This window comes from Mobula birostris, chromosome 3 (genome assembly GCF_030028105.1).
Source record: "Mobula birostris isolate sMobBir1 chromosome 3, sMobBir1.hap1, whole genome shotgun sequence".
Lineage (NCBI taxonomy): Eukaryota > Metazoa > Chordata > Chondrichthyes > Myliobatiformes > Myliobatidae > Mobula > Mobula birostris.
In genome coordinates, this window is record NC_092372.1 from 35,003,016 (window position 1) to 35,291,373 (window position 288,358).

Genomic DNA, 288,358 nt, shown 5'->3' on the forward strand with positions numbered 1-288,358 from the left:
ACACAGGTGTCCCTCGGGGCTGCGTACTAAGTCCTCTCCTTTACCCTCTGTATACCCATGACTGTGTCACCACCCAGAACTCCAATCTGCTAATTAAATTTGCTGACAACACTACACAGACTGGCCTAATTTCAAATAATAGGCAACCTACAGAGGAGTCATCGCCCTGACACAGTGGTGTCAAGAAAACAACCTCTCCCTCAATGTCACAAAAACAATGGAGCTGGTTGTGGACTACAGGAGGAATGGAGACGGGCTAAACCCTCTGGACATCAATTGATATGGGGTTGAGAGGTGAATAGCTTTAAGTTCCTCATCTTAAACATCATCGAGGATCTCACGAGGTCTGTACATGCCAGCTGTGTGGTGAAAAAGGCACAACAGCGCCTCTTTCACCTCAGATAGTTGAAGAAGTTTGGTATGGCCCCCCAAATTGTAAGAACTTTCTATAATGGCATGATTGAGAGCATCCTGACTGGCTGCATCACTGCTTGGTATGGGAACTATACTTCCCTCAATTGCAGGACTCTGCAGAGAGTGGTGCAGACAGCCCAGCACATCTGTAGATGTGAACATCCCACTATTCAGGACATTTACAAAGACAGATGTGTAAAAAGGGCCTGAGTCACCACAACCACAAACTGTTCCAGCTGCTACCATCCGGGAAATGGTACCACAGCATAAAACCCAGGACCATCAGGCTCCAGGACAGCTTCTTCCACCAGGCCATCAGAATGCTTAATTCACGCTGACACAACTGTATTTCTATGTTATATTGACTATCCTGCTGTACATAATATTTATTATAAATGAGTATAACTGCACATTGCACATTTAGACAGAGGTGTAATGTAAAGATTTTTACTCCTCATGTATATGAACTATGAAAGTAATAAAGTCAATTCAATTCAAAATGGATTGTTTCTTTCGGTGCAGAGAAGGATGAGGGGAGGTTTAATTGAGGGACTTTGGTGAACAGGAATTACCAATTGCCCAAAGCAGAAGGATAAAAAAACAAGCAATATATATTTAAAGTAATTGGAGGAAATTTTACAGTATGGGTGAGGAAAATACAGTTCATGAAGAGTTATTGGGAGTCTGGAATTTTCGTCACATTTAAAAAGTACTTAGACTGGTACTCCTTTGACCAACACAGACACAATGATCAAACAAAATTCTTCCATGCCATAACTTTTATGATTTTCTGGTCTCTTGTCAAACCATTTTATTTTAAAAAATAACACTCTGATATTTGACAATAGTTTATTCATAGTCATAGTCATACTTTATTGATCCCGGGGGAAATTGGTTTTCGTTACAGTTGCACCATAAATAATTAAATAGTAATAAAAGCATAAATAATTAAATAGTAATATGTAAATTCTGCCAGGAAATAAGTCCAGGACCAACCTATTGGCTCAGGGTGTCTGACCCTCCAAGGAAGGAGTTGTAAAGTTTGATGGTCGCAGGCAGGCAGGCAGTAAAAAGTTCACACGCACAATATAATATTATTAAGCAGAATACAGCCATCTACATTTACAGCTTAGACAAACATAGATAAGATATAATGTATAAAGTATAAACGTAATAGTATAAGTACTTTAAACAGCAATCGAACACAGACATGATGGGCCAAATGCCTCCAGCTCCAATGTAAATTTTCATGAATTGCAGTTCTACTGTTGAACCAGTAGATGGCATAAAGGCACTGTACACCAAATTAATGTTACAGTACCTCATTATTGACATCGCATAAATGTGAAACAGCATCAATAAAATATGAAAAGTGACCAGTGCAGGTTGAGAGTGTGTCTGAGAGTTGGGCAGTGGGGGTGGAGGGGGGAGGTGGTAGGACATTCAGACAGAGTATACACATGTGCTGGGTGGCAGCTGGGTGTTAAATCCAGCAGCCTGGGTGTTTTACGCGTTGCTTCTCTCACCATTCTGCAAGCCCATGCCTTCTTGCAACAAGCAGTCAGCAGAGAGCTCAGCTGGTCAAGCAACAACTGTGAGGTATAAAGGAATCGTCCATGTTTCAAGTTGAAGCCCTGCATCAGGATAAGTGTGTACAGGGAAAATGGTAGCTGAAGGCCTGTTAGCAAACAAATGTTGTTGGCAAGATGCTAGTGTCTATGTCCAAGGAAGAAATGACTAGTCATTTAGAAAAGCATTATGTAATCATGATAGTTATGTCATGTTTGACAAACTTGCTTGAGTGCTTCAAGGGCATAACCACCAAAGTTGATAGGAACCTATGAACAGTGATTTGGGTTTTCACAAGGCACTTATTTAATTGGGTTCTCTTAATCTAGTTTTAGGACTTACACAAAGTTCTGGTCATATTTATGCAGAAATAGAGAGAATTCTGCAGTGCTCACAAACTTTCTAGCACCACTGTATTTGAACTCTGCTATAGGATATAGATAAGCTGAGTGATTTGGAATGTGAGTTTTGAAAATGTATATTAATGCAGGAAAGTGCAAGGGTAGGCACTTTGAAAAGAGGAATGTAAAGGCAGACTATTAACAAAAAGGAGAAAGACTGCAAATAGGTGAACTATAAAGGGATCTAGGTATTCTGCATGAGTCGCACCAAGTTAGCAAGCAGGTTAAGAGTGGTTAGTAAGACAAATAATATGCTAGGTTTCATTCTAAGAGGGTACGTGCTTTGAATTATTAAAGTACTATTACAAGGTTCTGATGAGACCACACCTGAAGTACTGCAGACAGTTTTGTTCCCTTTGAAAAAGGATAAGCAATAAAGCTCTAAAATTAGCTAGCTAACTATTCAAATTTCCTGGTGGTTTAGCATAAGGTTCACAGGCCATGGACTCACTGTGACTCTGAATTCCATGCTACCTTTCACACACCAGGGCCAAGATTCTCACGCTTTCTTTCATTCACTGTCGTTCCCACCTCCACGCCCACCCCCACTCCACACGAGTTCCCATGTTCTCCTTCACTAATTGCAGCCAGGGTTTCTATCTCCCATTTAAACTCATCAAGGCCCTAACTCCCATGTGTCCTTCAAATTCAACTTTTTCTGTTTCCCCGAGCTTCATTTAAATATACAAGTTTAAGTTTACTGTCGTTTCAACCATATACATGCATATCGTCAAACAAAACGATGTTCCTATGCACCAAAGTAGACAACACAGTACATATAACTCACATACAACAGATAAAGTCATATTACCACAAATAAATAGCCAAATAATAAGGTGCATCTATGTCACAAGTTAAAAAGTAAACATCGTCTTCACAGATAGTGAGACCTGGGTGTGCCAGGGAGTTCAGAACAGAATTCTCGTGGCTCAGGGGAAGAAGCTGTTTCCCCTCCAAACAGTTCTTGTCCTAATGTTATGATATCTCTTGCCTGATCGCAAAGGGTCAAGGAGATTGTTGGATGGATGGGAGGGGTCATTGACAATGCTGAGGGGCACATTGCTTCTGGTAACAGGGCCTTGTTTCCCATGCTCCCTTTAAACTTACAGGATTTACTGCATAATAACTAAAAAATGTGTATTAAAAATGAGGATCTAAAATAGATATAGCATTCAATAGTCCTGTTGGTCTGACATTATCAAAGTCCCTAGCATGCTGGATTAATGAATCATGGCACTGGAGACAGTCCAAAAGAAAATCACGTAATATAATTCTCCCATCTTTACCATCTATACTTGGAATTTAGAAGAATATGGGATGATCATATTGAAACATGCAGGATCCCGAGGAGATAGGACAGGGTATGTCTCCATTAATGAGAGAACAATAGACAATAGACAATAGGTGCAGGAGTAGGCCATTCGGCCCTTCGAGCTAGCACCACAATGCACTGTGATCATGGCTGATCATCCACAATCAGTATCTAGTTCCTGCCTTATCCCCATAACCTTTGATTCCGCTATCTTTAAGAGCTCTATCCATCTCTTTCTTAAAAGCATCCAGTGACTTGGCCTCCACTGCCTTCTGAAGCAGAGCATTCCACATATCCACCACTCTCTGGGTGAAAAAGTTTTTCCTCAACTCCGTTCTAAATGGTCTACCCTTTATTCTTAAACTGTGGCTTCACCAGGCTGAGCATCACCTGTCATTCAAAGAATCCCTCCTTCCTTTGTCTGTGAAGAAATGCACAAGGAGGCAATAAGTCCTTGAAGGTAACATCAATATTGTCCTGTCGGTCACCATAGCAACTTTCGAGCTGCTCGGTGCTGTCTCCAAAGTAAATCTCAGTAGAAATCCAAAGTTACTTCCAATGCCTTAAAGTGACAGTCCAACCGTTAATCTTCGTCTCCCTCTCTCCTTTCCAAACAAACCATCAATGATGAATGTCTCTCTCGGTCTCTCTTCAAACAGTTAATAGGGGCACTCCTGGACCCCCTCACAGGTCGAAACTTTCATCTGCACAGAAGGGATAAGGACATGATCACTCAAATCGAGTAGAGACCTACTCCTGTTACTATGACCTTTAAACAAGCTCCAGTCCCGACAGACAAACTCAGAACGACTGTTAAGGTGTGACCAAGGCGGTGACCTAATTCTGATATTTGACAGCACGGATACCATCCAGTCACATACGGGGAAATATGTTATCCTAAAGTTGAAGTGAACGAAAACGAACCAGGAATACAAACACAAGGAAATCTGCAGATGCTAGAAATACAAACTGAGATTCCGGAGATGTCATCGTTCAGAATGGCAGCTTAAATCAATAGCTCCTCTGGAAAAACGCATATTTTACCCCGTTAATACATCAAATATAAGATCTTTCGAAAATATCTGAATTAATAAGGAGGGCAAGAATGGGGAAAAAGAATGGAGATAAAAAAAGCACCAATGCGGAGCCTATGGAAGAGAGAGGTGCAGCGAGCAGCTCTCCTACACATGCGCATGGCAGCGAGGCTGACACGGGGCCTCGTGCAGGCGAAGCAGCAAATATGATAAGGATTCTGGAAGGGATAAGGGAAGTCCAAAAACATATAAAACAGCAATTCAATGATATAAAGTCAGAGCTCGCCAACGTCAATCAGAAAATAGCGGTGGCAGAGACACAAATTGAGGAGATGGAAGATTGCATGTAAAAAGTGGAACAGATACAAAGTAAGACGATAAAAATATTAAATCAACAGGAAAGTAAATTGTTTGACCAGGAGGGAAGATTACGACAGAAAAATATCAGGATTTATAATGTTCCCAAAGGAGTGGAGGGATTAACGACGATAGACTTTGTAGACAAGCTGCTACGGGACATGCTGGAGATTCCCGACTATGGAGATTGAAACTGAGGGGATGTATCGTTCGCTCGTCCCGCAGCCTCCTGGAGACAGAGAAAGTAAACCACACTCAATAGTAATTAGATTCCTTCGATTCAAGAGCAAGGCGGAGATCCTGCGAAGGGCCTGGGGTAAGAAGAAGGTGTTTTGGAACGGGAAGTTAATATATTTCAATCATGATTACCACCCGGTGGTCCTACAGAAACAAGGAATATTCCGAAGCGAAACGAATATTAACGCAAGAACAGATTAAATTCCAAACTCTGTACCCTGCTAAACTGAGGGTATTTTACCAAGAAGGGATGCGACTGTACCAGACAGTGGAGGAGGCGACTACAGACATGAACAACAGAGGACTGTTCATTAGCGTGGTCAAACCAAGGAAAAGTCTGGCTGAGCAGTTATCCCGATCTGCTTGGGAAATAGTAAGAGAACCTAGAAAGCAGGGGACGGGAGCAGACGAGAGAAGGATATTAGGAAGAGACTGTGAGTTCTCCGAGGGCAGCCCTCACCTCCTCCAGAAGAGCCATAGGGTTTGGCTAACTTTAAAAGTGCTGATAAACTAAACAGAAGCAAAAATAGACAGTGATATACTTATCTCAAGAAATACGTATTATAATGTGGATTTTATATTACTCAATTCTTAAAAATTCATTTATTCATTCCTTTTTCCCCCACCTAAATGAGAATATATACATGGGAGGAATACACAGGGAAATCATTTCTGTGTAATAGACATAGTTTTTTTTCACCTACTTTTATACATACTGCACCGGGGCCCCTCAACTCACAAGTAGGCCCCACGGTTAGACTTTTCTTCTAGCCCAAACCATGGTCATCTAGAGACCCCAGCCTTGGAATCACACCTTTGTTACCCTTTTTTAATTATTCGTGTTTCTTGGCTCTATTTGTTCAGGGAGTAGATTGATTAAGTTATATTCTAACAGATAAATACAGATGGCTAAGGACAAAGGAAAATTCATTTTTTTTAATGTCAATGGGCTGTTGAATCCAGTCAAGCACAGTAAAATTCTATCAAAAATGAAAAAAGAACAAGCCAATGTAGTATATTTACAGGAAACTCACTTAAGTTATAATGAGCATGGAAAATTAAAAAGAATGGGTTTCACTAATTTATTTTTCTCCTCATATAAATCAGGACATAGAAGAGGAGTTGCTATTCTCAGCTCAAGCAAGCTAAATTTTGAAAAAGTATTCGAAATGGGAGATAAGGAGGGCAGATATATTCTGGTAAGGGGGAATATAGATGGAAATCCAGTTACTTTATTGAATATATATGCACCCCCAGGAAGTGATATTAGTTTCTTCCAGAAAATTACTAATATTATGGTAACAGAAACAGAAGGTCTCTTGATATGTGGAGGAGATTTAAATTTACAATTACAACCAAAGTTAGACTCTTCCAATTGAAAAACTTATGAAACAAAGTCCTTACATAAGAAAGTTAACACAATTTTTGAGGATGTTGGTCTAATTGATATATGGAGGGACCTTTTCCCCGGCAGAAGGAATTACATTCATTATTCTGCCCCCCATTCTGTATATACAAGAATAGACTATTTCATAACGTTTGGAAAAGATAGAGACAAAATAATCACCTGTGGAATTGGGACAATAGATGTAAGTAACCATGCACCTATATATTTATCTGTTGATTTTGACCTACAACCAAAGAATACTATTTGGGAACTAAATTCAAGTCTACGCAATGATTCCTATTTTAAGGAACAAATTAAAAAAGAAATTGGTCTTTACTTAGAATTCAATGATAATGGAGAGGTTTTGCCTCCCATTCTATGGGATACTCTGAAGAGGGAAAATTATGGCGATATCCTCATACAAGAAAAAACTAACAAATAAAACATTAGAGGAATTACAAAATAAGCTGAAGGAACTAGAAAAAAGTACAAATTGAGTTTGGCACAGGATACACTAGAGGAAATTTTAAAAGTTAGGAATGAAATTAATACTTTGGCTACCACAAGAAATTAGAAAAAAATTAATGTTTCTGAAACAGAGACACTATGAAAGTGGATCTAAATCTATGAAAATACTGGCGTGGAAACTGAAAAAAAAAAGACAGCAGAAAATACAATTCATAGAATAAGGCATCCAAGAACATAAGTGATAAAAAATAAGCGAAGTGAAATTCAAGAAGCTTTTGAAATGTTTAACAAAACTCCAAAGTTTCAGGGCGAAGCATAACCCAAATTGACACCTTCATGAATTCTTCCACTTTAAGGAAAGAACAAAGTAGAACGATGACTGCTGACATAACTGAAGCTGAACTAAAAACTGCAATTAGTAGGCTTAAATTAAGCAAGTCACCAGGATCAGATGGATATATGGCAGAGTGGTATAAGGAGTTTAGAAGTGAATTAATTCCTATCTTACTCCCCACACTGAACTGGACCCTAAGAAAGGCGCAAATGCCACCCAGCTGGAAGGAGGCGATAATCTCAGCTATACCGAAAGAAGGCCAGGATGAAATGGAACGTGGGTCATTTGTTCTTAATGTGGATTATAGAATATTTACCTCCATCATGGCCAAACGATTAGAAGAGTTTCTACCCACACTGATGCATAATGATCAGACAGGTTTTATACAACAACTCCAAACACGACAATATACGAAGGACACTTCACATTATGGATCATATAAAAAAAAATGAAATTGAAGCAATAATGATAAGCGTGGATGCTGAAAAGGCATTTGATTCAGTTAATTGGAATTTTCTTTACAGAGTTTTACAGAGATTTGGTCTACATGACACAATTATTAAATACATCAAACAAAATGAAGATATCAGGGGAATTACTATTAAATGGACAGAGCATAAATTGGCCTGTTACGCGGATGACACTTTGATCTATCTGGGGCAACCAACATACTCTTTACCTAAATTGATGCAATCCTTTGAACAATATGGCCAATTATCAGGATACAAGATCAACATAGATAAAACCCAAGAACTTTCATATAAATATAGCCCACCAAGAGAAATTGAAAGTAGATATCCTTGGGCATGGGAAACAGAGTCTGTCAAATATTTGGGCATCATTATGCCAAAAGATTTGGCAAAATTATCAGAATGCAATTATCAGCCTATATATAAAAAAATTAAGGAAGATATAACAAGATGGAACCTAATTCCTTTTCTTGGTCTCAATTCAAGGATTGAATCTATTAAAATGAATATACTGCCCAGACTACTATATCTCTTTCAGACCCTACCAATAGAGATTAACCAAAATCAATTCAATGAATGGAACAAGATGCTATCAAGATATATATGGCAAGGTAAAAGGCTTAGGGTTCGTCTCAAAACTTTTGCATTAGCCAAGGAAAAGGGGGGATGGGGCCTACCTTCTCTTAAGAGATTATTTTGCAGCACAGTTGAGAGCTGCGTTTTGCTGGTGCAACCCATTATATGTCGCTCAATGGAAAAACATTGAGGAGAGGATACTTTCCATCCCTATACAGGCAATTTTGGCTGATAACGACCTACAAAGTTACATAAATAATATTGACAACCTGTGAAATGGACTCTTAAAATATGGAAAACTATTATAAAAGAATATAAACTAGAGAGAAATATTGCAATTCTTAAATGGTGTGCATATGACTCAGATTTTACGCCGAATCAACTGGATGCTAGATTTAAGGGCTGGACGGCTAAAGGAATAACAGCTATTTGCAATATAATGAAAGAAGGAACACTGTTCAGTTTTGAAATGCTCAAAGAGAAACACATTAGAAAAACAAGACTTTTACCAGTATTTACAGATGCGACAGTATGTTAATAGGATGGTTAAAAATGTAACCAAGGCAAGTACATGTCTGATGGAGCTATTTAGAAAAGTATGTAATTCAGACAACGGTAGTAGAAAAATTTCAAGCCTAAATAAGGGTTTGTCAAATCTTAAAACACATTCGACTTCATACATTAAAACAAAATGGGAGAAGGAAGGAGGAATAATAATATCTGAGGAAGACTGGACAATAATATGGAAGTATCAATGGAAGTGTACCAGTTCACAGAAATGGAGGGAGTTCGGGTGGAAAAACTTGATAAGATATTTTATTACACCCTCTCAGAAATCCCATTATGATAGTAACCCCCCTGCTTGCTGGAGAAATTGTGGAAATCAAAATGCAAATCATTATATTTTCTGGGAATACCCCATTATCAAAGACTATTGGAGTAGGATACATAATGCCCTACAAGATATCTTTAAATGTGAAATACCCTTAGAGAGTAAGACCATATATTTTGGGTATATACCTCAAGAATGGTTGAAAAGAGATACATAATTAATGAATGTACTGCTGGTGGCTGGTAAAAAGACTCTTACCAGGAAATGATTATCACAGGAGAGCCCAACTTTAAATGTATGGATGGAAATTACAATGGACATTTACAAAATGGAGAAGATAACAGCATCTGTTAATCATAAGTTGGAACAATTTTATTCATACTGGAAAAATGGTTTAACTACATAACACCTCATACACCTGATTTTATTCTCACAAGTCAATGAATATGTTGTAAAAAAAAGATCACTCCCTACTCTGTACATAGTTTTCTTCTTTCGATTGTTCTTTCTTTCCTCTCCTTTCTATAAGTGTATACCTCAGATAAATATTACGTGGAGATTTGTGACAAATGATTATATGATATATATGTACAGTATCTGAAATACATCTTACGGAAATGTTTGTTTGATGATGAAATTCAATAAAAAATAAATTACAAAGAAAGAAATACAAACCATCAGGGCGACTCAGCGCATGCGCAGTACCCACCTTATGACTCGCGCTGCCCGGCTCACACGTGACCCCGCCTCCCGGTGGAACTGTTGTAAATGACGTAACGCCTTACCCCGTGACCCTTCCCAGCAGCGTGTGCGCGGGGAGCTCCGGACAGGTTGAGGATGGCGGAAGTGGCTCGTCCGAGGAAATCACGACAGGCTGCAAAGGGGCAGGTAAAGGAGGGATCGCGCAGTGCAGGTCGAGTCTGTATGTGGGGTGCCATGTATGTATATGGCAACGCTCAAAATAACGGTGCCACTCTTAGCTGGAGGCAGTTTCAGGGCCGCGGGAAGGTTGCAGTGTATCCGAATTAGTAAGTTTCTACCTGATGAGGTGTTAGTGTAGAAGGGTCATGAATGCTCAGCGGCCACCGTCCCTATCAGAAGATTGGAGCACATCTCATGCTGTGGAAATCTGAGTAAAGCTTCATGCTTACAAAATGCGTGACTGTTCATAAGGTTTAAAAGCTCACTTTAGTGCCACTGTGATCTTGTTTTACATTACATCTGATAGGTGTACATTTTTACTGCTGCCAAAAGTTGATTATGTGTCTAATCCGTAGAGTTACTCTGCGACAAAATGAGAGTTTGTCTTGGTTGCACTATTTTAATAGAAAGCCGACCGATTATTTTACCTATAGTACTAAAACGTTAATCTCTAATTTGATTTGGATTTACAGGACAAAAAGAAAAAAGTTACCACAGAAATCAAGAACAAAGAAAGGTTGAAGCCAGAATTGGACCAGGAATTGGTTTCCAGTCAACCAACAAAAGTAGAAAATCCTACAATAGTTGATAAATGTCAAACAGATTTCTCAAAACTAAAAACTCAGGAGCAAAGTGAGGACCAAAGTGGGGTGCCTGTGGAAACTCTTGATCATGAATTATGTACAGAAACTGCATCCATTGCAACAGCTGAATCGAAATTTGATTCAAAACAGTTTACTACATTGGATGTTGAAGATAAACATGATCAGACAACAATAAGCTCAGGTGATGGCTCCAAACGTAATAGTGAGGTGTCTGAAAGTATTGAAATTCCAGACACTTATCAACAGCCTTGTTCCAGTAAGACTGTCACTGGAGAAGGCAGAGAAGACTTAAGTGTTGTTGAACCTGGGGGTTCAATGGACCATGGAAATGTTTCTTCTCAAAAAGTGGGAGTCACCTTGATGGAAAAGGGGATAATGATGAGGAAGGAAATGAGAAATCCTGCTGTCCTAACACTAGGTGATGGTGAGACAGAAATGGCTGGCGTGAATCTGCATAAAAGCATTGTAGATCTTCCTGTCCAGTTGACCTTTGAAAAGCTGTATCCTGACTTACCATCAGAGGATAAGAGAGATCTTGAAACTTCATTTGTAAAGCAGGTTTCACCTAATTTCAAGATGTTGTATCCAGAAATTCCACGTGAACCAGAAATTGTACCATTTTCGAAAGAAGAGCTGAAAATATTTGCATTAGGTTCATGGATAGAAAATGTGGATGCTTATACAGAAGAGTTTCTTTCAGTGGCAAGTCAAGACAAAAATGAACTTTATGAGCTACTCATGAACTACGGAAGATGCAGGAAACAACTTCAGCTGGCTGTGACAGAACTGCAGACAATGATATGTAATTATAACAGTATTGAAAAAAGACTATGGACTTTCAAAGAAGAGCAGCTGACCATCCAGGTCAGTCCTTATTTTTGGTTAAATTGAACTCACTCTGAACGATCAAACAAAATATTCATAATTATTTCTACTTGTACAGATTAACCTTGTTTTTCTGGTTTGATTAGTGCACAGTTGCAAAATTGGAGATGAAAATTAGGCAATGAATTCTATGTTTGGTCTCTTCAAGATTATGATAACATTGTTATGAATGTAATCTGTGGCCACATATCTGACTCCTAAGTCTGAGTCCCGATCCACAATCATTGGTATGGGGAATCTTTAACAATTGTTTTTGCAGCTGTAGTTCTGTAATGCTGTTCATGTGCAGTCTGCAGGTAATTTTGTCGATCTTGATTGAAACTGTTGCATGCAGCTCCTGTCAAAAGCTCCCAGTGTTTCTTGGTAGTGAGTTATTTGCACAAAATTATTGGAACTTGTGCCAGCTCTTTAAAATTGGTTGTAGAAATAACTAAGCTTTTTTCTTCATACCTTTAACATCTGTTTCGAGAGGTCTTGTATTTTGATAACTTTTAGGTCTTTGTCATAGTTATACAACGTGGAAGCAGTGCTTCAGGACAGCCTGTCCATGCTAACCAAGTTGCCTGCCTGAGCAAGTCCCATTTTCCTGTATTAGGCCCATATCCCTGTACACTCTTCCTATCCAAGTATCTGGCCAAACATCTTGTAAATCAGGGTCAAGTCAAAGTAAGTTTGTTATCAAAGTACATTTACGTTACCATAGCCAATCCTGAGGTTCCTTTTCTTGTGGGCATTCACAGTAAATACAAAGAAACAGTAGAATCAATGAAAGACAAATAACCAATGAGAAAGAGATGACAAACTCTGCAAATGCAGCAAGAAAAAAATAAACAATGATAAGCAAAAATTAAAAGTTCAAAGTAAAATGTATTAACAATATGTACATGTCACCACACACAGCCCTAAGATTGTTTTTCCTGCGGGCATGCTCAGCAAATCTATAACTAAACCGGATCAATGAACAACAAGCTGTGCAATTTCAGATATAAATAAATAACAAGAAAAAGAGTCCTTAAAGCAAGATCATTGATGGTGGTAACACCAGAAATAAAGTAAGTGTAGTTATCATAAGGTGAGGGTGTTACCATCTTTTGTTCAAGGGCTTAATGGCTGAAGGGTTAAATTGAGATGAAGAGTCCTTGAAAATGAGTCCATAGGATGTGTTCAGGCCAGTGTTGGGGTGAGTGAAGTTATCCCCTCTTGTTCAAGAGCCTGGAAGGCTGATTGTTAATAATGGTTCCTGAACCTTGCGGTGAGAGTCCTGAAACTTCTGTACCTTCTTCCTGATGGCAGTAGCGAGAGAAGAGCATGGCGTGGATGTTGGGATCCTTGATGATGAATGCTGCTTTCCTGTGAAAGTGCTCCATGTACACACGCAGAGTGGTGCAGAGGGCTTTACCAGGACGGTTTGAGCTGTATCCACTACTCTTTGTAGGCTTTTCGTTCAAGGACAAAGGTGTTTCCATACCAGGCTGTGATGCAACCAGTTAATATACTCTCACTGCACAAGTAAAGAAGTTTGTCAAAGGTGACGTGCTGGATTTATGCAAACCTCTAAGAAAAAAGAGGTGCTGCCATGCTTTCTGTGTAATGGTGCTTATGCACGGGACTCAGGACAGATCGTCTAAGATGATATCACTGAGCAATTTAAAGTTGCCTACCCTCTCCACCTGATTCCCCGATGTGGACAGGCCCTTGGACCTCTGGTTTGCTACTCCTGTAGACAATAGTCAGCTAATGGTCTTGCTAACATTGAGTGAGAGGTTGTGGCACCACTCAGCCAGATTTTCAATATCCCTCCTATATGCTGTGTCATCAGCAGACGTAAATATGGCATAGGAAATATGCTTAGCCTCACAGTCATAAGCGAGTAGAGTGGGGGGGGGGGGTTAAGCACACAACCTTGTGGTGCATCTGTGCTGATGGAGATTGTAAAACAGATGTTGTTGCCAGTCTGAACTGACTGGTCTGCAAGTGGGGGAATTGAGGATCGAGTTGCACAAGGAGATATTGAGGCCAAGGTCTTGCAGATTATTGATTAATTAGATTTGAATGGATGATAGTACTGAATGCTGAGCTGTAGTCAATGGCGAGCATCCCACTGTACGCACCTTCACTGACCAAATGTTCCAAGGTTGAGTGAAGAGCCAGTGAGATGGCATCTGTTGTTGACCTGTTGTGACGGGTCAAATTGGAATAATCCAAGCCTTCTCATGTAGGAGTTCAAGTGTTTCATCAGCAACCTCGCTAAGCACTTTATCACATTAGATATAAGTGCTATTGGACAATAAACATTGAGGCAAGTTACCACGGTCTTCTTGGGCACCAGTATAATTGAAGCCTGCTTGAAGCAGGTAGACAGCCAAAATGAGAGAAAGATGTCAGTAAACACTCCAGGCAGTTGTTCAGTACAGTTTTTTAGTACCCAGCCAGGTACCCCACCTGGACTAGTTGCTTTCCGTGGGTTCAGCCTCCTGAAGGATGCTCTCATGTCACCATCAGAGACTGAAATCACAGGGTCACCAGTGGCTGTGGGAGTTCGTGAAGGTGCCTCCATGTTTTGATGGTTAAAGCAAGCATAAGATGCATTGAGCTCATCTGGGAGCAAACCCTTGTTTTCACCTAGATCGGTTGGTTTCAATTTATAGGAAGTGATAGCATTCAAGCCCCGCCATCTATGGTCCCTCTGTATTTTTTTACAGTTGCGTAGATCAACCATTGCTCTGAGCAGGAAAATTTTACATGGCGTAAAAACTGTGTGGCACCTTAAATGTTTTTTTGTAATATGCACATCAAACAAGCAAACCACAACTCAAAACACAAGTAAGTGAAGTCAGGCAGTCAAACCAACTGATAGGCACACTGGCAAAGTAAAATGTATTGACTAGATGGCACCAGCATTCAGCAGGCTGGTGGTTTATTAACAGTGAGGTACCGACTTCCTTTCTGTGTTTATTGTTACAATTTGTAGGGGTTGTAACTTAAAACACTGATGTAAATGTGTTAAAGATTGTGGTTAAGGTTGTGGCACTTATTATTTGGAAAATTTTTGGATTATATTCATTAACACAATTATAGTGTATTTCATAATTATATTGACATGAATTGCAAAATTATATTAGCATAATTTCAAAATTATATTAATGTTATATAAAAGAAAATTCCAGCTGCGCAACATCAAGGGCTATGTGCGTGGGAACGTCTCAGTTACTACATGGCTTAGCACCAGCACAGCTTGGAGGGAGCAGTGCCTTCCATAGCTGTCGAGCACCTTTCAGTGATTCTAATTTGGTCCAACATGTAATAATTGTTACAACCTGTACTTCGCTGGCAGCCCGGTCCATATACCCTCAATCCCCTTTCAATTTCTCCAATCCTACCTTACATCCTTTACTTTTAGATTCCCGTATTCTGAGAAAAAGACTATAACAATTCACCTTGTGCATGTCCTTCATGGTTTTATATGTCTCTGTAAGGCCATTCTTCAGCCTCCTATACGGCAGGGGGAAATAGGTCCCAGCCTATCTGTTTCTCCTTGTTATTCATGCTTTCCAGACCCAGTAACATTCTTGTGAATCTTTTCTATACCCTTTCCAACTTAATGACGTTGTTCCGATAGCTAAGTGACCAGATCTCTCTCTGACATGTTGTACACTTATAATGTGGCACCCCACTCTTGAACCTGGCTTGTAAGTAAGTGTGCCAAATCTATCTATCTATCTGTGTTACCACTCATAAGGAACTATGTACTTGTACTGTTAGTTCTACAAGATCTCCAGGATCCTGCCACTTACTTTGCAAGTCCAGCCCTGATTTAGTTTACCAAAATGTGGTAGTTCACACTTCCTAAGTTAAACTGCATTTGCCATTCCTTGGCCTTTTTCAGTTGTTCTAGATACCACTCTAATCTTAGATAACATTTTTTTATAGTCCAGTATGCTACCAACTTTGGTACTCTCTGCAAACTTACTAGCCATGTTCTCATCCAAAGCAATGATATCACAAACAACAATGGACCCAAAACCAAATGCTAGCTACAGACCATCAATCTGAAAAGCAATTCTCTACCACTCTTTCCAATTTCGTATCCAGTTGGCTAGCTTACCCATGATCCCATGCAGTTTAACCTTCCAGATCTACCATGCAGCACCTTTGGTCAAAGACCTTGCTAAAATCCATGTAGTAGTCCTCTTGGTCACCTCTTTGAAAAACCCAATCAAATTCATGGGACTTGATTTCCCATGCACAAAGCTAGGCTCATAATATCCCTGAATGCAGGTAGATCCTGTTTCTTAGAATTTCCACCATCAATGTTTGACTCACCGGCCTGTAGTTCCCTGGCCTTGCCCTTGTAACCCCTTTTTAAATAGAGGCAAAATATTGGGCTTTCAGTCTTCCAGTACCTCGCCCTTTCTAACGATGGTACAAATATCTCTGCTAGGATCCAAACAATTTCTTCCCCTGCTTCCGACAATGTCCTAGGGTGCACTTGGTTGAGCCTCAAGGATTTATCTACCTTTATGCACTTTAAAAACACGACCACCTCCTCTTTTGTAATGTGGTTTATTTATGGATGACACTCTTCAATTCTCTTAAATGCCAAGCCACTTCAAGTCCTTTCACATACCCTATCTAATTATTTACAGTACTGTAAAAAAAGTCTTGGGCACATGTATTTAGCTATGGTGCCCAAGATTTTTGCACAGTGCTGTAGTAATTTTGCGTATTCCCCTGTACTTCTGCAAAAAAAAAAAAAAATCATGACAGAAGTGAGTGTTGATAAACCTGATTCTTGTATCAGTCTCTATTGTGGATAGAGAATGGGAAAGGAGTAAGGCGAAGAGAATCATGGTTGGGAAGAGGTGAAGGGAAAGAGGAGGGAGCGGGAAGAACCTGAGAGACATTCTGTAATGATCAACAAACCAGTTGTTTGGAATCAAATAACCTTGCCTGGTGTCTCTGGGCTGGGTGTGTCTGCACCCACGCCACTGCCCGCCCCAGCACTCCTCTGCCAGCTGTCCCACAGTGCCCCACCCTCGTAAGTGCCAACATCCTTTGCTCCCGCCAGATTTAGATTTGCTCTCTGCTTCACATTGGCAAATACCGTACTCAACTTCCAGATGTCCCTTAACTCCAGCCTCTGACAGTTCCTGTCTAAAGCCACCAAAATCAACCTTCTCCCCCACTATAGGATTTATGGACCCGTCCCATCTTTTTCCATAACTTTTTTAAAAAATTAATTTGGAAGTACTCCTTCACTGACACTTCTTTCAGTTACTCTGCCACATTTCTCAATAGGAGGTCTAGTGCTGGCCCCTCTCAAATAGGATCATCTACATATTGTCTGAGAACACTTTCGTGAGGCGTTTAAATTTCCTTCCACCGAGGTCGTAGGACTTGCAAGTCTAATCAATATTGAGAAAGTTAAAATCTCTTACCATTGCAAGCCTAGTACACTTGCAGCTAATTGTGATCCCAATAGATAGATAGATACTTTATTGATCCCTAAGGAAATTACAGTGTCTCGGTAGCATTACAATTGCACAGATGTAAATATAACAAAAGAAGTAGAAAGGATAAAAAAATAAGTTACCTCAAACAGTCTAACAGGAGGGGGTCAACACTTCCCCAGCTGTAGGTGCGGTTGACTCATTATAGAGCCTAATGGCTGAGGGTAAGAGTGACCTCATATAGTGTTCCTTGGGGCAGCACAGTTCTCTTAGTCTATTACTAAAAGGCTTCACTGTTCAGCCAAGATGGCCTGCAGAGGGTGAGAATCATTTTGCAGAATTGCCAGGATTTCCTGTAGGATCCTTTGTTCTACGACAGCCTCCGGTGTACTCAGTTTGACTCCTATAACAGCCAGCCTTTCCATTCAGTTTATTGAGCCAATTGGCATCACCCACGTTGATGCCATTGCCCCAGCACACCATCACATAGAAGATTGTATTGGCAACAACAGACTGGTAGAACATATGAAGGAGAGGCCTGTGTACCCCAGAGGACCTCAGTCTCCTAATTCTGATTGACTATGAAGGGACCTATAATACAGTCCTACCAAAGTGGTTACCCCTTCCTCATTTCTGAGTTCCACCCATACAGCCTCACTAGACCACCCCCCGGGAATAACCCCTCTACTGTTGTGATGTTCTCCTTAAAAGTGCAACTCCTTCCTCTTGTCTTGCCTCTTCCTGCATCACACACGTAGCACCTGAACCCTGGAATACTGAGCTGCCAGATCTGCCCATCATTCAACTGCGTTTCTGCAAAAGTTGTAAAATGCCAACCCCATGTACTTATCCACGCTCTGAGCTTATTAGCCCTCTTGCCAGGCTTCTTGCATTAAAATAAATGCAGTTTAATATATCACGTCTGCCTCACTACTCTGTTGCCTACTGAAGTCCCTTGCTTTAAGTTCTGTTTATTTATTTAGTGATACAGCACTCAGTTGACCCTTTCAGCCACACCACCCCAATAACCCCCGATTCAGCCCTATCCAAATCACGGGACAATTCATAATGATCAAGTAACCTACGCCTTTGCACTGTTGGAGGAATCCAGAGCACCTGGAGAAAACCCACACATTCTATGAGGTGAACGTTCAGACCCCCTACAGAGGATATTGGAATTGATCTCCGAGTTGTAATAGTGTCATACTAACCATTATGCTACGGTGGCGCCCATTGCATTTGCCTTTGTCATCTGCCACATTACTGTATGGGCCCCATCCTGCTGCCAGACTAGTTTAATCCATCCCAAAAAAGCACTGGCAAATCATCCTGCCAGGATATGGGTTCCCCTCCATTTTAGATGCAGTCTGTCCGTCATGTACACCTTTGCCTCAGAAAAAGGTCCATCCAAGAACTTGAATCCTTCCTTCCTGTACCAGCTCCTCAGTCACGTATTCATCTACCCTAACTACCTGTAACATCAGGAGTAATCCACAGATTACAGTCCTTGATATGCTGCTTTTTAACTTTTTGCCTAACTCTATATCCTGTAGGTTCTCATCCTTTTTTCTACCTATGTCAGTGGCGACAATATGCACACTATCCTCAGGCTACTCGCTGTCCCCCTGGAGAGAGTTGTGCAACCATTTAGAGACATCCTTGATTGAACCTGGCAAGTTACAATCCTGGAGACTTCCTTGTGGCCACAGAATCTTCTCTATTTCCCCTAACGACTGAATCGCCTGTCATTACAGTTCTCCTTGTCGCCACCCTCCTGTGCTGTGCATCAGAGCCAGTCGCTGCTACTCCGAAAGTAAAAAAAAAAATCCCCTCCTCCCCCAAAAAAAATCTAAAACAATATGCTTGTTCATGCGGGGAATGGCCACAGGGAAATCCAGCACTCTGCCTATTCGCTCTACCTTTTCTGATGGTCACCCAGCGACCTGTTTCCTGCGCCCTCGGCATGACCACCTCACTAAGATCCCTGTCCACGGTGCTCTCGGCAATATAGGTGCTTCTAAGTGAGTTCAACTGTAGTGGTCAGTCACTTGCTGCTGATGGATGCACTTCCCAGAGATATAGTCACTAAGGGTACTGGCAATTTCCCTGATCTACCACATTGTGCAGAAGGACAATGCAATCGACCTGACTGCCATCTCTAAATCACTAAAGCTGCTGAGGAAAGTAAAAGATCTTACTTTTACCACTGATCAGCATCCTCAGCGATGCCTCTCAGGCCAAAACATCGGCACTTCCAACTCAACAGCAGATCGCATAATGGCCTGCCCACTTTGCTCGGCTCCCTTTAAATCCCAACTGTTGCATACATTCATAATCTTTAATATACCAATGAATTTTTGTAACTGTGCAGAGGGCCTAGTATGAAACTGCTCAGTCTGTTTAATGTATTGCCTGGAAGATCATGATCTCGGACTGCATCAGAAAGGGAATTGCATTGCAGATTCCCAGTCAGGCATAGAGTTGGATATTACTGGTTGAGAACTTTTGTTCAGAGTTGACGATGGACTGGCTGGTTTGTGTTTGATCTTCCTACCATATTAGTGGTGCAGTAACCAGTTTGGGTTTCGCGGTCGGTCAGTTCATGCAGAGAGAAATATTCTTTCATTTACATAGCAGTAATTGAGACTCCAAGTAGTTCACATGACTATTGGTAAAGGATAGACAGTTAACACAAATGGTGAATCTCATTTAACCTAAAGTAAGCGAGAAAGATCAACAGCTTGTATTTTGAAACACAAGATATTCTGCAGATGCTAGAAATCCAGAGTAAAACATAGAAAATGCTAGAGCAGCTGAGCAGCTCACAGCATCAATGAAAATGAATAAATAGGCCGAGACCCTTCATCGGGATGGGAAAGGAAGACAGCAGAATAAAATGCTGGGGGGGGGCGGTGGTGAAGGAGGACATTAGAAAGTGACAGGTGAAGCCAGGTGGGAAAGGTAGCAGCTGGAGAAGAAGGAATCTGATAAGAGAGGAGATTGGACAAGTCAAGTCACTTTTTATTGTGATTTCGACCATAACTGCTGGTACTGTACACCGTAAAAACGAGACAGCGTTTTTTAGGACCATGGTGCTACATGAAACAATACAAAAATGACACTGAACTACATAAAACAACACAAAAACTACACCAGACCTACCTAGGACTGCATAAAGTGCACAAAACAGTGCAGGCATTACAATAAATAATAAGACAATAGGCACAGTAGAGGGCAGTAGGTTGGTATCAGTCCAGGCTCTGGGTATTGAGGAGTCTGATGACTTGGGGGAAGAAACTGTTACATTGTCTGGTCGTGAGAGCCTGAATGCTTCGGTGCCTTTTACCAGATGGCAGGAGGAAGAAGAGTTTGTATGAAGGGTGCATGGGGTCCTTCATAATGCTGTTCGCTTTACGGATGCAGCGTGTGGTGTAAATGTCTGTAACGGCGGGAATAGAGACCCCGATGATCTTCTCAGCTGACCTCAGTATCCGCTGCAGGGTCTTGCGATCCGAGATGGTGCAATTTCCAAACCAGGCGGTAATGCAGCTGCTCAGGATGCTCTCAATACAACCTCTGTAGAATATGGTGAGGATGGGGGGTGGGAGATGGACTTTTCTCAGCCTTCGCAGAAAGTAGAGACACTGTTGGGCTTTCTTTGCTATGGAGCTGGTGTTGAGGGACCAGGCGGACACCAAGAACTTCGGTGCTCTTAACGATCTCTACGGAGGAGTCGTCGATATTCAGCAGAGAGTGGTCACTCCATGTCCTCCTGAAGTCAACAACCATCTCTTTTGTTTTGTTCACATTCAGAGACAGGTTGTTGGCTCTGCACCAGTCCGTTAGCTGCTGCACCTCCTCTCTGTATGCTGACTCATCATTCTTGCTGATGAGACCCACCACGGTTGTGTCATCGGCAAACTTGATAATGTGGTTTGAGCTGTGTGTTGCAGCACAGTCGTGGGTCAACAGAGTGAACAGCAGTGGACTGAGCACACAGCCCTGGGGGGGCCCCGTGCTCAATGTGATGGTGCCGGAGATGCTGCTTCCAATCCAGACTTCCAGTGGGAGAAAGGGAAGAAGGAGGGACACCAGGAGGAGGTGATGGCCAGATGAGGAGAACTGATGAAAGGCCAGAGTGGGGAATAGAAGGGGTATTCCAACAGATATTTTGATGTATTGAGGGTCTGCTGCACTTGAATAGGTGCTATATCTTGGACAAGTTGTTAAACAGGGACACCAATTCGTCCCTAGTATACGTATCTAGCCAATATTTATTTTCTGACTTCCTAAAGTAAATGATTTGTTTGTTAATGTTTTGTTTATTTTCTAAGAGTTTCCACATGCGTAAGTAGGCTACAATATTTGCAACACTTAAATGTTCCACATTGGCACTTTAGGGAACCCTTGGGTTGTGAGTGGAGGATGATGATGGGCTGGGAGGAACATTGATGATGATAAGTTTCAAGCAAGCTTTTTGGCACAGCAGTGTGTAAGAGAAGAATGGTGGGATTATCTGCCATTTTTTGTGGGATCTAGTAGGACACAGATGCCTTGCTTTGGCAGATTCTTGCCTGTGGCCTTTTAGCCTCATTCATACTATATTACTTTTAATCAGTAGTTGATGAAATAATATTCACTTGAATCTATTCATATTGGCAGTGTTAAAATGCATATTGAAGTCCTGATATTGAAAGCATTCATAAAAATAGAAATAATGTTGCCGTAACAACAGTTAAACATCATTTTTGTGATACTAGTTTGCTGATTGGATTCAAAACAAGTATGGAAATGAAAAAAGTTGCTCTATAATTTTGCAATGTATGTACTCAAAAATGAATTGACATTTCCCTTGCTACTTTTGTGCTCTGGTAATAAACACAAATGTATTACTTCTATAAGGGAACCCAGACCTTTTTTTGTAGCCTTCCTTCAATGTGGATATTTCTGTATTTTTTTTAATTCACAGGGAGTTTGTGCCGATCAAGCAAAAGTGATGACATATTATCGATTTCAGACTGTGGAGATGAATAAATTAGTTCTCGGAGAGCTGAAACGGGTGATGGGTATTACGGCTGATCACTTACATCAAACAATGGCTTTACATGCCTACACCTCAGTGGTTTCTCGCCTCCAGGTGGAATCTTACATTTACAGGTTGTTGAATAGCTCGCCAGCATTTAAAGCAGTGGCAGTTGTGCAAAAACAAGGTTAATATTCTGTCAATACTTAGTATTTTTATTACAAATTTTGTTTTGATAATGGATCTACACTATAACTTTGGCCTGGCTTCTCTTAAAATGAATGCTGCACGTTTGATACATGTATGATGTACGTGAATGTTTTGTTTAGTTTTTACTTTATTAAAATAATCTTGGTGACAAAATCTACTAAATTTTTACAGCAAATAGAGTATTAAATGCTGCAGTGAAACAATCTCATAGTGTGGATGGGTTTGCTTGTGATTTATTGCACAGAGTCCCCTATTCTCTGCAGCATCTTTGCTCCTGTATTTTGGAATTGGCATGCCAGCCCTGATGCAAGCAGTCTGGCTACAGTATATGTGTAGAAGTTTGATAGTGTTTAGTGACAAGACATGCCTCCTGAATATCCAAAGAAAGTAAAGGTGTTGGTGCACCCTCTTTATTATTGCATCTAGTGCTGGACGCAGGACAGGTCATCCATTATGTTAACAGCCAAAAGTTTGACACTTTTGATTCTCTCTACCTAGAATTTTCCCAGCATAGACTGTTTCATGTCCAACCTCCTTCCCCCTTCCTGAAGTCAGCAAACAGCTCTTTAGTTTTGTTGATGTTGTGCAAGAGGTTGTTGTTGTTGTGGCACTTAGGTGTTGTATCTCACTCTGGTAGCTGACTCATTGCCACCTGTATTTTGTCCAACAGCAAGTTTGAAGATAGCATTGAAACTGTGCTTAGCCTCACAGTCATGCGTATAGAAAGTAGAGCGTAGGGCTAAGCATGCAATCTTGAGGTGCACACGTGCCAATGATCACCGAAGAAGAGATGTTGTTATCAATCCTTGTTGACTAAGGTCTGCTGATGGAGGAATTCAAGTAGTCAGTTGCAGAAGAAGTGTTTTCTCTAGACATATATTGGATGAAAGCAAAGTTGAGACTTAATTAGAACAACATGAAAATATTAACAATGTAATTTTCAGCCAATATATAATCAAACTGCAGTACGTTTTTTTTAGGAAAGTCATGTGCTAAGCTTCATTAAGAAGCCAGAATAATGCATTTCATAAATCTAATCAAATAATTTTCATAAGGTATAAATATGCTGTTCATGTTTAGTTACCAAAATTTAACATGATGTACTTTTTAAATAATTGTCACATCATACAATTGTCTAACTTTTTATAGCTGATCAAGAAATAGATTGCAGCTATTCAGACCTGCAACTTTTAAAAGAAAGCATCAGTGTTCTGTTTAGTTTTACACGAAGAGTAACTGAAGATGGTCAATTCCATTGCGACATTCTTCTTTGGCTGCAGAGATTGGTATGAAATTTTGTTATAAGAATGCCTATTTTGATAAAGTAGATATAGCCGTTTCACTTTCTTTCTGGCTCCAGCCTCAGCTACCCCAGGTGAAGAGCACCAAGTATATACACTGCTTTCACTCTCATTTAATATGCCATTGTCATGTATCTGTATCAAATAATAATTGTTAAATACTCTTTGGCATCTTGCACTTTTGTTGAGACATGATCTGGAGAACAGCACACCAAAATGTGAATAAATAACTACTTTGCACTGGTTCAACATTTCTGAAAGCAATGTGCTGTATGTGTGCAACATAGTAATTCCTGATTTGTAGCTATTTTGTTCAACTGCACTTGTTCCCACTCACCTCATAACTTTTCTTTATAAGATGTATCTTAATTTTGGAAATTTCAATAGTCCCAACTTCCATAGCTTCATAGGGAAAAGAGTTTCAAATTTCTACAACCCACTGAAGGAAGGAAGTGCTCCCTGATTTCACACTTAGGTGATCCAGCTGTACTCACTTAATCTGGATCTCTATTCAAGAGGATGTAGTTTCTTGAAAGCTTCCCCAACAAATCCAGATGAGGTAAGATCCCTGAAAGTTCTAAACTACTTGAATACAATATCCTCAGTGGTCTCATAGTGTCTTAAAATGATTAAATTATATTATTCTGGTGATTCTGTACCAATTCATAGGCCATATACAGTATCCTAATCTGTGTTGCCTAGAAATAAATTCAGTATTTCTAAAGGGCTGTAGATGTGTACAATTCAAAAGATGTGTGCAATTGAAGATTTTGTCGATTCTGCATTTCTTCCACTTCTCATCAAGTCATACATTCCATTGGCCTTTCTGATTTCTTTCACTTCTGCATGCTGCACATAGATACCTAAATCCCATTGGTCCTCCACAGCTCCTAGTTTTATTGAAGTTCATCTGAAATAGTTTTCTCTAGCAATGTTCGTCAATAATACTTTTGAAAATTCTTGTCTAGCCCACAAGTTACTATTCTTCCTAACTTAGTGTCACTTACAAAAAAAGCTTATGTTTGAAATTTATCCACATTATTAATGCAGTTAGAAAAGGTTTCTTTTGATGATATTTGAACTCAGTAATGACTCGTATTGGTAGTTAAAGGAATAAATATATTACATAAAAACATAGAAAATAGGTGCAGGAGTAGGCCATTCGGCCCTTCAGGCCTGCACCGCCATTCATTACGATCATGGCTGATCATCCAACTCAGAACCCTGTACCTGCCTTCTCTCCATACCCCCTGATCCCTTTAGCCACAAGGGCCATATCTAACTCCCTCTTAAATATAGCTAATGAACTGGCCTCAACTGTTTCCTGTGGCAGAGAATTCCACAGATTCACCACTCTCTCTGTGAAGAAGTTTTTCCTCATCTCAGTCCTAAAAGGCTTCCCCTTTATCCTCAAACTGTGACCCCTCGTTCTGGACTTCCCCAACATCGGGAACAATCTACCTGCATCTAGCCTGTCCAATCCCTTTAGAATTTTATATGTTTCAATAAGATCCCCCCTCAATCTTCTAAATTCCAGAGAGTACAAGCCTAGTTGATCCAGTCTTTCATCATATGAAAGTCCTGCCATCCCAGGAATCAATCTGGTGAACCTTCTCTGTACCCCCGCTGTAGCAAGAATGTCTTTCCTCAGATTAGGGGACCAAAACTGCACAGAATACTCCAGGTGTGGTCTCACCAAGGCCTTGTACAACTGCATTAGAACCTCCCTGCTCCTGTACTCGAATCCTCTTGCTATGAATGCCAGCATACCATTGGTCTTTTTCACAGCCTGCTGTACCTGCATGCCCACTTTCAATGACTGGTGTACAATGACTCCCAGGTCTCGTTGCACCTCCCCTTTTCCTAATCAGCCACCATTCAGATAATAATCTGTTTTCCTGTTCTTGCCACCAAAGTGGATAACCTCACGTTTATCCACATTAAATTGCATCTGCCATGAATTTGCCCACTCACCTAACCTATCCAAGTCACTTTGCATCCTCTTAGCATCTTCCTCACAGCTAACACTGCCACCCAGCTTCGTGTCATCCGCAAACTTGGAGATGCTGCATTTAATTCCCTCGTCTAAGTCATTAATATATATTGTAAACAACTGGGGTCCCAGCACTGAGCCTTGCGGTACCCCACTAGTCACTGCCTGCCATTCTGAAAAGGTCCTGTTTATTCCCACTCTTTGCTTCCTGTCTGCTAACCAACTCTCCACCCACACCAATACCTTACCCCCAATACCGTGTGCTTTAAGTTTGCACACTAATCTTCTGTGTGGGACCTTGTCAAAAGCCTTTTGAAATTCCAAGTATACCACATCCACTGGTTCTCCCCTATCCACTCTACTAGTTACATCCTCAGAAAATTCTATGAGATTCGTCTGACATGATTTTCCTTTCACAAATCCATGCTGACTTTGTCCGATGATTTCACCGCTTTCCAAATGTGCTGTTATCACATCTTTGATAACTGACTCTGACATTTTCCCCATCACCGATGTCAGGCTTACCGGTCTATAATTACCCCGATTCTCTCTTCCTCCCTTTTTAAAAATAAATTCTGTATTATTACTGTAGATCTGGTCTTTATTTTTCTACTTTTATTTAAAGGTTGCTGTGCTACACAGAGTTGGCTCCTCTGCTGATCACCTCTTTTTACTGAATCACATCCTGAGATGCCCAGCAGGTGTGAGCAAATGGGCAGGGCCATTTGTAAAGGTATGGTTTCATTTGTTACACTAAATCTAACGTTGCCTCACTTCTGCTTTCAGTTTAATATTCAGGAAGAAAATTAAATAGAATCACTTTGTTATCTTCTTATTATAATCTTATGCTTAATGCAAAAAAGGCAATGTTCGAAATGTTATTTAATTGTAATCATATTCTATAAATTGTTAAGTTTGTGAACTTGAGAAAACACAGGATTTTAAACTGCAATCAACCAGAATAAATTATAGCAGATTCAGTACAAAAATGTAGTTGAGAGTTTTCCTAACGTTAGCAATTCAACAAAAGAAATGAAAGGAAATTGGATTCATTCCATCTGACATCAAGGTACAGATGAGAATATTGGAACAGAAAATGATTACAGGACCAGACAATATCCTGGCTTGTACTCCAGAACCAGTTGCCACTCCAGCCAATGTATTCCATTATAGTTACAATACTGATATCTACCAGCAACGTGAAAAATTGCCTAACTGTGATCCTATTCATAAAACAGAGGCAAATCCAATATGGCTATTACTACCCGCATCACAGTATGTAGTCAGTGTAAATTGTAACTCTCTCTTCTGTACCTTGTAGATTACAATATATTTTGTAAGCAATCATTTGATTATTTAACATTGCTCATCATTTCAGATAGATGTGTCCAACAATCCTACAGGTGTTTTTCTCTTTATGCAAGCCCTAGCTTTACTTTTATCACCGATCAAGTAAGTATCTTGATTGTTACAATTACTTAACTTGCGTACTATTTTTTTTAAATCATGGTCTCCGCATGCACTAGTACATTATCAGTAAATAATTCACTATACAAGCCGTAATAGTGACATATCTCAGTATATTCCACCTAAGAACCTGTTCTGAAGTGAACTCTTCAACTACGTCTTAAATATAATACTCGTATAATTCAATACTCGTAACTTGGGAAAACATTTTATGGACTGCATTGATATATCTTTGTGAAGGGCTATCCAGATGGAAATTGAAATCCACAGCGTGATTATGAAATTGAATTAAGAATTGTGCAGTGAGTGAGGCCTCCATCGGTCAGAGTCAACCATGGATATTGCACCCTGGCTGTCTAGATACGCAAGCTTCGGCAGTACCATATGGAGAGCAAGCTGTTGCCCATGTAGCAAGCTCCCCCTCTCCACGCAGCTGATGAACCCAAAGGGACGGCAGAGACTGATACAGTTTGGTAGCAGCAGTGTGGAAGCAATTGCCAGTCAGCGTTGATCTTGATGTAGGACTGCCTTAGGGACTCCAGCTCCAGATTTCCCTCTCTGGGTTTGCTCCTGAACCCTTTCCCACGAGTGGGTACAACCACAAGGCAGCAGAGGTTTGAGATCGCAGACACAAGGAAATCTGCAGATGCTGGAAATTCAAGCAACACACACACAAAATGCTGGTGAAAAGCAGCAGGCCAGGCAGCATCTATAGGAAGAGGTACAGTCGATGTTTCGGGCCTAGACCCTTCATCAGTCCTGCATTCCACCAGCAATTTGTGTGTGTGTTGCAGAGGTTTGAGATCAGAGTTTTCCATCTCCTGGATGAGCTGCTGACGAACCCCATCTGCCCAAAGCATCTGGTTTTAAGGCACCAGTAACCTGCCTTTGCCTTTCATGGTTCTGCCGGGCTTTGTAGCTAAGCCACAGGTGAAGACCAGGAGCTGGCATTGTGAAGTAATAGCACAAAATAACTAATTACCCTGACACCTGAGCTAGAGAAGTGTAATTAATACTGACCTAACACTGTATTCCACAAGAATGATCTTGTAAAGTGCTCTGGGAGAAGTAGAGCTGATATCAGTAGCAGTGAGTATTCAACCCTCATTTTGCTTTTTCCTAAAATAACAAAATTTAATAATTCCCTCCTTGATTATTGCACGCTTCCAGTTGTAATCTGAAGTTACCTATTCCAGTAGGTCTTTTTTTTAATTTCCCCATGCTGTATGAAGTTCTTAATTTTGGCTTTGACCAGACCTGGGAAGTACCAACCAATAAAATAGTCAATGTTTTTATTCAAGTTTGTACAGAAATGCAGGTTTTTTCACCTTGCCTTCTAACACTGATTTATTTTAAAACTACTACTCATGAAATAGTTTTTTTTAATATATTTTAAAGAACTATAGTTGTGTGTAAGGCTTTATATAACTGTTTTCAAATTGTTTTTACAGTCCCAAGATGTAATGTTTCTAAACAATTGTAGGTATCGATCTGAGTTTCTGGTGCATATGAAACCCTGTGACCAAAAGCCACTGTCACCTGTCTCAAAAGAAAAAGATGTACAGAACTGGACCTTGGTAGATGAAGCTGGAGAAGAGGTATTTAATATTCTAAATTCTATTAGTCATTAATGTTTAAGCTTGCATTGAGGAAAAGACAGAGTTAACAAAGGAGGGGCCAGTATGGTTTATTTAAAGAAAAATCTTATTTTACAAATCCAATTCCATATTTTGCTGAGGTGTCAGAGAAACTTGGAGTGGGGTATGGTCAGGTTGGACTGGCCGTGGTCTAGTCAGGTTCATGTCTGATTTAAATTTTACTGCCATGCAGACATCAAGTGCAGATGAAAATAAATCTTTGAAAATCACAGGACATGTAGTGAAGGGTCAAGGGATTAATAAATAGAGATATTTTACACATGTTGGAGATTTTTTGATATTTATCAGATATTAGTGAAGCTGCAACCAAACTATTGCTTGCAGTTCTAGTCATCACACTTAAGGATATATGCAGAGTAGGCTTGACAAAGATGGTGATTAAAAAGTAAAATTCAGATACCAGAGACCCAAAATAAAAACCAAAAATGTTGGAAATGTTGGCAGCAGCTGTGGAAAGAGAATGTTTCAGCTGTTCAAATAAACAATTGAAATTGTTTCTGCCATTGTTTAGGTAATGACTTTTTTCAAATAGTTTAATAATTTTAAATTAAGTACGGAAAATTAACAATTATGCCATGGTCACAAAATACCTTGTGCAAATTTTTTTTATATACAGCTAAGGGTTAGAAACAAAACTGCTTTATTAACACTTTTTTAATATTTTCCAATGAAGTTATTGTGTGCACTAATATTTACAAACTTTCACAATGGATAAATAATGGATGGCAAATTTTCTCAATTATACAAAATGTTAAAAAGCACTTACATTTCTGGGTAAAGTAGCTTAAAATACATAAATGCTTCCTATTCTTCTTAAAATCATTTTGTACGAGTGCATAGTCAAGTAGGTCTTGTGATTCCTGTTGAGAACCAACTCTGTAATTCCTTAGCTAACAACCTTTATCCTTTGGTGATGTCTAGTGAGTGAACAGGATGAACTGCTTTACTCCTCTCGTTTTGCTAGAATTGTTGAGACTCGGTCTTTGGCCCAGTCCACCCCTAGGAGCAGGTTCCACCAGTCCGACAACTGAATCAGAATCGGGTTTATTATCACTGAAATGTGTTATGTTGTGAAATTTGTTTTTCTGCAGCAGCAGTACAGTACAAAGATATAAAACTGCTATAAATTACAAAATTAAAAATGGTGTAACAAAAGAGAATAATTAATCAATGTTCATTGACCATTTGGAAATCTGATAGCAGAGGGGAAGAAGCTGTTCCTTGCCAGAGCAGTGACCTACAGGTACCTGGGTGTGCACCTGAAGGACAGACTTGAGTGGAGCACCAACACAGAGGCTGTGTACAAGAAAGCCAGAGTCGCCTGTACTTCCTGAGGAGACTGAGGACCTTTGAAGTTTGCAGGCCTCTCCTTTGCATGTTCTATTGTCACCAGTACAGTCTTCTATGCGGTGATGTGCTGGGGCAATGGCATCAACACAGGTGATGCCAACAGGCTCAATAAACTGATTAGAAAGGCTGACTCTGTTACAGGAGTCAAAATAGACATACTGGAGGCTGTGATAGTGCAAAGGTCCCTATGAAAAATCCTGGCAATTCTGGAAAATGTTTCTCACCCTCCGCGTGCCTCCTTGGCTGAACAGAGGAGCACTTTTAGCAATAACTAAGACAACCAAGACCTGCTGAGTTCCTCCAGCGTGTTGTGAGTGTTGCTTTGACCCCATCATCTGCAGAGTATTTTGTGTATACGAACTCTTCTCCCTCCTGCCATCTGGCAAAAGGCACTGAAGTATTCGGGCTCTCATGACCAGACTATGTAACAGTTTCTTCCCTCAAGTCATCAGACTCCTCAATACCCAGAGCCTGGACTGACACCAACCTACTGCCCTCTACTGTGCCTACAGTCTTGTTTATCATTTATTGTAATACCTGCACTATTTTGTGCACTTTATGCAGTCCTGGGTAGGTCTGTAGTCTAGTGTAGTTTCTGTGTTGTTTTTTTTACGTAGTTCAGTCTGGTTTTTGTATTGTTCATGTAGCACCATGGTCCTGAAAAACGTTGTCTCGTTTTTACTGTGTACTGTACCAGCAGTTATGGTCGTAATGACAATAAAAAGTGACTTGACTTGACTAGAACTGCGCTGCTCCAAAGAGCGCTATATGAGGTCATTCTTACCCTCAATCTTTGGGCTCTATGATGAGTCAACATATAGCCAGGAAAATAATGACACCCTCCTGTTAGACTGTTTGAGGCACCTTATTTTTTAAAATTTTTTCCGTCCTTACTCAGAGCCTTCACTCAACTCTTGAGATGTTCTTCCTAGTCTCAATTTGTCATGATCTTCAACGCACTCCTTCATCTAGTTGACTTGGAAAAGGAGCTTCAACATTGTAGGCAGTGAGCTGAAATCAAGTGCAAGATACTATAAGTTTAAAAGACCACTTTGGAATGCATTGATTATCAGTTCATTATTCTTATGATTTAAATCTGCTAGAAAAATATTTTAAAGTTCCTTTTATTTATACCTATGCATCTACTGTGCTGAACATAGAATCTTGGGAGCAAACTACTCAACAGTTGCATACTCTGAACAGCTGGATTAAATTTTACTTCAAAAGTGCAACTTAAGAAATTTGAACACACCATATGTACAAAGAATCATTTACCGTCTTAAAGAAATTGAATATTTTATTAAATAAATATACAGTGACATTTTTCATTTTTGATTCCAAATCTAGGATGAAGATCCTGACACCAGTTGGCAACTATTGTCAGAGGATGATTTGATTACCCTTTTATCGCAGTTTCCTTTTGATGAACTGTTTAAACAAATGTTTGGGATAACTATCAAAGGTAATAACACTACATTTCCCTAAGTAAAAAAAAAACTATTTAATTTTTATACTTATTAAGTTTGATAATTTTGTTATTACAAGACCACATTAGAACAGATTTTTTGGGAAGACGATGACAAAATACAAAAGTACCAAAATTTGCTTCTATTACTTTTAATACTGTCAGTATCTTTGCAAATTTTTACACATACACAGCTCTGAGCTGATCAGTATGCCATTATTGTCTTGCTGCCTTATGCAGTATGAGCAAGCTGAAATCAATTAGTGATGTGTACCTAAGCTTCTCACAGACAAAGTTCCCACTGAGGTATTCTGTAAAACTTGTACAAAACGCAGAGTGATCTCTGTAAGAACTTGGATTGTTTTCTCTGGAGCAGTAGAGACTGAGGGGTGGCCTGATAGGATATATAAAATCATAAGAAACAGGATCAGAATTAGGCCAGTTGACCCATTGAGTCTGCTCTGCCATTTCATCATAGCTGATCCAATTTTCCTCTCAGCCCAAATGTCCTGCCTTTTCCTGTATCCCTTCGTGCCCTGACTAATCAAGAATCTTATCAACCTCTGCCTTAAATATAGCCAATGATTTGGCCTACACAGCCACCTGTGGCAACCGGATTCCACAGATTCACCACTCTCTGCCTATAGAAATTCCTCCTCATCTCCATTCTAAAAGGATGCTCTCTATTCTGAGGCTGGGTGTCCTTTAGTTTTAGACTAATCAGTGTGCTAATAGAATAGTGTTTTTTTTCCACTGGGTGGTAAAATCTAATATCGAAGAGAATAAGTTTAATATGAGAGGAGGAAAATTTGAAAGAAATTTGCAAACCAAGTTTTTTTTTTTCCCTAGAGTGGTAGGTGTCAGGAACACACAGCAAAGGATGTAGTAGAAGTAGATGTGATAGCGAAGTTTAAGAGGCATTCAGTCAGGCAGATGAATGGGCAGAAAATGGAGGGATGAAGACTACATGCAGGTTGATGTAGTTAGTTTAATTTGGCATCATGTTCAGTGCAAACATGATGGGCTGAAGGGTCTGTTTCTGGGCTGCACTATTATATGCTTGACAAAGGTAACTTCTGTGCATTCAATTTAATATTTTTTTAAAGCATGAAACATCATTCTATCTGTTTTAAACTATTATAAATTATTGTGCAATGAATTGAGATTTTGCTAGATGGCATGTAAGGTGAATGGACAGGAAGTTAAAATTGAAATATTCGATCGTAATGTTCATTGTAAAATATTGTATTTCATTAACTTTTATATGTTGACCAGGTGAATACAGTCCAGAGAAAAGCACATGTCATCAGATGATGAAAATCATTGGGTTTGCATCTTCATTGATAGACCTCCTAGCTTTGGGATTGGAAACCTTTAATAGAGCACGATATAGACAATTTGTGAAAAGGATTGGTCAAATGATCAGGTAAGATAAAAATTGTCTCTAATCAAGGATATTTTTGACACTGCAATTTTGCAGTAAAAGTAATGTTATTTATTATACTTTTATCACTAAACAGAGATTAGGAAGTGAAAAGACAAAATCCTGGAAATATTGAGAAATCTGGCAACATATGAAGTCCATAATGTGTTCTGATGTGAAAAAGATTACGAGTGTCTGGAAATTTTGTTTTGGTAGGTTTTAGGAGCAGAGAATTTGATGAAAAGTTTTAACAGGAAACACTCAGAGCTTGAGTGTCCAAACAACAGAAAGGACAATAAATAGTTATAGAACTGAGGAAAAATGAGAGAATGGAAGAATGTAAAGACTAATACAGTTTTAAATTTCAGGCATTTATTAACATTAAACCAATGTAGTTCATGTTTGTCCCACTGAACAACAATACTTTAGGGCAACAGAGATTTTTGTAGTGCCATTTGCATGGTTTCATTCTCTGTTTCCAGTTTTCTCACTCATCTTAGTGGCTATAACCTTAACCCAGCGAGTTTTCCGGCACCAGGTTCTGAGATGGTATTTTTATTTGATTTTCCTTTTCTCTTTCAAGAATATAATTAAATGAATAAAATATTTTAGCCTGCTAATCACACCCTGTCTTTCCAGAGACCTAACACAATTTCCCTCTTTATCATTTACACAAGTTTATTACTTTATACAAACATTCCTCAAATTCCAAAACGCTGAAATTTTAAGAAGTGTTCAGTTGGGTTAAATTTTTTCAGACTTGCATTTTGCTATATTTTGGATTTAAGCAGAAATTTTATTTGCTCCGTATGGGAACTTATTTCAATTTGTTCATTCAGTGCTTGGATCATAGACTGGTTTTATTAGGTAAACATGTGACAACTTTTCTACACTTGGACTGTTTTTTAAATTAAAAGAGAATTTGAATTCAAGGTCAGAAAATTAAGGTTTGGGATGAAACTGGAGAGCATAAGAAATAACAGTCTATTTAGAAATAGCAGAGCCCATTAAGCTGTTGCACAGTTAAGATCATGACTGATCTATCTCACTGATATTTGCCTACACTATCCCAATAGCCCTCAATTCCTTTAATATTCAGAAATCTATTCACCTGTGTTTTGAATAAAACCTCAATGATCTCAAGAACCTTTTCTGAATCTTAAACCTACGTTGCTCATCTTTAAAGCACAGCAGTGCTTCTGTTTCCTGAAACGAATAAGGAAATATGGTATGCCTCCACTTGCCCCTGCCAATTTTTATAAATGCACCATGGAAAGTGTCCTATCCAGAATCATCACAGCTTGGTATGTCAACTTGCTCAGCCAAAGACCACAAAAATTGCAGACAGTGGCAGTCACAGTGTGGACCACCACAAATACCAGCCACTCCCGCAGGGACTCTGTCTACACTTTTTACTGCCTCAGAAGAACAGCCAACATAATCAAAGATCCCTCTCAGCTCAGGCATCTGAGCAGAAGCTGCTGTTGATCCACTAGGGTCAAGAATAGCCTGTCTCACTGTTAAATAGACGTCTTGTGTGATAAAGGTGAACTCTTAACCTCATAATCTACTTTGTCATGGACTTTGCACCTTATTGTCAACTGTAGTACATTTTCTCTGACAATATATTCTGCATTTTGGTGTTTTCCCTTGTAGTACCTCAATGTTCTTGAGTTTTAAATGATCTGTATGGATGGCACGCCAAAGAAATATCACTGTATCTCAGTACATGTGACAATAATGAGTCCCTTATTCGGAAACTGTGATCCCTGATTCTAAAATTGTCAGATAGAAGAAGCAATCTACTTGCATCCTGTCATTCACAGTAAGGGACAATGTATCTTCGCTCACTTTAGTTGAGTCATTTTTCCTACTCTTCTTTCTGATATGGCATTCATTAGACAAAAGACAAAACAATCCAGCCATAAGTCAAGGTGAAACTTGGTAAACTGGGAACCTAGTGAACCATTTTATTTGTTTGTTTCATCTTGGTGATTATGCTCTGAGCCATTTTGCTGAGTTATCCACAATACCTGGTAGATTGTTTTCATCCTGTTATCCTTCATTCAAAACCAGAATGATACATGCTAATTTGTCATTGATGATCAAAATGTTAATTGTTTATCCTTTTTCACACAGACATATATATAAGCAGAAACTTTCCCTGTAAAGGGAGGGCTAGAAAATCAAGCAAAGTCTATTGGCTCTTTTTCATGTTTTTGTGAGAGTGATTTTATGTAATTCTGAAAGACTGAGATAATGCAGTATTGTTTGTTTTGATGGAAAATTGTTAAACTTGGGACTAAGGATGTTTTCACAAATCTGTTTTTAATTTCCTATCAGATTTTGGGAATTAAGTTCTTTTATTGAACTCTGCTTTGTCTGGATATATCACAAACAAAACTAGCCTTCAGACCTCCCTCAATGCATTCCATGCTCCACCTTTCTCGCCCCATCTTCTTCTCCTATGATTCCATTTAAGGCCTTTATGGCTCCCACCTATCAACTTGCACCTTCTGTCTCTATTTCTACTCTCTCCTCCTCCATCTGCCTAGCCCAACCTACCACATGCTAGCTCTTGCTCCACCCCTTCCATCCACCTTTTTATATGGCTATCTTCCCTCTATCTTTTAGTCGAGCTGAAGGGTCTTAACCTGAAATGTTGACTGTCCATTACCTCCATAGATGCTGCCTGACCCTGAGTTCCTCCTGCATCATGTTTGGTGCATCTGAACTGAATATTGAAATCTGGGATAAACCTCCTCACTACAAGGTTAAGTTCTTGCATCAGGAGTCTTACAAGTGAACTTCAAAAATTGGGGGTCCTTGATGACGAATGTTGCTTTCTTGCAACAGCATTCCGTGTAGATGTGCTCAATGTTGAGGAGAGCTACCCTTGATGGACTAGGCCGTATCCACTACTTTTTGTAGGTTTTCCTTTCAAAGTGTTTCCATATCGGGTCGTGATACAATCAGTCATTATACTTTCTACCACACATCTGTAGATGTTAGTCAAAGTTTTAGATGTTATGCCAAATCTTTGCAAACTTCTAAGGAAGTAGAGGCTGCCATGCTTTCTTCATAATTGAACTTGCATGCTGGACCCAGGACAATTCCTCTGAAATGATAAGACCGAGGAATTCAAAGTTTCCTCTCCACCTCTGATCCCCAGTTAAGTACTGGCCCATGGACCTCCAGTTTCCTCCTCCTGAAGTCAATAATCAGCTCTTCTGTCTTGCTAACCTTGATTGAGAAGTTATGGTGGGGCACAACTCAGCCAGATTTTCAAACTCCTTCCTATATGCTGATACGTCACCAGCTTTGATTCAGGCAACAAAAGTGGTATCATCAGCAGACTTAAATAAGGGGATCAAAGCAACCTGGTCTGCTAATATTCCTAGATTCCTCATTGATTTCAGATTCTAACATTTGCATTGTTTTAATGTTTGATTTTTTTTTCAGTTAATCCTTTTCTCATTTTTAATGGATGTATTCTATTTTCTACTTAATCACTAGGAGAACAATTTGTTACGTAAGTAACCACTGGGCTCAGTTTGCAGCTTTCCACAAAAAACATGGAATAAAGATGGACCAATTTTACTCTCTTGAAAAGTTGCAAGTGGAACTTGATGAGCTTTTTCTTCGGGCAGTGTTATATGTACTGAAAGCTAAAAGGTATGTTTGTGTTAAGACAGGTGTGTTGATGAGCATTTATAGGTTTTGAATTATTAATTGCTATTGCCAATTTTTAAATATTCTTGGGTTCTTTACTTGTAGAAGAGATACATTGCTTGAGCCTTAATGCATGTATATCCACATTATGATTCAGGAGTCAGTTCTTCAGAAGGAGGACAAGTATTGAGACCTGTAATTGAGGATCCAGTTACAACGGTTGACAGTGTTTGGCAAGTTACATCTTTTGAATGTCCAACACCAAACTCTTGAAACAGGCACTCTTCTGAGCTCCATGGAAGAAAATAAAAAAGCTGTAAAAGCTCAAAAACTGAAATAAAAACAGAAAATGCTGGAATACTTAGCAGGTTAGGCAGGATGTATAAGCTGTTACTATTTCAAGTCTGTAAGGCTCTAGTTGACCACAAATGTTAATTGTTTCTTTCTGTGGAAAGGAACAGTTAACATTTCTGGTCCACTGGAACCTCAGGGTCTCAGATCTGAAATGGTACCTGCTTATAGTGCTGCTCTGCCAAGACTTTTCTAGTAATAGGAAGAGATTACCAGATAAACAAAGAAAAAGGTTTGAAGATGTCCTTAAAGCCCACTTGAACAACATTTCCCACAAGCTAAAATTCACTGCCCTTCTCAAAGTAGAGGAGAACATTCAGGATGGTATTGAGGATTTCAAAGTGATGCATTGAGAGCAAATAGAGGTGTAAGAGGCAGAACGGATGCATGATAGACGGATCCAGGTGTGGAGGGGTGTGCCACTCCACAATAGATAGAATGACATGATAGATGGATCCAGGTGTGGAGGAGTGTGCCACTCCACAATAGATAGAATGACATGATAGACGGATCCAGGTGTGGAGGAGTGTGCCACTCCACAATAGATAGAATGACATGACAGACGGATCCAGGTGTGGAGGGGTGTGCCACTCCACAATAGATAGAATGACATGATAGATGGATCCAGGTGTGGAGGGGTGTGCCACTCCACAATAGATAGAATGACATGATAGACGGATCCAGGTGTGGAGGAGTGTGCCACTCCACAATAGATAGAATGACATGACAGACGGATCCAGGTGTGGAGGGGTGTGCCACTCCACAATAGATAGAATGACATGACAGACGGATCCAGGTGTGGAGGGGTGTGCCACTCCACAATAGATAGAATGACATGATAGACGGATCCAGGTGTGGAGGGGTGTGCCACTCCACAATAGATAGAATGACATGATAGACGGATCCAGGTGTGGAGGAGTGTGCCACTCCACAATAGATAGAATGACATGATAGACGGATCCAGGTGTGGAGGAGTGTGCCACTCCACAATAGATAGAATGACATGACAGACGGATCCAGGTGTGGAGGGGTGTGCCACTCCACAATAGATAGAATGACATGACAGATGGATCCAGGTGTGGAGGGGTGTGCCACTCCACAATAGATAGAATGACATGATAGACGGATCCAGGTGTGGAGGAGTGTGCCACTCCACAATAGATAGAATGACATGACAGACGGATCCAGGTGTGGAGGGGTGTGCCACTCCACAATAGATAGAATGACATGATAGACGGATCCAGGTGTGGAGGGGTGTGCCACTCCACAATAGATAGAATGACATGACAGACGGATCCAGGTGTGGAGGGGTGTGCCACTCCACAATAGATAGAATGACATGATAGACGGATCCAGGTGTGGAGGAGTGTGCCACTCCACAATAGATAGAATGACATGATAGACGGATCCAGGTGTGGAGGAGTGTGCCACTCCACAATAGATAGAATGACATGATAGACGGATCCAGGTGCGGAGGAGTGTGCCACTCCACAATAGATAGAATGACATGATAGACGGATCCAGGTGCGGAGGAGTGTGCCACTCCACAATAGATAGAATGACATGATAGATGGATCCAGGTGTGGAGGGGTGTGCCACTCCACTAACCCCCAGCCATCTGCCTGGCTGGTCACCATCTAACCAATTGTTCTACAGTTCCCATGTTTGTCATTAGTCATTTCAGAAACACTATGAGCTGGCCTGTTAAATATTCCTACAAGCATACACCTCATTGTAGGACAAAGAGATCCGGGAATACAGATCCATACTACTTTGAAAGTGGCGTCACAGGTAGATAGGGTCATGAAGAGAGTCTTTGGCAGAGGAGCTTCATGTGTCTGGACATTAAGTACAGGTGCTGGAATGTTATGCTGAAGATGTTTACATTGATGGGACCAAATTAGGGTGATTGTGTGCAGTCTGGTCACCTACCTATAGGATGTATCTCAATATGTTTGAAAAAATACAGAGAAAATTTATGTGGATGTTGCCAGGACTTGACATGAGTTACAGGGGAAGTTTGAATGATGGGAGATCTTTTGGAGGTATGAAAAAATTGAGGCATATAGATAGGGTAAATGCATGCAGGCTTTTATCCCTCATGTTGGTTGAGACTAGAATTTGAAGTCATAGGTTAAGGATGAAAGCTGAACTATTTAGGCCATAAGATGTAGGAGCACAATTAGGCGATTGGGCCCAATGTGTCTACTCCACCATTTCATTGTGGCTGGTCCAATTTTCCTCTCAGTCCCAATCTCCTACTGTCTCTCTGTAACTCTTCATGCCCTGGCCAATCAAGAATCTATCAACCTCTGCCTTAAATAAAGATTTGGCAGCTGCCTGTGGCAAAGAATTCCACAGATTCACAACTCTGTGGCTAAAGAAATCCCTCCTCATCTCCATTCTAAAAGGATACCCCTTTATTCTGAGGCTGTCCTCTGGTGTTAGACACTCCATCATAGAAAACATCCTCTCCACATCTACTCTATCGAGGCCTTTCACAATTTGAAAGGTTTCAATGAGGTCATCATTCATTCTTCTGAATTCTAGTAAATACAGGCCCAGAGCCACCAAACGCTCTTCATATGACAAGTCATTCAATCCTGGAATCATTTTCATGAACCTCCTTTGAACCCTCTCCAAACCTACTTGTTATTTCTTCAAAGGATTCCAGCAGATTTGACAGGCAAGATTTTCCCTTGAGGAAACCATACTGACTATGGCCTATTTTATCATGGCCTCCAAGTACCCTGAAACCATATCCTTAACAATTGACTGTTACATCTTCCCACCACTGAGGTCAGCCTATAATTTCCTTTCTTCTGCCTCTCTCCCTTCTTGAATAGTGGAGTGACATTTTAAATTTTCCAGTCTTCTGGAATCATTCCAGAATCTAGTGATTCGTGACAGATCATCAGTAATACCTCCACAATCTCTTCAGCCACCTTTTTCAGAACCCTGGGGTATACACCATCTGGTCCAGGTGACTTACCTACCCTCAGACCATTTAATTTCTCAAGAACCTTCTCCATAGTAATAGTAACTTCACACACTTCATGACCCTTGACACCTGGAACCTTCACCATACTGCTCGTGTCTCCAACAGTGATGACTGATGCAAAATACTTATTCAGTTAATCTGCCGTTTCTTTGTTTCCCCCCGCCCCCCATTACTATCTCTCCTGCATCATTTTCCAGCAGTCTGAAATGCACTCTCGCCTCTCTTTTACACTTTATGTATCTGAAGAAACTTTTGGTATCCTCTTTAATATTACTTTGTTGGCTTACTTTTGTATTCCAACTTTAACTTATTGACTTTTTTAGTTGCCTCTGTTGGTTTTTAAAAGCTTCCCAATCCTCTAACTTCCCACTAATTTTTTCCTCTATTATATGCCCTCTCTTTGGCTTGTACGGGGAATCTGAGAAGGAAATTCTTCATTCAGAGGGTGCTGTGCATGTGAAATGAGCTGCCAGTGAAAGTGGCAAATACAGGTTCATTTGTAATACTTAAGAGAGATTTAGATAGGTACATGGATGGGAGGAGTATGGAGGGGTATGGTCCAGGTGGAGGTAGATGGGACTAGACAAACCAAGTCAGCATGGACTGGATGGGCTGAGGGGCCTGTTTCCATGTCATTATGCTTTGTATGTGATCTCACATTTGCTCCCACATACTCAGGCATGCCATTGAACCAAGTACGTTGTATTATCAATTTTTATATTGTAGTCAATGATAAAGGAACAACATGCGTCCAAAGCCCTAAAGTTTGACCATCAGGTAACACTAATCACATAGAAATTCCCGTGTGTCCATTAAAATGCACAATGGGGTGTGCAAATGGCACAGCCAAGCCCCAGTTGGTATTTGGAGGGTGGGATTACTGACCAGAGGGGCAGACAGTCAGATGATGCTTTGGGGGTTAGTAGATGGTAAATTGGTCTTTGGCAGGGATGCTGAAAATAATGAACCTCAATATGGAGTTAGATCAATCTTCTTTGGTAAAGTCTAATCCAATATCAATAAGTCCATATTACTCCAGAATGCGGAAAGTTGGAGAAAAGATTTTTTTTTTTTAAATCTATGCACTTTGGTAATTGTTGAACATGATTTGATAGCAGTACATGTCAAATGTTAAACTGATTTTTTTTAAAATCAGGATTTTTGTTTTATGTCTCATTTCTTTTAAGTTAGAAAAAAAAATTGTCCTTTGAAACAGGTTGGGAATTTGGCTTTTCATGTCTGAGATGCCATTTGAAACTCTATCGAACAAGATGATATGGAAACTCTTCTACATCCTGCATTGTGCAGAATGTGAGAATATTGATGGATTATGCACTGGACTACATTCTGATGAATGCAAGATCAAGCTTAAAGGTACTGCAGAGACATTGTCACCTCTGCATTTGCAGACAACTTTTCTAAGCAGTATATATACATATATATGAAAATCGGATTTTGTTTATTACAGGGTTAAACTTTAGTCAGTTTCGTAGGTAAGGAAAAAGATTCATTGTTCCTTGCATATATACATTCCTTTCCATCAATATAATGTTTTCCTCATACAATTATCAATACCTCTGTATATAAAAAGCTATTTTTAGAAACCAGCAGTAAATTTTTGATGCTATGTTCGTATGTGTGCGATTTAGATAAACATATGGATATAAATTAAAGGATTATGACTGTTGCAAAATGTAGTCTAGGAATTCTCGGAGTAAATAGGTTTTTTGAATAACAATATTTCTATCCTTTTGCTCTAACTTACATACTTCACAATGCCATTATTTAGTATACTAATGAATGTATTGAACAGACAATAGAAGGTTAGAAAGATGGAATACTGTTTGTGTCTGTTACAGTCTAATTTAGTATCTCTTTGCATGCAGCATTTTAAAAAAATCCAGTTAAATGGCTTCATCTTTCTGATTTATCGGACAATCATCGGTGTCTTTATAGTTGAGTCAGCCTCACACAGTTAAAGTATTCTGTTCAGTTCCGGTCACCTCATTAAAGGAAGGATGTGGAAGCTTTAGAGGGGGGGGTTCAGAGGAGATTTATTGGGATGCTGCCTGGATTAAAAGACATATTTTCTGAGGAAAGTTTGAGCGAACTAGGGCTTTTCTCTTTGGAGTGAATGAGAATGAGAGTGACTTGACAGAGTTGTAAAAGATTGACAGACAAAAGCAGTAGACAGCCAGCATTTTTTTCCCAGGGTGACAGTGGCCAATGCTACTAAAAGTGAGTAGAGGAAAGTTTAAGGGAGATGCCAGAAGTAGATTTTTATTTTGTTCAGCAAATGATGGGTTCTTAATACACAGTATCGATGGTGGTAGTGGCTATGCTTTGCTGTTCTATGTTCATGATTATTAATACTGGACTAGCAGTTTGGAAGTTTGAGTTTAAATTATACTTGTTTTGAAATTAAATTTAATACATTTAGTCATTTGTAATCCTTAGTACCTGAATAGTAGATCATTATTACATTTTTGTGTTTCTGTTTTAAAACAGACCCAGAACATAAACAAATGTTTGAACAGTGCTTGTCCAACATTACTAGCTCCGACGGAATATGTCTTCTCACTACATTTGCACATATGACCCGATCAAAACGAGAAAATGTGGATCAAGAGTTTGTGAAGATAGTTGCTTTAGAAATATATGAGGTCTGTTAGTTGTCTAAAAATTGGAACTTATCTTAAATTCATTACTATTTGTTTTGAAGTTCTATGGGTCAATTATAGCATATTTTGCAAAAAAAAGAACAGCACTATTACTAAATAGTTTAACTGTAAAATGTATTTAAAATAAATAATGGAACTTTATAATGTTTATAATTTGGGGGATAATCAGAAAGATGATGTTGCTGATGTATTGATATTTGTGAACCCAAATTGCTGCATATCGGATGTATTGTCTTTGAGAGAACGAATCAGGAACGATGGAATAGATTTTCCTCACTCATTTGGTGTGGTAAACTATTAATAGACAGTGTCTGACCGCATAAGGAAGCTTTGATAAACTTAAAGGCCTTACTTTCCCTGATATTGCAGTGGACAAATGTGTCACATTTTTAAAAATTATGTCAAACATATTTTTATCTGTAACCTAATTTCAGAATATCATTCTCTGCTGTGTTGTCAGATCAACTAGAAAGGAGGAATTGCTGAATCGGGTACTGGGGGGAGAAAAGTGGATCAGGTGTCAGAAGGAGAACACGTGGGCAAATGTCAATCATAGCTACTGGGGCAGTGGGTGACTTTTGAGGAGGAAATGTTTCAGGTTCAGATGAGTACAATCCCACAAAAAAAATGCCAGGAGACCAAAGCCAGGGTAATGAGGGAAATGTGGTGAAATAAAGGAAGAATTCTTCAAGTGAGAGTAGGGCTAAGCACACTATGTTGAGAGGGAAATTGAAGAATTAAGGCCAGTGAAGACATAGAATAGTAGACAGGTAACATAAAAGAAAACCTGAAAAATCATTTTATAATATTTAAATAATAAAAGGCAGAATGGGACCTATTGAAAAGTGATCTAAATATTTAAATGTGCAATGCTATATCACAAGTTAATCACAGATTTAAAAGAAGTCTTAAGTGCGTGATCCAGATTTGAATACTGGTTAAACATATGGCTCAACAGAATAAGACTGAGGTTGTGAGCAATCTGGTCATCTTGTGCCAGTAATTTCAAGCAGTTTGGGATTTATGTTCTAAGGCAAAGGTAATGGTATTGTTTTCTTTGCAATTTAACTGATAGAATTTGTGATTTATTCATGATTCTCAGATTATAAGCTGGGCAAAGCAATGTATTGTGATGGGGGGGGGGGGAGGGCGGGGGTGGAAGATCAGAAATGCCTCATTTCTGGATGTTTCCAAATGCTGCACCGAGATGAACAGAGACCCAAGGAGAAATACTGGGGGGGAGGGGGGAGAAAAATAGAATAGGTCTGAGAAGAGAAGCTTTTGTGGGATATACTCAGTACAGTGGATTCAGTTAATTGGTACACATCGGGATCAGTACATTTTGGTCCAATTAAGTAGCCACTCCAATTAGCGGTTTGATGGAAATAGTTAAAAAGGTATTTAAAAAAAAGGCAAACTCCATTTAACTGATTAACAAGTTATGTATTTAAATGAAATACAGAAAAAAATTTGAACACTGCCAATATAACTACAGAACTATAAAACTGTACTAGTTACTAATAATTACTGACAAAATTTTACCAGTGTATACTGCTATGCTCTTGATTGAACGTAAATTAACGTAGTTAGCGCAGGCATCTATGGTAATTTTTGGCTACTATCAAATCTTCTCATGGCATCTTGACAAGGGTCTGAAATTAGTCCATTTTTGCAAAAATTATCAAAAATCACTGATTTTTGGATTGGTGTTCATCAGCCCAAACATAACACAAGCGTATGCAATTGACGCTATTTAGAAGCTATTCACTCTGGGCACAGTGTGGTGTCTAACAACATGCAACTGACACTAGTTAAAATCTGTTCAACATTATCCTGTCCCAATCAATATTATCCCAAATAAACGTATGGAAGCTAACTATTTTCTCGAATAATTTTTGTTCTTTAAGAGTTGTCCCAAAAAATGACTGACCTGATTAACCAATTATCTAATGCCCCAATTGACCACAATCCACTTTTTTAAAATTTACAGGTAGCCTATGTAAGTCCTTCCACCAGAGAGTCATTTTCCAAGGTTGGCCGTGAACTTCTGGCCACAATTTCAACAGCTCATCCTCATATAATCTCAGTACTTTTGGATTGTGTCCGAGGAAGCATTGATAAAGTTGGCATGGTACGTTCTGATTTAACTTTTAAATAAAATGCCTAAGTACATAAAGTACCGGATCTATTTCAGAGTCAGCTTTATTATGACATAAGTTATGAAATTTGTTGTTTTGCATAAAAGTTTCTGTAATGTACAGATTAAATTGTACAGAAAAAAAGGAATAGCAAGGTTGTGTTCAGGTATTCATGGACTGTTCAAAAATCTGATGGCAGAGGTGAAGAAGATGTTCCTAAGTCATTAGGATGGGTATTCAAACCTCCTGTACATTTTCCTAGATGGTAGTCACAGAGTCACAGAGCTGGCTGAGTCTCTTTGTGATCCTGAGCATTGAGGTACTTCCATACCAGGTTGTGATGCACCAGTCAGAATGATCACCTCCACACATTTCTAGAGATTTCCAAGTCTATGGTGACATTTCAAATCTCCTCTAAGTCCTAATGAAGTATAGCTGCTGGGCCAGCTTCTTTATGATTGCATCAGTGTGTTGAACCCAGAATAGATCCTCTGAGGTGTTGACACCTAGAAACTTACACCTGCTTATGTTTTCCCACTGACTCCTCAATGAGGACTGGTGTGTTCTCCCGACTTCCCCTTTCTTAAGACCGCCATCAGTTCCTTGGTCTTGCCGACATTGAGTGTGAGGTTGTTGTGACACCACTCAACCAGCTGATCTTTCTTGCTCCTGTAAGGTTCCTCACCGCTATTGGAAATTTTACCAATAACTGGATTTATGAGTGGTGTTTCAGCAGTGCTAAATGACACAGTCATGAATGTAGAGAGAGCAGTGGGATAACCGTGGATCCTTAATGTGCGCCTGTGTTAGATGTCAGTGTGGGAAAGGTGTTATTACTGAACTGTACTGACAGTAGTCGATCCAATTGCAGAGGGAGTTTCAGAGTCCCAGGTTTTGAAGGTTGGTGATTAATACTAATGGGGCAATGGTGTTCAGTACCAAACTGCAATTGACTGGCAGCTGCCTGGTGTATACTTTGGTGTTGTTCAGCTGTTCTGAAGTAGAGTGGAGAGCCAGTGAGATTGCATCTGCTTGAAGGCCTGTTGTGGTGGTAGGCAAATTTCAGCAGGTCTGGGCTCAGGCAGAAGTTAATTCTAGCCATGACTAACCTCTCAAAGCACTTCATTGCAGTAGATATGAGCACTACTGGGTGATGGTCGTTGAGACAGCTCACCCTGCTCTTCTTGGCCCTTTTGAAGTAGATGCAAACATCAGATTGCAGCAGTGAGAGATTGAAGTTGAAGTGATTGAGTGGTTGAAAAAACATGAAGGAGCCAAACGGGAGGGAAAGGTTAGGTTGATTTTTGGAGTAGATTAAAAGTTTGACACAACACCTAGGCTAAGGAGCCTGTATTGTGCTTTACTGTTCTATGTCCTTGAACGCTCCAGCCAGTTAGTGGACTCTAGTTGTCAGTACCTGGCCAGGTACACCGTTAGGACCTGACACCTTGTGAGGGTTTACCTCTTCAAGGATGGTCTGATCTTGCCCTCCAAGATGGAGCTCACAAGGTGACTGGATGCTGTGGTTATTCATATAAGCATAGTGTTATTCGGTGTTAAGGGATGTATGAAGATGTTGAATTCATCGGAGAGTGAAACATCACTGCCATTTATGAAGTTAGATTTTACCTTGGAGAAAAGGTAAAACCCTGCCACAATGGTACATCTGACTGTTTATCTAACATCATACAGAATTGCCTTTTGCTCTCAGAATGGCCTTCTGTGGGTGGTACCTGGATTTCTCATGGGAGTCTGGATTGCCGGTCTTGGATGCCACAGATCTGGCTCTGAGCAGACTGCACATCTCCTGTTCACACAGAGCTTTTGGTTTGATCTGTTTGGTTGGTGGAACTTAATTTACTGCTGTTTGACAGAATGGATTAATACAAATTAAAATTTCTTTTTAAGATAAAGAAGTCTTCATTTTATTTCTTCGTGTGGAGTAAGAGGTCATATTTATACACCACCTTTAAGCTACTAAAATGTACTAAAAGGGGTTCATAAGAATGTTTTCAAACAAAATTTGATTCTCATTCAAGAAGATTTTAAGCTGTTAAATAAAGAGGAGAAAGGTGTAGATTGAGAAATTTAATCATGTCTGGATCTTGGGGCCATGTTGTTGAACAAATGCCCATTATTAATACATCAATTAAAACTTGATATGTAAGAAGCCAAAGTAGGAAGCGATCTGAGAACATTGTCGGAAGGTACCAACAGCGGGAGGGAGAAAATAATGATCAGTATTTTATAATCAATGTATTGCTCAGAGAAATCCAGTGTGGAATACTGGGCAGAGGGGGGAATATGATAATGCAATTTATTCTATTAGAAGAAAAGATTTTGAATAACCTCAAATTTTAACCTGGTAGAAGATGTGACAGGGGTGGGGGGTGGTGGGAGGCTGGCATTGTAATTATCAGCTCCAACAGTAATAATCATTGAAGAATGTTTCAGCAACAGATGAGCTATTTAAAGCCTTGGAGTAGATTGAAAGAGATATTGATAGATAAAATATATTTTAAAAAATGAACAGGAAATATGTTGAAGTAAGATGAGTAATGTAACATTTACAACTTGTTCGTTTCTGAAAGCATTAAGCATTTCATTATGAGAAACTTCTCCTTTGCTAGCACTTGACGTTCCACATGAGGTGACTAAGCAATCTGATGGTAATTGCTGGTTGCATGGTTCACAGCTGAAGATCTCATAAAGCGCAGGAGTCTGAAGTGGGAAGTCAAGATGGGGGGGGGAGCAAAAGGAATTGCATGCACTGCAGCCTCAAGTGATGCAGCTTTTATTTTGCTTCTCATTTGTCTTGGTACCATGAGGAAAACAAAGCCTCTGTGTAAAGGAAAATGAGAGAGCTGAAAATGTGCAACATCCTGTTCAGCACTTGCACGTGAAAAGGCACCACAAATATGCATTTATGTTCCTTTTTCTTCATAAATAAATGAGTAGGCTAGCATGAAAATTTCTGCCCCATGAATAAATTTTACTTCCAATTTGGAGTATTGTGTGCAGTGTTGTTCACCTTCCCACAGGAAAGATGTAAATAAGGTTATGAGGGTGCCGAGAAAATTTACAAGGATGTTGCCAGGTCTGGAGGACCTGAGTTATAAGGAAAGATTGACTAGGTTAGGACTGTATTCGTTAGAATGTAGAAGATTGAGAGGCGATTTGATAGAGGTATACAAAATTATGAAGAGTATAGATAGAGTAAGTGCAAGCAGGCTTTTTCTACTGAGGCTTGATGAGACCACAATCAGAGGTCATGGGTTAAGGGTGAAAGGTGAGAAGTTTAAGGGGAACATGAGAGGAAATTTCTTCTCTGAGGGTCATGAGAGTGTGGAGTGAGCTGCCAGCACAAATGGTGCATGCGAGCTCGATTTCAATGTTTAAGGAAAGTTTGGACCGGTATGTGAATAGTAAGGATATGGAGGGCAAAGGTCCTGGTGCAGGTTGTTGGGAGTAGGCAGTTTAAATGGTTTCACCATGGACTAGATGGGCTGAAGGGCCTGTTTCTATGCTGTACTTCTATGACTCTAATTCTAATATATATGGACAACAGACTATTACTAAAAAAAATTGATAAAATAGTTCCAGAACACATTCAATATTTTGCCTAAGCAAAGTAGCAGCTGGTGATTTCTATTGTTATATATGTACTTCAGATGATACAGTTTTCACTTTCGTCAAACAAGTTGCACTATCATTTCTTTTCAAAGTTTCTGCAGCTGTAATGACTTCTATTATACTGCCCATTTACTTGCATTTAATTTTTGAATTTATCATTTATTACTTGTCTATAAGATATTCAATGTCACATACAGACTTAAGTAACAAATGATAAATTCAAAAATAAAATGTAAGTAAAAGGGCAGAACAATATTGCCACTTTTAAGGGTTTCACAAGATTATCATTAAAAGGAGGTTGTTTGGAATAGAAACACTGTCCCCTCAAGCTACATGAGTACGCAACCACGCAGTAGCCTTTGGAATCGCACAGCTGGAATATTTTTAATATATAATGTACCGCGCAGTTTTGCGAGCTGTGTAAAAATTTCTAGCTCAGAGCAATGGTTAGTCTGCACAGCTGTGACAAAACGTAAAGGGAACATTGAATAGAAATGTATCATATATTTTATGATGTCTTTATGCAATATTGGTGTAATTCACAGAGTTGGGATATAAATTACTGATTTCTGCATCCAATCATAATTTTGGAGAAGTAATGTGCATGTTAAAATTGTAGTATTCTTCTGTCGGATGAGAATGTAATGGACTTCTTATTGCTGCAGGTTTCCTTGTATCTCTTTAAAGAACTTCCACTGCACCTGTGGAAGATAACTTCAGTTGAAATGAGTGTAATTCATGGCTGGCTTCTGAAGTACAATTTATCTGCTGTTGAGAACAAGCTGGCTTGCATCATACTTGAAGGACTGAACTGGGGTGTTGATGGGCAGGTATGTTAAACTGAGTGGAAGGCAGAAAACTACATTTTGTTAACAGCTTGACAAAGCTTTGTCATAGATTCTCCTGATATTAGTTTAACTGACTAGGATTGTGCATTTTTCTTAATGATATGAGGTTGAGTTTTATTTAAACTGATCTATGCTCCTTCAAACCACAAAGAATTATTGCTACATTTGAACACAGGCGGAAGTCACTGTTAATTTGTTGATTGGCGTACAGGAGTGAGATATGCCAACTAATGGAATGGTGCCACAGCAACAACCTGGCACTCAACGTCAGTTAAGATGAAAGAGCTGATTATGGACTTCAGGAACGGTAAGACGAAGGAACACATAGTTTCTCTGTGTCGAGATTGCTGAGGATCTAACCTGGTCCCAACATATCGATGTAGTTATAAAGAAGGCAAGATGGTGGCTATACTTTATTAGGAGCTTGAAGAGGTTTGGCATGTCAACAAATACACTCAAAAACTTTGATAGTTGTACCATGGAGAGCATTCTGACATGCTGCATCACTGTCTGGTACGGAGGGGCTACTGCACAGGACCAAAAGAAGCTGCAGGAAGTTGTAAATCTAGTCAGCTCCATCTTGGGTACTAGCCTATAAAGTATCCAGGACATATTTAGGGAGCGGTGTCTCAGAAAAGCAGCGTCCATTATTAAGGACCTCCAGCATCCAGAGCATGCCCTTTTCTCACTGTTACCATCAGGTAGGAGGTACAGAAGCCGGACAGCACACACTCACTGATTCAGGAACAGCTTCTTCTCCTCTGTCATCCAATTCCTAAATGGACATTGAAGCTTTGAACACTACCTCAGGTTTTTTAATATACAGTATTTCTGTTTGCACATTTTTAAAATCTATTCAATATACATAACTTGGTTTACTTTATTGTTATGTTTTATTTATTATTTTTTTCTCTCTCTGCTAGATTATGTATTGCATTGAACTGCTGCTGCTAAGTTAACAAATTTCATGTCACATTCTGGTGATAATAAACCTGATTCTGATTCTGGAAATTTTGCATGTTAAAATATACTTAACAAGTTTAGATTGTGCTTCAAATACATCCAACACTTCACTTAATACAGGGTTTCCTGTTAAATGCTTCGTCATAGAATTGTACAGCATGGAAGTAGCCATTTGGTGCAACTTACCCACCCCACCTAGTGGGCACCTATCATCCCTGCACTTGCGTTCGGTTATGGCAGTCATTTGAGAATCTCAGGGCTGAGCACTGGCACTTTGCAGAGGACATTATTCGACTTAGCAGAGACCAAAGCAGTGTGCTCATTACGGTCTGTGAGCAGATCTGAAAACCACTAAAAATGGATGCTCAGTTATATAGCACCAAGGCAATCTGGGGCTGACTAAATGTTGCAGCTCCGAAAGATCTAGGACAGCAGAAGTAGAACTTTAAGATGTAGTTTTGCAGTGAACAGGAGCAAATTAATACCATAGATAACATCTCCTTCGAGGTACACTGGGAGCAGCTAAAGTCTGCTCTCCGAGGATGTTGATTTCATGTAATCATGGAGCCAGGAATAATTTGTATATAATACACTCAGATTCATGATCTCCTTGAGCATAAACCTGAGAAAGCCATCCACAAAACTGGTCGTGATCCAGTGATACATTTGTAATGAGAAAACACTGGTGAGTGGAGATGGTATGAAAGATCCACTATGCAGACTGAAAGAAGATGCAAAGCAACTTTTAGCTTCGAGGACAGGCTATGGACCCCAGTCCTTTGGGTAGTCCCCTCAAGGAAGATGACACCATAAAACAGATTTGGAAGAAGCATTTTAAATTCCTGCTCAACAGAATTAGAATCAGGTTCATTATCACCAGCATATGACGTGAAATTTGTTAACTTAGCAGCAGCAATTCAATGCAATACATAATGCGGAGAAAAAATAATAATAAATAAACAAGTAAATCAATTAAGTATATAGAATAGATGAAAAGAAACATAAAAAAACAGAAGTACTGTATATTTCTTTTTAATTGAGGTAGTGTCCAAAGATTCAATGTCCATTTAGGAATCGGATAGCAGAGGGGTAGAAGCTGTTCCTGAATCGCTGAGTGTGTGCCTTCAGGCTTCTGTACCTCCCACCTGATGGTAACAGTGAGAAAAGGACATGCCCTGGGTGCTGGAGGTCCTTAATGATGGATACTGCCTTTCTGAGACACTGCTCCCTAAAGATGTCCTGGGTACTTTGTAGGCTGGTACCCAAGACAGAGCTGGCTAGATTTACAATCTTCTGCAGCTTCCTTCGGTCCTGTGCAGTAGCCCCTCCATACCAGACAGTGATGCAGCCTGTCAGAATGCTCTCCACAGCACAACTATAGAATTTTTTGAGTGTATTTGTTGACATGCCAAATCTCTTCAAACTCCTAATACAGTATAGCTGTTGTTTTGCCTTCTTTATAACTACATCGATATGTTAGGTCCAGGTTAGATCCTCTGAGATCTTGACACCCAAGAACTTGAAGCTACTCACTCTCTCCACTTCTGATCTCTCTGAGGATTGGTATGTGTTCCTTCATATTACTCTTCCTGAAGTCCACAATCAGCTTTTTTGTCTTACATTGAGTGCCAGGTTGTTGCTGCAGCACCATTCCACTAGTTGGCATATCTCACTCCTGTACGCCCTCTCGCCGCCACCTGTGATTCTACCAACAATGGTTGGGTTGCCAGCAAGTTTATAGATGGTATTTGAGCTATGCCTAGCCGCACAGTTATGTGTATATAGAGAGTAGAGCAGTGAGCTAAGCACATACCCCTGAGGTGCGCCAGTGTTGATCGTCAGCGAACATGATGAAATCTGCAGATGCTGGAAATTCAAGCAACACTTCCGTTTCGTTCTGGAAGCATTACTTCCGTTAATGCCCTTCCTCCCCTTCATCCTTGTTTATTTATTTATTCCCCCCCCCCTTTTTTTCCCTCTTTTTTTTCTCTCTCTGTCCCTCTCACAATAACTTATTGCCTGCTTTCCATCTTCCTCTGGTGCTCCCCTCCCCCTTTCTTTCTCCCCTGGCCTCCCGTCCGATGATCCTCTCCCTCCTCCAGCTCTGTATCCCTTTTGCCAATCAACTTTCCAGCTCTTAGCTCCATCCCTCCTCCTCCTGTCTTCTCCTATCATTTCGGATCTCCCCCTCCCCTCCCACTTTCAAATCTCTTACTTTCTCACCTATCAGTTAGTCCTGACGAAGGGTCTCAGCCCGAAAAGTCAACTGTACCTCTTCCTATAGATGCTGCCTGGCCTGCTGTGTTCACCAGCAATTTTTATGTGTGTTGCTTGAAATTCCAGCATCTGCAGATTTCCTCGTGTTTGTGTTTTTAGAATTATAGAGCATAAACTTGATTGCCATAGTTAAGCAGATGACACACAATTGTGCATCTCGGTTGAGCCTGATGGTGTTAACACCCCATCTTCTCTGACTTCTGGTCTGGCTGCAATAAACAAATGGATGAGCAGTAATTTCCTAAAACTGAATTGAGATAAAACTGAAGTAATTATGGTTAGTTTCAAAGTCAGAAGAGATAAACCTGGGAACTTGTCTCTCCTTGTAAAATCAGAAGTATCAAGCCTGGGTGTTATCCTTGATTCAGACTTGAACTTCAAATCCCACGTAAAGGAAGTGATCAGAGCAGCATTTCTACACTTAAGAAATATTGCAAAGGTGCACCTGTTTCTGTCACATATTGATACTTGGAAACTAATTCATGCTATTATATTGAATAGGCTAGATTACTGCAATGCACTTTTTACTGGCCTTCTTAAGCAAACTAATGACGAGCATCAACTCATTCAGAATGCCACTGCTGGACTTTTAACTAAAACCAGAATGAGGCACCATTTCACTCCCGTCCTGGCTACTCTGCATTAGCTATCTGTATCTTTTAGTATTCCTATTACAGTTTGCTTACTTATTTTTAAATCGCTTAATGGTCTAGGACTGGAGTACATCACAGAACAGTTTTTATTTAATAATCCTGCTTGAGCTCTTCTGCTGCTGGTCTCTTAAGTTTAAACAATCTCCCTCAAAAGATAATTGGCAGGTCAGCCAATTTTGAACTATGGCTCCTAAGCTGTGAAATTCAATTATCTAAAACAATAAGGGTACAGATTCAGTTGACATCTTTAAATGTCAGCTCAAAACCTATTTATTTAACCGTGCTTTTAATTAACATCTTTTTCTTTTACTTTCATGGTTTTTTAAACTTTTAGTTTCATGTTTGCGGTTCATCCCTTTGCAACACTTTGAATTATATTGTCTATATGAAAATTGCTCTGTAAGTTATTATCATTATTATTATTATTGCTACTACTATTTTGAAGCCCAAAAGCTGGCTTGGCCCAGAAACACAAGCAATAACATACCCTACTACTGAAGGACATTGAATCTCTATTCTATTTATTTAGAGTTACAGCTCGGAACTGTCCCTTCTGATCCAACAAGCCACTCCGCCCAGCAACTCATCTATTTAACCCTAGTCTCATCACTGTACAATTTACAATGAGCAACTAACCTACTAACTAGTACATCTTTGGACTATGTGAGGAAACCGGAGCACCTGGAAGAAACCTGTGCAGCCACTTTAAAGTTAATTCCTTCAGATTTTGGAAAAATAATCATTCAGAAGCTGAAAATGCTAGAACCTCTTAGCAGTCAGGCAACATCTATAAACTGAATTATCAACATACACAAGATGCTGGAAGCATTCAGCAGGCCAGGCAGCATCTTTGGAAAAGAGTATAGTCGACGTTTCAGGCCGAGACCCTTCATCAGGACTCAGGACCCTTCAGAATTCCTCCATTTTGTGTGCGTTGCTTGGGTTTCCAGCATCTGCAGACTTTCTCTTGTTTGTGAACAGAATTATCAGCCACTTTTCAACACTGAAGAAAACAATGTAGACCAAATCTGTAGAACATATCTTTATCAAAAATGGTGCTTATATTGTTCATTCAAATGTAACCAAAAAAGCAAAATTTATCAAATTTAATTCAGTTAGGGGAAATTAAATAAAAGTAAAGTGAGTTTTCTTATCAGTGGGGCCATGTTGTGGTAGCTGATGCTTAAAACTATATATCCTGTCTTAATATTGTGATTTATTTTCCAGCAATCAAAACTTGCTCTTGATCCTTCCCTTCATACTGAAGTAGCATTAATGGTTCTAGAAGCATATCAGAAGTACCTCACTGACAAACCTTACAGTGGATTTATCTCTGAAAGCATAAAGCAGGTAATGGGGAAATCATTTGTTGGATAATGCTGTAAAATATGTAATTGCTTTTTTTCCCTGTTACATGTATTTGGCAAAAATACTTGAACATGATGAAAATCCTAACTCTGCCATGGACAGTTCCAAGCCCAGCTGCAGAAGTAGGAGAGTTAGGCATGAGACCAGCAGCCCCATTTCGTGAAAACCCAGAGTTACAGAAAAGCTAAGAGAGGCTCCAAAGACCTTATCTGGGGAAGGATCTTTGAGAATGGGCTACCCCTGGGGAGAACTTGAGAGACCGACCCAGGATAGAGAACTCTGGTGAACTGCTTTTGGCAGCCTATGCCCCGGCGGAAGTGAAGGCTCAGGAGAAGATGATGAAAATCCGAATTAGTGAAGAATGTATCCATGCAAGTGGACCATTTATAATGTAGTCATTCACTTCCAAAAATGTTCTAAAAGATTCTTTGAAAAGTATTCTTGAAGTATGATAGTTTTTAACCTTGTATATGTTGAAGTATTTAAATTTAAAGTGGTAAATTATCGTTATACCTCTGTTAAAAGATAAGTGGTTACTAAACTATTAGATTTTCAGAACTAATGATTATTAATATTTTCATGTATTTGTATTAATTTTAGGTATCCTACTTAACTAATGTTGTTCGCCTGAACCAGACTCCTGAGGCCTTATTTAATCACTGGGCATGGGAATTGGTTGTCAGATTGAAGCTACACAGTAGCCATCCATGCAGTGACCAGGGCTGGACGCCTATCAGTAACTCCTCCACTGCACCAGAAATGAATGAGTCGCCAGCCCTCCATCCACTCTTTAAAGCTGTAAAAGCTGGCGTTCCTATTGGTTGTTATCTTGCGCTTTCAATAACGTTGATAGGTCACAGGTAGGTCAAGTTATAAACTATTAGAAATTTTAGATTTTAAAATTAGTTATGACAAGGACTTTATTTCTCTTTATTCATAGTGGCAGAGATGGTGCTGCTGCCACATAGACCCAGTGCCTTGGGGTTGATTCTAACCTCAGGTAACTATTTGTTTGACTGCATGAGTTACCTCCAGGTGTCTCATTCCTTCCCCTATCCCGAAGACGTGCTAGTAGGTAAACAGACCTTAGCACACTTGATTGAGAAGCGAATTGGAAGGAATTGATAGGGATGTGAGAACAGATAAGTTTGAGGAAAATAATTAAAGAATGGGATTGATGAATTGATTTGGAAGCTAGCAGAAGCTTCATAGACTAAATGGCCTAATTCTTTGGCATAAGGTGATATGATCCAGTCAGTGGATTTGCTAAGTCATTCATCATTGGAGACCAACAAGTGAAAAAACATCACACATAATATGTTGGAGAAACTCAGCAGTCCAGGCAGCATCTATGGAAAAGAATAAACGATCGATGTTTTGAGCTGAGACCCTTCACCAGTCCTGATAATGGCAGCAGCAAGAAGAGCATGGCCTGGGTGGTGGGGGTATTTGATGAGGGAGCATGACCTGGGTGGTGGGGGCCTTGAGAAAGGACTTTGAAGTAGCCCTGGCGTGAATGCTGTGTAGCATCTTCCCTGATGGGACTGGAGCAAGCAGTCCAAAAACAAGGTGGGTGTAGCATCTTCCCTGATGGGACTGGAGCAAGCAGTCCAAAAACAAGGTGGGTGGAATCCTTCATGATATTTCTGGCCTTATTCTGGCACCTTTCTGTATACGTGTCCTTGATGACGGGTAGGCTGGTGCAGGTGATGCATTGAGCAGTTTTAGAGCCCTGCTGTACACTGCAGTGTAGGTTCTTTATTATGAAAGTCACTTGTGAGTGTTTACAAAAAACACATCAATATATGACTATTCTGTGCATTAGTGTTTTGTGAAAGATGAAAATTATGTCATTGTGTTCTATTAATATAAACTGGAGAATTACTCATGTTTCTATATCTGACGTTTATCAGATAACAAATTATACAGCAGCCATGGCTACTGAACCAAAATGTAACACCTGTGTAATGGAAGTTTTTAAAGGCCTTTTGTCAATTACTGCATTATTACTGTTTAAACAAATTCATATGGCAGCTTTATATGCTGCTATACTTTATTCAAAGATGTGCAATTAGTATTACACTCTACTGATTCTGTATTTTTTTCCATTTAGCACTGACAAGTTCTGCTCTGAAGGCATAGCTCTTCTGGAAGTACTGGTACAGTCAAGGTGTCTTAAAGCAGTAGTTCATGTATTAGATAAGATCTTGCCAATCTTCTACCCATGCCAATATTATCTTCTGAAAAATGAACAGTTGAGTAAAAGCTACTTTATATTGTGCTGAAAAATAATTTTAATAATCATGATGTACTCTTTAAAGATATTTGTTGAGGATGTATGACTCAAGAACAGTTTATAAAATGCATTAAGGCCACTTTACAATGTCAAAAGATGAGAGAGGCAGTTGATAGCTTCAAAAAAGTGATTGTTGTATATTGCAGGCTAACTAGGGGTAATAATTTCTGTAAAGTACAAATATTTAGTCCATCTTATTTACTATTTGACCATTAAGATCTCAGAATTACAGGAATTTTTAATAATTTTCCATAGAAGCATTGAACAAGATTTAATGTGCTTAAAGTATGGAAACTAATATTCTTACATTTTATGTTTATTTGAAATCTGAATTGTTAATGCCCTAATAAACCCTTTATGACACAAATTAATGCAATAATACTATCATAAATATTGGAGTTCTTTTTTCTCCTTGAACTCCATTCCAGTAAATCAATTCATGGACATGATTAATGTCATGAAAAATTGGTAAGTTTTACAACAGCATTGCTTATAAAAGCACACATCTTAGACCTCACTGTTGTAACATGAACAAAGGCACAGGAGAAACGCAGCTGGTAGATATGAAAGTCTTTTATTCGACAAAATGAGGCAGCAGGCGTCATATTGAGACCCTTTTGGAAGAAGAGGCCTGTTTAACCCAATTTTGCTAAATTTTGTATGCTAAAGATCAAAGGACAATTCTATATTTACAATGCATCTCCAATCCTTCCTTTGAATTACATATAACTTTCACACCTCCTTCTTCGCAACCACACCAAAGACACCCGAGATGAATGCTAAATCAACATTGTCTGGTTTTCCAATTAATTGCATTTCACAGCTCTAGGAACTTACTGTCCAGAGCTGTATTTTAAATTTAATTTACAGTCTATATTCAGATCTGAAGATTGGTTGCTGAAGTTAATTATTTTGCTATACACCCTAAGTCCGGAATATGTTCTAACACCCACTATCAGGAATAATAAAATATACTTAAATGGTGAAGTAGACTAGCTGGTTATGTCATTCATGTCAATTTGTGTTTGCATATGAATATTTAAAGACAAAAATGACTAACTCTTCCATCTGTATTCTTCATGATATTACAGTAATATTTTATGGGAACTGTGTGATCGTCAATTAAGATTAGGAAATGGAGAAAACTCACTGTGATTCATTTCTATCTTCCCCAGGTTTTTATTGACTTTGCAGCTTTTTCTGCAGACTGACAGTGTTGCGCCTCAGGGAATGACTCAGCAAATGACTCAGAAAGTAGCACAACATTTAACTGGCATCACTTACGGTGAAAACATTAAATTATTAAACAGTATGATCCAGGTAGGAAGGGCACATTAATTATATTTTTTTAAAACAGTGAAAATTATTAAATACATCATATTAAACAGTATAATCATATTAAAAGATAAGCTTGTAATTCCGTGATGTTGTTCATTGCCTCTGGACATCCCATGTCATTTCATGAGCAATTAAGTGCATTTTGAAGTGTTGTTACTCTGGAGATGTGCAAATTCTTCTGTTAACGGATCTCTAAAGGATGTGCTTTTTTAGGTTCTATTTAATATTGTTCAGTAAGACAGTCAAGATTACATAAATTGGTTTGACTGTTTTGTGATTGTTCCTGTATTGCTGATTAAATAGATTTGAATAAAAGTATGATATTTGTAAAGTACTATATTTACTGATTTGCACAAATTAATCCCCCCTTTGGTTGACACACTATCCTAGTTCTGCTTGTACCTGGCATATCTGCCTCTTACAGGATGTTAAGATAACACTGTGAGCATAAGTACAGCAGGTACTGCATATGTGAAATAAAAGCTCAAAATGCTGGTAATACTCATTAGTCAGGGATTATTTGAGAGGAGAGAGAGGGAAAAAGAAAATTAACATTGACCCTTCATCAGAACATTAACTTGAAATGTTGATTCTTTTTCTGTCTCCCTCCCCACAGCCACTGACACTGGTTGATCTCCTGTAAATCAGCCTTCCTTATAGTATTCCACTCAACTTAAATTATCTGGTTTCCAGTAGATCTAAGTACATTGCAGTGGATTCCAGTTAATTGGGTCATTGGTGAATCGAGGCTGTCACTTACTTGAGACAACTCTTGTTTTAAAAAAACACAAACTAATGGAGAAAATTTCTGGTATTCCCTTCTTTTATTTGGGACATAATGACACTTAATTGGGGTGGGAAACTGTTGCCGAACAGGTTGTAACTAATGTCAGCCAAGCGTCCTTGTGTTAGACGCTACACCATGCTTAGAGCCAGTTGTTTTTCTAATAGTGTCAGCCATTTTTTTTCCTGTACAAAAAGCAGTGATTTTTTTTTTTTTTTTGACACAGAGTTCCTGAGAAATAAGCAACAAGACAATTCAGAACTGATTTGTTCACTGTGGGTTCAAGCATTCAGACTTTGAGGTGCCAGAAATGGCTGGGAGTGAAAATGAAATTATTTCACTACAAATTAGGAACTACAAAGAGTTTGAAGGTTTGACAATCTTCTTTAATGAAGATTGTCAATAGTATTGTATGAAGGCAATCCATTATCTGCACTCGGTATCTGTGCCGATTTTGTTCATTGCATATACTGGATGAATTCATCTGTTGAAAACTATTAGGAGCTAATACAGTTTTATATTGCTAGTGTTCTACTTCATGTATTTCATTTAAATACATAGTTTGTTACTCAGTTTGTCTTTTTTATAACTATTTATTTCTATGAAACTTTGGCTAATTGGGGTGCCTACTTAATTGGTCTAAAATGTACTGGTCCTCATGTATCCAAATTAATCGGAATCCATTGTATTGCATTTTAATGAAAGATAAGCATCTTGCTCTTTGTAATCTGTTGACGGAGATTTTTGGAGTCAAAAACAAATCTTGCATAATTAATGGTTACAAACAAAAACCCACTTTCTGATGTTTTGAGGTGATAAATCAACTGAAGCAACTTTTTTGTAAAGATTAACCATTTGTATGGATGTATTTCACAGATTCAGTAAGTCTCATTAGTGTTTAACTGTTAAGGTAGATAATAAAGTATAGACTGGAGCTTTTTCTTCTCATTTTTTTTATCACACATGGAGTTACTTTGTTATGTTTCTCCATCTCCATTTTTTAATTAGGTGTATTGTACCTGCTGAACTTTTATAGTTTAAAAAATATGGGGATGCAATTCTTCATTCATGCATTGTAGACGCATTGATGATTGGACAGACCCCAAAGTATTTTGCCATTAGAGCTGCCGACACCAGGTCTTGAATGAGTACAGGTGCAGAGTAAGAATTGGAATGGGTTAAGGAGGAATTTGGATGGAGTGGAGGGGAGCATGGGGAGTGGCGGGGGCAGGTATTACTGACAGGAGGTTAGGGTAGCTTAAGGAAAAGGCAACTGTTTAATGTCATTTTCAATACACAAGTATAAAGGAGAACAAAATAATTGTTACTCCAGATCTGATTTAGCACTAAAGAAAACACAAGAAGGTAAATAATAAATAATAAAAGAAACACAATATATATAAATAGTTAAGATAGCTAGTATACATTGTTTGTATGTCCATAAATGAGGGCTCACTTACAAACTCTGACAGTTGCCCTTTTAGCAACACAGAAACTAGCGTTAATCTCCAGTTAGGGTCTATTTATGCAGCTATGGCCTGTGCACCTGGTAAACTTGAAAGCATTGCAGGCAATTGCACACCTGAAGTCAAAAGGATATCATAGTCCAATAGACATCACTATAGATCCCAGTATATGTCTATCTTAAACACAAAGGGCTTCAAAGCTTTCCCATTAGAACTCTCTTGGGCAGCACAAAAAATTATAGATCCATTTTTAATTCTCTTTCTGAACTATTTAACATTGTATGTTTTTGAAGAATTATTTGAGGTGGTTTGAAGCACAATATTTAAAGTCTTTTCTCACAGATGTTTGATTCTGTATTTTCAAAAGATTGAGTTATGGTTGTGTATTTAAGAAAGCAAAATGTTCAGCATGTAAATATTTTTTTCCTCAGATAGCATTTTTAGTCATTGAATTGATGCAATATTCTAAAAGAAATTAAACAATGCTCATCTTCACAGACTCATATTGTGGAAGGCAGTAAACCAGGCGGAGTGGGAGCTGGTGTTGTTTTGGAATTCTGGATTCACATCTTGACGAATCAGCATTTGTGGCACAGAGACAAAACTGTTTTGTTTCTGATGGACAATCTATGCAAAACTGCATTTCTTCACCGACAGGAAGACTGTTTGCAAAAGTCACTTTACCAACTACACAAGGTAGCTTACAAATTATATATTCAAATATAAAGTAACCTAACTTAGAATTGATTCAATCAAAATTGAAACTTGCATTTGGTTTCATACAAAAAATAGAACAGCCAACTGATTAGAACAGTTTTAACCATCTGTTGGTGCTTTTAATTTTAAAATATTAACATCAGCATTTACACTGCAAGAGTATGCACAAGGTTATTAAAATATTTGATTTGAGAATATTAATTTAATGTCAATTTGTACCTCCCTTTTAAAAATGTATAATGTTAGTAAAATCTGCTACAGTTAAGTTCTGTTATCCAGATATATGGTGTAATTTTTATCAGTCGTTTTCTTATTGCCAAATGTTTAGAATGCTCTTGGATACCATAGTGATCGTGGATTGCTGACTTCGTTCATGAACTGGATGTTAGCCGGCAACGTAACACCATCATTTATTGAAGGCAATGCTTCTGCAACTGAGGTATATGCTTACAATAACTCCATGAAGTTTTCACTCATAGAAGCTTACCACTCATTTAAATACTCCACCTTTATTTCACTTGCTGGGAGTGTTCTGAACATTTGTGTATTGCTGAGATATGAGTACCTCACTATAGTTAAGATTGCCTGATTACTTTTGGCAAAGGTAATGATTTTGAGTGGTCAGGATCAAATTATCTTGCATGCCCTGGTACAGCCTCAATAGTCATGAAATTATGGATTGACCATAAGCTGCTTAAGTTAATTTTTAATTATAATATGACTTTGTTATTATAATAAAAATATATGTAATAAAAAGTACAAAAAAAGAACAAAGATAGTGAGGTAGCATTTGTGTATTCATTGTCTGTTCAGAAACCTGATGGCAGAGGGGAAGAAGCTGTTCCTAAAACTTTGACTATGTACCTTCAGGCTCCTGGACCACCTCTCTGATGGTAGTAATGAGAAGATGACATGTTTTTGGTTGTGGGGGTCCTTAATGATGGACGCCTCCTTTTTGAGGCAGCATCTTGATGGTGGGAAGCCTTTATATCAAAGCTTTGACCTCTTTATATTGAAGCTATGCCCCCCTAGTTCTAGATTTCTCCAGTATGACTAAATAACTTTGCGGTCTTAAGTCAGGAATATTCTACTAGACCACCTTATTAAGATTTAATTCACTCATCCTTCTCTTAGAGCCTAATGCAGAGTGCAAACTTTTGCAAAGAAAAAGTATTTGTAAAACAGTGAGTCTGAATATTTGCTTAGTAGTATAATATTAACCCAGTTTTTTTAAGGAAGTATTTATTTTATAGGTGTGGTTTTCCTGGATCATATTCAATATGGAGGCAATTTTTGAAGAAGATTCCCAACTCCGTAGGTCTATGGAACTTGAATTAATTAGCAATTCTTCAGCAACTCCAGATCAAGCCTTAAAGGTGTGTATTCCATTACTGTGTTAGCTAATTATACATAATTTAGTTTAATAAGTGTAACAAGCTTTAAGGTTTCACTGCTAATGTAATAGCTTCTCTGTAATGTTCCACTGCTGAGGTAATGGTTTCTCTGTAGCAGCAATGTTTGGGTTATGACTAGAGGGTTGTGAAGTGGTTCAATGTGCTGGACTTGAGAACTGGATATTACCAGATCCCCATGAGTGAGGTCGACAAAGAGAAAACGGCATTTATATGTCCCCTGGGACTTTTCCAGTTCAAAAGGATGCCCCAGGGCATCTCGGGATCTCCTGCAATTTTCCAGTGAGTCATGGAGAAGACGGTGGGAGATATGAACTTGCTTGAGGTATTGGTATATCTGGATGACCTCATAGTATTGGATCCACCTTGGAAGAACATGAAGTGAGGCTGCTGAAGGTGCTGGGTCGCCTGAAAGCTGAAGGGTTAAAACTTTCCCTGGACGAGTGCCAGTTCCGCCAAACATCTGTTAGCTATGTTGGGCACATTGTCTCACGGTAGAGTAGCAGCTAAATCCAGCTAAGATAGAGGCAGTCACCATTTGGTCAAGACCCCAGACTGTGAGCGCTCTGCGCTCGTTCCTCGGGTTCTGTAGTTACTATCAGAGGTTCATGAAAGGCTACGCGAAAGTGAGTCACCCTTTGAATCAGCTTCTGTGCAGTTACTCTCCTTTGGGGAAGAAAGGGAGGGGGAGAAAAGGACAGGAAGGTGGAGAGTATCTTTGCCCATCGCAACCCTTTGGACCGAGGTGGGATGCAAAATGTGAGGAGGCCTTTCAGTTGCTGCAGGAGCTGCTGACCCAGGCGCCGGTGCTGGCTTTTGCAGACCCCTGACTGCCATATGTACCACACATGGATGCCAGCTGAGAGGGTTTAGGGGGCGTCCTGTATAAGGATCAGGGCACTGGGTTGAGGCCCCTTGCATTTGTCAGCCTGAGTATGTTGCCCTCCGAGAAAACCTATCCCACACACAAGTTGGAATCTGGCGTTGAAATGGGCGATGGTGGATAAGCTGAGTGACTACCTCTGTGAGGCCAAGTTTGAGGTGAGGACGGGCAACAACCCCCTAACTTGTATTCTGACCTCGGTGAAACTGGATGCCACAGGCCATCGGTGGTTGGTGGCGTTGTCTGCCTATGATTTCAGCCTGAAGTACTGGCCGGGAAGCAGGAATATTGATGCAGATGCTTTGTCCCGAAGGGCACATGAGTAACTAGACAGGGACGAGGAGTGGGAGAGTGTTCCTGCCCCAGGGGTGAAGGCCATTTGTCGTTTTGCTATCACCGTGAAGGTAGAGGAAAAGGAGAGGTCAGAGCGAGCAGTGGATCAATTGGGGGCTTTTGATGACGCCATACCCCAAGTTTACTGTAACCTGACTGCTCTGAAGACAAATCAGCTGCCGGAATTGAGTTCTGGGGAAGTGGCAGCAGCTCAGCGAGATGATCTGGGCAGTGGCACTATTTGGTCCATGGTTGAAAAGGGAGACATGGCTCAGGCGGAGAAGATGAAGCATGCTTCGGTGCCTCCATTACTGCGAGAATGTCCTTGGTTGGAGTTAAAGAACCAGATCTTATACCGGGTCACATCAACCCCAGACTGACCTTGGCATTGCCAGCTGTTTCTGCCTGAGGAGTATTGGAGGATTGCTTTGAAGTCACTTCATGATGATTCTGGACATTTGGGGGTGGAAAAGACCTATCGATTGCTCAGAGACCAGTTTTACTGGACCCGTATGAAATTAAAGGTCGAAGAATACTGCAAGACGTGCATTCGATGCATACGACGGAAGACACTGCCTATGTGGGCAGCACCCTTGTCCCTCTTGAAGAGTGCAAGGCCTCTGGACCTGATGCATATGGATTTCCTGTCAATGGAACCCAATGCCAGCAACATGGCAAATGTCTTAGTCATCACGGACCACTACACCAGATATCCTCGCGCTTTTCCGACCAAGGACTAAAGAGCGTCTACGGTGGCAAAAGTGTTATGGGAGAAGTATTTCATCTATATGGCCTTCACAGGTGGATACATAGTGATCAGGGACAAGATTTTGAGAGCAGATTCATCCATGAGTTATTGGGCATGCTTGGAGTTGAGAAGTCGAGGACCACGCCCTATCACCCACAGGGTGATCCGCTACCAGAGAGTTTTAATCGGACCCTGGAGATCAGCAAGAAGAGCAAGTGGAGTCAGCATATTGGGCATCTAGTTCACAGTTACAACTGTACACGAAATTAAGCTACTGGGTACTCGCCATATTATTTGATGTTTGAGCGTGAGGCGAGGTTGCCTGTTGACCTTTGTTTTGGGACTGACGAGGGTAACTTACCCCCGAAGACTTAACTGAAGTATTTGTTTGATATGAGAAGAGAGCTGAAAAGGGCTTATGGATTAGCTAGGGTCGCGGCTGCCAAGCAGAATCAAGGGAATAAGAGGAGGTACGATCAAAAGGTGAGGTTCTCCCAACTCCTGCCGGGAGACTGAGTCCTCATAAGGAATTTGGGGCTATCTGGGAAACATAAGTTGGCTGACCGCTGGGCGGCCACACCCTATGTAGTGGAGAGTCAGATGCCAAACCTACCAGTTTTCCGGGTGAAACCAGAGGATGGGAACGGGTCTGTCAAGATTCTCCATCGGAACCACCTGCTGCCCCTGGGTCAAGAGGTGCAGGTAGACCCAGAGCCTGACTTGGAGCCTACACTTATAAGGGGACTCTGCGGAAACGCGGGACTACTGCAGGGCCCTTGTTTCTTTTTTCGTATTCTTTACTAACCATATAGTCAACTTAAGAATTACAAAGCTCAATTATTTAATCACATACTGTGTACTGTTTGTTATTTCGTGGTACTGATTTGAAATGGGACACATTGTGCAGCATCCACCCAACCGAGATTTCTTGTTTGGCCCGGCTTTCATCCCCTATATTAAGCCTCTAACCGAAGCGTGAATTACATAAGCATCTTGTATATTCTAGGTGATCTTAAAGATTTGTTTATATGATTGCTTGAAAACTAGTATTTTTTTTGTTGGAAATAATTTTTTAGGTGTAAGATTATTCATCTTTTTAGTGGATGCCAAATACTGTTATACCTGTAAGTATCCTTATTTTCGGATTGGTCATTGCATGGACCTGGACATTTTTCATGCTCTTAAGGCCTAAAACCATAAGACATTGGAGCAGAATTAGGTTATTCGGCTCATCGAGTCTGCTCGGCCATTCCATTATGACTGATTTATTTTCTCTCTCAACCCCATTCTCTTGCCTTCTCCCCATAACCTTTGATGCCCAAAAACCTATCAATCTCTGCCTTAAATATACTCAATGACTTGGCCTCCACAGCCGTCAGTGGCAATGAACTTCACAGATTCACCATCCTCCAGCGAAAGAAATTCCTCCTCATCTCTGCATATACTGGATGAATATGCAGGGATCTCCCTCTATTCTGAGGCTATACTCTCTGGTCCTAGACTCCTCCATTACAGGAAACATCATCTCCATGTCCACTTTACCATCTTTTACTAATAAGTTACAGGTTTATGAATGGCATTTATTCTTTATACCTGTCTTTTTTTCCTGATGTTTTGAATTTTGTGAAACTTTCATTTAAGTGCAGTACTGAGGCTGAAGCAGTTATGAGACATAGCTCTCAACAGACTGAGAAATTAGAATATCAAATTATGTTAATATTAAATGGTGATTGAACTCATAAAATGGAATGAAACCAGCTTTGATCACACAAGGTTCTGGCCACATACATTGATCAGGCTTCTATAAATTATAACTTTGGTCTGCATCGTATCACAGACATTCCTACTATTCTCTTCACCTCTTCCCCTCTCTTGAATATTCTTCATTTTCCAGTTTTAGTGAAGAGTCTGGGATCTGAAGCATTGAATTTGTTTCTCTCCTCATAGATACTGGCCAATCTTCTGAATGTTTCCTGCATTTTCTGTCTTTGATTCAACAGTTCTTGTGCTCCAGTTGTGGATCCAGCTAGCTTTTCTCACTGCTGGAAAATACCACATTGATGATCTCATGCAGACTTCAACCACTGATGTCCTGATTAGTATTTCAAGGAATTTTAAAGAATTAAAGAAAAGGGATTCAGAATTAGACCTAAATCCTAAGGCAAATTCCGGTCTGCCTTGGGAATCAGTCATTTCAATTTCTTAATAGTTTGGATTACTTTATGTCATTGAAATTAACTCCCAAGTATCTGCATCTTTGATAAGCAGTTGCATGTACCTAAAACTTATGAATATAACTTCTTTCTCATCCAGGGATGAATAAAACAAAGTGATTTCCAACCTATTGCCGTAGGTGGATGTGGAGGACAAGTTATTGAGTATGTTTAATGCAGAGGTTGATAGGTTCTTAATTAGTAAGGGTGTCAAAAGTTACAGGGAGAAGACAAGAGAATGGGGTTGAGAAGGATAATAAATCAGCCATGGTGGAATGTTGGAGCAGACCCAATTGGCTGAATGGTCTACTTCTGCTCCTCTGTCATGGTCTTATACCAAACAGGCTTGCAGCTGTCCATTCGTAGCAGATGTACTCCTCTTGAAAGGCTTCCCGACATAAAAGGTGAAATACACTACATATTTTGATCAAAATTAGCTCTAATGTAAACAGAGGAAATCTCAATTACTGTGAACTTGCTAACTGGCGATCTGTTTATTTTTAAGTTCCTTCTGTAAATGGATGGCAGACATTAGCATTTGGAAAGTGTAAAGGATTAAACAATAGCTGTCCAATGATTTGGTTAGCAAATTGTAATGTTAAATTATCTTTTTTACAACTATTCTGAACCTGGACATCTTAGTTTTTGGTTTTCAGGCGTTATTTTATACTGAAAGTTTAAAAATAGTGGAATACCAATACAACATTTCTTTATGCACCTGTTCACCCAAAGCACAAGAGGTAGTCTTGTTCCAGCAGCCTCTGGACCAACTCTTACGTTTGGGGGGTGGGCAGATGGATTTTAGAAAAAGGCAACAGTTTTATATTTATAGCATATTATCTTGCAGTAGTACATTTTATTTCCATATTTAATTTATTTTCGTGTTTAATTCTAAATAATCCTTGTTTATCATGTCCTATCCTCTAAGCATAAAGGTCAACCAAAGTTCTGCTCACACCAAGACCTGTTCCCTAAAATCACTATTCATGTGGTCTACATTAACCACACAAAATTTCAATTGCAATATTTGTATCTTCATTTCAAATTTGTTTTGGCCTTCCCACTCTTTGTAATCCCATTCAGTCCATCATCAAGAAAGGTAACTGCACCCCTTTAATGGTGGCTTTTAGTGAGCTTTCAAGTTTTTTTTATATATAACTAATGTATCTTCACCTGAGGTGTTTCTGGATTAAATCTCCTGAACCTCTTCATCTCTTCCCACCTTTAAAATACTCAAAGATTTTGATGGTCTGCCCTATTTCACCTTTGTGCCTTGGTGTCAAATTTTGTTTGATTATGCACCTGTGAAACAACTTGAAATGGTTCAGTGTTGGGCAGATGCATCATATTATTTTACTCAGTAATTGTCAGATTTATTTCTGCACAGCAAGAAAGTATTTAAGAGTTTGTAAGTCTTAGAATTATGCTGATATTTGAGATATGACTTCTGTTTATTTGCAGAAAGCCCAAAGCCATTTAAAGCTCCCTGTGGTGCCTTCCACACAGCGGCTTATGATCTATCGCTGGGCCCAACAAGCTTTAGTTACTCCTCCAGATCATCCACTTCTCCCACTAATTTGGCAAAAATTCTTTTTCCTGTACCTTCGTCGACCTGGACCAGAGTTTGGGTAATTCTCAGCATTTTGTACATTATTTTTTTTCTTGGATCCTATTAATTTTCAGATTTGTTATTTCTCATGGAATTATGCCATATTAAATATCAAATGTGTGGATTTTGCATGTAGTTTACAATTGTTTTTCATGTTCCTGATAACAATACTTTTTGTCATTTTCCTCTTGTGTACTAGTATATCAATATTTCATATTCCAGACTTTGCCCTTTTTCTTAATTATTACATCTTGCTATTTTTTACATTTTAATTTTGTATTAAATTTAAAATGTTTTAAAACTTTTTAAAATATCTGCAAATATCTTTGTTGTGTAAATATCATATTCCACTCCAATTTTGACTCTTTTAAAATCATCCTGATTTTATTTATCTTTGAAAATAAATTCCATAGTTGCATCCTAGTATTTATAAAGAGTTGTCTTCTCTTCAAACTCTGATAATGCCTTCAGTCACAATCTTTTCAGTTTCAGATTTACCCCTTTAGCTCCCCTTCAGCTTCACTGCAGGAGGAGAGGAACAGACAATTGTATACTCAACATAAGCTTGTGAGGAATCAAATACCATTTTATTTTAAACCTTCAATGATTTTTCAGTTTGTCTTTTTATCATTTTTCACCCCATTATTATGAAAAGGGGTAAAAAAAAAAAGATGATTAGATTCAAAGTCATAATAGTTGTACAAAATTAAGTGAATGCAAATTGAAATGAAGCACATCTCCAGCTTACTTTCATTAAGCAAGCATATTTTTCCAAAAGCCTCCTAATAACAAGTCAAATTCCATTCTGAAGCTCATAGTTAAAATCTCAGGGCCAATAATGGACAATTGAATTTGTAGATTAAAAGTCCGAAGTCATTAATGCCACTTTATGAAAGGATATATTCATTGAAACCATGAATAACCTCAAACTACCTTTTTTTTTACTCTAAACATCACTTCTTCTGTAACTCTAGATCACTTTAAATTCTCAATATCAATCCTCGGCTTATACTTCCTGTGGCTTCTTGTGAGATGCCCTTACAATACTTTAACCCTCAAACGTAGCTTTTTTTAATCACTAAGCACTTTTGTAATCCAAAAATCACACTTGTGATAATTTGATTAACACAACCTTTCCTCTTGATTGTACCACCTTCATTCTGTATGCTCCATGTAAGAACGTTTGAAGTCCAATCATTAGCTGAACAAAGATTTTTTTTTACCTTAATTGAATTTATCAACATTCTAAAACTTGTTAGTGAATGCTTCCATAAATATCATCATCTCTGGAAATGCCTAGTGAGAATAGTGAGATACTGAGTTATTATTTATGTTATAGTTTGTTACTTAGTTGCCATTGTCATATTGCGCAGCTCCAGATGAAAAGATTGTCTTTTAAACACATACTTAAGTACTTCCTTCCCAGTTTACACATAGTCAGTTTGAAATGTTCAGCTTGACTCTGAGGCCCTGCAATGCCTTGGAATAGAAATTTTAGTCAATGTTTTTGTTAATTGTTTATGTGTTCTTGCTACAGGCATCTGACTACACCACACAGAAATTAATTGTAATATTTGTTTAATTCTTCTGTTTTAGTTTGCCAGTGAGTGGCTGTATAGGAAAACGTTATTTTCACAGTTCTTCGCATTCTATTTTGCTGAAAGAAATGAGAAAACGCCTTATTGAAATAGCAGATTTTCACCATGAAGCTAGTACAGCTGTAAGGATCTGGAAGAAAGGACAACATGCTGAAGGTACTTCATCACCAGTTGAGAATATTGCACCTCACCGGCCTGAATCCATGACTTCACCAGAATTACACAAAGAATTGCTCAGGTATTAGATCATTTTACTGCTTAGATTCTTTGAAAATTATTCATTCACCTAAGTACGTGTTGCTGTTAAAGTCAGCACTTACTGGCCTGACTAAATGCTTTTAATCAGCTCAATCATTTAAGAGACAATTACATAGCTGTCATTTTGGAATGAGACATAGATCAGGTCTGGCAGGGCCGAAAAGAGATTAATGAACCATAGTGTTTTGAAGAAGTCCTATATTCTTCTTGTTAGCACCTTTGACACTCACTTTATAATTCCAAATTAATTCAGTTATTTAATTACGACAGCTGTTTTAATAAGATTTGAATTGATTCATCTGTATCATTCATCTCTACTTCTTCAGGAGGCTAAAGAATTTTGGCATGTCCCCATCGGTCTTTACCAATTTATTTCGATTCCATGTACAAACCCCATTTCCAGAAAAGTTGGGATATTTTTCAAAATGCAATAAAAACAAAAATCTGTGATATGTTAATTCACGTGAACCTTTATTTAACTGACAAAAGTACAAAGAAAAGATTTTCAATAGTTTTACTGACCAACTTAATTGTATTTTGTAAGCATACACAAATTTAGAATTTGATGGCCGCAACGCAGTCAACAAAAGTTGGGACAGAGTTAAAATAAGATTGAAAAGTGCACAGAATATTCAAGTAACACCAGTTTGGAAAACTCCACATTAAGCAGGCTAATTGGTAGCAGGTGAGGTATCATGACTGGGTATAAAAGTAGCGTCCATCAAAGGCTCAGTCTTTGCAAGCAAGGTTGGGTCGTGACTCACCCCTTTGTGCCAAAATTCATGAGAGAATTGTTAGGCAGTTCAAAAGGAACATTTCTCAAAGCAAGATTGCAGAGAATTTAGGTCTTTCAACTTCTACAGTACATAATATTGTGAAAAGATTCAGAGACATCTCAGTGCGTAACGAGCAAGGTCAGAAACCACTGTTGAATGTGCGTGATCTTCGAGTCCTCAGGCGGCACTGCCTAAGAAACCGTCATGCTACTGTGACAATTATAGCCACCTGGGCTCGGGAGTACTTCGGAAAATCAGTGTCACTCAACACAGTCCGTCGCTGCATCCAGAAATGCAACTTGAAACTATTACGCAAGAAGGAAGCCATACATCAACTCTGTGCAGAAACGCCAGCGAGTTCTCTGGGCCTGAGCTCACCTCAGATGGACTGAAAGACTGTGGAACCATGTGCTGTGGTCAGATGAGTCCACATTTCAGCTAGTTTTCGGAAAAAACGGGCGTCGAGTTCTCCGTGCCAAAGATGAGAACGACCATCCAGATTGCTATCAGCGAAAGGTACAAAAGCCAGCATCTGTGATGGTATGGGGGTGCATCAGTGCCCACGGCAGGGGTGAGTTGCATGTATGTGAAGGTACCATTGACTCTGAGGCGTATATTAGGATTTTAGAGAGACATATGTTGCCATCAAGGCGACGTCTCTTCCTGGGACATCCATGCTAATTTCAGCAGGACAATGCTAGACCACATTCTGCACGGGCTACAACAGCGTGGCTTTGTAGACACAGAGTGCGTTTGCTTGACTGGCCTGCTGCCAGTCCAGATCTATCTCCTATTGAAAACGTATGGCGCATCATGAAGAGTAGAATCAGACAACGAAGACAGCGACAGCGAACTGTTGAGCAGCTGAAGTCTGAAGCAAGAATGGACAAAATTTCCAATTGCAAATCTACAATTAGTATCCTCAGTTCCAAAACGATTAAAAAGTGTTATTAAAAGGAAAGGTGATGTAACACAATGGTAAACATGCCTCTGTCCCAACTTTTGTTGAGTGTGTTGCAGCCATCAAATTCTAAGTTTGTGTATGTTTACAAAATACAATTAAGTTGGTCCGTAAAACTATTGAAAATCTTTTCTTTGTACTTTTGTCAGTTAAATAAAGGTTCACGTGAATTAACATATCACAGATTTTTGCTTTTATCGCATTTTGGAAAATATCCCAACTTTTCTGGAAATGGGGTTTGTAGAAAGCATCCGTTCTGGGTGCATTATAGCTTGGTATGGCAACTGCTCTGTGCCTCACCTCAAGAAACTGCAGTTGTGGATGCAGCTGAGCACATCACAACACAAAACCAGCCTCCCATCCTCTGTATTTCTCTCTACCTCTATAAAGTAGCCACCGTAATCAAGACCTCACCCATACTGGACATCCGTATAGTACATTGAACACTGTAGCATAGTGTTCATTTGCTACTCTGTCTCTTCCTGTAGAAGATACAAAAACTTGCACGTACGTACCACCAGACTAAAGGCAACTTCTCCCCCACTGTTATAAGACTATTGAATTGTTTCCTACATAAGATGGACTATTGACCTCACAGTCCACCTCATTATGATTCTTGCAGTTTATTACTTAACAGCACCTTCCTTTCTCTGTGGCTATATACATTTTATTCTATTACTGTTTTACCACTATAATAAATTGTGTGTATACAATATTGCAAGACTAGTGTTTCACTGTACCTCGATACATGCAACAATGAAAAAACAATTCCAATTCATTCAGGTCACTGGGTTGCTAGTTCACTAACTTTATTACTATATCCAAAATTTATCATTGTATTATTCAAGCCAAAAGGAGGGAAAGGAACAGCAAGAATTACACAGCCGCAAGCTGACAGCAGTTGTTGGGGAAAAGGCTGGAGTCCGTGTTTGTAAAATATGTTTTTTTTTGAAAGGGAAGTAGTATTTGGCAAATTTATTAGAATTTTTTGAGAACGTAGTTGGCAAGATGGGTAATGGGAAATCGCAAAAGCCCTTTGATAAGCTGCTTGAAATGATTCTTTTACTAGTAAAGGAAAATGTGTTTCGTGTTTATGTGTAGAAAGTTGGTTAAAGGACAGAATACAAGAGGAGAAAATAAGGGTCATTTTCAGGTTAGCAACTAGTAAGTTGTGGGGTGTCATAAGGATCAGTTTTGTCAATAAACTTCTGATGGAAAACAAGAACATAACGAATGCCTCACTGCCCCTCAAGATAATGCTCAATTTGCATCTGACTGAATTCAGTCAGCTCTGTTAGATAGGCCACGTCTTTCCCATGACCAACACCAGGCTCCCAAGCTCAGTCACACAAAGAAATTACGGAAGTTAATGTTCAATGATGTTCTCAATGCCTGCTTGCAAAGTGTAGCCTCACAGGAATTTCTGATTCACAAGGTCCCTCTATTCCTCCATGCCCCTAATGACACAACTATTCATGATATATACCCCATCTTTAACACATCTCCCAAAATACATCACTTTTCATACTAAGCAGGATTAAATTCCATTTGCCATTACTTTGCTCAATTTACTAGCTTGACGACATTATGTTGTCCACAAATGTTCTTCTTACTTTCAACAGCACATCAATGTTCAGGTCATCTGCAAACTTAGAAACATCCCATATTCACAGCTGTACAATAAAAATGAGTGGTCCTAACCCTCTACTTGGTACTACATCATTCTTCACATGCTTTCAATCACAAAAGCAACCTTCCAACATCCCCAACTAAGTTCTATTACTACACCAACTTTGGATCCAATTCCCCAGTCTAGCTTGGATCTGGTTAGAAAGGTAAATGGCAATTTGGCCTTTATTGCAAGAAGATTTGGAGTTTAGAATAGGGAGGTATTGTTACAATTATATATGGTACTGGTCAGACCACAGCTGGGGTACTATGCACAGTTTTGGTCTGTTTATTTAAAACAGATACACAAGCATTGGAGGTTGACTAAAAGAGATGCACGAGGCCAATTCCATGGATGAGAGGATTATCCTCTCCTTATTGGCTTAGAAGAAAAGGAAATAGTTTTAATTAAGCATGAAGGATCGTGAGGGAATATAACAGGGTAAATATCAAGATGTTTCCACTAGCAAGGGAATTTTTTTTAAAAGTTACAAAGTCAGAATCACAAACAAGGGAAAATCTGCAGATGCTGGAAATCCAAGCAACACAAACAAAATGCTGGAGGAACTCAGCAGGCCAGGCAGCATCTATGGAAAAGAGCATAGTCGACGTTTTGGGTCGAGACCCTTCTTCAGGACTCTTGACAGCTCATCTTTTTCTCTCCAGGCCTGATGTAGAGTGTTCAGCCTGAAACATCTTCACATGTGTTGCAAGGTCATGGGATGTTTATTTAAAACTAAAGTGCATGGCACCTTCTCACAGGGAGTTGTCAGCCTTTTTAGGGTGTGGAAGCTAGATCACTGGGGTATGTAAAGAGAAAGTAGGTAAATATTTAAAGTTTAGGTGCTGTGGGGAATTGGCACAGAAGAGGTCGGGAGGCCTGGGGCTCATCACCCATGTTCGCATGGAATAGTGGGACAGCTTTGAGGGGCTGAGTGACCTGCTCCTGTTCCTATTTTCTGATGTTCTTGTGTTAAAAGCACTTTGAATTCTTAATATAGCAGATTATCTCTCTGCTGCATATGGGATGATGCTGATGCAAAAGCACTGTCATGTTTACCTGCTTATTGACATCTATTGCAGTTTATAAACAACTAATTCTACTTTATTCTAAGAGATAAGATGCTTCATGATTGCCTGTGTCTTCATTTTGAAGGCTTTTCCACATTTTTACGTATTGGCTGGAGGATAACAATCTACAAAAGAATAATCTTTATCTACCCACTCTGCCTGAACAATATGATGCACATAAATTGGCAAAAGTCATGCAAAACCAGCAGGTAAATGTTCCCTCTTACCAAATTTTAGTTTGTTGAAATTTCTAAATAATATAGAACTAAACCATAATTAATTGCACGTTGTTGCATGCTGCCTCAGAATGTTGTTTCAGTCTGAGTTTGTCTTCTGTTTAATCTAGGATCTTTGGATCGAATACGTTGACAATGAGCGTATAAAGCACGAGCTCCAAGAGACAGTGAATCTTTGGATACAGCTCCACCCTGCACCTTCTGCATCTTATGGAACATCGAGTTTTAAACATTTTGATCCACTTTCAGGCATGTTGTATATTAAAATTGTGATGGCAATTTTATGTTTTGTGCCCTGACCTATGAGAGCAAGCTTGCATATACCTTCTTCACCTTATCTATCTGTGTGACCTGTTTCATGGAACTATAGGCTTGAACCCCAAGTTCCCTCTATTCATCAGTATTCTATGTTGTATAGGTCCTGTCCTTTTTGATTTTTCAAAATGTATGAGGTGGTAAATGCGGGTTCTTTTTTAACATTTAAGAATAAATTGGACAGATACATGGATGGGAGGTGTATGGAGGGATATGGTCCGTGTGCAGGTCAGTGGGACTCGGCAGAAAATGGTTCGGCACAGCCAAGAAGGGCCAAAAGGCCTGTTTCTGTGCTGTAGTTTCTATGGTATCTTCTTGCACTTGTCTGGATTAAAGTCCATTTGACAATGCTCTGCCCAGTTTTCCATTTTAGCTGTAATCTGCTGTAGCCTTAGAAAGCATTTCTCTATCCACACGTCACCAATTTTCTTCTTGTCCATAAACCTATTAATTATACCTCCAGCATTCAAAGTTCAAAGTAAATTTATTATTAAAGTATATGTATGCCACCATATACAACCCTGAGATGTGTTTTCTTGCATGCATACTTAGCAAGTCCAAGAAACGTAATAGAATCAATGAAAGACCGCACCCAGCAGGGTGACAGACGACAATGTGCAAATACAGAAGAAAAAAAGAAATAATAAATAAATAAACAATAAATACTAAGAACATACAGTCAATACGCTGTGAAAAAGTCAGTGATGGGCCAAGTGAAGTTGAGTGGTTTATTCCTACTGGTTCAGTCGCCTGATGGAGTGATAACTGTTCCCGAACCTGGTAGTGAGAATCCTGAAGCACCAATCCCTGCAATACACTGCTGGTAATAAACTTCAGATCAAAAAATCATCCTTCCAGGACTGCACTCTGCCTCCTATCACCAAGCCAATTTTGGACCCAATTAGCCACCTCACCTTGGATCCCATGTGCCTTAACCTTCTGGGCCAGTCTACCTTGCAGGATCATGTCAAATGTCTTGCTAACGTCCACACAAACTACATCTATTTCTCTTCTTTCATTAATTTTCATAAAATTTCCTTAAAAACACATTAAATAGACGAAACACACTGAATATGCACAATACGATGCTAGATTTCTACATTGCCCTTTTTGAAAGGGAATCATTTTTATTCTTGAACTAGGTTCAACAAAGAGGAAAATTTAATTCCGAACTTAGGTGAAAATAACCTCAAACAGATTTTGGGAAGCCTATTTTTAATGAATGAGACAGTGCCATGATGCATAAAATACAAATACGTGAAAATTATTACAACTGAATATTTTAGATTTCTCACCCAATACCAGTGATAACGATGGGAATTGTTCTTTCTGTTTTAGCTAAAAATCGAATCTTTAATGATCTGAAAACCCACAGTTCCCTTGTATCTGCTGTGCCCCTGCAGCGTATGAAAGCTCCTGTTCCAGATGTTGTCAGCAATAACTTGTCAGACAAAAAAGTGGCAATCGAACATGTTCGGCAATATCTAAACACCCTGCAAAAACAAGCAAAGTAAGTCACCAGCAATAACGTTTTCCTTATTTGTTGGTCTTCATTGCCAGAGGGATTGAATTTAAGAGCAGGGAGGTTGTGTTGCAACTGTACAGTGTACTGGTGAGACCGCATCTGGAGTACTGCATGCAGTTCTGAGGAGATTCACCAGGTTGGTTCCAGAGATGAGGGGATTAGGTTGTGAGGAGAAATTGAGTTGCCTGGGACTGTATTCACTGGAATTCAGAAGGATGAGAGGAGATCTTACAGAAACATATAAAATTATGAAAGGGATGGATAAGATAGAGGCAGGAAAGTTGTTTCTACTGGTAGGTAAGCTAAAGCTAGGGAACATAGCCTTAAGATTCAGGGGAGTGAATTTAAGACAGAGATGAGAAGGAACTGCTTTTCCCAAAGAGTGATGAATCTGTGGAATTCTCTGCTAATGAAGCAATGGAGTCTACCTCAGTAAATATATTTAAGACAAGATTTTTGCATAGTAGAGGAATTAAGGGTTACAGGGAAAAGGCAGGTAGGTGGAGATGAGTCCATGGTCAGATCAGCCATGATCTTATTGAATGGTAGAACAGGTTCATTGGGCCAAATGGCCTACTCCTGCTCCTATTTGTTGTGTTCTTATGTTTAATCAGATGGCCTCTGACTTATTTTATCCATGAGATCTATCTCCTTTCCCCAATAAACTGTTGAACACCCTAGTTATTTCCCTAGTGACATATTAAGTGACATTACTAATATTTCTCTTCAAGTACTGTACCATCCCCCAATTCTTTAAATTTGCTTTCATCAGTCTTTTTCTCAAGAAACCAGCCCTTGATGCATTTTCAACTTATAATTTTGTTCTAAAGTACTAGAAACTTTTGTGACCAAGTTGGTATCCATCTCTCTTGAAAATCCTTGTCCAACTGCCCCCACTTAGATCTTTGTCCTTACCCTAAATAATAAAGGAGCTCTGATCAAAATCACAAATGATTTTTTAAAAATTATTATCATGAGTACTACAGAGACTGTATGGGGGAGTGGGAAATCTACAATCTGTGTCCCCTGGAGAGTTCTATATCTGTAACCATCTATATCTAGAGCTAATTATAATTGATAGAATACAGCATAAAGGAACATATCTATTTCTGACACACTCCATTATTCTCTCCAAATTTATGTAAGTACATTTGGCATAGTGGTGAATCTGTGGGATTCATTACCCCAGATGGCTGTGGAGGCCAAGTCATTGTTTAAAGTGGAAGTTGAAAGATCCTTGATTAATAAGGGTGTCAAAGGTTAAAGGGAGAAGGCAGGAGAATGGGGTTGAAGGGGATAATAAATCAGTCATGATGGAATGGCTGCACAGGCTCAATGGGCCAAATAGTCTCATTCAGTTCCTATTCCTAATGGTGTAAATCTGACTAAATTACTTTCTGATGCTTTCTAACAACTGGAGCGTTTTCTAATTCATGCACACAAATTGCAATTAGTTTTCTAATACAAAACAATATGTTGTTAATAATTGCATAAGTCATATTAGCATGTGATTTTGACATCAGTTTGTTGCTTGGATCTCATACATTTTAAGGTAGTTAATTATGAATACTCTGCATTAGTGGTTCTCAATGTGGGCCATATGGCCCCCGGGAGCCAAGCCAGATTTCATTGGGGCCACAGGAGTTTCTGAAAAGGCCATGATAAATTTACTGTTTTAATGAAATATTGCTAAAATATATTAATAAAAAAGAAATGGATGTATGTAATTTAATTGGAACCCCGAATGAAATGAATGGGAATATAAGCAGCTTGGAGAACAAATTGTTGCTACTAAATTTGGCATTCTACCTGTCAGATATACTTGAAAAACTAAATTTATTAAACACATCACAAGGAAAAACTGCAATCTCATATCATGCAAAGAGGCTATTACCACTTTCTTTGGAAAACTTGAACTTTTAGTAGCAATATTGGACACTGTGAGTTCACCGGCCACTCTTAAAATAGAATTGCAAGATGATGATCTGATTGTATATTCTGATCATTTGAAGCAACTGAACACTGATATGGAATTTTAGTTCAGAGACCTGCTGGTGATGCATATTCCAGATTGGGTGGCGGATCCATTTGGGGTGAATGGAATGATGTTGGCACCACATTGCAAGAATGTCTTATTGAATTGTAGAGTAATTTAGCAGCTCAAGCAAAATTCAAATGCAGCAACCAAAATTTCTGGATAAAGCATAGTTATTTGTAGTTGGATTTCCCTCATCTAGTTGAATGTGGTTTTAGTCAAGCTCTTCACCTGTTATCAAAAACTTGTAACTGCCTTGACGTTGTGAAAATAGGTGATCTTCAATAATCTTTTACCAAGTTGCCACCAGATATTCAAAAACGTGCTAGTTTGCATCAGTGCAAGGATCCCGCTACATACCCAAAGCTATAATCCAGAACTGGTTTGCCTACAGAAGCCAAAGAATGGTTGTAGATGGGTCATTTTCTGCATGGAGGTCGGTCACCAGTGGTGTGCCTCGGGGATCTGTCCTGGGACCCCTTCTGTTCATGATTTTTAGAAATGACCTGGATGAGGAAGTGGAGGGATGGGCTAGTAAATGTGCTGATGAGACAAAGGTTGGAGGTATTGTGGATAGTGTGGAGGGCTGTCAGAGGTTACAGCAGGATATTGATAAGACGCAAAACTGGGCTGAGAAGTGGCAGATGGAGTTCAACGCAGATAAGTGTGAGGTGGTTCATTTTGGTAGGTCAAATATGATGGCAGAATACAATATTAATGGTAAGACTCTTGGCAGTGTGGGGGATCAGAGGGATCTTGGGGTCCGAGTCCGTAGGACACTCAAAGCTGCTACACAGGTTGACTCTGTGATTAAGAATGCATACAATGCAGTGGCCTTCATCAATCATGGGATTGAGTTTAGGAGCTGAGAGGTAATGTTGCAGCTATGTAGGATCCTGGTTAGACCCCACTTGGAGTATTGTGCTCAGTTCTGGTCGCCTCACTGCAGGAAGGATGTGGAAACTGTGGAAACCATAGAAGAGGTGCAGAGGAGATTTACAAGGATGTTGCCTGGATTGGGGAGCATGCCTTATGAGAATAAGTTGAGTGAACTCGGTCTTTTCTCCTTGGAGCGACAGAGGATGAGAGGTGACCTGATAGAGGTGTACAAGATGATGAGAGGCATTGATTGTGTGGATAGTCAGAGGCTTTTTCCCAGGACTGAAAAGGCTAGCACGAGAAGGCACAGTTTTAAGGTGCTTGGAAGTAGCTACAGAGGAGATGTCAGAGGTAAGTTTTTTATGTAGAGTGTGGTGAGTGCGTGGAATGGACTGCTGGCAACAGTGGTGGAGGCGGATACGATAGTGTCTTTTAAGAGACTCCTGAATAGGTACATGGAGCTTAGAAAAATACATGGGCTATGGGTAAGTCTAGGTAATTTCTAAGTGTAACTCTCGCTTCGCCTAGCGGCTTAATATAGAGGGTGATAGCCCCTGACCCAGCCAAACTTAAGAAATCTCGTTTAGGTGGATGCTGCGTGATGTGTCCCAAGTGTTACATACCCCGTAACTGGGTTGCCAAACCAGCAGAAATGGATCACTCAGTTGGAGTCTGGATTACTAGAACTAAGAAAGTTTTATTAAAGAAACAAGCAACACAGTACTCTAATCAAAAGGATAATGAATGCAACAGTTCAGCAATGATAAACACACATGTACACAGAATTCAGATAACAGGATCAATCAAGCTCTATCGTTGTCTAGGGGTAAATGACCAGTTTCAAAGTGACGCAAAGTTCAGTTCAATTTAGTTCAGTTCAGTTCCCAGTAATCGCTGCCGTGGCAATGGACAGTGGGGGGAAGGAGAGAGAGAGCAAAACGAATGAATATTCAAGTCTTCCACACAGACCTTCGCAATCAGCTTTCGGGCGAGTCCTTTGTGATGTCATCTGAGGTCACCGACCGTGACCCCTCCCTTTCCAGATACGATCGTTTCCCTGCGGTGAACCTGGCACCCAGGCAAGGGTGGACACACACCAGGTTCCCGCCGATCGTGCCTTTCCACCCTGTGCGTTTATGGCCCGGTACTTCCCACCAACTTGTGCGAGACGCACCACTTCCAGGGTCTTGTTACCTCGGGTGTCGTGTGTGTCGCCTTAGCGAACCTGTCCCTTTTTATCCCCCTGCTGGGGTATCGCCTGTCCCTCACTTCAAACAGTTCAGGATTCAAAGGGGGAGCCGATCTTGACAGCTCTCCTTCCCCTTCATTAACATCTCCAAATGCTGCTCCATTGTTTTCCTTATTTCTCTCTCTCCTGAAGACAGGTGGCAGACCAACTGCTGATCCCACTGGTGCCAGCACAGGACAGCTACATCTTAATCTATGTGTATTCTTGTCACACAAGTTACAAATCAGTACCCCGAAGTGATAAACAGTACACAATATGTGATCAAACAGTTAAGTTTTATAACTCTTACTTTGACCATATGGTTAGTAGAGAAACAAATTTTTTTAAAAAGGGCCCAATCTTATTAAACAGTCTGTGCGCAAAGTTGGAGCTCACTCATAGGCCGATCGTTCACCATCGACCTCCTCCAATCGTCGCTGCCCTTCAGACCCTCGGTCTGAGTCCACCCCGTACGGCGGTCTACCAAATCTCTCTATTCGCGTCTTCTCTCCATCTCTCTCCCTCTCTGGCAAAAGCCTGTGAAATCAACTGCTTCCAGATTCTCAAGACAGGGCAACAAAATCCTGATTGGCTAATATGCATCCACAGTCCTGTTATCTCCAGCCATAACCCAAACATTGCTGCTACAGAGAAACCGTTACCTCAGCAGTGAACATTACAGAGAAGCCATTTCATTAGCCTTAGCAGTGAAACATTACAGAGAAGCCATTACAGAGCGTTACATAAGGTAAGGACATGTTCGGCACAGCTTTGTGGGCTGAAGGGCCTGTATTGTGCTGTAGGTTCTCTATGTTTCTATTTGTAAAACTAATATCATAAATTGTGGAGACAGTGAACTGATCTTATTTCTCAGAATTGCTGCACAGTGGGAGTCCCAGCAAATAGCACTCAACAGCGAGGTTTTGGAAACATTACCTAAATTATACAGCAATCGGGAGGAGCAAGTTACAAAGAAATTGGAGTGCCGAGGTAGCTCTTCTGACCATGCTTGTCAAGGAGCAGCAAATGTGTCTGTGAAGGTTGGTAATTGTTTACCCATCTGTCTGCTGTATAACTAGAACAATCAACATTAAAAATCAATATGCCTGAAAGAATTAATTGCCTAAAATGTGTGCAATACACTCAGTGGCTACTTGTTCATGTTCATTGAAGCATACAGTGAAATGTGTCATTTGCGTTATCAACCAACACTTGTGTTATCCACAAGTGTCGCTTCACATTCTGGTGCCAACATAATATGCCCAAAATCCTCGGCAGAACATAACAAAACAGAACATACCAAGCAACAAACAGAAAAACGAGCCTCATTCCTCCCTCCCTCCCACCCATGCACGTACACAGTCTTCTAACTCCAATGTAAGCCATCTTCAGCCTCCAGTGGAATCGTGGTTTTGTAGTAAGGTATTTGACTATCTTCTATGTTCTATGACCATTGTGTTTTAATGATGCATGTTAAACATTAAAACATAGTAGTCACAGTAGTGTAGCCGTTAGCATGGTGCTCAATTCCGGCATCCTCTGTCAGGAGTTAGTACATCCTCCCCGTGGAATGTGTGGTTTTTCCAAATGCTCCGGGTGCTCCGGTTTCCTTCCACCGTGCAAAGATGTACCACGTGGGTTAATTGGTCATTGTAAATTGTCCCATGATTGGGATAAGGTTAAATCGGATTTGTCGAGGGTTGCTAGGCTGCATCGCTCGGACCAAAAGGGCCTACTTCTCGCTGTATCTCTAGAGAAATAAAAATAAATGATAAATGTTGCCAAGGCACTCCCCCTATAAAAGGAGAAATTGGAATTTCTTTCAAAGTACAACCTCTGATAACCTAGTGCTTCCTCAATGCTCTCACGTGTCAGCCTAGTTTCTTGACTCTAGTCTCTGGAAGAAGATTTGAACTCTTTATCAATTGACTGAGATAGGAGTGGTAGCAGTGGTAACAATGATTTCATCGGCCTCCATTTGGAGGAGAGTACCAGTTTTAGGTCAGGTCATTTGTGATATTGACCCCAAGGAACCCCAAGAAAGCTTAAAATAAAATATAATTTATTAATGAACGCAGTAAAGATGCAGTGACTGACTATTAGAGAATTAACTTTTGTTATCAACAATCATTTGCATAATCAATTCTATAATCAATAAGGCAAGCAAATGAGGCTGAAAGGAATAGAAAGGTAAAACCACAGGATTACATGAATTAAATTAGTGGTAGCTTACAAGAGGCATGAACACAGACATGCTATAGATCACTTGAGCCAACTGGACTGAGTTCACTGCTGTAAATTCTTTATGATTAGTATAATAGTATATTAATGGCAATATTTACACCTAATTACCTAATTCTACTGATATGTAAAAATTAATTAATGCAAGATTTTAGGCAAACTATCTTGAAAAATAAAATTGATCATTTAATTTCTGTTCATATTTTAGTGTAAGAAATTGTACAAGGATAATGCTGTGAACCAACAGCTTGAAGCTTTGATCAAAGACATTAGCCAGTTGCAAAACTATGTTGCCCAACCTCCTCCTCAAAATATCGCAGAAGCTGCTGTACATGTGGAAAACTTCATAACGTAAGTAGTGTTTCCAGAAGTAAAAGTGTATAATGATTTTTGTTTGCTTCACAAAGGTGTGTTTTTGTACACTTGGAACAATTTTTTTTTCATTTAATGATTTCTGTACTTGTTTAAAATTAATCTGTCGTTCAATATGGTAATTATTAGTCATTTCTACTTCTGTTCTAGTTCCCATAGCCCTTAATTTCTTAAATTTTTCAAAAGGGTAGCTACCTTCTCTTTAAATGCTCTCAATGATCAAACCACAGTTTTGTATCACAGTAAGTATTTGAATGTATGGCTGTAAGTGGTCAGCATCTCTATCATCCTTAAATTATCAGTAAGATACTTCATAAATGCAAGAGTACCTGCCTCTGCCACCTTCACATGTTGCGTGTTTCAGAATGTAACCATCCTCTGGGCTTTAAAAAATCCTCAGATTCTCCCCAACCCTCTCTCTCCTCATCTAAAAACTATGCCATCTAGTTTTAGACTTCCTTGTTATTGGGAAAAGTTTCTTTTATTATCCACATTGTCCCCTCATAATCTTATATACCTCTGTCAATTCCACCCCAACTTCTTCCACTGCAAGAAAACAAGCCCATCTCTCCAGTTTTTCCTCATTACTGAAAAGTTCCATCCCAGGGAATGACCTGGTAAAGCCTCTCTGCACTCTAGCACACACACATCCTACCTATCGTGTGTCCACCTCCCACTCTAGCAGGATTAAATTCAGTTTACAAGTATTCTACACAATTTACTGTTCTGTACCCTACTCGCTACTAGTAAAACACCAATTTTTGTATCAGTTGCACAAATAAACGCAAAAATTAGCTTACTGGTTTCAGCAAGGAATTAGAAAGGATAATAGAATGCTGGCCTTTTTTACAAGAGGTATAGAGTATAAAACAGGAAAGTTTTAATGTAATAAATGAGATGCTATAGATTCCAGCGTCTGCACTCTCTTTTCTGATGTGTCAGTATTTCAGTGGAGTAAAGGAAATTACAGTGGCATGAGAGAGGAACTGGCCAAAGTTGACTGGAAAGGGACACTGGTGGGAAGGATGGCAGAGCAGCAGTGGCTGGAGTTTATGCGAGAAGTGAGGAAGGTGCAAGACAGATACATTCCAAAAAAGAAGAAATTTTTGAATGGAAAAAGGATGCAACCATTGCAGACAAGAGAAGTCAAAGCCAAAGTTAAAGCAAAGGAGAGGGCTTACAAGGAAGCAAAAATTAGTGGGAAGACAGAGGATTGGGAAGTTTTTAAAAGCTTACAAAAGGAAACTAAGAAGGTAATTGAGAGGGAAAAGATGAACTATGAAAGGAAACTAGCAAATAATATCAAAGAGGATACTAAAAGCTTTTCAAGTATATGTCAAGTAAATAAATATAAAGGATCCCATTCTGGTTGGCTGCCGGTTACCAGAGGTGTTCCACAGGGGTCCGTGTTGGGGCCGCTTCTTTTCACGTTCTACATCAACAGTTTGGATTATGGAATAGATGGCTTTGTGGCTAAGTTTGCTGATGATACGAAGACAGGTGGAGGGGCCAGTAGTGCTGAGGAAACAGAGTCTACAGAGAGACTTGGATAGATTGGGAGAATGGGCAAAGAAGTGGCAAATGAAATACAATGTTGGAAAGTATATGGTCATGCACTTTGGTAGAAGAAATAAATGGGCAGACTATTATTTAAATGGGGAGAGAATTCAAAGTTCTGAGATGCAACAGGACTTGGGAGTCCTCGTGCAGGACACACTTAAGGTTATCCTCCAGGTTGAGTCGGTGGTGAAGAAGGCAAATGCAATGTTGGCATTCATTTCTAGAGGAATAGAGTATAGGAGCAGGGATGTGATGTTGAGGCTGTATAAGGCACTGGTAAGACCTCACTTGGAGTACTGTGTGCAGTTTTGGGCTCCTTATTTAAGAAAGGATGTGCTGACGTTGGAGAGGGTTCAGAGAAGATTCACTAGAATGATTCCAGGAATGAGGTGGGGTTAACATATGAGGAATGTTTGTCCGCTCTTGGACTGCATTCCTTGGAGTTTAGAAGAATGGGGGGGGGACCTCATAGAAACATTTTGAATGTTGAAAGGCATGGACAGAATGGATGTGGCAAAGTTGTTTCCCATGGTGGGGGAGTCTAGTACGAAAGGGCATGACTTAAGGATTGAAGGGCGCCCATTCAGAACAGAGATGCGAAGAAATTTTTTTAGCCAGAGGGTGGTGAATCTGTGGAATTTGTTGCCCCGGGCGGCAGTGGGGGCTAAGTCATTGGGTGTATTTAAGGCAGAGATTGATAGGTATCTGAGTAGCCAGGGCATCAAAGGTTATGGTGAGAAGGCGGGGGAGTGGGACTAAATGGGAGAATGGATCAGCTCATGATAAAATGGTGGAGCAGACTCGATGGGCCGAATGGTCAACTTCTGCTCCTTTGTCTTATGGTCTTCTCTTCTGAGTTTTGGTGTTAGACAGACTGTATCTGGAGCTCTGCATGAGTTCTGTCCTTGCTGATACCATTATAAATTCCATTGAATTTTGCAATGTACAAACGTTTGTATATTGCTGAATAATGCCAGAATAGAAATTGCTCTGCCATTGATGATTTATTCGGTTTCATGGTCAAATATAATTAAGCGATGTGACTAAAAGGTCTGCAGTCTATATCTGAAAAATGGAACTTCTGAACAAACATAGAATCATAGAAATCTCTGTAAGCAAGGAACCCATTTGACTTCAAGCACATATCAGTACCAGCTCTTCAAATTTTAGCTCAGTTTCTACTATTCTTTCTCTGTGACTCATTCTTACCTTTAATCTTTTTATTTCATTTTTCAAATGATGTTCATGCAAGTATCTCCTTTCATTAACAATTAACCAATCAGTAGGAACAGCATTTAGCGTTTTTTAAGTTTTCATCATCAGTTCCATTTTATGGATTTTAATAAACATTTATTGCTTTGGAGTGTCATTATTTTTACTTGTCATTATTTCCAGGGCCTTGGTGAATGCCTTCAAGCTCCATCATACAGAAAGTTATCAGAAAGTGGGCATTGCCTTGTTCTATGAGATTGTCTCTTTTGTCTGTGATGACACTCAGCGGCACCCACCAACGAGACAGTTCTTTACATCATGCATTGAAATCCTTGGGCAGGTGTGATGATCCTTTCTTTAGATACTACATGTATCAAAAACAAGAAAATACGAAATGTAACTATGTTTGGGTATCAATTTGGTGTTGTTTGAAAATCAATAAAAACACCGCAGAGGCAGAAAATCTGAAGTATAAACAGAAAATGTTGGAAATCTCAACAGGTCAGGCAGCATCAGTCAATGTATCACATCTTGAACACTTTCTCAGTTCTGATAAAGTCCTAGGCTTAAAATGTCAATTATTTCTTTTTCCACAGATGTTGCCTGGACTGATGAGTTTTTTTTTAGCATGTTCTCTTTAATATTCTGTTCCCTTTCTCTGTCTTCACATTGTAGTTCAAAGAATTCTTATAGACTGGGCATGGTTGATTTATTTCATTTTCAGCACCCTTCTTTTTTACCCTTCTTTGCCGCTTGGCTGACTTCACACGCATATACTTCTTCTGATACCCTTTTTACATAAATATCTAAAAGCATTTTGAAGACACAATCACGAGGAAATCTGCAAATGCTGGAATTTCAAGCAACACACATAAAAGTTGCTGGTGAACACAGCAGGCCAGGCAGCATCTATAGGAAGAGGTACAGTCGATGTTTCGGGCCGAGACTCTTCGTCAGGACTAACTGAAGGAAGAGCTAGTAAGAGATTTGAGAGGGGGAGGGGGAGATCGGAAGTGATAGGAGAAGACAGGAGAGGGAGGGATGGAGCCAAGAGCTGGACAGGTGATTGGCAAAAGGGATATGAGAGGATCATGGAACAGGAGGCCTAGGGAGAAAGAAAAGGGGGGGGAACCAGAGGATGGGCAAGGGGTATAGTGAGGGGGACAGAGGGAGAAAAAGGAGACAGAGAAAAAGAATGTGTGTATATCAATAAATAACGGATGGGGTACAAGGGGGAGGTGGGGCATTAGCGGAAGTTTGAGAAGTCAATGTTCATGCCATAAGGTTGGAGAGGCTACCCAGACGGAATATAAGGTATTGTTCCTCCAACCTGAGTGTGGCTTCATCTTGACAGTAGAGGAGGCCGTGGATAGACATATCAGAATGGGAATGGGATGTGGAATTAAAATGTGTGGCCACTGGAAGATCCTGCTTTCTCTGGTGGATAGAGAGTAGGTGTTCAGCGAAACGATCTCCCAGTTTGCGTTGGGTCTCGCCAATATATAGAAGGCCACATCGGGAGCACTAGACACAGTATATCACCCCAGCTGACTCACAGATGAAGTGTCGCCTCACCTGGAAGGACTGTCTGGGGCCCTGAATGGTAGTGAGGGAGGAAGTATAAGGGCATGTGTAGCACTTGTTCCGCTTACAAGGATAAGTGCCAGGAGAGAGATTGGTGGGGAGGGATGGGGGGGATGAATGGACAAGGGAGTCGCGTAGGGAGCGATCCCTGTGGAAAGCAGAGCGGGGGAGGGAAAGATGTGCTTCATGGTGGAATCCAGTTGGAGGTGGCGGAAGTTACGGAGGATTATATGTTGGACCCAGTGGCTGGTGGGGTGATAGGTGAGGACAAGGGGAACCCTATTCCTAGTGGGGTGGCGGGAGGATGGACTGAGAGCAGATGTTTATGAAATGGGGGAGATGTGTTAGCAGAATTGATGGTGGTGGAAGGGAAGCCCCTTTCTTTAAAAAAGGAGGACATCTCCTTTGTCTTGGAATGAAAAGCCTCATCCTGAGAGCAGATGCGGCGGAGACAGAGGAACTGCAAGAAGGGGATGGCATTTTTGCAAGAGACAGGGTGAGAAGAGGAATAGTCCAGATAGCTGTGAGAGTCCGTAGGTTTATAGTAGACATCAGTAGATAAGCTGTCTCCAGAGATAGAAACAGAAAGATCTAGAGAGCGGAGGGAGGTGTCAGAAATGGACCAGGTAAACTTGAGGGCAGGGTGAAAGTTGGAGGCAAAGTTAATGAAGTCAACAAGCTCAGCATGCATGCAGGAAGCAGTGCCAATACAGTCATCGATGTAGCGAAGGAAAAGTGGGGGACAGATACCAGAATAGGTTTGGAACATAGATTGTTCCACAAAGCCAACAAAAAGGCAGGCCTAGCTAGGACCCATACGGGTGCCCATGGCTAAACCTTTAGTTTGGAGGAAGTGCGAGGAGCTGAAGGAGAAATTATTAAGAGTAAGGACTCATTCCGCTAGACGGAACAGAGTGGTGGTAGAGGGGATCTGGTTAGATCTGGAATCCAAAAAGAAGTGGAGAGCTTTGGACACAGTTCTCAACTAATGCTAAAAAGCTAGCTTCCTTGAGTACATAAGACTCCCAACATTAATAGTTCAGTTATTGATATGCTAATTTATATTATCCATCTAGTCTCAAGCTTCCTTGAACTAAGCAGCTTAGTCAGCTTGTCCGTTTTGAAGCCAAATTAAATAACCCATCGTCTTATAGTGCATCTCTCCGAGCAGTTAGCCTCGTGATATGAGCCAGCAAGTCTGAGCTATAAACAGCATTTTATGTTATGTTTCAACAGCAAAGTTATGTTTCTAACTTCAAGCTGATTCCTGCTTTCAATTTACATTTTAAGAACTGAAGACTGCTGTTTTCAACCAGAAACTAAACAAAGACACACTAGTTGCAAGTTTACTTACAACTGTCTGATCTTACAAGTGGCAGCTGCTGTGTTTAGAAAGTGGGCTTTGCAAAACATGAGCAAAACACTGGCTAAGGAAGTGAATATTCAACATAGTTAAAATCAGTGAAATCATGACTGTTTGTAGGTTAATGTTGAATACTGTACATGTTATTGGAACTTCCATGTTTTAAATGGAATCGTAGAAAATTGAACTTTGAACTCTGAACTCTAGCTGTTGGCCATGCTGTAAGAATATCATCAAAGTTAGTATGACACTTTTACAGCTCAGGGTGTCAGAGTTCAGAGCTTAATCCTGGCTTCCTTTCTAAGTAGCCTGTACCTTCTCCCCATGGAACGCGTGAGTTTTCCTCGGGTCCTCCCATTTTCTCCCACAGTCCTAAGTAGGTCATTGTAAATTGCCCCACGATATGGTAGCCATTAAATTGGGGTTGGCTGGGTTTGCTGGGCAGTACCACTCAAAGGGCTGGAAGGGTCTATTCCATGCTGTATCTCTAAATAAATAAAAATAAAATAAGAACCTTTCAATTATTATAATGCATTTTTCTCCATTACATTAAAGCAATAAAATAGCAGACTTTTGAACAGTTAAAAATTAACTCTAATATTGAATATTTTCTCTATCCATGATTTAGGTTTTTCTTGGCTGTGCTAAAACAGAAAGCAAAACTATATTGGAAAAAGTTCTTGGGAATAGAAGACTCTGCAATCTTTTGTCACCATACTTCACACCAAATATCTCGCCAGATGAATTTGTCAATCTTTACAGCAAAGTTGTAAAGTTCCTCCACACTGACAATGGTGATGTCATCTTTATGTTATTAACAAAGGTATTTATTTTCTGTTTTTGCTACAGTAAAGTTATTCTTATTAATAATCCAGCTATAATCTGGTTTGTCATTGAATCCATATTTGTATTGAGATTAAGAAACTCAAATTCAGTCATAGAAACTCAAATCAACTCAGTCATAGAAATCAGAGAAAAGGTGAGTGCTGTCAATGTAACTGCAAGAGGTTGCTGAGGTACCCCTTGTTGATGATACATACTGCAGAGATGGATGGATTTGATTAGAACAATAAGAGCAAAAGAGATTGAAACAGGAGGAGGTTTCTCCTGCCCCTCGAACCTACAACGCCATTCTATGTTCATCAAATGAAAATTCAAAAAAATTGCATATGCTGAAAATCTGAAATAAAAACAGAAAATGCTGGAAACAATTCAGGAAGAGAAGCAGAAGATGTAAAAAGAGAAACAGTTAATTTTTCAGCAGTTGGAAATTGTCTCGGACAGTAAACTTATTTCTCTTTCCACAGATGCTGCCCAACATTCCTTATGATTAGAAATCTAGCATTTCAGTCTTAAATAAAGAGACTCTCTTTGGATCTTCCAACTTTGTGTCAGTCTAAACTGAGCATCTTTTTTTTCTGAGACTATACACTATAGTTCTGGATTTTCCCATGAGGGAAGAAATACAATTCCTTTACCCTATCTATCCCTGTAATAATGGTATATCTTTCAATAAGATTGCCTCCTGTTCTTCTTACCTCCAATGAGAGTTCAAACATGTATAACTATTTCCAGCATACCTGCAATCATTCTACTGATGTGGTTTTGTTTGTGCTATTTTACTTTTGTAAGAAGATATGTATATGTTTATGCTCCAACCCCCTTCAAATCAAGGCCAACATTCTGTAGCTTTCCCCAATGTCTACGAACTTATGTGCTAGCTTTTTACATAAGAGCTCCCAAATTCCTTCATGTGGTAGTTTTCTCTGTTTAAATAACATTTAGTTCTCTTGCCAGTTGCAATTTGTTTTGAATGCCGCCTTCTTCAGCCCTCTACCTTTCCCACCTATCACCTTCCTGGCTTCTCACTTCATTCCTCCTCCCCCACCGTCTTAACTTCCCCCTCACGTGGCTTCACATATCGCCCTCTAGCTTATACTACTTCCTTCCCCCCTTCTTATTTTGTCTTCTTCCCCCTTCCTTTCCAGTTCTGATAGAATCTCAGCCCAAAACGTTGCTCCTTATTCCTTTGTATTGATGCTGCCTGACCTGTTGAGTTCCTCCAGCATTTTCTGTGTATTACTCGGGATTTCCAGCATTTGCAGAACTACTTGTGTTTATAATTTGTTTTTGCTTTCTTTGATGGGAAAAGTAATTGTTCTCATCTGGTCTATGTTGCAAAATCCCAAATTTCTATCCCTCTCATTAAACATCTGCGGTCCTTGTCATGCTGCTACTCACACAAAGATGTCACAATGAAGTTATTGGATTTTGACCCACAAGAATGAAGGTTGTATACAAATCGTTATTTCTGAACATGAAGAGTTTGGAAGTGTTGATTTTCCCATGATGTGCAATGCTAACTGTATACCTAATTCATGTTTTGCCCATAAATATTGACTGGAATGGTTGTCATATGCAACCACTTGTGGGTTATGACAGTAAAGAATGAGGAATCTACAAGATTGTTCCAGATGAATGTTGCTTTTCATTTTTATTTTGCAGTTTGACATTATGTTGTGGTTGAATTCCACTAAGCCAGCTATGTCTGAACGGACTCAGTTATTAGAATTGATCCATTTAGGCCTTACAATGTGTGGCCTTCAACCAGAGGAAGAAATTCAAATGGCTTTTAATGTTCTGTGTAAACACTGGATGTACGTTTTGCAGTATCAATTCCCGGATCATTACAGTGACTTTCTCAGACTTCTGATGCAAAGTAAGATGTTCATATACATTGAAATTGTAATCAATGTTTTAATGTGCAATTTGAATGATTGATGTTTGCTTATCCTGTTTACTACTTAAACATAAGATATATTTGTCGACTGAATTATTTGTACACCAAGTTTTTGCTGCCCAGGTGAGCTGGATATTGTTGCAGTAGGTCCACCTCAATGAAAGTTTTTTTCTAGGCCTTATAAACAAAGCTAGACACAGAGGACTGATTTCACTTGAAAACATGTAAAAAAAAAGAGTAAAGATAACTAAAATCTTAAATGAAAGGAAAAATAATGAAATGAAAATGACTCTGCCCTATGCCATTCAATTCTCAGACTTGGAACTTCCACTGAGCCTGTACTAACTCTGACCGATGGTGTGCCTGAGAGATTGTGGCTATGGCCTCGCGATTGGTGCCACCAAATCTAATGCTGGAGCACAATTCTACACTCGGCCACTCATTCTGTTTTACATACAGGGTTTATGTTTAAGGCTGTGTTTAAGCATTCAAACATCAGTTCAGATGTCTGAATGCTGATAGTTACTAGTTCAGACATCACCTAGAGCCAGTGAGATTCAACCCATTGCTGCTCCAGAAAATTATAGAATATTGTACATATATTACTGATTTCTCTTAAATATTTTTGTTCTGATGGTTATCCATGGTATTGTATTGCCTGAGTCCTGTCAAAGTTTTAAATAGTCATAACCACTCATGAACATGCTACATTCAAAAGCTATATCCTAACTGTTTCTTATCTTTTCTCTCCTTCAGATTTCTGAAGGAAACCTCTGTAACAACCATCCAATTACACAGAACAGTTACTCTTTTTTGGACCAATTTCTTTCAAGATGAACTATAAACATATAATAAAGTTAACATCTGGTATTAGTGAAAACTAATTAGAGATGAAATTTGAGGTTGTAGTTTCAGTTTGGTCTTCTAGCCCACATTTGTTTTTTGCATCAGTGATAGCATGTGATGGATGTAAAAAGGGTAATTAAAGTGTAGTAATGGTAAGCTAAAATTACAAAAAAGTTGAAAATATTGATAATTGATGTTATTTTGGCTTCTCCCTTTACAGAGGCTACTTGCCCTGCTGAGTATTTTCAGCAATCTTTTTTTCAGATTTTCATCATCTAATTTTTTTTTGTATTTATAAATTGGAAGAGATCTTGCAAAAAATATTATGTTTACTCTTGTTTTTTTGAATAAGGTTCTTCAGAACAAAAGTTGAATCCAGATTGTTGGAAGAATACTTTGAAAACCTTAAGTTGTACCTCTGAGGTTGAACGTGAGCCCAGAATAATGAGATCTGTAGATAGTCAAAAGATCACTCTGTCATTTCAGCAGGTAATGCATGATCTGCCAATTCTAGCACAGGAAATAATTTGTGTCTAATCATTTGTTTCTGGGGCTTCTGTATTAAATTCTGTGGAAAATCCTGGCAATTCTGGACAATATTTCTCACCCTCAGCATGCCACCTCCTCTGAACAGAGGAGGAGTTTTAGTAATAGACTAGGACAACTGTGCTGCTCCTAAGAGCGCAAAATGAGGCCATTCTTACCCTCGGCCATTAGGCTCTTTAATGAGTCAACCTATAGCCAGGGAAGTGATGATCCCCTCCTGTTAGACTGTTTGAGGTAACTTTTTTTTTATTTTTTCTTACTTCTCTTCTGATATTTATATATCTGTGCACTTGTAATGCTACTGTGGCACTGGAATTTCCTTTGGGATCAATAAAGTATCTATCTATCTAAATTTTATTCCAAAATCAACATAATTCTCTCCCATTTACCTTGCACATTTTTCATTTGAATTTCTTTTTCTTAGCTAAATATATTGTGTTTAGCTCTTGAGTTTCTTTCATTTGTCAATCAAGCCCTAACTACTTTCTCATTTCTGTCTTTTTCCCTTGCCCCACTTGTACTGCATCACTATTTTGCATACAATAAAATGTTGTCAAGATAAGATGCAAGACCCTCAGTACAAATGTTCTGTTGTGCAAGGAGGAGTAAGCATGACAAGAAATGTTACTCTTCACTCCATTTTCTCCCGCTTTTAAAGGGTCGAGCACCTCGTGAAGTGAATTTAGGAGTTTTTTGAAATGGGCAAGAGACAATCTTGAGGGTAGGCGCCAAGTTTAGGATATTCAGGTATGGGTGGGGTAAGAATGTGACCACTGGTGGGGGGGTGGAATTAGGGCCATAAAGGACCTTGTTTTTTAAAAACAGACCACTCTATAGGAAATATAAATGGTGAAAACAAAATCAATGTCTGCAATTCTTTATTACATGAAATTAATGAGAATAAAATAACAAACCTGTGAGTTTGAGTGTCCAGTACATAATCAGGGATGGGAAAATAGTTTGCCATGGCTCAATTTCCACACAGTTTTACATGTACTCCCAAGCAGTAGTATTAGTACGCATGTACAGATTTGAACATAGACTGAATCGTCTGGATATGGGGCTGAAGTATGGAATAAGAGTCTGAAAGTAAGTTGAAGAAATGCAAAAATTGGTGAGAAATTAGGGGTTTGCCTGCCAAAATCAGATTGATTTGTAGCATATTAAGTGTGAGAAAGGAATCTCAATTCCAGGCTCATATTTATGAAGTTGTCTTCTCACTCCCACACCCTATTTAAAAATGTTGAGAAAAATGCACAATATGATCATAAAATGATTTGAATTTTGTTTCATCTAATAGGTACAGGAGACAATACAGTGGCTGTCTGATTTCTTGCACAAATTGCGCCTTTCAAAAACAGATTTAAGAAGCTTTGGTCTATTTTCAAAGTGGACTCCATATATGAATGAAGTGAAGAAATTCTGGATGTTCCTTGCTACATCTTTTATTGATTCTGAGGTCTCCAAATTGACCCAAGAACCTGCAGCCAGTAACAAAAATGCAACAGGTATTATTTAAAGAAAATATTATCAAGTACAGATTTATAAATTCTACAAACGTTTGTACATTGCTTGATCACATTAGATGAAGAAATGTAATAATTCAGCCAGATTTCATCAATATCATTCCTGTTGAATCTTTGTGTTTAATTTCCCCGACTCTTAATTTGAGCAAATTCAAATCAAACTCTCACTAATGGATCACAAACAAGTGAAAATCTGCAGTTGCTGGAAACCCAAGCAACACATACAAAATGCTGGAGGAACTCAGCAAGCCAGGCAGCATCTAGGAAAAGAGTACAATCGATGTTTAAGACCAAAACCCTTCGGCAGGACTTACAAATGGATGGCCTGATAACTGCACTTGCATGTTATTTTGAAGTGTAATCATTTAACATCTTCCCAAATACATGATGTTTCAATATAGGCTTTCTATTCAGTTGCTTCAGTCTTGTAGTACTAGTTACATTTGAAACAATCTCCAACTAGGACTAACATAACACATCACATTCGCTACCAATAATATATGCCCTGAGGTCTAATAGTGTTGCGCTAACCATCACAGTGGTCTAGCGTTTAGCATGCCACTATTACAGCTCAGGGCTCGGAGTTCAGATTTCAATCCCGCCATCCTCTGTGCATCCTCCCTGTGGAATATGTGAATTTTCTCCAGGTGCGTAGGTTTCCTCCCACAGGTGTAGGCTAATTTTTCATTGTAAATCATTGTGATTGAGTTAGGGTTAAATCGGGGTTGTCAGGGGTTGCTGGGCAGCATGGTTCAAAGAGCCAAAGGGGTCTATTCCGCGCTGTATTTCTAAGTAAATCTATTCTGCGCTTAAGCTCGTGTAACATTCAGTTTTAATTCTTCACTGGCTGCTCTGTGAGCCATTATGCATTCATTACACACAATAAGTTCACAGTCTTAGAATTTTTTTCCTTTACTGTCCCTCAATGTCAAATTTAAAGGGACTTTAAAAGCCAAATATGCCGTTTTCTCTCCATGAAAGTGTTAAACAATGCCTGATGATTTTCTTGCACAGGACAATCACATTTTATCTTTAAACTTTTGCCAAAAGTAGATTAATGATCAAAGTTGCTGGTGAACGCAGCAGGCCAGGCCGCATCTCTAGGAAGAGGTACAGTCGACGTTTCGAGCCGAGACCCTTCGTCGTGATGTGTGTTGCTTGAATTTCCAGCATCTGCAGATTTCCTCGTGTTTGCGTAATGATGAAAGTTTTCCAGTTCCACCAGAAGAATCCAAAATGACAGCCATTAATGACGTTAACTGAGTCCTGCCAAATGGTTTCGGCTCGAAACGTCGACTGTGCTTTTTTTTCCATAGGTGCTGCTGCCAGGCCTGCTGAGTTTGTGCAGCATTTTATGTGTGTTGCTCAGATTTCCAGCATCTGTAGATTTTCTCTTGTTTGAGACATTAATGTCCAATGTTTCAGTGGTGGTTATATACAGCCTCTGTAACAGTATCTCAGGCATTTCTTTGATATCTAAGCATGGTCCTTGAGTGCAAGACAAAAGCACATTCTATTTTATTGTATATCTTTAGATTTTTCAATATTTTTTAATGATTTGACATTTCATTATAGGTTTGCAGTTACTTTATGCAAAATTGGTGCAACTTTTCAAACCATGGCTAATCATACTAAATACAGAAAAAGGAAGGTAACTACTTTGTGCTTAATTGTAAAATACAAGACTGAACAAAAGTTTGAATTTGCATTGCATTTTGATTAAGAAAATCTTGCAAGATCGTAAATATGTGTATACACACATGGGGCTGCTAAGCAAAATAAAAGCCCGCCCATGGTATTACTGTAAAGATACCAGCATGGATAGAAGATTAGCTGACTGGCAGGAGACAGAGTCGGAATAAGTGGAGCTTTTTCCAGTTGCCTACCATTGACTAGTGGTGTTCTGAGGGGTTTGGTGTTGGGACAAGGTTTTTCATATTATATGTTAATGATTTGGATACTGGAATTGATGGCTTTGAGGCCAAGCCTGTGGACAACGCAAAAAATAAGTGAAAGGGCAGGTGGTGTTGAGAAAGCAGGGAGTGTGCAGAAGGACTTGGACAGATTAGGATAATGGACAAAAAAGTGGCAGACAGTGTAGGGAAGTATGTGTTATGCACTTTAGCAGTAGGAATAAAAGCATAGACTATTTTCTAAATGGGAGAAAATTCAGTAATTAGGGGTGCAAAGGGACTTGGGAATTGAGTAGGCAGTAAGGAAGGTGAATGTAATGTTAGCGTTCATTTTGAGAGGACTAGCATATAAAAGCAAGGGTGTAAAGCTGAGTATTTATAAAGCATTGGTCAGGCCTCACTTGGAGTGTTGTGAGCAGTTTTGGGCCCCTAATCTTAAAAAAAAAAGAAGATGTGCTGGCATTAGAGAGAGTTTAGAGGAGGTTAACAAGAATGATCCTGGATTGAAAGGTTTGATGTACGAGGAGTGATTGATAGCTCTGGGCCTGTACTTGCTGGAGTTTAGAAGAATGAAGGGGGGGATCTTATTGAAAGCTATCGAATATTGAAAGGCCTAGATGAAGAGGATGTTTCCAATGATGGGGGAGTCTAGGACCAGAAGACACAGCTTCAAATTACAAGACCATCTCTTCCAAACAGAGATGAAGGTAAATTTCTTTAGCCGGAGGCTGATGAGTCTGTGGAATTAATTGCTACAGACATTGTGGAGGCTGTCTTTGGGTGTATTTAAAGGGGAGTTTGATGGGTTCTTAATTAGTCAGGCCAACAAGGGTTATGGGAAAAAGGCAGGAGAAGGGGGTTGAGTGGTTTAATAAATCAGCCATGATGGAATAATGAAACAGACTAGATGGGCTGAATGGCCTAATTCTACTCCTTTGTATTACAGTCTTATGTTCTAAATGTTTATGTCTGTGAAAATACAAAACATAGCAATTTTTTTTTGCATTTATGGAGATTTTTATATCAATTAGAATAAATTACTTTCCTAGAGTTAAGATATAAATTAATTTGGGGCATCATTCATAACAATACATAAAGGAAATCTTGATCAAAATATAATATTACCTCTAAGTGCATGCTTTTTTTGTTAAGTCCTCTGATCGTTAAAGGCCGGATTCATTTTCAAATTCATCATTCATCAAGCTTTATAAGTTTCAGGTTTCTATTTTGACAGTGAAATTTGAGCCACAGTATGCAGTATGTTATGTTCTTCTCGCAGAAAGATGGAAAATTGGAAAATTATAGGATTAGGAAATGGGCTGCAACATACCTACCCTTGCCAGTAGCTCTGAAAGGAACCACCAGCAAGCTGATTTTCACAGGTCTGATCATCTGTGATCTGCACATGGCAGATATCAGAGAAAAGCTGGAGGTTAGATACCAAGGCATCTCACATCCCATTCTTCAACTAGATTTAACATTTGAATCTAATTGATTCAATATGAACAATTGTGCAGTGAGCTAAGGAGTCTGCTGCACTTCCCACCTGACACTTCAGCTTTACAACAGCCATGGCAAGTGCAGCTCTTTTCATTTACTGATTTTGACTGAAAGTTGAGTTCAAAGTAAATGATTTTGATTTTAAATTTACTGTTTTTAATAATTTTTAATTACTTGTGTTTTAACATAAATATTATTTTTAATCATTTTTTATTTTTAAATGTCTCTGGCAAAGATGTATAGAAGTAGTTTTTGTCAGCAGCAAGTTATCAAAAGTGCATCAGTGTAGCTGAAAGGGAACCTCAGGATCTGCCTTGTTGCTGTTCAATCATTGCTTCATTTTGCCATGTAGCCTGGTAGTGAGGCTCCAAAATGGGCCTACACGGATACTCCAGGTGCAGCCTGAGGAAAAGCACAGCTGCACATGTAAGGGATGGGCCAGCTTAAACACAGTCTTGAAGCAGGCAAGTTACAATAACAGACATCCCACCCTGCAAAAACTCATTTCAGGGAGGTAGCACCATCAATTTGCGGGAGAATTCCGGAACTTCCGGGAGAGGTGGGATGTCTGCAATAGAGTAGCTCCTTAGCTATGCTAATGAACGAATGACACCTGTTAAACTCACCTCAACATGTCTTTTACAGTCTTAACCCACCATGGACAATAGAAACGTCACTGTTGCAAACAGTGTAGTGAGCAACACTGTCATTATTTTTGACCCCTATTAGGCAGGGGTACACTTTAGTGTAGTCTGGGGTGACGTACGTTTTATATTTACTATTTTTGGAATACTCTGCCATGGCGCGCATGTGCTCTCTTGTGCTCCCTCTTGCTCTCTCTTTCGCTCTCAAGCTCTCTCTCTTGCTCGTTCTAAAAAAAAGTCAATTTCCAGGATATTGTGTATAAATTGCGGGCAGCAGGGAGCCGCTATCAATATGCGGGAGACTCCCAGAAATTCCGGGAGGGGTGGGATGTCTGCAATTATGGAGAGCTCTCTTCAGTATTCTACCCAACATTAGAAGGTTGATCTTGAAATTTAACTTCACTTTGACATTTTTGCTATATTATTAACATTCCTTTAATGCATATTTTAATGCATCTTCCAATAACTAATGATGCAACTCCTTTAATTTCCCTCTATAAATGCTGCATGACCTGTAGAGCTCCTCCAGTATTTTGCAACTCCTTTGATTTCATTCATGGAATAATAAATTGATTTATTTGCATTAGCTGCATAAGTTTCTGCTGCTTTCCCTATTAACATTTTTCCACTGTCTTGGATCAGCTGTAGCAAGTACTATTCAGAATCAGAATCAGGTTTATTATCACTGGCATGTGACGTGAAATTTGTTAACTTAACAGCAGCAGTTCAATGCAATACATAACCTAGCCGAGAAAAAGATAATAAATAAAATAAAAATAATAACAAATAAGTAAATCAATTATGTATATTGAATAGATTTTAAAAAATCATGCAAAAGCAGAAATACTGCTTTTAAAAATTTTTTTAATTTTTTTTTAAAAAGTGAGGTAGTGCCCAAAGATTCAATATCCATTTAGGAATCAGATGGCAGGGGGGAAAAAGCTGTTTCTGAATCACTGAGTGTGTGCCTTCAGGCTTCTGTACCTCCTACCTGATGGTAACAGTGAGAAAAGGGCATGCCCTGAGTGCTAGAGGTCCTTGATAATGGACACTGCCTTCCTGAGACACCGCTCTCTAAAGATGTCTTGGGTACTTTGTAGGCTCACAACACGTTGGAGGAACTCAGCAGGTCAGGCAGCATCCGTGGAGACGATCAGTCAACGTTTCGGGCCGGAACCCTTCGTCACCCGAAACGGTGACTGATCGTTTCCACAGATGCTGCCCAACCTGCTGAGTTCCTCCAGCATGTTGTGAGTGTTGCTTTGACCCCAGCATCTGCAGAGTATTTTGTATTTACTTTGTAGGCTAGTACCCAAGATAGAGCTGACTAGATTTAAAACCTTCTGCAGCTTCTTTCAGTCCTGTGCAGTAGCCCCTCCATACCAGACAGTGATGCAGCCTGTCAGAATGCTCTCCACGGTACAACTATAGAAGTTTTTGAATGTATTTATTGACCTGCCAATTCTCTTCAAGCTCCTAACAAAGTATAGCTGCTGTCTTGCCTTCTTTATAACTACATCAATATGTTGGGACCAAGATCCTCAGAGATCTTGACACCCAGGAACTTGAAGCTGCTCACTCTCTCCAATTCTGATCCCCCGATGAGGATTTGTATGTGTTCCTTCATCTTGCCCTTCCTGAAGTCCACAATCAGCTCTTTCGTCTTACTGACATTGAGTGCCAGGTTATTGCTACGGCACCACTCCACTAGTTGGCATATCTCACTCCTGTATGCCCTCTCATCACCACCTGAGATGGTTGCATCATCAGCAAATTTATAGATGGTATTTGAGCTATGCCTAGCCACACAGTCATGTGTATATAGAGAGCAGAGCGGTGGGCTAAGCACACACCCCTGAGGTGCACCAGCATTGACCATCAGTGAGGAGGATATTTTGTCACCAATCCACACAGACTGTGGTCGTCCGGTTAGGAAGTTGAAGATCCAATTACAGAGGGAAGTACAGAGACCCAGGTTCTGCAACTTCTCAATCAGGATTGTGGGAATGATGGTATTAAATACTAAACTATAGTCTATGAACAGCATCCTGACATGGGTGTTTCTGTTGTCCAGGCGGTTTAAAGCCGTATGGAGAGCCATTGAGAATGTGTCTGCCGTTAACCTGTTGTGGTGATAGGCAAATTGCAATGGGTCCAGGTCCTTGCTGAGGCAGGAGTTCAATCTAGTCATGACCAATGTCTCAAAGCATTTAATCACTGTTAATGTGAGTGCTACCAGGCGATAGTCATTAAGGCAGCCCACATTATTCTTCTTAGAATAATTGCCTTTTTGAAGCAAGTGGGAACCACCTCCCGTGCAGTGAGAGGTTGAATATGTCCTTGAATACTCCCGCTAGTTGGCTGACACAGGTTTTCAGAGCCTTACCAGGTACTCCATTGGGACCTTCTGCCTTGGGAGGGTTCACTCTCTTTAAAGACAGCCTAACATCGGCCCCTGAGACAATCACAGAGTCATCAGGTGCAGCAGGGATCTTCACAGCTGTAGTTGTGTTCTCCTTTTCAAAGTGTGCATAGAAGGCGTTGAGTTCATCTGATAGTGAAGCATCACTGCCATTCATGCTATTGGGTTTCGCTTTGTAGGAAGTTATGTCTCGTAGAGCCTGCCAGAGTTGTCATGCATCCGATGTAGCCTCCAACCTCGTCTGAAATTGTCTCTTCGCCCTTGAAATAGCCCTCTGCAAATCATACCTGGTTTTCTGGTACAGGCCTGCATCACCAGACTTGAATACCACAGATCTAGCTTTCAGCAGACGATGTACCTCCTGGTTCATCCACAGCTTTTAGTTTGGGAATGTACAGTAAGTCTTTGTTAGTCTAAGTACTTTATAGGAACAAGTCATTCTGCTTGTTCCTATAAAGTAAGTGATAACTTATAATTATCATAGAAAGCATTTTGATAGCATTAGCAATTTGCATCAAACCTTGATGGAAGAGTTCTTTAAGGTAGGTAATTTAATGAAAATCTTGTTTTTATATAGTTTTATATATGCATTTTAGTTTTTCCACAATCAAAATCAAACCTATTCAGCTTAATTTATTGCTATAAATGTTTAATTTTACAGGTTTTGCCCACTACCCATATGTCAATTAGCATTCATATAATGTTTTCATTTACAGCAATAACTATTCCTATCCTTGGTTAGAGGTTGACACTCCAATTGCATCTGGAATGGTGAAGCTATTCACAAAATGTGTTGATTACCTGCATCAGAGTTTAAAAGGTAAGCTGTAATTTGGTTGGGTAAGTTCTTTCAATTTGTAGAGAGAGTGGGATAAAAGGAATACACATTATTTTTAGATATTATAAAATGAAGGAGGTGCGATTTCTTAGTGTATGCCCCAAGAACCAAGTAATTCGCGACACTGATACGAAGAAGTGACATGGATATAATTTTGCATTATCAGGCCATCTTGGCGTTTCATTCATGAGGTCATGGAAAATGACACAAAAAGAACACGAGTATAAGCTTTCCTAGCTTCAGTTGCATAAATTACTTTCACACTTCTCCTTTACAGATAAACTAATTCCTGGCCAACGAGGAGCTCTATGGTTCCACTTGATGTATTATTGTGAAACTTGCACTATACCTAAAATACCAGAGTATATCCTGTACACCTATCATTCTGAATATTCCAAATTACCATGGGGAGAGTTGTATCCTGATCAAGCCTTGATGGAAGAATTCTTTAAAGTAGGTAATTTAGTGAAAAATTTTGTAAATTTTATATGTATGCATTGTAGGTTTTCTCAATCAAAGTTAAACATAGCTCAACTTACTGCTATAATTTTTTAATTTTATATGTTTTGATTGCAATATATATTTGCGTTTTTTAAATCTTATAATTTGTTGAGGCCAAAAGTGTTCTTTCTTGCATCACTTCACGAGTGATGCAAAATAAGAGTATAGATGAATGGATGTGTTTCACAATGGCTGAGTATGTTAACGTTTTTTCATCAATTAAGTTTTTTTTTAAACCAGGTGCCAGTGTTCAAGCTCAGAAATTACACATATTATAATTAACTTATTGTTAAGTGTTTTGCAATACTGCTTAATGTAATTAATCAGATTTTAAGGTTCTGTTTTTTCCACCTTGCTGACCATCAACACTGGTGCACCACAGGGATGTGTGCTTAACCCACTGCTCTACTCTCTCTATACCCATGACCGTGGCTAGGCATGGCTCAAATGCCATCTATAAATTTGCTGATGATACAACCATTGTTGACGACAAAAGAGTTAGTTAAGTGCTGTTGCAGCAACAACCTTGCACTCAACGCCAGTGAAGGCCAAAGAACTGGTTATGGACTTATGGAAGGGGAAGATGAGAACACAAACCAATCCTCATAGAGCAATCAGAAGTGGAGAGAGTGAGCAATTTCAAGTTTCTGGGTGTCAATATCTCTGAGGACCTAACCTGGACGCAACATATCGATGTAGCTACAAAGAAGACGAGTGGCTACATTTCATTAGGAGTTTGATGAAATTTGGTTTGTCAACTAAATCATTCAAAACATCTACAGATGTACCATGGAGAGCATTCTTAGTTTAATATGGGGGGAGATGGGACTGCACAAGATCAAAATAAGTTGAAGAAACTTGTAAAATTAGTTAGCTCAATCATGGGTACCAGCCTCCATAGTATCCAAGGCATATTCAAGGAGTGGTGCCTTCGGAAGGCGACATCCGTCATTAAGAAACCCCACCACCCAGGACGTGCCCTCTTCTCATTATTACCATCGAGAAGAGGATACAGAAGCCTGAAGGCACACGCTCAGCGATTCAGGAACAGCTTCTTCCCCTCTGCCATCCGATTTCTAGATGGATGTTGAACCCATGACTACCTCATTAATTTTTTTATTTCACTTTTTTTTGCACTGCTTATTTAACTTAACTATTTAATAGACATATACATACTTGCACTAATTCATTTTTTCTCTATATTTATTTATCATGTATTTCATGGTATTGATGCCATAGAGTTAATATTTTTCATGACATATGCCGGAGATGTTAAAGCTGATTCTGATTTTACAGGATGCATCTGTATTGTGAAATAAACTGTTGCTGAAGATCTACATGGGTCCTGTGCATTTTTTATTGAAGTTTTCCCAGACAGCCTTTAGATTTGGGCTTCAAAAAAGCTTTAGTGATCTGTGTAAAACATGTGTTTTTTATGCATTACCATTGGCAGTCACAGTGTCACAGTGCAAAGAAATATGCAGACGGTCAATGTTTATTCCTCATGTTTAGTTGTGAATAATCCTTATTTTTGTTCTCTTTCAGGTGGAGAGAGGAAGTCCAAAGAGTTGTTTCCTGTTTTTGGGAACTTCACTCTGTGAGGTTAACTGGGTCAGTGTACTTTCTGATGCTTGGAATCCCCAACCTCTCGTGCATACAAGAACCATGGTTGTATATTTGTTGTTTATGATGGTATTTCTATCAAAAGAGGGTGAACTTACAAGTAAACCAGTAAGTAGTTTTCAACTTCATTAATTTGGAAGGCTTTCCAATACGTTAGAATAAATTAGTGATATATTTGAGCATTGTTGCTTATAATTGATACCAATTTTTCTACTATGTAATTTAGATAGTCTGTTTCTGCAAGATTGTAATTTTTTACTTAATGAATTAAAGAATAGTCTCAGTGCAGAATCTAGTATGTGTCACAGCCCTAAGTACAATTGCAAATAAAGCACACTTAATTTAAGACACAAGAGAAAATCTCCAAGTAGTAGCCAAGATGTAGGGCTAAGATTAGAAAGGGAGGGAGCTGGAAAGACACGTTATAAGGGTAATGTCACAAGTGTAATAGGGGACTTCAATGTGCAAGGGTTTAGGAAAATCATGTTGGTGTTGGACCGTGTGAGAAGGAATTTGTTGAATCCCCTGGAGATGGCTTTTTAGAGCAGCTTGAGCCTACTCGGGGGAAAGGATATCTTAGATTGGGTGTTGTGTAATAAACCAGATCTTATTAGGGAGCTTAATGTAAAGGAACCCGCAGGAGGCAGTGGTCATAATATGATTGAATTCATACTGCAACTTAGGAGGGAAACGCACAAGTCCCATGTATCAGTATTGCAATGGAATAAAGGGAATTACAGAGGCATGAGAGAGGAGCTTGCCCAGATGGATAAGAGGAGGATACTGGCGGGGATGACAGCAGAGCAGAAGTGGCTGAAGTTTCTGGGAATAATTCACAAGGCACAGGATGGAAATATCCAATAGAAGTTCTCAAATGGCAGGGGTAGGCAACTGGCTGACAAAGGAAGTTAAGGACTGCATAAAAGCCAAGGACCGGGCATATAAGGTAGCAAAAGTGAGTGGGAAGTTGGATGATTGGGAAGCTTATTAAAATCCAACAAAAAACAACTAAAAAAAGCTATTTGGGAAAAGATGAAATATGAGGGCAAACTAGCCAATAATATGAAGCAAGATACTAAAAGTTTTTTTCAGTTATATAAAGAGTAAAAGGAGCTGAGAGTTGATATTGGACCACTGGAAAGTAAGGCTGGTGAGTTAGTAATGGGGAACAAAGAAATGGTAGTTGAACTTAATGGGTACTTTGCATCTGCCTTCACTGTGGAAGACACAAGCAGTGTGCCAGATGTCTGTGAGTATCAGTGAGCAGGAGCGAGTGCCTGTTACAAAGAAAAAAGTACTAGGCAAACTCAAAGTCTTGAAATGCATAAGTCACCTGGACCAGATGGACTACATCCCAGAGTCCTGAGAAATGTTGCAAGGAGGTAATGGATGCACTGGTCCTGATCTTTCAAGAATCACTTGATTCTGGCCTGGTCTCGGAGGACTGGAAAACTGCAAATGTCACTCCACTCTTTAAGAAGGGAGGAAAGCAAAAGAAAGGAAATTATAGGCCAATTAGCCTCAATGGTTGGGAAAGTGGGGCCTATTATTAAGGATAAGGTTTTGGGATACTTGGAGACTAATGATAAAGTAAGTCAAAGTCAGCAAGGGAAAGTCTGTAAAGGGAAATCTTACCTGACAAATCTGCTACAGTTCTTCGAAGAAGTAATAAGCAGGGTGAACAAAGGAGAGAGAATGGATGTCATTTACTTGGATTTTCAGAAGGCATTTGATAAGGTGCCACACATGAAGGTGTTTAATTAAATCCTATGGCATTACAGGAAAGATATTGGCATGGATAGAGGAATGGCTGACAGGCAAGAGGCAGTGAGTGGGAATAAAGGGCACCTTTTCTGGTTGGCTGCCAATGATTAGTGGTATTCCTCGGGTCAGTATTGGGACTGCTACTTTTCACATTGTCAGTGATTTGGATAATGGAACTGATGGCTTAGTGGCAAAGTTTGCAGACGATACAAAGACATGTGGAGGGGTTGGTAGTGCTGAAGAAGCAATATGATTACAGCAGGACTTGGACCAGTTGGAAGAATCGGCAAAAAAGAATGGAATACAGTGTTGGGAAATGATAGTACTGACTATTATCTAACTGGGGAGAAGGTTCAAACATCAGAAGTGCAGAGGGACTTGGGAGTCCTTGTGGAAGACTTCCAGAAGGTTAGTTTACGGGTTGAGTCTGTGGTAAAGAAGGCAAATACAATTTTGGCATTTAATTCTAGGGGAATAGAATATAAAAGCAAGGAGATAATGCTGAGTATTTATAAGATACTAGTATTGCACTTGGAGTATTGTCAACAGTTTTGGGCCCCATATCTCAGAAAGGCTGTGTTGTCATTGGAGAGAATCCAGAAGAGGTTCATGAGGTTGATGCTGGGAATGAAGGGGTTAACATATGAGAAGCATTTGGCAGCTTTGGGCCTGTACTCACTGGAAGTTAGAAGAATGTGGGGGGGGGGGGGATCTCATTGAAACGTACTGAATATTGAAAGGATGGATAGGGTGGATGTGAAGAGGATGTTTCTTTTGGTGGGGCTATCCAGATCTAGAGGGCACAGCCTCAAAATTGAGGGGGCAACCTTTTAGAACAGAGGTGAGGAGGAATATTTTTAGCCAGAGAGTGGTTAATCTGTGGAATGCTTTGCCACAGACTGCAGTGGAGGCCAGGTCCATAGTACATTTGACACTCTCCTGATTGGTCAGGGCATTAAAGGATATAGCGAGAAGGCAGGTGTATGGGGTTGAGTGGGATCCAGGATCAGCCATGGTGGAATGATGGAGCAGACTCAATGGGCTGAGTGGCCTATTTCTGTTCCTGTGTCTTATGGTCTTATGCTGGAAATCTTATCACCTATCACCTTGTGTTTCTTCCTCCCCTCCACCCTCCCTCCCACCTTCTTACTCTGACTTCTCACCTTTTTTTCTCCAGTCCTGGTGAAGGGTTTCAGTCCGAAACATCAACTACACTATTTTTCATTAATTTAAGACATACTCTTTTGTACAGTTACAGGAAAGAGAAAGTCATGCTATCTTAATACAGTAAGCAAGGAAAACTGTTGAAGTAATGTCAACTAGATATATCCCTGCAAATACCGTATCTTTTTGACCTTTTCATTTCCAGAGAGGAAAGAAAGAAAATAAAACTAATTAAGAAAGGAAGAAGCAATTAGATTAATGAATTGCAGAACAAAATTTCTGAATATTTTCTCCACTGTTTTGAGGTGAAAACCTTTTGGAAGTATGTTCTTCCTGTGCTCAATAAATTAATGTGTATTTATGGTGATTCATTCATGGGATGTGAACATCACTGAGAAGACCAGCAGTTAATTTCTATTTCTAATTATCCTGAAAAGGCAGAGGTGAAGTATTTGTATGAAATACTACAGATGATATAGTGAAGATAATCCACTGGTGCTGTTAAGTAGGAGTTTGACATTTTGACCCCATGAGAATTAAGGAATAGTAATGTTCTTCCAACTCCAAGTAGTATGTCATATGGAGAGGACGTAAGTCTAAGATCCTTTGAAAAGATGGCACGGTATTGTAGCAGTTAGCACCAATACTTTACATTGCCAGCAATTCCTGTTCTCTGCTTTTGAGATCCAGGGTACCTGCAGCAGTAATGAGAAAAACACCACCAATACCACTCTGCAGAATCCTGCAAAATTTTACTTGATGTGTGACAAACAAGTGTCAGTGCTCTTTCACAGGCCAACGTCCTCAGTACTGAAACCCAAGTTACATTTCGTCAGTTGCATTGACTGGGTATTTCATTTCCCTGTCCAACATCAGAATCCTGAAACAAACAGTTCGTCATAACAAGTGATACCATATGGACAGAGGAAAAAATTCAAAGATCTGCTCAAAGCCTTGAAAGAATACAACATCCCCATTGATTTCTGAAAATCTCTGGCTCTTGACCACTTAGGTGGAGGAGTTGCATTTGGGATGATAATAAGACCCTCAAAGCAATCTCATCCCACCTACAGAAGTTCCAATATTGACCTCATTAAGCACCTCCGAACCTACTAAACCAGAGTGGAAGTAAGAAATCCTTCATCCCAAGGGATTGCTGAAGAAGATTTATGGAATTGATCCACTTAATTTTTTGGTTAGTAGTGATTGCTTGTATGTCAATAATTGGGAATCCAGTAATGATCAAGCAGTGAATTTAAAGATTAGTCTAACTCTCCTTCTGTGCAATGAATCTTGCTTATAAGCCAGAATGTTGCCCAATTTCTGCTGCATTTGGGCAAAAATTATTACATTTTCTGAGGAATTGCAAATTAAACTGAACATTTATGCATTCGTCGGTAATGTTCATTAACAAACCAATTGGTTTGGTCCAGATACCACTCTAGGAAAGCCACAGCACTGTCATGCAGGTGAATTGTTTGGCCTTAAACTTTGCTCCTTAGCTCAAACCAGTGGAGTGCTTTCCCACAACTTCCTGATCAATTGAACTTTACCTGGGCCTGTGGAAGCTTTCTTGATTTGCATGACAGAAGCTGTGCATCAGGCTTTAGAATTCAACTTTTTGTTCTTCTTTGGGTGAAGACTGTAATTTGGGCTAGAATTGATTTAGGCCTGCTGGAGTCTAGATTAGACATCATTGAGCTGGTTCTTGGAGCTGAAAGTCCACATTTGGCACAGACATTGGTTCTCAGTACTAGTCCTTGGTGGGAGGAGGATATTGATTAGGAAGAGGACAGCTGCTAGGCTGCAGGCAAATTGTACAAGTACCTGTCACTGCATCAGAAGGGGGCAGGCATATGCAAGAAGCTCACAATGTTGACACACTTTAATGGGTTGTCAAACTTAAGCTGCAGTTGCTGTGCAGCCTTTTGGTTAATTGAGGCAATCAATGAAAGCTACAGAACGTACCTCATGTCATGCTGTATGACTCCATACGGCAGGGCCACGAAGTTTTCATCTGATTTGATTGTTATGCATTTCTGTTGTTTAGCACGTTTATTTCTCTCTTATGGCTCCACCAGGTTGACTTTTTTAAGCTACATCTGGTGCTGGTCCAGTCACTTTTGGTCCTGTGGCTTCTTAATAATGGTAAAGTGTAAAGTAGGCAGTGGCATTACCAATTGTAGAGGTGGTGCAATTCAGTACACTCCAAAGTGCATAGTACTGCATACCCAATTCTGAAGTGCTTAATCTGTTCTAAATCCTTCCCATTCTGCATGATAGCAATACCACACAAAGCAATGGAGCTGTGCAGTGACCATTGGTGAGACATGTTTTTTACTTTGTGACAGTGTAGCTTGACACGGTTAGAAACATAGAAAGTAAGTGCAGGAGTAGGCCATTCGGCCCTTACCATTATTGATTGGAGTATTGTGTACAGTTTTGGTATTTCAGTTAAAGAAAAGACATTGTCAAACTGAAATGGGTGCAGAAGAGATTTACAAGGATGCTGTCTGGACTAGAGGGCTTTATTTTATAGGGAGAGTTGATCACACTTTATCTTTATTCCCTGGAGTGCAGGAGAATGAGAGGTGATTTCATAGAAGTTTATGAATTCGAGGGGTATGGATAAAGTGGATGGTCCAAGTCTGTTCCCCATGGTTGGAGAATTCATGGGGGGCACCGATAAAAGATCAGAAGGAAGAGATTTAAAAGAGACCTGAGAGGTAACTTCTTAACACGGAGGGTAGGGAATACCTGGAATGAGCTGTCAGAGAAAGTGATTGAGTTGTGTACAATTGCAACATTTAAAAGGTATTTGGATTGGTACATGGAGGGATTATGTGCTGAATGCAGCAATTTGAGACTAGCAGGGAGGATGCTATGATCGGCATGGACCAGATAGGCCAACAGGCCTATTTCCACCCTGAATTACACTGTGACTCTCTTTACTTTGATTCTGTAATTAATGAATTAGATTTTGATTTTCCATATGTCATGGTGAGAACTGAATTTTCAGATCATCAGTTCAGCCTCTGGATTATTCAGTACTGTATCTGTTAACTGCTTTCATATATTGTTAAAATTTTTCAATAAGACCATAAGACATAGGAGCAGAATTGAGCCAATTGGCCCATTGAGTTTGTTCAACTATCCCAAAATGGCTGATTTATTATCCCCCTCAACCTCATTCTCCTGTCTTCTCCCCATAACCTTTGACACCATGATCAATCAAGAACCTGTCAATCTCAATTTTAAATATACTTAATAGTTTGGCCGCCCAGTCTTCTGTGGCAATTTGCCACAGATTCACTACCCTCTGGCTAAAGAGAATTCCTCCTCATCTCTGTTCTAAATAGATGTCCTTCTATTCTGAGGCTGTGCCCTCTGGACCTGGACTCGTCCACTATAGGAAATGTCCTCTCCACACCCACTCCTTCTAGGCTTTTCAATATTCAATAGGTTTCAATGAGATCACCCCTCCTTCTTTTAAACTCCAGGGAGTATAGGCCCAGAACCATCAAATGCTCCTCATACACTAACCCTTTCATTCCCAGAATAATTCACGTGAATCTCCTGTGGACCACCTTCAATGCTAGCACACCTTTCCTTAGATAAGGAGCCCAAAGCTGCTGGCAATACTCCAAGTGCGGTGTGACCGATATCTTATAAAGTTTCAGCATTATATCCTTGCTTTTATATTCTAGTCCTCCAGAAATGAATGCTGAATAGCAACATAATAATCTGAATTTTTTTTCCAAAAGCTATGTAACTTGCTTATTGTGGTGACCTTTGGGCTAGTCCCTGTGATAGTATATCTCAGAGAACACCAGAATTTCACCTCCAAGTTAGAGGTAACAACTGGTGCTTCGATTGGGTATGTTTGAGAGCACTGGTGTTTGAATTTTTATTCTATAGATGCCTTGGTTTTGAAATGCATGGCACTTCAAAGTTTGAAGAAGCTAAGTGCATGTTTCTCACGTTAATTCTTGTACTGATGGAGATTTTTGCTATTCCAGTTAGTTTGCTTTGGTGAATATGCAAAATAATCAGAATTATTTTTAATCATACTGTTAATATGCATTTTTTCACTAACTCAGCCGGTAATGCTCATTTCTGCAGGAGTCTCCATTGTATAATCTCCTTGAACAAACGAGTGCACTACCTTGGCATTTTGTGGATATTGCATCTTACCAAAATGTCCTCAGCTATTTTGGTAGCCACTATTCTCCTTCTACCATCATTTTAAAAGATCCTTCAGCTCAACCAATCCTGAAGCTTTTAAAAGTAGTCACAGGTTTCGGTGACACCTTGGGCATACACAGTGTGAGTAGACATAACAAGAAATTGTCTGGGATAAATTAGGTTGAATTTATGTTCAGTTTCGTCATTTGTGTCCAGTATATGTACACAATCTTTGTCTCTCCAGAGTTTTTACTGATTGACCAAATGTGTTGCGATGCTTGCAATATCAATTTACTAGTATGGTCATGACATCAAAGCTGCTCTTAAATCGGAAAGAGCCTGAATCCCTTTGTACATTATGAGCAAAGCAAATTATTGTATATGTTGAAAACAAAAAGCAATTAAAAATTATTTAATGATTTCTGCTCAATTGGCCAATAGAATTGTTAATGATTTCATTTTCCTGAATCCATTCTTACGCATTGAACAAATGCAAAAGCATGGTTTGCCAATTAATATATGCAAGCAGAGAACACACCAAGCAAATAGTTCAACAGAGAACAGAAGAAATATACGTTTTTAATCAGAAATCTGTAACAATGCTCCAGTTATATCATAAGTTACAACCATATTTTTATTCAAATATCAGAAGCACAATTGAGTTTTAATTTAATCTCATACGGGTGAATAACATTCACAAGTTTTTTTTTGTTTCTTTACACTGGTTGTCTTTTGTGTATTGATTGTCAGTGCTTGTGTATAGATTTTCATTGATTCTGTGGTATTTCTTTGTTCTACTGTGAATACCTGCAAGAAAGTGAATCCTTGAGTAGTATATGGTGACATACACTATACATACTTGGATCATAAATTTACTTTGAACTTTAGAAAATAAAATATGAATGCTTTATCACTAATATAATATATTTTTAATTTTTTAGGATGCTACACCTAAATGCAGAGCGTATATCCACCACATTGTCCAGTGCATCATCACTTTGGATCAGAATACACAGATAGTTCATGGTCAACTAGAACATGAGATGATAAAGTTATTGGATGATATTGTTCTTTTTAATCCTCCTGGTTAGTGCATTCTGAAAATGATCTCGTGTGTCTGTTTCTATGTAGTTTGTTGCGATAATGGAAATCTGATTTCTGCCTTGCTGCAAGTCAGTGGCTAAATATTCAATTATAGTTTTTTTCATCATGTTTTGCATAATACCATTGAAATACAAGCATTGACCATCTAGTTGTGGAAAATGTGGAAGCAATAGGACATCTACACTAACTTTGCATCTTGATGTGAATAAAAAAAGACAGAAGTGTGAACTGTTACGAAGACAAAAGATCCAGACAAACCTGCTGAGCTCTCCAGACTTGTACCCCATGTCCCTTGTGAAAGAATTTTATGAATTCTGCTGGTCTTCCTCGTTCAGGACATTGAATATAGAAGTGGGGAGGTGATATTACGATTGCACAAGATTTTGTTGAAGCCATGGTTGGAGCTCAGATTTGATCACACTGTTACAGGAATGATGTGATGAAACTGGAAAGAGTGTAAAAAGATTCACAAGGATGTTGCCAGGACACGAGGGATTATTTCATAGGGAGAGGTTAGACAGGATGGGCCTTTACTCTTTGAGGAGTGATCTCATGGAGGTATATAAAATCATGAGGAGCATAGGTAGTGTGAGCAGTCTCTTTTTTGGGGTTGGGAAACCGAAAACTGGAGGATATAGTTTTAAGGTTTGAGGTAAAAGGCTTAATAATCTGAGGGGCAACATTTTTATACAGCAGGTGATGGACGTATGGAACGAACTATCAGAGGAAATGGTTGAGTCAGGGACATTAGTAGATGACAAAGAGCTTAGAGGGATATGGGCCAAGTGCAGGGAAATGGGATTATTTTGAATATACATTGTGATCAACATGGATACATATAGGACAAAGGGCATTGTTCCATGCTGTATGGCCCTCTGACTTCTCCTCCTTCCAATGAGTTTATTGGGGGGAAAAAAGAACGTTGCCAAATTTGGTTAGGCAAACTACGTGAAATGATAGTAATTTTATAGTTGACGTTGTACTTTGATAACTTCAGATGTCAATCACATTCAATTTCCTGAAGTGTTTCCTTTGTAGTTATAATGAAATTTAATGTAAATCATGCAAGTATTCAGAGGCTAATTTTGAATAAAAAGGATATAGATACTTAAGTATGATCAGCTCCTTGGGTATACAGCAGACTGTAGATGCTGGAATCTGGAAGAACAAACCATCTGCAACTCTCACAAAATGCTAGAGGAATTCAGCAGGTCGGGCAGCATCTATGGAGAGGAATAAACAGTCGACGTTTTGGGCCAAGGCCCTTCTTCGGGACTGGAAAGGAAGGGAGAAGACATCAGAATAAAAAGATGGAGGGGAGGGGAAGGAGGATAGCTGGAAGGTGATAGATAAAGCCAGGCGGATAGGAAAGGTAAAGGGCAGGAGAGGGAAGAAATCTGATAGGAGAGGAGAGTGAACCATGGGAAAAATGGAAGGAGAAGGGGATCCAGGAGGAGGTGATAGGCAGATGAGAAGAGGTAAAGGGACAGAGTGGGGAATAGAAGGAGGGAAGGGAGTTGTTTTTTTTTTACCGGAAGGAGAAATTGATATTCATACTATTAGGTTGGAGGCTACCCAGATGGAATATAAGCTGTTGCACCTCCAGCCTGAGGGTAGTCTCATCGTGCCACAAGAGGAGGTCATTAACCAACATGTCAGAACGGAAATGGGAATTGGAATTGAAATGTTTGGCCACCAAACAATTAGATACCATTAATTTCCTGCTGTACATGTATTTAAACAGGTAATTCATCAGTGAATTTATTTCTTCCACATTCTTTCCACAGAAGTGGACATTCAACTGCGGCACATGGCAGTCACCAGTCTTTTTATGGAAGTATTGATGATGCTGAATAATATTAGTGTCACATCGGCAGATTTACTGCGTGTAAGTTTGCGGTCTTGGATTGATTCTAAGGTGCATTACAACCTGGCGTTACCACTACTGACTGCGGCATGTCAAAGTCTGGCATCTGTCAAGCTCATGGCAGAAATGACTGAAGCCAGCATTATGGCATATTTTAAGGATGGTAAGCAGCATGTTCGTGTTTGAAGAACTGATTAGATTTTCTTCATGTTTTATTTAGCGGGATACTCCTGTTAATATTTCATGATGCTTTTTTTTAATGAGACCTCCTGTTGCCCTTCCAGACTCTAGCAACTACAAGCCCAACATGTCTAACATTTCCTCACCTGCCTATTCATGGCATAGTTCTGATAAAACTGTAAATAAGTTCCAAGACATTAATGTTCCTTACCTGAAGAGGCCAATAATGTACACAACACTCCTGTTATATTCTTACGATAGCATACACATCACTGAAGTATAAAATCTTTTGACAGAGTATACAATCAATGAGGCTTAGTAAAATTGAAATTGGTGGGAAGGAAGTAAACTTTGCAGATTACAGTCAAACATTGCAGCACTACTGAGATGGTTGCTGATCTGTTTCCTGAGTACTTGCATGTAGCACCAGGATTCCTCAGGGCATTGACCCTAGGCCGAACTGTCTTTAACTGCTTGAGACCTTCTGTCCTTTCCAAGCTTAAGTGGGTGCTGATAACTGCAGTGTTCTATCCCACTTGCAGCACCTCACACAATGAAGCAGCCCATGTACTAAGTGGCAAGTGTTATCTACTTCCTAAAAGAGAGTCTACCTACTCCTCCAAAGATGATACCACTCTGACTACCTCTCCAGGCTTCAGTCAGGGAAAGAAAAGAAAAGCTCAAAGTTAATTTTTTTCCCTTCCCTTCTTTATATCTGCTCAGTAGAAATGTCAGGTAGGATGGTTGAAAGCTCCTCTTGCGGGATGTGGGAAGGCAGGGAGACCTCCATTGTCCCTGACGACTACAGCTGCAAGAAATGCATCCAGATGCAACTTCAAACAATCGGCATGAAGGATTTGGAGCTGGAACTGGATGAACTCAGGATGATTCCGGAGGCTGAAGGGGTGATAGATAGGACATATAGAGATAGTTACACCCAAGGTGCAGGACACAGGAAACTGGGTGACTGTCAGGAAGGGGAAAGGGGTTAAGGAACCAGTGCAAAGTATCCCTGTGGCCATCCCCCTCAGCAACAGGTATATCACTTTGGATATTGTTGGGGGGATAACCTAACAGTGGTCGGGTGTCTATTACTGAGTGTGCCTCCGTGATTCAGAAGAGAAGGGGGAACGAGAGGCATGCTGTGGTGATAGGGGACTCATTAATTGGGGGAATGGACAGAAGGTTCTGTAGGCAAGAACGAGATTCCCAGGTGGTATGTTGCCTCCCAGGTGACATGCTGCACGATGGGGTTTGAACTTGAGTTGCAGGGTGATGGGAAACAGAATGCCAGAACAGTTAATGGAGAGGTTGTGGAGGCAGAGGTTGGTAAGTCCTCAGATAAAGTTGGGAATCAAAACCTTAAGCATGGTGCGACTAGTGTCCTGAGCTGCCTATACTTCAATACAAAAAATATCATTGGAAAGGCAGATAATAGTGCTGAAGATGAGGTAGCTGGTTTACAAACAGAGGCAATGTGTAGTGATGAGAGGCAGGAGATGGGGCAAAATTGCAGTCAACAGAATGAGTTGCAACTAAAAGGTGGACAAAATCGAAAAAGGTGAATACAGGACTGAAAGTGTTATATTTGTACGTGCGAAGTATATAGAATAAGGTATATGAACTTGCAGCACAGGTGCAGATTGACAGGTATGATGTTCCAGGCATCAATGAATCATGGCTGAAAGAATATTATAGCTGGGAGTTTAATGTCCAAGGATACACATTGTATTGAAAAGGCAGGCAGGAAAGCAGAGGGGGTGACATTGCTCTGTTAATAAAAACTGAAATGAAATTATTAGAAAGTGATGATATGGGGCCAGAAGGTGTTGAATCATTGTGGATAGAGCTAAGGAACTGCAAGGGTAAAAAAAAATCCTGATGGGAGTTTTATACAGCCCTCCAAATAGTAGTAAAAATGTGACCTTGTAAGACAACAGGAGATAGAAAATGCATGCCAAAAGGGTAATGTTACAATAGTCATGAGGGACTTCAAAATGCAGGTAGGTTTGGAAAATCAGGTTGGTGCTGTATTCCAGGATGGGTAATTTCTAGTATACCTACAAGATGGCTTTTTGGAGCAGCTTGTGCTTGAGCCAACTAGAGGATCAGCTATTCTGGACTGGGTGTTGTGCACTGAATTGGAATTTATTAGGGAGCTTAAGGTAAAAGAAACCTTTAGGGACAAGTGATCATAATATGATCGAATTCACCCTGAAATTTGAGAAGGAGAAGCTAAAGTCAGATGTATTACAGTGGAGTAAAGGGAATTACAGAGATCTGAGAGAAGAGTTGGCCAAAATTGATTAGAAAAGAAAACTGGAAGGGATGACGGCAGAGCAGCAATGGCTAGAATTTCTGGAAACAATTCGGGAGGCACAGGATTTTTACATCCCAAAGAGGAGGAAGTATTCTAAATGAAAGATGACACCACCGTAGCAAGCAAGAGAAGTCAAAGCCAACATAAAAGCCAAAGAGTGGACATGTAATGGAGTGAAAGTTAGTGGGAAGTTAGAGGATTGGGATGCTTTTAAGAACCAACAGAAGGCAACAAAAAAGTCATTAAGAAAGTAAAGATGGAATGCAAAAGTAAGCTAGCCAATAGTGTTAAAGAGGATTCCAAAATTTTCTTCAGATACATAAAGTATAAAAGAGAGCTGAGTGTGGATATCGGACTACTGGAAAACAATGCTGGAGAGGTAGTAATGAGGGACAGGAAATGAAAAACAAACTGAATAAACTAATTAAAAAGGCTCTCAAATAATTATTGGACAAAGTACTGTAGCAATTCTATCTTTATTTCTGCTATTAATTTTTATTGGTTTTAAATATAACAACCTCCCCATGATTTTAGTTTGCATTAACGTAAGTTAAAGCATACAAGTTTATTTTTTAATATGCTGTGCAATTTTCATACATGTTGAGTTGCATATTTTGAAGCTTTTTCTGCACACCAGTAAGTTAAGTGCTTGAGAATTTAAAACATGACACATTCTGTCCAAGCTTTTAAATACTCTGGTTTAAAAATGTTTCAGGTTCATTTGTAGGTAGTGGATATCACATGAATACTTGGTTCTTACTGCAATTATATAATTATGTAAAGTACTAGTATCTGGTCTTAGTGATGCTGTGCCTGGAATATTGTGTGCAAGTCTGATTGTTGCTGAAGAAAGATGTACTTCAATGATTCCTGGGATGGGTGAATTGTATAAGGAGAGACTGTGCCTATGCACGAGTTCTGAAGAGTGAAAAGTAATCTTGTTGAAACATACCAAATTTTTATGGCACTTAACAGTTTAAATGCAGGAATAATATCAGACCATAAGACATAGGAGCAGAATTAGGCAATTTGGTCCATTGAGTCTGCTCCACTATTCAAACACGGCTGATCCTTTTTTCCTCTCCTCAGCCCCACTCCCCGTAATCTTCGATGCCATGTCCAATAAAGAACCTATCAAGCTCTACCTCAAACATATCCAATGACCTGGCCTCCACAGCTGCCTGTATTAACAAATTCCACAAATTTACCACCCTCTGGCTAAAGAAATTTCTCCGCATCTCTGTCTTAAATGGACACCCCTCTATCCTGAAGGGTGCCCTCTTGCCCTAGACTTCCCCACCTTGGGAAACATCCTTTCCACATCTACTCTGTCTAGGCCTTTCAACATTCGAAAGGTTCAATAAGATCCCCCCCCCCACCTCCTTCTAAATTCCAGCGAGTACAGATCCAGAGCCATCAAATGTTCCTCATATGATAACCCTTTCATTCCCGGAATCATCCTGGTGAACCCTCTCTGAGCCCTCTCCAATGCCAGCACATCTGTTCTGAGATGTGGAGCCCAAACTGTTCACAGTACTCAAGGTGGGGCCTCACCAGTGCTTTATAAAGCCTCAGCATCACATCCCTGCTGATATGTTCTAGACCTCTTGGAATGAATGCTAACATTGCATTTGCCTTCCGCCCCACCAACTGTACCTGCAAGTTAACCTTTAGGGTGTTCTGCACAAAAACTCCCAAGCCTATGCTCTTAAGTTCTGAAGAATGAAATGTAATCTTAACAATTTAAATTCAGGAATGATATCTCCCTCAATGTAGAAATTTTGTATCAAAGAAAACTTTAATCTTTAGTCTGACTGACCCAAGAGCTCTAAAGGCAAAGTTGAGTATGTTGAAAAATGGAAAATAGTGTCCTCCTCATTGTTGCAGTGGGAGCCAAGGAAATGGCGGATGAACTGGGTAAGTATTTTGCATCATTCTTCACGCTAGCAGTATGGTGGACATTCCAAGTGTCAGGGATCATGAGTGTGTGAAATTACCATTACTAGAGAGAAGATTCTTGGGAAGCTGAAAGGTCTGAAGGTAGATACGTCATCTGCACCAGCTGGCGTACAACCCAGGGTTCTGAAAGATGTGGCGGAAGGAATTGTGGAGACATTAGTCATGACCTTTCAAGAATCACTAGGTTCTGCAATGGTTTAAGAAGACTGAAAATTTGCCAATTCTTCAAGAAGGGAGAAAGGTAGAAGAAAGGAAACTGTAGGTTAATTAGTCTGACCTCAGTGGTCGGGAAGATGTTGGAGTCAATCATTAAGGATGAGGTCTCAGGGTAGAAACATAGAAAACCTGCAGCACAATACAGGCCCTTCAGCCCACAAAGCTGTGCTGAGCCTGTCCCTACCTTAGAACTACCTAGGCTTTAACCATAACCCTCTATTATTCTAAGCTCCATGTAGCCATTCAGGAGTCTCTTAAAAGACCCTATCGTTTCCACTGCCAGCAGCCCATTCCACACACTCACCATTCTCTGCGTTTTAAAAAAAAATTACCCGACGTCTCCTTTGTACCTTCTTCCAAGTGCCATAAAACTATGCCCCCTAGTGCTAGCCATTTCAGCCCTGCAGAAAAGCCTCTGACTATCCACACAATCAATGCCTCTCAATATCTTGTACACCTCTATCAGGTCACCTCTCATCCTCCGTTGCTCCAAGGGGAAAAGGCCGAGTTCACTCAAACTATTCTCTTAAGGCATGCTGCCCAATCCAGGCAACACCCTTGTAAATCTCCTCTGCACCTTTTCTATGGTTTCCACGTCCTTCCTGTAGTAAGGCAACCAGAACTCCAAGTGGGGTCTGACCAGGATCCTATCTAGCTGCAACATTACCTCTCGACTCCTAAACTCAATCCCAGGATTGATGAAAGGCCAATGCACCTTATGCCTTCTTAACCACAGAGTCAACCTGCGTAGCAGCTTTGAGTGTCTTATGGACTCAGACCCCAAGATCCCTCTGATCCTTCACACTGCCAAGAATCTTACCATTAATGCTATATTTTGCCATCATATTTGGGTAGTTGGAGGCACATGATAAAATAGGCTGTAGTCTGTATGGTTTCCCCAAAGGAAAATCTTGCCTGACAAATCTGTTTTAATTATTTGAAGAAACAACAAAACAAGCAGGATAGACAAAGGAGAATCAGTGATGTTGTGTACTTGGATTTTCAGAAGGCCTTTGACAAGGTGCCACACATGAGGCTGCTTTGAGCCCATTGTATTACAGGGAGGGTTCTAGCAGGGATAAAGCAGTGACTGATTGGCAGGACCAAAGAGTTGGAATAAAAGGAGCCTCTTCTGGTTGGCTGCCAGTGACTAGTAGTGTTTCACAGCCATCTGTGGTTGGGACTAGTTCTTTTTAAGTTGCATGTCAATGATTTGGATGATGGAATTGATGGCAACAATATGAAGGTAGATGTAGGGGCAGGTAGTTTGAGATAGAGAGGCTACAGAAGGGTTTAGATTAGGAGAATGGGCAAAGAAATGGCAGATGGAATTATATGGTCATGCACTTTGGTAGAAGAAATGAAAGGGTTGACTATTTTCTAAATGGAGAGAAAATAGGAAAAACTGAGGCACAATGGGGCTTGGGGGTCCTTATGCAGGATTCTCTAAAGGTTAATTTGCAGGTTGAGTCTGTGGTGACGAAGGAAAATGCAATGTTAGCATTCATTTCAAGAGGACGAGAATATAAAAGCAAATAATGTTGAGACTTTATAAAGCACTGGTGAGGACTCACTTGGAGTACTGTGAGCAGTTTTGGGCCCCCTATCTTTGAAAGGATGTGCTGCAACTGGAGAGGGTTCAAAGGAAGTTCACGAAAATGATTCCAGAATTGAATGGCTTGTCATATGAAGGACGTTTGATGGCTCTGGGCCTAGAATTCAGAAGAATGAGGGATGACCTCATTGAAACCTATCGATTGGTTCAAGGCCTTGATAGAGTGAATGTGGAGAGGATGTTTCTTAGACCAGAGGACACAGCCTCAGAATAAAGAGTTGTCCTTATAGAACTGAAATGAGGAGGAATTTCTTTAGCCAGAGTGTGGTGAATCTGTGGAATTCTTTGCTGCAGGCAGCTGTGGAGGCCAAGTCTTGGTGTATATTTAAGACCGAGGTTGATAGATCTTTGATTGTTTTAGAGTATGAAGAGATATGGGGAGGAAAAACATAGAAAACCTACAGCACAATACAGGCCCTTCGGCCCACAAAGCTGTGTCCGAACATGTCCTTACCTTGGAACTTACCTAAGGCTACCCATAGCCCTCTAGTTTTCTGAGCTCCATGTATCTGTCCAGGAGTCTCTTAAAAGATCCAACTGTATCCGCCTCCCCCACCATCACTGGCAGCCCATTCCATGCACTCACCACTCTCTGTTTTTTTTTAAAAACCAACTTACCCCTGACATCTCCTCTGTACCTACTTCCGAGCACCCTTTCGTGGTAGCCATTTCAGCCCTGGGAAGAAGCCTCTAGCCACACAATCAATTTCTGTCATCATCTTATACACCTCTAGAAGGCAGGAGATTGGAGCTGAAAGGAATATTGGATCAGCCATGATGGAATGGTGAAGCAGACTTGATGGGCCAAATGCTCCTATAACTCATGGTCTTATGGTCTTGTTGTGTAATGATCAATGGCATTACTATTGCTAGCATCAATGTACTGATGGTCACCAGCGATTAAACTGTACTAACCACTTAATTATTTGTCTGCAAGAGAAGCCAGAAGCTGAGTATTGTGTGCTGAGGGATATGCCTCCCAAATCCCCCAAACGTTTCCACAAAGGCATAATTCAAGAATGTCATGGACTACTATTCACTTGTCTGGATGACTATATCTCCATTATCACTTAAAGAAGCTTGACACCATTAGGACAAAGCAGCCAGCTTGATGTCTTGGCTGCTAATTCAAAGCAACCAGTTTAATTAGCACCCAATCTGGGACACTATAACATCTAAATATACCATTTACAAAATGCATAGTAGCAACTTGTTGAGAATCCCTTGACTGCCCCTTCCACCAATTGAAAGGTTAAAAGCAGTAGTCCTGATGGGTCTCGGCCCGAAACGCCAACTATTTACTCTTTTCCATAGATGCTGCCTGGCCTGCTGAGTTCCTGCAGCAGTTTGAAAATGCCTCCACCTGCAATTTTCTCTTATGTTACACACTACACTTCACATATTCCTGTCACTTCCACATTGCTAGGTCTGAATCCTAGAATTGTTGACTCTAAGGGAATTACTTACCCACGGGAGCATAATTAGGCCATTCAGTGTATCGAATCTCAGTGTCATTTAAATCATGGCTGATTGTTTTTACTTCTCATATCCATTTTCCTGCCTTCTCCTCATGAGCTTGGACACCCTGTCTAATCAAGAACTTAACAACCTCCATTTTAAGTATATCAAATGACTTGGCCTCCTCAGTCATCTGTGGCAACGAATTCCACAGATTCACCACCCTCTGGCTAAAAAAATCCTCCTCATCTCTGCTCTTTTGTCCTAAGGCTGTGTGCCCTGATCCTATACTCACCCATCACTGGAAATATCCTCTCCTCATCCATTCTACCAGGGCCTTTCTTTGGTAGATTTCAATGAGATCCAACCCCCACCCAATCCTTCTAAACTCCAGTGAGTATAAGACAGAACCGTCAAATGCTCCTTATACTTTAAACCTTTCATCCCCGGGCCCAAAACTGCTCTCAATATGTGGTTTGACTAATACCTTATAAAGCCTCAGCAATACCTCTTGCTTTTATGCTCTAGTCAGCAAATTGCTTTAAAGCATGGAAAATTTGTATTGAATGCTTTGAAATAGTTGGCAACTTTAAATTTGAAACTTCTATGCAATAATTGTATCCAATTTATTTTTCATTCATAGGTAGCCTGTTGATTTGTGATCCAACTTTTTCTGGCTTGATTTTTATCTATTTATCGGATTTTAATAACTATGTGATGTTTTTATCCAGGTGCACAGCACGATCAGTATTTTGGATGGGGACCAATTTTAGTATCTCTTCAAGTGCCAGAATTAACCGCAGAAGAATTCCTGAAAGAGTGTTTGGACTTGGGAAGCTACTTGACTCTTTATGTGTACATTCTTCAGCATCTGAATATGGAGCAGACTCTGTCCAATGAAATGAAAGTGCTAGTTCTACTTAACAAATGGATAGACCAAGTCTTTCCAAGGTAATATTTACTCACAATATCTTGGGCAAGGTACATATATTAAGTGGAACTAGTAGAATGTTGCTACATCTTTTGAACAGTGTTGGAACACCAGACTGATACCATGGAGAGAGTAAATGGTGGTTTCAAAGTCTCACCTGATTGGGGAGGAAAACATTGGCATTGGTATATTGTATAACTATCAGTGAAGTCACTCGTTCAGTCTGAAAGTGTCATGGGATCTTTTATGAATTCTATTTGTGTTGTTATTGCCCAAAAAAATAAAATTTTGGGGGTTTTACAGGGGTTGACCAGAGGATGTGATAAGTTGTTAACGAGGGATTAACAGTTAATATATGATTAGCCAGATTGCAAACTAACACTTCAAATGCCTCAACATCACCATGCACCCTCCTCTTCCACACCCCCCTCTCCAAACATCTGTGCCTTCCACAGTTAATCTTGGTTACCTTGGATCATCTGGCGTATTAATGCTAGATACTCATCTGTATCTCCTTCAGTCATTCACAACCTTAGCCAGCTCCTATCTGTTCAGCCCACACTGAACTGTGTGTGAATCTATAGATTTCTCCACATGGAGTATGTTTTGGTTATGGATGATTAATCTGAAGATTATACCTGTCAGTCATCTACTTGCATGGTGAAGTGTCTCTCATTTTGAAGCTTCAGCCTCATTTAAGTTCAGTGAATTTACAAGGCCAAACAGGTGTTCTGAGCCAGAGCTGTTACCAGCATGGTAGATTGCTAGCAGATGGGGCAAGATCCGAAATGTCGACTGTTTATTTCCTTCCATAGATGCTGTCTGGCTTGCTGAGTTCCTCCACCATTTTCTGTATGTTGCTTAAGATTTCTGGCTTAATGGGTAGACAACTTTCACTGCCCAACCAGACACTAGAACACTATTTACATCATTAGATTCTAATTTCTAAATTAACAAGTCTGTTCTACCCCCACCCCCACCCATATCAGACAATCACTTTGGACACTTGACAGTAGACTTTTGAGAATAGCACCAGACACATTAGTGCTGACAAGATGGTGATGCCATTACCACTAAACAAGAGCAGTCAAAGTCAACTGCAATGCAGGATTCCTTCCTCGAATGGAAATAACTCACCTGTTCTCATTCACAGTTGCTGAAAGTATGGTATATTTGAGAGAGATTCTCATATCTCCTGGAATTTGGCAACTGTATTTTGTCAGCAAAATGTCATGACCTCATGCCCATTTTAATGCTCCCAGTGCTCATGCCTCTTGCCTAGCCTAACTGCCAAATAGGAATGACATTCAAAGGCTTCTGTACAAAATCACAAAACAGGATTAAAAATGAGAAAAATGAATTATTACATGAATATGTAGGTTAGGCTAAGAATGTCCTCTGTTCTGACCTTTGTACTATTGTAATATCTTTATACAAATGCATGGTACTGATTATGGGCCTGAGGCATTCCATTCAAACTGTATCAGACATTCTACAATGTTGTGGTCACTTCCTAGGGATCCTTAATCACAAGAAGTATCATTAATCCCTCTTCATTATGCATGACCAAATCTGTAATGTACTGTTATGAAGCAATCCTTGTCACACTCCATAAAATTTTCTTCTGTGATAGCCTTGCCAGTTCTTTATTTTCAAATTTGTAGTGTGTGAGTTAGAGTTAATAGCTTATGAAGGAAGTAGTTTCTAAGATTCGTGTAATTTCTTTCCTATAATGGGGTGGTTTCACAAAATACCAAAAGCACTGGTCAAACTAGAACACAGGAATTTTTCTGAAATGTAGTCATTTTAAAGAATTGAAACACACACAATTTTACATTTTAAAATGTACCATTTAATTCATTAGGAATTGGCTATTTATTTGCATGTCAAGTTTTAATCTCTGTTGACTATTGAATATTGTTTCCACAGCAATACAAATGATGAGGTTAAACTGTTCCTATGGTGGCATAAATTATTGCATTTGGCATTGATCCAGCTTGAGCAGAATGATTTAACTGGATTGGATTTTTTTATGAGGATATTAAATGCATTGCAAGTGAAACTGAGTCAACTGGCAGAGGAGAGGCTCTCTTCTGGAATTCTGGGAGCAATAGGTCTTGGAAGGAAATCTCCACTCTCAAACAGGTGGGATATTTTGTATGAAGTCTAATAAAAAAAATACTACATAGATTTTCCGTGACTTATAAATTAGCATGATCTTCAGACTTAAAAATTAAATAACGACTGTATGAATTTTTCCAGTGTTCACAAAAGTATTCTTCTATGTTTGTGTAAATACCATGAATATTTATGCAAAATGTTTGATAATTTTTATTAAAGTGAATCTATTCATGCCATTTTACAATCATTGGTAAACTACTATAAAATTATGTAGCTTCTAATTTTCATCACCCTAAGCTGTTTCATCTTTCTGATAACTTTCATCAAGAAACAATAGCTTATCACAAATTTCATGTGTAAAAGTATTTTTGTATCAGGTTTCTAACACCCATAGTACCTTTTGGATGTTATTAATCTATTTGCACCTAGTATACTTAAAGGATCAGTTTCAAAAATTATGTTTTATTTTATCAGGATTTTTTAAAAATAATGCTTTTATGAATTATGTAAAATAGTTGCATAGGTTTTTATGTTGTATTGCAGCCACATGATATTTATTCTCAGACTGTTGGTATTGGTGGTATTTGATACCTATTGCTATTTACCCTTGAGCAGCTTGTTAGGTCATTTCAGTGTCGACCATCATTTTGTAACTCTGGGGTTGTACACATGCCTTAGTAGGTGAGAATAGATTTCCTACTCTAAAGAATATCAGTGGATCATAATGCTGCAGTTTACTTCACTCACGTAGTGTCATGTTCACAGTTACTGATACTTAGATTTTGCTTCCATATGTATTTATTTAATTACTTGGTTAGATTTCACTGGTGCCATGGTAGGATCTGAATTTCTCAGTAAAATTATTCTAAGCCTTAGATGCTATTCTCATAACTAAACCCCTTGCTTCCATACTCTTTGAATCTCAGCGTTCAAATGAGTGTTCTCAGCCTTCACACAACTCCAGCTCCTCTTTCAGATTTCTAGTATTCCCTCCACCCCACACCACAAAGAATTGGAAGATACAATAAGTATTTGGAGTCCCCTTTTCATGTTTAAAGTGAACATACATTTAATAGTTGGAGCAAAAAAAACCCAGGTACTGGCAACTAGAGGCAAAAACAAAAAATGATTGAGGCTCTTATTAGATCAGGTAGCAACCATGAGAAGAGAAAATTAATCTTTCAAGTCAAGGACTGTTCATTAGAACTCTAATGCCTGCTTCTATAGAATCATTTTAAGATTCCAATTAGTTTCCTTTCCTGAACATTTCTTTAGAACAAAAACTTTTTATGCTGCTTTGATGTATCTTCACATTTCTGATTCTGCACTTCTATAGATTTCGAGTAGTAGCTCGAAGTATGTCAGCATTCCTACTAGTTCAACTTCCTGCAGACAACTGCATTCGTCTGAAGCCTGCTACAGAACTACAACTATCTCCCAAAGCACAGCAGGTACTGAAAACTTAAAGAATGTTTTCTTTCAATAAGATCACATGGTAATTATAGATGAGGAAAGTCATTCATGCTGCAGTAATTAATTACAGTATCTTGTTCCCCCGCCACTCAGATTCTAGAACCCGCTTGGTAGACCTTTTGATGAGTTTCATCCCACCTAGTCTATTCAAAAGTCCATGTTGTGAACGATATGTGTTCTGAAAAATGTATTTCACCAAATTAAATATTTTTAAATCGTTCCAATTATTTCCTTTACCCTGATCAAATTTATCTCTCCATTTTCTTTCACATCATGTATCCCTCTGTGTTTCCTCCTTATTTCATGCTTTGCAGACTTAAATGCTTTTAGATTTTGGCTTCCTACCTAGCTTGGATTATGTCAGTCTTCAGAAGGTAGTCTTCCTTGAACTAGTTCTGGTACTCGAATATTTCTATTGGTTTGCAGACTACAACAGTTAATCTATCTATAATATGTTTGTGAACTTGCTAAAACCACATATGTTGTTAATATTTGGTGTTTGAAGCAGCAGTGCATTTCAATTCATAATAAAAGAAATATAAATTATAATGTATATAGAAAAAATTAAGTAATGCAAAAAGAGGGCAACAAAAATAGTGAGGTAGAGTTCATGGGTTCGTTGTCATTCAGAAATCTGATGGCAGATAGGAAGGAGTTGTTCCTGTACTGTTGAGTCCTTGTCTTCAGGCTCCTCTGTCTCTTCCTTGATGGTAGCAGTAAGAAAAGGGCACGTCCTGGATGACAGGGGTTTTTATAACGGATGCCACCTTTTTTGAGGCATTGCCGTTTGAAAGTGTTCTGGAAGGCTCATGTCAATGATGGAACTGGCTGAGTTTTCAAATTTCACCGGTTTTTCCGATCCTGTGCAGTGGCCCCTCCACACCAGATGGTGATGCAACCAGTTGGAATGCTCTTCACAGTACATCTGTAGAAATTTGCAAGAGCGTTTGATAACATACCAAGTCTCCTCAAATCCTAATTAAATACAGTTGTTGTCGTGCCTTTTAATTGCATCATTATGTTAGATCTAGGATAGATCTTCAGAGAGTTTGATACCCAGGAACTTGAAACTGCTCACCCTTTTCACTGCTGATCGATGAGGACTGGTGTGTTTTCCCACAACCTACCCTTCCTGAAGTCCATAATCAGTTCTGTGCTCTTACTGACAATGAGTGCAAGGTTGTTGTTGCGACACAACTCAACCTCCCTGGTAGAGGCATAAGTAATTTTTGTTTTAAGAAGTTAATGGTTAAGCAGATTTTAAAATAATCCTTTAACTATGGTCTAGGCATATTTATTTGATACATTAAAAAACTGCTTACATCATCTACTTAACCAAATTAATGTAGAGATCTCAAAAGAAAGCTGGAGAAAGTTAAAACGGTTCATGTTTTAATTTCTGCAGTTTGTAATTTCATAGTCCTTTGGCTTTGATAATTGTTTAGACCAGGTGAAGTTTGACCTACCAGGATTCCTTCATTCTTCAATAATTCAGCCAACTCATGGATAATATGAAAGCAAAATATCAAAGCTAATGTGGATAGAAATACTCATCTGTTGAGGCACCATGCAGAATATTTATGGGCTAACATTGTTCCCAGGTGCAAGACTTTATCACAAAATCATAAGGTATAGAAATGGGATCTTGGGTTCATCATCTCCATGTTGACTACCAAGTACTCATTTTTGCTATATGACAGGTTAGTGTTTGGTGTTAAATTTCACCTACCTTTAAACATCCCATACATTTAACTTAGTAGCCTTTCTCCCTGCAATTAATGTTGGAGAGGGCTAATAAGAATATGTAAAAAGCAGAAAATGAGACATAAGGATTCAAACTGGAGGCTTGAATATATCAGCCAGGGTATCAAAGGGTATGGGGAGAAGGCAGGGGAGTGGGAATGACTGGAATAATTGGATCAGCCCATGATTGAATGGCCTACTTCTGCTCCTGTACCTTATGGTCTTATTCATGGATCTCTGTATTGATTTGATTAAGTAGATGATGTAAGCAGTTTTTTTTTAAAGTGTCAAATAAATATTTCTATACCATAGTTTATAAGATCATTTTTAAATTTGCTTAACCATTAATGACTTAAAACAAAAGTCACCTTTGCCTCCACTAGGGACGTGACCAGAGAATAAAACTGATCTGACCCATTCATATCTTCAGTGAGAATAGACTCTCCATACACTGATTGTCATAGTGCTCTTGCTCCTCCAGTGCGAACACTCACATGTATGTACTTTGTACTTTTAACAAAAGTTCTAGCTACCACTGCTGTGCCAAAAAGCTAACAGGAACCCTTGCCCTCTATCAACATTCCCATGGTAACAAAATTCTCCAAAAGAATGTTGCTTTTAATAACTCTGAATTGAGTCAAACTAATTTATTGTTACCAGCCCCTATTACCTTGTGGTTACAGATATCTGAGTCATAGAACACTACTGCACAGACCCTTCAGCCCATCCAGTCCGTACTGAACTGTTATTCTGCCTTGTCTCATCAACCTGAACCATAGCCCTCCATACCCCTCCCATCCATATACTTATCCAAACTTCTTTTAAATGTTTTTATTGAACCCACCTTCATCACTTCCACTAGCAGCTCACTCCACACCCGCACCACCCTCTTAGTGAAGAAGTTAGTTTGAACAAGCTGGTGGGCCCAGCAAACACACATTTCATTACAGTCTGTATTTCAGCAACTATACAAAATGCTGAAGGAACTGAGTAGGTCAAATAGCATCTGTGGAGGGAAATGGCAGTGTAAAAAAGGTGGGATGAAGTGGTGGAACAAAAGCTGGTGGGTGATGTATATATCCAGGCAAAAAGGGGGTGATAACCAGGTAAGGGAGGGGAAGAATAGGAATGATGTAAGAAGCTGGAGGTAGTAAGTGGAAGTGCCTAAGGGCTGAACAGTGCGGAATCTGGCAGATGAGGATAGTGGATGTTGGAATTAAGGGAAGGAGGTGTGGAGAGGAACCAGAGAGGAAAAAGATAAGGTGATGGGGTCAGTGGGAGAAGGGAATATAAAAGGGAGCATCAAATGGTATGGTTATTAGAAGTTAAAGAAATTGATGTTCTTGCTGTCAGGTTGGAGATTATCAAGGTAAAAATGGGATGCTGTTCCTCTAATCTGCATTTAGCTTCAACTTGGTAGAAAAGACTGATAGGTATGTCAGTGTGGTAATGAGAAGTGGAATTAAAATGGCTGGCCTCCAAGAGATCCTCCTGTTACCAGGACTTTTGATCAATTTTGGAGTCTATCTGGCCACTGCCTAATAAATCGAATCATGCTGGATGTGGCTTTTGTATCTTCTGTCAGTACCATTGTTACCAGGTGAACTCCACTGACTCTACAGTTTGTCTCTCACATAAGTCAGTACAGTTCAGTAACCATTCCTTGATTAGGCAACATTAAATGGTTCTGACTCATCACCACAGCAAACAGTTGCCCATAACCTCAATATGGAGTGGCTGCTTGTGATGTAGGTGGGCCAAGGCAGAGGCTACATCCTGGGTCAGTACAGGGAGTGCGGGCAATGGCAACAACTGATTAATGTGTTGACAGACTGCCTGGATCTTATGACCTCATAACCAAACAAACAATAACATCAGTTGACAGGTGTTGGGAAAAATGACAGCACAATCAGTTGGAATTTATACTACAATCTATGAAAGCTCTCTGTGCAACTGGGGCAGATATATCCCCATTCAGCCCTTTAAAAACTGAACTAGTGTTGCCTTCATCAACCTGAACCATAGCTCTCTGTACGTGACCTTGTTAACTCATTGAAGGACAACAATGATGATATCTCCTGCCTAGTGTATATTTTGGTGCATCTGGCAATTATTTGTAAGGAGTTAAGATAATCAGAAAGCATATCTCTGATTAAGTACATCAGAGAATCGTGGTCATTTTGTAATCCTGCTCAAGCTCTTAGGTCTTCTGGAAGTCTCTTAAATTTAAAACCACCTTCAAAAGATAATTGGCAGGTCAGCTTTTTTGACCTACACTCCTGTAGAACTGTGGAATTCAATACTTAAAACTTAAGGGATGCAGAATTTGGTTGACACTTTTGAACATCAGCTCAAAACCTAATTACTTAACCTTGCTTTTAACCAACAGCTATTTATTTTTTTATTTTTATGCTTGTACTTTATCCCATTGTAAAGCACTTTGAATTGCATCTGTATGAAAAGTGCTCTATAAATAAGTTATATTTTAAATATAAATGACTAGTTTTCAAATAAACTTTTATTTGTTGGGTTCGATATCCACTCCTTATATACACATTGATGTCAACCCACCAGTGATGGATAATAAAACTAGTTTTGATTCCTTCTATAAAGATTAATTGCGAATGCCTCATTTGAGACAAACCAACAAAATCTATACTGTAGATAGCGTAGAAGTGAATAAAACGTGCTGATATTTTCATTCATTGATAAATTTTGTATGACTTGCATACGTTTAAGTTTTTGTAATATAAAGTTTTAGGTTCAGAATCCATTTCGAAACTTTAATCTTTTATGCAAATGCAAAATTTAACTTTAAATTTGAACAAATCTCCCAGAAACCCCTTGGTGCATTAAAATGTCACACTAAGTATGTTGTAAAAACAATAGAAATCAGAAAATAATGATTAACAGGTGTTAAGTATTTATTGAAATACTTAAAATAGTGCCTTCATGGGTAGCTCATATAGTACTACCAAATAGTTGCCAATTTTCATACAATTGAATGATATTAAAATATAAGTGCACAAACTATTAATTTAAGTCAACCTATGTATTTTGAGGACTTACTATATTCAAAATTCCTTGAGCAAAAAATCTTATTTTTAGTCCCATGATATGTGCATCTCTAAAATGTGCCTTTGAATAAATGGAGACGATTCACAATAGCATCTGAGAAGACAGATCAAAACTTAGTTTAATATCTCATCCAAAAAATTGTACCTTCAATAGTATAGCACTCTTCCATTGTCAGCCTATTGTTTCTGCAGAAAATAAACTCAGCTTTTTGCCTCAGGCATGAATGCAACTGTTAAACCACAGCCAACAATGAATTTTTTTTGATTGTTTTACCCAGTAAAACCCATCTAAGGAACACAGGCTGTTGTCTCCCACACCATCACGAACCTGAATGACTTTGGGGATTTCCTATCCACTGCCACCAACCTCATATTTCCTGCAACCCGCACCTCCCGTTTCTACCTCCTATCAAAGATCCGCAAACCCACTTGTCCAGGTAGACCCATTGTATCGGTTTGTTCCTGCACCACTGAACTCGTATTGGCATATCTTGATGCTGTTTTATCCCTCCTAGTTCAGTCCCTTCACATGCTCAGAATCTTTTCAATGATTTCAGGTTCCCTGGCCCTAATTATCTTGTGTCCCTATACACTTTCATCCCCCACCAGGAAGACGTCAAAGCTCTCGATTTTTTTTCTGGACGCTAGACCTAACCAGTTCCCCTCCACCACTACCACCATTCCTCAGCCTAGCGGAACTTGTCCTCACTCTAAATAATTTCTCCTTTGACTCCTCCTACTTCCTTCAGACAAAAGGGGTAGCCATGAGCACTCACACAGGTCCCAGCTATGCCTGCCTGTTTGTTGGCTACATTGAATAGTCTATGTTCCAAGCCTAAACTGGTGACCACTTTTCCTACACTACATCAATGACTGCATTGGTGCTGTTTCCTGCACCCATGCTGAACTCATCGACTTCATCCATTTTGCCTCCAACTTCCACTCTGCCCTCAAACTTGCCTCGTCCATTTCCAAAACCTCCCCCTCCTTTCTCGATCTCGCTGTCTCTATCTCCAGAGACGGCTTATCCACCCATGTCTATTATAAACCCATGGACTCTCACAGCTGCCTGGACTATACCTCAACCCATCCCGTTACTTGTAAAAACGTCATCCCCTTCTCTCAATTCCTCCGTCTGTGCCGCATCTGCTCTCAGGGTGAGGCATTTCATTCTGGAATGAAGGAGATGTCCTCCTTTTTCAAAGAAAGGGGCTTCCCTTCCTCCACCATCAAAGCTGCCCTCAACCACATCTCTTCCATTTCATGCACATCTGCTCTTACCCCATCCTCCCGCCACGCTACCAGGGATAAGGTTCCTCTTGTCCTCAGCTGCTCCCCAGCAGCTTCTGCATCCAGTACATAATTCTTTGAAACTTCCACCACTTCCAGCTGGATCCCAGCACCAAGCATCTTTCCCTACCCCCCCCCCCCCCACTTTCTGCCTTCTGCAGGGATCATTCCCTTGTCCATTTGTCCCTTCCCATTGATCTCCCTCTTGGCACTTATCCTTGCAAGCAAAATAAGTGCTACACCTGCCCCTACACCACCTCCCTCGCTACCATTCAGGGCCCTAAACAGTTCTTCCAGATGAGGCGACACTTCACCTGTGAGTCTGTTAGGGTCATAATCTGTGTTCACTACTCCCAGTGTGGCCTCCTGTATATCGGTGAGACCTGACGTAGATTGGGACACTGCTTCACTGAGCACCTACGCTCTGTAAGATCTCCCAATGACCATCCATTTTAATTCCACTTCCTATTCCCATTCCAATATGTCCATCCATGGCCTCCTCCACTGTCATGATGAGGCCACACTTAGGTTGGAGGAGGAACAACTTGTATTCCATTTGGGTAGCCTCCAACCTCATAGCATGAACATGGATTTCTCAAACTTCTGGTACTGCTCCTCCCCCGCCCCCCCCCCCCTCCACAGCAACAACCTGGCACTCAACATCTGTAAGATGGAAGAGCTGATTGTGGATTTCAGGAAAGGTAAGACAAAGGAACACAGAGGGATCAAAAGTGGAGAGAGTGAGTAGCTTCAAGTTCCTAAGTGTCAAGATCTCTGAGGACATAACCTGGTCCTAACATGTCAATGCAGCTATAAAGGCAGCAAGACAGCAACTATACTTCATGAGGAGTTCAGAGATTTGGTATGTCAACAAATACACTCAAAAACTTCTATAGATGTACCGTGGAGAGCCTTCTGACAGGCTGCATTACTGTCTTGTATGGAGGGGCTACTGCACAGGACCAAAAGAAGCTGCAGAGGGTTGTAAATTTAGTCAGTTCCATCTTGGGTACTTGCCTACATAGTACCCAGGACATCTTCAAGGAGCGGTGTCTCAGAACGACAGCGTCCATTATTAAGGATCCCCAGCACCCAGGGCCTGCCTTTTTCTCATTGTTAGGAGGTAGAGAAGCCTGAAGGCGCACACTCAGTGATTCAGAAACAGCTTCTTCCCCTCTGCCATTTGATTCCTAAATGGATATTGAACCTGTGAACAATACCTCACTTTTTTAATGTTTATTTCTGTTTTTCCACTATTTTTAATCTATTTAATATACATATACTGTGATTTATGTATTTATTTTCTTTCTATATTATGTATTGCATTGAACCACTGCTAAGTTAACAAATTTCACGACATATGCTGGAGATAATAAATCTGATTCACCATTTCCCATCTCCTTTTCCCTCTCTCACCTTGTCTCTTTCATCAAATTCCCAGCTCTTTACTTCATCCTCTCCACCTTCAGGTTTCACCTATCGCCTTGTGTTTCTCTCTGCCCTCCCCCACCTTTAAAAATCTACTCCTCAGCTTTTTTTCCTCCGGTCCTGCCTAAGGGTTTCGGCCTGAAATGTTGACTGTACTCTTTTCCATAGATGCTGCCTGGCCTGCTGAGTTCCTCCAGCATTTTGTGTGTGTTGCTCAAATTACCAGCATCTACAGATTTTCTCGTTTGTGAATAGAAAAAAATGTCTCAGACTGTAGTGCATATACCATTGAAGTCTACATTTATGCTTCATATATTCCAATAACTAACTTAGCACTTTTGACACTTGCATTCTGTAAATTAACCAAGATCACTGTGTATACCTTGGTTCATATTGTTAAGTGTTATTCTTATACTGAAAATTGCAAAACAGTCATATTTCCATTGGTATTTCAGGCCCTGAGTGTACTTGAATCAATGTCAATCAGCAAGCAGTATGCAGACTATCAAGAGGAGTTTTCACAGGCAAAATCATTCATCAAGGATCCAAACAATTGTCTCTGGGATGGCAACAAGTTACTCGCTATTCTTATCAACCTCCTTTACCCTGATGTGCATTATTTAAATATTATCCGTTAGATATTTTGCCAAAGCAGGATCTCAGCACTGAATTTCAAAAATACTACAAAACATTTAACAAGAGCATCTTTGGAAAAATAATTTGAACTAAATTGGTTAATGATTATGGAAAAATTATTGTTTGCCTACACACAATCTATATTTTTGTACCATAATCTGTAATATGTCATAAATTGAGCTAAAAATCTGCAAGTGAATACATTGTTGGTAAAAATATATTCCACATCTTTGGCTTTCATTAACTGTGAAAATAGTGATAAATAGTGGTAATCATTATGAAGCTACTAAAAATATTTGGGATATTGATACAATGGAGACATTATCTAATATAACTTTAAAAATTTTAAAAATCTTCTCCATTTCAATTCATCCAAACTAGTATTTTCCTTTTTTTTTAAAAAAAAAAGATATTTACATTGAATGGTAAGGATTTTGGCAGCATGATAATAAGTTGCCTTGTTCCATATTCCTTTACATGGTTTCCTTCACTCAATAACTTGCAATTATAAGATATTTAGGTGTTTTAGATGTGTTGTTTTGTAAAGAGTGAAACGTGCAAACGTAAGCAAGAGTGTATTGGAGTTGTGTCTTGGGTGACATAATCAAGAGCCCTGCAATTCTCTGGGGAAAAATAACTGGATCTGTATTCTAAATTTCTTTCAATTAACGTTAGACCATTTGACATTGACTTTGGAAATTGTTTTCCCTTTGTAAGTGATCCATTCAGAAATATAAACAATTTTATTAACTCCTGGTCACAATTTGTTAAAGGCAAATTGAAAGGAATCTATTATTCTTCAAGAAACAATTCACTCACTTAAATTATATCCTTATAATTTGTCAAGCACTTTAAAATGTTATGTATAATATGCTTTTCATAAGAACTTCATTTGTTACATTCATCAACTGATGCTTACAAGGTTATTTGACTAAACAAGTTCTCAGTTGTGACACCTTTGATGCCACCTTATCTCCAAATTCATCAAAGTAAATTTATACACCAGTAGAGTCCCACTGTTGCATAAAAAATTAGGAATGTACTTACTATGCTTATTTTACAAAGGAGCAGTTTCTTTTTTTTATTACTGAGAGTCTCACATAGAATAAATTGATTCAGTGTTACAGGAACTTGTCTCAAAAGTAACACTCTTCCAAATTAATTAGTGTATGACCGAAGTTTTTGCAGCACATATAAAGCTTTGCACTTCATAAATGTGAATAAAATTAAAGTTTGTGTGTTAAGTGATACTACAGAATGTTTGTTTTGTTTTCCTGCACTCAGATGTTCAACTTAATAGTCACATTTGAGACTGGTATTAATATAATACATGTTTAGATTGTAAAGATTTAAGTAATACTTGAAACATGCAATCCAGTGCAACAAATGGGCTTTGATTGTAAAAATATATAAATAAAAGTTTGGTTATGAATTCTATGTGCATAATATATTAATTGAATCAATATTTTGTACAATTTTATTGTTAAGTAGTGCTCCAACAGATTTTGCTGTACATAAACTGAATTGTGGATTTTTACTGTGCTCCTGAAATGTTAATAGTACTTTTGGAATTAAGATACAGGTAAAATAAAGACATTCCCTGTCTAATGTATTGCATTTCAATTCGCTTTATGTTCAATGCATTTCAAAAGTACACTTGTGAATAAGTTTAAACAAATTTGGAGCACAAATTTTCAGAATGTTTTGATAACTTCTTAGTTTCTGCAGTTATTATTAGAAAAGTAGTTCTCACTTTCAAACTTCAGGCCTACACCTAAATACCCAATCTGTTACCTTATGTAAAGTAAAGAAGTGGAAATGCACTGTAGGTCAGGCAGCTACTCTGTGGATGAAGTATTAACATTTCATACCAATCACCTGAAACCAAACATTTTCTAATTAGAGAATTCCCCTCACAATGCCCACTTTGACCTTTGCACTTGGCCTCGTGCAATGCCAAGATGAGGCCAAAGTTAAAAGTGGAGTAACAGCACTACTGCCTGGATAGTCTACACCCAAAGGCATGAACAGTGAATTCTCCTTTTTCCTCCTCTATGTCCCTTGCTCTCTTCCTGTCCCACCTAGTTCTTCCTGAACACACCAAGATGCTGAGCACTGTTTCTTTCCTCTCTATGCCTGCCCTACACACACCTCCCACTGGATCCCTTCTCTCCCCCCCCCCCCATTTCCAGTTGCCTACCCCACCTCAACTTTATTATTTGGCTCCATGCTCCATCTTTCTTTCCGATCAGATTCATGAAGTGCAGCCCTTTATTGACACCCCCTGTCACCTCCCAGCCTCTGCCACTCACCCATATATACTTGTATCCAGCTATTGCTTGCCAGCTCTGGCCCTACCCAAGCCCAACTACTGGCTATCTCTTTCAGTCAAGAAGCACCTCACCCTGAAACATCGGCAGTCCATTTCCTTCCACAGATGTTGCCTGAAACCCTGAGTTCTTCCATTTTTTTTTGCTCTACATTCCAGCATCTGCAGACTCTTGTCTCCATCACGGAACGGTGTCTGATCTGTGCTGTTGGGTCTTTTGGCTATTTTGTTTTTATTTCATTGTTCAGTATCTGCATTTTTAAAATTTTTAGTCACTGCAGATTAATCCTACTTTTATTTCCGCAACTTGAATAATTCATGGTCTTGAGAGTATGAACTTTATGAATTGCCTACATTTGTCAGTGTTCATACTCTTGATTTGCTCATGAACTCATCTCAGTCATCAGATTTCTGAACAGTCCATGAACACAACCTTTTTTCGCACTGGTTTTGTAGTTTAGGTTTTTGTCTTAGCACTACACTGCTGCTGCAAAACACATTTCATGTCATATGTCAGTGATGATAACTCGATTTTGATATTCTCAATGACTGCCCTCGAGTAGGTAGTTTCAAAGGATCACCAATTTGAGTGAAGGAACTATGCTAAATAGCTTATTCTTTATTGAGATTCTAACCTCAAATTCTAGACACATCAGCCAAGGAAAACATTCACTTCAAGCACAGCCACACAGGTTATCCAGTCTCTCCTGATAATTGAAACATTCCAACTTACTTGGTGAATCATCAATACAATCACAACCATTCTATCATGTAACAAGTAGAACTACAGTTCTCCAACTGCTGCCCAATGCTTTAAAGTTGTAGCTTAACTCCCTGCTTCCAAATAATGACCCTGCTTGTAAAGTTTTCTATATACCATTTTAATTATCTATCTCTGTTGCTATGACCTACAAACGTACACACTCAACAAGTTCATGGCATTATTAGTTCTCCCAAAATAGATCACTTCACATTTTGTAGTTTTCCTGTTAAGTGCTGTAAGAAATCTGTAATTCCAATGACAGCACCATAATCAACAGAAGTCCACTCAACTGTCTAGGGAACTCAGCATCTCGGGTATCATTCTGATAAATCTGTTGTTGCTTTTGTTTTAGGCAAGACCAAACCTGCACACCACACTCCAAGTAGAGTTTCTCTAAGGTGCTGCAGAACTGTAGCAAGGTTTTTATTCTGCATTCGAATCATAAGACCACAAGACATAGAAGAATTAGGCCTTATTTGCTCTGTTATTCGATCATGGCTAATTCGTTTTCCCTTTAATCTGCATTCTCCTGACCCATAACCTCTGCTGGCCTTATTAATCAAAAACCTACCAATCCCCGCTTTAAGTATACTCACTATAACTTAGCCTCCAGAACTGTCCGTGGTAATTTAGTTTCTCTGACTAGAGAAATACCTCCTCATCTCTGTTCTAAAGGTATCTCCTATTCTGAAGTTGTGCTCTCTGCTCCCACTATTGGAAACATACTTTTTTGTTGTTTCCACGTCCAGTCGAGGTTTTTCCAGAAACAAAGACCCAGGTATCTTCTATTAATAAAGGCCAACATTGTATTTGCTTGCCCAATCAACCTTAGATTTTAGTTCTGTACAAGGACATTTCTTTGAACTTGCAACATCCGCCAATCTGTCACCAGGGTTAAAATAATTTATTTTTCGTGCACCAAGATAGATGACCTCCCATTATTTCCCACTACATCACAGCCCATCTTGCCACATTCTGGTCCACTCACAGAACGTGTCCGTATCTTGAAACGAGAAACCAAATGATACTTATCCGCCTTCATGTAGTTTATTTGGCAAAAAAAAACTGACAGTATCACAGCGTCAAAGTATGAGGGGGAAGATATTCCGCCTAATCACAGCATTCGTGATAGCAACACAAATCCTCTTCCATCTGTCACATCCACTCCCAGACGATTCCATTCCAACCGGAAACATTACCAATTTCCGCTGACGAAATCTTTCTCGAAGCTTCTCCTCTTGCGCCCACCCCCCCGCGCCCCCTCTCTAATTCCATCTCATGAGTCACCCCTTACGGCTGCCAGCTCACCCTAACTTATTAGCTGCAGATTTTTTTCAAATGATCGATGATCGACATCGTCGCTCACCAATCACCTCTGCGAGCTGGCGAATTGTCAGGGACGGTTTCCAAATGAAAACAACTTCGGGGCGGGGAGAACACGAACCATCCAATCAGCGCCTGGGTAGGCGGGGCGGATAGCGTTCCAACGGGCGCAGCAGCATCGAGCAAGTTAGTGAGCACCAGAGCGTGGTTCCAGTTGACGTGTTGGTTTGAAGTAGACGTAAACATTTAACGGTAATAAATGTTGTAGTTTACACCTGAAATACTTAAATTCAGATTAATTCTAACTTGTATTTTGCATGTATCACGAATGAGCTTGATTATTGTCTATTTTCATACAAAATTGGCAGTTTCCTCTTACAAAAATTGTATGTTTTTGATAATGACTTGGAATTAATCACGAATGTGTGCAATTGTGTATTCTTATGGTTTCAGCAAAATCGCTGCTCTCTGGTGGGCTTTCAGAACAACGTTGCTGAAAAATCATGGGTAAAAATTATTATACCATTCTTGGCATCAACTCTGAGGCCAGTGACGATGAAATTAAAAAAGCTTATAGGAAAATGGCCTTGAAGTTTCACCCGGATAAGAACAAGGAGCCTAACGCTGAGGAGAAATTCAAAGAGGTAGCCGAGGCTTACGAAGTGCTAAGCGACCCAAAGAAGAGATCCATTTACGACCAATACGGGGAAGAAGGTGAGTGTCCTTGGAGTGAGCTGGTCCCTTGTCCTTGTTTCTACAGACACTGGTTTTCGGGAGCCGTCGCTGCTTGTCTGTGCAAGCAAAATGATGGTATCGCTTGCAGGTGGAATTTCTGCATGGAATTGTACAGTATGGAATCAAGCCATTCGACCCAACTGGTCCACGCCGACCAGTGGGCGCCCTTCCGTATTAATCCCATCGCCCAGCACTTGGTCCATACCCTCTGTGCCTAAGCGACTCCACGGTTCTTCAGTGCTGTCAGCGACAACGTTGTTAGGTATTGAAGGTTTTTATTTGTGTGACAGTGCCTTCTGAGCGCATTTTGTTCTGATTTTCACTGTAATCCATTCCACATACATGATGCTTCACTTTAATTTTGAATGAGGGGCGTTTCAATGTAACCGATATGTGGCAATGACTCAAAATAACGAAGGTAAAGGTACTGGTTCTTGCCAATTAACTTGAAAAGAGCAAAGCAAGCAGGTCTGTAGAGGGAAATACACTTAGGGTCTTAATTTGTGTTTGGCAGTGATGTGTGCGATATGCAGCCTCCTATATATCGGTAGTGATGCGTGCTATCCAGTGTTCCCTCCATCTGTTTTAATGTAGACATATGATAGTCGATTACCTTGCATCAGTGTGTATATATTAATGGCAGCGTAGGACTTTGGCTAACCCATGTGGAAAAATAATAGGTGGTGCTAATGTTGGTGGTTCTAGGAAGCCAAATGGTATAAATAACACACACCAGAGACGGAGAGGTGAGGAACAAATGTGCTGCTGTTAATTTTGCTTGTAAGTTATCTACCCAGAATGCCCTCATACATTACTTTTAGTACATAACACACAGGGAAGCATGACACCAACCCGTGAGGATCAAAATATACATGAATACATAATGTATCCCTCCCCTTCCCCCATTATTTTAAAGGTTTCTCCCCCTTCCCATATACAGACCAGCTGCTGAACTATTAACATTCAATGGAGTAATCGTCAAATTCAACCAGCAACAATTTTTTTCTCTAAACTAGGGAAAGAGGATAGACCGCTTCTATCCTAAACATAACCCTAAGGATTATTCTGCCCCATGTGCTAGTTAGTCTTCAGTGGCTAGTTATCAATCTGGAGGCCACCTGTTCCTGTGAGGGTACTGACAGCCTGGGAATAATGCCAAAAAGTCATTTTGTGGTGATACATGTATAGATCTTAAATTGGGCACTGCATTGTCGGTAGTGACCACCTCAGAAAGCACAGTGTTGAGGGAGCACTGGCTCTGTCATTTGATCTTAACAGAAGTTTTGCAGTACTTGTCTCAGAATCTTGTACCATTTTTACAGCTGGATCTGGATTGGTCAGTCTGTATTGGCTTTTAGTAGCCTCAGAAGTGAGTAACAGTTGAATAACATGCCTTCTCCAGATGTTGTGATTAGTAGTTTCTTCTGTGTACCACACAGTACCAATTCGTATCAAAAGCAGGTATCCTCTTTGTTCCAGAGATGTAGTTTCAGGCAAGTACTGCCTTTCCTGCTGTGACACTTCTATATTGCGTTTTGGCACATCTCTCTGCTTGGGTTTTATGTTCATGTAGCACAATTTGTTTTGTGTTTGGGGTGTCTAAGCAGGTCAAGCTGGGTCTTTGCATCAGTGCAGTGGCTGGAGCCATTTTGGTGGTGGTGCGAAGTGTGTTGTATGTCAGTAAGAAAGTGCTAAGACACTGTTAGAGGAATACACTTCCCACTGAAGTCTTGAGGGCTTGTTTCATTGTTTGTACGAATCATTCAGTAAGACTGGATGATATGATACTGACTTGATATGCTGAATACCGTTTGCTTCCATAAATGTCTTCTAACAGGAATTGTGGGCCATTGTTGCTTTCAAGCTGTTGAGGAAGTCCAAAATGTTAATAGAAAACCTACAGCACAATACAGGCCTTTTGGCCCACAGAAATTACTAAGCTTACCTATAGCCCTCTATTTTACTAAGCTCTATGTACCTATCTAAAAGTCTCTTAAAAGACCCTATCTTATCCGCCTCCACCACTGTTGCCGGCAGCCCATTCCATGCACTCACCACTCTGAGTTTTAAAAAAACTTACCCCTGACATCTCTGTACCTACTCCCCAGCACCTTAAACCTGTGTCCTCTTGTGGCAACCATTTCAGCCCTGGGAAAAAGCCTCTGACTATCCACATGATCAATGACTCTCATCATCTTCTACACCTCTATCAGGTCACCTCTCATCCTCCATCGCTCCAAGGAGAAAAGGCCAAGTTCACTCAACCTATTCTCATAAGGCATGCTCCCCAATCCAGGCAACATCCTTGTAAATCTTCTCTGCACCCTTCCTATGGCTTCCACATTCTTCCTGTAGTGAGGCGACCAGAACTGAGCACAGTACTCCAAGTGGGGTCTGACCAGGGTCCTATATAGCTGTAACATTACCTCTCGGCTCCTAAATTCAATTCTACGATTGAGGGACCCCAAGATCCCTCTGATCCTCCACACTGCCAAGAGTCTTAAATGAATACTATATTCTGCCATCATATTTGACCTACCAAAATGAACCACTTCACACTTATCTGGGTTGAACTCCATCTGCCACTTTTCAGCCCAGTTTTGCGTCCTATCAATGTCCTGCTGTAATTTCTGACAGCCCTCCACACTATCCACAACACCTTCAACCTTTGTGTCATCAGCAAACTTACTAACCCATCCCTCCACTTCCTCATCCAGGTCATTTATAAAAATCTCGAAGAGTAGGGGTCCCAGAACGGATCCCTGAGGCACACCACTGGTCACCGACTTCCATGTAGAATATGACGTGTCTACAACCACTCTTTGCCTTCTGTGGGCAAGCCAGTTCTGGATCCACAAAGCAATGTCCCCTTGGATCCCATGCCTCCTTACTTTCTCAATAAGCCTTGTATGGGGGTACCTTGTCAAATGCCTTGCTGAAATCCATATATACTACATCTACTGCTCTTCCTTCATCAATGTGTTTAGTCACATCCTCAAAAAATTCAATGAGGCTCATACGGCATGACCTGCCCTTGACAAAGCCATGCTGAATACTCTTAATCATATTATACCTCTCCAAATGTTCATAAATCCTGCCTCTCAGGATCTTCTCCAACAACTTACCAACCACTGAGGTAAGACTCACTGGTCTATAATTTCCTGGGCTATCTCTACTCCCTTTCTTGAATAAAGGAACAACATCTGCAACCCTCCAATCTTCTGGAAACTCTCTCGTCCCCATTGATGATGCAGTGATCATCGCCAGAGGCTCAGCAATCTCCTTCCTCTCCTCCCACAGTAGCCTGGGGTACATCTCATCTGGTCCCTGCAACTTATCCAACTTGATGCTTTCCAAAAGCTCCAGCACATCCTCTTCCTTAATATCTACATGCTCAAACTTTTCAGTCTGCAAGTCATCACTACAATCACCAAGATCCTTTTCCATAGTGAATACTGAAGTAAAGTATTCATTAAGTACCTCCGCTATTTCCTCCGGTTCCATACATACTTTCCCACTGACACACTTGATAGGTCCTATTCTTTTACGTCTTATCCTCTTGCTCTTCACATACTTGTAGAATGTCTTGGGGTTTTCCTTAATCCTGCCCGCCAAGGCCTTCTCATGGCCCTTTCTGGCTCTCCTAATCTCCTTCTTAAGCTCCTTCCTGCTAGCTTTATAATCTTCTAGATCTCTAACATTATCTAGCTCTCTGAACCTTTTGTAAGCATTTCTTTTCTTGTACCCTACCCTGGTTTGCTTCCCTGTCACATTGGAACATTAAAGATGCAATGTAGCTTCTCAATGCTTTTTTCAGATATTGTGCTCTTCATGATGGCAACCTCAGGCCATTTGCTGTGTGCATTCACTACAACCAAGACATATGACCTTCTATAGATCCTGCAATATCTATGTGAATACTCTACCATGGTTCTTCAGGCCATTTCCATGGATGCAAAGGAGCAAGTTGAGGAGTATTTCTCACTCGCTGCCGTGCTTTGGCCTTCTTTTCAATGTTTACATTAAGTCCTGGCCACCAGAAGTAGCTGTGTGCGATTTCTTTCATACGCACCATGCCACAATAGCGTGTAGCTCATCAAACATTTGTTTCTTAATGGTGGAGGAATGGCGTCACGGTGGCCCAAAAGTAAGCAACTTGCTTGGACTGAGCTTCTTCCATTGAGCCTGGTAAGATTTCAATTCTCTGGTTTGTTTTCCTTTCCATTCATGAGTTACCATGTCCACCACATTAAAGTTCAAAGTAAACTTTATTATCAGAGTACACTACGTACAACCCTGAGATTTTTTTTTCCTGCGAGCATACTCAGCAAATCTATAGAATAGTAACTATAACATGTTCAGTGAAAAATCAAGTAGAGCATAGAAGGCAAACTTTGCAAATATAAATAAATAATGAGTGTATGAAATAACAAGATAAAGAGTTCTTAAAGTGAGATCGTTGGTTGTAGGAACATTTCAGGAGATGAGTCAGTACATCTGAACTTGTGCTACAGTTGTTGGAGTTGTAGATACTTGAAATAAAAGATCTCTTTTGGGGATGGCTGTAGAGCCACGTAACAGCTCAGGGAAGTCTGGATAGTCCATCAGTATTCAAATGCTGCTCGAACCTTCTGTGCTTTATATTGTACTGATGTGCAGATAGTAACAGAGCCCAACGTTGCATTCGACTAGCAGCCAAGGAACAAATGCCTGCATGTGGACTAAAAATTGACACCAACATAAATCATCGACCAGAGCAGAACTGATTGAATTTCTTAGTCCAAAGACAATTGCTTCCCATTCAATCTGGGCAAAGGGGCTTTCTGCCTTGCTTAATGTCCTTGATGCGAAAGCAATTGGATGCTCTTCACCCAACGCTATTTGAGATAACTGTCTCCACACCACAGGATGATGTATGGCCAGCTGTATGGGCAATAATGGGTTAAATATGAGTGCTTCAGATTGTGATAAAACTGTTGGCTTTTTAAAAGCCTCTTCACAGCAATCTGTCCACTGCTAGTGTGTTGATTTATTTAAAAGCTTATGAAGTGGCATGCTAGCTATGTTAGGAACAAATTTTGTGCATGTAATGCCCTGGGTAAGATTTTTTTCTGCTATACTGTGAGGTATTTTTATCTTAGCAGTTTTCTGTAAACGCAGTGTGTTCTGCTAGTATGAGTTTTTTTGGCTTTGACTAAAGTTAAGGACCCATGTTGTCCAACTTCGGCATTTCATGTCAGGCAATTGGGGTTGTCTTGGTACATGTCGTAACTTTCTGCCCAGTGGAACATCCAGGAGTGCTGGGTGGGAGCAGATTTCAGAAGGACAGTATTCTGTTTTTTTTTTTTTTTTTTTTTTTTTTTTTTGATGGGTGCTGCGGAGCAGGACACAAAGGAAGATGCCACAGAATGCCTTTCAAAGGAGAGTCCCTGTTGTAAGAAGTGCTTTGTGCAGGTGAATGGCTCCAAGGAGGAAAGGACAATACTCCAGAGAGCCAGTTTGTTCAGGTGGTCTTCGAGGGAAATTCAGACAGTGGCGGGTGCCTTTACACAGACCATGGGGTCAGTGCACGAGTATAATGATACACCTGACTGCTCCAGATATGAGATCCTACGTTTATGTGCACATTGTGCTGGGTTTACTGTAATGGGCCCTTTTCCCTTTCTTTTCCTGTTAGCTGTTTGATAAAGTTGAAAATTGGTAAATATATATCCTTTATAATTTTATGTTGCTGTATGATCTGTCATTTCTTGGTGACCGATAATTGTGTGAGCAGTAATTACACAGTATTTGCTACAATCAATGTTCCTTAATCGGAAAATCCCAGCTGACCTGTTTGGTTGAACCCCAAATCATACTGACCTTAGACTTGTGCTATTTATGGAAGATGGCCTTCTCACCGGTGAGAGGGTTGCACATAGTATGTTAGTAGTTCTAAGAAAGACCTTAATTGACTTGCATTCTGTGATGATAGAGTCTCCACGATTGCCTTAACCATTGATGGTACCTTGTCGATCACATAGCCCAAATATTCAATCAGAGATCGAATGAACTCACACTTTTTCTTCCAGACCCTTGGCCCTTGAGACTTTGCAGTGTGGCATCCAAGTTTTGTAGGTGTTAACACTAATTTTCTCCAGTAATGAGTAAGTTATCAAATAGCATTGCACCCCTGTCAACCTGCTCAGGATCTGGTCCATTGCTTGCTGAAAAAATGGGAGAGCCAAGGTGATGTCAAATGAAAGATTTCAGCTCCTGAATATTTCTTTGTGAATCACTTTGGTCAATGGTTCCTCTGACTTTAGCTCCACATGCATCTGCAAGTATGCTTGACACAAGTCAATTGTGCTAAATGTCTGTCCTCCAGCCAATCCTGCAAAAGAGGTCATCAATGAGGATTTTCCATTCAAGTTTGTTAGTGTTTCCATACCAGGCTATAATGCAGCCAGTGAGTATACTCTCCACCACACATCTGTAGGAGTTTGTCAAAGCTTTAAATGTCATGCCAAATCTTTGCAAGCTTCTACGGAAGTAGAGGCGTTGCTGTGCTTTCTTCGTAATTGCACATAGTTTTTGAGCCCAGGATAGGTCCTCCAAAATGATAACACCGAGGAATTTAAAGTTGCTGACGTTGTCCACCTCTTATCCTCCAATGATGACTGGCTCATGGACCCCAGGTTTCCTTCTCCTGAAGTCAATAATCAACTCCTCGGTCTTGCTGACATTGAGTAAGAGGTTGTTGCTCTGGCACCACTCAACCAGATTTTAAATCTCCTATATGCTGATTTGTCACCACCTTTGATTTGGCCTACTACAGTGGTGTCGTCAGCAAAGTTGAATATGGCATTGGAGCTGTGCTTAACCCTCCCACGATCATAAAGTGAGTAGAGCAGCGGATGAAGCACACAGCCTTGTGGTGCCCCTGAGCAGATGACTGTGGAGGAGATGTTGTTGCCAATCTGAACTGACTGGCAAGTGAGGAAATCTAGATCCAATTACAGAAGGAGGTATTGAGGGCAAGGTGTTGAAGCTTATTGATTAGTCTTGATGGTATTCAATGCAAGTTGTAGTTGATAAAGAGCATCCTAAAATGTATGCACCTTTGCTGTCCAGATATTCCACCCTTAAGAGACAATGAGATGGCATCTGCTGTGAACCTGTTGCTCTGGTAGGCAAATTGGAGCAAATCTAAGTCACTTCTCTGGTGGGAGTTGATTTGTTTCGTTACCAACCACTCAGAACACTTCATCACTTTGGATGTAAGTGTTACTGGACGATGGCCATTGACGGAGGTTGCCACATTCTTAAGGCAGCAGAATTAGTGAAGTCTGCTTGAAGCATGTAAGTACCTCAAACTACTGAAGCAAGAGGTTAAAGCTTTCAGTGAACACTCCAGCCAGTTGATCAGCACAGGTCTTTAGTACTTGGTCAGACTCCCTGCCTGGGCCAGATGCTTTTTGTGGGTTCACCCTCCTAAAGGCAGCTTGCATGTCAGCCTCAGACTGGAATCACAGGATCATCAAGGGCTGCATGAGTTCATGATGCTTCCTCCATGTTTTGATGATCAAAGCAAGCATAGAAGGCATTAAGCTCATCTGGAAGCAAAGCCCTGTTGTCACTTATGTCACTTGATTTTATTCTATAATAGGTGATAGTGTTCAAGCCCTGCCACAACTGTCGAGCATCCTTCATTGATTCACATTTAGTCTGGAACTGCTACTTCACCCATGAGATAGCTTTTCGAAGATCATACCTGGACCTCTTGCAACATTATTGGTCACCAGACTTGAATGCCTCTGATCTGGCCCACAACAGATTGCGAATCTCATTGTTTGTAGGGCTTCTTGCTGGGAAAGACTGAAAGATTTTGTAGGGACACACTCATCTACAACTGTTCTATAAAGTCTGTGACAACCATGGTGTATTCACCCAGATCCACAGCCCAGTCCACCAACTCAAAGCGACCCCATAGACACTCCTGTGACCACCTCTTAGTTGTCCTAATCTCTGGAGTTTTGCTCTTTAGCCTCTGCCTGTATGCAGGTAGGAGAAGGACAGCAAAGAGATCAGAACCATTAAAGACCTATCCCTTTTTAGGACAGGAACCACTGGAGTTGTCCATTTGCTTACACATGTTCTTTCCAATACCTTACTCTGGACCAGTCTTTCCAATTCAGCCTTTACCTTTGGTTTGAGGGCATATGGAACTGTTCTTTGCTTCAGGCATGTGGGTGTTGTGCCAGGCTTAACAGTGATTCCTTAGACTGCCTGATGCTCTGTTGAATACTTCTGCATCTTTCTCCGATACTTGTTGACCAGTGCTCCCACCAATCAAGTGCACTTCATATCAGTTGAGTTTGACCTGCTCCAAGCACGAGTGATCCAGAAGCACTGAATAACGTCTTTTAAGAATGTACAGTGGAAGTTTCTTTCTCTGTTCATGAACATGTACTACTGTCCTCACTTGAGCAACTTCGCCAGTGTAAGTCAATCTTGCCTCTCCTGGGATGAAATGTTGCAATTTCTCCTTGTAAGCTGACGCTGACACCAGTGATGATGCTGTACCGTGTCCACCTGCACCCTCACTGTGGCCCCTTCCAACCGGGGACGGGGGGGAGGGGGGGGGAGACACCTAATGTCTTTGTGTCCTGAAACGGATAAAACGTGCAAATCCTCTTCAACCACAGTGAGAGTCACTCAGTCCTTCCTCAGTATACCCTATCTTGCTCATGTTTCTTTTTGTTTTTCCAAAAGTCATTTTTCTTTGCAGTGCTTTTGGTTGACAGTGCCTTTTTACTTTTACAGGTGCATTCAATATGTCCTTTTTTTGCTACAGCCTCAGCAATCTAAATCCTTGTCTCAGTATTCTTTTGCTGATTGCCCAGTTTTGCTGCAATGGTAACATTAATTACCAATAGGTATCTTATTCTTAAACTCAGGAGAAACTTTATGAACCTGGGAAGATGCGCTTAATAGCTCTGCTTTTTTAGCTGCCATCTCCATGGATGTACTAATCTCAATTGCCGCCTTTAATGTTAGTCTGTCTTCTGTAAGCAAATGTTTCTAAATTGCCTCACTGCACAGACCACATGCAATCTATCAGGTAACGTGTCATTCAGCAACTGGCCAAAATCAATGATCAGACAGTTTCTTCAGCATTGCCACAAACTGTGAAATAAACTTGCCACCTTCTTGATTCCTTTTACGAAATCTAAACCTGTCAGCAATAAGCGAATTTTAAGGAGAATAGTGGTCTTTTAAGACTTTAACTATGTCCTCATGATGCTTATCGCCAATCGTATCAGGTCGTACTAGACTGCATAATAATTAAACATTTTTGCACCCATCATAGTCAGAAAAGTTGGAATACGAATGTCATCTGAAATTTGATTTGACAGAGCAAAATATTCAAACCTTATAGTATATGAACTCCGTTGCGCTGTCATTTCATCATAGGGTCCCATACTTCCAAACATTGTCGCCATTTTCAAACACAATCACATTCCAGAAAAGTTAACTACTCTTATCTGTCTATCTCTTCCCCCCCCCATTTGTTTTATGGAAATATCCCATTTTTGTTCACTCCCCTCAAATTCTTCACTCACCACACCTCCTGTGGCCATCTTATTTTTGGTTACCCACATTACACCACCAGCATTGCACATGGACTTGAGTATGCCCACAGGAAAATTAATCGCACGGTTGTATATGGTACCATATATGTACTTTGATAATAAATTTGCATTGAACTTTGCACTTTTCTAGCCGAAGGGAACAAAACAATAAATATCATGAAAATAAGAAAGTCTGCAGATGCTGGAAATTCAAAGCAGCACTCACAAAATGCTGGAGGAACTCAGCAAGTCAGACAACATCTATGGAAACGAATAAACAGTCATCTTTTCAGGCTGAGGCCCTTCTTTGTTCTCCTTTACCTTTGTGTATAGGAAATGACATTAAACAATCTTGAACATAGTACCCTGAGATTCACTGTCTTGCGGGCATTCACAGTGAATACAAAGAAACACAATAGAATCAATGAAAAACCACACACAACTAAAATGGGCAACCAATGTGCAAAAGACAAGCTGTGAATACAAAAAGAAGGAAAAAATAATAATAGATAAATAAGTTTAAAAGCGAGCAGAGTTGAAAAGGTGTCGATTATTTCTTCTGCGGTTTGAACGAGGCACGACTGCGCAAGCACATGGAGGTCAGCCAGTGAGAACAGTGGGAAGAGTTTAAAAGGAAATCAGACTTACAGAGTGGGCAATGGAGTAGTGGGAGACAGAATAGGAAGGTTTTGGCTCAACGGGGCTTTGGTGATAAAGGGTCGAGGCCAGGTAGGTTATCTGTTTAAAATAAAGACAAAGTATGTGTGTGAGGCCGGTTTGCTGTGCTTGGTGTCAGATGTGGGAGGTCCTGGAGAATCCCGGGTGAGCACATCTGCACCAGGTGCGTCAAGCTGCAGCTCCTTAGAGACCGCATTAGGGAACTGGAGCTGCAGCTCGATGACCTTCATCTGGTCAGGGAGAGTGAGGAGGTAATAGAGAGGAGCTATGGGCAGGTAGTCACCCCGGGATCACAGGAGACAGAGAAGTGGGTACCAGTCAGGAGGTGTAAGCAGGTACTAGAGAGTACGCCAGTGGCTGTTCCCCTTGCATCTCCTGACTGTTACCCGAGGAGCAGATAGGGAGACAGATTCTGGAAAGGAGTAATAATAACAGGATAGTTTAGATTAGATTATGAGGACACTCAGTCTTCATTTATTGTCATTTAGAAATGCATGCATTACAAAATGATACAACGTTCCTCCAGAATGATATCTCAAGAAAACACAGGAAAAACCAAGACTAAAACTGACAAAACCACATAATTATAACATATAGTTACAACAGTGCAAAGCAATACCATAATTTGATAAAGAGCAGACCATGGGCACGGTTTTTAAAAAAAAAGTCTCAAAGTCCCAATAGACTCATCATCTCACGCAGGCGGCAGAAGGGAGAAACTCTCCCCGCCATGAACCTCCAAGCACTGCCAACTTGCCGATGCAGCACCATTGGAAGCACCCGACCGCAGCGGACTCCTGAGTCCGTCTGAAAACTTCGAGTCTCCAACACAGCCTTTCAGAGCACCATTCTCTGCCAAGCGCTTCAACCCCGCCCCAGCCGCTGAGCAGCAAGCAAAGCCGAGGACTCGGGGCCTTCTCCTCCAGAGATTCTGGACCACACAGTAGCAGCAGCAGCAAAGCAGGCATTTCAGAAGTTTCACCAGATGTTCCTCCGTTCTCTCAAGTCGGTCTCCATCAAATCAGGATTGTGCATGGCACCCTACTTGACAAATAAATAACAGACATCACCACCGGAGTGGCCGCTGCGAGCTGTGTCGCGCCGCCATCTTCTCCTCCCGTTGTGGTGGGAGATTTTAATTTCCCAAATATTGATTGGCATCTCCCTAGAATGAGGGGTTCAGATGGGGTAGAGTTTGTTAGGTGTGTTCAGGAAGGTTTCTTGACACAATATGTACATAAGCCTACAAGAGGAGAGGCTGTACTTGACCTGCAGTTGGGAAATGAACCTGGTCAGGTGTCAGGTCTCTCAGTGGGAGAGCATTTTGGAGTTAGTGATCACAATTCTATCTCCTTTACCATAGCATTGGAGAGGGATAGGAACAGACAAGTTCGGAAAGCGTTTAATTGGAGTAAAGGGAAATCGGCTATCAGGCAGAAACTTGGAAGCATAAATTGGAAACAGATGTTCTCAGGGAAACGTACGGAAGAAATGTGGCAAATCTTCAGGGGTTATTTGCGTGGGGTTCTGAGAAGGTACGTTCCAATGAGACATGGAAAAGATGGTAGGGGACAAGATCCGTGGTGTACAAAGGCTGTTGTAAATCTCGTCAAGAAGAAAAGAGCTTACAAAAGGCTCAAAAAAACTAGGTAATGATAGGAATCTAGAGATTATAAGGCTAGCAGGAAGGAGTTTAAGAATGAAATTAGGAGAGCCAGAAGGGGCCATAAGAAGGCCCTGGTGGGCAGGATTAAGGTAAACCCTGAGGCATTCTACAAGTATGTGAAGAGCAAGAGGATAAGACATGAGAGAATAGGACCAATCAAGTGTGACAGTGGAAAAGTGTGTATGGAACCAGAGGAAATAGCGGAGGTACTTAATGAATACTTTGCTTCAGTATTCACTACGGAAAGGGATATTGGCGATTGTAGGGATGACTTGCAGCAGACTGAAAAGCTTGAGCATGTAGATATTAAGAAAGAGGATGTGCTGGAGCTTTTGGAAAGCATCAAGTTAGAGAAGTCACCGGGACCGGACAGGATGTACCCCAGGCTACTGTGGGAAGCAAGGGAGGAGATTGCTGAGCCTCTGGTGAAGATCTTTGCATCATCAATGAGGATGGGAGAGGTTCTGAAGGATTGGAGGGTTGCGGATGTTGTTCCCTTATTCAAGAAAGAGAGTAGGGATAGCCCAGGAAATTATAGACCAGTGAGTCTTACCTCAGTGGTTGGTAAGTTGATGGAGAAGATCCTGAGAGGCAGGATTTATGAACATTTGGAGAGGCATAATATGATTAGGAATAGTCAGCATGGCTTTGTCAAAGGCAGGTCATGCCTTACAAGCCTGATTGAATTTTTTGAGGATGTGACTAAACACATTGATGAAGGTAGAGTAGTAGATGTAGTGTATATGGACCTTAGCAAGGCATTTGATAAGGTACTCCATGCAAGGCTTATTGAGAAAGTAAGGAGGCATGGGATCCAAGGGGACACTGCTTTGTGGATCCAGAACTGGCTTGCCCATAGAAGGCAAAGAGTGGTTGTAGGCGGGTCATATCCTGCAGTGGAGTGCTTCAGGTATCTGTTCTGGGACCCCTACTCGTTGTGATTTTTATAAATGACCTGGATGAGGAAGTGAAGGAATGGGTTAGTAAATTTGCTGATGACACAAAGGTTGGGGGTGTTGTGGAGGGCTGTCAGAGGTTTCAGTGGGACATTGATAGGATGCAAAACTGTGCTGAGAAGTGGCAGATGGAGTTCAACCCAGATAAGTGTGAGGTGGTTCATTTTGGTAGGTCAAATATGATGGCAGAATATAGCATTAATGCCAAGAATCTTAGCAGTGTGGAGGATCAGAGGGATCTTGGGGTCTGAGTGAATAGGACACTCAAAGCTGCTACGCAGTTTGACCCTGTGGTTAAGAAGGCATATGGTGCATTGGCCTTCATCAATCGTGGGATTGAGCTTAAGAGCCGAGAAGTAATGTTGCAGCTAAATAGGACCCTGGTCAGACCCCACTTGGAGTACTGTGCTCAATTCTGGTCACCTCACTACAGGAAGGATGTGGAAACCATAGAAAGGGTGCAGAGGAGATTTACAAGGATGTTGCCTGGATTGGGGAGCATGCTTTATGAGAATAGGTTGAGTGAACTTGGCCTTTTCTCCTTGGCGCAACGGAGGATGAGAGGTGACTTGATAGAGGTATATAAGATGATGAGAGGCATTGATTGTGTGGATAGTTAGGGGCTTTTCCCCAGGGCTGAAATGGCTAGCACGAGAGGGCATAGTTTTAAAGTGCTTGGAAGTAGGTACAGAGGAGATGTCAGGGGTAAGTATTTTATGCAGAGAGTGATGAGTGTGTGGAATGGGCTGCCAGTGGCAGTGGTGGAGGCGGAAACGATAGGGTCTTTTAAGAGACTCCTGGATGGATACATGGTGCTTAGAAAAATAGAGGGCTATGGGTAAAGCCTAGGTAGTTCTAAGGTAGGGACATGTTCGGCACAGCTTTGTGGGCCGAAGGGCCTGTATTGTGCTGTATGTTTTCTATGTTTCTACAAAGAACATGAGTTGTAGAGTCCTTAAAAGTGAATCCATATGTCGTGGAATCATTTCGGTGTTGGGGGTGAGTGAAGTTATCCCCTCTGGTTCAAGAGTTTGATGGTTGAAGGGTAATAACTGTATCTGAACTGCTTGTGTGGGACCTAAGACTCCTGCACCTCCTTCCTGATGGCAAAAGAGCATGGGCTGGATGCTGGGGTTCCTTGGTGATGGATGCTGCTTTCATGTGACAGCATTCCTTGTAAATGTGCTCAGCAGTAAATGTAAGAGTGTTGTTTCTTCAGTCTGAATAATGGTAGTTCTGTTCTTTAAACAAGCTCCCAAGCAATGAATGAATCTTGGTCTAGGACTGACCTTCCTTTTCAGGATCAGGTGGGTTATCACTGCCTTCCATGACGTGAAATGTGTTGTTTGGCAGCAGCAGTACAGTGCAAAAACATAAAGTTACTATGATTTCCAAAATAAATAGTGCAAAGAAAGGAAATATGAGATCGTGCTCATGGATCATTCAAACATCTGATGACAGTGGGAAAGAAGCTCTTCTTGAATCATTGAGTGTCGGTCTTCAGCCCCTGTGCGTCCTCTCTGATGGCATTACTGAGAAGAGGGCCCTTAATGATTGATGTTGTTTTCTTGAGTTACTGTCTCTTGGAGATCTTCTCAATGATGGGAGGCTAGTGCCTATGATGGAGCTGGCTGAGACTACAATCTACTGAAGTCTTTTATTCTTTGCATTTTTCTTGGGGGGGTGGGGAATCATTGAAGCCCTTTTGGGAGTGACTTTTTTTGACTCATCATGAAAATTTGGCGAAAATTGCAACATCCTGTGTTCAAATGGCAATTGATAATTGTTTTTCACTCTACCTTGATAGGTTCTGAAATGGATGGTAAAGCCAACAAAGGACCTGATGGAACAGAAATGGAGCAGGATCACTCATCTGCCTGCCCCCTTGATGGGACAGGCAGATGGGTGATTTGTGAGCTGGTGTGTGCTATCTACCATTTGTACAAAGCTTCTGTATGCTCCTAACAAATGGTTTCTAGCGTGTCAATACCATCCATTTTGAAGTGTCTTGGATCAGGGATTCCATCAGATTGGGGGGCGGGGGAATGTTACGTGTTCACAGGGAGGTGGTGAGAATATCCTCTCTCCCATTTTCTGAGTTAGAGTGTTTAAGTCTGGAATTGGGCACGTGAATTAAGGTCTCAGTGCCCAGGGTGCTGACCTGGGAGATGGTCTGTTTACCCTGCAGTGGAAAAGACAACATTTTAATTATTATTGAATATTTCCACATAGGATATTCTGCAGGTGATGTGTTATTGAACACAGGAATAGGAGCAGGAATATGTCACCAGGTCACCTAAAGCCCATCATTGGCTCATCTGTCCCATGCTTCAACTCCTGTTAGGTGCCAGTTCCATGGAGCCCTCAGTTCGCTGGTCTTCTCTACTGTTAGCATTAAAAGAACATTATCTGGCATGGAATTAATTAAGCAGGAGATTAAATTATCTGGCATGGAATTAATTAAACAGGAGATTAAAATGAAGTATGTTCAGCTGTTATACAGCAAACTGCTAAACAATATTAAATTGCAACCACAATCTTTAGATGCTAGGTTTCAATATTGTGAAGAAGACAGGTGATGAAAAAAACTTAAATATCTTAAAAGTTTGGGCTATCTGGAAAATTTCCTTTTTGTTAATAAATTGTAACATTTACAAAATGTCCTGAAGAAGGGTCTTGGCCTGAAACGTCGACTGTTTATTAATTTCTAGAGATGCTACCTGACCTGCTGAGTTCCTCCAGTATTTTGTATACATTGCTCTGAATTTCCAGCATCTGCAGAATCTCTTGTGTTTAACATTTGCAAATGCCTGATTCACTAGGTAGGAAAAATATATTAGTAAAAAAGGAAATAAATCATTTACTGAAAATGATTTGCTTTGAAAATTGCATTCATTTTTGAAATTATTACAGTAATTTTAAACTCTGATGTGAAGAAGAATGGATACAGCACACTTTTCTTTTCATTCTGTGAGTTTTAGTTGTGATCTATTGGAACCCTTCCAGGGGAAGACTGAACATATCTTTGGACAACCTCCTGTTCCCAAGGAGGCTTTCTTTCCACTTCTATATCTGGAAATGTTTACAGTTTTCCATTTTAGTTTATGTAATGCTTGAATTGTACCCAACAAATCAGAATGTGATGACAATTTAAGGAAAAAATTCCAAATGCCGGAAATTTTAAAAACAAAAATGCTAGAAACAGTTAATATTTCTGGTCTAAGTTCCTGCCTGGCCTGCTGAGAGTTTCCGTTTTCTGTTTTTGAATTCAAATATGATTTCTGGACGTTTCAAAAGTAATGATCATTTGTCATTTGACTTATCCATTAAGGTCCTCATTAGCAAGGGCATACTATTTTTGGATCTGTACACTGTGAAGGATGATCACGTATGACTGGGAGTGTGGACTGTCTGTATGGCTAAAGAAGGGGTTAGAGCCATCAAATATCCCAAATATGGGCCAAAGTGCTTACATGTTTCAGCAATTTTGACAATGTAAAGAACATTTTTATAAAAGCATAACAAGAATAAGATTCAATGCCCTGCCATCATCATAATCCAGATGCCCAAGTTTTACTATACAGTAGTGAGATGGATAGTTTGTAAGGCAGTGCTCCCTTTCCACCATTTGCACAGGGTTTCTGTATGCCTCTGATCTTAAGGGTCTCAATGTCACACTGAATGCATATTCTTCATTTTAGTGATGATTTGCCAGATGTTCTTGGGTGTTAGTTACAATGTTACACTTCTTCAAGAAGGCTTTGAGCACATTTTGGATAATTTTTATTTGTCCATGTGGTAATCTCCTCGTATAACTCAGAAAAGCATGCCTGTTTTGGTAATCTGGTGTTCGGTATGCAAGTGATTTGGTCAGCCCAACATGGTCAACTGAATGTAACTAGGGTGTATTGCTAGGAATGCTGGCCTGGGAGAGAATGGTGAAGGTGATTTACTTATCCTTCCAAAGAATTTGGACAAACTTGCAAAGACAAGGTTGCTTGTATTTTTTGCAGTACTTTAGGAAGCCTAATATAGGTAATCCAAGTCTCAAAAGCACCTACAAGGGCAGAGTTTACTACTGCACAGTATATTATGAGTATTTGAAGTCTTAATCTTCAAATACTATTTTCCTCAATTGATTAAATGTTAATGTGGCACGTTGAAAGCTTTAGTGAATTTAACTATCCATCTGCCTTGACTGAAAGCTATTCCTATTATATAAAAAGTTTTTATTGTCAAGCCTTTATTGCCAGGGGGCAGTTTAGGTAGTAGAGCAAGTTAATAGAAGACTTTAGTTTAGTGGGTGTTGACTGTTAAGGTTTTCCTGTATGCTTTAATGGATGAGTTGATGCTTGGAATTCAACCTTTCAGTATGTTCATATGATAACAACCACTGAGGTTTGGTTGGCCTCACTTTTACAGTGTAATTGCTGCAATCTGAAAATTTTGTTTAAGTCCAGGCTTTTGGTGATGAAGTGCAATTGTACTATGGCTCAGCCAGTTTCTGTTACGGGCACGACCCTTCCCACCATTGAGAACAACTTCAAGAGGCAGAAAAAGGAAATTTGCCAGAGTTTTCATTGATCAGTTGATGTTTTCCATAGCTGACCATGTGATTCTGTTTGATATTTATGTCTGTACAAAAAGAAATTTTTGTATCCAGTGAATGGCCTTGCATTCAATGAGAAACTGCTATTCATCCATGTGCAAGTCCCAGAATATGGCACTGGCTTTAAATGGCAATGGAAACTTCTGGGCTCTTCCTCAGAACTTTCCAAAAAGTTGTGACCCCAAGGTTCCAAACAGTTGTTTTGTTTTTTTAAAGTTAAAGAGGTTTTGAGGATATCTTGAATCTTCTCTTTTCACTTGAGAGTATTTGGAATAGGATCTAATTAGGGTGGCTTATATAAGGAATGGGATTTCACAGAGTAGTTGTAATGTGGTGAAATGGGAGAAATGTAAAGTGGGATTTTTTTTGTATGAGCAATGAGACATTGCTAATACCCTAATTACTATAGATAAAGTATTGGAGCAGCTTGGGGCTCAAGACAGACAAGTCACCAGAACCTGATGGGCTGCACGCTGAGGTTTTAAAGGACATTCCTGCAGAGATAGTGGACCCATTGGTTAATTTTTTTTAATTCACTAAACTTCAGGATGGATACCTGGTACCAGTTTTCTCCAATGAACAACATGAAAAGCTAACTTTAAGAAATCTGTGGAAAACATCACTGTAATAGTGGTGCATTTTGGATATGAGTGATTATTGTTGCAGTATGTTAAGGGGTCAATAATTGATATAAGAAATTGAACTGAGTAGAATATATTCATTAAAACCGGTATTATTTAAAATTCTTAATTGACACATAACAATGACCTCCTTCCTTTCATCAAGAAAGCAATACAGTATTTGTGGTAATAGTCATTTGCCTTTTAATGTCTATCCTGTAAGCTTCTATTCCACCTTTTTAAAAGTTTCAGTCATAATAATAATACAATCTTTTCACACACCCTTCATCTTGTAATACTCAGTTATAGAAAGGGAACAAGGAGAATACAAAGAAATATAGAAGATTCAAGAAGAGGCAAAAAAGGAATATAAAGTGGGAAATTTGAAATGTTCCTTTTGGCAAGAAGAACATTAAACTAGCAAATCTGTGAAATGCAAAGTGATTTACATAAGGCTCGTATGCACATATAAATAAGGAACGCAATGTGCTCTTTCCAAGCGATCTAATACATAGTGGACATGGCTATTGAACAACCAGCCCAGCATCAATGTTAAATGATTTGAAGCAGTTTTAGCAGGTAGGCCAGCACTGGAAAAGGTAAAACTAGATCTTTTGTGGTGAGCTGTTATTTTGTGGCAATCATAAACACAAGATGATGGCTTGCACTTTAGTGACACAGCACGAAAACTATTGAGGCTGCTTACTATCACATCTGAATTTTATAAAATGCAATGAAACTTTTGTGTACTTCGACAAAATTTCTGGTGTATATAGTGAAGATGTCTGATGTAACCTTGATTAAGAGCATGAATTATTACACTAGAAAAATCATAATTGAGAAATAAGTCCTTCAATTTGAAGTAAAACACTTTGAATAGTCCTGCGTTTCTGAATATATTTTGGAATATATGCATATATCTGAATTAAATTCTGGAACATTCTATTGACTGTACAATTGCAGTTTTCAAATATAATGCAACTAAAATTTAACATTAGAATTTTACATTAGTACTATTAAATTTCCCTTGTTGAGGGGAACTTCTTTAATCCATCCTCTTTAAACATTTTACCTATGATAGATATCCTGGAATCTTATCCATTGAGCATTTTCTTAGTTTGGATGATATCATAGAAATATGCATTTAATTAGATTTTCATGATATTGGTAAAATTACAAATGGTTAATCTCTGCTTCCATATTCCATCTTGTAAAGCTTAATGTGAAATATAATCACATCATATGAATAAACTTAATTCATTTTTTTTTTAATTTATAGGTCTAAAGGCTGGAGGAGCCTCCACTGGTGGCCCTGGAAACACGTTCCATTACACTTTTCATGGTGATCCACATGCTACCTTTGCATCCTTCTTTGGTGGGTCAAGTCCCTTTGATATTTTCTTTGGAACTCAAGGACGCTCCACTAGAATGGCTAATGGCTTTGGACATGAAGACATGGACATTGATGATGATGATGATCATGATCCCTTCAATGAATTTAACCATTTTGGTTTTAATGGAATGAATGGATTTAATCGACGGCATCCGGACACTCTCCATACTCGAAGGAAGGTGCAGGATCCTCCAGTAATTCATGAACTTAGAGTATCCCTTGAAGAAATCTATCATGGTTGTACCAAAAGAATGAAGATCACACGTAGACGATTGAACCCAGATGGCCGAACCACAAGGACTGAAGACAAGATTCTGAATGTTGTTATTAAAAGAGGTTGGAAAGAGGGCACAAAGATCACATTTCCAAGGGAAGGTGATGAAACGCCAACCAACATCCCAGCTGATATAGTCTTTATTCTGAAAGATAAACCTCATCTTCGTTTCAAAAGGGATGGATCCAATGTAGTTTATGTAGCCAAGATCACTCTTAGAGAGGTAGGTTAAATAAGTTTCTATTAATTCCTCGGGACCAATTTATTTGTTTTTTTTTTGTTACCTGATATCACTACAGAAGATTAGCTTCAAGATAATATAATGCCTCTTTTTGTGTGCTGTGTATTCTAGTTAGTTTTTAAAAAAGACAAATGTGAAATATAGATGGATAGGCTTCCACATGCCTATAAAGTCAATTTCTGTGCATAGGGGAACTCTCTGGGAACTAGAGAGGTGCCCTATGCAAAATTTCCTTAAATAATTTACAAGTCAGCTGCACTGAAGTAACTTGAAGTACCTTTGCAAATGGTGGTTAAATTTTAGGTTCATGAATTTCACAATTCTATGTAGTTTATACTGTATGTGATCACTTGCTCCTGCTAAGTACAAAAATCTTGGAGTATGTGTAATTTCATTTATCCAACATAAAATGATTTGGTGCTATGCCAGGTGCATTTAGTACTTAATTAAATAGAGTAGATGATGTAAACGTGACATTTTAAATAAGTAACTTCAGGGAAAGTTTAGACAGGATAGTATACCTAGGAATAAATCATAATGAATCAAGAACTTTCTCAGCTCAGTATCAGTGAAAGAACATTTTTTTTCCAAAAGATGTGGCAACAACCATTACTGAAGTATTAATCCAGCACCAACGGAAGTTTACAACAGAAATTGACTTTTGGAAATTGAAGTATAATTAGTATTGTATAGCAGATCTCCCTGGCAGGCTAAAAAAAACAGCACCTTATGTTTTGAAATTGGTGGTAGGATGTCCTGAAAGATACAATAAACAGAACAGGAATATTGGTATAAAAATAAATTTGGGCATGAAACACTGTTTAATGTAGAGAAACAATCCATTTGAATCGGGCCTTAACGCAGGTCATTGTAAACTAGCCACGACTGGGAAATTTATAAACATATGCAATTCTGTAGATGCTGGAGATCCAGAGTAACGCGTACAAAATACTGGAGAAACTCAGCAAGTCAGGCAGCATCTATGGAAATGTATAAACAATTGATGTTTCGGGCTGAAACCCTTCATCCGTCCTGACATGCTAAGTTCCTCCAGCATTGTGTGTGTATATTAATCAGGAAATTTATGTTGGTTTCCTTTTGCAAATGCCCTTTCTTTAAAACTGGTTAATGGGATAAACCCAGCTACCTGCATGCATGCTTGATTAAATACATACATACCTTCTCAATCATCATGTGCATCCTTGCCTTAAAAAAAGGAAGAAGAAAACAAACCCCTTCCAAGTGCTATTTTATATACCCAGGATATTTGAAACTGGACACCAGGCATCTATCCAATGGAAAAAGCAGCTGCAGTTTCTGAACTAACCAATCACAATAGAAGCAACTTTTGACACTCGGAATAAGGAACGCCCCCACAGGAGATATATATAGTCAGTGACCAAATGTCCAGAATAGAGAAGAAATGTGATCTAAGAGACTTTGAATGGAATGATTGTTGGTGCCATACGGGGTGTTTTGAGTATTTCCTAGGATCTTCATGCACAACAGTCTCTCGAGCAGGATCCCACCCTGGGGTCCCCAAACTCTTTAGTTAATGGTAAGGATCATGACATAAAAAAAGAGTCTAGAGTATGATATACATTAACGATCTGGAAGAGGCAACCAAGTGTAGTGTATCTAAGTTTATTGCTGATACTAAATTGAAGGGTAAAGCAAATTGTGGAGAAGATACGGAGAGTCTGCAGAGAGATAGATAGGTTAAGTGTGTGGGCAAGGGTCTGGCAGATGGAGTGCAATGTTGGTAAATGCAAGGTCATCCACTTTGGAAGGAAAAATGAGAGAGATTATTATTTAAGTAGTAAAAATTTGCAGCATGCTGCTGTGCAGAGGGACTTGGGAGTGCTTGTGCATGAATCACTAAAGATTAGTTTGCAGTTGCAGCAGGCTATCAAGAAGGCAAATGAAATGTTGGCCTTTATTGCCAGAAGAATTGAATTTAAGAGCAGGGAGGTTATGCTGCAACTGTACAGGGTACTGGAGTACTGCATGCAGTTCTGGCCTCCTTACTTGAAGGGTATACTGGCTTTAGAGGCGAGGTGCAGAGGAGGTTCGCCAGGTTGATTCCGGAGATGAGGGGGTTAAACTCTGAGGAGAGATTGTGTTGCCTGGAACTGTACTTGCTGGAATTAAGAAGAATGAAAGGAGATCTTACAGAAACATATAAAATTATGAAAGAGATAGATAAGATCGAGGCAGGAAAGTTGTTTCCACTGGTGAGATTAGAACTAGATGACACAGGCTCAGGATTCTGGGGAGTAAATTTAGGATGGAGATGAGGAGGAACTGCTTTTCCCAGCGAGTGGTGAATTGTGGAATTCTCTGCCCAATGAAGCAGTGGAGGCTACCTCAGTAAATATATTTAAGACAAGGTTGGATAGATTTTTGCATAGTAAGGGAATTGAGAGTTATGGGGAAAAGGCAGGTAGATGGAGATGAGTCCATGGCCTGATCAGCCATGATCTTATTGAATGGCCAAGCTCAATGGGCCAGATGGCCTACTCCTGCTCTTATTTCTTATGTTCTTATTATGAGTTTACAGAGAATGGTGCAAAAATACAAAAACATGCAGTGAGCCATAGTTTTGTGGGCAAAAGCACCTTGCGATTGAGAGAGGTCAGAGGAGAATGGCCAGACTGGTTCAAGCTGACAGAACGGCAACAGTAGCTCAAATAACGGAGGTGTGCAGAAGAGCATCTCTGAATGCACAAAATGTCGAAACTTGAAGTGGATGGGCTACAGCAGCAGATCATGAACGTGCACTCAGTGGCTACTTTACTAGGTACAGGAGGTATCTAATAAGGTAGCCATTGGGTGTAGAGTTGAATGAGCCAACTTTCTCTTCCTTCACTGGGTGGTTTTGCAAAGTAAAGCCTGATGTTTGTGATACAAACCTCAGGCAGCTGATTTCTGAGACACTGCCCTCAGACACCCTGAAAGACGAATGGGAAGCTAGACTAACTTTCTGCCCAGTTCGTGAAAGCTCTCATGGTTTCCCTGTATTGGAGAAATTTCAAATTTATTAAAATTGCTTAAATTTTATTGTAAATTTAAATGAATATAAAACCCAATTAACTGCATGAAAATAAGATTTTTTTTAAAAAACTGTGCCTGTTTCCCCATCTAATCTACAGGGCAGGGAATCCTCATGCTCATGCAGTTTCAAATAGATTGCCACTCTAGTGTAAGGTCTGGCAAATGATACAGAAAGCACTCTCTGCGAATAGATATGTTAGTCATTTAATGTGTCAATAATCTAAAGCCAGCACATCCTTGACTTGTAGTGTGTCTACATGATACTGAGATTGACTGACTCGGGCAGCTAAGTGCTAGCAATTTCCTTTGGAGCCACCAAAATTCCGATATATTTATAATCAGGGTATGTGTATGTCACCATATACTATTGAGATTCATTTTCTTGCAGGCATTCATAGTGGAACAAAGAAATACAATTGAATCGATGAAAAACTACACACAAAGACAGACAACTGATGTGCAAATTTAAAAAATCAAATAATAAATAAAACTGAGAGCATGAGTGGCAGAGTCATTGAAGGTGCGTCTATAGGTTGCGGAATCAGTTCATTGTTAAGGTGCGTTAAGTTACCCACTAACTTGGAGCCTGATGGCTGAAGAGTAATAACTGTTCCTGAACCTGGTGGTGTGGGTCTTGCATCGCCTGTACCACCTCCCCAATGGCAGCAGTGAGAAGAGAGCGTGGCCTGGGTGGTGTGGTCCATGATGATGGATGCTGCTCTCGTAAATGTGCTCAGTGGTGGGGTAGAGCTTTTACTGTGACGGGGCCGTATCCCTTGATTCGCCTCATTGCAACATTAAAAATTATCCCAAGAATCTTGCACCATGTATGGTTTATGTCAGCACATGAAGATCAATATGAATATCCTGCCGTGGTCAATTGGGTTCCTTCTGGGTAGCTAGAACAGCTGCAATTAAAACTTCCTTTGCACATTCCCTCCTTCCATTTCTTTAATAGACCTCTGCCTCCTCCATGCTTTCTGCATCATGCACAACATCGGTGACAGATTGACCATCCATCCTCCTCCCAAATCATCTGCTTTGTTGTGCAGCCTACTTAGATTGTCTCCTTTGTGCCAGACTTGAACACTTCTAGGCAATGGGTCTTTAGTAATAGATCTGTAGCTGTAGTTATCTTAAATCTCAATTTCTATCCTGTTTTCCTCTTTCCTTCTCTCCTTACTGTACAGTCCTTCTGAATACCCAAACATGAAGTTCCATAGAGACCAGGTTTAAATTCTCCGATTGCTTTATCATGTTCTTGACATCTATTGCTTATTTATAATAATAATTATTATTATTTCTTCTTTGCACAGTTTGTTGTCTTCTGCGCTCTGGTTTAACACCATAGTTGGGCAGTCTTTCATTGTCTTTGTTATAGTTATTATTCTATAGATTTATTGAGTATGCCCAAAAGAAAATGAATCTTCAGGTTGTATACGGTGACATATATGTACTTTGATTATAAAATTTACCTTGAACTTTGAGATTTGAACTTATATCAAAAAAGTCCAGGCCACTGAATACTATCTCAGTAATTTAATTACTATATATTAGGGGAGTGTATGAGGAAACAGAGGTGGCAAGCATAAGGATTTAAGGTACTAGGGCATGAAATGTGGGTTGTTAGCTCCAGAATATTTCATTTTGGAAATGGTAAATAAAAATGATTTTTATCAGCCAAAGAGTTGGGTTTGGAGTGAAGGCACAAGTTGCTGTGCCTTCTGTACTTTACAATGTGAAAGATTTGGCAACCCAAACTTTGAAATTAGTTCAAATTCCAGCAACACAGTTGGGGAATTTAACTTCAAGTAACTAAGCGAATCTGAAATAAATCCTGGTGTTGATGGAACTCCTCATCTGGGTAAGCATAGCATTGTTGCCTCTCAGCTTCAGTTGTGACATCAGATGCTATGTCTTTGAAGTTTGCAGATTTTCTGTTCTCTGACTACATGGTTTCCTTCCATTAGTGTAACTTAGTGGCAAAAGAATCAAAAGGGTGTTTTGTGTGTTGGGTATAGGGCAAGTGAAAACATAGAACAGTACAATAGAGTATGGACCCTTTGGCCCATGATATAGTGCTCTGCTTTAAACCTATTCCACGATCATTCTGTTCCTTCCCTCCTACATAGTCCATAACCCTCAATTTTAAGAGTCTTTTAAATGTCCCTAATGTATCTGCTTTTCCCACCATCCACAGCAGTGTGTTTCTGGCACCTGCCATTCTCTGTTTTTTTAAAAAATATCCCTGACATCTCCTTAAACTTTCCTCCCCACACCTTCAAAGCACAGCTCTGGTATTAGCCACTCCATCTCTTTGGGGGGGGGGGGGCACGGAGGATGTGCTGTCTGTCCGCTCTATTGACACCTGTTATAATTTATACACTTCTCTCAAGTCTACGTGAATAATTTGAAACTACAAGTTTGTTTCACTGGTATCTTGCCTGGACTCAGTGAACTAAATGGCCGCTTCTTGCATTGTTATAAGTACTGGATTGTAATTCAGAAACCAGTATACATCATGAGCAATACACACAGAGAAACAATTTATATCATGTAGTTTGTGAGGAGCAGGCCATGCCTCACAAGCCTGATTAAGTTTTTCAAGATAGTGACAAAGCAAATTGATGTAAGTAGAGTATCTGTTTAGCCTTCCAATCAGGGTCACGGGAAGCCATGGTTTGCAGGTGGTGGATGGTTTTACAAGCAGATTCTACAATTGGAATTTATGGTTGTAAAACTAAAAACATTGGGCAGGTGAATCTGCTGATCAATGGCCAGTGTTACCTGTCCAGTATGGACAGTGCAACTGAAGAAGGCAATAGGAAACCTCTTCAGTATTCCTCCCTTGTACAGTCATGAACTCAAATCAACTACGGTCTCAGCTCAAAGATGTGAATGGAGCTTTCACCGAAGGAGCCTCGTCCGGTAGAGGATCTCATCCGCCACAGGTGAACCTCGACCACTATCCAGCGACTGTCAGCAGAATAAAAGCAAAGAAGATCAGACTAGCAACCTGGAATGTAAGAACCCTTAACCAACCTGGTAAACTAGACAACATCAAACAGGAAATGGAAAGATTAAAAATCAACATCTTGGGAATGTGTGAGATGAGGTGGAAAGGAGCTGGTAAAACAAGGTCAGAGTGATATACCATCATTTACTCAGGAGGAGAAATACATGAAAAAGGTGTTGGAATTATGTCAGCTGAAGAACATGCAAAATCAATAAAAGGCTGTTGGACAATATCAGATCGAATGTTATGTGTGAAACTACATGCATAACCTTTTGACATTAACATCGTTCAAGTTTATGCCCCAACAGCAGACAGCAGTGAAGAAAGCATCGATGAATTTTATGACAAACTAGAAACAGCATTAAGACAATGTAAAAGCTCAGATTTCAAGGTGACTTCAACGCAAAAGTAGGCAAGACCAGGGACGAGGACAATATTGGGCATTACGGCATAGGTGAGAGAAATGAGAGAGGTGAGCAACTAGCTACATGGGTGACAGAAAAAGATTATATAATTGGTAATACCGTCTTCAAGCAATACCTGAGAAAACTATGGACATGGAAGAGCCCAGGGGATAACACCAGAAACCAGACTGATTACGTGCTCATAAGGAGAAGGTATAGAAATGCTTTGAAATCATGCAAAACATATCCGGGTGCAGACTGCTACAGTGATCACATACCAATAATCAGCATGATGTACCTGAGACTCAGAAAGCTTAAAAGACCAAGAGTAGAGCCAAAGCTGAATTTGGGACTTTTGAGAAAAAACAGTGACATCAAAAGTGAATTCCAAATAACAGTGAAGAACAAATCCGAGGCACTACAAAACATCACTATTATAGAACAGCAATGGGAAAACCTCAGAGACAGCATAATACAAGCAGCACAAGAGGTGATTCCCAGAAAAAAGCTAAAGAGAAATGGATGACAGAAGAAATTCTGAATCTTATGGAACAAAGAAGAAAATGTAAGGAAAACAAAAAAGCTTACGTATCCTTGCGTGCACAGATAACCAGGTGCAAGGAAGCAAAAGAAAAGTGGCTTAAGGACAAATGTGAGTTAATAGAACAATTACAGAAGACCAACAACAGCAAACGCATGCACAACGAGATCAAAGAGCTCACAAATTGGAAGACAAGCGGGGCAACAACAGCAACGCACGCAACACGCTGGAGGAACTCAGCAGGTTGGGCAGTATCCATGGAAATGAACAATCAATGTTTCGGGCCGAGACCCTTCATCAGGACTGAAGAGGGAAGGGGCAGGGGCCCTATAGAGAAGGTGGGGTGGGGGGTGGGAAGGAGGCAGCTGGTAGGTTCCAGGTGAAAAACCAGTAAGGGGAAAGATAAAGGGGTGGGGGAGGGGAAGCAGGGCGGTGATAGGCAGGAAAGGTGAAGAAGGAATAGGGGAAAGCACAGTGGGTAGTAGAAGGAGACAGAACCATGAGGGAGGTGATAGGCAGCTGGAGGAGGGGGCAGAGTGAAATTGGGATGGGGGAGGGAGGGGGAGGGATTTACCAGAAGTTGGAGAATTCAGTGTTCATGCCAAGGGGCTGGAGACTACCCAGCCAGTATATGAGGTGTTGCTTCTCCAACCTGAGTTTGGCCTCATCGTGGCAGTAGAGGAGGCCATGTATGGACATATCCGAATGGGAACGTGAAGCAGAGTTGAAGTGGGTGGCAACTGGGAGATCCTGTCTATTGTGGCGGACAGAGCGGAGGAGCAACAACAGGATGTATAAAAGCAAAAGGCGATTATGGAAAAGGGGAAAAATTATTTTACAATTATGGAAAAAGGAAAAATAATGCAAAGATGATCAGAATACATCAAAGACCTATACGACGACAAAGACCGAGAGGACAACTTTGATATTGGCAACAACAATGAGGGCCCAGCAATACTGAAAGAAGAAGTGGAACATGATATGAAGAAAATGCAAAAGGGGAAATCATCAGGACCAGATAACATTCCGGTTGAACTGTATGAAGCACTAGAAGATTTTGGTTTAGAGAAATTAACAATCTTGTTGAATAGAATGTACAACAGTGGCAAAGTACCAGAAGATCTTTTAAAGACAGTATTCATTGCCACTGCCAAAGAAACCAGGTGCAAAAGAATGTGGACAACACAGAACAATTAGTTAAATGAGCCACCTCACAAAAATTCTACTTAGAATCATCATGCTCAGAATAAGAAACAAAATTAAACCAGAGATCAGGGAAGAACAGTGCAGCTTTGTCGAAGGCAAGGGAACATCAAATGCCACTTACATTCTCAGGAATATTATCGAAAGGTCACTGGAAGTACAACAAGACCTATACTTTTGTTTCATTGACTACACAAAAGCCTTTGACACAGTGAAACACCAAGTCATCATGAAAATGCTTAAAGATATTAATATTGATGGAAAAGATCTAAGAATTATCAGGAATCTCTACTGGCAACAAAGTGCAGCCATACGGATAGACAACGAGATTGGTGAATGTCAGCCAATAAAGTGAGGAGTCAGACAGGGTTGTGTTCTATCACCAGACCTGTTCTCCCTGTACAATGAAAACATCATGAGAACCATATAAGACCTACCTGGAATAAGTATAGGAGGATACAATATCAACAACCTCTGCTATGCGGATGATACAATACTGATAGCAAACAGTGAAGTAAATTTACAGAAACTAATAACTACCATCAACACAGAGTGAAAGACTTGGCCTAACCTTAAAAGAAAACTGAAGTAATGGTAATATCAAAGAAACCTGATATTCCAAACTGTAGGATTGTATTGGGAAATGAAATCCTGAAGCAAATTCACAACTTCAAGTACCTTGGATCATGGGTAACATCTGATGGCAAATGCAAAACAGACATAAAAGCAAGAATAGCAATGGCAAGAACAGCATTTACAGAAACGAGAAACATCCTAATGAACAAGAAAATAGTAATTGACATCCGCCTTAGAACTCTCAGCTGCTACATTCTTCCTACATTGATGTATGGCTGCGAGTCATGGACCATCACAAATGCAATGGAAAAAAGAACCAATGCAGCAGAGATGTAGTTCCTCAGAAGAATGCTATGCATATCAAATATGGACAGGATAACCAACGAAGAAGTTCTACAGAGAACGAAAACAAAATGTACATTACTTTAAAAAATCAGAAAACAGCAATCAAAATTCTTTGGACACTTCATGCGAAGGGAAACATTAGAGCATTTAGTTACAACTGGAAAGCTGGAAGGAAGAGAAGCAGAGGCAGACAGAATTAAAATGATAGATGGAATAACATCATGGTTAGAAACAGGGGAGGCAACAACTACAATTCAGAGGGTCAGGGACCGTGATGGATGGAGAGACATGATCTCCCACGCCGAACGGCAAGGCACCTGAATGATGATAGTGGTGGATGTGGTGTTTGATGAATTTTAGTAAGACATTTGACAAGGTTCCCCATGGCAAGCTCATCCAGAAAGTTCGGAGGCATGGGATCTATTGAAACTTGGCTGTTTGGATTCAGAATTTGCTTGCCCATAGAAGGCAGAGGTTGGTGGAGCAAATGCTGCTTGGAGGTAACTGACTAGTGGTGTTCTACAGGAATCTGTCCTGGGATCCCTACTCTTTGTGATTCTAATAAAAGACGAGTAAAGAAGTGGAAGAGTGGGTTAGATGATATGACCCGTTGGGGCACCCTTTGGGGGAAGGGTAGTGCAGTCTGATGTGACCAGAATGAACATTAAATTTTCCTGAATGCTATTGCTATCTCCTTGATTTGGAAATTAAAGAAGAAAAACTCAGCTTATTAAAGAAGAAAGACGCATAGCAAAACAAATATGTGACCAGAGTGAACATTAAGTATCCATGAAGTAAATTTGAAGGAATCGGGCTTGCTGGGTCAGGTCTGGAATTAAATGTCTAATGTAATGATGGATTTGGCCTTGAATAATCACAGAAGGATTCCATCGATTCCTAGTTGGAATGACTTCTTTGGCACCAAAGGATGTCATTTGGAAGAGGCAATTGTATTATCTGATGTTCTTCCTGAATTCATTTGCAATAGGTTCATCATTGTTGTACAAATTCAGTTCATTAAGTAGAGGCTGCGAATTGCCTACCCTGACCTTTCCCTTCATACAGCAGAAATGTGCGGTTTCTCCAGTGAATAGGAAGGCACGACAGTGAGGGCATACTCTGGTCATCCAACCAACATCAGCAGAAATGTGACGGCATGCGAGTCATGCGTTTTACCTTGCTCTTTCTCTGTCGAGGTATTGTCGTCAAAAGCGGCCATTGTTGTCTTCAGCAACTCTCGCAGTAATTACTCTGTGCCGCATATTCTCAAGTTGATCTTTCCTTTTCTCCTCTGTCTCTTCCCCTCTCCTCCTCCTCTGCCTGTTTTTGTCATTCTGGAGACGTGCAGCCCTTTTATCCTTCGTCTCTTCATCTCTTCTACCATTTGTTCTTTCGCTCTGATCTGGAGTCGTGCGGCCCTGGCCTGATGGGATTCTTGTTCTCTCCTCTGTCTGTGCCTATTGTTGTCATTTTGGAGACATGCATGCCTGTCCTCCTCTCTCTCATCTTCTCTCATCTTTTTTGTCCTGACTCTTTGATCCTGGAGTCGTGCAGCCCTGGCCTCAACTGTTTGTTGTTCTCTCCCTCTCCTTGCCGCTTCCCGATGACATTTGGCATCATCTCTTGACCGTAATGTCCCCCTTCTCCTTCCACGCGGCATAATTAGACTATCCATATATTTTTACCCTAATGCTTGATAGAAGATAGGAAGCAGTAACACCAAAGCCTCCAAGCTGTTGAGGCTGGCTGTACGCATGTGTCGGGCTGTGGTGTCGCGGTCTCCATGGAAGGTGGAAGTGGCTCTGTGAGCTTCGTGACCTGCTGTTCAGGCTGGCCGTGCGCATGCGTCGGGCTGTGGCGTCGCAGTCTCCATGGAAGGTGGAAGCGGCTCTGTGAGCATCATGAGGTGCTGTTGAGGCTGGTCGTGTGCATGTGTCGGGCTGTGGCATTGCAGTCTCCATGTAAGGTGGAAGCGGCTCTGTGAGCTTCGTGGGGCGCTGCTGAAGCTGGCTGTGCACATGCGTCGGGCTGTGGCGTCCTGATTTCCATGGTGGCCAATCAGCTCTCGGGTGCAAGCCAGCCTGTTGATTTTTGGCGAATGAGCAATTTTATACGAATATATAACCCTGAACTTTGCCTGCATTATGTAAGTTAGCATATTTTAATTCGACTTAGCCAAAAAAAGTACCGCTGTAATGCACCGTTTGCGCTAATTGGAGGTCACAAACAGACAGACAGAGCATGAGAGTTTTAGTAGTATATAGATAAAGATGATATGAAGGTTGGTGGTGTTGTGAATAGCATAGAATGTTGTAGATTACAAAGGGATGCAGAGCTGGGTGGAGAAACAGCAGATGGAGTTCAATCCAGAAAACTCTGTAATGATACACTTCAGATGATCAAACTTGAAGGCAAAGTTCAAGGTTAATGACAAGATTTTTAACAGTTTAGAGAAACAGTTCAAGTTCATAGATTGCTCTAAGTTGTCATGCAAGCTTGTAGGAAGGTTAAGAAGGCATGTGATGCATTGGCCTTCATTAATTGGAGAACTGAGTTCAAGAACTGTGAAGTTGTGTTGCAGCTCTATAAAGCTCTTGTCAGACCACACTTGGAGTATTCTGTTCAGTTCTGGTCGCCTCATTATAGGAAGGATGTGGAAGCTTTAGAGAGAATGTGAAAGAGATTTACCAGGATGCTGTCTGAATTAGAGAGCATGTTTAATGAGGATAATTTGAGTGAGGCTTAGAGATGTTAGGAGTGAAGAGAAAATGAGAGGTATATAGGATTATGAGAGCATAGGTTGGACAGGCTGTGCCTTTTTCCCAGGACAGCAATAACCAGTACCAGAGGACATCCAGATAAGGTAAGTAGATAAAAGTTTAGGGAGATGTCGGAAGCAGATTCAGTACGCAGTGTGGTAAGTGCCATGAACTGCCAGGGATGGTGGTAGAGACATTTAAGAGACTCTTGGATAGGCACATGGATGTAAGGAAAAAAATAAGGGTTATGGTCAGATGGAAGTAGATTTATATAAGACAGCACAACATTGTGTGCCAGAGGACCTGTTCTATGTACTTTGAAATGTTGTAACCTTCCCATTCTGGCCTACCTGATTCATGGTTGATTCTTAAGCAGTAGATTAAGAGTTTTTAAGAATCAACCATGAATCAGATAGACCAGAATGAGCAAGGTTAACAAACGTGTTTGATTCTCAAAAGCCTCTCTGCAATAAATTAATCCTATGCCACCATACCTTTCCATGCAGTTAGTATTCAGTATTGCTGAAATCTTGTTCTTAAGCCCATCGCCCCTATTGGGGCATAGGCTGCCAACAGCAGCTCACCAAAATTCTTTGTCCTGGGCTAGTCTTCAGTTTTTCTCAGGTGTAGCCCAGCTTCTTGGTGTATTCTTCCTATCCCAGGGATGAGGTTGCTGGAACTTCTGTTGGCGTTTCAGTAACACTGGGCTTTTACAGGATGGGGCTGCTAACCCCATGCCCAGCCCTCCTCCCTTTGCAGCCATGCTTGGGACGGTCCATGTCAGAGTTTACAATCTTGTACTCTGTGCATATTTATGCACGTTGCATTTTTATTTAGGGATAACTTTATTAAAAAAACATTTTTTTTTTGTTTTCCTCATATACTGGAAATTTGACTAGCTCAGCTTTGATCTGTGTTGAAACCAGACTGTCACTCTCTCTCTCATGTTAAGCTTATTACACCTTGATTTTGACATTCTACTAAGTGTACCTGCAGTACAAAATCACACTGATAAATCACGATTTGAAATAATTGCAAACTGGGCTGAGGACTTATCCTAACATAGATGATCTGTAACTCTAAATTCAAACATCATTTATAAAGGCTTTTGGAAGCTAATGATTTTATATTTAGTTTTGCTTTTGCAGTTTATATATTGATTAGTAGATTGTATTTGCTCCACAACTTTCAATTGACTTCACATTTACCTCTTTTGAAATAGTCATACAGCATCGATTATAGGCCCTTCTGCCCAAATGGTCCATGCCAACTAAGATTCCCATCTAAGCTAGTAATTTGTCTGTGTTTGACCCATATACCTCTAAGCCTTTTGTACCAATTTATTTCAACTGCATATCAAGGAAATGTGAGTGATGGCTTATTACATGTTGCAACTATTAGGTGTTGGGCAGCTTAGTTAATTCTTTTTCACTCATTTCCAGAGAATTTGTTACTTAGCTAGCTGCTTGATCAGGTTTTGCTGCCTTTCTGTGTCAGTCTCAAAGTTCAGTGTCTGTCACCATATTTGCCAGTCACTGAAAATAGATTTGCCTTTTTTGCTGAAGAATTGCTGATGCCACCTGTGGTCAGCAGACATCCCCTTTACTGGATAATACGCTCCCTACCAAAACAATCTCCCAGTATGCTCAGAAAGCACAGTAACTGCTTCTGTCTAAGCTTGATTTTTTAAAAAACTGATCCTTCAAAACAATACTGTTATTGTTAAAAAAGCTGTTAAGTTTATTTTGCTAAAAGAGTATGAAATTGAAATATGCGGAGTTTTTGAGTCATAAAAATTATGTGCTGCTTTACTCACACTAGACTTAAATCCTGAGAGTTGCTAGCCACCCTGTTCCAGGACTACACTCATATCACTTCTCTCTGCCAATAATTTATAAGCAGTAAAGGATGAATAATAAATGCTGGCATTGTCTGACTCATATTTTACACATTCCTGAATGAGATTGCAAATTGTAGTAATTATTTATTGTATGATGTTCCAATACTTAAAAAAGATAAAGAAAATTAGACCTTTGAGCAAGAACATCAGCACAACATTTGTTCATCTACGACATACTGTACCTAACCAAATTATCAGGTCATGTATGCATCCTTTTGTCTGTTTTTAAATCATTTTTAATGTACACAAAGAACAAAATCATGCACTTTTGGGAACAAAATGTGAATAAATATGTCTACTGATCTGTTTGATTTTATCCGACAGGCTATCTCTCATCCCTTAACCCATAAATGAATAAGTAAAAGTTTGACCATGGGTACATTAAAATCTTAGCCTGTCTGTTCAGATCAAACAGATACAATAGAATCAGAATCAGTATAACATTTAAAATCACTGCCATATGTTGTGAAATTTGTTGTTTTGTGGCAGTAGTTCATTACAATATATAATTTTTAAAATTACAAAATAAATATATAGAAAAAAGAAAGCAAAAATAATATAGTGAGGTAGTGTTCGTGGGTTCATTCTCCATTCAGAAATCTGATGACGGAGAAGAAGCGGCTGATCCTGAAATATTGAGTGTGTGTCTTCACGCTCCTGAACCACCACCTTAATGGTGGTAATTAGAAAAGGGGATGCCCTGGGTGATGGTTGCTCCCTCCATGAGGCATCACCTTTTGAAGGTGTCCCTGATGCTAGGGAGGCTAGTGCCCATGATGAAGTTGGCTTTTAACAATCCTGTGCAGTGGCCCCTCCATCCAGACAGTGATGCAACCTGTTAGAATGCTCTCCAAGGTACACCTATAGAAATTTCCAAGAACCTTTGGTGACAAACCAAGTCTCCCCAAATTCCAAATGAAATATAGTTGCTGCTGTGCCTTCTTTGTAATTGCATCATCAGTGTGTTTGACCCAGGATAGACCTTCGGCGATGTTGACACCCAGGAACTTGAAACTGTTAAGTCTTTCCATTGCTGATCCCTTATTGAGGACTGGTGTGTGTTTCCTCAACTTCCCCTGAAATCCACAGTCAATTCCTTGGTCTTACTGATATCAAGGTTGTTGTTGCAATGCCTCTCAACCAGCTGATCTATCTCACTCCATCAGATGGTACACCTCATTGTCACCATCTGAAATTCCCCCAACAAAAGTTGTGCTATCGGCAAATTTATAGATGGCATTTGAACTGTGCCCAGTCATACACTTGTGGGTGTAAAGAGAGTAGGACAATGGGCTAAGCACGCATCCTTAAGGTGCACCAGTGATGATCGTCAGCGAAGAAGTGATGTCATTTCCAATCTGCACCGACTGTGGTCTCCTGGTTAGGAAGTCAAAGATTCAGTTGCAGGGGTAGGTACAGAGGCCCAGGTTTTCAAGCTTGTTGATAAGAACTGAGGGTATGATTGTGTTAAATACTGAGCTGTAATCAGTAAACAGCAGCCTGAATTAGATGTTGCTATCGCCCAGTATTTTCTTAGCTTGCTCCCCAAAAATGCAGGATTTTGCTCTTTGTGCACATTAAAACTGGTTTTAAAACAGACACAGGGATATATATGTGACCTGAAAAGTTGGTTAGGTATGTTTCTGCCTCAAATTTTGTAAGTATTGGAACATCATACAATAAGTAGTTCCTACAATTTGTAATCTCAGTCAGGATTGTTCATTGTATAAAATGAGTCAGAAATGGGATTTTTGTTATTACAAGGCATCCATGTAAATAGAGTTGAGGTTTGGATCATGAAGCTTAACAAAAGGGTAAAAACGGAACATGGGATGTGTAGAAAGTTGGTAGTACTGTACACGTCCTGTGTTTGATGGTTTTTAGTAATAGGATGCCCTGCAGCTATGTTTTTATTTATGAATTTTTATTGAATTCCTACTTGTGCTATATTGCAGTTGGTGAAACAGACTGGTGTTCTCTTTCTTATTTAATTGTGTAGAGTATTTATTCTAAAATATAATTGTGCAGTACAGATGCTATTACATCAATAATGTAAGGTGGGTCAGGGCAAAACTGACAGTTAATCTGAATGTATTGGTGGTTGGGTGGTGTAAAGAGGAGAAGGTGTTTGCTGGTGATTGCCTTCACTTCTATTCTATATCAGAATCTGCTTTATTACCACTGAAGTGTTTTGTGAACTTTATGCAAGACAAAATATTTTGCTATAAGTTGCAATAATAAATAAATAGGACAAAAGTGGAATCATAAGATAGTGTTCATGGGCCATTCAGAAATCTGAAGGCAGAGGAGAAGTTTTTCCTAAAACAATGAGAGTGGGACTTCATGCTCCTGTACCTCCTCCCTGATGGTAGTAATAAGAAGAGGGCATGTCCCAGGTGCTGAGAGTTTGTAATGATGGATGCCAACTTCTTGAGACACCACCATTTGTAGATGACCTCAATGGTGGAAAGGGTTGTGCCCATGATGGAGCTGGCTGAGCTGAGCCCTCTGCTACCTCTTGCAATCCTGTGCATTGGAGCTTCTATACTAGGCACTGATGCAACCATTTAGAATGCTCTCCAAGATACATTTATAAAATATTGCTATAGTCTTTGCTGACATACCAAATCTCCTCAAAGTCCAAGTGAAGTATAGTCACTAGCGTGCCTTTTTCATGATTACATCCGTGTTTTGGACCCAGGATAGATGTTGGAGGTGGATACAATAGGGTCTTGTAAGAGACTCTTAGATAGGTACATGGAGCTTAGAAAAATACAGGGCTATACAGTAGGGAAATTCTAGGCAGTTTCTAGAGTAGGTTGTATGGTTGGCACAACACTGTGGGCCAAAGGGCCTGTAATGTGCTGTAGATGTCTATGTTCTATGAATTTGAAACTGCTCACCCTTTCTACCATTAACCATTTAATGAGGATTGGTGTATTTATTTTCCCTGACTCCCCCCTTCCTGAAGTCCACAATCTATTCCTTAACCTTGCTAACTGAATGCAAGGTTGTCATTGCAGCACCACTCAACCAGTCAACCTATCTCCCTACTTAGCACCATTTGAGATTCTACCAAAAACAGTGGTGACTTTGGCAAATTTATAGGTGGTGCTTGAGCGGTCCCTAGCCACACAGTCATGAGAATAGAACAGTGGGCTAAGGTCAGAGACAGAGTTTCAGAGAGTTACCATATGCTATGTGGATTTGCAGATGTGTAGTTTTATTCTCCCTTTCAAAACATCTCACTCTGCCTTGAAACATTCAATTGACCATAATCCTTAACTTTTGGTGAGTTTAAGGCAGATAGATCCCAAAGGAAATCACAGTGTCATAGTAACATTACAGGTGCACAGATATACAATATTAAAAGAGAAGTAAGAAGAATAAGTTTTTTAAAAGGTTACCTTAAACCAGAGATGGCCAACCTTTTACATTCCTTGAGTCAATTTTTTCACGCACGAGTTCAGATGCGATTTTTTTTTTTCACGCATGAGTTCTATATTAACATTTTTACAAGAATTGAATGGGGGTACAAGAGTTGTATGGCGCATCTGAACTCATGAGTGAAAAAAGTTGATGCATGGAATGTAAAAGGTTGGCCACCCCTGCCTTAAACAGTCTAACAGGAGGGGCTCATCACTTCCCCAGCTATGGGTTGACTCATTATAGAGCCTTGTAACCAGGAGTAAAAATGAGGGTAAGGTTCATTCTACCTTGTATAAAAGTAAGTATTTTGATTTCCTTACTAAATACTTGCTTCTGAGACACAAAACTTTGGATTCAAATTGGATAATTCATGATTTCTCACTTGGGAAATCGTAAAATCAAGCATTGCAAAACTTTAACTAAATGAACATGGGAAACAACAGTTTTTCCAGTGTACTACTACAACATTTCCAAAAAAATTACTTGGTTATTTTCTTTTCTTTGTGTGTGAAGTTACAGTGAACAAGTTGTCTGCCATTCTTGGCTATATGATGGCGTAGTATCTCATGGCTATTAAATGCTCTACAGGGTATTCCAAAAGGGATTTGCAAGCTTCAAGTACCTGAATTCCAGACTGGTTAAGACAGAGCTGCCAAATGGTGGCACAGTAATGTAGCAGTTAGCACATCACTTTACAGTGCCAGCTGTGAGATTGAGGTTCAATTCCCACCACTGTCTATAAGTAGTTTGTGTGATGTCACATCTTCTCTGGTTGCAGTGGATGACCATGACTACTTCTGTGCCTCGTCATGCCCTTCGCTCTCCACATAGCATTACAGAACCGCCTTCCTGGCCATTAGATCTCACTGTAGATCTCACCAAGACATGAAACCTGCCAGCTACCCTCACCTGGTTTAGCTCACCTGCTGAAGTGTTGTATTGGGATGTGGTGGTTGTCACATGCAGCTACTTGAAGCCACAGGTGAGAGCTGAGTCCCCAGTGGAGACCAAAGTTAACATTCAAAAGGATTATCAATACCTTAGCTTCTTGTAGCTTCTAACTTGTTGAAGTGAAATTGTTTCATTTTTCACTTCCCAGCCATTTCTGGCATTTTCAAGGCAGAATGCTTGAAACTGCAGTGAGCAAAACCATTCTGAATTCTCTTGCTGTTTATTTCTCACCAGTTATCGGTAACAAAAATCACTGCTTTTTGAATGCAAACACAGGCAACTGACGCTATTTAAAAACTTCAGTCTAAGCGCAGTGTAGAATCTAATGGCCATATGTGCATGTGACTGACGCTAGTTAGAAAATATTCAGCACCGGTCTTCTACCCCAATTAAGCAGCATTTTGTCCCAAATAAACAAAGGAATCCTGGCTATTTTCATGATTTATTTTTGTTCTTTGAGTTGTGCCAAATGAGCAGTTGCCCTGATTAACCAATGTCCTAATTAAGTAGAAGCCACTGTAACATTTATTTGACTTTCAGAAAGCCTTTGCTAATATGTATTTTATAGAGTTATCTAGAATCCTGTCATCAGTACTCATAGTCATACTTTATTGATCCCGGGGGAAATTGGATTGGACCTTTGAAGGATTACTTATTGGCTCCAATACTGAAGCCATAGGTTCTCATATTATTTGCTATTCTCACTGGAAGCATGTTACTATTATCTTCAAAGTTTGATCCTGAGTTGCTTACTGTTCACTGTCTTTGTACATGACCTAAGAAATTGTGCCAACACAGTCCATGCAGAAATTAATATAAAATTCAAATAAAATGTAAGAAAATTTAAGGTGCTGGGGAAAGTTTTGGATGTACTTGGGTACTGTCCAAGCAAAAAAAAAAAGGCTGTACAGAATTTTGGAACTGCAGCTTTTTACTTAGTAAGTTGTTGGTCAGATCACTTCCAGAGTCCACTGTTGTGTTTCACTGTCCTAAGTAATATAGTGGTACTTTCCTACTGATGTTGCATCACTGGCTGGTGTCACAAGAGGGGGGGGTCTCTGTATTACTTCAAAATCAAGGACAGTAGTAATCCAAAGTTCACTTTCCTGGAAGTTAATAAATACTCAGTCGGATGAAATTTTCAAGATTGAGTATCTTTTTAGATGAGGGTTGTTGAATGAATTTTTGTGCGATCATGTAATATATAGGTGAATTGTTGTAAGTGTTTTACTTGGTAGCAAAAAATTGAAAATGTGCAGTTGTTACAGTAACCGGGTGCTTTTCTTGTACTTTTTTTCCATCTTCCCTCATTCATGGTACTAATCCAATTCAAACTGAAATGGGAACAGAAAAACACAGTATTGTACTCTATGTGCATTGCAGCTTAATGTAGATATTCCTATATTTTGAATAACTATTTCTAAAACTGTCAACACACATCAAAGTTGCTGGTGAATGCAGCAGCCCAGGCAGCATCTCTAGGAAGAGGTACAGTCGACGTTTCAGGCCGAGACCCTTTGTCATGACTAACTGTCACACTTCTGAAATAGTTATCACAAATACTAACCAATATTCTCTCAGGCAGCTTTGTTAGAGCTGTTGTGGAGAGTTCAATTTGGAAGGGGAATGGGAACCAGAATACAGGCCAAGTTTGACGGTTCTGGGCCTGTACTCGCTGGAATTTACAAGGATGAGGGGGGATCTCATTGAAACCTTTCAGATGTTGACAGAGTAGATGTGGAAAGGATGTTTCCCATGGTGAGGGATTCAAAGACTTGAGGGCACAGCCTCAGGATAGAGGGGTGTCCATTTTCAGGCAGAGATTGATAGATTTTTGATTGGCCAAGGCATCAAAGGTTACGAGGAGAAGACTGGAGAATGGCGCGGGGGGGGTGGGGAGAAAAAGGATCAGCCATGTTTGAATGGCAACCAAACTTAATGGACCAAATGGTCTAATTCTACTCCTATGCCTTATTGTTTATTTGAAACATAGATTAAAAACAAATTTGTCACCTTCAGATGAATATATCTCAAATTTTGACAATTTCTATCAAGCAATTCTAACTAGGACAGGAGCTTAAAGAGGCAGATTAGAAAACAGGACCCAGTTTTCAGAGGAAATAAGAAACAAAATGGGAAATTTCTTCGTATTTCAGGGATGCAGGAACTGAATTAGACAAATCATCCTCAAAGCAGATTAACCATACATTGGATATATAGTTGGTAAACTTGACTAAATATGCTTATTCAAAAGATAATTACAAAAGGGGAAAGATCATAGAAACATAGAAAATAGGTGCAGGAGTAGGCCATTCGGCCCTTCGAGCCCGCACCGCCATTTATTATGATCATGGCTGATCATCCAACTCAGAACCCTGCACCAACCTTCCCTCCATACCCCCTGATCCCCGAAGCCACAAGGGCCATATCTAACTCCCTCTTAAATATAGCCAATGAACCAGCCTCAACTGTTTCCTGTGGCAGAGAATTCCACAGATTCACCACTCTCTCTGTGAAGAAGTTTTTCCTAATCTCAGTCCCAAAAGGCTTCCCCTTTATCCTCAAACTGTGACCCCTCATTCTGGACTTCCCCAACATCGGGAACAATCTTCCTGCATCTAGCCTGTCCAATCCCTTCAGGATTTTATACGTTTCAATCAGATCCCCCCTCAATCTTCTAAATTCCAACGAGTACAAGCCTAGTTCATCCAGTCTTTCTTCATATGAAAGTCCTGCCATCCCAGGAATCAATCTAGTGAACCTTCTTTGTACTCCCTCTATGGCAAGGATGTCTTTCCTCAGATTAGGGGACCAAAACTGCACACAATACTCCAGGTGTGGTCTCACCAAGGCCTTGTACAACTGCAGTAGTACCTCCCTGCTCCTGTACTCGAATCCTCTCACTATAAATGCCAGCATACCATTCGCCTTTTTTACTGCCTGCTGTACCTGCATGCCCACTTTCAATGACTGGTGTATAATGACACCCAGGTCTCGTTGCACCTCCCCTTTTCCTAATCGGCCACCATTCAGATAATAATCTGTTTTCCTATTTTTGCCACCAAAGTGGATAACTTCACATTTATCCACATTAAATTGCATCTGCCATGAATTTGCCCACTCACCCAACCTATCCAAGTCACCTTGCATCCTCTTAGCATCCTCCTCACAGCTAACACTGCCGCCCAGCTTCGTGTCATCCGCAAACTTGGAGATGCTGCATTTAATTCCCTCATCCAAGTCATTAATATATATTGTAAACAACTGGGGTCCCAGCACTGAGCCTTGCAGTACCCCACTAGTCACTGCCTGCCATTCTGAAAAGGTCCCGTTTATTCCCACTCTTTCCTTCCTGTCTGCTAACCAATTCTCTATCCACATCAATACCTTATCCCCAATACCGTGTGCTTTAAGTTTGCACACTAATCTCCTGTGTGGGACCTTGTCAAAAGCCTTTTGAAAATCCAAATATACCACATCCACTGGTTCTCCCCTATCCACTCTACTAGTTACATCCTCAAAAAATTCTATGAGATTCGTCAGACATGATTTTCCTTTCACAAATCCATGCTGACTTTGTCCGATGATTTCACTGCTTTCCAAATGGCTAATTTGTATGCTTCTTCTTTGGAATTGATACTATCCCTAATTTCCCTTGTCAGCCACAGGTGCACTACCTTCCTTGATTTATTCTTTTGCCAAACTGGGATGAACAATTGTTGTAGTTCATCCATGCAATCTTTAAATGCTTGCCATTGCATATCCACTGTCAATCCTTTAAGTGTCATTTGCCAGTCTATCTGAGCTAATTCACGACTCATACCTTCAAAGTTACCCCTCTTTAAGTTCAGAACCTTTGTTTCTGAATTAACTATGTCACTCTCCATCTTAATGAAGAATTCCACCATATTATGGTCACTCTTACCCAAGGGGCCTCTCACAACAAGATTGCTAATTAACCCTTCCTCATTGCTCAAAACCCAGTCTAGAATAGCCTGCTCTCTAGTTGGTTCCTCGACATGTTGGTTCAAAAAACCATCCCGCATACATTCCAAGAAATCCTCTTCCTCAGCACCTTTACCAATTTGGATCACCCAATCTACATGTAGATTGAAGTCACCCATTATAACTGCTGTTTCTTTATTGCACACATTTCTAATTTCCTGTTTAATACCATCTCTGACCTCACTACTACTGTTAGGTGGCCTGTACACAACTCCCACCGGCGTTTTCTGCCCCTTAGTGTTATGCAGCTCTACCCATATCGATTCCACATCTTCCTGGTTTATGTCCTTCCTTTCTATTGCATTAATCTCATCTTTAACCAGCAACGCCACCCCACCCCCCCCTTCCTTCATGTCTATCCCTCCTGAATATTGAATATCCCTGAACGTTGAGCTCCCATCCTTGGTCACCCTGGAGCTATGTCTCTGTGATCCCAACTATATCATAATCATTAATAACAATCTGCACTTTCAATTCATCCATCTTGTTACGAATGCTCCTTGCATTGACACACAAAGCCTTCAGGTGCTCTTTTACAACTCTCTTAGCCCTTCTACAATTATGTTGAAAAGTGGCCCTTTTTGATGCTTGCCCTGGATTTGTCGGCCTGCCACTTTTACTTTTCTCCTTACTACTTTTTGCTTCTACCCTCACTTTACACCCCTCTGTCTGTCTGCACTGGTTCCCATCCCCCTGTAGTGAACTAACCACCTCTCGCCTAGCCTCTTTAATTTGCTTCCCACCCCCCAACCATTCTAGTTTAAAGTCACCTCAGTAGCCCTCGCTAATCTCCCTGCCAGGATATTGGTCCCCCTAGGATTCAAGTGTAACCCGTCCTTTTTGTACAGGTCACGCCTGTGCCAAAAGAGGTCCCAATGATCCAAAAACTTGAATCCCTGCCCCCTGCTCCAAATCCTCAGCCACGCATTTATCCTCCACCTCATCGCATTCCTACTCTCACTGTCGCGTGGCACAGGCAGTAATCCCGAGATTACTACCTTTGCAGTCCTTTTTCTCAACATCCTTCCAAGCTCCCTATATTCTCCTTTCAGGACCTCTTCCCTTTTCCTACCTTGTCATTGGTACCTATATGTACCACGACCTCTGGCTCCTCACCCTCCCACTTCAGGATATCTTGAACACGATCAGAAATATCCCGGACCCTGGCACCAGGGAGGCAAACTACCATCCGGGTCTTTGGACTGCGTCCACAGAATCGCCTATCTGACCCCCTTCATCTCAGTTCTAAAAGGCCTCCCCTTTATCCTGAAACTGTGACCCCTTGTTCTGGACTTCCCCCAACATCGGGAACAATCTTCCTGCATCTAACCTGTCCAATCCCTTTAGAATTTTATAGGTTTCAATAAGATCCCCCCTCAATCTTCGAAATTCCAACGAGTATAAGCCTAGTCGATCCAGTCTTTCTTCATATGAAAGTCCTGCCATCCTAGGAATCAATCTGGTAAACCTTCTTTGTACTCCCTCTAGGGCAGAAATGTCTTTCCTCAGGTTAGGGGACCGAATTTATTTATACTTCATCCATTGAGAGTAATTCTGTCTCTAAATTGATGAAATTATTCAGTGCTTATCGTCTGTACTATCCTTTTGAAATTTAATCATTTTGAGTGAAAGCAAATAGTCAAAACCGGTGGTATTTGGACAGATTAAATCTGTACACCATGACTCTTCTACGATAGCTTCACTTGCCTGTGGAAACTATTTAATTGTTCCATCTAGGCAGTGAAAGGTTGTATGAGGGCATTATTCAATCATTAAAACATTTAGACATTCAGTGGTTTGGCTTCAGATGATTCTCTTTTTCAATGACACAACCACATTGGAGTTCTGGTCTTCATTGCTTTTGAAGCAATGGGGTCTGATCTTCCTGGAACTAACCTATATCTTTTGTTCACAGCCCTCCCCCAACCCACTTGCCAGTACTGGTAATTTCCTTTTGTAGCTATATGGTTTAATGGCCTCTCAACGTTGCTGCCTGTCCTTTATGCAAGGTGAAACAAAGCAGGCCACAAGCAGCAAATACACAGCTGATGGCAAAAAGCCAGGGTCCTGCCCATGAGCTACCCTTATGACTTTCTCAGAGGTCATGTATTTTGACTGTTGTTGATATTTAAAATTAATTATATTTACTGACATTTTAACATGTTACAGAAATTTATTTCAAATATTAATAACTTTGGTTCATCAGCTACCACTGAAAAATCATAGCTTCAGTCACCAGGCTTCAATCCTGATCGTAGAGACTATCTACATGTTCTCTTTTGACCATGAAACTTTTCCTCTGAATGCACTAGTTGCCTCCCACATGCTAAAATGTGCTGATTGTTAGATTAGTTGGTTACTGTAAACTGCCTCACATACAGGTGGTGGTGGTAGTAGTAGAATTGGTGGGAAGTTGATGACGTGTGAGAGAACAGGTTACTGGAAAATAAATAAAGGAATAGGATTAATCGCATGAATTCAGTGGCCAAATGACTGCTGCTCACGTTATGAAAAGTTTGAAAACGACATCTTTTCATACCTTAATGAAAATTATCTCCCCTATTTAAATGAATGTCACTGTGCTGGATAAGCCCACTGAAGATAGCATAAGCCTGGGGAGACCATAAATGTGCTAACAATCCTTACATTTTTTTAATTGCCCCACCACAACTTTGTCCCTAAGTATTATTATCTCACACTTAACTGCATTAAATTCCATGTGCCACATCACTCTCCAACTGATCTGTTCTGCTGTATCTTTAGACAACCTTTTTGACTAATACAACTCCACCAACTTTCTTCCAAACATTCAAATAATCTTCACTCTTGTCCATGTACTTCAATTCAAGTTTAATTGTCAAACAACCATACACGAATACAACCAAATGAGACAGAGTTACTCCAGGGTCAGGGTGCAAAACACAGTATCAATAGTCACACACAGCACAAAGCAAACATAGCACAAATAAAATAGAAAAATACAGCCAAATTCAAGCCATCCCACCCCACTGAAATCTGCAGACGACAACAACAGAGCTTGTCTTCTGCCTAGCAAACACTGCGGTAGGCAGGGGCAGCCTGGTCGCCTTTCTGCACCAGTTCCAATGCCTCTCTCCAGACAAGCAACACCATGGCTTGAGGCCCAGAGTCTAACTGAATGCTGCTGAAATCTGCAGCCGACCACAATAGAGCTTGCCTTCTGCCGAGTGAACACTTGAGGGAAAGGAAGTGTGGGCAGCACTGACTCCAGCCTGGGCACCGCACCTCACTGCCTCTGACGCCTCTCTCTTGGCAGCTGTAAATAGGCCACACGGTGGCTTGAGGCCTAGTCCTCACTACGATTGCCCCTGCTCTTGGCCAATACGTCAGTGAGTCGAACTTGTGGTATTCCACATTAACGATGCCCAAAAGGGTCTTGCGATCACTAGAAGAGTGACCCACTAATAGACTGTAGGCCTCCTTCGATTCGGGCAGCAGCACAATACGCAGCTCTTTCATTTTCTCCACCAGCGAGCAACTCGTTGATTGGGCAGACCTACGATACTTTAAGTTCTTAAAATTCAGCAGGATCTTGTGATCATTAAAATTACACTTAAATACTCAAAGACCAGTTTATTAGGTACACCTACATAACTGCTTGATAATTCAGCTAATCATGGTGGCAGCAATTCAAAGCATAAAAGCATGCAGGCATGATCAAGAGGTTTAATCGTTGTTCAGACCAAGTATCAGAAGGGGAAGAAATGTGATCTAAGTGGCTTTGATCATGGAATGAATAGTGCCAGTTGCGGTGACTTGAGTATCTCAGGAATTGTTTATCTCTTGGGATTTTCATGCACAATAGTATCTTGAGTTTCCAGAATGGTGCGAGAGATTTAAAAAAAATCTCGTGAGTGGTAGTTCTCTGGTGAAAATGCCCTGTTAATGAGAGAAGTCAGAGGAGAATGACCAGACTAGCTCAAGCTGACAGGAAGGCAAAACCTTGAAGCAGATGAACTGTAGCAGCAGAAGACCACAAACATACCACTCAGTGGCCACATTATTAGGTACAAGAGGTAATTAATAAGGTGGCCACTCGATGTAAACAATATTACAAACAATGCAACCACTACCCTGCACCTCCTATCACCCAATCAAGTCTGCAACACTCTTCAGGTTCCAGATACCTTTTATCTGATTATTTTCATCAAAAGCCTTGAACTATATTTACCACTCTGCCTTTACATTATTTAGTTATCCTCTCAAAAACTCCATCAGATACTTGAGATGATTTTACAAATCTACGTTGATTCTTAATTAATTTCTGCATTTCCAAATGAACATTAATACTATTCCTGAGAATCTTCAACTTGGTAACAACTAATTTTCATTCTCGATTACTTAATAGTTGTAAATTTTAATCCTGAAATAAAATGAGTATACACAATCTATTCATATATTTTGCATGTCTGAAGTGGCTTTACTGTCTCTGTATGTCTATCTCTCTTCACCATTCTTCCAAACTCTGCCATCATATCTTCAAAGATGTGTGGCCCATCTATATTACAGAGGAATATCAAGTAGAAGTTAACACTAATCCCATGATAGCATCATCCTGTACATGGCAGAAAAAAACTTCAGTATTTCTGAAAAGCCTCTCTACAGGGTACAATACCTGTAACTTCAGACTGAATTACAGTATATCATTGTCTTGCAGTCAGTTCATAAGTGATACCCTGGATGCCACAGTTGTACTAATTATGAGTATATGATACTTTAATAATGCAAGCCAATGACAGAGAAAAGATCATTCTGATCAACAGGCAGCTCTGTTAATACCATGTATTTGTACAGTCATATCACAAGTTTCCGTACCAACTACTTAAGCAGAATTTAATCAGGGAGATTTGGGTAGTGTCTACGTTCTCTCTGATTGTTAATTCACTGTTTGCTCAATATTGAAAAACAGAACTTTCCTTCAAGGTGATGAATCTTGGTGAAAATAAATGGATATCTTCTATTCCATTTTGTGTGTATAATTTGTTTAACTTTTGTCAGTTGAAAGTACTTCTAAATATCTTAGTATAATAAAATATTTGTTTACTTTCATAGGCCTTGTGTGGTTGTACAGTTAATATCCCTACAATTGATGGCAGAGTGATTCCCCTACCTTGCAATGATGTTATCAAGCCCGGGACTGTGAAGAGGCTGAGAGGAGAGGGTTTACCATTTCCTAAGACTCCAAATCAACGTGGTGACTATATAGTTGAGTTTCATATAAAATTTCCTGACAAAATGCCTCCAACAACAAAAGAAATCCTGAAGCAACATCTTCCCATCTCTTAGAGCTCAAATCAGAGCAATATTTGACATTGTGCCAGAAGTTTGAAGAAATCAACAAGGATCATACATTTTCTAATATAATGCAATATCTTTTAAAGAAAATTATAAGTTATATAAAAAAAAGCTTTCAGTTCTTTAATATGCTAAGCCTCATGAGCATAATGATGGTAAGTGGAAAAAGAACTGTTGAATCTGTTGTAGTTTCAAAAAAAAAATGCATACTGAAATCATTTCTTGTCAGTATTTTGAGGGTGTGGAGCAAAATTAGATTAACATATATATGTACTTGAAACATTATGGTATGGAGATAGATTTCCAAAGCTGGATTTGATCAATGCAGAGCAATTAGTGAAGCAGCTAAAAGATCTGCATGGTAAACTAATATTGTAATTTGACAGATGAATTTGAAGTGTATTATTCTTCAACAAAAGAAATGTTAAATAATTGTAAACTAAAATAGTAGTACTAGTGCACAGATCAACACAGTGCCATAGAATGGTGCATTTTGTTTGAACTATGGGATAACTTGAGCAAGTTTACAAAAAAATCACTACCAAGAAAATTTCAAGTTTTGTAAAGCTGTATAAAATATAGCATTATTGGTCGTAGTTTTATTTTTACAGAATTGCACAATTTAAGGGGATAAATTACAAATCACACGCATTTGGTCCAATTTTCTGGAAGCAATAGAACCAGTCTACATTTAATAGCTCTCATTTCAAGCAAGTTAGATTTTGAGAAGCCATATGTACTTCAAAACTTAATACAAAGGTTAAAAGTGTTTTTAAATCTAGTTACTTTTGGTGATGATATACGAACCAAATGCAATATTTCAGAAAAACCAAGCATCATTTTGTAGAGTTATTTTTGAGCAACAAGGCGAGTAGCTTTGGAAGCTGTAGTACACTGCTTTTAAAACTGAAGCTAGAACTCCTACATTTGGGAAATTTATTAAAACTCTTGAGAAATATTTATCTTCAATGTTTATCACTTGTCAAATGTCTGACTTTGTATTTCCTAATTTTTTTGTGTGAATTCCTAAATATGCTGTTGTGTTTCTTTTCCCAACTTTCTGCTAACAGTCACTGCAATTCTTTTACCTGAGATAATAAGACTTGTTTTAAGTTTATCTTGTTTTATGTAATTTTATGAATTATGCCACTTTTTATTCATCCAGTTTTTCCTTCATTACCATACAGATTTTGATATTGGGTTTTATATTTGCCTTTTCAATTGGACAGTAACCGTCATTTGAGAAACTTGTTTGCAATATTCAGACCATTATTCTCCATCTTAAGCAAACTGCTGGCTCCTGTCCAATGATCTTTAATCTGTTTAGAGATTTATTTTAGTTTCAGTCATTTATACTAGTGCCATGGCTTAAATTAGCACATTCAAGACCTGGTCAGTAGTTTCAAAGCCTTGCAAAGCAAGGAGTTGACGTAAGCAAGGGAGGAATTTATTCTGGGCAATTTACAGTTAAAATGATTTTACACTTTGCTTAGTACCAGCATCTAAGAGGCTTTCTGTCCATGAATACAATAACCTTGTGATTTTGTAAACTCTTTTCTTTACGGGATGCCTACACTAGTTCATTATTTTATCAAAGCAAAATTATTTATGATTGTTTTGTTTACACCACCCCACAATCAAATTAAATTGCCAATTAGAGAAGGAAAAGTGCAATCAGTACTGACTAAAAGCTCAAAAATGTTACTACTTTGCGTGCATAAGACTGCATAACTGTGGCCTATGAATCACTGTTCATTACTGTGAAAATCTCTTAAATTTGTGAATTTTAAAGAATAGTTCACGGTTCTTCATTACCAGTAAAAGATACTGTGCAGCTTTCGCCACTAGGTAATTTCTAAACCGGCCTTTTGCAAAATTAGTAAAATTGACAAGAAACAGAGTGCCCCTTTACACTGGTATTTTGTAACAAAACTTTGTATTGTCCTAATAGGAAAAGAATGAAAGTGTAACAGTGCTGCTTGAGGAAGAATATTGAACCTTATTCTTGAATATTTTTTATTGATTTTAAATAGACTTTCAAAAGAGGAGCAATCCGCATTGTTCTTGTTTTTCAAACCTATAAATTCACTGTTTAATACTTCATCTGTACTTCTAATTCTTAAAAATAAACTGCATTTTGACTGAAGTTTACTCTTCTGATTTTTCTTTTAGCAATTATTTTTGTACCAATAGTTTAATTCAAATTGCTTGCATTTTTAAATTTCATAATGGATTATGTTCATTGTTTCTGTGAAAGATGCAGGTTGATCAGTTTTTTTAAAAGAACAGCCTTTTTTTTAAAAAAAAGTTTACAAAGCAGAGGCCAAAGCTCACCTCTACAGTTTTCAACTAAATCATGTCATTTTGTGTAATATGCTCTCTGCCTTTTACCAAATATACAAGGGCAAATGATTGGGACTGATTGATTCAATCATAAAATAATGAGAATGCATTGGATTTGCTTATTATTCAACTTTGTTTTCCAAGTTTCCTTTATTTTCTACTTTCTACATCTTCAGTCCTGATGCAGGCTCTCATCCTGAAATGTTGACTATCATTTTACTTCTTCAGATGCTGCTCGACCCACTCAGTTCACTTGTGCCTCCATTATTATATTTGTGCCCCAAGGTAATCATCCTTGAGATCAGAGACAGAATACGTACCATATATTGATGTTACTCAGTGAAAATATCGAGAAAATGGAAATCATTGTTCCTTAGAGCTTCACAGCAAGAATTGGGTCCAACCATAGTATGTCTTCTTGGAAAGTAATTGAAAATTCCTGAGATTAACCCATCTCAGATCAAGGAAATTTAGAATGAACTAATTATTTCTTAGCATATTTTGGATGAAGAAGCAATAATTCATACAACACTAGAAACATGGTTCTTTTAGTAGCAATCTGATTTAATTTCCTTAGAAGGTTCAAAATCCAGTTTTTTGGATATCCATCTTTGTTGGTTAAGAAGCAAATCAATCTGTGAATCAGTGACAGCCGGTTTCAATGAGAACAAACATCCACTTCTGTCTGGTCATTCTGAGTTACCCTGCACAGTTCTTACAATATTTAATTCAATCTGTTGTTACCGAAATTTGATTTCATAGAATGAATGTTGGTCTGCTACACATCAGCACATTCTGTCGAGTGAATCCACTGCCACTGGCAGGGGAGATGGCATGGCCTTGTTCAGAATAGCCAACAAAGGGCAGTGAAGAATAAATGCACCCTCACCCTGTTCATCCTTGTTCAAATTCTGCAGTTTTGTTTTTGGGCACTGTAGCAGTATCAGAATCAGGCTTAACATCACCAGCATATGTTGTGAAATCTGTTAACTTAGACGGCAGCAGTACAATGAAATACATGATAAATAAATATAGAGAAAAAACTGAATTACAGTAAGTATCTATTAATTAGTTAAGCTAAAATAACTGGTGCTGTTACTGAATCACTGAGTGTTTGCTTTCAGGATTCTGTACCTCCTTCCCGAAGTAACAATGAAAAGAGGATATGTCCTACCTGGTGGGGGTCCTTAATGATGGGTGCTGCCTTCCAAAGGCACCACTCCTTGAAGATGTCTTGGATACTACAGAGGCCAGTACCCATGATGGAGCTGACTAATCTTACAATTTTCTGCAACTTACTTCGATCTTGTGCAGCAGCCCTCCACCCTCAATACCAGACAGTGGCGCAGACCGTCAGAACGTTCTCCACGGTACATTTGTAGAAGTTTTTGAGTGTTTTAGTTGATCAACCAAATCTCCCCTAACTCCTAATGAAATGTGGCCACTGTCTTGCCTTCCTTATAGCTGCATCAATATGTTGTGTCCTGGTTAGGTCCTCAGAGAGATTGAAGATTATGAAGACACACAGTCCTCTTTATTGTCATTTAGTAATGCATGCATTAAGAAATGATACAATATTGACACCCAGGAACTTGAAATTGCTCACTCTCTCCACTTCTGATCCCTCTGTGAGGATTGATTTGTGTTCCCTTTTCTTACCCTTTTGAAGTCCACAATCAACTCTTTGATCTTGCTGATGTTGAGTGCGAGGTTTTGTTGCAACACTACTCAACTAATGGGTATATCACGCTTCTGTACGCTCTTTTGTTACCATCTGAAGTTTTGCAAACATGGTTGTATCATCAGCTAATTTATAGATGGCATTTGAGCTATGCCTAGCCACTCACTCCTAGGTGTAGAGAGAGTAGAGCAGTGGGCTAAGCACACATCCCTGTGATGTGCCAATGTTGATTGTCAACAAGGTAGAGATGTTATTTCCAATCTGCACAAATTGTAGTCTGCCAGTTAGGAAGTTGAGGATCCAGTTGCAGAGGGAGATACAGGGGCCTAGGTTCTGTAGCTTTTCGATCAGGACTGTGCTAAATGCTGAGCTGTGGTCGATATACTGCATCCTGCATTATCCAGTTGATCCAAGTTTGCGTGGAGAGCCATTGAGATTGCATCTGCTGTAGATCTATTGTGATGATACACAAATTACAGTACAACTATGATGAAAGTTACTAATGACATCATAGCTATGACAAATGTGGTCTGTCTGGTTTGCCTTGTCTGTAGTTTTTGGAATAATTGAGCATGCATTCTACAACTTCTGCATCCAGACTGGGACTGCATTTGGCCTAGTTCCTTCTTTACTGAATGTAATTAGAGAATCACCAGCTTTGGTTTCTCTTCTTACACTTTCATGAGAACTTGTAATGACCTACCTCCCAGCCCCGCAAGAATCTGTCTTGGTCCCTTCCTATTTCTTGTTTGTGTACATCTCATCAGCAATACCATACAGAGACTTTCAGTTATATCTTACCCTTGTGTCCAAATATAGATTATCCGATGTCCAGGTGGATGAGCAGAAATGTCCTCTAACTAGATATAATGCGAAAACTAGATTGTCTACTCTGTTCCCCGCCTACCTACACCATCTTATCCATGGTATCTATCGGAAACTGATCTCAGTTGTTTGCACCTGAGTTGTGCTTCTGACCCGTTAAAGCTGCTTATTTCCACCTTTTGGTATAAATATTAACTGATCTCAGTTGTTTGCTCCTGAGTTGTGCTTCTGACCCATTAAAGTTGCTTATTTCCACCTTTTGGTACAATACCGATTTCTGCCCCAAATTAGGCTGTTTACTGCTGAAACCTTTATTACTTGACTTTTTCCAAGTCAAAAGTTTCTGCTGCCTTTATCCTAACTCGCACAGTGCAGATTACCATCTGACTAAAGATTTTTACAGTTCTTCACATGGTTCAGTGTCAATTTTTGTTTCTGTGGAACACCTTGCAATATCTTGCTAAGTGTAAGTTTCTATACATATACCAATTGTTTTTCTAATTTGCTATCAATTTCTGACGCAGAATTGCCTTGGGAGGTGGGAAGCAGAGGATGGTGGTTAAACATTGTTTATCAGAACAGAGGCCAGTGTCACTATCCAGACCCTTGTTATTTGTCATTTTTATAAATGTTTTGGATGCAAATACTCTAAGGCTCGATCAGTAAGTTTGTAGATCATATGAAATTAGGAGGTGGTGTTGATAGTGAAGGTTATCATAGATTACAGGGGCATTTTGACCAAAGTTCAAAGTAAATTTATTATCAAAGTACATGTATGCCATCAATTACTATCACGAGATTCATTTTCTTGCAGGCATTCACAGTATAACAAAGACGTACAATAGAATCAATGCGAAACTACACAAAAACAAAAATGACAAGCAAACGTGCAAATACAAAAAGAAAGAAATGGTAATAATAAATAATACTGAGGACATGAGTTGTAGAGTCTTTGAAAATGAGTTGATAAGGTTTTGTTCAATGATCAGTGTTGTGATGAGTGAAGATGTCCATGCTGGTTCAGGAGCCTGAATAACTGAACCTGGTGGTGTGGGGCCTAAGGTTCCAGTACCTCCTTCCTATTAGTTGCAGCGAGAAGAGAGCATTGCTGCTTTCTTATGGCAGCACTCTTTGTGGGTTTTTTCTGTGCTGAACTGGGTTGTATTCACCATGTTTTGTAGGGTTTCTATTCTTGAGCATTGGTGATTCCACACCAGGCCATGATGCAACCAGTTAAGATGCCTTCCAATGTGAATCTATAGAAATTTGTCAAACCTTTAGGTGACATCAGTTTGATCAGTTATGGAAGAAGGCTGAAGAGTAGCAAATAGATTTCAATAGAGAAAAGTATGAGGTGATGCGTTTTGGAAAATCAAACTAGCATAGGACTTGCACTTTGAATGGTTGGATACCGGGGAGTCTATTGAAGCAGAGGGACTTGGGGATACAAGTGCATAATCATCATCACAGTAGACAAACTGGTGGTAAAGGAACTGGCCTTCATCAGTCAGGGCACTGAGTATAGGAGCTAGGTCATCATGTTCAAGTTGTATAAATCATTTGTGAGGCCTCATTTGGAGTATTGTGTACAGCTTTGGTCACCCTGTTATAGGAAAGATGTGGTTTAACTGGAAAGAATGCAAAAATGTTTGAGGATGTTGCCGGGACTAAGGGACAGAATTAGAGGGAGAGGTTAGCCAAGCCAAGTTAAGTCTTTATTCCTTGGAATATATGAGAATGAGGGCCAAAGGTAGTTGGTAGACTATAGACTAATTTGTTTTTTCAGTTCTGATGAAGATCTTGGGCGTGAAAAAAAAATTGCCACTGGGTGATATTTGCATGCTGGTTGATTTTTTTCATTTTTCTCCAAATTTTTTCACTCAGAATATCTGGAGAGAGAACTTTGCCATTTAATCTTGTTGTCTACCAATGATGAACAGGCATATCTATGTCCAGTAATTACATTCTGGGGTACTCTGTAGGGATGTTGAAGTGGCAGAAACTCTATAGTAAATAAGCATGCTTTCTCATTTTGTAATTTTTCAATTTTCTATAAAAATATTTCCCTTCATTTGTTAGATAATATATTCTTTTCTACTTTTATATACAACACCCTACTTCACACAAAATAAATGCTAGAAGTTGAGCTCCCAAGTTATCCGCATAGTCATAGAGAAGTACAGCAAAGAAACAGGCCCTTCAACCCATCTAGTCCATACCGAAACTATTTAAACTGTCTACTCCCATTGATGTTCACAGGGACTATAGCCCTCCATGCCCCTACTATCCACATACCTATCCAAACATGGTTGAAAGCGAGCTGGCATGCGTCACTCATGCTGGCAGCTGGTTTCACATTCTCACAGACCTATGAATCAGAATCAGGTTTATTATCGCCAGCACGTGGCATGAGATTTGTTAACTCAGCAGTTCACTGCAATACATGATCTAGCAGAGAAAAAAAAATAAAATAAATAATAATAAATAAGTAAATCAATTATGGTATACGTATATTGAATAGATTTTTTAAAACATACAAAAACAGAAATTCAGTATATTTTTTTTTAAAAGTGAGGTAGTGTCCAAAGATTCAATATCCATTTAGGAATTGGATGAGTGAAGAAGTTTCCTTTAAACTTTTCACCTTTCACCTTTAACCCATGACCTCTGGTTGTAGGCCCACCCAACCTCAGTGGAAAAAGTCTGGTGCATTTACCCTATCAATACCCTTCATAATTTTATACACCTCTTTTTATATACATAATTTACATACACGTGCATACAATTCTTCAAATTTATTATGTGTTGTTTCATCAAGTTTGTAAAGACAGAATTTCCCCCATTGCTGTTGAAGATAGAAGGAAAAGAAAATTGAAGGCGTTTATGTTAAGCTATAACATCCCAAAATATAGTTGTGATGGTATGCAAGAAATTTGATGCATTTTAAATTGTAATTTAGTGTTGTCCTAAACCTGATGAAACATTCTAAAGCACTTCAGATAAAATCAATGGGCATCAAACAATGACTGAAGAATTGGGAGAACTGTGTGATATCTTCTTGGAGTATACTTAAAGGCTTATAACTATAGGTTCTCCTCTTGAGATGAAGTTGAACAATTAGGATGGAAGAAATTTCTTCATTCAGAAAACAGATTATTTGTTCTATCACAGATCATTATTCTATCACAGCAGACTGAGGATCTGTAATCAATGAGTATATTGAAAGCTCACATAAATTTGGGGTATCATAACTGGGTTTCTGGTTGGAAAGTAGAGATAAAGCAGTTCAGTTATGATCCTGTCAGATGCCAGGGTCACGTAGCCTATCAATCTGCTCCATCATTCTAGAGTTCTAGTGATCTTTATTTTTCATAATCATAATTTCTCAAGTATTGTTGAACATTTGGGTCCAGTTTCATAAAATTTCTGTGTGCTATCATGTGCAGCTGGTATCATTACCACCACAAAGGGTTCCAGAGCAGAACAGCCCCTTCCAGCCCAGCACCCCATCCATTGTAAATTTACTTGTATATGTCTTTATTTTCACTCCATTTGCTCCTAGCTGCCTAATATACTGCCCTTTTCAACATTCAAAGTAATTTTATCGAAGTACATACACTGCCTATAAAAAGTATTCACTCTTGGAAGTTTTCATGTTTTATAACATTGATTAAGAGTGATTTGATTTGCCTTTTTTGACAATGGAATGATCAACAGAAAAAGACTTTTGTGTCAAAGTGAAAACAGATCTCTACAAAGTGATCTATATTAACTACAAATATAAAACTCAAAATAATTGATTGCATAAGCATTCACCCTCTTTCTCCCCCCCCCCCGAAAATGACACACCAAATCATCACTAGTGCAGCTTTAGAAGTCCATAGTTACTTAAATGGAGACCTGTGTGCAGTCAAGGTGTTTCAATTGATTGTACTAAAAATATGGATGGCATCCATTAGTCTCGTGAGACCATGGATCTGCACCTGGAAAGTCTTGCTTCAGTCTCTCCAGGACGCAGGCCTGGGTAAGGTTGTATGGAAGACCAGCAGTTGCTCAAGTAGCAAGTCTCCCCTCTCCACGCCTCTAATGTTACCCAAGGGAAGGGCAAGGGCCGATACAGCTTGGCACCAGTGACATCGCAGCAGTTGCCAGAGCAAGGTTGAAAGCAACGTCAGACTGCCTTAGGGACTCCAGCTCCGGATTTGTCCTCTCAAAGCCCTTCCAATCAGTGGGTATGGCCGCAAGGCAGCGGAGGTTTGAAATCAGAGTTTTCCCTCTCTTAGATGGACTGCCTTCCCAGGCTGACGAGCTCCATCTACCCGAAGCACTGGTTTTAGGCGCCAGGACCCACCTTCGCCCCTTCTCCTGTCAGTAGAAACAATTCCGCTGGGCTTAGAGGCTAAGCCACATGAGAATGCCAGGAGTTGGACTTGGTTGTCAGAGGCTATTTGAGGTGCATGCCGTGAGGAGCACTTTTAGGTAGTGGAAGGTCCAACTGCTGCTGAGTCAGTAAATATCCTGGCAAAAACTATACCATGATTACAAAAGAACACTCCAAGCAATTCCACGTAATGGTTATTGAAAAGTAATGTCAGGAGATGGATAGAAGAAAATTTCCAAGTCACTAAATATCCCTTGGAGTACTGTTAAGCCAATCGTCAAGAAATGGAAAGAAGATGACACAGCTGTGAGCAGGCCATCCTCAAAAACTGAGTATGCAAGAAGGGAAATAGTGTGGGAGGCCACCAAGAGACATATGGCAATTCTGGAGGGGTTACCTGCTTCAGTGGCAGAGATGGGAGACTGTACATACAACTGTTGCCCAGGTGCTTCACCAGTTACAGCTTTATGGGAGAGTGGCAAAGAGAAAGCTGCTGTTGGGGGGAAAAAAAACTCAACATGAAATCTCAGCTAGAATTTGCCTGAAGGCCTGTGGGAGACTCTGAAGTCAGCTGGAGAAGGTTGTATGGTCTGATGAAACCAAAATTGAGCATTTTGGCCATCAGACTAAACACTCTGTTTAGTGTAACCCAAACACTGCACTTCATCAAAAACACACCATTCCTACTGTGAAGCATGGTGGTGGCTGCATCATGCTGTGGGGAAGGCTTTGTGAAGGTAGATGGTAAAATTAATGCAGTAAAATATAGGGATATCCTGGAGGAAAACTTGATATAGTCTGCAAGGGAACTGCAACTTGGGAGAAGAATTGTGTTCAGCAAGTCAATGACCCCAAGCATAAAGCCAAAGCTACACAGAAATGGCTTAAAAACAACAAAGCCAAGTCAGAGTCCAGACCTCAATCCAATTAAGAATTTGAGGCTCGACTAGAAAAGGGCGTTCCCTCACGATTCCCATGCAATCTGACAGAGCTTGAGCAGTTTTGTAAAGAAGAATGGGAAAAAATTGAGGTGTCCAGCTGTGCAAAGCTGATAGAGATCCATCCACGCAGATTCAAGGCTGTAATTGCTGCCAAAAGTGCATCTACTAAATATTGACTTGAAGGGGATGAATACTTGTGCAATCAATTATTTTGTGTTTTATATTTGTAATTGATTGACATCACTTTGTAGGGGTCTGTTTTCGCTTTGACACAAAAGTGTCAAAAAAAAAGCCAAATTAAATCCACTGTGATTCAATGTTGTAAAGCAATAAAATATGAAAACTTTCTGGGGGAGGGGGAGGGTGAATACTATTTATAGGCTCTGTATATACCTCCATTTACAACTCTTAAGATTTGTTTTCTTGCAGGCATTTACAGTAAATACAAGAAACACAATAAATAAAAGAAACACAAATTTCAGCATGTACCTCTCCCAGAACTTCTAAAGAAACATATTGAATGCCACCTGCTGTAAACGCTTCTATGATGGTTCCAAGATAATACTGAGATAATGCTCAGCTTGAGGAGATACCATGCCGACAGTCTTAGTTAATCAATATACTTTTTTTGTAGAGAGCGAGGATATCCACTAACCACATTGTTCCCTCCGGCTCTCTGTAAAGAGCAGGGCTTTCAATCAGATGGATGAGGAAGCAGTGGAGGATTTATACAAGATTTTGTTTATTCATTTACACTGAATTGTCCAGTATCCAGAGTACCTAGTCACAATGAAAAGATGTAAAAAAAAAGCGAAAAAAAAAAACCTGGAGGAACTCAGCAAATCGGGCAGCATGTGTTGGGGGTTGGGGTGGAGCTGAAGGAATTATCTTGCCTTAAGCACTGTGTCAAGATTCAACCTGAAATGTTGATAAGTCCACCCATGATGGTATTGGGTTTGATGTCCACGAAGTTCTGAACTCAAATGAATATCTGAAGCCCTATCCAATATAGATTCTAAAGCTACAAGTACCTTCACTAAAGGAAGGTTATACTGTAACCACTTACTCTTCAAAGCAATATCACTTCCCTGTTTATCCTCCACAACAACTTTAGCTGCCAATACCCACTTTTTGAGTGATGGATCTCCCCGCCCCCCCCAACAAGAAAGAGATACTTCCGGTTAACAAAGTAGTTCAAACACAGTTTATTTATTTTTAGTGATGCACATTTAAATTTAGATACAATTCTTAAAGCACATTTAAAACTCAGAGGATTTCTATCTTTTAAAAGATCTACAAATTTTAAATGATTTCCAAAACACAGGTACAATTTCTATCAGCACAGGAGCTACTTGCTTTACACCTGTGACTGTACAGTCTAAGTACAGCTCCAACACCACACACAAGTTTGCTGGCGATACCACTGCTGTGGCTGTATCAAAGGTGGTGATGAATCAGCATACAGGAGGGAAATTGAAAACATGGCCGAGTGGTGTAATAACAACAACCTCTCACTCAATGTCAATAAGACCAAGGCACTGATTGTAGACTTCAGGAGAGGCAAGCCAGAGGTCCATGAGGCAGTACTCATTGGAGGATCAGAGGTGAAGAGGTCAACAACTTTAAATTCCTGGGTGTCACTGTCTGAGAAGACCTGTACTGGGCCCAGCACATAAATATAATTGTGAAGAAAGCACAAAAGCGCCTCGACTTCCTCAGGAGTCTGTGAAGAATTGTACGTTATCAAAAGCATTGGTAAATTTCTATAGATGCATGGTGGAAAGTGTACTGACTGGCTGCATTACTGCCTGCTATGGGAATACCAATGTCTTTGAGCGGAAAATCCTACAAAAGGTAGTGGATTTGGCCCACTACATCACAGGTAAAACCCTCCCAACCATTGAGCACATCTACATGAAACGTTTCCATTGAAAAGCAGCATCCATCATCAAAGATCCTCACCACCCAGGCCATGCTCTTTTCTTGCTGTTGCCATCAGGTAGAAGGTACAGGTGCCTCAGGACTCACAACAGCGGGTTCAAAAACAGTTACTACCCTCTTCCATCAGGTTCTTGAGAAAAAGGGGATAGCTACACTCATTTGTGTTCTTTTATCTTGTTATTTCATGCTCATTATTTATTGCTATTTATATCTGCATTTTCACAGCTGTTTACAGTTTACAGATCCTGTTTACAGTTATTGGTCTATAGATCTGCTAAGTATGCCCACAGAAAATTGGATTGGAGAGCATGCCTTATGAGAACAGGTTGAGTGAACTTGGCCTTTTCTCCTTGGAGCGATGAAGGATGAGAGGTGACCTGATAGAGGTGTATAAGATGATGAGAGGTATTGATTGTGTGGATAGTCAGAGGCTTTTTACGAGGGCTGAAATGGTTGCCACAAGAGGACACAGGTTTAAGGTGCTGGGGAGTAGGTACAGAGGAGATGTCAGGGGTAAGTTTTTTACTCAGAGAGTGATGAGTGCGCGGAATGGGCTGCCGGCAACGGTGGTGGAGGCGGATACGATAGGGTCTTTTAAGAGACTTTTGGATAGGTACATGGAGCTTAGAAAAATAGAGGGCTATGGGTAACCCTAGTAATTTCTACGGTAGGGACATGTTCGGCACAACTTTGTGGGCCGACGGGCCTGTATTGTGCTGTAGGTTTTCTGTGTTTCTGGAAAAAGAATCTCAGGGCTGTTTGTGGTGACATGTATGTACTCTGATAATCAATTTTACTTTGAACTTTTGAACTTTGAAGCTAAAAAGACATACCAACAAATCGTCTGTCATAGAAATCGAAGGCAGAGGAATGGATTCTACTCACCCTGTCTTTCTGTCATTCTTGTCATCCCTTGGCCATTCCTAACAAGCCTGACTGCTCTCTTAAGTTTATACTGACGTTTGACACTTGGGAGACTTCACACAGGTAGTCTAAAAGCTCGTGGTAACAAAGATCCCAAACACCCACAATTAATTCTGTGAAGGCTGTGTTTATGAGTACAAGAATCTCTCAATTATTGATAGATATAGCAATTTGATGTGCTAAGTGATGGTATCAATCTGGTCTACAAGCTTCCTTGAACTAAATAACTTAATCAGTGTTGTCTGGATTGATACAGGCCAATTAATATAACCCCATCATCTTTCACTGCATGTCTTGGGCTACCAGCCCCATGATGTGGACCTGGAGTCTGAGCTCTATAGACAGTATTATTTGTTTGCAGCACTGTCCTTTTAACTTCAGCCTGATTACTGCCTGTGATGATATTAAGAACGGTTGCTTATGACAAGAGCTGAACAAATATTATTGGTCGGGGGTTTAACTTACTCAGAAACAACTCTTTGATCTCTAAAACTGACAGCTGCTGTGTAAAAAAGCTGAGCTTGGCAAGAGGCCCCCCAGCCCCATACAGTGAATATACATCACACTTCCCCCTCCCCCCACCCCCCGAGATACAGCTTGACCCTGAGATCTTCCAGCAGATGGTTTGTTGCTCCAGATTATAGAATCAGCAGTCTCTTGTTGCTCTGTAAAAGAGATTTACAGAGGGTTTGAAGATGGCAGTTTAGTAAAAAAATCAAATTGTTCTGATAGCATAATGCTAACATATTTCTTTCAGTGCTCACAAGTACAGCAGAGGCAGCTCAAAACTGGGCAGCAATCATGACACTGGGAGAACTTTAAACACAACTGGGAAGGTTGCATAAGGCAAAGCACTTAGTTAGAGGTCATATTGCATCTATTCAGAGCCCAGTCAGTGTCTCTTTCTAACTTCATCGCTGCAACATCATGGTAAGCTTGTAAACCTCCTAGTTGTAGGCCTTTTTCAGTTACATCTCATTTAGGTAAATTTATGGAACATATGGTAATAGAACATTTGAATTATATTGAGAGGTGATACAGTGTTTTATCAGAGTGGATTTCAGAAGGGTAGAATAACATTGGATTAAGTTCTATGTCTGGAAGACATAGAACTTTTAACTTTGATTTTGGGCATCGAGGGAGAGAGGAAGAGGAGAGCCATCCGCAGTACTACCGATGCGGCAGAGAGGGCCTCAAGATGGCTGTGGCTCAAAAGAGGGGAGCCATCTGGACTCAAGCTGGGGTCTGATCAGCCCCAGCTGGGTCACCTGGAGGAGGTTGTATGATGTTGAAAGACCCGAAACACCCAATGACTCCAGGAACATGACTGAAGATGTGTCCAGAAGCATCAATAGATGTATGTACACAGCTATGTCTAGAAGATGATACTAGAAAAGCACGGGTAAATAAAGAACTTGTACAGCAATTTTCTTTGATATTGAAGATGCGTATGATATTTTATGAATAATAGCATTCAGTAGCTAAAACTCAAGTTATGTGTTTTACAAAGAGGGTTAAGAGACCTGTACTTGATTCGAAATTATATGGTCAAATTCTTGAAGAAGTGTCGGTGGTAAGATTTTTAGGTATGTGGATGGATATGAATAAATAAAGGCATCCGTTAGTCTCACGAGACCATGGATCTGCGCCTGGAAAGTCTTCACTCTCCAGGGCGCAGGCCTGGGCAAGGTTGTATGGAAGACAAGCAGTTGCCCATGCTGCAAGACTCCCCTCTCCACGACACCAACATTGTCCAAGGGAAGGGCATTAGGACCCATACAGCTTGGCACCAGTGTCATCGCAGAGCAATGTGTGATTAAGTGCCTTGCTGAAGGACACACCACGTTCCCTCAGCTGGGGCTCGAACTCACGACCTTCAGGTCGCTAGTCCAATGCCTTAACCACTTGGCCACGTGCTCACTGTGGATGGATAAGAAGCACCATATCAGTAAAATAATTGATAAATCAGGTGTCAGTGGGGGTATACTTTGGGTGCTACACAAAAATCTTACACCATTTTATTTTTGTTTAATTAGATCTGTTTTTGATTATAGCTGTGTGGCTTATGGTTCAGCTTCATTTTCGAATTTAAAATGTTTGGATACAGGCACAGGCTTTAAGAGAGTGTTGTGCAATAAGGTTGTCCCTTTTTCGGCTTTACTGGTCAAAATTTGCAGAGGTTGAAGTTGATGTTAACGTACTGGATTAATTTGACGGGGTAAAGAAATGATCATCCTGTTAAAGGTGTATTGGAGGACTGTTGGGAGCATTACAAGAAGAGTGTTTTTAGTTTAGGGTGGCTGGGTTCTTATCATGCTAGAATATGGGTTTGTTGGATTATGCAATATATCCTACTGTAGCTTTCTCAGTAACCCCAGCTTGTTTTTTCCAATGATGTTGACTTTAGATTACACGATTTAATAAAGTCTAAGGATTCTGTTATACCTGAGTATCTGTTGGTTCATTGTTATATTAAGGAAAATTATTATGATATGTTAACCATTTTTACAGATGAATCAAAAGATAATTTAACTGGGAATGTTGATGTGGCTGTTTTGTGCCTGAATTACAGGTAATAATAAAGAAATGACTTACTAACCATTTATTAGTATATACAACAGAAGTGGTTTGCCATCATTTTAGGCTTACATGGGTGGAGGAAATGTGTCCATGTAAAGTTGAAATTTGTTCAGATTCCTTTTCAATGTTGAAGAATCTTAAAACAGGTCAGATTTCCCATCGAAAGCGTATCGAACATTATTTCATATACAAAGTATTGGTTTACATGTTTTTCTTATGGGTCCCTGCACATAGAGATGTTGAGGGGAATTAGCCAGTTGATTGTCTAGCTAAAATGCTGTTAAAAGTTCAGCTATGGATATAGACCTTCCACTTAGCAAATCAGAAGCTAAGAGGTTGATAGGGTTAAGAATTAGGGGGTTATGGCAAAACTTGTGGCATAAAGGGCATGAGGGGAGACCCCTTTACAGAGTACATATAACTATTGGGTTTACGGGAGAAGGGGGTAAAACAAGAAGGGAAGGAATTGTTTGGACACAAATGAGAATTGGGCATACTCAGCATAATTATTCCTTGTTAGAAAGTATCGTTCTAGGTGGTGTAGGTTTTGTCATCATTATGAAACAGTTGAACATGTACTATTATAGTACGAAGTGTATAGCATTCAAAGAAATCAAATGCAGGCATCATTACAATCTTAGGAGGGATTCATTTAAAAATTTGTTAAGATATGGGAGTGACTTTAATTCACAGTTTTGTCTTTCATTATTTACAATCAATGAGGCTTTTTGAGGTAATTTAGCATTCATTTGAAAAGAGAAGTAGCAAGGGTTTTTTTTTCCAATTCTCTAAACCACATTCCCACCTAGCTGGTGGTGATAATGCACCTTTATGTTGGACTGCTAACCGGCATTAAAACTCAGAAGAAGAAGAAGAAGAAGAAGAAGGAGAAGAAGAAGAAGAAGAAGAAGAAGAAGAAGATCATCATCATCATCCAGTTTCTAACACTCCATGTCAAGGAGCTGGAGCTGGAACTGGATGAACTCCATAGCTGAGGAGATGACAGACAGGACCTATAGAGAGGCAGTTAGACCCAAGGTGCATGACAGGGAACTGGGTGACAGTCAAGAGGGTGAAAGGGATTAAACAGCCACTGCAGAGTATCCCTGTGGCCATCCCCTCATCAACAGGTATACCACTTTGGATACTGTTAGTGGGAATGACCCAGCACAGGGAAGTCATAGCGGTCAGGTCTCTGGCACTGAGTGACTCAAGAGGAAGTGGAGAGAAGAGGCAAGCTGTGGTGATAGTGGATATATTAGTTAGGGGAACAGAAAGGAGATCCTGTGGACAAGAATATGATTTGCAGATAGTATGTTGCCCCCCGGCTGCCAGACATCTCGGATCGACTTCCCAGAGTGAGTTCAGGGAGTTAGATGCTAAGCTAAAGGACAGGTCATCCAGAGTTCTGATTTCAGGATTGCTACTTATGCCACGTGCCAGTGGAGCCAGAAATAGGAAGCTCATACAGTTTAACACGTGGCTAAAGAGTTGGTGTAGGGGGGAGGGCTTCAGATTTTTGCATCATTGGGCTCTCTTCCAGCGAAGGTGGGACCTGTACAGAAGAGTTGTTTTGCAGCTAAACTAGAGGGAAGGTTTGCTAGTACTGCACGGGGTTGAGGGAGTGTTAAATTAGAGATGCAAGGGGAGTGGGAACTAGAGTGCCAGAACAGATTGTGGAGACATGTTGTTAAGACCTCAGACAAAGTCAGGAATCAAAACGTGGAGCATGGTGGGGCTAATGTTCTGGGTTGTGTATATTTCAATGCAAGAAGTATTGTAGGAATGACACATAAGCTCAGGACATGGATCAACATATGGAAATATAGTAGTATAGCCATTAGTGAGACTTGGTTGCAGGAGGGGCAGGCCTGGCAGCTTTGTGTTCTGGATGTGATTGAGTAGGAGGGATTAAAGGGGGATGGGTGGCTTTACTCATCAGGGGAAATGTCACAGCATGCTCAGTCAGGACAGACAGGAACATTTGTCTCGTGAGGCTTTATGGGTGCAACTAAAGAATAAGGAGGGTGCATATTGACTGGGACTCCCATACTGTAAAAGGGCTGAATGGGATAGAGTTTGTCGAATGTATTCAGGAAAGTTTCCTTAATCAGTACATAGAAGTCCAAACAAGAGTGTGTGTAGTACTTGATCTCTTATTAAGGAATGAGACAGGGCAGGTGACAGAAGTTTATTTAGGGGAACACTTTGCATCTAGTGATCATAATGTCATTAGTTTCAATGTAATTATGGAAAAGGATAGGTCTGGTCCTCAGGTCGAGATTCTGCATTGGATAAAGGTAAATTTGATAGTATTAGAAAGAATCTGGGAAGTGTAGGTTGGGACAGGCTGTTTTCTGGCAAAGGTGTACTTGGTAAGTGGGAAACCTTCAAAAGTGAAATTTTGAGAGTATAATGCTTGTATGTGCCTGTCAGAATAAAAGGCAAGGAGAACAGGTTTGGGGAATCTTGGTATTCAGGAGCTATTGAGGCCCTGGTTAAGAAAAAGAAAGAGGTGCATAGCATCTGTAGGCAGATGGGAACAAATGAGGTACTTGAGGAGTACAAGAAATGCAAGAGAGCACTTAAGAAGGGAATCAGGAGAGCTGAAAGAAGGCATGAGGTTGCTTTAGTAGACAAGGTGAAAGAGTCTTGAGGACTTCTTAAATGGATTTTTTTTTTTGCTTGGGAGATGGACACAGAGTCTATAGAAGTGAGGCAAAGCCGCAGTGAGATCATGGACCCTATACAGATTACAGAGGAGGAGGTGATTGCTGCCTTGAGGCAAATTAGGGTAGCAAATCTCCAGGGCCTGACAAGATGTCCCCTCAGACCCTGGGGGAGGCAAGTGCAGAAATTGCAGGACCCTACAGAGATATTTAAATCATCCTTGGCAGCAAATCAAATCAAATCAAGTTGTATTATCATTCAAGCCATACACAGGTACAGCTGGATAAGACTGCATTTCCCTGGGGCCAAAGTGCAAAGTATTCAAACTTAGCAAGGTGAGGTGCCAGAGGATTGAAGGATAACTAATGCTGTTCTGCTGTTTACGAAAGGCTCTAAGAATAAACCAGTAAATTATAGGCTGGTGAGCTGACATCAGTAGTGAGAAAGTTATTGGAAAGTATTCTAAGGGACCATATATATGAGTATTTGGATAGACAGGGACTGATTAGAGATAGTCAGCATAGCTTTGTGCATGGTACATCATGTCTAACCAATCTTATAGAGATTTTCAAGGAAGTTACCAGGAAAGTTAAAGAAGACATGGCAGTGGATATTGTCTGCATGGACTTTAGCAAAGTCCTTTGGAGGTTGGTCAAGAAGGTTCAGTCGCTTGGCATTCAAAATGAATTAGTAAATTGGATTAGACATTGGCTTTGTGGAAGAAGCTAGAGAGTGGTAGTAGACGGTTGCCACTTTGACTGTAAGCCTGGGATTAGTGGTGCACCACAGGGATTGGTGCTGGGTCCGTTGGTGCTTGTCATCTATATCATCAATCTGGATGATAATGTGCTTAACTGGATCAGCAAATTTACGGATGACACCAAGATTGGGGGTGTAGTGGACAGTGGGGAAGACTATCAGAGCTTGCAGCAGAATCAGGACCTGCTGGAAAAATGGGCTGAAAAATTGCAGAAGGAATTTAAAACAGGCAAGTCTGAGATGTTGAACTTTGGGTGGACCAGCCAGGGTAGGTCTCACACAGTGAGCAGTAGAGTACTGAGGAGTATGGTCGAACAAAAGGATCTGTGAATAAACCATTGAAAGTGGTGTCATAGGCAGATAGGTTCATAAAGAAAGCTTTTGGCACCTTGGCCTTCATAGATCAAAGTATTCTGGACAGGAGATCGGATGTTATGTTGAAGTTGTATAAGACATTGGTGAGGCCTAATTTGGAGTATTGTGTGCAGTGTTGGTCACCTACATACAGGAAAGATGTAATTAAAATTTAGGGAGTACAGAGAAAATTTATCAGGATGTTGGCAGGACAAGTGGACCTGAGTTATAAGGAAAGATTGAATAGGTTAGAATGTAGAAGATTGATGGGAGATTTGATAGAGGTATACATGTGTTAAGGGTGAAAGGTGAAATGTTTAAGGGGAAACTTATCGCTCAGAGGGTGATGAGAGTGCAGAATGAGCTGCCCGTACAAGTGGTGGATGCAATTTCAATTTCAACATTTAAGAGGAGTTTGGATAGATACAGTGATGGGAGGGGTATGGAGGGCTATGGTCTGGGTGCAGGTCAATAGAGCTACGCAGTTTAAATACTTCAGCACAGACCAGATGTATTGTACCTGTGCTATAGTTTACTATGACTCTGTGAATCTAAGAGGTTCAGTTGTTGTTCAGACCAAACGTAAGAATGGGGAAGAAATGTGATCCAAGTGACTTTGATTGTAGGTGCCAGACAGTGTGGTTTGACTATCTCAGATACTGCTGATCTTCTGGGATTTTCATGCACAACAGTCTCTATATTTTACAGAGAATGGGGAGGAAAAACAAAAAGCGTATATTGAGCAGTAGTTCTGTGGCCAAGAATGCCTTGTTAATGCAAGAAGTCAGAGGAGAATGGCCTGACTGATTCAAGCTGACAGAACTGTGCCAGCAACTCAAATAACCACATGTTACAACAGTGATGTGCAGAAGAGCATTTCTGAAGGCACAACACATTGAACATTGAAGTGGATGGGTTACAGCAGCAGAAAGCCATGAACATACACTCAGTGGCCACTTTATTAGGTACAGGAGGGACCCAATAAATGGCCACTGAGTGTTGAATTATAAAATGTTGGGGGAGACCTTATGATCTATTGAGTGCACCCAGCTCCCAGCAGAGGTACCATTCCCATTCCCATTCCCCCGCTCTTTCGACCCAGCCTACAAATTATTTTCTATCAAGTGCCTACCCATGTTTTTTTTTGTTGGGGTGCAATTCTTTTTACATGATTCTTTAAGGTTATGAATTCCAGATCTCAATTGTTGTGTAAGAAAGTCTCCTCACATTCTCTTAGTATCTTTTGCAAAAGCATTAAAACCTATTCCCTTGAAATTTGTATAATCCACTAACTTGAACATTTCTTTATTATTTCTCCTATCTAAGTCAGTCAGTATTTTGTACATTTCTATAAGATCTCCTCAAAGTCATCTTTGCCCCAGGAAAAAGAGAGCCTGGGCTTTTGCATTTGAATTTTATAGATAAGATCACACTAGAATAGAACATTCCAATGTAGCCTTTCTGTGGATTGACTTCAAGGTAGTCATATCCTGCTTTAGGTAAGGAAAGGTGTGTAGAAGTCCAAAGTTATAGGCACTAATAAATCCAGTAGGATATTCCCAAGAAATACTCTTCTTTAAAGCATGGTAAATGTCTATTGTGCTGTTGTGGAGGAAGGCATAAGCCAGCTAGCTGAACCTCAGTGGTTGGGAAAATGTTGGATTCTATTATTAAGGCTGAAGTTTCGGGGTACTTGGAGACTGATGATAAAATAAGTCAAACTCACCGTAGTTTCTGCAAAGGGAAATCTTGCCTGACAAATCTGTTAGAGTTCTTTGAGGAAGTGACAAGCATTTTGGGCAGTGGATGTCATTTACTTGGGTTTTCAGAAGGCATTTGATAAGGTGCCACACATGAAGCTGCTTAACAAGTTAAAATCCTATGGCATTATAGGAAGATACTGACACAGATAGCAGAATGGTTGACATGCAGGAGGCAGTGAGTAGGAATAAAAGGGGCCTTTTCTGGTTGGCTGCCAGTGACTAGTGGTGTTCCTCATGGGGCAGTATTGGGATCGCTACTTTTCACATTGTTTGTCAATGATTTAGATAATGGAATTGATGGCTTTGTGCAAAGTTTGCAGATGATATGAAGATAGGTGGAGGGGTAGGTAGTGCTGAGGAAGCAATGCGATTGCAGCAGGACTTAGACAAATTGGAAGAGTGGGCAAAAAAGTGGCAGATGGAATACAGCATTGGAAAATGTGTGATAATGCATTTTGGTAAAAGGAACAATAGTGCGGACTATTATCTAAATGGAGAGAAGGTTCAAACATCAGAAGTGCAGAGGGACTTGGGAGTCCTCATACAAAACTCCTAGAAGGTTAATTTGCAGGTTGAGTCTGTGGTAAAGAAGGCAAATGCAATGTTGGCATTTATTTCAAGGGAAATAGAATATAAAATCAAGGAGATAATGCTGAGCCTTTCTAAGACACTAGTCAGGCTGCACTTGGAGTATTTTTAACAGTTTTGGGCCCCATATCTCAGAAGGGATGTGCTATCATTGGAGAGCATCCGGAGGAGGTTCACGAGGATAATTCTGGGAATGAAGGGGTTAACATATGAGGAGTGTTTGGCAGCTTTAGGCCTTTACTCACTGGAATTTAGAAGAATGTGGATGGATCTCATTGAAACCTACCAAATGTTGAAAGGACTAGATAGGGTGGATGTGGAGAGGATGTTTACTATGGTGGGCGTATCCAGATCTAGAGGGCACAGCCTCAAAATTGAGGGGTGACCTTTTAGAACAGGGGTAAGGAGGAATTTTTTTAGCCAGAGTAGTAAATCTGTGGAGTGCCACAGACTACGGTGGAGGCCAGGTCCATAGGTATATTCAAAGCAAAAGTTAATCGTTTCCTGATTGATCACAACATCAAAGGTTATGGCAAGAAGGCAGGTGTATGGAGTTGAGTGGGATCTGGGGTCAGCCATGATGGAATGGTGCAAACTCAATGTGCTGAATGGCCTAATTCTGCTCCTATATTTTATGGTCTAATGAAAAGCTGTTATCAGTGACAATAGCCTTGAAACCACCAGATTGCTATAAAACACTCATCTGATTCAAAATTATAGACAGAGTAAATGCGAGTAGGCTCTTTCCACTTAGATTAGGAGAGATAAACACGAGAGGACATGGCTTTAGGGTGAAAGGGGAAAGGTTTGGGGGAACATTAGGGGAAATTCTTCACTCAGGGAGTGGTGGGAGTGTGGAACGAGCTGCCATCTGACATGGTAAATGCAGGCTCACTCTTAAGTTTTAAGAATAAATTGGATAGGTACATGGATGGGAGAGGTCTGAAGGGTTATGGACTGGGTGCGGGTCAATGGAACTAGCTGTAGTGTTCTATGGTATGATTCACTAATGCTACTCAGGGTAAGAAATCTCCCATCTTTGTCCAGGCTGTTCTCTATTATTTCAGGTCCGCCAGCATCAGAGATGGATTCGGGTTTGTTATCACTGAAAGACAGTATGTTGTTAAATTTGTTAATTTGTGGCAACAGTACAGTGCAAGATATAAAACAATTATTATATGTTACAATAAAAATAAAATGAATTGTTCAAAGGAGGAATAGTGAGGTTGTATTCATGGATCCTTCATAAATCTGATGGCGGAGAAAAAGAGGCAGCTTCTAAAATGTTGAGTGTGCACCTTCAGGCTCCTGTCCCTCCTCCCTGAAGGTAGGGGTGAGAAGAGGGCATGTCCCAGATGGTGAGGGTCCTTAATGATGGCTGCCACTTTCTCAAAGCACCGCATTTTGAAGGTGTCCTTGATGGTGGTGGGGGATGGACAATAAAATCCTGGTAAAGAAAACAATGGCCACATTCCAAGAATGAATAAAATTATTTTAAAAAATTAAGCCCAAGCAAATAAGTGTAACCTTCCCCCCCGCCCCAAACCCAACCCAACCCCACCCCAGCCATCTAACCAAAGTTAAACTGACCAGCAAAGTGTGCCTGGATGTTAAAATGTAGGATTCCTTGAAATAAGGAGAACTTATTACCAAACATTAGCTTGTGCCTCAACCACAGGAGCTCTCTGCCTTGAGCTACCTGGTAGGCTTATGCAACTATGGACTCGGATGTTTGGGTTTAAACTTTAAACCTTTTGCTAATGTTGTTACAACCAACACACATCAAAGTTGCTGGTGAACGCAGCAGGCCAGGCAGCATTCTCTAGGAAGAGATACAGTCGACGTTTCAGGCCGAGACCCTTCGACAGGACGAGCTGAAGGAAGAGTGAGTAAGGGATTTGAAAGTGGGAGGGGGAAGGGGAGATCCAAAATGATAGGAGAAGACGGGGGGTGGGGGGGGGGATGGAGCCAAGAGCTGGACAGGTGATTGGCAAAGGGGATACGAGAGGATCATGGGACAGGAGGTCCGGGGAGAAAGACAAGGGGGAGGGGGGGGAAAAAACCCAGAGGATGGGCAAGAGGTATAGTCAGAGGGACAGAGGGAGAAAAAGCAGAGAGAGAGAAAGAATGTGTGTATATAAATAATTAACGGATGGGGTACGAGGGGGAGGTGGGGCATTAGCGGAAGTTAGAGAAGTCAATGTTCATGCCATCAGGTTGGAGGCTACCCAGACGGAATATAAGGTGTTGTTCCTCCAACCTGAGTGTGGCTTCATCTTTACAGTAGAGGAGGCTGTGAATAGACATATCATAATGGGAATGGGATGTGGAATTAAAATGTGTGGCCACTGGGAGATCCTGCTTTCTCTGGCGGACAGAGCATAGGTGTTCAAGCAAGACGATCTCCCAGTCTGCATCGGGTCTCGCCAATATATAGAAGGCCCCATCGGGAGCACCGGACGCAGTATATCACCCCAGCCGACTCACAGGTGAAGTGTCGCCTCACCTGGAAGGACTGTCTGGGGCCCTGAATGGTGGTAAGGGAGGAAGTGTAAGGGCATGTGTAGCACTTGTTCCGCTTACAAGGATAAGTGCCAGGAGGGAGATCAGTGGGAAGGGATTGGGGGGACGAATGGACAGGGGAGTCGCGTAGGAAGCGATCCCTGCAGAAAGCCGAGGGGGGGAAGGGAAAGATATGCTTAGCGGTGGGATCCCATTGGAGGTGGCGGAATTTACGGAGAATAATATGTTGGACCCAGAGGCTGGTGGGGTGGTAGGAGAGGACCAGGGGAACCCTATTCCTAGTGGGGTGGTGGGAGGATGGAGTGAGAGCAGATGTGCGTGAAATGGGGGAGATGCGTTTGAGAGCAGAGTTGATGGTGGAGGAAGGGAAGCCCCTTTCTTTAAAAAAGGAGGACATCTCCCTCGTCCTGGAATGAAAAGCCTCATCCTGAGAGCAGATGTGGCGTAGACGGAGGAATTGCGAGAAGGGGATGGCATTTTTGCAAAAGACAGGGTGAGAAGAGGAATAGTCCAGATAGCTGTGAGAGTCAGTAGGCTTATAGTAAACATCAGTAGAAAAGCTGTCTCCAGAGATAGAGACAGAAAGATCTAGAAAGGCTAATGTTGTTACTTTCCAAATTAACAGGTTTCATTAATGGTTAACAATTATTTACCAAAGAATAGAACCTTTGAGCAGAGGCAGATAATCAGCCAGGATAGTAGACAATTGCGAATACCAGAAACGCCAAGCAATATATGCCTTCAACATTTTCTCAACAATAAGTAAGTACTTATTAGGAAAATGCATACAGCAGGTTACTTATAAAAGATTACTAGTAGTGTAATTTGTTAGAAATGCATTATTTATTGTGCCAGGTTGTTTGAAAAAGGTGTTTTCCAACTATAGCGTTATTAAGCTGATTTGTTGGGAATCACTTAAGCAAACTCAAAGTTTGAAACATTAAATCCATATTCAGCTTCCTTTTGGTAGATTTTTGAGGCTTCTTGAGAAGATCATGTTTTGATTTGCTCACTGTATTGTTATAATCTTGCCTGTTAAGGGCCTTGTTAAGATTGTTGATGTGAAGGGCACCGTATGTATTATTTTAATAGACCAAGGGTTCTTTCTGTGATACTGAAGTGACAATTGTTGGCCTGTTTTTATCATACGCTGGTTAAGGAGCAGTATTTTTCATCCTGTAGTCTTTAAGTTATCCAAAATAAGCTTTATAGTCAATCACAGTTGCTCAATTTAAAATAGAAAAACATAGCTAAGAATGAATATCTCCATGTACCTTGCAATACTTAAGAACCTTTATTTTTATTTCCAATCATCTGAAATGATCATTTGAATACTTCATTCCAAAGATATGTCTGTTGCACAGTGTAGGACATTGATAACTCTTAGGTCATAGCGGTAATCTATTTCTGACAGCCCATCTGATTAGCTACTGCTTGGGCAAAATGCTTTGGGTTATTTTCTGCACTCAACAGCACTAAAAATCAATGTCTCTGGACAGATGAATAAAACTTAGCTTCTTGTTTTAAACCCACTGAGTGATCAGAGATAAAAGCATAACAGTAACAATTATTATCATCATAGTTACTGGAGAGATTGTGAAATCAACAGTAACTGAAAATCCAAGGAAAAAAAGCTATAGGTACTGGAAATCTGAGGCAAACGGAAAATGCTGGAAAAACTCAACAGGTCTGGCTGAATAGTGGAAAGAGGAATAGCCAATGTTTGCATCTGCAAATTCTGGATGAGTTCTGACTAAGTGTTGTAGCCCAACTATTTCTCTTTCCACAGATGCTGGCTGACTGGCCTAGTTTTTCCAGCATTTTTTTGCTTTTGTTCCAAAGTTAGGAATCAGCATTTCACTGTACTCAGTGTGCATTTATAATGGAAAACTTCAAACTTCTATGGTGCCATCTTTGCTATGGAACTGTGGCCATGTGCATATTATATCTGGGGTCATGTTGTAATCTGAATCTTTGATCCTATACTTATCTATTTTTGTCCGTGCATGAACAACAGAATAATAATAGCTTCAAAAGATTACACAAGGTATGGTTCAGTGATTTGAGCAAGGTTTCATGAATGCTTTGTCCTGTGAGCAACAGTTTGCGTCAGATGGTGTGTATGCCAGACTTATGAGGAAACTAATCTACACTTCTGTAATTAGGTCCATGCACCAGCTTAAGATCATAACTGGCGTATGGCCAACCGCATCATAGGAACATTTCCAGCAGCTGAAACATATATAGGAAACTTTAAACCTTGGAGACTTTTCAGCAGTGAACAGCTGTTTCATTACATATGCCATTACATTTTCCAAGTACCTTTACATCATCAGAAACATTTCCAACAATAGAATCGCTCTCTTTCCAATGTCCTTACCCAAAGTATGTGACCGTCACTAAAAAAAGATTGAAAATATAATTAAGGAAGCCAAATGACGTATCAAAGGGGCAAAACTGTAAATATCAACCTTTGGTTGATAAGTTTAATTTTCTTATTCCCTCCCTATTACTTTGGCCAATATCAATATTCCCCTGTTGTCTCCACCATCTCACTTCCCAATCAGCCCTGTCTCCTGGCATTAGGAAATGAGTTTTTCAGGCTAAAATAACATACCCTCGGTAATTCATCTGAAAAACAATCAAAACTGGTATCAAAGTTAATCAAGCTATCCAGAGATTTCCAGCAGTTGTTTTATAAGTTTCTAACCCAGCTGATAAATGTTTTTTCTCAGAGCCATTTTTAATGCAAGTATGACAAATGACAGAACAAAACCATCTTTAAGTCTTCTATCAGCTAATTCCTGTGAAAGGCAAGAATCCGGATCTATTTAGGAGCATTTCCATCTCTAGGACTTACCACATAAAGACCAACACTTGAATGCAAATTATGTAGTTAAAGGTACGTTCTTTAGGATGTCATTGTTAAGCCAAAGACTGTCACATCCATCCAGTAACATAAGTGGATATGAAAGCAGTTGTGGCATTATTTGAAGAAGAGCAGAATGTCCTGGGTGTTCGCCAACTTTCATTACCCAGCCATCACTAGCAAAATTACTTGAACTGATCAGTCACCTCCTTGCTTTTTATGGAATCATGTTTTGTGGATAATGACTCAGTTAAGCCTACTTAATATTCTCCAGCATGTTTTCATATCTGTGCAATGCCTTGTCCCTCACCATCTCTATAGCAACTCTAAGAGTTGTCTGCACCATTCCATTTCTGGTCTTTTGTGCCATTCTGATTACCATGCCTTCAGCTGCATAGACACTAAACTCCGCGATTCCCTCCCGAAACTTTCCCACTTCCCTGTCCTCAAACACTTCATATAAGCTTCCTTTTAGCCATGTTTTTTGTGATTTGCTAGAGAATCACTGTGCGATTCGTTGTTAAATTAAGTTTGCCGATTGCTCCTGTGAAATATCTTGAGACATGCCTTGGGATTTACTGGAATGATTCCAGGGACAAGCGATTTTAGCCTAATGGGCACTGGAGAATTTGGGGTTGTTTTTCTTGGAACATAGAAGGTTAAACAGAGGTTTGGTAGAGATGGACATAACTGGTTTAGTTAAAATGAACAGCAAAATCTGTTCACATTTGCAAATGGTTCATGGCCAGAGAATATAGATTTAAAATTTTAAGCAATTTAGGGGGAATCAGAGGAAGGAAAAATATTTTTTACACAGCAGGTATTAATACATAGTGATATTAGAAACAGAATTGATTTATGCCTTTCAAAGAGAGAATAAATTTCAGAGATGTGAGGGAAAAGCAAAAGAGTAGAACTGACAGGAAAGCTTTACTATGAAAGCAGGACAGATCTGATGGGCCAAATGGCTGTCCTGTGTACCATAACAATTTTATGATTCCATGTGAATGCATTTTGTTGTTGCTAAAAATTACTTCATCTCAAAGCATTTTTTTTCTTTACAAAGTGCTTTGAGGAATTTATGTGTGTATGATAACCTTCGATAAAATTAAAAATCCATTTAATTATTTAAAAAGTCTATGACCTAGAAATTCTTGCACACAGCACAGTATTTTTATGCAAAATGTACGTAAGTTTTATCAAAAACACAGTTACAGAGATAACTGGGTATGTGCAATGGTGTTAGTCCTCAAAGCAGAATTCTGAGTGCATAGGCAGTTTGCTAAAGGCACGGAAAGGCCTTGAATCCTGGAGGACCTGAACAGCCGAATGACTGAAATTTGTTCTGATGTTAATAAATGATTGTTTACCCTGGAACACAGAAGATAAAGCAGAGATTTTTTTTGGAACTATGTAAGATGATAGTGGTTTAACCAGGGTAAATAGAAGAAAGCTACATTTCTTCAGCATTAAAAATGCATGAAAAAATAAAATATTATACTTTCTTTGTCAATTTATGATTTTTGAGCCATCATTTTAACCATGAAGAAACAAATCTTACAGGTGAAAAGAAGTTAATGTTCATCAAGCATGTAAATTCTTCGAGTTCCGAAGTACAGCTGGCTAATATGTTAAAATGGAAAATGGTTCTTTTCTTAATAAGTGGAATTCAGCATTACGTAATGAGCTTCAGCCGGCTCAGTGGGCACGTATTTGTGACAGTGAGTAAGAACTGTTTGCTCTCTGCCCGCTGGTTTTAGTCTACTGGCCAACCATAACAGCTAATGTCATGCTACATTGGAACTTTGGGAGAAGGAAGCCTGCTATCTTCTTTTCTTGTTTTACCTCCATAACAAACAATTGAATTTGTTGAAGAATGGCTGAAACATAGCCATCCCCTTATGCATTTTATTTCATTCCACCCTTTCTTTCTGTGTTTTTTTAATTTTTCGTTGTTCCCACCACAGCCCCATCCAGGCTTATCAAGAATTGATACTTAACTTGAAAGTCAAATAGATGATTATCTTTAAGTATCTTTATGAATTGTATTGTATTCATAGAGCAGTACAGCACAGTACAGGCCCTTTGGCCCATGACGTTGTGCTGACCCTTTAACCTACCGAAAGATCAATCTAACCCTTCCCTCCCACATAGCTCCCAATTTTTCGATCATCCATGTGCCTATCTATGAGTCACTTAAATGTTCTTAATACATCTGCCTCTACTACCGCCCCTGGCAGTGCATTCCATGCACCTAACACTCTGTGTGTTTAAAAAAAATCTACCTCTGATGTTCCCCTTATTCTTTCCTCCAAACACCTGAAGATTATACGCCGTCATATTAGCCATTTCCGCTCTGGGAAACAGCCTCTGGTTGTCCATTCTGTCAATGCCCTAGCTCGCTCAGCCTTTCCTCATCAGATATACTCTCTAATCTCGACAGAATTTTGATAGATCTCCTCTCCACCTTCTCTGAAGCTTCCGTTCTGTAATGAGTTATAGACCACTACAGCATCATAAGACATAGAGCAGAATTAAGCCATTCTGCCCATCAAATCTTTTCTGCCATGGCTGATTTGTTATCCCTTTCAACTGCATTCCCCTGCCTTCTCCCCATAACCTTTGTCACCCTTATTAATCAAGTTCAAGTTTAATTGTCATTCAACCATATATGAGTTCCCAAGAATACAACCAAATGGAACAGTGTTCCTCTGGGGTCAAGGTACAAAACACAGTATCAAAAGTCATACACAGCACAAGGCACACATAGCACACAACATACAGTCACATAAAAAATATATAATATAGCCGAAGTCCCTGAGTCCATGGATGTTGTCAGCACGAACCAGCCCATAGACAAACACAATTCAGCTTGTCTTCCACCAAGTAAACAGTGAAGGGGACAACACTGATGGGCAGGGCCAGCACCTAATCCAGTATGGACGCCACGCCACACTGCCTCCAGCGTCACCTCTCCTGGGTGGCTGCAACAGATGACACTATGGCAGGAAGCCTTGTTCGAGTTTCAACCGAAGCCACACAACTACCCCGCTGTCAGTCTCACCAATAAACCAGTGAACTGGGCTTGCAGTATTCTACATTACTAATGTCCAACAGGGTCTTGTGATCCCCAAAAAAAAGTCCAGGAGAAGAATTCACTGTTAAATCAAGCATCGCTTTTTTGCACCAACTCCGACGCCTTTCTGTAGCAAACAGCAACATAATCCACACTGTCCAGCTCCTCTGCTAACAACCAACTCGCTGATGGGGAAGACCTGCAACATTTGAAGTTATTAATGACCTGCAGTGTCTTGTGATCGTAAAAAAGACTAAAGTACCTTTGGTTGGTTGCTTCTGAGTGCACCACTATCTTACAAACCTCCACTTTAAATACTGTATACCCGACGACATGGGTTCCACAGCCATCTGTGGCAACGAATTCCACAGATTCACTACTGTCTTGCTAAATAAATTTCTCCTTGTCTCTATTGTAAAGGGATGTCCTTGTGTTCTGAGGCTGTGTCCCCTGGTCCTAGACACTCCCACGATTGGAAACTTCCCATCCTTGTCCACTTTATCTAGGTCTTTCAATACTCAATAGGTTTCAATGAGATCCCTCTCCCTCATTCTTCTAAACTTCAGCAAGTGCAAGCCCAGAGCCATCCAACACTCCTCATACGATTAAGACAGAAGTCCTCACACCCATGGATAACGGTATTCACTGGCTGACTGGAAACAAACAGTAGACAGGAATAGGCTTTCTTCTGGGTGGCAAGATGTAGCAAGTGGTGTGTCACATGACACACATAACATAATTTGTATAAATTTCCTTGCAATGAAAGCACTGAATATATGATTACCAAATTTGCAGATTTTACAAAGAGGCTGCAAGAGGACAAAGACCTTGCACAGTGGAATACAAAGTGGAATTGTTAATTTTTTGGCAGAAAAATAATAAGTATATTGTCCATATGTTGAAAGGTTGAAAACTATGGGTTGCAGACGGATCTCATGATTCTCAAGAAGTTAGTGGAAGTCCTTAGTAGATAATGAATGCCTGCATATGGATGGCCTCTGCATGCAGATGAGCATGTGGGGTACTGGCAGATTGGATTTTCCAGCAGCTGCCAAGCTTTAGGCACCTTCTTCCGGATGGGAACAGAGGACTTCCACATGCCTTCTCTCTCCCCTGAGCTGTAACGCTTGGGGGCTGAACTGACAGCACTGAGTAGCATCACTCACTCACTGAATCAGGGAGGCTGATCGGCAGATGCTCTTCCCGTGCCCACTCACTCTCTATCAGAGTCATTCCTGCAATTCTCTCCCACTTACTATTTTTGTTCATTTCCGACTTAGGAACAGTTCAGTTTACGGACAGTTCTCAAGAATGGAACCCTGTATAACCCGGGGAGCACCTGTGTACAGCAACAGCAAGTAGTTAGGAAAGCTAACGGAAGTCAGAAGATTCTGCAGATGCTGGAAATCTTGAGCAGCGCACATGAAATGCTGGAGGAACTCAGCAGATCAGGCAGCATCTATGGAGGGTGATGGTGGAGGGGCGCCGGTTAGGCTGAACCTTCATTTCCCTCTATTGGTACTGCTTGATCTGCTGAGTTCCTCCAGCATTGCGTGTGCTGTTGTTAAGTTATACTTCAGTTACATGATTTGCATAGACACATTAGTTCGGGCATCTGGTGTCTGGCACACATATCCGATGGCTTGCCCAAACAAACATACTGAGTTTAGTTCGCACCGAAATGCTGGGATGCTTGAGAATATATCGCCAATATAATCACTTACACTCTAAAGTCAAAAAGCAAACTGCAGGCTTTTGTCAATCTCCAGCCAACACAGGTTCTTTGCTGAGAGTGTAATGCACTGAATTTACCTTCATCATCAAGAACATCTGGAAAAAAGTGAGTTTAATTTGGAACCCTAATGTGTATACTAAAGAGAAGAACTAGATACTAAAATCTGAAGTAAAACAGAACATGCTGGAAATACTCAGCAAATCAGATTTAATGTTGCAAATCGGCAGGATTGCAACGTTCCCCAATGTTAGCAAAAAGATAAATTTTGATATTGTTGTCATTTGAAACAATGGATCAAAGATCAAATACTCCTCCTTGGTCTAAGAATGGGGATTGTTGTTGATTAAGAAACACATTTAGATTCCACTTTCAGGCTATTAGAAATGATAGCTTATCAGTAATTTCTAATCATTTGGTATTTACAGGTGTGCATTTTGTTGTGTTTTTATGACTCTACACAGGCTGTATTTCTGTGATAGCTCACTATTCAACAAGCTGATTTAAACATGAGTCTCAACTATGTGACACTTGCAACAGGCCAGAAAATGCCATTAGTTGGATTGGGAACATGGAAGAGTTCACCTGGCCAGGTAAGTGTCTTAATTTGTACTATTCTTAATGGTCAATTCTTTGTTCTTTTAATCCTTTGAACTATTATGTTTCACTAATCATTATTTATTAAGTTGAAAGATACTAAAGTGGCAGTTAAGACTGGCATGTCATTGAACTTCCCAAAATCACTTAGAGTCTGAATTAAGTTCCCAGTACTCTGAATCAATCCTGGTCCAACTTTAAACTTCATATTAGGCTTTCCCACATTTTACAAAAGTTCATCTAAAAAAAATGGATTTTTTTTTGCATATTGAAGACTGTTGGCCTGATTGCCCCAGTAGAGTAACTAGAAAGATCTAAGATCCTACCCACCACAGACATCCTCTCATCTCTCTCCCTCCCATCAGGAAGTGAGATGGGGTGGACTCTTAACCTCACCAACTACCTCATCATGACCACCTTACTATCTATCTGCAGTGCACGTTTACTGTACCGTAACACTTCATTTTGCACTCTGTTGTCGTCTAAACTTGCGCTGCCACAATGCACCACTGTAATAAAGTGATCGTTATGGACAGTATTCAAGACAAGTTTTTCACTGTACCTTGTTACATCACAGTAATAAACCAATTTACCAATTTAATACAGATAAGGATCAAAATCAGAATCAGGATAATTATCGCTGACATATGTCTTGAAATTGGTTGCTTTGTGGCAGCAGAGCAGTGCAATGCCTAAAATATATTATAAGCTACAATAAGAAATAGGTATAAAAAATTAAATGAGTAGTGAAAAAAGGAAGCAAAAATAATGTGGTGTTTTTGGGTTCATTGTGCATTCAGAAATACAGTGGCGGAGGGGAAGCAGCTGTTCCTAAACTGTTGAGTGCATGTCTTCCGGCTCCTGTACCTCCTGTGTGGTGGTAATAATGAGAGGGGGGCATGTTCTGAGTGGTGAGTGTCCTTAATGGCAGATGCCACCGCCTTGAGGCATCGCCTTTAGAAGATGTGGTCGATGCCAGGGAGGTTAGGGCCCATAGTGGAGCTGGCTGGGTTTACAGCCCTCTGCTGCTTTTTCTGATACTGTACAGTGGTCCAAACTGATTCGATTTGGTCAACAGAGAAAAAGTTCTTCCCATTAATCTTAATTGGATCAAGATTCTTCTGCAGAGACTTCCTAATGCTTTGTATTTTGATTGTTTTACTGTTTTCAGATCAGTCTTTTAAAACTCTACACATTGGCTGATTCTTGCACATGTAATGAGATCAATGTAAAGTTCTGTTTGAATGCCATCTAGACAGACCACTCCATAAGTAAGTACGTGGAGATGGAAAGTGAAAAGAAAATGTGCAACGTGGTGTTACAGTTACAGAGAAAGTGCTGTGCAAGGAGGCAAGTAACGTGCATGGGCCATGATGGCGTAGACTGGGAGGTGAAAAGTTCATCTTTATAAAGGAAGTTGTTCATTCTAGAGTCTTTCAATAGTTTGATAAAAAAATGTCTTTGATCCTAGTGGTCATTGTAGTGGAATGATCCCTTGGTCATTTTCTCTTCTGTCCCCTCCATTGGACAGTAGCTTTATATCTTCTGTCCAGTGGGAGGGTGGAGAAGAGAGACTGACCAGGAGAGGAGTCCTTGATTATCTCAGTTCTTTCCCAAGTCAGATGGAGTCAATAGAGGGGAAGTTGGTTGTCATGATGCACTAATAACTCTCTGCAGTTTTTGTGGTCTTGGACACACCAGTTGTCATGCCAAACTGTGATGCAAGCAGATAGGATGTTTTCTATAAAAATTGATGAGGGCCATGCCAAATTTCCTTTTAGCCTTCTGAGGAAGGAGAGGCTTGGTATGCTTTCATGACTGTCACATCCACATGACTGAACCAGGACAAATTGTCGGTGATGCTTACACCTAGGAATTTGAAGCAATGACAGAATAAGTAATGCTGCTAACTCATATCTCCAGCAACCTGGCTTCAATCCTGACCTCTGGTGTTGTAGTGTGCAGCTTGGACACAATAAGGTGGGGGAGTGAGAATGTAGGGATTGTTCTGAGAGCCAGCAGACTCAATGGGCTGAATGGCCTATTTCTATGACATCGGAAAATACCAGAATATGAGCAAAACTCTGTCAATGGACTCTGAAACTTACTGACATTTTTAAGTCTTGCTTTGCCTTGTACAGGTGAAAACTGCGGTGAATTATGCCCTTGAAGTAGGATACCATCACATTGACTGCGCTGCTGCTTATGGCAATGAGCATGAAATTGGAGAAGCGCTCTTTGAGAAAATTCAAAACAGTAAGGTAAGGATGTTGCAGTACTTATGCTTATATAGGATCTGAAGAAATGAGAGCAGGAGATGGCCATCTGGCCCATCGAGCCTGCTCCACCATTCAGTAAGATCATGGCTAATCTGGCCATGGACTCATCTCCACCTACCTGCCTTTTCCTCATAACCCTTAATTCCCCTCCTATGCAAAAATACTCCCCTACTATGCAAAAATGCTTATGTAATTTGGAACTTTGGCTTTTAGTTAAGAATGAAATTGATTTTGAATTTATTCAAAATTGATCATTTGTCAGTTTTTGTATTTTGTGTAGTTTTCCACAAAATTGTATTTCTTTATTTTCCTGCAAGAAAATTATCCTCGAGGTACTATATTTTGAGATATGTACTTTGATAATTGCTTCTGAGTTTCACTTTGTGACTGTGGCCTTTGACCATGAACTTTATTCACCTGGACTCCGGAGTGGTTTTATACATCTGATCAAACTAGCGAGCAGGTTCTGGTATCAGGCTGGAAAAACAGCCCTTGTTGATTTAGTAGCAGCTGCTTTCAAAATTAGCTCTTTAGACACTTTAGATTCAGAAATGGAAAATCCAGCCAAAGTTTTCGCTGCAAATCATCTGCTCCTGCAGTGTCAGCCGAGGACATAATTGGTGTTTGCTATAATGCTCTTCGTGATAAAATGGCAATGGCCCCAGTTTAGATTTGGCTCGTAGCTCATACCTATTTTCGGGCAGCCAGAAAGCGAAGTCTAATGCTTGATCTTTACCATGTTCGTTTATTCATATTGAAAATTGATTGTAATTAAAACCCACTGTGTGCAAGTTTTATTTAAATCGCAGTGGTTAACCTCCAAATAAATAGTGGTACAAGACTCAGGTTGTTCAGTGACTGTTGATAATGGAGAGAATTGGATTTAAAATCAAAGATTCTGTTTTAGCTCTTAATTTGCAACGCATAACTTTTTTATCTATGTTTTACAGCTTCAAGTTTCTTGACACTTTTCTTTCAAAGCTATGATTCTTTACCCAGCATTTAGTTCCACTTAAAGATTTAACATTTTTACTTTATCTCAACATAGTAATCATATCTCCATAGTGAAATTGTGAATAAGTGCTCCTCATTATTTATTGGTAGTTATTTAAATTTATATTTGCATTTGCACAGTTTGTTGTCTTCAGGCTGATCTTTCATTGACCCTGTTATAGTTACTATTCTATAGATTTGCTGATATGCCCACAGGAAAATTAATCTCAGGGTTGTATATGGTGACATATGTATTCTGATAATAAAATTTACTTTGAACTTCAATGTGATTAGCACATAATAAAACTGTATCCTTTGGATACTATATTTCAAATACTGATGATATAAGCCAGATCTTGGGGATTCACCTTCTGGGGGAACTATGCGAGAGGCAGTGTATCCATGACTATTTTGAACTTGGTATATAGTCATATGAGACAGTGTTAACTCTCGTGGAACTCAATATTTCTACGTAAAGCGAAAGTGCTGAATGTTCATTGGAGTGGCAGTTCATTGTCACAATTGGACTCGCTTTCTCCTTCTTGTGCATTACTGCAGTTCAAACTATTTTCACTTAAAATGTCTGTGTTATTGTCCTTCAGGCTTACAACACTTTAAAAAAGAAACAGGGAGAGTTCAGGTCCAGAGTTCCCAATAGGAGAAAGAGTAAGGATAGTAAATCGAGGGAGGCAGAGATATTAAGGCTTTGATTTACAATAAAGGAAGCACATAGTACATTGGGAGCGTTGAAAATGGGGAGTATAGATGTTAAAGTAAGAAAATTAGGTGGACACAGAGGGACCAGGAAATATAACTGGCAGATCAGATGAAATAATATCCCAAGGATTCTTATATACAGAATATTAAGAACAATAGGCTTATTCATCTCCAAACAAGCAAACTGTATGGAGGCAATGGGGGGGGGGGGTGCGGGTGTCCTAAATGAATAGTACTCATCTGTATTCATTACAGACATTGTAGTTGGAGATTTCAGTTGAGGTGGTAAATTTCTAGAACACGTTAATGTTAAAGAGGAGGTTGTACTATTTGTTTTGGTGGATAAATTTCCAGGACCTAATGAGATGTGTTGCAGACTACGATGGGGATACAAGGGAGAAGATCACTGGGGCCCTGATGGAGATGTGTAAATATTCACTTGCCGCAAATATGGCTCTTTATTCAAAAAGGCGAGCAGGGTTACGCTGAGTAATTATAGGGCAGTTTGTTTAATTCAGTCTTAGGGAAATTATTGGGCAAAGGAATTGAGGGGCAAACTTAATCTACAAGGAGGATCAGAAGGATGGGAATTGATCTGGGGTATCAGCACAAATTGGTTGATGTGACTAATTTGAGTGTGTTTTTAAAGATTGAAATACTCAATTAAGTTAGACCTGATAAGAGCTATACAGTTGATTTAGTTTACAGTATCTTCAGAAAGATTATTGACAGGGTCCTTTACGAAAGGCTGATTATAAAGATTAGGGCCATGGGATCCAAGGCAAAATGGAAGTTGGATCCAAATCTGGCTTTGTTATAGGATTGTGATCGGAAGCCAGTAACCAGCAGTGTACCAGAGGGATCAGTGCTGGAACCCTCATCTATTATATACATAATTACTTACATGTGAATGCTGGAGATATGATTATTAAGTTGCTAGATAACACAGCCACACAATCAGTTGAGCCACTCCCTCACAGTTTTAGTGACTCGGGCTCAACCCTGACCTCCAGGGTCTCTCTGTGACCATATGCATTTCCTCCAGATGCTCCAGTTTCTTTGGTCATTCAAAAGAGATGTAGGTTGGTAGATAAGCTGGCCACTGTAAGTTGCCCATACTGTGTAAAATCTGTAGGATATTTGATAAAATATGGAGAGAATAGAACAATGAGATTAATGGAAGATGTAGTGTAAATGGGTGAAGATAGCACAAGACTTAGTTGGCTAAAGGACCTGTTTCTGTGCTGTATATCTCAAAGATTTTATTACATGAAAATTGGTGGCTGTTGAGAGTGAGGAGAATAACAATGATTAACACACAAAGTGCTGGAGGAACTCAGCAGGCCAGGCTGCATCTTTAGAGAAGAGTTAACAGTTGATGTTTCGGGCCGAGACCCTTTATCAGGACGCTTCATGAGTCCTGGTGAAAGGTCTCGACCCAAAACGTTGACGGTTTAATCTTTTCCATAGATGCTCCACCAATTCCTCCACCAATTTGTGTGTGTTACTTTGCATTTCCAGTATCTGCAGATCTTCTCGTGTTTTTGATTACCTGGTAACTTGGATAGCACAATGACACGTGGAACTTAATCTCTACTCAATAATTGGGCTTGAGTCACCAAGTCTAAATCCACTTTGGTCCAAATCAACAATGCTGATTTGGCCCAAAAGATGTAGCCCATTGTCTGTCCAGAATGTAATAATATTGATCTACCCCAACATTCTTGATCTTAAAGCATTGCTTAAGCTCTAGGCATACAGTTCCCACTTTTCGGTTCTTGCCAGTACAAGGTGATCAGCTGACAGTTCAGCACTTCCTAGTGATCAGGTATCCCTTTATTTTGCTTGATTGGATGAGATGGATTAAGTAACAAATGTGCTGTTTAACATATAAATAAACTACTTAGAAGCTGTGACACATACAAAGTTGTGTGTATTCAGATGGGTGATTTTTCTCACCTCCTTTTCTTTATCTCTTCCCCCCCCCACACACACACACACACACACTTGATTATGTCTCAATAGAATTTGAAAGGAGTTATGAAGTAAAAGTCATCCATGACATGACATCTAATATGAACCCTTGATCAGGCCTTTTTTTTAGATTATGAGGACACGCAGTCCTCTTTTATTGTCATTTGGTAATGCATGCATTAAGAAATGATACAATATTCCTCCGGTGTGATATCACAGAAACACAGGACAGACCAAGACTGAAAAACTGACAAAAACCACATAATTATAACATATAGTTACAACAGTGCAACAATACCATAACTTGATGAAGAATAGGCCAAAGCACAGTAAAAAAGTTCAAAGTCTCTCGAAAGTCCCACATCTCACGCAGACGGGAGAAGGAAGAAAACTCTCCCTCCCATGCCCGACCACAGTCCGACTCCGAGTCGTCTGAAAACTTCGAGCTCTAATCAGCCCTCCAACACCGAGTACCGAGCACCATCTCTGCCGAACGCTTCGACCTCAGCTTCGGTCGCCAGCAGCAGGCAAAGCCAGGGATTTTGGGGCCTTCCCCCCAGAGATTCTCGATCGCACAGTAGCAGCGGCAGTGAACCAGACATTTCAGAAATTTCTCCAGATGTTCCTCTGCTTCTCACGTCTGTCTCCATCAGATCAGAATTGTGCACGGCCTGCTACTTACAAATACAATACCATTTCACCGGAGAGGCTACGCGCACTGTGTCATGCCATCTTCTCCTCCCGCCCCCTTGCACATGGAATCATAGAGTAACAATGGTTACAGCACAGGAGGCCCTATCAGAACCATCCAGCTGGTATTCCGCCCTCTCATAGAGTTATCATCATGGATACAGGTCCTTCCACGCTAGTCCCATGTGCCAGTGTTTGGACCACGGCCTTCTAAACCTTTCTGATCCACATACCTGTCCTTTAAAAGTTGTTACTGTACGTGCCTCAACCACTTCCTCTAGCAGCTCATCTCAAATAAACCACATCAATGTCATCCCTTATGTGTAAAGTTTCCTCTTAAATCTTTCCCCTCTCACCTTAAATCTACGTCCTTTAGTTCTTGATTCCCCAATCCAGGGAAAAAGACTGAGTACTATGTGCCTCATGATATGATACACAGCCATCAGATCACCTCTTAGTCTTCTACACTCCCATGACTGATGCCCTAGTCTGCCCAACCGCCCTATAACCGAATCCCTAAAGTTCAAACTTCAAGTTGCAAAAGTTCAAAGCAAATTTATCATCAAAGTGCATGTAAGTCACCATGTAGAACCCTGAGATTCATTTCCTTGTGGGCATACTCAGAGGATCCATAATATATTGCTACTGACTTTAGTTACATAACATATTAAAACAAAACATTGCTTAAATCACCTCAGCCTCAGACTGCGTTGGAGGCCAAGTCCATGAGTATATTTAAGGCGGAAGTTGATCGTTTCCTGATCAGTCAGGGCATCAAAGGATATGGCGAGAAGACAGGTGCATGGAATTGAGTGGGATCTGGGATCAGCCATGATGAAATGGTGGAGCAGACTCAATGGGCTGAATGGCCTAATTCTGCTCCTATGTCTTATGCTCTTAAATACAAGAAACAATATATTCAATGAAAGACCACACCCAACAGAATGGACAAATGATAACAAACTGTGAAAATACAAGTAGAAAAATAAACAATAATAATAAATTAGCAATAAATATTGAGAACATCAGATGAAGGGTTCTTGAAAGTGAGTCCATAGGTTGTGGGAACAGTTCAGTGATAGGGCAAATGAAGTTCAGTGAAGCAATCCTCTCTGGTTCAAGAGCCTGATAGTTGAAGGGTAATAACTGTTCCTGAACCTGGTGTCGTGGGTCCTGAGGCTCTTGTACCTTCGTCCTGAGGGCAGTACCAAGAAGGGAGCATGGCCTGGATGGTGGGGGACCTGGATGATGGATGTTGTTTTCCTATGAGGGTGCCTGTGTAGATGAGCTCAATAATGGGGAGGGTTTTTATCCATGATAAACTGGCCCGTATCCATTACTTTTGCAAGCTCTTCTGTTCAATGGCACTGGTGTTTCCATACCAGGCCATGATGCAAACAGTCAATAAGCTCTCAACCACACATCTATAGTTTTAGATGACATGCCAAGTCTTCGCAAACCCAAAAAAAAAGTAGATGTGCTGCCATACTTTCTTCACAATGGCACTTACCTGCTGGGCCCGGGACAGATCCTCTGAAATGATAATGCTGAGGAATTTAAAGTTGTTGACCCTCTCCACCTCTGTTCCCCCGATGAGGTCAGCTCGTGGACCAACAGTTTCCTCTTCCTAAAGTTAATAATAAGCTCCTTGGTCTTGCTGACATTGAGTGAAAGGTTATTTTTGTGGCACCACTCAGCCAGATTTTGAGTCTCCCTCCTGATTCGTCACTTCCCTTGATTGGACCAATGACAGCAGCGTCATCAGCAAACGTAACTATGGCATTGGAGCTGTGCTTAACCTCACAGTCATAAGTAAACTATTCACGAGACGACACGAACATCAGCTAGCCATAAGAAGATATGATCCTCTGTTACTCATCTCTGTACATGCAGACCAAGAAGGACAATATTTCGTCTGGGGAAACTCCAAACATTTGACAGAAGCACAAAACAAGAAATCAAGAGAATTTTTAGAGCTTGGTTCTCTGTGGAAGACTCCATTAACAAGCATATTGAACCGAATGCAATTTATGAACCTATGCCTCTGCAGGATTGGGGCCGAGGGTTACGCTGGGGGCAGAGGAACCAACTTTCACAACGACCAATAAAGGGAAATGCGCCAGCGGAGATCAGTCAGTTATCTGGTTCGCCGGGACCCAGCAGAGACTACCGACCAGTGCAACAGCCCACCAATGAGAACAATGAGTCGGGTCAAGCACTCGGCAGAAACAACACTTAATTGCACAATGATGATGTCACCTCGACTGGTGATGAAACACTTGCAACCTAACCTCCAAGCTCGGCAAACAACCCTACAAACAAGCAACAATAGCTGTGTCGTCAACAAATTTATAGATGGCATTTGGGCTGTGCCTAGCCACACAGTCATGGGTGTCGAGAGGTCAGAGCAGTGGGCTAAGCACACATCCTTGAGGTGGAGGTAGGAGATGTTATTTCTGATCTGCACAGATTGGTCTTCCGGTGAGGAAGTCGAGGATCCAGTTGCAGAGGGAGGTACAGAGGCCCTGTTTTGGAGCTTTTTGATCAGAAGTGTAGGAATGATTGTGTTAAACACTGAACTGTAGTCAATAAACAGCAGCGTGATGTTAGTGTTATTTTTATCCAGGTGATCCAAGGCCACGTGAAGAGCCAATAAAATCACATCAGATTGCAGATCTCATGGTTCACCCAGGGCTTCTGGTTGTAGAAAACTCTGAACGACACTCCTCTACAGCTGTTTTATAAAGTCCATGACAACTGTGGTGTATTCGTTCAAATTCTCTGATGAATTCTTGAACAAAGTCCATCGACTTGAAGCAATCCTCTGCCTCCCGTGACCACCTTTTTGTTCTCCTTATCTCTGAAGCCTTGCTCTTTAGTCTTTACGTTTATGCTGGTAGGAGGAGGAGAGCCAAGTTATCAGATTTCCCGAAATGTGGTCTAAGCATGAAACAGTAGGCAATCCTAATTGTAGTACAGTATAGCAATGGGGTCAAGTTTATTGGGACCCCTGATGCTGCCGGTGATATGTTGATGATAATAAGCCCATAAGGCATAGGAGCAGAAATAGGTTATTTGACCCATCGAGTCTGCTCTGCCATTCAATTATGACTGATCCTTTTTCCTCTCCTAAGCCCCACTCCACGACCTTCTTTCCATAACCTCTGATGCTGTGGCCAATGAAGAACCTATCGATCTTTGCTTTAAATACAGCCAACAACCAGGCCTCCACAGCTGCCTGTGGTAACAAATTCACCACACCCTGGCTAAAAAAATTCTCATCTCTGATTTAAATGGATGCCCCTCTATCCTGAGACTGTGATCTCTTGCCCTAGACTCCCCCACCATGGGAAACATCCTTTCCACATTCAAAAGGTTTCAATGAGATCCCCCCACCCCCCCAATCCTTCTAAATTCCAGTGAGTATAGACCCAGTGCCATCATACGTTCCGCATATGACAACCCATTTTTATTCCCAGAATCATCTTTGTGAACCTCCTCCGGACCCTCTCCAATGCCAGCATGTCTTTTCTTAGATGAGGAGCCCAAAACTGTTCAGAGTACTCAAGGTGAGGCCTCACCAGTGCCTTATAAACCTCAGCATCACATCCCTGCTCTTGTATTCCAGAACTCTTGAAATGAATGCTAACTTGGCATTTGCCTTCCCCACCACCAACTCAACCTGCAAGTTAATCTTTAGGGTGTTCTGCACAAGAACTCCCAAGTTCCTTTGCATCTCAGATTTGTGGATTTTCTCCCTGTTTAGAAAATAGTCTGCACATTTATTTCTTCTACCAAAGTGAATGACCATGTATTTTCCAACATTATATTTAATTTGCCACATTCTTGCCCATTCTCCTATCTGTCTAAGTTCTTCTGCAACCTTCCTGTTTCCTCAACACTACCTGCCACTCCACCAATCTTTGTATTATCTGCTAATTTGCCAAAAAAGCTATCTATTCCATCATCTAAATCATTGATATACAGTATAAAAAGAAGCGGTGCCAACACCTGCAGAACACCACTAGTCACTGGTAGACAACCAGAAAAGGATCCTTTTATTTCCACTCACTGCCTCCTACCAATCAGCCAATACTCTAACCAGGCCAGTACTCTAACTTTCATGTAATACCATGGGCTCTTAACTTGGTAAGTAGCCTCACGTGTGGCACCTTGTCAAAGGCTTTCTGAAAGTCCAAATATACAACATCCACTGCATCCTCTATCTATCCTACTTGTAATCTCTTCAAAGAACTTCAACAGATTCAGCAGGCAAAATTTTCCCTTAAGGAAACCATGCTGACTTTGTCCTGTCTTGTCCTGTGTCACCAAGTATTCCATAATATCATCCTTAACAAATGACTCTAACATTTTTTCAACCACTGAAGTCAGGCTAACTGGTCTATAATTTCCTTTTTGCTGCCTTCCTCCTTTCTTAAAGAGTGGAGTGACATTTGCAATTTTCCAGTCCTCTGGCACCATGCCAGAGTCCAGTGATTTTTGAAAGATCATTAGTAATGCCTCCACAATCTCTAACTCTACCTCTTTCAGAACCCTATGGTCCTGTTCATCTCTTCGGGTGACTTATGAACCTTAGTCCTTTCAACTTTTTGACATCTTCTCCCTTGAGATAGTAACTGCACACACTTGTTTTCCCTCACACCCTTCAACATCAGGCACACTGCTAGTGTCTTCCACAGTGAACACTGATGCAAAATGCTTCTTTGGTTCATCTGCCATCTGCTTGTTACCCCCTTTATTATTTCTCTGGCTTCATTTTCTAGCAGTGCTATATCCACTCTCATCTCTCTTAATATTTATATATTTGAAAAGGTTTTTTCTATCCACTTTGATATTGTTTGCTAGCTTGCTTTCATATTTTTCCCTCCTAATGATACTTTTATTTACTCTCTTTAGCTTTTTAAAAGCTTCCCAATCCTCTATATTCCAGCTAATTTTCACTTTGTTGTATGCTCTCTCTTTTGCTTTTACATTAGCTATGACATTAGCTATGGGAGTAAATAAAGTGCTTGAGGAGTATAAAAAGTGCAAGAAAATACTTAAGAAAGAAATCAGGAGGGCTAAAAGAAGACATGAGGTTGCCTTGGCAGTCAAAGTGAAAGATAATCCAAAGAGCTTTTACAGGTATATTAAAAGTAAAAGGATTGTAAGGGATAAAATTGGTCCTCTTGAAGATCGGAGTGGTCAGCTATGTGCAGAACCAAAAGAAATGGGGGAGATCTTAAATAGTTTTTTTGCGTCTGTATTTATTAAGGAAACTGGCATGAAGTCTATGGAATTAAGGGAAACAAGTAGTGAGTTCATGGAAACTGTACAGATTGAAAAGGAGGAGGCGCTTGCTATCTTGAGGCAAATTAAAGTGGATAAATTCCCAGGACCTGACAGGGTATTCCCTCAGACCTTGAAGGAGACTAGTGTTGAAATTGCAGGGGCCCTGGCAGATATATTTAAAATGTTGGTGTCTACAGGTGAGGTGCCAGAGGATTGGAGAGTGGCTCATGTTGTTCCGTTGTTTAAAAAACGATCGAAAAGTAATCCGGGAAATTATAGGCCAGTAAGTTTGACGTCGTTAGTGGGTAAGTTATTGGAGGGAGTACTAAGAGACAGAATCTACAAGCATTTGGATAGACAGGGACTTATTAGGGAGAGTCAACATGACTTTGTGCGTGGTAGGTCATGTTTGACCAATCTATTGGAGTTTTTCGAGGAGGTTACCAGGAAAGTGGATGAAGGGAAGACGGTGGATATTGTCTACATGGACTTCAGTAAGGCCTTTGACAAGGTCCCGCATGGGAGGTTAGTTAGGAAAATTCAGTCGCTGGGTATACATGGAGAGGTGGTAAATTGGATTAGACATTGGCTTAATGGAAGAAGCCAAAGAGTGGTAGTAGAGAATTGCTTCTCAGAGTGGAGGCCTGTGACTAGTGGTGTGCCACAGGGATCAGTGCTGGGTCCATTGTTATTTGTCATCTATATCAATGATCTGGATGATAATGTGGTAAATTGGATCAGCAAATTTGCTGATGATACAAAGATTGGAGGTGTAGTAGACAGTGAGAAAGATTTTCAGAGCCTGCAGAGGGACTTGGACCAGCTGGAAAAATGGGCTGAGAGATGGCAGATGGAATTTAATACAGACAAGTGTGAGGTATTGCACGTTGGAAATACAAACCAAGGTAGAACATACAGGGTTAATGGTAAGGCACTGAGGAGTGCAGTAGTACAGAGGGATCTGGGAATACAGATACAAAATTCCCTAAAAGTGGCGTCACAGGTAGATAAGGTCATTAAGAGAGCTTTTGCTACATCGGTCTTTATTAATCAAAGTATTGAGTATAAGAGCTGGAATGTTATGATGAGGTTGTATAAGGCATTGGTGAGGCCGAATCTGGAGTACTGTGTTCAGGTTTGGTCACCAAATTACAGGAAGGATATTAATAAGGTTGAAAGAGTGCAGAGAAGGTTTACAAGGTTGTTGCCGGGACTTGAGAAACTCAGTTACAGAGAAAGGTTGAATAGGTTGGGACTTTATTCCCTGGAGCATAGAAGAATGAGGGGAGATTTGATAGAGGTATATAAAATTATGATGGGTATAGATAGAGTGAATGCAAGCAGGCTTTTTCCAATGAGGCAAGGGGAGAGAAAAACCAGAGGGCATGGGTTAAGGGTGAGGGGGGGAAAGTTTAAAGGGAACATTAGGGGGGGCTTCTTCACACAGAGAGTGGTGGGAGTGTGGAATAAGCTGCCAGATGAGGTGGTAAGTGTGGGTTCTTTTTTAACATTTTAGAATAAATTGGACAGATACATGGATGGGAGGTGTTTGGAGGGATATGGTCCATGTGCAGGTCAGTGGGACTAGGCAGAAAATAGTTTGGCACAGCCAAGAAGGGCCAAAAGGCCTGTTTCTGTGCTGTAGTTTTTCTATGGTTTCTAAGGACTTCCCCTGTCAGCCACAGTTGTATCATTTTGCCATTTGAGTATTTCTTCATTTTTGGAATACATTTATCCTGCACCATTTTTCCCAGAAACTCATGGCACTGTTGCTCTGCTGTCATTCCTGCCAGCATCTCCTTCCAATTTACTTTTTGCCAACTTCTCTCTCACATTGCTGTAAATTCCTTTAATCCAATGAAATACTGCCACACCAGACTTTCTCCCTATCAAATTTCAAGTTGAACTCAATCATATGGTGATGACTGCCTCCTGAGGGTTCTTTTACCTTAAGCTCCCTAATTGCCTCAGGTTCATAACATAACATCCAATCCAGTATAGCTGATCCACTAGTAGGCTCAATGACAAACTGCTCCAAAAAGCCATCTTGGAGGTATTCAACAACCTCACTCTCTTGAGATCCATTACCAACCTGATTTTCCCAATCACCCTGCATGTTAAAACCTTCTATGACTATCATAACATTGCCCTTTTGACATGCCTTTTCTATTTCCTGTTCTAATCTGTGGTCCACATCCCAGCTACTGTTGGGAGGCCTGTATACAACTGCCATCAGGGTCCTTTTACTCTTGCAGTTTCTTAACTCAACCCACAATATCTTTCATATCTTCCAATCCTATGTCACATCTTTCTACTGATTTGATGCCATTCTTTAGCAGCAGAGCCACACCACCCCCTCTGTCTACCTTCCTATCCCTCTGATATAATGTGTAACCCTGGACATTCAGCTCCCAACCACAACCATCCTTCAGCCATGATTCAGTGACGGCCACAACATCATACCTGACAATCTGTAATACTACAAGATCATCCACCTTATTTCTTATATTACATACATTAAGATATAACCCTTTGTGTACTGTATTTGCTACCCTTTTTAACTGTGCTTCGCTAATGCACTGACAGTCACCCTGCTGGCTGCAATTATGCCCTATCATCTGCCTGCCCTTCTTGATAATTTGCTTTTTTACCTTCCATCCTATTCTGTGTCCCTTCACTCTGGTTCCCATCCCCCTACCAAATGGGCAGAGATTTCTTCAACCAAACCTGATTGATGTCCCCAACAATTATTTCAAGGGCATCAGAGTAGGCTTTTTCTTGTCTGTTAATGGCAACACTCAGTACCTCGATTGCCTGATTAACATCGGCCTTTGATGGTATGTAAACTGTGGTCAGGGTGACAGAGGAGAACTCTTACTAAGTAATTCAGTTGGCACTTCATCATTAGCTGTTCTAGGTCAGGGGAATAAGAGTGCAACAAGACCACTCAGTCTTAAGCACCACAAAGAATTTATCACCTTTTACCTTTGAGAATTCCTCAGGTCTTTCCAATGTATCCAGCATGTCCAAAGTGAGCCATGTCTCCATGAAACACAGAACATAGCAATTCTTCATTTCCCTCCAATACAGGAATCTTGCCCTTAGGTCCTCAGTCTTATTCTCCAGCAACTGTACATTTGTTAACAGTATACTGGGTAGAAGTTTCATTGTAAGCTATTTCTGAACTCTTTCCTGTTTAATCTTTTCTACATCAGGCTGATCAAACCCGAACCTAATACTACAAGTGTGGCCCTCATTAGTGTCCAGTACAACTGCACATCGACTTCCCAACCTTTGTACCCAATACCCTGACTTGTAAAGGCCAACATACCAAATGCCTTCTTCACCACTCTTTCAACCTCTGACTCCACTTACAGGGAATGAAGTATTTGTACTCAATGTACTTGTAGTTGCTCTCTCTAGAGCCCTGAGAGTTACTGCCTTTCAGGTATTTGCGAAGATCCTCTACCACCTTGGCTGGCAGTAAGTACATTGCAGACATAAATTATTCACTGCTTTAAAATAATTCCTCCTTTATCTTTCTTTATTCGTGTCCCATCAAATAGGTATAGTTTCTCTTTCGCTGCTCTGCATAAATATTTGATGATCCCTTTATTCACACCTTCAAAACTTGCTTCCTACTCAACTTTTCTACATATGATCCAGAGCTCTTGGCTGTTCACCCTCCCCCTTCACAATGTCCCACATCATCCCTGGCCCCTGGGAGGCAGCCTCCTGAAATCAAGTCTGCTCTTCAAACTAAAGAATGTTCTATAAGTATTGCTCTTGTTTCCCTGCTCCTTCAATTTTGGAGAGCTGAGTAACTCAGTGGTGGTTTGACTTAGCCTTGACTTCTTTTCGAGGAAACCTGTCATCCCATCGGTATTCGGAACTGAGACCAAGACGCTACAAGATATATCCTGAAGCTTTAGCCTGGCAGGTGTTTTTCCATTCCTCCCAGCTGTGGGTGAACACTTTCTGAAATATGCTAATCTGTAAAAGACTGTTTTGCGGATCAGCCAAACAAGTTGGTTGTTGCTCAAACTCCAAAATCCAGAACAGAAATTCCTCTAGCTTATGACACTTATTTAGAGGATATGGGAAATATTACAGAGTTCCCTTATAGCACGGGACATTCCACAGGTCTGAGGTGCCATACCTTAACTAGATTAACAGTTATGACAAATAATTTACTGATGACATCTGCTCCTGGCTGAAGCCTACGGTTACCTAAAAAGGTGTCAGGAGAATGCACTCTAACAGGTGTATGTAACAAGACAAGCTGTTGAACCACTTAATGTTAATTACCCCAAATCATGTTTATTTGAACTGTCTGCATCTTTGTTTGAACCAAGTGCTGTTTAAACTCGGACTGTTTCCCTTTACTCTCTGGGTCCATTTCCCTGCTCCCTTTGCTCTGTATGGTGGATTAGTGACTAAATTAAACACCTCTTCCTAGTGCCCACTGCAGTTGCTTGCAGCAACTGTTATTTTGATCATTTTAGTTTCCATTTTGTTGAGAATCACAGTAGGATTACAAATGACAGAAACAAAAACTGTAACAGGTGAATGTGGATCCGAGCCTAGGTTTGCTCTGTGGTATTTGAAGGAAAGGTTACTTAGTGTTTTATATAAAAAATGCATTGTTATCCTTCTATAGTCCATCAATCGGGAAGATATTTTCATTACATCCAAACTTTGGAACACCAAGCATCACCCAGATGATGTGGAACCTGCGTGTCGTAAAACGTTGGCAGACCTGCAGCTGGACTGCCTGGATTTGTATTTGATGCACTGGCCAATGGCATTTGAGTAAGTAGAGTTGTGCTTATGTAACTTCATACAGCTTTATTTCATCTCCACGTTATAGTTGCATTTCCAAATCTTAGGAGTAGTTGAGAGATTTTTTCCCCCGTGATAACAGCGCCTGATTAAAGCAAACTAAATGTTAGGTATATCCAGCAAAAACAAACAAGCTGCTGGAGGAACTCAGCAAGTTGAACAGCTTCTGAAGAGAAGGGGGAGGGGAAGGAAATGCTGAATCAGATCAGAATCAGGTTTGTTTTCACTGACATATGTTGTAAAATTTTCTTTGTGGCAGCAGTAGGGGACAATACATAAAATATTACCTAAATAAATAGCATGAAAATGAGCAAAATAGTGAGGCCGTGTTCATGGACTGTTTGTGAAAGCTGATAGTGGCGGGAAAGAAGCTGTTCCGAAAACAATGAGTGTGCATCTTCAGGCTCCAATACCTCCCCCAGTGGTGGTAGTGTTCAAAACTAGGACTGAGATGGAGAGGGAAGGTAGCCGATATAAACTGGGACTCCTTTTCTACAGCTCAGGTCAAATGAATTCATGCGCTAGCCTGAAATGCAAGAAAGAGCAGAGACTCAGAATGGCAGAATGGGGAAATCCTCCCTCCACAGATAATGATATAGTTCTGTCTCTACAGACGGGGCAACCTTATGATTCCAAAGAATGATGATGGTACAGTGCGTTATGCCAATACTGATTACAAGGACACCTGGAAGGCCATGGAAAAACTACTAGAAAAGGGTTTGGTCAAGGAGCTTGGCTTATCCAACTTCAATGCAAGGCAAATAGATGATCTATTATCAATTGCAACCTACAGACCAGTTGTTAATCAGGTCAGTGTCAACAACACTATGTTTAATGAGCTTTCTTCCAATTTAGAAACATTTTTATCATGAAAATGACTTGTATTTAAGATCGTAAATTGCTGTATAACTCTTGTCTGAATGCTAGGGGTCAACCAATAACAAGGAATTAGAGGAAGCCATGGAGCTGTCAAAAATATAAGCTCTCATAGATATCTATATCTTATGTCTGTGTACAATAATTGGGTACCACAACAGTCTTAATTTCAGAAATATCATTTGTTGCACATAGGTGTATACAGAGGCGTATCTACAGAAATGGCAAGCACTGAAATTGTGCCCCTGTCCAAACATCTGACACCCATCTTTTAGATAACTTTACCATAATATCAGCTCAAAAATACAAGTCAAGCTCTTTAATCTTTTAATTAACAAATTATGGCACTACATGAAAATTATAACTGCACCTTCCATGCTTTCACTGATGCAAATTGGTCTATGATGTGATCAAAGCCAGTTTTTTTCAGTTTCTTCTCTTTCTACACTCAGCAGAACAAGATCACAGAGTCTGCCTTGGAGGCCTATGGAGGCTCTCAAATACGAAAGTATTAGTCTTAACTTGCTGAATGATCTCTCACAGCTGGCGATGGTTAGCATTATCTGAATAGCAATGCGAGGATTGATGGTCTGACGGGGAATAGAGAAGACAACAGATACAAAATGCGGACATTTTAGAAGGAGGAATAGACCAGCCATGAGCGAGTCACTTCCTCACCATGACCATTTCCCAATTTCCTCTTGAACCAAGTTTTGTTCATTGAGCGGTTATTTGTTGGTCGAAAAGGCCCCTCACTGTTCTGGAAATACTTCGAACCCAGCTTTATTATTTCTGTTCTCAACGTGTCAGGCAGAATTGCTTTTCCAGTATCCTTGTCGAACTTTAGAAGTCCAATGTCATGCTGTTCAATCACCTCTAGTGTGACAGTTCAAGGCTCTTTGACACCATCCAGTTCACTAGGTTCAGTGTCGTCAGGTAAAATCTCGTCAATAAAGTCAACATCACCACCACCATCGTCTTCCCCTCCTGTCGTGTCCACGTCCTCTGTGGCAGCCTCACTCCTAATCTCGTCATACTCGGATTTATCTGACTTGACTTCCTCCTCGGCTTGTGACGCATTTGTACTTGATCCACCTTCGGATTCTAACAAACTTGTAGCAGGTGCAGGCAACTCCATGGAACATGTCAAACTACTTGTTCCAGGCTTTTCAAAGAACTTGCTCGACTTCTTGGCTTCCTCTGCCTCCAACTTTCGTCCCTTCTGTCCTTCAGCTCCACTTTCCTTCTTCGTGAAGAAACGTTTCATGGTCTTCTTACACAGTGCTCTGAAATAAGGCCATTCAAGTGCTTCTCACTCATGATAATCAAAGACAGATCATACATCTGAAGAAAATTCCTTTCTCACTATCCGAGGATGGCTTGTCTGACTTTAATAGAAACTGCTCAGTGGTGCCCCCTTCAAGTGGCGTCCAGGGCACGTGCCATACCTTAGAGATACGCTGCTGGGTGTATATACATAAGTAAGGCAACCAGATGCCATCTTAAAACCAGGGAAAAAAAACAAGTTAGCCATTTGGCCACTGATGGAGAATCTGAATATTCACTGCTTTGGAGGAGAGGAAATTTCTTCTTAGTGGCCTGAGTAGCCATCCTCTTATTTAGAGACTGGTTCCAGGCATCCATGCCAGAGAAACATCAATCCCATATTTATAGATAGTAGATACTTTTAACATATGTAAGAATCCATAAATCAATGTGCACCACGGGTTTGAAGTCAGCACTATTGCTTTAGATTTCCCCAGTTGAACCAAACTCCTCTCTTCACAGGGCAAGCAATAGTGATCAGATCTACAGCCCAATTGTTCTAGCTGCTGTGTTTGTTATATGTTTATGACGTTGTGGTGGCTGCTGAGGTATTTTGCTGACTTCTGCTCAAATCAGTTGCACTGAAACATGGAGATGGTGATGTTGGATCTGACTGTTTAATTCTTATTTTCTTTGCAGTTTAATGATTATCTCCTTATATATTAAGTAGTTCTTGTGTATATACTCTAACAAATCAGAATATTTCCTAGTGGCCACAGAATGTATATCTAATTGTTCAGTATGTCCCCTAGTGGTTATAATATTATAATTCTGGAAGGCTCTGGAAACTTCTCTTGGTGCTACATTATTTGAATAAGAGTTTTCTCTGTGGTTGACTCTTATCTACAAATTTGAATGGAATTTTCCTTATCTATGTAGTAGAAAAGAATTTTACCATGAGGCAGTGCTATCTTAGTTCTTCAGTGTTTCTACCTCCCTCTACTTAGCAGACCTTTATCGCTGTGCTGTTCAATTTTCCTTTGTTCTATCAATGCTTAATGAAATGAATTGTGAAACAAGTTTTGTGCCTCTTTCCTAACTTCCGTAAGAGCCTTGGATTAAAACATCAGAACCCTACAGTGTCTAGTATTGTTATTTGAACTGAGCATGGCTGGAGAAAATGAACAGAGATACTGCAAACCAGATTGAGCTTCTAACAGAGAAGTGAGAAGAGCATTGAAGAGGAAAAGGCAGCTCATTCTGGCCAGGCCATACATGATAAACTAAATCAAATGCAAAACCATTAACTCCAAACCCAGGTCCCATTCACCTACAGTACCATACTCTTATCTTGTCTGTCATCAGGAATCCAATATTCTTTCAACCCTGCAATAAAAATAAAAATCAACGCAGGGTAAAGTGGATCATGTCACATCATAATTAATCTTCTGAATCTCCAGAGCTTGATTGATAGGGCAAAGCTGTCTACATAAAGGAAGGACAGAAGGAAATGTATGGCATCTGCTGCTGCAAATCAGAAGAGATTGTGAGATAAGGAGGAACTATGGGCTCTGCATACTGCTGACCAGTGCTTTGCATTTGTTATTGTTTTACCTTGTACCATCTCAGTGCACTGTGTATTGATTTGATTTGGATGAAAAGTAATGCAAAACTAGCTTTTCACTGGATTTCTGTACATGTGACAATAATAAACCAATTCCAGTTCAACAGTAGTCCTTCTATAACATCCCATACTGCTTCCTTCAGGGAGTTAGAACATTTCCTGCCACTTCCATTGGTGGACTGCCTTCTGAAAGATGTGCACAATCTGACATGGCTTTTATGGTTGACAGCTACTCATGTATACAGACTTAAAGGTGGACTGCACTGTGTGAGGGATAAGCAAAACGTGCCCACTTTTGGTGTGAGTGCAGATGAATGAGGTGGGGAATTGAGAAATGGTGCAACTGCTAGGCTGCACAGTTGAAGGCGCATCCACATATTTTGGGCTACCCCTTTTGATAGTGCTTTATCACCTGGCAGCCTGCAACTGCCTACCTTCCCATTTCCCATCTCTACATCTGCAGTCGGTAAGCACTTTGTTAGGCACCTCCTGTACTTAATGAAGTGGCTACTGGGTGTACTTTCACGGTCTTCTGCTACTAAAGCCCATAGCGGATGGGCACTTGCATGATGGCAGAGCAGCAATGTCTGGAGTTTCTGGGAACAATTCAGAAGGTGCCGGTGAGATACATCCCAAAGTAGTAGTACTCTAAAGGTAGGAGGATGCAACCATGGCTGACAAGGTATGTCAAAATCAACATAAAAGCCAAAGAGAGGGCATACAATAGAGCAAAAATTAGTGGAACATTAGAGGAGAATAGCCATACTGGTTAAAGCTGACAGGAAGGTGACAGTAGCTCAGATAACCACACGTTATACCAGCATCTCTGAATGCACAACATTGCTGCTGTACCATCATCCTTGCTGGTGTCTCCTTCCAATCAGCTTTGGTCTCTCTCTTTTCCTTACTCATGCCCCTAATTCCCTTTCTCCACTGTAATACTACTACACTTGATTTTTAGCTGTGTAGTAAATTGCAGGGTGAATTCTATCATATTATGATGACTGCACCCTTAAAGGTTCCTTTACCTTGAGCTCGAATCAATTCCAGTTCATTGCACAACTCTCAATACAGAATACCCGATCCCCTGGTATCTCAGGCATTCCACAAATGTCCCCTCTTGGAATCCAGCACCAGCTTGATTTTCCCAATCTATCTGCAATTTGAAATCCCCCATGATCATGATAACACTGCCCTTTTGACATGCCTTCACTATCTACTGAAGTAATATGTAGACCACATCTTTGGTACTTTCTGGAGTAAAATAACTCCAATCAGGGTCTTTTTATCTTGCAATTTCTTAGCCACAGGGATTCTACACTTTCTGATTTTATGTCACCTATGTCTAAGGATTTGATTTGACTTGACTTTTCAACACAGCCACCCCACCCCTCTGCCTGCCTGTCCTTTCAATACAATCTGTATCCTTGGAAGTTAAGCTCCCAGTTATAATCTTCTTTCAGCCATGGCTCAGTGATGCCCATAACACCACACCTGCCAATCCGTATCCATGCTACAAGTTCATCTACTTTATTCTGTATAATGCGTGGATTCAAATATAACTCCTTTAGTCCTGTATTCATCACCCTTTTTGATTTTTGTCCCCTTTTACATTACAGCTCATTCCATTAACTGCAGTTTAGCCCTATCCTCGGCCTGTCCTTGCTAGCAGCCTTGCTGCACACTGCCTTTGTTTGCAAACCAACTGCCCCATCCTCAGCCCTATCATTCCAGTCCCTACACCCCTGCCAAATAAATTTAAACCCTCCCAAACACATAAGGACATTGGCCTCCCTCAGGTTCAGGTGTGACCCGTCCTTTTTGTGCAGGTCATAGCTTCCCAGAAGAGATCCCAGTGATCCAGAAATCTGAATCCCTGACCCCTGCACCAGTTCCTCAGCCACACAGTTATCTCCCAAGTCACCCTATTCTTACCCTCACTGGTGTGTAGCACAAGAGGCAATCCAGGTATTACTACTTTCTACCTAGCTCACACAAATCTCTCTTGAGGGCCTCTTCATGTTTCCTACCCATGTCATTGGTGCCAATACATACCAAGACTTCTGGCCTCTCACCCTCCCCCTTTAGAAAGCCGTGGGCCAGATCTGAGACATCCCCAACCCTGGCACCTGAGAGATGTGTCTATCACATCTACAGAATCTCAGCTCTAACTATGGAATCGCCTATCACGACTGCAGTTCTCTTCACCTCTCTTCTCGTCTGAGCCACAGCGCTAGACTCTGTGCCAGAGACCTGGTTGCTGTAGCTCCCTTTGACAGGTCATCCCCCTCAACGATATCCAGCATACCCATCACTAAGCGGTATGGCCAGAGGCCTACTCTGTGCTAGCTGCCCATTTCCCTTCCTAGTTAGCTGCCTCCTGCAACCTCAGGGTGACCACCTCAATTTCTCAGTCTCCCGTCTGAGATGAAGGTCATCGAGCTGCAGTTCCAGTTCCTTAACATGATCTCTGAGGAGCTGCAGCTCGGTGCACCTGGTGCAGATGTGGTTATCTGAAAGGCTGAAGGTCTCACAGAATTCCCACATCTTACTCAAAGGACTTAACACTGCCCCTGGAGTCACTCTCAGTGCTCTAACTTTGCCCTAACAGGCAAGGAATGAAGAATAAGGAAGAAGAAACTTAGCAAGCCTGAACTTTGTAAACTCCAGAGACTGCTGTGCGTGAAAATCCAGGAGATCAGCAGTTTCTGAAATACTCAAACCACCCCATTTGGCACTAACAATAATTCCACGGTCAAAGTTACTTAGATCACATTTTTCATCGTTTCTGATGTTTAGTCTGAACAACGACAGAAGCTCTTGACCATGTTTGCATGCTTTTGTTCATTGAGTTGCTGTCACATGATTGGCTGATTAGATATTTGCATCAATGAGCAGGTGTACAAGTACCTAATAAAATGGCCACTCTACTTCGCTACATCTTCCACCAGAACTGGAGAATCATGAACTGTCCTATGAATCATGAACTGTAGACTTCATTTGCTGCAAGACAATTCCGAATGATGATGTCAAGCACAGTTTGAGTCACAGGCATGACTTAAGCATTACTGCTCAGCTCTAAGTAGCACTAGCATTACTGAGCCTTTTCCAGCTCAGCAAGTGACTGTTGCAGATGATACTCCAGAATCCTGCTAGGAAGGCAGCAGAAAGGGAGATCACCGCCGGCAGTGTATTGAATGCTACAGAATAACTTAACATCATAATCCCCACAGTTTTATTCAAGACTTTGATTCCCTGGCTCTTTAGTACAGCTGAAGTAGTAAAGGAGATGTACAGTCCTTTCTCATAGCACTTGTAAACTGTGACAGTTTGATCCTTACATGGTGATTAATTAAACAAATTTGATGCTGATCACAAGGTAAGTAATAGGTTTTTTTAAAATAATTTCAGGCATGTTCAGAATCATAAACTTTCTTACAGAGATAAAACATTCTGTTCTTCAGACAGATGGGACTAGGCAGAAAATGGTTCGGTACAGCCAAGAAGGGCCAAAAGGCCTGTTTCTGTGCTGTAGTTTTTCTATGGTTTCTGTGGTTTCTATTCCATAACAATAACAACCACTCTGTATCCTATTTGAATGCCAGAGTATATTTTTTTTTAATTCGCTCATTGGAGAGGAAAGTATTTAAAAACTAGATAAGTAGTTGTTCTAAATGTTATTAATTGGAAATTAATTTGTGTCATGATTTTTAAAATTAATAACACCACTCAAGCACCATGAATAGGTAAGTAGAACTTGATACCAACCAATTGCCTTTTCATTGTCATTGGGAAGAATCTAATTGCATCTGAACTCCAGTACCTCCCAACAAGTTAAAAAAAAACTTGAAAGCTTTGAAAAATGTTAAATGCAAACTAATAATCATATATTCTTTGGTTCAAGTTGTCAATATTTCACTCACTGGAGATGTTTTGATTAGCAGAATTTCAAAATCCTAGTGAAATTTTGATTCAGTTAGCACCCTAAACACTCTAAACTTGGAATTGCACTTCAGGATAAAAATCGAGGTGGCCTCAAATGATGTTGAATGCTTGCTTCCCTCATTGTGGACTAAACATCTGCCTGTTTTCTCTTGCAGATAGAATGTCACCCTTATCTTATCCAAAATAGGCTTGTAGATCACTGCACAAAACGAAAAATCATAGTTACAGCATACAGTCCTCTTGGATCAGCTGACCGTCCCTGGGCCAAACCTGGTGAGCCAAAACTGTTGGAAGATCAAAGAATACTGGAAATAGCGAAGAAATATGGAAAATCTCCAGCACAAGTTATTATACGGTGAAGTAGCATTAAAGACAATTAAATTTCACTGACAAAATGCATTTATTTCTTTCTTCATAGCTTCTTCAAGGAGAGAGAAATATTATTTTGATAATTAATTTTGTAATTCAATTACTTATAATTCATTGAATTAATAGGTACACAGTGAAGTTCAAACATTCCTTTACTGTCCTGTGCAACAGGACAAACTATAAAAATGACAACTAGTAAAGTAACTGATCGACTTGCCTGGGACCAATTAAATACTCCTTAAAAAAGCCAAGATGGCTCTCATTTTCTGTGTGATGTTTGTTCCAAAATACTGATAAATCCTGAGCCAGATGCTGGAATTCAGATCTACTGAAGGGTAAGATTTTATCCATAGAATTGAATGGCTATAGTGATTGAATGATGTCTTCAAATGCTTCATGTCAAGGAGTCTAATAATTAGTTGGAAAGTCTTCAGAATTATTTTAATTTCTTTACTGAGAATTATTTGAATGTTTTGACTCAACATCTAAGACTTTTACCAGATTTTGATTGTGGTCAGTTTTTCAATTTGTAGAAATATCTACTTACAGTAGCCCAGGACTTTGAATTTTCATCATCCAGATTCAGGAGTTAAAAGTAGTTAGCACTAAGTATCACGCAATAACTGGTGAGGCTCTTCTCGGAAATCACCATTCTCAATACTTGTAATAGGCAGCTCTCAGACTGTTGAATGTATTGCTCAGAGGTGCATAATTGCACAAGAACTTTGCAGCCCTCAAATCAAGCACTATTATTTTAATGCCAGTGCTAACTACTTGAAGAAAACTAACAATGAATTCAAATTCTATACACTATGTCTGTTAAGCAGCAGGGCAGAAGAGGCCAAGCGCATTTTAAAATTAATAGTCTTCAGCATCACTGTTCAGCTGATCACTGAGTGAACATATTTTCTGTGTAACTCCATTCATATGCTGGATTTTTGTACTAACTGTCAAAGAAGCTCATTTATAAAGGAACTCCGCTTCTGCCAGAGGAGGAATTTTTGTGAACGTGGTAGATTTTAAAATACTATAACTATATTCCATAGCTGCATTCTGTGCCCAAGCAAACATAATAGGCTTCATGTGGTATCAACAATATTCCCTGCCAGAAAGGATATGATTGGATATGATTTCCCCTTTGATTTTTGTTGCTTGGGTAATGCAGTGACCTAATACCACAGAGGAATATTTCTTTTAATTTCAGAATAGAGGATATATAGAATAGATTAAAACTACAGCATGTAATGCTTTACTGAATGTCCTTCAAGAAGTGCTGGATAATGCTCGTTTTGGAAACAGGTTTGAGGTGGATTGAAATAAGTAGAGAATTATATTTGATTATAGGTAGACAAGGTGGTAAAGAAAGCTTTTGGCGCGCCAACCTTCACAGTCAGGGCACTGAGTACAAAGCTAGGAGGTCATGATGCGGTTGTAGTTTGCTGCTAAGGCCATACTTGGAGTATTAGGTTCAGCTTTGGTTGCCCTGCTGTGGGAAAAATGTTATTAAATTGGAAGATGTGCAGAAAAGACTTACAAGGATGCTGCCAGGACTTGAAAGACTGAATTATAAGGAAAGGTTGGACAGGCCAGGACTTGATTCCACATAGAGTAGGAGACTGAGAAGTGATCTGATAGTGGTATACAAAATCACAAGGGGCTGAGATAAGCTGGATGCACTCAGTCGTTCTCTAGGGTTGGGGACTGAAGAAATGGAGGGTGTAGGCTTAAGGCTGGAGAGAAAAGATACAGGAGGAACTTGAGGGCAACTTAATTTTATAAGAAGTGTGGTATCTATGTGGAATCGACTACTAGTGGAAGTGGTTGAGGCAGTACAATAACAAGTTTTAAAAGACAGTTGTAAAGGTACATTGTTTGGAAAGGTTTAGAAGGTTTTGGGTTAAATACTGGCAAAAGGGATCATCTTGAATGGGGTGTCCTATTCGACATGGATCAATTGAGCTGAAAGGCCTGTTTCCATTCTGTAACTTTCTGAGAAGAATCATTTCACTATTATTTTTCCATCAGCCTTCATGGTTTAATGTTGCTGTCTATAACCCCAGAAGATTCTGCAAAGAACATTTAAATTAATTAAAACAATTGAATCAAATCCTCATTCTGCCAAAAATATTTTATATATGACTCCACACTTTTTCATCATTTTACAAATTTGTTTTGATGCTGGTGACCATTTTTGACGGATCATAGAGCATATTGTAGATAATTAAGACAGGCATAATTTAACAATACTTTTAGTTATAACAGCACATCCCCTTTTAAATTTGTTCTTTTTACACCCGTCATTCAGTTGGAGAAAGTAAAATATGTACTGTAGAGCAAGCATTCTTTGAATTTGATACAAGGACTAGTTGAAATATGAACTTTTTGACTATTATACTTAAAGGTAAAAAAATTCTGAAGGGTCATAGATATGAAATCATTGTATTGTATAGAAGGGGCCCAAATATGAAATCATTATTGTGCTGACAGACCCAGTTTTTATTTGCTAGCTTCATAACAATCCCATTTTAATAGGTCCTTACAAGTCTGCTAATGCTGACAGTGTAATTAGTATCATTCGGAACACTAATTTTTTTTTATCCCTAGATGGCAATTACAAAGAGGAATAGTGTGCATTCCTAAGAGTGCCACACCATCAAGGATTAAAGAAAATATTGAGGTAACACTTGATTTTTATTTAAATAGAAATGATACAGAAATGCAAGTTATCTTATCAGTATCATAATTTTTCCAAACTATGACAGTTGTGGAGATGTTAGGCTATTTCTGAACTTGGTGATAGAGCAGTATAAACACACAGATCAGAATCAGGTTATTACCACTGATTGTGAAACTTGTCATTGTGCGGGAGCGGTACAAACTCACTGAAATTCTGCAAAGAAAGAATTAAGTAGTATTCATGGACCAATCAGGAATCTGATGGAGAAGAAACTGTTCCTAAGCGGAGTGTGGGTCTTCAGTTCCCTATACCTCCTCCCTGATGATGAAGAGAGAGCAGACCCCAGATGGTGAAGGTCCTTAAATGATGGCTACTGACAACTTCAGAGGTTACCAACCTTTTTAATGCCATGTACCATGGACTCCAAGCTGGTAACCTCTGCTTTAGAAGATATCCTCAGTGGGGGGGGGGGGGGTTGTACCTGTAATGGAGCTAGCTGAGTATACAACCTTCTGCAGCCTCTTCTGATCCTGGGTGTTACCAGACCATAACAAACCAGTCACAATGTTCTCCAGAATCAGAAACAGGTTTATTATGAATGACGAATATTTTGAAATTTCTTATTTTGCAGCAGGTGTGCCATACATAAAAATTTCTCTAAGTTACAATAAGAAATATAGACTCTGTGCACTTTGTTAGATACACCTGTACACATGCTCACTGATGCAAATACAGTGCCTATAAAAAGTATTCACTACCCTTGGAATTTTTGGTGCATTTAGAAATTTTATCTGTCTATTTATAGACTTTACTATTTTTCCACTTTTTGACTATTATTTTGACACTGTTTTTGGAAACAACTTGAATAATTGATCCACTTCTATTGATCTCTATCTTCCCAAATTATGTAATAACAAGTCAATCATAAGCAAGGTATTGTTCTTTAAAATCATCATCATCGTTTCCTTGACATAGTTGACCAAATTGTCATCCTCCATAACCTTTCCTCTGTTATCCAATTAAAGGCATTTCTTCAGTTTAGTTCACTCTGAACAACTTGACGATAATCAGAACATATTCAACAATGGCTCCTTTCCTCCCAAGTCCTGCACCAGCTCAACATAGAGCAGTTTTTTGGAGAGCTCTGGATGTTATCTTTTTCCTATCTACATGGTGCTCACATGAGCTGTCATCTGCTTACAGGGGATTTTCTTCCAATGGTATGCTACTAGCATCCAAGAAGACCCCTCTTTCAAATCTACTGACCGCACGGACGATGCTTATTTGAAATTCAGTCTTATATGACTTGCTCTTGCATTGAAGCTGTAGTTTTCCCTAGCTGAATCTTGAGGTAATCACCATCTTTGCCTCTTACTTTGCAACCAGTTCATCCTTCCCCATTTACTGCCTCAGCCTAACCAAACTATTGTACATATGAAACATTGCTGTTCCTATATCTTATTTTCTACTGTAACTTCCACCCACACTTTATTACTTTTCTGTTAGTCCACCAAACTTTCATCTACATGCAGAAGTTTCTTTGTAGCTTCATTCTCTTTAGCCTTATTTTCTCCTTCCAGAATTATGAATCCCTTTCTCCTGGAAATTCACCTCCCTTCATCCCATCACCTGTGTTGGCAGTATGTCTGGATGGAACTAGTTTGGTTAGGCAGAGGCAGTAAATGGGGAAGGATGAACTGGTTGCAAAGTAAGAGGCAAAGATGGTGATTACCTCCTTCTCGAAATTTAGCTAGAGAAAACAACAGATCAAATTTAATCAAATTTTTTACAAAACCAAAGTGTCAAAATAATAGTTAGAAAGTGGGAAAATAGCAAAGTCTATAAATATACAGATAAAATATCTATGTAAAATGCTCAAGAATGGTAGTCCATGTTTGAGGTTGTTTGTAAGCGCCCTGACTTCATATCATTTCTTTACCCACTATGATGATGAAGAATTGGAGCTAGAAGTAAGAGTGAAAATAACTTGAAGCCAGCCATGTGAATATTTGCTGGTTTTAGTTAAGATGAGACAAGATTTTGTTGAAACAACAATAAGCAGATGTGGAGGTCATTATTGTTTCTGTGCATCAAAATTCAACCCGAGATCGACCAGATGGTGTAAATTTTTCAAACTGGATACATTGATCCTCTTTGAAATGGTTACATATATTTTAGTAATTAATCTTCCAGAAATAGTAGGGGACAGAGGGTCCAGTGAGATGGAGGAACTGAGCGAAATACATGTTAGTAGGGAAGTGGTGTTAGGTAAATTGAAGGGATTAAAGGCAGATAAATCCCCAGGGCCAGATGGTCTGCATCCCAGAGTGCTTAAGGAAGTAGCCCAAGAAATAGTGGATGCATTAGTGATAATTTTTCAAAACTCATTAGATTCTGGACTAGTTCCTGAGGATTGGAGGGTGGCTAATGTAACCCCACTTTTTAAAAAAGGAGGGAGAGAGAAACCGGGGAATTATAGACCGGTTAGCCTAATGTCGGTGGTGGGGAAACTGCTGGAGTCAGTTATCAAAGATGTGATAACAGCACATTTGGAAAGCAGTGAAATCATCGGACAAAGTCAGCATGGATTTGTGAAAGGAAAATCATGTCTGACGAATCTCATAGAATTTTTTGAGGATGTGACTAGTAGGGTGGATAGGGGAGAACCAGTGGATGTGGTATATTTGGATTTTCAAAAGGCTTTTGACAAGGTCCCACACAGGAGATTAGTGTGCAAACTTAAAGCACACGGTATTGGGGGTAAGGTATTGATGTGGTTAGAGAATTGGTTAGCAGACAGGAAGCAAAGAGTGGGAATAAACGGGACCTTTTCAGAATGGCAGGCAGTGACTAGTGGGGTACCGCAAGGCTCAGTGCTGGGACCCCAGTTGTTTACAATATATATTGATGACTTGGATGAGGGAATTAAATGCAGCATCTCCAAGTTTGCGGATGACACGAAGCTGGGCGGCAGTGTTAGCTGTGGGGAGGATGCTAAGAGGATGCAGGGTGACTTGGATAGGTTGGGTGAGTGGGCAAATTCATGGCAGATGCAATTTAATGTGGATAAATGTGAAGTTATCCACTTTGGTGGCAAAAATAGGAAAACAGATTATTATCTGAATGGTGGCCAATTAGGAAAAGGGGAGGTGCAATGAGACCTGGGTGTCATTATACACCAGTCATTGAAAGTGGGCATGCAGGTACAGCAGGCGGTGAAAAAGGCGAATGGTATGCTGGCATTTATAGCGAGAGGATTCGAGTACAGGAGCAGAGAGGTACTACTGCAGTTGTACAAGGCCTTGGTGAGACCACACCTGGAGTATTGTGTGCAGTTTTGGTCCCCTAATCTGAGGAAAGACATCCTTGCCATAGAGGGAGTACAAAGAAGGTTCACCAGATTGATTCCTGGGATGGCAGGACTTTGATATGAAGAAAGACTGGATGAACTAGGCTTGTACTCGTTGGAATTTAGAAGATTGAGGGGGGATCTGATTGAAACGTATAAAATCCTAAAGGGATTGGACGGGCTAGATGCAGGAAGATTGTTCCCAATGTTGGGGAAGTCCAGAATGAGGGGTCACAGTTTGAGGATAAGGGGGAAGCCTTTTAGAACTGAGATTAGGAAAAACTTCTTCACAGAGAGAGTGGTGAATCTGTGGAATTCTCTGCCACAGGAAACAGTTGAGGCCAGTTCATTGGCTATATTTAAGAGGGAGTTAGATATGGCCCTTGTGGCTAAGGGGATCAGGGGGTATGGAGGGAAGGCTGGTGCAGGGTTCTGAGTTGGATGATCAGCCATGATCATAATAAATGGTGGTGCAGGCTCAAAGGGCCGAATGGCCTACTCCTGCGCCTATTCTCTATGTTTCTATGTTATTTAGTTTGACGGTTGGTGAAACATTTCCTATTTTATGTATGACAGTATTTGTACACTGTTACTGTGTATATAGATGTTGACTGAAATAATGCTGAACTTGTGATTTGTTAAATGGGAATACAAGAAAATGTATCTCTAAAACAGGTATTTGACTTCATCTTGTCTAAAGAGGATATGAAACAAATTGATTCATTTGACTGCAATGGAAGATTGATAGTCCCAGCTATTGAAGTAAGCAAACACATTATATCTTCACGGTCATAATTTTAACTGAGGAAGTGACACATTGCTGTTAGTTCATAGTCCATCTTGGAAATATACATCCCATCTAAAGTCAGGGACATATTATGCATTTCAGTAGGTGAGAGTGGAATTTGAGGAGGAAAGAGGGCACAACAGTCTGGGAATTAATATCCTTCTTACTACAAAAAACAAAACATGATCATTTAAAAGTAAACAACAGGAATTCTGCAGATGCTGGAAATTCAAGCAACACACATCAAAGTTGCCGGTGAACGCAGCAGGCCAGGCAGCATCTCTAGGAAGAGGTACAGTTGACGTTTCAGGCCGAGACCCTTCCTGAAAAAGCATCGACTGTACCTCTTCTAGAGATGCTGCCTGGCCTGCTGCGTTCACCAGCAACTTTGATGTGTGTTCATTTAAAAGTAAGCTGATTTGAAAATCTTCGAAACCAAAAATATTGTACATCAGTAGTGTGTTATGTTGTGTAAAAACCAAACTCCTGTGTAATTTTCACACAAGGCATGGTGCTATGTATGCATCATTCCACATAAAGCAGCCCTTTTGCAAAACGAAAGAGTTGGTCACTGACTTTAGGAAGGGGGTGGTGCATATGGTTCTATATTCATCAAAAATGTTGAGGGTGAGAGGGTAGAGAGTTTTAAGTTCCAACAACACGTTCCCGGTATCAACAACAGCTTGTCATAGTCCGACCACATAGACACCACAACAAGGGAAGCTCACCAACACCACCTTTTGGAATTGGTTATTATCACATATACCAAGGTACATATTTTTCCATACAGATGATGGCTGAGCAATGTCCACAACACTCTGTAGTTCCTTGTGGTCACGTGCAGAGCAGCTGTCTTATCGAAAGATTCAGAAGGTTCATTTATAAACGATTCTTCTCCAGATGGCAACAAAACCAAAAAAACAGGCAACACATTTATCAACCCCAAACCCACTCACCCCCCCCGCACGAACGCAAGAAAAACATTGGCCCCCGAACCCCCTGCCCTATATGAAACTCAAAAAAAACATCGGCCTCCAAATCCCCCTCTCCCCACACAAAGAAACCAACAAAAAACACAACACGAATATCAACCCCCGACCTCCAGTCCCCCCTCCCCCCCACACAAAATGCCACAAGAACATCGATCCCCAAATCTCCCTCCCAAGAATGGGTGAAAAACACAGTAAGACTTACAAATAGTCCACAGCCGCAAGTCCAAATCCATATCCATTTTCAAAATGCAGAAAACTTCAGTAACATCCTCCGGCCACAGTAGCAGGCCACACCGGCTCCCCTCTCCAGCAGCAGAGCGATCCTATCAGGCAGCACTCACCTTCTGCATTCGCCTCAATATTTCAATCTCCCTCATCGCTTTAATCAGCAAACACTGGAATGGAATCGAACACCAGCTTGAGCACTACCCCCCCCCCCCACAAACTCTTCATCACGAAGCTATGATACAACCAAGATATGATGCTTTATGGTGCATTGATAAAATTTGGTGATGGTTGACAGAGGTATGTCAAATTTCTTTCACCCTTTGAGAAAGTAGAGGCATTGGTGAAATTTCTTGGTTCTGATGTCTGGGGTTGGATAGGACCGGCTTTTGGTGATGTTCATTCCTAAGAACTAGAAGCTGTCAACCCCAACACAGTAAAGGTAATTTACAGTAGCTAGTTAATCTATGAGAACACATACCTTTGCTTTGTAAGAGGAATCTAGAGAATCAGGAACGAAAATCGCATGGAGACTGTGTAAACTCTCCACAGGTAGCACTAGAGTTCAGAATCAAACCTGGGTCACTAGAATAGAGAGGCAGAAACTCTATTAGCTGCAAACACGAGGAATTTAGCTGAATGCTATTCTGTACCCCATGATAAAGTGGACCCCAGGTTTCACATCCTCACTTTTGACTGGTCTCAGATAAGATGCCATTTAAAACCAAAACAAGAAAAAAATGGATCATTAAGGATCATTAAGGGAAGTGGAAGTGTTGCCGAGGATCAACAGTGATCTTAATGGATGGTGGAGCAGGTTGGAGAGGCCACATAGCCTTCTCTTTCTCCTGTGTTTTATTTTCCTTTAGAGTGGTGTTACCTGAGCTGCCAGATGAGCTCGAGCTTGGCTGATTTGCCATGTTCTTCCAAGCACTTTACTTCCTACACCACCCACCCTAGTCTTTGCAGAAATACTAAAATGGTGTCAGGGCTGGAGAACACTGCCACCTGCAGGATTTTCTCCAAAGTCACATACCGCCAGGAAATCTGTCTTCATCAGAATCAGGTTTATTATCACTGGCATGTGACGTGAAATTTGTTAACTTCGCAGCAGCAGTTCAATGCAATACATAATCTAGTAGAGAAAAAAATAATAAATAAGATAAAAATAAAAATAATCAATTAACAAGTAAATCATTTATGTATATTGAATAGATTGTAAAAACATGCAAAAACAGAAATACTGTATATTTTAAAAAGTGAGGTAGTTTCCAAAGATTCAATGTCTATTTGGGAATCGGATGGCAGAGGGGAAGAAGCTGTTCCTGAACTGCTCAGTGTGTGCCTTCAGGCTTCTGTACCTCCTACCTGATGGTAACAGTGAGAAAAGGGCATGCCCTGGGTGCTGGGAGTCCTTAATAACGGACGCTGCCTTTCTGAGACACTGCTCCCTAAAGATGTCCTGGGTACTTTGTAGGCTAGTACCCAGGATGGAGCTGACTAGACTTACAACCTTCTGCAGCTTCTTTTGGTCCTGTGCAGTAGCCCCCTCCTCCCTACCCCCATATTAGACAGTGATGCAGCCTGTTAGAATGCTCCCCATGATACAAATATAGAAGTTTTTGAGTGTATTTCTTGACACGCCAAATCTCCTCAAACTCCTAATAAACTATAGCCGCTGTCTTATCTTCTTTATAACTACATTGATATGTTGGGACCAGATTAGATCCTCAGAGACCTTGACACCCAGGAACTTGAAGCTCACTCTCTCCACTTCTGATCCCTCTATGAGGATTGGTATGTGTTCCTTCGCCTTACCCTTCCTGAAGTCCACAATCAGCTCTTTCGTCTTACTGGCATTGAGTGCCAGGTTGTTGCTGCAGCACCACTCCACTAGTTGGCATATCTCACTCCTGTACGCCCTCTCGTCACCACCTGAGATTCTACCAACAGCGGTTGTATCCACACGGTTGTATCCCAGTGGCCACACATTTTAATTCCACATCCCATTCCCATTCTGATATGTCTATCCACGGCCTCCTGGACTGTAAAGGTGAAGCCACCTTATATTCCGTCTGGGTAGCCTCCAACCTGATGGCATGAACATTGACTTCTCTAACTTCCGCTAATGCCCCACCTCCCCCTCGTACCTCATCTGTTATTTATTTATATACACACATTCTTTCTCTCTCTCCTTTTTCTCCCTCTGTCCCTCTGACTATACCCCTTGCCCATCCTCTGGGTTTCCCCCCCCCTCCCCCTTTTCCTTCTCCCTGGGCCTCCCGACCCATGATCCTCATATCCCTTTTGCCAATCAACTGTCCAGCTCTTGGCTCCATCCCTCCCCCTCCTGTCTTCTATCATTTTATATCTCCTCCTCCCCCTCCCACTTTCAAATCTCTTACTAGCTCTTCCTTCAGTTAGTCCTGACGAAGGGCTTCGGCCCAAAACGTCGACTGTACCTCTTCCTAGAGATGCGTGCCTGGCCTGCTGCGTTCACCAGCATCTTTGATGTGTGTTGCTTGAATTTCTAGTATCTGCAGAATTCCTCGTGTTTACGGTTGTCTCATCAGCAAATTTATAGATGGTATTTGAGCTATACCTAGCCACACAGTCGTGTGTATATAGAGAGTAGAGCAATGGGCTAAGCACACACCCCTGAGGTGCGCCAGTGTTGATCATCAGCGAGGAGGATATGTTATCACCAATTCATACAGATTGTGGTCTTCTGGTTAGGGAAAAATAAATCTCAGAAGCTAATTGCACAGAGACAATTTCTAAGCCTTGCAAAGGAGAAGAATAAAACTGACTGATCTTACTTACTTTTTTTTTGCAGAGGGATGGAGTGAGAGTGTGGAGAGATTCAAGTCATCCATACTTCCCTTTTAACGATCCTTATTGAAAGTCAATCTACAACTTCAAAAACATTCTTGTCATATTGTGGAAATTACTTCCCTTTTAAAAACACCAATTCTGTTTTTAAATTCATATAATACAAACTGAGAACATAATTGTAATATTAAAAACACAGGTAAATAATCAATACGTTCACAGGTTGGGTAATAAAAATAGAAATTGACAATCACATTTTTTTGTCACTGATATGTGAAATTTGTTGCTCTGTGGCAACAGTACGGTGCAAAGATATAAAATTACTATACTTCACAAAATAAACAGTGCAAAAAAAACAAGGTTGTGTTGATGGGCTATTCGGCAACCCGATGGTGAAGGAAATGGAGCTGCTCCAAATTTGTTGAGTGTGGGTCTTCAAGATCCTGTATCTTCTCCCTGAAGGTAGGAACAAAAAGAGGGCATATACTAGATGAAGGTCCTTAATGATGGATGCTGTCTTCAATACACCTGCACATAGAAAACAACAAGCACACTAATACGGGAAATAGTTATTTTTGCACCTGGCTGAACTTCACCCATACAACCACTAATTCAACTTACTCCATTAATATCAGCTTTTAGATTTTACTGAAGTAAACAGCAGTAGATATTACAATTTCTAGGCCTATGCCCTACGACACTTAAGCTGAAGTTTAAAAAAATTTAAGCAAAAATCACAAAATGAACATCAGAGAATTTACATCCATGATCTCATTTAAGAGAAGTCTTGGTGTCTGGGGATAAAGAACAATTCCACAGATGGTTTGTGCACATCCTGCTACCTGGTTTACAGTAGCTGAGTAGTCTACGACTGGGCATGAAACAGAAAATATTAGTACAATCCACATTTCTCAATTATATTTCTTATTCAAAATGATTCAGATTTGTAACTTTATGGGCAACTAATGAGGAAGCAAGCTCAAGGGAAGGTAAAGTGGGGAGATAAAAAGTGACCTTTTTAAAATAAAATCCAAATTCAGAATAGTTCTCATCTAATAAATATTTTGAAAAAGTAGTTGTTACCATACTAAAGTCACCATGAAATCAATATTTTCTTAAGCTAAACATCCTTAATAACACGGGGTGCTTCTTCACTACCACCCAAGCTTTGCTGAGATGTGTTGTGTTCCACCAAATCTTGTTCTTAAACATAAAATTGTATTGATCTGTCTACATTTGGGGGGGGGGGTTGCAAGGAAGAGAGTGGCTGCTGTGCAAATATAAACCTTCAAAATGAAACTTATTGAGTAATCAAGCAATACTGAGTTTCATAATATACTGCCCATATATAGTCAGGTGCTGTATCTTCCAGTTCTCGGAACTCCAATGTGCAAAATTAGGTCTGACCTGATTAACCACATTGGACATTACCATTTCACACTTTTGGAAAAAAAAATTCATGCACAGTAATAAAGCCTTTGGAAATACCATATCCACTCCTGTTCTCAGTGAGGTATAAAGTAATGATCTTCACAGCAGTCTCTGTTCACTGAATTTTGAGTACAATTTCTGCCTTCAAAAAGCGTACCAACACCAGGAAAAATAAAATTCAATGAGATGCAAGGAACCATAGCACTCTGCACATTCTTTTCCTCAACCACCAGCAAAAGCCATGGTTGGAAATGAAGGAATGCAATAAAGCATGTCCACAGCACCTCCCAAAACTTTGCCATCTAGGACAAGGGTGGTAGATACATGGGCACATCATCGCATGCAAGTTATATGTAGATCACATGCTTCCCCCAAAAAAGACCACTTCACTGTCAGAATAAGAACTAGTTATTATCTTTCACCTTACTGAGATTACATGAAGATGTTGTTTCCCACCTGCCACACCTCCAACAGTACCCCTAAGTCAGCTACAGGGTCAACATCCGGAGCCACCCCTCAATGACGTTTTGCTCCAATAGACCTTGCACATATCCTGGTGGTGGAGCAGTGGCAGGGACATCTCCACCACCCTGCCGCCCCCTGCAGCTTCCAATGGGGTTAATCAGCCCCCTAATTTCTGCCTTTCCTCCTCAACCACAGCCAAAAGCTGCCCGTTTCTGCCTCATCAGCCAACCTCCCAAGCTTTGCACCAGTTACTGCCCTATCACGGAGTAACCCTGTTGTTGATGCGCCAAAGCTCCGGCATCCAGCCTCCATGGGGTAGATGATGGTCCTCCAACCAGTTCCTTTAGGCTCAGCTACCAGGTCTGAGTACTTCAGCCTCTTCTGCTATTGGGCAGCATCCACCCCCTTCTCCCCTTGGGTGGTTAACTCAATTGAATCTGCACTGCCATTTCATCATGGCTGATCCAATTTTCCTCTCAGCCGCAGCCTCCTGCCTTCTCCCCATATCCCTTCATGCCCTAACCAATCAAGAATCTATCAGCCTCTGCCTTAAATATACATAAATCACAGCTGCCTGTTGCAAAGAATTCCGCAGATTCATCACTCTCTGGCTAAAGAAATAACTCATCTCCATTCTAAAACGACACCCCTCTATTCTGAGGCTGTGTCCTCCAGACTTAAGACTTTCCCACCATAGGAAACATCCTTTCCACATCAACTTTATCAAGGTCTTTCAACATTCAATAGATTTCAATGAGGTCACCCCTCAAATTCTTCTGAATTCTAGTGAATACAGGCCCAGAGCTATCAAATGTTCTTCATATGACAAGCCATTCAATCCTGGAATCATTTTCCTGAACCTCCTTTGAACCCTCTCCAATTTCAACATATTCTTTCTAAGATAAAGGGCCCAAAACCACTCCAAGTGAAGCCTCACCAGTGCTTTATAAAGATGTAACATTACATCCTTGCTTTAATATTCTAGTCCTCTTGAAATGAATACTAACATCACATTTGCCTTCCTCACCACCGATTGAATCTGCAAATTAAACTTGAGGGAATTTTGCACAAGGACTCCCAAGTCCTTTTCTGTTTTCTCCCGCTTTAGAAAATAGTCAATCCTTTCATTTCTTCTACCAAAGTGCACGACTACACACTTCCTGACACTGTATTCCATCTGCTACTTCATTGTCCATTCTCCTAATCCAAGACCTTCTGTAGCCTATTTCCTCAACTCTCTGGCCCTCCACCTATCTTCACATCGTCTGCAAACTTTGCAACAAAGCCATTAATTCCATAATCCAAATGATTGACATAACAAGAAGGATCTCTCCTAACACAGACTCCGGTAGCCAGTCAGAAAAGGCTGACTTTATCTCCACCCTTTGCCTCCTGCCAATCAACCACTGGTTTATCCATGCTAGAATATTCCCTGTAACAGCATGGGCTTGTAGCTTGTTAAGCAGCTTCATGCGTGACACCTTGTCAAAGACCTTCTGAAAATCCAAGTACACAACATCAACAAATTCTCCTTTGTCTATCCTGCTTGTTACTTCTTCAAAAGGATTCCAACAGATTTGTCAGGCAAGATTTTAACTTGAGGAAACAATGCTACTACAGACTATTTTATCATGTGCCTCCATGTACCCTGAGTCCTCATTCTTAATAATCGACTCCAACATCTTCCCAGCCACTGAAGTCAGACTAACTGGCCTACAATTTCCTTTCTTCTACTTCTTTCCCTTCCTGAAGAGTGGAGGGACATTTACTATTTTCCAGTCTTCTAGAACTATCCCAGTGATTCTTGAAAGATCATTACTAATGCCTCTTTCAGAACTCTGGAGTGTACACCATCTGATCCAGGTGACTTATCCAACTTCAGACCTTTCAGTTTCCCAAGGACCTTCTCTCTAGATTTGATAACTTCACACACTTCATGCCTCTGACACTTGGAACTTCCACCATACAGCTAGCATCTTCCACAGTGAGGACTGATGCAAAATATTTATTCAGTTCACCCGCCAGTTCCTCGCACCATTACTACAATGGGGACACTATTTTCCATTCTTCAATATACTCAACTTTGCGTCTATGGCTCTTGGGTCAGTCAGACTGAAGTTTAAAGTTTTCTTTCATTCAAAACATCTATGTTGAGGGAGATATTATTCCTGCAATTAAACTACTGAGTTCCTTAAAACTTTGGCAACAAGATCTCTCCTCATACAATTCACCCATCCCAGGAATCATTGAAGTATATCCTTCTTCAAGAAAGATCGGACTTGTACACAATATTCCAGGCACAGCATCACTAAGACCAGATACTAATACATTACATAACTGTATAATTGCAGTAACTAAGTATGCATGTGATAGCCACTTTCTACAAATGAACCTGAAACATTTTAAAACCAGAGTACTTAAATAGTTGGGCAGAATGCTTCATGTCTCGAATTCTCAAGCACTTAACTTACTGACATGCAGAAAAGAGTTCCAAAATATGTATCTCAACATGCATGAAAATTGCACAGCATATTAAAAAAGCCAACTCATATGCATTAACTAGTGCTAATGCAACTCAAGATAAGGGAAAATTGTTAAATTTAAAACCAATAAAAAATAGCAGAAATAAGGCTGGAATTACTACAGTGCTTTGTCCAATAATTGAATCTTTTTAAATTAGTGCCATTCTCTCAGAGCCATCAAGAAATATAATCTAACAAAAAAAATGGGAAAAAGCTTTAGATCAAGTGTCTGATACAATATTCCGGAGCTGCTAAACCCGAAATCAATAAATTTAAGGGGGAAAAAAAAATCAATTGTTAGAAAATTTGAGTTAAACGATTGATTCTGTATTATGCTAACAATACAGTGTAATTATGTACAAGTCATATATGTTACCATGTTACACTGTCTTTTTTGACCCATATTCATACATATATGTTTAAATTGACAATTTATTTTAACTTTAGCTCATGTGGTCATTGTACATCTTGTTTGAAGCACATTACAAACACCAGTCACTACATTTCGAAAGCACATCATTGGTTACAGAGTATTTTTGGTAGAGACGAAAAGGAATGGCATAAACACAAGCTTCTTTCCTTTTTTTAAGTTTTCTTTCTTTTCAAATCTTTTTATTACTATCCAAAATTAACACAAGTACATTGAAGTAGGCAACACTTACAATGTCTCAAGAAAAAAAAATTGTTTTAAAGATTGAAAAAATTTTGGTGACAAGAAAAAGAAAACCTACTAAGCAAGGAAAAGTGAGAAAAAAAACCCATTAGGTGTTCAACCCCGGAGCCATGTGTAATACAAAAAGCTTCTAAAGATAAACATCAAATCGCCAGCAAGAAAAAAATATATACCAAAAATTTACAATTAGATCGTGGAGGAAATCTATCAATTAACTCAAATGATAGTAACGAGCAAATGAACCCCAACTTTTCTCAAAATCAAACATCCGTTCAGAAGTTCAACTTCTAATTTTCTCCAAACTAAGACAAAGCATCACTTGACACAAGCTTCTTTCTTTTGCAGAACTCAGTCTCTCCATTTTTATTAGTGGTATTTAAAAAAAAACATTCATAACAAACCTACAAACTAAAAACTTTGGTAATTTGTACTTGCTTTGAAAATTATATTAAACCATTTTATGAATTCAGCAAGTCTTAAAATTTAAAAAATTATTTAAGCTTAAACTTCCTAAAGCTTTTTTAGAAAAAAAAACATTAACACAATACTTAATACACAGTATCAAAATGTTAATCTGATGATTTGGTTGACACCAGTTAATCTGATGATTTGGTTGACACCAGCTAATCTGGCACTTATGATCCATCCTTTTTACCTGAGAAGCTGACCCACTGCCACCTGACTAGGTTCTTGTACTTCTAATGTCCTCGTGATGATTTCAGTACAGAGATGAATAAAAGGCAACCATTGCCCAAATCATATTTGCAGTATGATGGCTAATATTCCAGATTCCCTTCATTTTCACAAAGTCTTGCCAGCTTAAAAAAAATCAACTTCATTGGAAGCAAAGCTGCATAATTGAAACGGAATCTGAATTCAGATTTCTTGTGGAGTTGTGGGGGAGGGGAGGAGTTAAGATTTCAGTGTTTAGCAACTCTTTTCTCCCCCCCCCCCTTAAAATGACGGAGAGATACCCCAGCAATTGAATGAAATATGCCCGTGACTAGTTGCTGTAGATTACAGGTGGAAAGGGAGACAGTAGATTCAGGTCAATTGGGTCACTTCAAGACCAGTACATTTTGGTCCAATTAAGCAGCTGCCCCAATTAGCTGAAGCTTCATGGAAACAGCTTATAACAGTATAAAAAGACAAACTACTGCTTAACTGAGTAGCAAATTATGTATCTAAATGAAATAGAGAACAAATCAGAACACTGCCAATACTATTACAGTAGTTTAACTGTATTATATCCTAATTGTTAACAAAGGAATTTATCCAGTGTACATTGCTGTGTTCTTTAATTGACAGTATGCAAATAAAATCATCGCAGTTAACCAAGTGCAGATAATGGACTCCCTTCATACAATGTTTTCGACAATTGCGTCTTCAAAATCTTCATGTTCATTGTAACATTCAAGATGATTGCTGAGTTTTCCTAATTTGAAGTAGCCAAAGAGTTTCATTTTCCACTCCTGGACGTTTCTGACATCTTCAAGCCTTTGCTTGAAACTGCAGTGAGCTAAACAGTCCTAAGTTGTCTTACTGCTTATTTTTCCCCAACCATCAATGACAAAAATTGCTGCTTTTTGATCAGAAACTCATGCAGCTGATGCTTATTTAAAACTGTTCACTTGAAGCACAGTATAGTGTCGAACAGCCACACAAGTGCACGTGACTGACATTAGTTAGAAAATGTTTGGCAACAATCTCCCGTCCCAAATAAATGAAAGAAATTCTGGCTATTTTCTCAATTAATTTTTGTTCTTTTCCCAAATAAGCAACCAGCCCGATTAACTGTTGGCCGAATTACCGGAATCCACTGTATTGAAAATTAATCAAATTTATTGTATTATTAGAAGCTAATGATGATTCAACTTTACAAACCTTTTGACACTAATGTCCACTGTGCTATACTCCAAAATGGTTTGTGTAGTGTGCTTACTTTACTTTCAATCTTAAAAACTGACAAAATTTAAATATATTAAGTTAGCATAACTAGCATTATTGACAGACTCGATGGGCCGAATGGCCTACTTCTGCTCCTTTGTCTTATGGTCTTATATGCAATGAATTTTAGATTTTGAAAATCAGAATTGATTTTTACTAATTCAGTTGACAATTCGTCAAATGTCAACATGATACAGCACACAAAACTTTACTTGCAACAGGTAAGCTATACAACTGTCTTTTGTGATTACATAGCTTAACCTATAACTGCAGGTTAGCATTCAGGCAAAACACAGTACTTTATTGGAGGTGCAACAATTGAGATTTTATTATCGATTCATATTAAGTTCCATAACATTTCAAGTCTTATTTTCAAATGCATACATTTATCATGTTACCTACTGAAATAAAAAAAATGAAGTTCCATAAGCATTTTGTATTTTTTTCGGGATACTTATACCCACTGCAAAAGCTGCTGAATCTGCCTTATCAATTAAAACAGGTTTCCCAGAAGGTAGTCATGGACTACTCTGCAGTGATTGAACAGTTAACTTCACATCCAACATCAAGAATAGGTTCATTAGAGGCCCCTGAACCAGATATGACAAGCTGCACACACTTCTTCGAATGGACTGAAGGGGGAAAAAAAGTAACAGTCCAAGAAATGGAAATTGTACAACTTGGCCTGATCAAATTTGGTCCACAGTGTATGTTTAACCATACAGATCATCATCATTGTCTTCACTAAACATATTTCCACCACTTCCACCTCCAGTTCCTTGACTTGGTCCTGCTCCAGGTTGGCTACTAGACGGGAATCTGCAAGAAGTAGATAACATTAAGACTATGACATAAAACAAATTTCCAAATAAATCCTCCTTGAAATCACAGATCCTTAACGAATATGAAGATGTTTATTAGTAATAATCATTAAACATCTAAATTACAAACTTTGATCACTGACTTATAGACATTGAATATAAAGGAATTTTGTATCCAAACCAGAATTAGAAATAAGTACTACTTCAGCTCAAGTACTAGCACATGATTATCATTTTCCAAATGAAACAGAATGTGAACATGCTAAAAATCTAGAAATTTATAATTAATAAAGTTCAGATAACTTGCCTGAAGCTGCCAAATCCACGACTCTGCTGCAGTGTTTGTGCGAACATTTCATATTTTCGAATGTCATTGTCACTGACAGATCGACGTGCATAACGCATAGCTTCCTCAAAATGATCTTTGCGTATTTCAGGAACTGGATCATCTTCTTCAACCTCCTGCATTTAGAACCATTTTAAACAGTGGTGAACATCCTTAGCAATTGGTAAAAATACCTACTTTTAAGTTTTAAAAAATCCAGTTACTGTAATTAGCAGCTGAAATTATGAACCTACCATTGCTGAAGGGTTACCCTGTCTTTCACGTTCACGTCTGATCTCACTTTCTATTGATTCTCTGATTGCAAGCTTACAAGCTCGTTGACAGATCTCAGTCAGGTCAGCTCCTGAAAATCCATTGGTGGTCTTTGCTAAATACTCCAAATCTACTTCCTACAAAATAATCACAACTATAGAGAATTACAACTTGAACAAAATTGTGATAAAAGTGCAAACATACAACACAATTGCCTTAAAACTTTCAGGCATTAGGCTATGAAAGGAAAGAACTTCATACATCAAGTATCATCCGTTAACAATCCAGCAGCATGAAATACATTCAATGAAAAATAGAGGAAAAATTAAAGGATAGTGACTATGACGGTTGGGAATGATAAGTATCTCCAACACAGAATATTGTTCCTTAGTGCAGTGCTTTACATGAAACCATTTCACCTCAGTGACTTCCCCCTCCATCAGGTCGGAAACAAGGATGTCTGTTGATGGTTGTATTGCATTCAATTCATAATTCAAAAAACAAAGCACTCCACACCTACATGCAGGAAGACCTAGCATGCAACATTCATGCCAGACTAGAGGCAATAACCACCTCCAATAAAATAGAAAGTAACCATCTAACCCTAAAATTCAATGTCATTACAATTGCAAAGTCCTCTGCCATCAACATCCAATGAATGAAATTAAGTGAACCTATCGCATTAATACTATGGTGAAAGAGAAGATCAGAAGTTGTTAACTCTGCATCAAGTCACCCACCTAACTTCCCCCAAAAAGCAAAAGGGCGATGATGAGCATCCAAACAAAACTTGCAGGGTTATGAAGAAACAAGGAGAATGGAAAATGGAACTGATGGAGCAGACATTGTTCTGCTGGGAGCAGACATAGAACCAATGGGCCAAATGGCCTCCTGGTGTGTTGTAATCAGTAAATTGTTCCACATTCAAAGTGCAAGTCATGAATACTTTGGAATATTGGTCAAATGCCTGAGTCTATCTAGTTCTAATAATGCTCACAGTACTGTGCAAGACAAAACTTGACTGGCACCCATTCATCATCCTAAACAGTAATTGGTCACCAGTGAGTGCAGAGTGACACAGCTAACAGAGCTGCTGTCACAACATTCCAGTGATCGAGGTTTGGTCTTTTGCTGCCTATGGAGAGTTTGTGTTCTGCACATAACTTTGCTGCAAATGCTTCATATTCCTCCGACCACCCAAGGACATATGATCTGGTAGGTTAACCTGCCACAGTAAACTGTCCCTACTGAGAAGGTAAACTGTAGAATCTGAAGTAGGGTGGAGTTGATGAAAAGTGGAGGATTAGTAGGTGGTTGATGGCCAGCATCTGTACAGCATGCCCAGGGGCCCATTTCTATGTTCTACAGGTTATCCCCAAATTATGGCCAGCAGGTTAACAAAAATTCACAAAATATTACCCAGAAAAAGAGAGATGGGGAATGAAGGTCACCTCCACAAAATCAAGGTGAGGAGAGAAAAAGTAAATAATTTTATGATCTACCCTCACTTCTTGATGCAAGCACAGATGACATGGCTCTGCATTACAAAACACCATGATTTTCTAGGAGCACAACCCTAACACACAAGGGCTTCTTGCACCTCATGACTATGACACCATTGTATAATTAAAGGAAAGGCAAGAGTTACTCGAGAATCACCAAAAGAATATTTTGACAATACCTCCCAAACCCATAAACTTTACAACCTGAAAGAAAGGTTGCATACACAAGCCAAACCATCAACTACATTTTTTTTTCCATCGAAGACACCTAAAATTATCTGCATCTCTGACCTAAGATTACCAGCATTTCTTCATCGTTAACGCCTAAATCTGGAACTAAGAGAACACTTTCACGAGAAATACTCATCACCTTTTTTAAAAATTAGAAACAGACAACTCACACGTTCTGTAAATGAATAGAAAAATAATTATTGGCAGATAAATTCCATTTTCAAAATAAGTAGTAATATTAATATGGCAAAATACATTAATAAAATAAAGAAATAATTTTACTAGATAACACTGGCTCTTGGAAATCAAGGAACATTACAGCTTAGTAATAAGTAGACTATGTGGACCTCAAAAGAAAAAATCTAAATAATTAACATTCTACTTGTATTGAAGAAAATTATTTTAAGACAGTCAAAAAAATAAAAATAATACTGTGTAAACATTTTCCTAACAAGTGCAAAGAAAATGGAAATTGCAACCAGAAACAGAATGAAGTGTAGATACATTTAAGAGGAGGCTTAAACAGCATACAAGGGAAATGAAAACATGAACTTAAATTGATATCTAGATGCTCAGGAGAGTATAAAGTTGATGTGGTGGAACGGAATAACATATACTGCAATGTAACAGGCAATTTATACAATTCCAGGTTAAAACTAAAATGGAATTGTATAAATCTGTATAATCTGTGAAAAACAAGTCAGGATATAGAATCTATTGCACTTACCACAATTTTTTTTATTATAGTGCAATATAATCCTAAGTACTTGTTAAATAATATTTCATTTCAAATGTTAGAACTTAATCATACTTGCCTTAGCAATAGGAGACTTCCTCAAGTTAGCTTTTAGAATAGCCCCACGAGATTTTTCATCAGGCAATGGGATGTAAATCAGTTGATCAAGGCGCCCAGGGCGCAAAATTGCCGGATCAATAATATCAGGGCGGTTGGTAGCACCAATGATAAAGACATTCTTCTTGGTAGACATACCATCCATTTCTGTCAGAATCTGATTGATGACACGATCAGCAGCACCACCACCATCACCTATATTCCCGCCTCGAGCCTTAGCAATGGAATCAAGTTCATCAAAGAATAACACACAAGGGGCAGCTTGACGTGCCTAAAAACAGATACAGAATATGGTAAACACCTGCTCATTTAGACATGGCAGATCTTGGGGCTAAAGTGATTGTTAGAAAGAAGCACTAAAGTTCAAACAACATTACTTAAAATTTTAAAAATTAAAGTTCATTGTGGAAGTAAACAAAGAATGCATTTTCCAAGTAAAACATTTATCCCCTCAGTCCCTACAAGTTATGATGTTTTATCTATTTCAAAATTCAGGAAAGAAAATCAAAATCAGTGAACAAGGACATTTCATGAAACACAACCTGTAATTAATTTAAATATCCTCACTATTTTTTAGGTCCCAGGGTCATAACATACATTCACAGGTTCCTTTTCATGGAAGTAAATTTTTATTTTCAGACCCAAATATTCTGAGAATTACGTACCAAACTGAGACCAACTAATCTTTGGGAAACATCTTGACAGGTGCAGAAGGAATGCAGATCACTTGAAGTGGAAATCATGGAAACTCAGTATTTAAGAAAGTCAAAATAACTACTACAAGACCAAAGTTAGATTCAACCAAACCCCACATAGTGCACCAAAGCTTGGCTTTTCTAGCACCATCTTAACGCCTACTTTGGCAGTGCAAAATTCCAAGAACTCCCTCAGAAGTTCCACATCAAATCCAAATCTAATTTATTGTATTTTCCTTTATACGACTTCATTCACAGAATGGATTTTCTATAGGAACCAATTCTAGAAACTTCCTCCTCCCCTCCCCACCCCCCTTTAGCCTTACCTTCCACCTGGCTTATAAAACTTGCTGTTCAGCAGAGGACCATCTCTGCACCATTGAGCTCCACAATAAACAATAGTATCCACAGTAGGTTTAAGTCATTCCCAGAAAAAAAAATTAGCCATTTGGGAAATCTGTTAATTAGATTTTAAGTTTACTGATGTTGTTTTACTTTTAGGGACACTTGTGCCCTTATTAACAAAAGTGTAAACTACTATTTAAAATCAGCAAAGCAATGAATCATTGGTACCTAGTAGAGCTGAAACAAAATAACCAAGGATGAAGACATGTGGCAAGTTTAAATTTATTAATGTAGATGCTTATAATTATGTTAGACCTTGTAGATTTCAAATAATACTTCTATATCAAACCCAAAATATTAAAATTTATCCAAATATCATTACAGTATATTGTCAGTCATATGACTTTCAGTAAAGACTAGAGGGCTGAAGACCCCATTTCTATGCGGTAGTGTTCAATGACCCTATCCATCAGGGCGCTGGTTACATGAGAATCGCTAAAAAATTAAATCACACACGTACCTTTTAAAGTACCTCACTGACCTTTAAGGAATGTTTTGTACTCTAATGCTAACTGTATAAATGTAAAATACAGCAAAAATAAATCAAATTTGTCTGTTCTCACCATCACATCAAAGTGCTGTCTTCAAAGGAAGCTGCTGCTAATCAACTGGAAATCACTAATGTATTTTCAAGCCTATTTTGCATCATACTTGAAATAAAACTCAATATTTGACCTAATTTTCAGAAATCCCATATAATCCTATGTAAGCTACACAAACGTTACACATAGCCTTGCCTAAGCTATCACAAACTTAGTGCACTTAACCCTAAATGTCAAAAGAGCAGTACAATTCATTCATTATTTTAGATACTCAAAAACGCCATTTTATTTATTCAAAAGAAATTAAGTAAGTGGTCTTTTTGAAAAATTTCATGAATTTGCTTAATATTCTTGTTAATTTTTGCTGGTTGCATGAGAATTCTGGATGCACAAACACCAGATGAATAGTTTTCTGTTTTTGTCGACAAGTGCAATTGTCTGTCAACTGTCAATTTAATGAAAAATCATCTTGCACAGAGCTGAAATACTGAGAAACAATAATGATATTAAAAAGTTTAGACAAAAGCTTCATGGAATTTTCTCTTTTGCACTTTCATTACATACCTTATCAAATATTTCTCGGACATTAGCTTCTGATTCACCAAACCACATGGTAAGCAGCTCTGGTCCTTTGATCGAAATAAAGTTGGCCTGGCATTCATTCGCAATGGCTTTTGCCAGCAAGGTTTTACCACAACCAGGTGGCCCATAGAATAGTACACCTTTTGAAGGGGTCATGCCAAACTTCAGGAACTTGTCAGGATGCTCAACAGGGTACTGTTAGAAACAAATCAAACCCATACACTTAAACACAAAAATCATTAAGTAGCCCAACCTGGGCAAGATGAAGTTAACAATGGTGCCACACACAATTTAACAAGCAAGTGCAATTAAATCTCCAGTTAATTCGCATATACAATACAGGACACACTAATACAGGGGAAAGCAGTTGTTTTCTATTTGGATGGTTTGCGTCAACAAGGCAAAGAAGAGAATACCCGGACAATAAATTGGTCATTAATCAAATGACGATTACAAATTTAGGAGAAGGGGAATGCAGTGGCAAAATTCATTACAGGAAAAATTTAAGAAGAACAATGTACAAGGTGTAAAGCAAAATGATGACTTGGGTTGATAAACATTAGGTAATTAAAATCACAGGAGAATGTAGAAATAAATTTGATCAAAAAGCCACCATAATGGGATAAGCTTGCAGTGACCAAGGCTGTGCACAAAATGTTCTAGAAAGTTTAATTTTTAAAAAGCTAAAAAAAAGTATCTTAAAATAAAAAGACAAAAATCACTATCATCGTTACGTCGCATCTGGAATCTCCAGTTGGCAGACGATTTCCTTCCATCTCACTCTGTCCACAACATCCCTAGTCTAGTCCAGCTTGGTCCAATCCTTGATGTTATCCAGCCACGTTGTTCTTTGCCTTCCTCTTCCTTTCTTTCCCTCCACCTTTCCATATAGCAAGTCCGACAAGACGTTATCTTTCCGCATAATGTGTCCACAATAAGCAACTTCTAACTTCATAATCTTCTCCAGCAATATCCCTGGTCTATCAACTTCAAACAAAACCCTCTCATTTGAAACCTTCTCTACCCAGCTGATCTTCAACATTCGTCGATAGCACCACATTTCAAAAGCATTAATTCGTTTCATGTCATCCTTCTTCAGGGTCCATGTTTCTGATCCATACCTCAGCACTGACCATATGTAACACCTGAGAAAGTGGATTCTACTTTGGATGTATACCTTTCGATTGCATAGTAGATCTTTTAGCTTCATGAACTGGGTCTTAGCCGTACTTATTCTCCTTCTGAGCTCAACTTCACATCTCCCATCATCTGTCAGACAACTGCCAAGATGTTCAAACTTTTGCACCTGTTCAATGGCTTGTCCATTCACTTGCAATGATACCATCATGAATGAGTCTTTAGTGTGTGTTTTGCTTACCACCATTGATTTTGTTTTCTTAGGGTTGATTTTTAGTCCGTAGTCAAGGTTTTTCTCATTCACTTTATTCAGCATAATATGCAGTTCGCATTCGCTGTCAGCTGACAATGCGGTGTCATCTGCATACATGACGTTATCCATCTTCCGGCCTCCGACTGGAATACCTGTCTCCTGATGGTCGCATTCCCAAAAAATCCATTCTCCGTAGAGGTTGAACAAATCCAGCAAGCCAACACAGCCTTGCCCTACGCCTCTTTTAATACATGACCATGGTGATAGCTCATTTTCTACCAACTGCCGCTTTCTGTTTGCAATATGTTCCTTATTATATGCACATTCTCCCATCCCAGATGGTACTTGTTCAGCACCTCTATTACTTTCTCGTGTCTTACTTATCAAAAGCCTTTTCATAGTCAATAAAGCGTAAGTAGATGGTCCTTTGTGCCTCAATGCATCTCTCCATGATGTTTCTCATTGCAAATATTCCTTCCCTTGTTCCTGAGCCTTTACAAAAACCAAACTGTGTTTCTCCAATTTCATCGCTGATTGTACCTTCATTCTGCCAAATACTATTTTCAACAGTAGCTTGATGTAGTGAGACATTATGCTTATCGTCCTGTGTCCGTTACATTTTATCATCCTTGGCTTTTTTGCTAAGTCGATAAATACCGATTTGAGACAGTCCTCCAGAAGATTTTCTGTCATATAACTGTTGTTTAATATCCCTAAAAGGTTCGTTTTTCCCCTCAGACCAAGTGATTTCAGAGTTTCAGTGGAAATCTCATCTTCACCGGCCGCCTTTCTGACTTTTGGACTCCAAATCACACTTCCCATCTCTGACATCAATATTTTAGGTTGATTAGTCATTTGATTTAATTCTGGTAAGTCCTCAATCCTGCTATCTTCAAATAATTCTGAGATGTACTCAACCCATCTGTCCACGATCTCTTCTTTTTCATAGCATGGATTACCACTACCATCTTCAATACACCCAGCTGATGGCATGGTTCTCTTTAATTTCGTCATATCTTTTACCTTTTGGTGAAGGCCTCTATAATCATAACTTCGTTCATAATGCTCAATTTCTTCACACTGTTCATTCATCCAATTCTCTTTCGCTTCCTTACATTTTCTTTGAATTAAGCAGTGTAGGGCTTTGTAGCGTCCATTATCCTGATGTTTTATCTTTCTTCTTTCTTCAGTTAACCTTCTCAATTCATCGGTGAACCAAGGGTTATGTCTTTTGCTCTTTTTCCGAAATCCCAAAGTCTTTTCCACAACTTCTATCACTGTTGTCTTAAACTCTTCCCAGATGTTTTCCACTGCCATGTTGCTACCCTCGTCATCTAAGACTGAAAATCTATTCTCCGTTTTGCCCAAATATTTGATCTTTTTTGCTTCATCCATAATGAGTAAATCAAAGTCCATCTTATTTGATGGTTTCGCCTTTCTCATCTTCTTCAAACACACACTCATGTCCAATACCACAGGGTTGTGATTTGTATAACAGTCAGTACCAGGGTACGTTTTCACCTGCTTCACTCCATCCCTGAACCAATTGGGTACTAAAATATAGTCAGTCTGGTTTTTTACTGAACCATCAGGACTGGTCCACGTGTACAGTCTCCGTTTTGGCAGACTGTACCAGGAGTTCGCAATCATTAGTTTGTTAGCTTTTGCAAATTCAACCAGTCTTTCTCTGCGGTTGTTTCTTTCCCCAAGCCCAAAGGGTCCTACAGTCAAAATTTCTCTTGCGCTGCCAACTTTGGCATTAAAATCACTAAGAATCACAGTTACTCCGTTGTTTTTAGTCTTTTTCATTAGCTTTTCAACTTCTCCGTAGACCATATCGACCTCTTCGTCATCCATGGTAGGCACATAAGACCTGTATGATGTTAATGTCAAATGGTTTAGCCAAGATTCTAATCATCACTCTTTTGTTAATGGATACACTGCCTTTGATAGTTCTCGCTGTTTCCTTGTCTACAGAGGTTCCAACTACGTGCTTATGTTCACTTCCTCCTGAATGGATCAGTTGGTATTCATCATCCCTTTTGAGTCAATCCCCCATCCATCTCATTTCATATAGTCCAAGTATGTTTATCTTCAGTCTTTTCATTTCCATAACCACATTTTCTAGTTTACCTCGTATAAGAGATCTAATATTTCACGTAGCTATCCTGACATGAGGTTTTCGCTTGATGACGCCCCTGTTAGCCTCATTCCTACTGTTGCCGGACGCCATTCCATTACTGTTATTCGTGGCTACATTAATGTCGTAGTTTTGATCCTTTATTGAGACTGACATGTTGGGAAATCGTGTACTTGGCAGGTTACAGCAGTGGTTTGTCTTTGCCTTCTGCCGGGTGAGTTTAGAGAGATCACCACCTCTCTTCTTGGTAAATCATCTGCTTGCAAAGCAACCACTGTCTTCCAAGGTCGTAGCTCTTCCGCCTTCCCCACCAGTCTCCCGCTGGGTCCGCCGCTGGCCATCGCTCGTAACCCCGAGCAAGGGACCCTTACCAGGTGCTACCAGCCAGATCAGCCGGACCTGGGGCGAATCGCAAGGGAAGGGTCGACCACACCTTTAGGCCAACTTAACGCCCTGCTACACAGGTTTACTTGATACAGATATGAAAAATTAAAATGATAGCAAATAAAACTTCATTAATGAGGAATTGAATGACGTTTTCGTAAATCAAGTGTTAAAATTCCACCAATTCTATCAAAATTCTGATTTGAAAAATGCAAACCTTAGCTTTGTTTGCAAGTGTAGAACTATTTTGCTCCCCAGTGCCTGACCTACAAGGTTGTCGTAGTGCTGGCAGTAGTTGAGCCAGTCACATGCAAGCGGCAAGCTGGTGAATGGCTGCTGGTTGTAATGGTGCTGCCTGAAGCACTGGATGACATGCTCCTCAGTGAACCAGACCCACTGGTGCGCCCAGGGACCTAGGGCCTCCCTGGTCATGGCGGCCGCTGTGCTACGGGTGAAGTGGAAGTGCAGCGCCGCGCCGAGGCCCCACCTGTACATAGCCTCACAACACAAATGGATGCAGTATAGTTTTAGGTATTGAATTTTACAGTAATTGTAAAAAGCTGACCTGCCAATCACTATAACTGAAAGAAAAACAACCATCAGAAATCGCTAGTGGCAGTATTACTAATCTTATAACAGTAAATGCAGGTTTAGGCAGAGGTGCATACAACAATAGCACAATCATGGTGAAAAATAATAGCAGCAAACCAAATATGTAACAAATGGTATCAGAAGGTGAACACCAGAAAAGCTAGTTTGTACTTTCAGATTTAGTGAAGAGTAACTTGCCAGGAACAATTTCAAACCTATTAATTTGCAGAGACAGCAAACCAAACCAGTTGACATTAAGCCCAAACTCCCTAGTGTCTTTGATAGAACAACCCCCTCATCCCAGACATTAATTTGATGAATTTCTTATGGACTGCCTCGATTACTACCATATCCTTTAGGCAAGAGATCCAAAACTGCACAGTATTCTAGGTGTAGCCTCACCAATGCTGGGTATATTAACAAAATCTCAAGTCTTATAAACTCCAATCCCTTCCCAATAAAGATCAATATACCATTTGTCTTCTCAATCCCCTTCCCAATTAAGATCAATATACCATTTGTCTTCTCAATCATGTGTTTGATGTATCTACTAACCCTCTGAACTTCACTCATTTGCTTTCTCTTGACATCAAGATAAAATCTGCTTATACAATGTTGTTTACATTGCAAATACATACAGTATTAATGTATTTATACACATTTTATTGCATTTCCTTTTTTAAAAACGTAATTCTTTAGAATTGAATTTTTTGGTTGCATGTCACGTCAACACACCATGTAAATACATGTATGTATGGCAAATACAGTCACCCTTTTTGAGCTCTCTGATTGAAGACCTTGCCTTTGCACTTCATATCAAACTCCATTTGCCAGGATTACCCCAACTATCTAATCCACAAATATATCATTGAGGAATCAGGTCTGCCCAGCTATTTTCCAAATAAACAGCAAGCTTGAAAATCTTACATTTTGTCCCTCCTCCTGATCATTAATATAAACAGTAAACAACTAAGGGTCAAGACATTCAGGCTGTCTGCTAGATGTAGTAGTTATGTTCACAACAATCAAATAATCTCAATACATTTTTTAAATCCATCAGTAGGAATGAAATTTGCTTTCCCTGTGAAAGTGCACCTCAGCAAGAACAGATCTTCAACTGAGATAAGAGAAAGGCAAACTATGAAAACATTCGCTATATATCACTATTAAAGCAATGTAGTTGGATTTTATGAAATTAAAGATAATAATAGCACTATTTGATTTCAAAATTATAACATTTATCAGTCTTTCAACCAAATTTACAACTCAATTAAAATATTTATCACACAATTTGCAAATCAAAAAACCAAGACCTTACTTGTACAAGTTCCTGTAGTTCTCTCTTCACATCATCTAATCCACCAATGTCTTCCCACGTTACTTGAGGCACTTCTACCACAGTTTCGCGCAGTGCTGAAGGATTGCTCTGGCTCAAAGCCCACTGCAAACAATGAGAATTTTAATTGCAGAAATTAAATTAGCTTAAAATACAACAAGAGTTTAATGCCTTCATTAAAAAGTCCTACCCTGAAATCATCCATAGTAACAGCAAGTGAATTCATAACTTCAGCATCAATGGTCTCATCTTCCAGATCTATAACATCCATCTTCTTTCTAATAGCCTGAAGAGCAGCTTCAGAGCATAAGGCAGCCAAATCAGCTCCAACATGGCCATGAGTTTCATTAGCAACCTAAAGCAAGAAGTTCCAAAGGAAAAAAATTAAAGATTCAAAAGTACAAACAGATGTGCATAAAATTATGATCAAGTTTTGACATAAGTTAGGAAAGAGTAACTCAATCATTATTCTCACTGTTAATTTGCTGACTAGTATACAAAACTAAAAATACAGACTCTTGAAACGTCCAGTGTTCTGGAGGCACACGATAAAAAAGGCCAAAGTCAGCATGGTTTCCTTAAGGGGAAATGTTGTATCTGTTGGAATTCTTTGATATTTGAGGAAATAACAGACAAGATAGACAAAGGAGAGTGTGGATGTTGGTTACCTGGATTTTCAGGCGGCCTTTGACAACGTGCGGCATATGAGGCTGCTTAATAAGATTAGAGGTCATGGTATTTGAGGAAAGATTTTAGCACGGACAGAAGATTGGTTGACTGGCAGGAGGCAACGAGTGGGAATAAAGGCAACCTTTTCTGGTTGTCTACCGGTGTTCCACGGGGGTTGGTATTAGGGCCGCTTCTTTGCGCAGTGTATGTCAATGACCTGGATGACAGAATTGAAGATTTTGTGGACAGGTTTGTGGCCAATACAAAGATAGGTGGAGGGGCAGGCAACATTGAGGAAGCAGAGAGCCTACAGAAGGACTTAGATTTTGAGCACAGAAGAGGCAGATGGAATATAGTGTAGGGAAGTGTATGGTCATGCACTTTGGCGGAAGGAATAAAGGCATAGGCTTTTTTTTTAAAAACAGAGAGAAAAATTCAAAAATCAGGTGGCGTAAAGAGAATTGGGAGTCCTCCTACAGGATTCCCTTACGGTTAACATGCAGGTTAGAAAGGCAAATACAATGTTAGCATTCATTTTGAGGGGACTAGGATACAAGAGTAAGGGTGTAATGCTGAAGCTTCATAAAGCATTGATCAGACAGCACTTGGGAGTCTTGTAAGCAGCTTTGTGGTCCTTATCTTAAAAAAAAGGGGTACTAGCAATGGAGAAGGTTTAGAGGAGGATCAAAAGAATTATTCCACGAATAAAAGGGTTAATGTATGAGGAGCATTTGATGGCTCTGGGCCTGTACTCGCTGAAGAATGAGCAGGATCTCAAATGTTGAAAGGCCTAGATAGAGTGGATGCATGTCATTGCATGAATGAAATCAAATGAAGCCTATCAAATGTTGAAAGGCCTAGATAGAGTGGATGCAGAGAGGATGTTTCCTATGGTGGGGGAAGTCTAGGACCAGAGGGCACAGCCTCAGAATAGAGGGATATCCGTTTAGAACAGCAATGAGGATGAACTTCTTTAGCCAGTAGGTGGTGAATCTGTGTAATTCATGGATGACTGTGGGGGACAAGACACTCAGTACATTTAAAGTGCAGGTTGATAGGTTCCTGATAAGTCAGGGCATAGAAAGGTTATGGAGGGAAGGCAGGAGAATGGGATTGGAAGGGATAGTAAATCAGCCATGATAGCTTAATTCCGCTCCTGTCTTTTGGTCATAGTGTTACAGGAAGGGGCCAACAAAAAGCAGGATAGTATTTGAGGTAAGGTCCTGAATTTGGATGACTGCCACGATGACACTGAATATTACAGCAGGCCAAATGGCCTATTATTACTGACTCTTGATGTTTTCATGCAAAAATATTTTTAAAACACTGGAAATGTAACAAAAAAGCCATATATATTTCTGCCACTTGTGTTTGTTATTTTGAATAGGAAAAGGATGTGTGAACTTGAAATCAACAATTAAACACATTTTAATTTACAGACCTGCTCAAGGTCTACATCATCTGCCAACTTCATGTTCTTTGTGTGAATTTGCAGGATTTCCAATCGACCTGTGGCATCAGGAATACCAATGTCCACCTCTCTATCAAACCGTCCTGCAAGTTAAATTGTTAAGCCAATTACTCTTGTACCATAATTACAGACATAAAACATGTCTCTAACAAACATGAGCAAAGAAGTTTCAACCTACCAAATCTTCTAAGAGCAGGATCAATGCTGTTTGGCCGATTTGTAGCTGCCATAACAATTACATGAGCACGTTGCTTCAAACCATCCATCAAGGTGAGGAGTTGTGACACAATGCGACGTTCCACTTCGCCATGAGTCTGCAAATTTAAATAAAGAAAAGGGAAGCAATTGACTTACCAAACATCAGTTAACAAAATAATTTAGGGATTGTTACTAATGCACAATATGCAATCTATTACTAGGAAAGAAATGGAACTTGGACAAAATGAAATTATATATAGTGGCCTTAGATTTAAAATTAATTAATTAAATCAACTGCAGGACTTAGAATGTGCCAAAATGCAAGGTAGCGTAATTTGAACACAAGGTTAGACAGGTAGAAAGATAACTAGCAAGGAATATAATTAGAAGAGAGAGTAAAGACAGGTGAAAACAAAAATGATTTGGAGTCTCTCAAATACTTGTTGCCCTAAATTTGAGTTTTCTTCAACACATCCATTCCCTCGTGTGATATTGAGTAAATTCAGCTTTTAGATTAGGATCTGTATATTTCAACCAATGAAAGCATGGATGAAAAGTCTTCAGATTTTTTTTTAACATGAAGTAATACCATGAAGATAGGCATTTTTATTTTTTTTCATCTTTTGAGTCTCATTACCAACTATATCCATTAACTTCAGTTTCCTCTGTTGAACTGCTACCTCTCTCAATCTTGACCTGGAATCTTTACTTTGCTCTATTATCACTTAGAATTTTCCAGTGATCATGCCAGTTTCTAACTTCCGGTCAAATAGTCTTCTCTGCTGTTTTGATTCTTCACTTATGAGATGTCTTCAATGTCAACGGCTCCAAAAAGGTGAAAAGTGGAAATTTCTTTCCCTCAGAACATTCCTAAACCAGACAGGCTTTCACTATTTTGGGACAAACTTTAAATCCAACTTAAACAAATTTAAAATCCTTGGACGTCTCTGAATCACAGAACCAAGCCTCTGAATTATAAGGCATACAGCTACTCAAAGCATCTACCAAAAAATCTGCGATACGTAATAAAGTTTGCTCACACTTTATTATTTTAAGAAAATGCAACTCCCCTCCACAAGCCCCAGAATACTGTGTTCTGTATTAGTTCAATAATAACCACTCAACTACATACATTTATTACCTATCTAGCCCCTATCACACACATTGACAGATCCATTTCTCTCATGGCCTTTTCCAGCTTGTCAGCAAAGCCATCGTGCTACCTCAGTATTATTACATCAAAAATCCATTGTTCCATTTTCCAAATATGCACACTTTCACTTTTTCCTTCCTTCATTAGCTATTGCAAATCTCAGGATACTAATCATACATTCTCAAACAATCAGGAAATACCAGCAAAGAAAACTAGCCATTGCTATAATAAACAATGTTAGCAGTAGATCATTAATGAAGGTCAAATAATCACAGAAACTAGCAGCAGAGGTATGTTCCCACCCCAACATTTACTATGTACCAGCTCTATTAAACAGCGGTCATGCTTTGTTTCGCATACCCATTTTATTTCCTCAGCTTCTGCAAGCTCCTCATCCTCAAGTGTCTGTAACTATTTCCCTTCTCTCCACATTTCCTCAAACGACATAACACATTCCACCACATTTACAGGGAGCCACAGTCCCAAGGACCAGAAACCATATGTAACAGAAATTCAGCACAATCAATACCAGTTAATAATTGTTTCTACCGTACAAGGATTAAAATTATATATGCAATTAATACAAAAGTCTTCATATCCACAAAATAATCAAATATATCACATCAACCTTAATATGGTGTAGGTACTCACAGGTAAACCAGATGTGCAAAATCCATTCCAACAACTCCTGGGGTCTCAGTTTGGTCCAGATTGAGGGAATAAATTTTCTCTCAAGTGACATGCTCATAATGTTATCAAAGTTCAAAAAGTTCACAGTAAATTTGTTATCAAAGTACATATATGTCACCATATACAACCCTGAAATGCATTTTCTTTGAGCATATTCAATAAATCCATAGAACCAAAACAGGATCAATGAAAGGCTACACTAACTTGGGTGTTCAACCAGTATGGAAAAGACAACAAACTGAGCAAATACAAAAATAAACAAACAACAATAATAAATAAATAAGCAATAAATATTGAGAACAGGAGATGAAGTGACCTTGAAAGTGAATCCATAGGTATGGGAACATCCGCCCAAGGCAGATTTAGAAAAAGTAACATCTATACCTCAGCTTACATCAATAGGCTACATCATTTATTTTGTCATGTGTCATTCCTACTAGCTGTGGAAATACAATCATATAACATTTTCTGCCTAGCCTGATGAGAACGAAAATAATGGAGTTATTGGAAATAGGTTTACAAATGTATGTTAACAAACAAGAACACTGTGACAGACAAATCTAATATATGATTTAGACTTATATACTTTCAGGGAAAAAACATCTGATTAAAGTTCCAACATCAATGACTTTAGTTGCTAGCATTCAAAGTATTTCTAAATGTTAGTAAAGAAAAGTCCCTGCAACAGGAAGCTTAAAATCAGTGCCAGTATTTCAAATCTGCAAATGATGCAACAACTGAATCAGAATGGACTATAGAATTAAAAATAGTGTTACCAAAAACAATTTATAGAAACAGCTAATAATACTAGCACCCAAATTAAATTCAGTATATACCTTTTCCCTCTTTGGAGCAATAGCATCTAGTTCATCAATAAAAATGATAGCAGGAGCATTTTTCTCAGCCTCTTCGAATGCTTTTCTCAGATTGCTCTCAGATTCTCCTGCAAGTTTGCTCATAATCTCAGGTCCTAGAAGAAAACATTTAAGCAAATGTGATCTCTAATAATGCAGCATTTAAAACTATCAAGTTGCCACTAGTGAAGAAAAAGGAAGAAATTAAATATCAATGCAATACTTAAATATTCAAGATAATCTGTGTAATTAGAAGCAGTTCATTTATGGCTTACTTTCACCAGTCTTCTGTGACACCACCTAAGCATTACATCATCAGATGCAAAGAACACCAAATCTCATGTTAAATCAGATGAGCTTAACATTATTCATATCCTCATATGTACAATTGTTAAAAATGAATCAGAGTATCGCAAGTCTTTTTAAAAAAAATCACCAGCTATGAGGATATATATACCCCAAATGAGATCACTCTTTATTGTAATTAGCACAAAACCAAGACAAGTGCCAGGCAGAAAGTTTTAATCTCTCTCCACTGACACTGATCTGCAGTTCATTCATTAACATGTCTCTTTACCCTCTTTCTCACACACACATTTACATACAACCCAATGCAGTAGCTCAAAACATTTATCTTCACAGACTACAGGGGGAAGCCAGCATTCCTAAAAGCTATTGGAGTGTCAAGTCCAAAAAGGAAGTTTTTCTTTTGAACTTTAAGTTTTCCCCCTCCAGACCTTTCTTTCAAAGATAATAATTTATACCAATGTACGAATAGGTGCTAGTGACTATCAAAGCACTGCTTAAAATGTTTCCGTGTGACCACATACAGCATTAGCAGTCTAAGAATGGAAAAATGTCTTTACAATAAGCACTCACTTTCCACCAAGTAGAATTCAACTTCAGGAGCACTGATATAATATTCAAGTTCTATACAAATTACTAGCCGAATTTATTTAAGAACTGAGTTGATTTGGATATCAACTGAAATGTTCCATCTCCAACAGACTCTCATAAACTCCAAATAGGTTCAACAAACTGACCTGCTGACTACAAGGTCGGTAATTAGGATGACACTGCCTAAAACATCCACAGAGAAAGGTCCTCTTGATAAAATTCCTGCCATCCAAAAGATGAGGAGGGAACTCATGACAGCTGCCACGGCAAAAGGGAGCTGCTGTGAAGACCAAATAAATTCCACTATTGTACAATAATGGGACATTAATTGTCTGGTAGAGCATGTTACATACTCCCCCCACGACCCACAAACGTCCATTCACATTAGATATTGTTATCCAAAAAAGAACAGACCACCACCACAAAATGAACCCCAGTTAATATTGTTGTAGGTGACTTACGAATTTAGAATAACATTGTCATGGTGCCAATAACTCAGCTTGAAATTGCTCATGCCATAGCTCTATAATAGGTTACTGCAACAACACTCAAAGCCGCCAACACTAATCAGTACAGGCTGATTCTCTAGTTATCTGCTACTGCTTTGGTAAAAAAAATCAGTAGGTGCCAACAATGACTAACGAATTTTCAAATGTTTCCCATACATATTATCAGCCAACTGGAATGCTGTACTGGTACACTTTCTTTTAATATTATTGAGATACAGTACAAAGTAGGCCTTCCAGACTTTCAAGCCACACTACCCAGCAACCCTCTATTTAACCCTAGCTTAATCATAGGACAATTTATAATGACCAATTAACCTCCCAACTAGTACGTCTTTGGACTAAGAGGAAACAGGAACACCAAAGGAAACCCATGTGGTCAGGGGAGGAATGCACATACTCCTTATAGGCAGCAGCAGGAATTGAACCCAGGTCACTAGTACAGTAAAACAGTGTGCTAACCAATACATTACTGTGTCACTCTTCTGGATGAGTATATTGTAATTGGGTATACATGCATTAAATGGCACCCAAAATTTCTTGAAGTCTTGTGCCACCAACATACATGTTAGAATCTCTGAATTTTGTAAAATGTAGAAACATGAGAAAAGTTGAATGAATGAGTAGGGACTTTGTTGTTCATGGTTGAGGATGAGGATAAGAGTAATTTCATTTCATGATTTATTCAATCTCCCATTAATTATGCTCCACATTCTCCAAATTTGTCCAGTTCACCAGCTTATCAAATACACTTGACAGTCATTCATTGACCAATTCAACTCCTCCCCCCCCCCAAATGTTCACTTGGATATATTGTAATATTTAAGACTAAATACAAGAGAAAACTCAAATCTAAAACTGATACATTAAACTACAAGATTTGCGTCAAACCTCAATCTATTTCAGAAAAATTTGGGCCACAGCATAATAACCACATCTACAATACTCAAAACCAAAAAGATGATATACATCACCCATATCAAGATTTCAATTCACGAGAGTAACTTTGAATCTTGCTATTTTTCCCTGAGTCACGCTCCACACCATCAAAGTCAAAAGATATAAAATTTCACATTTTGCATTTCATCACAATTCAATATGCTTCCTTTTGCACATTTGAGGCTTCAAAGCACAGTAGCATTGTACAAACCATGCTCATTCATGCTTAATTGCACTGGTCTCCAGTTCCTAATATCACTGGCACATATATTAACAACCAAAAAGCATTAACCTATTAAGAGAATACTCTTTTAGTCTTTCAAGCCACAGACATTCAGCAATCATTTTAGCTTGACAGTAAAGTAGTATCTTACCATTGATAAGGAAGAAAAATGCACCAGTTTCATTTGCAACTGCACGAGCAATTAAGGTCTTGCCAGTTCCAGGGGGCCCATACAAGAGAATACCTCGCGGAGGCTACATTGAGAAATGGGAGCAAGTTGAGATTTTATATAATGATTCAACTGCACATATAAATTAAGTGTCAGAAAATATTTGAACTTAAATTACAAAAAAGACATGAAACAACTAAAGGACCCTTTTTACTTAAAAAATGGTGAAATAGAATTTTGAAATTTACTGCAACTGCAATACCGCAAATATAAACTTCTAACTTCTTTTAAATACCCATCAAAAAGGAATTTTAAGAGGAAGAACATTATCCTTACCTTGACACCAATAGCTTTGAAAAGTGCAGGATGCCGAAGAGGCAGCTCAACCATCTCCTTGATCTGAGCAAGCTGTTTTCTGCATCCACCAATATCATCATAACCAACTTCATTCAAAGATTCTTCCTCATCCTTCAAGTGGAAAGCAAAACAAATTGCATGTCTTCCGTAGTTAAATCCTCCCCAAAGAAAATGTAATTTAAGGAAACTAACACTATTTCTACATGCATAAAACCATTTCAAACAAATACCATTTAAGCACCAAAATTTTAGTTGCAGTTAAAATAGAAAAAGAATAATAGGATTAAAATAGATTTTAAATCTCACAAGGGCACAGAAGAGATTTACAAAGGCACTGCCTGGACTAGAGGACCTGAGTTATATGGAGAAGTTGACCACACTGGAACTTTATTCCTTGGAATACAGAGGAATGAGGGGTGACCTAATGGATGTTCATAAAACCATGAGGGGTATAGATAAAATGAAAGTTAATAGTTCTTTCCCCATGGCTGTGGAATGAAAAACTAGAGGGCACAGATAAAAGTGAGAGGAGATTTAAGATACCTGTGATTTAACTTATTTACATATACACAGAACATAGTGGCTATCTGTAACGAGCTGCTGGAGGAAATGTTCAAGGCAACTAATTGCAACACTGAAGAGGTAATTGGATATGTACATGGAGTCGAGGAGTTTGGAAGGTTATGGGCCAAATGCTGGCTACTGGGGAAGATCTTATGGTTGGCTTGCTGTGATTAGCATAGATCAGATGGGCCAAAGGGTTGTATTTCTCTGATTATGCCTCTACGAATATAACACGATTATCTGAACATCTACAAACATTTAAAATGTGCACCATTCCACCTTACAATAGCAAATAGACATTGTACTTGGCTCCCTTCCAATACCAATGCCAAAATAAAAAGCAAATTATGCTTTATTTTAACAACGACAGCATTCCAGGCTTCAGAGCATCCTAAGGTTTCTCACTGTCCTCAATGACAACATAAAACTACACCAAAATTAAATAAACATACAAATAAATTGAAATAAACAAACCCATATCCATTTCACAAACATTCTAAGCTGGTAAGGCATCTAGATAGCTGTAGTAATTTATCAATCAGCTGACAAAGTTTTGAACATTACTAAAGCACCCCATTCTCTGTACAAGCTTTCCCCACAAATCACAATGCCTAATCCCTATCAGATCTTGTGCATACCTCGCGCTTGATGGGTTCACCCTCACAGTGGATTACAGTGTCTGGAGCAACTATACAGTATGGGCTTGGATCAGTTTCCACTACTTTGAATTCCACAGCACGCATTCCACCACGAACCAAGAAAATATCACCTTTAGAGTAAAACAGATAAATAAATTAGCTGCCATCAAGTCACTTGCAAAATCTGTGCAATAAATATATATTCTAATTTGCTTTATAACACTTCATTTTGCTATCCCAAAAAAAAAGTGTCAATAAAGTAGGACAAGTTACTGAGAACAATTAGAAGATTCAGAAAATCATTAAACTGTCTCGTAGCTCACCTTTTCTTATTGGCCTATAAGCTTCCAGGAAATAGGGTTTGAGATAAACTTCAAATAAGTTTCCAGTAATACCCTCAACTGTGTCATCAATGGGAAGTACGTGGATTCGTTTGCCATATTTTACATCTGGGCATGGCTGAATGCTGAAGACAAAAGAATAAAACTTTCAAAAAACAGTGAAGTCACATCATGCTGGGATGTGATACTATAGTTGATTAAAACTGATTATAGTTTTGTCACTGTGTTATAGGAAAGACAATTAAACTGGAAAAAGTACAGAGAGGAGCCCTGACAGCACCCTCAAAGCAAGGGTTTGAATGATAGGGAGATGCTGGGCAAGCAAGAACTTAATTACTTGGAGGGTAGGAGATTACAGGTAAAGTCAGAGGTGTATAAAACCATGAGGGTACAGATAGGGTGAATGCACATGGCCTGTATTCCAAGGAAAGGGAATTAAAAACTAGAGGGCAAAATGGTGAAAAGGGCCAAAGGAACACCACAGAATGGCGCATAAACAGTGTGAGCTGCCATCGAAGCCATGACAATAACAACATTTGCATGACATTTCAATAATTACACAGGCAGGTGAGATTTAGAGGGATCTTTGACAAGTAGGACTACAGGTCACCATGGTGGTTGGCATGGACGAATTGGGCAAAAAGGGCCAGTTTCCTTGCTGTAATACACCAAGACACTAAGTCAAATGAAGTTGTGCTTCATCATTCTCCAATAAACACTTAGAACACAAAACAGTAAAGCACAGTACAGGCCCTTTGGCCCACGATGTTGTGCCAACTTTTTAAAACTACTCTTACCTTACAATGTCACCCAGTCTAACTCTCAAGTTGTTGCGCACAACCCTGTTCATGCGAACTTTTTCATCCGAGCATGTATCATCTGACAGAACAATACAAACTGTCTCTCTTCTCTTCTTTCCTTTTAGCAATACCGTATCTCCCCTGAATAACTGAAGTTCATCCATCTTTGCCTGTCAAATTGATAAGAGTTTGATTCATTAAATAATAGCATCCAATGCAAAAGGCATTAAATCTTTTCACAATTATCACAAAACATCACACAAGCAAGTCTGAGGTTGAGGCTACAAAACAGATTATGCAAGATCAAATTATGGAAGGAATACAGAAATTGCCAAGAATGTTGTTTAGAAACTAACAGTTACTGAAAAAAAAGCTTATTTAAGTAAATAAATTTCAACAAAGGGAGAAATTCAGCTCATTAAAACTCAATCACCTACATAGGGTGCAGGCAAGTTAAATTTTATTTTACTTGTATTTGTATTCACTTAGAAATATTTCTACAAAGCACCATGATTGGACTTTAGAATTATAAACGAGAGCACTTCTCTGATGAGTTGAATTACAATTATAAAACCAAAATTCCTCTGAGAAATTTAGCATTTCACACATACAGCATGCCATATACAATTGCCTGGAAATGGAAGCTGCACTATTTTAGCAGAAATCTCAACAAAAACTATTTTGAAGTTACTATTTTGCAATACCTTCAGAAATATTTTCAGTATTAAAAAAAACTTCTGATTGTTTTCACTGACTCTCTTTGCCAATGGCAACTTCTGGTATACCTGGGGCCACGCCTTCAGGCTGGGCAATGAAAAAGCATATTTTTGACAGAGCATTGTGGCAGCAAGGAAGGTAAACCACTCTTAGACTTCATGCCAAGCTGCAGGAACTAATAAGCAACCCCTCAATATTGAAAGGAGCAAAACTGCCAAGCTATAGCACACCACCAGACAAAGCCTACTCAGAGGGGAAGAACATTAACTACGGTAGCCAAGATGGTTTTTAACAGGATCAAGCAGCTCTCCCAAACCTGTTAGCCTCACTAAAATTTAAATAAGGTACTCACCTTTACAGAGATTCTGGGTTAGTTTCAGGTCAGCTTATTAATTTCAGCTTTGTAGGAAGTTAAGAAACTTGCTATATGCCATTTCCATTTCTTTGAATTTGTAACTTTTAAGGTTCTAAAACAAGTTCTGTTTAATTACTTAACATACTTTTCAGGCAACATCAATAGAGGGGAATAAACAGTTGACGTTTCAGGCAAGAGCCTTCAGAGTTGATGGAAGGGTCTTGACCCAAACTGTCAACTGTTTATTCCCCTGCACTGAAACTGCTTGACCTGCTGAATTCCTCCACGTTACGTGTACTACTCAAGATTTCTAGCATCTGTAGAACTTGCTGTCTTTAATATGTTTCTTGCTTGTTTACAGGAAGATGACTGGATATGTATTTTAACACCTTTCTTGGTTCCCCCACGAGTTTGGAGTCCCTAGCATATTACAAAAGCAGAGTGTTATTTAAGTTTGAAACTAATTTACAGAATTGTTAGAAGCTGCTTCAGAAAGATAAATGAAAAAAGAACTCGACAACTGGCACTTAAAAGTCACATGCAATGTTAACGTGTGTAATTTGATAAAATCTTTAACTGAAGAGATTCAAATCAAGTTTAAACATAGGGGAGCAGGTGCAACATAGTCAACTTTTGTGCATCTCTCACAGGCATATGCCCAACCTAAATAAGCCAACAGAAATTTCAAAATGCCTTCTGCATAGGATCAATCTTACAAAAAGCTGTTGATGACACTCTTGATTCATTGTTTCACTTCCTGATAGGGGTTCTTTTTATTCCAGCTGACGAATCTTCATTATGCGCCTCTACTGTTATCTTAGCCGCTCAGTTACAATGCCTTTCATAACTATTAAATTTGAGCCATTTACAAAAATGGCAGAAACATGCAGATCGCCCAAACATACTCACTCACATGCTACACATTACCGCTATCCAGACAAGATGCAAGATGAAATTCCAAACAAGAAAAATAACTTACTATCAATATGTCTTCATTTAAGTAAAGAAACTGCAGTACGATTTCTGAACAGTTTCCAAAAAAGCTGGAATGAGCATTTCTTTAACATTCACTTGAAAACAAGTTTTAATGATTTGAGATCTTCATTTCTTACACATAACAACTGCATCACATAAAGTCATGATATACTAAACAATTATTTTTTAAATGATATCTATTTCAGGTCATGCATTATCTGCCAACTTCACCAAAAAGGTCCATTACTGTATTTCAATTTATCTTCCAATAAACTATTTCTCCCCCATTTAAATAGTGCATATTTGATGCTCAAAATTTTGTACATCTCAAAACTACATAGAAAACTTTCATTCCAGAAGCATCTAACAGTCTAATAAAGCAGATTAGAATTTATCGTACTTTAAAACTTTGTATTATCACAACAACAAGAAAAGTGTTGATCTTGCTTTAGATTGGGTTTGTGCACACTAGCCAGATGAGAAACATGTGGACAATGGTTTGCAATTAGTTGGAAGAGTAACAATGCACAGCATCTCAGGGTTTGTTCAGGGATCCAGCAAAAAGATTTAATATTAAACTGGAAAACAACCTGACATTTACAAACGTTTGTAAAAAAAAAACAGCATAGTGCAGATTATTCCTTAACTGAAATTCTAACATATACATTCTCTATTTAAGTAGAACATAGCATTCAACACAAA

At 39.8% G+C, this 288,358-nt stretch overlaps 4 protein-coding genes across 13 annotated transcripts in view; 3 read left to right on the top strand and 1 right to left on the bottom strand.

The window, feature by feature from the left end:
• Window positions 1-10,202: 10,202 nt before the first annotated feature.
• epg5 (ectopic P-granules autophagy protein 5 homolog (C. elegans)) lies at window positions 10,203-136,616 on the top strand. 2 transcript variants are annotated; one of them, XM_072252453.1, is made up of 44 exons: window positions 10,203-10,279; window positions 10,786-11,781; window positions 22,222-22,462; window positions 23,635-23,771; window positions 26,405-26,512; window positions 27,158-27,231; window positions 28,730-28,844; window positions 31,602-31,716; window positions 32,995-33,145; window positions 36,659-36,817; window positions 41,383-41,540; window positions 42,675-42,829; window positions 44,838-44,978; window positions 49,284-49,448; window positions 54,587-54,709; window positions 55,328-55,587; window positions 56,841-56,981; window positions 58,199-58,343; window positions 61,110-61,307; window positions 61,657-61,767; window positions 62,582-62,704; window positions 68,379-68,545; window positions 70,123-70,362; window positions 74,944-75,067; window positions 75,205-75,343; window positions 76,748-76,919; window positions 81,951-82,116; window positions 83,526-83,668; window positions 86,645-86,801; window positions 90,037-90,231; window positions 91,914-92,127; window positions 93,347-93,483; window positions 94,841-95,048; window positions 96,642-96,717; window positions 102,262-102,365; window positions 102,661-102,836; window positions 104,430-104,615; window positions 111,558-111,761; window positions 112,562-112,706; window positions 114,512-114,754; window positions 123,071-123,290; window positions 125,200-125,415; window positions 126,728-126,842; window positions 134,858-136,616. In XM_072252453.1, exons 1-44 carry the CDS (start codon window positions 10,229-10,231, stop codon window positions 135,038-135,040), a joined length of 7,797 nt encoding a protein of 2,598 aa, XP_072108554.1. In that variant the 5' UTR covers window positions 10,203-10,228; the 3' UTR covers window positions 135,041-136,616. The 2 variants fall into 2 exon arrangements, with proteins under 2 accessions (XP_072108554.1, XP_072108555.1); XM_072252454.1 differs by lacking the exons at window positions 111,558-111,761; window positions 112,562-112,706; window positions 114,512-114,754; ... (2 more) ...; window positions 126,728-126,842; window positions 134,858-136,616 and having other exon boundaries at window positions 102,661-102,840; window positions 104,430-104,570.
• A 3,007-nt stretch (window positions 136,617-139,623) lies between these two features.
• On the top strand, window positions 139,624-189,907 carry dnajb5 (DnaJ heat shock protein family (Hsp40) member B5). Its single transcript, XM_072252455.1, has 4 exons — window positions 139,624-139,705; window positions 139,907-140,167; window positions 159,611-160,221; window positions 187,514-189,907. The coding sequence occupies exons 2-4, from the start codon at window positions 139,957-139,959 to the stop codon at window positions 187,745-187,747; spliced, it is 1,056 nt and encodes a 351-aa protein (XP_072108556.1). The 5' UTR covers window positions 139,624-139,705; window positions 139,907-139,956; the 3' UTR covers window positions 187,748-189,907.
• Window positions 160,152-256,621, top strand: akr1a1a (aldo-keto reductase family 1, member A1a (aldehyde reductase)). 8 transcript variants are annotated; one of them, XM_072252459.1, is made up of 10 exons: window positions 212,707-212,791; window positions 214,765-214,931; window positions 220,171-220,299; window positions 222,445-222,564; window positions 236,909-237,060; window positions 237,704-237,899; window positions 244,957-245,156; window positions 247,775-247,847; window positions 251,872-251,958; window positions 256,037-256,621. In XM_072252459.1, the coding sequence occupies exons 3-10, from the start codon at window positions 220,216-220,218 to the stop codon at window positions 256,100-256,102; spliced, it is 978 nt and encodes a 325-aa protein (XP_072108560.1). In that variant the 5' UTR covers window positions 212,707-212,791; window positions 214,765-214,931; window positions 220,171-220,215; the 3' UTR covers window positions 256,103-256,621. The 8 variants fall into 8 exon arrangements, with proteins under 8 accessions (XP_072108561.1, XP_072108562.1, XP_072108563.1 ...); XM_072252460.1 differs by lacking the exons at window positions 212,707-212,791; window positions 214,765-214,931 and adding an exon at window positions 160,152-160,221; XM_072252461.1 differs by lacking the exons at window positions 212,707-212,791; window positions 214,765-214,931 and adding an exon at window positions 191,250-191,469.
• Window positions 256,622-263,359: 6,738 nt separating this feature from the next.
• Window positions 263,360-288,358, bottom strand: part of vcp (valosin containing protein) — a 44,410-nt gene continuing 19,411 nt past the window's right edge. The window contains exons 3-17 of one of the 2 annotated variants that reach the window (XM_072252466.1): window positions 285,607-285,779; window positions 284,792-284,934; window positions 284,469-284,599; window positions 283,246-283,377; window positions 282,892-282,994; window positions 280,158-280,291; window positions 277,459-277,594; window positions 277,251-277,363; window positions 275,331-275,495; window positions 275,123-275,245; window positions 269,282-269,494; window positions 267,034-267,346; window positions 264,471-264,622; window positions 264,199-264,353; window positions 263,360-263,889 (exon numbers count right to left, since the gene is read on the bottom strand). In XM_072252466.1, coding sequence (XP_072108567.1) covers window positions 263,784-263,889; window positions 264,199-264,353; window positions 264,471-264,622; window positions 267,034-267,346; window positions 269,282-269,494; window positions 275,123-275,245; window positions 275,331-275,495; window positions 277,251-277,363; window positions 277,459-277,594; window positions 280,158-280,291; window positions 282,892-282,994; window positions 283,246-283,377; window positions 284,469-284,599; window positions 284,792-284,934; window positions 285,607-285,779 — 2,292 coding nt within the window. In that variant the 3' untranslated portion in view covers window positions 263,360-263,783. Of the gene's footprint in view, window positions 263,890-264,198; window positions 264,354-264,470; window positions 264,627-267,033; window positions 267,347-269,281; window positions 269,495-275,122; window positions 275,246-275,330; window positions 275,496-277,250; window positions 277,364-277,458; window positions 277,595-280,157; window positions 280,292-282,891; window positions 282,995-283,245; window positions 283,378-284,468; window positions 284,600-284,791; window positions 284,935-285,606; window positions 285,780-288,358 lie in introns of both variants that reach the window. The other variant, XM_072252465.1, reaches the window with a different exon arrangement.

What these genes read in the sequence shown, in the direction of transcription:
- epg5 (XM_072252453.1), top strand. Translation starts at nt 10,229, where the DNA reads ATGGCGGAAGTGGCTCGTCCGAGGAAATCACGACAGGCTGCAAAGGGG. An exon ending in TATTAAACAGTATGATCCAG is followed by an intron (nt 58,344 to 61,109) that starts GTAGGAAGGGCA and finishes TCATCTTCACAG; the next exon opens with ACTCATATTGTGGAAGGCAG. An exon ending in TATCTCCCAAAGCACAGCAG is followed by an intron (nt 126,843 to 134,857) that starts GTACTGAAAACT and finishes TTGGTATTTCAG; the next exon opens with GCCCTGAGTGTACTTGAATC.
- dnajb5 (XM_072252455.1), top strand. Translation starts at nt 139,957, where the DNA reads ATGGGTAAAAATTATTATACCATTCTTGGCATCAACTCTGAGGCCAGT. An exon ending in CGACCAATACGGGGAAGAAG is followed by an intron (nt 140,168 to 159,610) that starts GTGAGTGTCCTT and finishes TTTAATTTATAG; the next exon opens with GTCTAAAGGCTGGAGGAGCC. An exon ending in CCAAGATCACTCTTAGAGAG is followed by an intron (nt 160,222 to 187,513) that starts GTAGGTTAAATA and finishes TTACTTTCATAG; the next exon opens with GCCTTGTGTGGTTGTACAGT.
- akr1a1a (XM_072252460.1), top strand. Translation starts at nt 220,216, where the DNA reads ATGAGTCTCAACTATGTGACACTTGCAACAGGCCAGAAAATGCCATTA. An exon ending in GGAAGAGTTCACCTGGCCAG is followed by an intron (nt 220,300 to 222,444) that starts GTAAGTGTCTTA and finishes TGCCTTGTACAG; the next exon opens with GTGAAAACTGCGGTGAATTA. An exon ending in GGATTAAAGAAAATATTGAG is followed by an intron (nt 247,848 to 251,871) that starts GTAACACTTGAT and finishes TCTCTAAAACAG; the next exon opens with GTATTTGACTTCATCTTGTC.